The following is a 254,938-nucleotide window of genomic DNA, read 5'->3' on the forward strand; positions in this document are numbered from 1 at the left end:
TCCGAGAAATTTACAAGTTTGAGAAGGTTGTAAGACACTTTTGTCATTATTTATAATGAAACCTAAGGTTTGTAATAAGTCAATAGTAGCGTTTACGTTACTTAGACACTCGTCATAACTATCACCTATACAGCAAATGTCATCTAGGTAAACTACGGATTTAAATCCTTGTTTTCTTAGATGCGTTACAACCTCCTTCATAATTTTTGTGAACACTTTAGGTGCCACAGACAGCCCATAGGGCATAGCTGTAAATTCGAACATTTCAATTGTATTTGAGCCGTGAGGCACAAATTGAAAACGTAGGTACTTTCGATCTGCTTCACTAACAGGTATAAGTAAATATGCCTCTTTTAAGTCAACTGTGGCTAAAAAGCCATTGTGTGGAATAAGCTTAGAGGCAGTTCGATAGCCCATACAACCATTTCAGTCGCAAAATCTTCAAATCAGTAACTAACTGTCAAATGTGACATAACGCGTGGTAACGGCGTGCAAACAATGCGACCGTATTGATACAATAACAAAATGTAGTCGTCGTGTGCACTCGTTACGGTAACAAAATGTGTACGAATTTGTGGCTGTCAATGTCACTGTCAGAATGACTTTTAACGACACTTTATTAGTCGACGTTTGCACACATAACGGTAACAACATGTGGACGAATTTGTGGCTGTCATTGTCACTGTCAGAACGGTTTCTGACAGTGACATTGACAGAATTTGTACACACATGTGTAGGTCTGATTACCGAACTGCTCCTAAACCACTGTATCCGCAAATGACAATCTGAAATACGAAGGTTTCTCAAACTGTCTTGTGAAGTTGTGGACAGCAACCAGGCTTTGAATCATTTAAATATGAGCGAATTAAATAATAATAAACGACGACGACCATTTAAGCACTCTTCGACATTTTATAGAAATGTGGGAAAGTTATTAAGAAAAGTGCAGAATGATAATACAAATAGATAAGCACTTTATAGTTACTTAATGTATTAAATATATAATTTTTAATTCTTATTGATAAAAATGAAGTGTAGTGTTGCTTTACACAATAAAAGTAGGAATCAAATGAAATAGAGTATTTACTGTGATATTAATAGAATTTCTGTTGCGCAATGATAGTTTTTTTCAGTACAGATGCTGCTTTTTTTAACGCAGTAGTGCGAGCAAATCAAGCAATGATTCATTTCTTGTCTGGTCGAAACTCTTAGCTTAGATTTAGGTACTGAAAATCGTCGTACGATACACGTGGGAAAAGGACATTCACAACTCGTGTCGATTTAAAACACTCCCTTCGTTCGTGTATTAATTTATTGCTACTCGTATCGATTTTCCTCTTTTCCGCACTCGTATCTACAAGTATTTTGTTTGGGTTACAAAAAAAACACATTATTTACTCTACTACGTTTTATTTATGTCTCTTTAACATTACAAATTTGTAGACACTTATCTATACAAAAATCTTGACAAAAGAAGTACAGATCGCTGAAATGAATGTTGATAGTAATATTAATGAAGACTACTTCAACAAGTGTCAATTGTGAAATGCCGCACAATACTAGTTGCTCTATAGAAGACCATAATAATATGATCCCCGATCCTTTACAACCCAGCAGCTCGGTACGCACGTTACAATTTTTTTTTAATCTTCTTTAGTGAGGGCAACTGAGTACGACGGCATATTTAATTGTTTATAAAGTTTGAGGATACCTGAAAAAATGAATACAAGAAGCCATTCTGCTTTCGGTCACGCGTGTACGCTGCGACCATTTTGCGACCGTTTGTTGACCGTTTGGTGACAGTTTGGCGACTGTTTTTTACATGGAATATTACCGTCTTAATCCATATTTTAACAACTTTATTGGTTTTCTAGGCATTATTTTTATTATTTCAGTATAGTATATGCACCAGAGCACTAAAACTTCACCAATCAATATACATAACACACAAACACCGAGTAGTCAATAATATTATTACTGGTTAAACTGGGGTAAATTGATGGCGCGTTGATAAATTTAGACTTATTTTATGAAATCACTCGAGCAATTTAATTGGCCATGGTAATTAGCCCACATTATATTACAAATGCAAACAATATTTATCTTTAACAAATTCTTACGCCATTACATTTTAATGTCAAATGATTTTATTTCTTTTTTACTTTGACGTCTCTGACAGTCGCCATTTGAAAAGAATGAAATGAACGAATGATATTGGGAAAGTAGTCGCCAAACGGTAACAATGTGTGCACGCGTAGTGCACACTTCTGTCACTTCTGTGACCATTTGTGCCTGTTACCAATCGTCCCCATTTGGGTCGCCGCGACTAAACGTCGACCGTACTGCGACTAAGCATTGAGACCCGAAGACCTGTGTGTACACAAAATAGGAGGATTTGCGTAGGAACGGCGACCGATTATGGTTATATGGGAGTCCTCCATTTTAAAATGGGACTTGGTCACAAATTTATTGAATGACTTTAAGTTCAATATAAAACGGCTACTGCCATTAGGCTTTGGTACTAAAAAAGTGCTAGAAATATATTGATCATTTCTATGATCGCATTTTTTGATAGCTCCTAAGCTAATTAATTTATTAATTGCCATACGCATTTCTATGGTATCTTCGGGCGATAAAACATTTTTAGGTACCAAAGGCTGATGTACAGTCTTACATAACGGTATTTTCAATCCCTCTTTTATCCAGGATAAAACAGTAGGGTTATTTGTGATCTTAGACCAACAATCGTAAAATTGTGCTAATCTACCAGCATGTACCTGAGCTACTGGTGTGCTGCAGGTGCTCTCGACTTGGCCGGCGCTGGTTGACGGGTCGCGGCAGCCGTGTTGACGTACGGGCGACGCGTCGCCGGCGGTGGGTTCGTCCTGCGATACCCTCCTCGCCCCCCCCTGTTCGACGAATAACGGGGAGGACCGGACCAGTTTCCCTGTGTGAAGGTCCGAGTGTTCGTCGAATTAGAGGTGCCAGGCTTTGGTGCACTGGCGGTCTTTTTTATTTGTTGACCTTGACGTTCGATAGCCTTACTAGCCTTAATTTTATCCGATAAGGTAATGCCGAAAAGGGATTCGTCCCGCTCGGTGTCTTGAATCACGTGAAGGAAATTTTTCTCCAAGCTCGGCGTGATCAATTTTATTCGGTCCTTTGTAAAGAAATTATGCGACATCCATCACTCAAATATTTGAGGGCTTCAACTTTGTTCTCAGTCTTCAAAAGGACATCCATGGCTCGACTGACAGCTGCTATGCCTTGACCGAGTTGTTGTTGTACGGCGACATATTTTTTGTCCCGTCCACGTACTACCTCTGTTACAGCGGCCGCTATCTCGGCGTTAAGCTTGGGCGCTTGTAATAATTTACAGTTAATAGGAACTAGATGTTCCTTAAGGAGTGTATCCTTATTGTCTTTCGCCAAACCTTTCTTTAAAATAGGTAGCCATAAATTGGCGAGACTATCATGAACGCTTGTTCCGTAGTCAGGCGTTTCGGAGGTAGATTCACCGAGCGCTGCAAGCAGCGTAGGGTCAAGGGGCGGCTGATCGGAGCCCTCAGTGGCCGGCGGCGCGGGCTGCGCGGGCGCGTCGACTTGGTCAGGCACCGGCGCGGCCGGGTCCGCTGGCGCGGCCGTTTCGGCGGGCACGGCCGGGGCGGGCTCTTCCTCTGGAGGAGTCCCTTCTTCATAAACGCCAGGATCGTAATCCATATTTTCAACCTCTAGACCTTGGTCTAGGTTTTGTAGGTGATGTTCACCTAAAAAGAAAATTAAAATCAGAACCTGATGAGGTTATTAATACCACCAATCAATATTGTCTCGCAGACAATATTATGATGAACGTGTATATCTAATTTAGATTTCACGTATTTTTGTAATTTAATAATTGAAATCAACTCGCAGTTGATCTCGTCACAGTTAACTCGCAGTTAACCCTGACAAAAATATTGAATTATATAGTTTTGTACTATATTTTATAATCGGAATCAACTCGCAGTCGATTCCGATTGTCACAGTTAACTCGCAGTTAACCGCGACAATATTAAAATTCAAGAGGGTAGGTAGATAATAAATACACTTATTAATTTTGAGACCTACCTTGTTCACTGACATCCGACTCGTTTGAAGATAACACGGATTGATGTCTACGACGTTTCTTTCTAACGTCACTTCTAACTTCTAAATCTTGAAGTTTCCTCTTGTATCGTTCAATTTTTTCACGAACACTACGCTTAGGCTTCGGCATCTTTGCGAAGGTGTGCTCGTTGCCATGCACGAAAAAGGAATGAGGTCAGAATATGGCGACTAGAACTTGTTGGGTCGGTTAGGAGTGGGGAATGTGGGGATGGAATAAAAAGTCAATACACTTACTTTTAAAATAAAAATCTTTATTTTACTCTGAAAATCGTGTTACGTTGCCTAGCAAGTTAAAGAAACTACCTGGTTATTTATTATATCTGAAGAATGAAGCGATGAAATATAAGTAAAAGTTGCTCGCGTGACTAAAGAAACAACCTGTACCTACATATAAGTATTTTAGAACATATTCTATTTTACATATGTACTTAATATAGTCATAATAGATAAATATTATACAACATTTGGTAGACATGTAGGTAAGTAGGTACTATTGGGACCGTGCGCGACGACACGCCACAGTGACAGGTGACCATTATGGACAATATTGTAACCGCTGTCAAGCGAGAAGTAAGTAAACATTGTGAAAACATTAATGAAATCTTGTGTTATTTTACTACATTAGACAATTTTGGACGATGGTGGTTACAACATTATCGCCAATAACATTAAAATTGTTGTTTTCAGTGAGAAATTAACAAACTGGTGACTAAAAGTACTAAAACGGGGTTTCGTGCCATCGCTCACGAAATCATTTTCCAACCTGAGACGATGAATAAAGGCAAGAAATTGGTGCTAGCTGGGAATTTTCTACAGATTGAAGACATTATTCCACCATTTGTACCTATGTGCAATAAAGTATAAATAAATCATTGGCTTTTGAAATTGTTGATCAGTTCACTGCTATGCTACTTATGTCATTTTCATAGGTTAACTATTATAAGTAGGTATTGTATGGGCTGCTAGTGCTCCGTACACCAATTATATTCTGTTAGTTGCTTGATGTAATGATAACACTCACTATTGCCGAAACACTTTATTGTCACTAAAATACCTTAAGTATAAAAGCGCGAAATAATGAATGAAAATGCTAATGAGAACACGCGTGATGGGCGGTAATTATGCACGTGAACTGACTCGTATTCTAATGCTTTACGCAATTGTAAGTAATTTCGCTGAGATGGCAATGTGCGGTATGTGGACCGTACATGCTGCCCCGCGAGAGAAGCGAGAGATGAGGATGATACAAATTTGATGATAAAAGCAATTGATACAATATAAATTTAAAAACGTATGATCACTGTCTTGATACGTAATGTTAATTTAAGACGGGTGAAGTTCCTCTATGTTGCTTCGACGTCTTATGTATGCTGAGAGTGTTGGGTGTCGTCTTAACTTCCAAGTTAATAGGTGTCTCGTGCCTGGATGAGTGACTCAGGATTCGTGGTTGAATTTGTGGAGTGTTAGTTACGACGGTAGATATTGTCTGTTCCTGAAGTGCTGAATGAATATCGGCGCTTCCGCTACGGCGACGGCGCAAGCGGCGCCAGATGACTGCTTCTGTTGCTATGAGCGCAGCCAGCAGTAGTAGGTAAATTATGGAGAATTGATGCACGTCGTGGTACGAGATGTCGCCTTGTAGTGCTGTCTCTGTCTTCATTTGTTTGATTTGAGTTCGGATTTGCTCAAGCTCAACTCTGTTATAGTAAGGCGGCGGAATTGAAAAAAGTCGTCTAGTTTTGAAGTTGATGTGACTGGAGAGTATACTGCTGACAAGTAGTATTGTTGTAATCGGTAGACTTTACTGAGTACGAAATAATGACTTGTCGCATTCTCAGACTGTGGGGGGGTTAACTATGACGTCACAAAGATCGCGGTCCCGGGTTTCAATTTTTTGCCAATTTGTCTAGAACCCCTTATCCAATTTTGAAAAACCGGCCAAGAGCGTGTCGGGCCACGCTCAGTGTAGGGTTCCGTAGTTTACCGTATTTTTCTCAAAAACTACTGAACCTATCAAGTTCAAAACAATTTTCCTAGAAAGTCTTTATAAAGTTCTACTTTTGTGATTTTTTTCATATTTTTTAAACATATGGTTCAAAAGTTAGAGGGGGGGGACGCACTTTTTTTTCCTTTAGGAGCGATTATTTCCGAAAATATAAATATTATCAAAAAACGATGTTAGCAAACCCTTATTCATTTTTAAATACCTATCAAACAATATATCACACGTTAGGGTTGGAATGAAAAAAAAATTCAGCCCCGACTTTACATGTAGGGGGAGTACCCTAATAAAACATTTTTTTCCATTTTTTATTTTTGCACTTTGTCGGCGTGATTCATATACATATTGGTACCAAATTTCAGCTTTCTAGTACTAACGGTTACTGAGATTATCCGCGGACGGACGGACGGACGGACGGACGGACGGACAGACAGACATGGCGAAACTATAAGGGTTCCTAGTTGACTACGGAACCCTAAAAATGAGGTGTTGATTGAAAGCGTATAACATGCTAATTAAGATTTCTTATATGTGAAAAGTATAGTTTTGTTAGTTATTTTTTAATTAACAATAATGCAAAAAATACTTTTTTTTTACTCTCTTTTTTGATTTTTGTGACTCAAAAAGGCAATGAAAACGGCCACTTAGCTAAAAAATATGTTATATAAATCATTTAGCTACATTATTAAGCTATCTGCTGCTTTTAAAATTTCTACGATCGGATAATAAATAAGCAAACTACAAGAACATACCTGTAGGCGGGGAGTACCGCTTGACACGCGTTCCCATACATTCGGCGTCTACCAAATTACACCTCGCGCAAAATTCGTTTCAAGCAGATATACCTCTAATCTTATTCATCGTAACCTATCAATATTGCTATTATTTGAAAGTACAATTAAAGTCCTTTAAGAAACAATGTCAACCATTTTCTTAAAATCAATAATCGTCAGTCTACGGTGGTTACAAAAAAAAAAGCGGGGATGCAATTTGACTGGTTCCCTAGGTTTGATACCCTAGACGAGTTTAAAAGGGGAGGTAAAGGTGACATATGGGTTGTTCTCTGGTCTGAAAGCTACACAGAGGGCCAGGGGAGGAAAAACTAGGGGTTAAGTTTAGATTTAAGTTATTTTTTCTTTTATTTGTTGATTTTATTGTGTTTAATTTTTTTGTAATTTTATCAAGAATACACGCTGGTTTCTTTTTGTGAAAATGCCCTTTTTTATGAAAAATGCGATGAATTTCATGGCATTTTCCGATAGAGACTAAAATTAACTTTCAAATAAGGCCACATAGTCATACTTTTACTTATATAATATTAAGGGTAATAGCCCCGGCGGAGTAGTGCAAGCGGGACAGCAGTGTAGCAATCCATAGACCTGACTTCACTGGTTCCTCAGTGCCACACATAGTCTTACGAGGCGGCCTGCGTGCCCTGCTCTCTAATATGTGGGTCAATACTGCTTCAACGCAAACGATTGAGATGTGTGATTTTTTTGACACTGAGTGTATTTGCAGGAGCTGCATGTACTTAACAAGTGTACCCCAACAACTATTTCATATTTATTGATAATAAATATGCTCTTAATCTTATCTTGACTTCTGTTGAATAATTATGTTTTGAGAAAAGTGGCTAAAAGTGATGATTATAATTACTAAAACATTATAAGTAACTTCATTTTAGTGATTTAATGCGTATAACGACCGAAGTCCAATCGTTTTGATTTTACGATTACTTTTTAATACCTACTGGGTCAAAAAACCGCACCTCTAAGTCGTTTGAGTTCAAACGGTATTACTTGGTATTACCCTTAATATTATATAAGTAAAAGTATGACTATGTGGCCTTATTTGAAAGTTAATTTTAGTCTCTATCGGAAAATGCCATGAAAGTCATCACATTTCTCATAAAAAAGAATTTTCAGCAAAAGAAACCAACGTGTACCCTTGATAAAATTACAAAAAAAAATTAAACACAATAAAATCAACAAATAAAAGAAAAAATAACTTAAAACTAAACTTAAACCCTAGTTTTTTCTCCCCTGACCCTCTGTGTAGCTTTTAGGCCAGAGAACAACCCATATGTCACCTTTACCTCCCCTTTTAAACTCGTCTAGGTATCAAACCTAGGAAACCAGTCAAATTGCATACCCACTTTTTTCCTTTGTAACCACCGCAGACTGGCGATTATTGATTTTAAGAAAATGATTGAAATTGTTTCTTAAAGTACTTTAATGGTACTTTCAAATGGTACCAATATTGATAGGTTACGATGAATAAGATTAGAGGTATATCTGCTTGAAACGAATTTTGCGCGAGGTGTAATTTGGTAGACGCCGAATGTATGGGAACGCGTGTCAAGCGGTACTTCCCGCCTACAGGTATGTGCTTGTAGTTTGCTTATTTATTATCCGATCGTAGAAATTTCAAAAGCAACAGATAGCTTAATAATGTAGCTAAATGATTTATTTAACATACTTTTTAGCTAAGTGGCCGTTTTCATTGCCTTTTTGAGTCACAAAAATCAAAAAAGAAAGTAAAAAAAGTATTTTTTGCATTATTGTTAATTAAAAAATAACTAACAAAACTATACTTTTCACATATAAGAAATCTTAATCAGCATGTTATACGCTTTCAATCGACACCTCATTTTTCAAAATTGGATAAGGGGTTCTAAACAAATTGGCAAAAAATTGAAACCCGGGACCACGATCTTTGTGACGTCATAGTTAACCCCCCCACAGTCTGAGAATGCGACAAGTCATTATTTCGTACTCAGTAAAGTCTAGCGATCACAACGATACCACTTGTCAGCAGTATACTCTCCAGTCACATCAACTTTTTCCGAGACCCTCTCGCCGCTCTACTATTATCTGTGATATTTATATCGGATAATGGGAGTGAAATATTTAAAATATGATTTATTTGAGCTATTTCTGGGGTGTAAATGTCTGATGTAGCCTTAATTTCACTCCATTGTTCCTTATGTGATAATACAGTGAAGTCCACGCCCTTGATGACGCAGCTCTGGCCGAGTACGATTACCCCGACCTTTTCTGTCTGTGTTGCAGTAACTTGATCGTCGCATATGATTCGCATAGTGCATTTATCACAACAGTAGTACAAATAAGTGTTTAACTTATTTAATTCTGTCCAACTATTTCGGCATGCTGTGATTGTTGTTTCACATTTGTTTGTGATCTGATCTTTGATACAGAGACTTTCATCCGGCTCGAAGGACCAAATTGATGTATGGGCTGCTAGTGCTCCGTACACCAATTATATTCTGTTAGTTGCTTGATGTAATGATAACACTCACTATTGCCGAAACACTTTATTGTCACTAAAATACCTTAAGTATAAAAGCGCGAAATAATGAATGAAAATGCTATTGAGAACACGCGTGATGGGCGGTAATTATGCACGTGAACTGACTCGTATTCTAATGCTTTACGCAATTGTAAGTAATTTCGCTGAGATGGCAATGTGCGGTATGTGGACCGTACAGGTATTATAAATATCATTTACAGGGTACAGGGTTTATTGTAAAATAAAAACAAACTATCTATAATAACTTTAAATTATAATATTTATACATCACAAAAACTTGTTTCATTTACTTGAAAATATTGGAGGTTTACCAGATATCACATTAAATATTTATGTAATCATCAATGCGATGAAATAAGTTCTAAGGAATTTGATTTAAAATGTGATAAGCCTTCAGTGGATGGACTGCTTCGGTTTCTATTGTTCTCGTTCTCCTTCGTCCCATTGAAACCTCGATATTTACGCATTTTCGTCAATCGGTTTTACACAGGAGCACACATGAGTAAACAAATAATAATTATTTGTTATACAAGGGGGCAAAGTTGTATTTTAACGCCGAGTGTGGAATTGAGAAACGAGCAAGTGAAAGGATTCTATAGTTGAACCACGAGCGAAGCAAGTGGTTCGAGAATAGAATCCTGAACTTGCGAGTTTTTTAACACACAAGAAGTAAAATACATTTGCACCCGAGTGTAACACAAAACTTTTCCCCTCACTATAGCGAGGAAACTACAACGCAAAACATGCGTTTATCACTGCTTCCAGTAGTTCCACAGGTGGTAAATCATCTTTATTACTAGATTCACCTACTGTTATCAATTTTAAAGCAGTTAATTTGACTTTATTCAAGGTCAAATTACTTTACCCACTAGTGGATAAAATGCGTTTTTACTGGTATTAAAGGACAAAACACGTGTTTCCGAGCCAGTGAGGGGAAAAATTATTTTGGAACATGACTGGGATTGGCTTCCACGTCGGCTTTTCTACCTCCAATAAAATTTGCACTATAAATTAACCGTAAATTCAATTCAATACGTGTATCAAATGATTAGGCACTTTAAGTAAAACTTCAGAGATTGGACGACATTTTTTTTCTTACGGCAACTATTCACTTAAACGGTGGTTTCGTTTCCACCACGGTCTTGGAAATAGCTAGAATTTAGTCGCTATTTTTCTTGGAGTTATTACAATTCGCCATAACAAATTTTACTAGGCCCATATTAAATTTATCTCAAAAACGATATGAAGATGTTTACTGCAATATGGATTTGACAGCGTATGTCAGGGACTAAGATGTCAATTTTGGCCGTAGTGAGCGCTGTGATCGTTTTAGCTACCCCCTCCACCCGCTTTGCACCCTGCCAATACCTAAATGAATACCTACTATAAATTGAAATAGATATCATACACGAAAGAAAAAACGACATGGCCCACTGGTGGCCGAGCCGGGAATCGAACCCAGGTCTTCAGCTTACGCGGCTAACGTCTTTACCACTAGACCACCCGCCCGCCGTGGTACCCGACGAAATTTCTCTAAGTAGTGTAGGTATGTTATCTCTGATAAGGCTATTAGGCGCCTTTTGGCCAACTCTAAGGGCGAGCAATTAGTGCTTGCACCACGTGTTACCCATTAGTAATCAACACAATTAATAAAACACGGTTTGGTAATGGGCCATTACCAAACCGTGTTTTGTTATTTGTGTTGAGTTATGAACAACTGAACTATTTATGTTAAGTAGTTTTAAATTGTATGTTCTACTTATAACAATGGTAAATAGTCTAGTAATAAATATAACATTTTGTGATTTGCAACAAAAGTACAAGCGCCATTTTGTTACTATGGAACAAATAATTTAACTATTTCACAACCAAATTGCTTACGAATCTATAACATCTAGTTGGTTGCAAACACAAAAATGTTTTGTAATAATTAAATAATCCTACATTTACTTAGTAATTAAACTGTTCAATTATTTTCTGAATTGATTTATTTATTAGTAGTCAAACTGTTCATCAACTGGTAACTAATTTAATTTGTTGACGTGTTACAGTACTTAGGTTGTTAATCAGAAAGTTTAGTCTGGTAACTAATAACAAAACTGTTTAGCTACAAGTAGCTCGACCAATTTAGTAATCTATAATTAAAATGGTAATTCCACTATATTTTGTTAGTTAAACGTCGGATCAAATAGCTACCAGTCCATCCGGCAATTAACTTAGTACAAAAAGGGACGATATCAATGAATCCGTCCTTAAATTAATCAACGAGAGTATAGTAAAATCACATTGTATTGAAATGAATTGTAACAACACCTTTTAGTAGCCTTACCCGATCACTTATTACGATTCAGTTTAAGTTTTTAGCTCCGTCCTGTAGCAATTCCGTTTAGGTCCTAAACTGAATCTTAGATAATATTCGTATATTATCAGTATATTAAGCTTCCTACCGTTATTTGAAGCCTATTTTATTATATTTGAGAGAGCAATCCTGTTAACAGATGACGTAGCGGTTCACATATTAGCTGACAGTAGTCGCCATTATCCCCACCACCAGTTTTACCCTTCCAGTTTTATCCCCTCACCACCGGGCGGTGGCGCCTACGGGCGCCGTTTGCCTCATTGGCGTTCTGTTCTTCGGAGCGTACGGTTCACTACAAAAAATTCTTAGAATTTCTGAGATTCTTAGAATTTTTTGTAAGTAAAAAATATGTAATATTTTACAAAATATTTCATATTTTAACGGTTTTACCGTTCGATTATAAATAATAAAACGTGACGGACATTCCTTGTCCGTCGCAATATTTTTAGATAAGCTGCCATTTCGAGCGCAGCGAAGGCGTCGCGGTAAGTAAGCGACGAGCATTTGTTTTACTTTATTTACAGTGAATCGGTTCGCCATAAGCACGGATCAGGTCATTGAGAATTGAGACAGTTTAAATTAGACCACGATTTCATAAATCGTTCGTTAGTTATAAAAAGGCGTCATAATTTATAAGTTGTTAAATGGTCGCGGTCTCATTCCTGAATGAGCATATTTTGCAGAAATGTCTGTTTGATGTAAAGTTTACGTTCTTAACGGTTGCTAAGTAATTAAACTTTTTGCACAAGCCTGCGCAAGGATAAAGTGCATCCTATTAGGATACTTGATTACTATTTTGTGAGGGACGCTTAAATTTTTATGACCTGATATTTTCCGTGCATATCCCCAGTATTATTACTATGCAGGCTATGGCGTGTAACAGTGATTGCTTTCAAAATTTTGATAGTCTCGCAAGAAGCTAAGATGCAATTCATTAACGATTAAGTAGATAAAACCTAGGACACGTTTAAAACCTTGTTGTATCAACTTGTAAAGGTTCTAGTGTCATATTGGATTCCCTATTGGGGTCCGGTCTATTATGTTATTTTCTTCATTCTTAATTAAAGAGTGCCTACTATTGATGCATCGTTCTAAGTGTAAGCGTTGAATAAAATTCCGGTACTAATAATAATAATAGACTTACTGGAAATTTGCTACTCTAGCTAAAGTAAAAGATTTTGAGTGAAACCACCCGTATGTGATATAAAATTGTAATGTGATATACATGCTTTTCTATGTCTAAAAAATGGCTATTTCACCCTATGTCTATAGTGTGAGGTCTGAGATTTACCAGAATAACCATTATTATTTAAAGTAGGTACCTACTCTGTTGTAAATTACCACATACAGGGGAGTCACTATTGATCTTTTGCTTCTATCCAAATAGGATTTATAAATAAATAGTAAGTAGCTGTCTGCTGATTTAAGTACACAAGTTGTTGTGCAATAAATTTATTATTATTCTGCTGCGCAAGCAGATGTGTTGACTATGCAGTATTTGTATCAGCTCATATCCTAGATTTGGCGTTACAAAGAAAAGACCCGAAATTTGTTTTTTATTCGAATACCTACTCTAATAATTTCCGCTTGCGCAAGGCGTAAAGAGACATCATTATAATAACATTGTTGCTTGGGATATCCATTGAGACCATTTGCGAGGCTGGGCAAATGTTAGCGGGAAAATGCGTGTAAATAGGAAAGTTTCCGCCAAGCCTATGTATCTAATCGTAATTACTCGTACTTCCGTCTGCGCAAGACGTGTAAGTATTTCTACTTACCCAACAAATAACAAGCCTGCGCAAGGCCTTTGTTTGTTATTTTTTGTTATTTGACTGCTACACTAGCAGACGAAATAAAAGAAAGGAGCCTATGAGACTATCTATCTAGTGTAATGAATTACCAATAATATAGCAAGCCCGTCCTGGCCTGCGCAATGTAGCGTGATCATAGAACTTGCCTTTTTATAAAATTTTATCTGCCATTCCATAATATTCATAATTTGCCTGCGTAAGGCGTGTGAATATTATGAATATATTGTGAATATTCAGCCAACGAAACATAATCTCTGAAGAGATTTTGGCCGTCACGGCTATAGCCTCCGCAGGGCGTGTTAAACTTACAACTCAGCTCTCTGCTAGAACTATCAGGAACCGGATATTCTTAAATTAATGTAAACAGCATTCTTAAACTGTTTTTGCAGGGTTTAAGTAGGTAAGCAAGATATGATAAACAAGTGCTTTGATAATGCAAGTAGTATTTGCTTCGGCAGTACATATACTTAAATTGGAATGACAGAATATTAGCATAGCCCCTGCGTATAGGGAAGACCCGCAAAGTGGTTAATTAAGCGTCTGGCCATATTACAATAACATAAATATATGCTTCCGCAAAGCAACCATAAGTCATATACTGTGTATTATTGCGTATCGGGCTACTACCACGAAAACGCATGCTATTAAGTAAATATACATTTCAAATACAAATCATCATATTCATGAAATATCTAACCTAACCTAACCTATTCAGCCGCCAGCGACTAGCTAAGCGAACTTACCGGTCAATGGCTCCTTTCAACCACATATATATTGCCGGCTCCGCTAGCAGCGTGAAGCTCGCACTAGCGCTGAAACCAGCACCAGGGGCGGCTCACTCCGCATTTCTTCCATACATTCCGGCGGCCGCGAGTTCGCGGCTCATAAAGTTTGACGACCTTGTCGCTGCGCAATAGAACTCAATGTCGTATGCAGTCCATTGACAGGTTGTTGACAGTGAGCCTTCTGTACTTGTACTTTTATATATTCTGTGCCAGCACCAAATCAATGACTTTGAATACAAGTCACGTGGAACGGGATGAGCCTAGTTCCTTATTAAATAAAGGTTGGATTAGTGGGTGTAATCTTCGTAATCCAGCTTGCCTGGTAAAAGTGGTAAATAACCAAATTGTTCCAATATCTAAGATTGTGGTAATCTATACTGGAACTGAGTAATTGGCTTGCAAAAACCTGACAATTTGTGTTGACTATCAAATTCACGTCATCAAAGACTCAGATCTTTAACCCTTTATTAATTTCCTATGAGTTAGACACTTCACTTCCTTCTGTGGACATAATAATATATAAGGTTGTACCCCGCTGTATGTGAATATAACGTTGGAATTCTTTAACCTTCCACGTATAATATATATAAGAACAATTTGGATGTTTACCGTATGTAAATACCTATGACCCACATAGGGTATGATATGATCAGAGATGAATAAAATTTATCTGTACGGTACCTGTCCGAACGACAATAAGCCATGCTATACAAGGCTTTTAAATCAAATGATTGATATCGATTCCAAATCAAGAACCTTCTAGATTTCCTAGACAACTTGTCAACAAACCCGCTCTCTGGGTAAGAAGGAGGCCAAAGTTCTTTTCGAGAAAAGGGATGCACCGTAATCCTAAATGTGACGTTAGAAGAATGTACATACAACATGTACCTCTTCATTAGCTTGAATCTGCTCCTAACGCTAAAAGACGGCTCTTTAAGATTTTTAGTATCAAACACTAATTATTCTGGGAGCTTCATTCAGGCAAATAACCGCGAAGGTTATTGCTGCAAGAATATTACCAATGTTCAACAAGAACTGATCGCCGAGTCTGCCTACATTCTTCCCTTGTTTTTGACAAAAATAAGTTATGAATTATTTAGTGTCTTGCTTGGCTACTCGTCTAAAATACATAAAATGTACTAATATTAGAGCTATGCGCCTGTGACATAACTAATTTATGGGGCCAAATCAATGCTAAAATCTATTTTGGAACTATTTTTAGTCTTGTTTCAAATATAACTAAAACTTCAGTTAGGCCTACAGTCCAAGTTATTTATTTATCTTACCATAATGGGTATCCAGCAGATATAGTTGGTACTTATATGTTACAATGATAAGTGAAAACCAGTGTTTTTCTAGCTATACTACAACTTATTAGCAAAGGTAGTGCTGCTTACCATATCAACCCAACTAATTGCAAATACGTATATGTACAACAAAATGAAACCACTTATAGGGTGGTACATATTAAAAATGGACTGAAACGAAAATCTTATAAATTAAAAGATTATTTATTGCCTAAATAGCTGCGCTCTGTATACTACTATTATTCACCTTTAGGTAGGCACATGAAATTCGTCTTTTGTTCGTATATGCCAACTTAAATCGGCCTGGAAATACAATGCATGTACATACTGTGACATCACGCAATGATCACCTTTGTTCAAATTTGTACGTACACACTTGACATTGTTTAGCCATTATATGCTAACAACAAAGTAAGGAAATATTGTAGTCGATTTTATATATCTTCAAGGGAGATCCCGTTGTTTTTTGTAAAATGTTGTATAAGTGCACTTGATTCCTCATAAAGACTATAAGAACTTTCAAATAAATATTAATACAAAGGAATAAGCCATGAAGATAATTTTGTGTCTGTAACGTAACCTAAACAGTATTATGCCTTAGTTATACTGAGATCTATAGATCTAACATATATGCTTTGCTGTGATAAAGACAAATAGCATTGTGGCTTGTAATGCCTCAACAAGATTTCACTTTCTTTTTGCGAAGTAGATCGATACATAATGACAAAGGATCCTGAAATTAATTGAAACAGACAATACCGAAAATTATGATTTGATGGGTGAAATGAAATAAAAATATGAACTCGCTTTTAGAAATAAGATTTAATCTTATAACTTGATTCACATTGATTTATTAAAAATACAGTATTCACAAAAATAGTAACATGTATCACTGCAGATTCCACTTAGTTGGTTGAATTGAAATGATTCACCCACACACGCAGATTATTAAGTGCACTAGTTGTTTCCACCAGTTTCACTAATGATGAGGAATTAATCACATTGGCGTTATGCTGGCCACCAGGCGGTCACAGACAGGTCTCAAATATAATAAAATAGGCTTCAAATAACGGTAGGAAGCTTTTAATAGCAGCGTTTTACCTTACAATAAAACGCATATTAAGCGAAGTACCTTATTTGAAGCCTATAGTTTTTAGGCCGCCAGTGGCTAAAGTACTCCGTTGCAATACACCACTTTACTTTTATTACACCCATGGAGGGTAGGTTTAACTCACTAATGTATTTTATCACCTTCACCATTCAGGTTGCAAAATCCAACACCTATACACTCCAATGTATACTGATATGTCCCTGTTTTTATTTAAAATGTACATAATTAAAATAATTATTGCAACCTTTTTAGTAAATTGTACACTTATTGCAACTTTGTTTTGGTTATAATTTGAGAACCAATGAGGCAAACGGCGCCCGTAGGCGCCACCGCCCGGTGGTGAGGGGATAAAACTGGAAGGGTAAAACTGGTGGTGGGGATAATGGCGACTACTGTCAGCTAATATGTGAACCGCTACGTCATCTGTTAACAGGATTGCTCTCTCAAATATAATAAAATAGGCTTCAAATAAGGTACTTCGCTTAATATGCGTTTTATTGTAAGGTAAAACGCTGCTATTTATAATATTTATTATTTGACTGAATTCTGATAAATATTCATATTAAGACGGGGTTTTACTTGAATTGGTGTTACTTACATTAAAAACAACAATAATTAAATTCCATTATTTTCATAAATAATTAACGTAAAGCGTCTTGATACGAATATTCAAATTTTAGGTAGGTAGCATAGTAAAACTCTTCATTTAAATGCTAAGTACAGTTTTATTCAAATAATTCCTGTATTTCCGAAATATTATAATAAAATTATGACACTATAACATTATTTACTTTCTGATTTCGTAATCATCAAAACATAGAAACAATGGAAATACTAACTTATGCTTATGTTTCGCTTTTACTTTAGCCCAAGAGCTACCCAGTGCATTAAGAACAAATTTTATTTTAAATCACGCATCAACTGCATTTCGTAACGAACATTATTTACAGTTAGGTTTATTAGAGCTTTGATAGAATATCTTACAATTTAGACGGCGGCAACGTTAATTCCATTTCGCACCGTCTTTCCGCTCTGCGTGCGATGGTCTCTTCTATTTGCGCAGCACATTTCACATGCATAAAAAAAATCCTTCCGGCACAATCAGCTTAGACGGCCACCAGAGAAGTTTAGAGTAGACCTGGTTTAATTCTTACTCTTGCCTACGTTCGAAGTAATAAATGCTGCCAGGTCCAGGACTTCTTCACAATGTTCTGAAACATTCAATTTAATATGTACCTTCCTCAGTCCTCGTATATATAATACCTACTCTTCAAGATATGTATATGTAAATATGTTGCAATTTCAAACAAATCAAAGTCGACAGGTAATCCCTTTATTTTCATTATCTTTCTAATACCTTAGCGTTATTACATTCTAGAGATCTTGCTCAATTACGATAGAGATATAATATCCTTGTATCGCGATCTACCATTCAGTCCGTCGGCACGGTCGCGGTACACCTGACGCATTTCAAACCACAATGTTTAGGTGAGATCACAAAGTGTTTTCAATTATTTTGTGCGTGTGTCATGTCAAGGAAAGTTGTGAATAAGAGTTTTTTTTTAATAGCTTTGATTTAAAGTTATTACCAGTTAAATTAATCATTAATAGCGTTGATTGCCCACGAGCGTTAAAATTGAAACAGTATAATATTGCAATCACATAGCAATCGTAAATATAAAGTGTTTGGATTAAAATCGCACTTGTGATAAAATTCAGTAACAAGTTAAAAACTGAATGTTTTTGTTTTGTACTTTTATTTATAATATGTTTTAATGGAGCCTTTATTCACTGCAATAGCTAATTGAGTACCTACCTAGAGGAATGACAAACATTTTCACGTTTGATTTCGATTTGCGGAACGTAATAATTTGGTAAAAAAATATACTTTTAACGAATTTAAAGAGAATGAGAACCTTTCTTCACAACATACGTTGTTTTGTAAGTATTTTGATATTTTATCAGTTTGCCCGATGTGGATGATTTTCATAATTTCACACATTATGCGATATTTTCACGAATATAATTACCAAAATCGAGTGTTTTATTTTAGTATTATTACGCGGCTATACTTAGACTGAAGCGCAGGTGGCCTAGCGGTAAGAACGTGCGACTTTCAATCCTGAGGTCGCGGGTTCGATCCCCGGCTCGTACCAATGAGTTTTTCGGAACTTATGTGCGAAATGTCATTGAATATTTGCCATTCGCTTTTCGGTGAAGTAAAACATCGTGAGGAAACCGGACTAATCCCAATAAGGCCTAGTTACCCTTCGGGTTGGAAGGTCAGATGGCAGTCGCTTTCGTAAAAACTAGTGCCTACGCCAAATCTTGGGATTAGTTGTCAAAGCGGACCCCAGGCTCCCATGAGCCGTGGCAAAATGCCGGGATAACGCAAGGAGGATGATGAGTTAGACTGATACCTACACTTAAAATAGAGAACTAGCCAAAAGAATAGAGAGAGTTCGTAGTTGCGAAGACTTAGGCAAATAGGCAGGTGGGTCTGGGAAGCTAGTTAAAACCTTTTTCACCACACCAACTGGTAAAGACTCTCTTTGCTATTCGAGATAGCAAAATTGCATTTTATCCACAAGACTGCAAAATATTGATGTCTTAAGCTGGCTGGTAGATTTTATCTACATATAAATGATGCTTTTGAATCATAAATATTGAATAAATTGATAGATTTGATTTAGTTAGATGTTTATAATTAGTGAGTATTTTGTTGGTGTGGTGAAAAATTTTGTGTTTCACTCGGCGGCAAAATTTGTTTAACCTTCGTTCCTTGAAACTCTCGCAACGCTCAAGATTCCACTCGCTACACTCGCGGTTGATTATTGGAATCTTTCGCTTGCATGGATATCAATATTAGCACGTGCGGTTAAACAACAACTTTGCCCCCTTGTAAAACAATAGTTATTTTTATACCTACAATGGGGCAAAGTTGTATTATAACGCCGAGTATGGAATTAAAAAACGAGCAAGTGAAAGGATTCTATAGTTGAACCACGAGCGAAGCGAGTGGTTCGAGAATAGAATCCTGAACTCGCGAGTTTTTTAACACACGAGAAGTAAAATACATTTGCACCCGAGTGTAACACAAAACTTTTCCCCTCACTATAGCGAGGAAACTACAACGCAAAAAATGCGTTTTCCCCTCACTAGCTCGGAAACACGTGTTTTGTCCTTTAATACCAGCAGGTAAAAACGCATTTTATCCACTAGTGAGTAAAGTAATTTGACCTTGAATAAGGTCAAATTAATTGCTTTAAAAGTGACAAAAGTAGTTGAATCTAGTAATTAAGATGATTTACCACCCGTGGAACTACTGGAAGCAGTGATAAACGCATTTTCTTGCGTTGTAGTTTCCTCGCTATAGTGAGGGGAAAAGTTTTGTGTTACACTCGGGTGCAAATGTATTTTACTTCTCGTGTGTTAAAAAACTCGCAAGTTCAGGATTCTATTCTCGAACCCCTCGCTTCGCTCGTGGTTCAACTATAGAATCCTTTCACTTGCTCGTTTTTCAATTCCACACTCGGCGTTAAAATACAACTTTGCCCCCTTGTATAACAAATAACTATTATCACTGCTTCCAGTAGTCCCACAGGTGGTAAATCATCTTTATTACTAGATTCACCTACTTTTATCAATTTTAAAATAATTCTCAAACAATTCTTTTATTTATTTTAACGTCGGGATGAATTTTAAAATCATTATACGCGATTTATTCCGTTTCCATAGTTTTATTTCAATTTTAAAGCAGTTAATTTGACTTTATTCAAGGTCAAATTACTTTACCCACTAGTGGATAAAATGCGTTTTTACCCGCTGGTATTAAAGGACAAAACACGTGTTTCCGAGCTGGTGAGGGGAAAATAACATAATTAGAAAATAACAATTTAATTAAATTAGCACCAATATCACCTTAGTCTCCAAAAGAATTATTTATGTATTTAATGGCGTGTGGATTATTTATTTGTTGTTTATTTGCTGTGGATTATTTATTTATTTAGTGGCGGAAGGAAATGTGGGACCTTTATTATGGTACTGGCTTAACCATGACGCTGGCCTTAGTCACATCCTTGATGTTACCTTGACTTGCATCACAGAATATATAATAGTACCTTGCATTTCCGAAAACACGCACAGTCGGAACCTACCTGTGTGATTACTATAAGCTTTAACCCGTTACGTAAACGATAGCGAATTAATGTTATTAGCTTACAAAAGGGCGTGCCAGGATTTTGTTTGGGCTTGTAATTAAAAAAAAAATGCCATTTAAAATTAAAGGAAAAATGAAAAAATCACACCTCCGGCAGGACTCGAACCTGGCCTTGCCGGGGCCATTAATAATATGCTTTAATTTAAAAATATGTAATATCGCTCGCAGACATTTCTACACGATAAAAAACAAGCCATTTAAAATTTTCAGATTTTTTTTTACTTACGTCCGTATTTTAAATAATAAACGGTGTTTGCTGTTTTTAATGGTTCTCAATTCGACTGATTTTTTTATGTTTGTTCCACGATATCTCCGTCGTTACTAGACCGATTTAGAATTTTTTATTTTTATTAAATATATATGCATACAGATTGGTTCCATTTTTATCAGAACCCAGTTCTGATGATGGGATCCTGGAGAAATCGAGGGAACTCCTCAAATCTGAAAGGCATACATATGGTGATTTATGTGTTTTTAAATGAACAGCATGCATTTACGTACGGAACAGTGAAATTTGATGCATTGGAACTGCTAATGATGGTCAGAACGAAACTCCCTCAAATCTGAACGGCACACTTACAGTGACTTTGGTATTTTTATAAGAACAGCATGCACTTACGTCCAGAACAGTGACATTTGGTGCAGTGGAACTGCTGATGAAGATCAGGACGGAACTCCTCAAATCTGAACGGCACACTTATAGTGACTTTGGTATTTTTATAAGAACAGCATGCACTTAAGTCCAGAACAGTGACATTTGGTGCAGTGGAAATGCTGATGAAGGTCAGAACGGAACTCCTTAAATCTGAACGGCACTAGTGACCTTCGTATTTTTATAGGAACAGCATGCATTTAAGTTCAGAACAGTCACATTACATTGTTAGAAAATTTGTTCTCTTTATGCTTACATATTGAGTTTTCAAATTTTGTCAAGCTCGATTTCTTATAATCGGATATCGGATTCATGAGGAAACTCTTCAAACTTCAGGGAGGAAATAGTCGAGAGCGTTTGTATGGAGAATCGACCCCTCCTATATCGTCTTAACGTTCGAATGTGAAATGAACGCGAGACGAAAGGCACGCGGGGCGTCGCGCAACGCAACTCCGGACGGAAGTGCGTAAAAAACTCGGACGTTGGTGCGTTTTCCCCGCATGGGGGTCCGTCGCTCCGCGTGTCGCAACGAGACGCATTGCCAGTGTGTGAAACGCCTTAATTAGTGCTCACGTAATAACAATACTTAGGTACCTATATAAAGTACTAGCTTTTGCCCGCAGCTTCGCTCGCGTTAGAAAGAGACAAAAAGTAGCCTATGTCACTCTCCATCCCTTCAACTATCTCCACTTAAAAAATCACGACAATTCGTCGCTCCGTTTTGCCGTGAAACACCGACAAACAAACAGACACACACACTTTCCCATTTATAATATTAGTATGGATTACTCGTGTGTATAGTGGATCTGTGGATAAATCTTCAACAATCTCCACTCGAGTGTGTAAATGTTATAATATTATTACGAGTGTATTATGTAAGTATACGAGACGAGACCAATATATAATAAAGACCGTAGTTACAATCTACTTCGTCGTGCGTTCATTACTTCTTGCTAGTATCTGGTTTCAATATCTGGGCGACCGAGCTTCGCTCGGTTCTATTTTAATATATCACATCTTTAGATAAAAAAACTCTTATAAATACAAAAACAAAAAAAAAGACAAAAAACAAAAACTTAATTTCTGGCCGGGATTCGAAACCCTGACACCAACGATCTATCTGCGTACATTAGACCGACCTCGTACGACTGAGCTAAGCGGAATCGATGCGCGCGCGGCGAAATTAACGACCATATTTTACGTTTACTAACGCGAAAGAAAAACTCATGAAAACTCGAAAATTCGCGTTTTCCGGGATCTAAGGCTACGCTAGATCGATTTTTCACCCCCGAAAACCCCCACATAACAAATTTCAGTGAAATCGTTAGAGCGGTTTCCGAGATCGTCGGTATATATAAATAAATAAATAAATAAATAAATAAATATACAAGAATAGCTCGTTTAAAAGTATAAGATTTCAGCCAGAATTGGGTACCTAAGTAAAGTTTTTTGAAGATAGGCAAAATAGTAGGTACATTACGATACAAGTGCGTAAAAAAGGAAGTTCGAAACGAGTGGCGATAAATTAAAACACGACCGAAGGGAGTGTTTTAAATCGACACGAGTTACGAATTTCCTTTTTGCACGCGTATCGTACGACGTTTTTCAGTACAGATGACCCTCCGAAGTTTCGACTTGGCATATAATGAACCACTTCTCGCACTAGTGCGTAAAAAAAACACCATCTGTATCTACTGAAAAATATATTTTTCAGTACCGATGGTGTTTTTTTACGCACTAGTGCGAGAAATGGTTCATTATGTTGTGAACAGATTGTGTAACTAGTTAGACACATATATTCGTGTTGATCTTCTAGGACTTTTTTATCGCATCCTGTGGTTCTAAAATCCGTAGAGTCGCCATATGAAAGATTTTCGGAGTCAAAGTACAACAGTATGATGTCATATTAAATATGAATATTTATCCATATTAAATATAGTATTATGATAAAATTTACTAATAATAACATTACTACTTAAAATTAACTACGATTAAAATAAACTCAGTAGCGATGTGACAGTATATGTAAGTAATATGACATCGTACTGTTGGACTTAGACTTTGACTTCAAAAATGTTTCATATGGATCCACGGATTTTAGAACCACGGTACGCGATAAAAAGTCCTAAGCCTAATTATTAGGCATACGTATAGTGATATAGTCATTCTTGGCAAGGACGGTGGTTAAAACATCAAACTTGTATGACCATGCGCGGATCCAGGGGGGGGGGTCATGGGGGTCATGACCCCCCCTGGAGCCTAAGTTGGCCATACAAATAGACCACGTGACCTCCCCCTGGGGCCCCGGGCCTTTACCACGTGACCCCCCCCCTGGGCACGAAGCTGGATCCGCGCTTGTGTATGACATTATGACGGTTAGCAATTCTTCCAGAACCGTGGCTGTCAAAATCTTTGCCAACTTCCTTGGAATGACCAGGTACTTAATGCTGACTAGCAGTTTTACTATCAACGATAAAATATTAATATCTTTGATAATGCAATACTTTGGCAATTAATTAGGTAGGTATTACTTATAACTTATCTTACTGTGTTAAGGTAATTTCAACGATTAACATAGTATGGCGGGGGATTTGCTTTATAATGAGCCACTTATCTAAGGTATGAGAATTATGATAACGTATTCGAAAACATAGCACGTGTGACACATATATTCTCATCGTTCACTGTATTATTATTACTCGTTGTTTTAATCTTTCGAATTACAAGGTCGCACTGTCAAACTTTTCGATTAGATGAAATCGTCCCGCAGTCGAAATCGTCCCTAATAAAAAAGTCAGCTATTGATAAGAAATTGAAGCCTAGCAATTTTACTATCTGTCGGATCGTACGATCAGCAGTATCCAATGAGGATTACCTCCACCTCTGAAAAACAAAACCGCTGTCATTTATAACAATACTAGCTTTAGCCCACGGCTTCGCTCGCGTTAGAAAAAGACAAAAAGTAGCCTATGTCACTCTCCATCCCTTCAACTATCTCCACTTAAAAAATCACGCCAATTCGTCGCTCCGTTTTGCCGTGAAACGGACAAACAGACAGACACACACACTTTCCCTTTTATAATATTAGTATAGAAGTCTCATTCAAATGCATGAGGCATGAAGGGTCAGCAGGTAGGCAGAGGCGCCTTAACAGGGCGTATAAGGGGAGCGGAGGGGGAGTAAAAGAGATGGGGGAGGTACCGATGTGACGAGTTAAGAATTTCACCACCCGTTTCCTCCCGTGAGTGTCGTAGAAGTCGACTGTGAGATACGGGTTCAGTAACGCTGTGGCAGACAACCTGTCAATATCACAATTTCGTGTTTTTTCAGCCCCTTGTGCATGTAATATTTAAGACTGACGTTTCATATGATCTGCTTCCTACCCTCCTCTTTTAGGAAAACAGACGTGAGTGTATGTATGTGTATATATAAGAGACGCAGTTATTGAAGTATTAACATGTTCTGTCTCATTTACACTACAGATTAAACAGTTTTAATGGTACTTACATATTTATACGTAAGTCACGTCTCCGACATTCTCAAATTAATATTATTAAACACCGCTTTGAAACAAAGCAATAACTGCAATAAGGAAAATCACGACCACACGAGAAAACCACACGAGTCTGACGGACCTATTCGAATGTTTAAATACGACAAATATTAGCTCTAAATACGATGTGGATCGGATATTATTTAGTGTCAAAATTGGAGTTTTTTTCTAGAATAAAAGAAAGAACGATCTACTTAGCACATAGAGTTAATATGATATGGAAACGGATTATATCGCGTATAATGAATTTACAAATCATCCCGACGTTTCGAACATTTTACAGCGTTCGTGGTCAACGGGTGTAAGTATTAAGTAATTATTAAAGATAATATGAAATTAGATAATACATATATAATATGTAATCTACATAGATAAAACAAAGTCGCTTTCTCTATCCCTATGTCCCTATGCATGCTTAAATCTTTAAAACTACGCAACGGATTTTGATGCGGTTTTTTTTAATAGATAGAGTGATTCTAGAGGAAGGTTTACATGTAGGTGTAGTACCCGTGCGAAGCCGGGGCGGGTCGCTAGTATCTAATAAGTTCGAATAGAGCTGTGAATCTCACAGATCACTGAAACAACATACGAAACAACGACATAGAAAAAAATAAAGACTGAGGGTATTGTCTCGTATCTAAATAACTTAATGTCACCCTGTACAGTCTCATAAAACATACATCCATACACTGAAAGAGTGACTACTCGATTTTCATCAATCAGTACCGTGGCCGCTTTGCTCTCTAACTTTATGAAAAATTATACGATTTTTTGGTGAGCGGGCTAGTCATATATTTTCGTATTGGAAAGTGGTGCCATGATGACGTCACATACCCGTCAACTAGGAGTTTCTACTATCTGTGACCTCACCACACATCGACGTTCCCGCAACGTTCTACCGTCACCTTCCAAAAGTTCCGAAATAACCTAACCACAAAATTAAAAATTTGAAAAAACCCCCGACTGAGACATAGTGGACCGATTTTCATAAAACATGGCTAAGAACACTCCCGACTAACTCAGCTTTCAAACAAAAAAAAAACTAAATCGAAATCGGTTCATCCGTTCGGGAGCTACGATGCCACAGACAGACACACACACAGACAGACAGACACACAGACAGACACGTCAAACTTATAACACCCCGTCGTTTTTGCGTCGGGGGTTAAAAAACTAATACTCACATTTCTAATTGGGGTGCATTCTGCGCTTTCGTGAATAATATGGTGGTTTATAATCGGCCCTAACTCTCAAATTTGCAGCGGTAGTTTAATCATAATTATCCAATTTATGAATGAAGATTAGATTGGTACCTAGATTAGTCAAGGTATTATAAATAGTACGGACAAAGTGCTAACAATATGTATCTACGAACTTAACGCAAAAGCAATAAGTTTTTTTGCAAAATTTTCATTTTTGGCACAAGCTTTTATCGCCGACTGTACCTCTCTGGCGATATTGTACTCGATGAGGATATTGGGGATACGACGTTTCATAACCGACGAGTTTCGATGAGGTGGTGGACTACGTTCGCCGGAAGACTGGCTACACGCTGAGGATGCAACAGCTGCAGTCGCGTCACTCGGTGCACTTCAGTTCGTTCGTGGTACGCGTGCCGCGGCCGCTGCAGGACACCATCGCAAGAGCAGACTTCTGGCCGAAAGGTGTGGCTGTTCGGCGGTTCCGGGGCAACCTGCCAAATCCCACACCGGGGCAAACGACGCAACGGAGCCACGCTGTGACGTCATCGCCCAAATCAATTGTTTTATTTTATTTTTATTGTTCTCCCTATTATTATTGTTCTGTTTATTTTCTCTCTTTTTTGTTAAGTACTAACAAGGCGAGTTAAAAAATAAACGCTTGTAATAAAAGTCGTGAACATTACATCCATGATCCAATAAGCCTAAACAAAACACAAGTAATCGTTTGTTAGACGTTGGCATTCCAAAATCCGGTGTTTGGACGAAAGATAATAGAATGATTTAATTCTCTTTATTTACATGAACATATTTACATAATTATATAAGAAACTAAGACTAAACTTAAAAGCTAGCTAATGTCTAAAATAGGCCCTTGAGGCATTGTACCAAGGATACTGGCGACATTTCCTCGCTGTATCGCAATGCTGATACGTTGTGCGAGGAAGTCGCCAGCTCTTCGGTCACCAGTTACCTCAACCAGACGCTTCGCGATTTCTGTGAACAACTTGTTCGCGCTGGGGCCCCATGGACCTAGAGTTTCTACACCAAAGGGTACAAAAAGGTATTCTTTGCCAAGACTTTTGTATTTATTACGTTTCAAAATTTCGGCACTTTCTGCCGCTGCGCCCGCTTTTATCTTGGTCCGTTGGAGGTGAGACGGTGCCAATGTGTCTACGCAGGTAGCATCCCACACTAACATTCGTCCCATACTCCAAGGGACCAAGGACACTCCATCAGGCCTCTTGCCATCATCTCTGATTATGCCAGTCGGCTCAAGGAGAGCAGGCACATTGATGGTTGCAAGGGACCGACGGATAATGTCATTAAGCGACGCGTGTCTCGAAAAACGGCCTGCACTTTTTTGACAAGATAATCCATGGTGTCCCAGTCGGTCCACGTCCGTGCCACAAGAGCATATGTGTGGCGTACACACCGAAACCCCAAGTCGCAGACCGATCGCCAGTCTAAGGGAGGTCGGATCCAAGAAAGTACCAGTGTTTGGTGAGGGATGGGCATGTAGCCAGTAACCGGCTTCCCGGGCTCCGACCGCCAAAAGCCTCGCGTGTTCTGGACCTGTGAAGTTGTTTAGAAGAGTATTGTAAGCTAAATCACAATAAATACTATCCCAACTCCTTTGTGATTTTGGATTGTCTGGAAAGTTTTTGCCTGGGCAGGCAATTTTGAAAGCATTTCTGGCATCCTCAAAACCCGCAATCTCATAGTTTGTGGGCAAAGCCCTTAAGATATTTCCTTTAATATAATAGAATGATTATATGACTACATATTATATATTATATGTCTATTATTTATATCATTATATGACTACATCGTCATTTTTACAGATAAAAATACATACCTACAGAAGGTTTAAGCATCTTCAAATCAACAATCTTCAAAGTTGCTCAATGCTCATGCACTCGGCAAATTCGCTTAGCATGCATTTGTGCACGTATTATATAGCGCCTTATAGCGACGAAATTTCAAATGCTGGCTGGAAAATTTGATGACAATTATGTCAAAGCGTCAATACAACCTTTTCAACAGTGCTGTCATAAATAGCCATTTAGTTTGACATATATATTTTCGGTAATGTCAGTTGCATATAAATAAAATATCTAGTATATATTGTCGATAAACAAGCAACACGAAATTGAAGCCAAATTTGCTGTTGATAGTGCAAGATCTTCAAGGCGATGCTGCCACGTTACTGGAACAGCTGACGCCAGAACTAAAATAAAACAAATTTATAGTAAACGTAAGTACGATTAAAGTATGGTGACGGGCTTAAAATTTCGCCACATCTTTCCTCTCGTAGGTGTCGTAGAAGTCGACTGTGGAATCTCGGTTCTATTGTAGTTTGAGCGATGGGGCAGCAAGTAGGTAGCAACCTGTTACTCGATTGTCATATTTCGGAGTTTTGGGAAATTTTGGAAACGTGTTTTGGGAAATTTGTTCATGAATTTAGCTTTTACACAGATTTTTGTACTGAGTCAAGTAATCTATCTCCTCGTTACTGGTTACAAGTAAATATAAATATGCTCGACTTGTCGGGGCACTGCCGTCGTGCTCCCAGATGTATTTATTGTACCTTGCTTCAAATTAAAATTACAATTAATTTTAATAGTACATTCTCACTCAGTAATAACACATTCTCACTTGAAAAATTTCCTCCTATTGTGCAGGATTGTACTTTCCTAATTTAACAGGCGTACATACCTACCTAATACTTGTAATAGTTATTTAAATACTTTAATTCAGTTTTATAAAGTCACGTCATGGAACTAGTCACATTCATAGTCATGATATCGGCCAAACCATTACGTGTCTCCTGAAAAACACACGATATCGTCCCCTATGTGTATGACAATGGCACAACAAAGAAGAAAAACCCTATAACTGACGCATTTTAGTCAACTGCTGCGGTAAAGAAATACGCAAATAAATTCAACTTCTTACAGTGCATACAACCAGTTTGATATCACGTGTCCGTGCGAACTCGCGTTTTTTGTACCTCTCAGTATTTTCCCGTACAATTATGTGTATTTTTAAATTTTTAGTTTGCGTTTAGGAAATAAATCGCAAATTTGAATTTTCGTTTAGTGAACTTTGTGAGTTTGTGAAGTGATTAAGTAAAGACGATTAAGGAAACAAAAATGATTTTAAACAGGTAAACTTGCACTTTAACATTGAGGCCTTGTCCTCCATAACTTTTTGTCCGGTGTTAAGTCATTCATGATCATGATGTTATAAAAAGATGATACAAAACCTAACTGGTACCTGTGCGAATTTGCTGCAACAGGCTCCTGTTTTAATAAATAAAATAAATAAATAAATAAATATTGGGGACACCTTACACAGATCAACTTAGCCCCAAACTAAGCAAAGCTTGTACTATGGGTGCTAAGCGACGATATACATACTTAAATAGATAAATACATACTTATATACATAGAAAACATCCATGACTCAGGAACAAATATCTGTGCTCATCACACAAATAAATGCCCTTACCGGGATTCGAACCTGGGACCGCGGCTCAGCAGGCAGGTCACTACCGAATAATAATAATTTCTAAATATAATTACACATTTTGCTGAAAATTGAGTTTTCCACCTCGGCCAAGCCGATAAAAGGCCATCCATACAACTTGCAATTACTTATTATGTTTTTTATCATACTTATCAGAATGTGTTTGTTGAATTTTCGTTAGGAAGAACCTCTGCATTTGAAGCAAAGGGATCCTTCCCCAATGTATTTATTCACATTTTTCATGTCACCAAGAGCAGTGTCCTTTTTCGCCACTTTTGCCTACGTATGCAATGCACCTAGCTGTTTCCTGTTTAATGAGTTAGGAACGTTAAATGCGTTCCTTACATTACAGATCTCGAATGCGACTTTAGAATCTAAAATCACCAAAAAATCTCAAATTTGAATTCGTGTTTGCCTCCTGTATCGTCTTAAGTTGAGATACATTCAGTCAGCCGAACAAATGCTGCATTGTAATGAAACTGGCATGCGAGATCTTCTTTACTTACTGTAAAGCCTGAATCACGCTCATATTGGGCGTACAGGGGGCTGGGCATGCGGCGTGCATGTCAAACAATTGAAGCTCGTACAAGTGTCCTGTGTTGACGATGCATAGGGTGGACTCGGGCGAGCCCTGCCCGCTGCACCCGTTGCCGAAAGCTCCGCACCATGAGTCCTCCACTGATTCATTTTTGGATTGATTGTCCCACAGTTGTCGAAAGCCGCGCATTTGGATTGGCGTCGTGATCGCGGCGGTGGTCGTGGCCGCGCTGGTGGCCGTGCTGGTGGTGCAGCCGTGGGCAGAGGACGGCAGCCACGCACGGTTCGCGCGCGCCGCCGTCGCCGCCAATGGACACGAGTGTGCGGCTATCGGACGGTGAGTGTTACTACTTGAAGCCCTTTATGTTGGTGGTCCTACCCTACTGTTGTGGCACTCGGTGAATGAGGGTCTGTGTGCTCGTGATGATATAAGTGCGGGTAGTGTGGGATAGAGTCTGGTGGAATCGTGGACAGAGGACAACAAATGCACGGTTCGCGCGCCAATGGACACGAGAGTGGCTATCGAAATCGGACGGTGAGTCCTACTGTTTGGAGGTCTGCGTGCAAGTGGTAGGTACGTGAGTGTGGCTCATGGAACAGAGGAGTGCCACACAAAAGTTTGCACGTCACCGTCGTCGTGGGCACGAGTGTGCTGCTATCGGATGCCTGATGATGGTTGGGCAAAGGATTGCCATCGGCAAGCGGTAATAGGCTTGTATAAATAAATAAATATATAAATATTATAAGGACATTCTTACACAAATTGACTGAGTCCCACGGTAAGCTCAAGAAGGCTTGTGTTGCAGATACTCAGACAACGATATATATAATATACAAATACTTAATTATTATATACATAGAAAACATCCATGACTCAGGAACAATCTCATCACACAAATAAATGCCCTTACCGGGATCCGAACCCGGCATCACGACGTAGCAGGCAGGGTCACTACGCGCTAGGCCAGACCGGTCGTCGGTCGTGTCGTGTATACCTGTCTTTTGGATATGCATAAAGGTCATTACAGCGATGTCAATGCGACATTGGATATGATAAGATTGATAAAAGTGTAATGAATTACTGCTTGTCATCGCGAACGCAAGAATGCCAAATTCACCAAAGGAGCGGCGAATAAGTGCGTATTTTTTCCATGGTGGATATTAAAAGGTGAGGCGTTTGGCTCTTTGGCAGATGACGGCGAGATTTGGTTCATATCTACAAGGACAACAAGGTTTGCAAGCCAACCATCACAGTTGTTTCAAGTACAAATATAAATTCTAAATTAATATAGTTAGAAGTATTAAATATAAACCAAACAGTTACCGATACGCATTAATTTGCATTATAGTAAACCGGCAAACACAGCTAAACATACAATTAGGGCCCCATGCATTGTTTATCTCGAACATCTGTGTCTAATGTAGGTAAATGTATCTAGCCTTCGACTGTCTTCGTTAAAATTACAATACCATACGATCGTGTCTACATTATGTTGGATAAATAGTTAGGAATCTCGCTGTTATGTACTGGGAGTTAAATTAAATGTGCCAGCAAACGTCTGTTTTATGCGGACATAAACTAAACGCAAATGGGTTTACTATTTAAAACAATGCGTATATCTACAACCTACAATTCAAACGACCGTCTTTCCTAGTTCGTAGTGATACTGACCCTGACTACGGCCCAGAAGATAAGGCCATAAATTCAAATTCAAAATATCTTTATTCATGTAGGCCTAATTACAAGCTCTTATGAATAGTTTTATGTGTTTATCACGAATTAAAAGAACCTCCCTGCGATGTACCATCAGCTTCTTACACCACGTTGCTACTTGGCCACTGTGTACAACACTAGCATGCTACCAGAATACCGGGCTGGCAGTATCATAACCTCTGGGAAAGAATCCACTGAATGTACCAGTCGACATTCTTTTGTTTCTGCAGCTTAATACTTGAGAAGAACGGCAGCACCGTCAACGCAGCGGTAGCCACGCTCTTCTGCGAGGGCCTAGGCTGCGCGCAATGTTATGGGCTTGGGCGGTGGCTTATTGGCCACTGTGTACAACCCTAGCAAGCTGCCAGGCCACTGGGCTGACAGTATCTAATGAGGATTACCTCCTCTGAGAAAAAAAATCTACCAGTCGCTTATCATTCTTTTGTTTCTCCAGCTCAATACTTGAGAAGAACGGCAGCGCCGTCGACGCAGCGATAGCCTCTCTCTTCTGCGAGGGCCTAGGCTGCGCGCAATGTATGGGCTTGGGCGGTGGCTTATTGGCCACTGTGTACAACCCTAGCAAGCTGCCAGACCATTGGGCTGACAGAATCTAATGAGGATTACCTCCTCTGAGAAAAAAATTCTACCGATCGCTTATCATTATTTTGTTTCTCCAGCTCAATACTTGAGAAGAACGGCAGCGCCGTCGACGCAGCGATAGCCACACTCTTCTGCGAGGGCCTAGGCTGCGCGCAATGTATGGGCTTGGGCGGTGGCTTCTTGGCCACTGTGTACGACGCCAGCACGGGCCGCGTGAGGGTCATCAACGCGCGGGAGCGAGCGCCGATGGCCACCACGGTCAACATGTTCGACAACGCGTCCTCCACAGTCGGCGGGCTCGCGATCGCCGTTCCGGGAGAGCTGCGAGGGTAAGATGACTCTTATAATATGGTATCAGATCATTTTTTCAGGAATAATCTGACAATATCATTGGTATACATTTGAAATTAAGATTACAGAGTCAATTTAGACAAAGATAAAATATCTTTTTCCCCTCACTAGCTCGGAAACACGTGTTTTGTCCTTTAATACCAGCGGGTAAAAACGCATTTTATCAACTAGTGGGTAAAGTAATTTGACCTTGAATAAAGTCATATTAAACTGCTTTAAAATTGATAAAAGTAGGTGAATCTAGTAATTAAGATGATTTACCACCTGTGGAAATTAGAGATGGGCGCTGACGGGTAAATACCGGGAAAATACCCATATCTACCCAATCTACCCGGTATTTACCCGTATCTACCCAAATGAGCGGGTATAAAAAATAATCTATGAAATTAAAGATTATTCTTAATTTACATGACTGGAATATATTTTTCTACTAAAATAAATATATATATTTGACTAACTATAGAATAGAAAGAATAGAAAATATTTATTTGGCATACAGATACATAATAAAAACAAGTACATAATACTTAATAACTAGTACACCAAATAGGATGCCACTCAGCGAATACCGTGTCTTATAGACGCGGCACTGGTTTTCAGGGCACCCAGAAAATTAATAACTAGGTCTTATAACTAAGCAGAACGTATGATCACTTATACAGAAACTATGTTAGAGAAAATGTTTGTGTGTGTGTTAACCTACTAACAGAACATATTATTTATAAATGTCAATGTAAATAAATGCAAATGTGGCCGCTTAGTGTTAATCATTTAGTTGAGATTCAAGTAAATGCTGTTTAAGATTGTGCTTGAAAGAGGTAATGGATTTACAGTTTCTGATTGGTGGCGGTAAATTGTTCCAACATTTCGTGGCAGCATATCGGAAGCTCCCACGAAAAGCGGCCGTACTGTGTTGCGTAGCAATAAGTCTTAGAGCACCTCGTATATTAGCCTCTGAGAACTTAAGTTTTTCGAATAAGTAAGATGGTTGTTTATCGCGAATTATTCCAAAAAGCAGTGACGCAAAATGTAAGGTACGTCTGGCAGCCATGTTTAATAAGTTGTTACAGTTCAAAAATGGAGTGATATGGGAGCGAGAAGGAACAGAGAAACAAAAACGGGCGCAAGCATTTTGAACTCGCTGTAATAGCACCGAGGTACGCGCCAGCATACACCCCCCAAATACGGCATCAGCGTAACTCAGCTTGGACAGAATGAGCGTGTCACAAAGATTAATGCGCAAGTTGGTGTCAATGAAATCACGGATGCGATATAATACTTTAAGCCTGTAAAAACAGTTTTTAGCCAGTTCCAGAGCGTGTTCTTCAAATCGCAACTTACTGTCCATGAGCAGACCAAGATTTCGAGCTATGGAAACTCGCTCCAAAACATCTCCTGATACTATAACCTGCGGCTGTACGGGGTTATACGGAAGTTTTTCAGAACCAAAAACCATTAGCTTGGACTTGCTAGGATTAAGAACAAGATTATTCTTTTTACACCACTGAGCAATTTGATCTAAGTCCGAATTCAATTTGCTAACTGCTGATAACATTTCGTTGGGCTTAAATGGTATGTAAACTTGTAAATCATCAGCATATTGATGATAGTTACAATGCTGTATGTTGGTAACAATATCTGCGCTATATAATATAAAAAGCAGTGGACCTAAGATAGACCCTTGTGGAACTCCACGTAAAACGGGCAGTGGACTAGAGTTTGATATTGACCCATTAACATCTCTAAGTTCGACAGATTGAGTGCGTCCATTGAGGTAGCTTGCAAACCAGTTAAGGGAACGTGTATCAAATCCATAAAATGACATTTTGGAGAGTAAGAGCGTAGTATTAATGGTATCAAATGCTCTAGAAAAGTCCAAGAGTACCAGCATGACGTTGTTACGACTGTCTCTTTCCGTTAAGATATTATCTACTAACTAATATTAAAATGTTAACTGAGATTCCAAATATTCCATATATCATGTGTAATTTACCACATTCAATTAAAAAGTTGTATTCCCCAGATGTTTTTTTTTTTTATTTTTATTTATGGGATACTTATAATTTAGTTTGTACTTAGTTAAACAAGCGCCACGTCCATGTGTGATTTTAATTAACACTTGCTTTGAATTCGGACTGTAATAATGCCTTCTATGTGACTTCGGCTAGATACTGGACTTCGGCTAGATAGTAGGCTTTACCAAACAAACAGCAAGTAACATTTTAGTGCTATAATTTTGGTTTTCGACGCTAAAAGCTACTATAGATGTCGTATAAAGGTTTTCGGCGTGACCGCCTGTCGTATAAAAGCCTCCAGTCACACCTTTTAGCTCTATAAGCTTGTACCGCTAAAAGGTGTTATTAGGAAGTGATGTAAACGTTTATATCACCATTTTATAGAGCCGCTATAGGCCTGGTCTATAACAGGATCAAATATGACTACTATAGGTCTATATTATTGTATAATAGTGTTAGGAATCACTGCTATGCAATCAATTTGCGCTACTAAGGTTCCCGACAAGCCGCTATAGTTGTTGCGTTATACAGCTAAAAGGTGTTATTAGGAAGTGATGTAAACGTTTATATCACCATTTTATAGAGCCGCTATAGGCCTGGTCTATAACAGGATCAAATATGACTATTATAGAACAATATTACTGTATAATGGTGTTAGAAATCACTGTTATGCAATCAATTTGCGCTATTAAGGTTACCAACAAGCCGCTTATAGTATTTTTAGTAGTTGTGTTTTAACAGATTTAAAACCTAACTATATCACTATTTTGGGATATAGTGGCTTTGGAAAACACTGCTATAGTATTTAACACTGTATAGTAGTGATATGAATACCATTATAGAGCTATTTTTATAATGAAGTTTTCAGGATACGTTTATATAGCTTTGAAAAGGTTATAGTCGTTTTCTAATGCCTTTTACATCTCATCGCTGTATACGCCACAATGACTCTTTAAATATCACAGACCTGTTGAATAATGATTTCGGTATCTCTTTTAAAACACAATAGCGTTATAGCTGAGTTTACTATATGTTTTATAAACCAAATCAGATATATAAGAGTAGAAAACGATTACTTTTAAATGACAATTTTGACCTTAAAAGGCTGCTTTATGGTGTTTATACATCGTAATTATGAAATCAGGCCAAATATGCGATATCTGGTTCCGTACAGTGTTTTTCTAGAAATTAACTTTAAAAATACACATAGCGACCAATTGTAATTTAGATTTGTCATACTAAAAAGAAAACAACATTTATTATTACTGTTTAAAAGATATTTCTATAGTAAAACATTGAAAACAAGTATTGTTTTCTATATAAAGAACTTATAAGTTAAACTGGATCATAGTTAAATTATCATGCAACCCTAATTGAATCCACGATGGCGGGCTTATGGCAGTGAATGCGTATGATAAGTGATATAGTCGAACTATAAAAGCGTATGTTTTACTTCTTGGATCCATAGTAGAAACTATGGTGCCAATCATTTTATTGTATTAAATTATATTTATTTATTTTATTCAAAACATGGTATAAATTGAGGGCGCATATAAAATACTCCATTAAACTAATATTCTTTTAACGGTAAAATTTCCATCGCATACCTTTTTGCAGTAATGATGGAAGTATACGAAATCCAAATTATGTTAATTGACACTAAACTTCACAAGTTCACACGCCACTTTTCGTTAAGTTCCTCGTTTAGAACAGTTTTTGTTAAATATTACACACATTAAATTATTTTAGAAATTTCGCATTAAAAGGGACGGCAACTGCTATTATAGAACAAAATAACCTGTATAACGGAATCTCAAATGCTACTATAGCATACATTGATACTATAATAGCGTTACTGTGTCCTCTATGTCAACAAATTAGCACAATAGTCATCATTACATCACCATTATAGACCTTAAACGTCACGGATGATACTGCTATAGGCATATTATATCACTAAATGGCTGCATAATTGCGCCAAATCGGCTCTACAGTACCAATTTAGACTATTTATAGGACCATTTAGTGTGATTTAATTTGGTATCCTCGACCACTATAGGACCAGAAATTGTTACTTGAGAGGAACTATAATAAGCACACAAAATTTCATCCCCATCGGTTCAGCCGTTTAGGAGGAGGAGGTAACAAACACACAAGCATGTCAATGATATTTAACAAATTCCTTATTCAATACAAATACTTCGATATATGTTTATAGAACTATATTAATAAAATATAAATATATTATACAATACCAAGAAAACATTTTTTCACGATTAAATTCAATTTATGACCCATTTTATTACAATATTTATTTATACCCACCCATTAGGGTAGAAAAGGTAAATATCGGGTAGATTGGGTAAATACCCGGTAAATACCCGATATCTACCCCGGGTATTTTCCCGCCGCCCATCTCTAGTGGAAATACTGGAAGCAGTGATAAACGCATTTTTTGCGTTATAGTTTCCTCGCTATAGTGAGGGGAAAAGTTTTGTGTTACACTCGGGTGCAAATGTCACCATTGTCGGGTGCAATGTACTTCTCGTGTGTTAAAAAACTCGCAAGTTCAGGATTCTATTCTCGAACCACTCGCTTCGCTCGTGGTTCAACTATGTTCTATAGTTGAACCACGATTCACTTGCTCGTTTTTCAATTCCACACTCGGCGTTAAAATACAACTTGGCCCCCTTGTATAACAAATAACTATTTATAAATGAATAGGCGTAAAAATGTCATGTCAGTCCTCATTATTCCTATTAATGAAAGGATTCACTGTTAGATCTGTATCAGATTGTCTTACCGCACCAAGCTTTCGGATGGAAGGTTCGGGGTAATGACGCCTACTAGCTTGGTATGACTCTAGATTTGTAGCTATATCCTAAGGCCCACTTGCACCAACCACTTAACTCAGGGTTAGTTGGCTGTCAACTGTCAAATTTCATATAAAATGGTGGGTTTACCCTCGGGTTAACTCTCCATTTTCGATGGTGCAAGTGGACCTAAGACAAATAAGATATACTTAAGTATGATTAATTTTTATGATTGAAGTTGTGTTATTTTATTTAACTAGTATGATAAACAGAGCAGTAAAACTGACATATTACATGTAGTGGGACATCAAACAATGCTATGCAAGGTTACATCTTTTAATTGTGTCACACTCTGATTAAAGCGAAATATGCAAACTACCTATAACAATTACGTATGTCACACAAGGGAAAATACGTTGCATTTTTCCTGTTTGCATCCTAAAGAAGCCTTAGATTCCTAATATGTAGGTAGTTGAGTTGATAACTAAATTGAGATGAATTCGTTTACATATGTCACTAAGTACTTATATAAATTCAATACCTGCCTATGCCTATAGTGATCAACCTCCTTGTCATACTGCGATCTATCGCAAAAATGCGTATAATATGTGCATTGCTTTATATAATAACCTTCCTGATGATATGAGGCAAATGGATTATAATAAATTTTCGATAGTGCTGACCAAATGGCTAAATGACAATTGTTTTTATAGTATTAAGGAATTTATGGACTTTAAACTGTTACTGTAATTATAATGACTGGACATGTACTAATTTTATAATTATCTTGACTACATTTATTTTATTTTAATTTGCATTGTAATTTTATTGTGAATTTGTATTGATTGTAATTGTATTAATGTATGCTATGGAAATGCTATCGTATTGATAATGTTTTCATGTTTTTATAATTTTTGCATGTCGTTCACCGACTGAATACTGTCACCTAATGTACCTCAACGTCATGTACCATATGTTAATATTAAGTATTCTAGCAAATAAACTATTCTGATTCTGATTCTGATTCTGATTCTGACAATTTATGCGGAAGATTGAGTCTTTTTCAGGCTGGACGAAACTATAGTAGTCCCAAAAAATGCTAAGCTTCGCGATTTGTGTGCACGATATCGAAATATATAATTTCCGTTGGCATAATATTATGTTGAGATGAACTTTTAATAACAAGCTGTAATTTTTCAGCTACGGCGAATTATATCGAGAATACGGCCGCTTGCCCTGGGCGGAGCTGGTCCGTCCCACAGCCGAGCTCTGCCGAACGGGCCACCGAGTGACCGAGTACATGGGCCGAATGCTGGGGACCTACAGCGACAGGATCAAGGCCCAGCCGTCCATGAGGTGAGACAGTTTTCCCACTGATGAGTTCAACAGCCGAACTCACAACATAGACCCGCTGGTGTACCCTCAGGCTCAGAGTTGCTGAGACTTCTAGAGCCGCTGGTGCGCCCACAGCCGAACTGTAGAAAGAGACATCGAGTGACCGAGTACATGGACTGTCAAGTCTAGAAAAAGTCTTTTGAAAATGCATGATTTAAGTAGATTAGCATGGAAAAATAAGCGGAAGATGAGATTTTTTCCATGTAGGTAGGTAAACCGCACTTTTCGCATGTTTGCTTTGTACTTACATAAGAAAATCTCTAAACTACGTCACGAACGCACAGACAAATGATTGAGAAAAAAAATCGAATACAAAAAATTGGCAATTTTAAAATATGACCTTAAATATGTTTCTCTCGCAGCGAATTGTACATCAACCCATCGACGAACGAAGTGTACAAGGAGGGCGACATAATCGCGGAGCCGACGCTGGCGCGGACGCTGGACGTGATAGCCGAGGAGGGTCCGGAGGCGATGCACAACGGCTCGCTCACCGCCGCGCTCGTCCGCGATATCGAGCGGTTCGGCGGCATTATCACAGAGGAGGATATGAGGCAATACAGGTATCAATATCTTCCATTCTTTTGTGTTGGAAGGCGGAGACATATCTTCGATTCGATACGGTGACAAAAGACGAACGAACAGAATGGAACGCGACACGACAGGCCTTCATGCAGAATCTGTCGAGGATGACGTCATAGTTACCGACGCTAGCACCGATGCTGGACTCCACATGATAGCCGAAAAGGGTCCAGTGGCGATACACAACGGCTCAATCATGGACACACACCAAATACCAAATCGGGGAATTCGGAGCTCTTTATTGTGCCACATGTTATTGTATGCTATTTATCACGGTCACAGCCGTCACAAGCTAGCTCCAGCCATCTTGGCTCCAAGACCTTGGATAAAATCATCTACCCAGCGTTTTTGTAGCTTGCCTCTTTTGTCTTTGGCTGTATATTGAGACCTATTAATTTATAAAATGTTCTGTTATAGGGTGGAATGGCAAGAGCCAATATCAGTGCGGCTGTCCGATCAGCACACGTTATACTCGGTGCCGCTGCCCGGCTCGGGTTCCGTGCTGGCGTTCATCCTCAACATGCTGGCCGGGTGGGTCGGCGGCGAGGCCGCGCCGCAGGCCTCCGGCCTCTACTACCACCGCGTCATCGAGGCCTTCAAGTACGCGTACGCCAAGCGCACAGGGCTCGGGGACGCTTCACGATCCGACCTCACGTATTCCGTCACTGAGGTATGAAACGTTTTATTTCTGTAGTTTATCTACATGCTAGCCGTGTGGGTCGGCAGCGAGGCCGCCCTTTGGGCCTCTGGCCTCTACTACCACCAGCACTACTTCATCTGAGGCCATTATTTAGTGCGTGTGTAAATTTGTAAAGTGTTTGATTGCTGTAGTTCGTCTAAGAACTCTAAAACATGCTGACCAGCTGCAGTTTATGAGCTGAATGTGAATATCTAAAGATTCTTTTATAAATGACTCCGAACGTGCAACAAAGATTTGTAGAATGTAGATATCAATAAAACGAACTGGTTTCAGCTGGAACGCAATCTATCCAACGCCGCATGGGCCCGTGCTTTCCGCGACCAAGTGAACGACGACCATACCTTCAACGACTGGCGACACTATGGTGCGCTGTTCGAAGGCGCCGACGACCACGGCACTGCGCAGATCGTCGTTATAGCTCCTGATGGCAGCGCTGTTTCTGCTACCAGCACCATTAACTACATGTAAGTGATTTCAAACTGAAACTGACTGACGACACTCATCATTATCCTCATACTCGTAAGTCGCATCAGCCTTCATCGCTCACTGCATCTTCTCACGGTTCTAGTACGCAACTTCTCACGGTCCTGAGCTAGTCTGATCCAGTTGTGACCCGCAATTTTCCGAATGTCATGTCTGCGACCTGTGACCGGCCACCATTCCATTAACATTTTAGTCCACCTGCCTTCATTCTACCTAGCATTACGTTACATTACATTACAGTGCGCTATTCGAAGGCGCCAACGACTGCGATTGAATTAAAGAGTTACATATACCTACCTACCAAACAATGGAGGCATTACAAATTTCAAAATAAAACCTTAAAAAGAAGTTACACCTCAAATACTCTTCTGTTTTTGTAAATCCTAATGCCTTTCTCATGTACAGTTGGGGCAGCCAACGCCGTTCAACAAGCCTCGGCATAATGCTGAACAACGAGATGGACGACTTTGCGATCCCAAACCACGCGTCAGCTTACGGCATGCCGCCGTCCCCTGCCAACATGCTGGCGCCGGGATTACAGCCTCTTAGCTCCATGGTGCCTAGCATCGTGCTGAACCAGCGGGGCGAAGCTGACTTGGTGCTGGGTGCTGCCGGTGGTACTAAGATCACTACGCAAGTGGCTTTGGTAAGCGATGTTTCGGTTTAGAGGAATACTTCGCATTTAGCATGTTGCCATCTCCTGCCAACATGCCAGCGCCGGGACTAGTCCCTTTAGCTCTATGGTGCCTAGCATCGTGCTGAACCAGCGTAGCGAAGCTGACTTATTGGTGCTCGGTGCTGCCGGTTGGACTAAGATGACTACGCATGTGGCTTTGGTAAGCGATCTTTTGCTTTAGAGGAATACATCGAATTCAGCATGTTGCCATCTCCTGCCAACATGCTGGCGTCAGGACTACAGTCCCTTTAGCTCCATGGTGCCTATCATCGTGTTGAACCAAAGAGGACAAGTTGATTTGGTGCTGGGTGCTGCCGGTGGGACTAAGATCACTACGCAAGTGGCTTTGGTAAGCGATCTTTTGCTTTAGAGGAATACATCGCATTCAGCATGTTGCCATCTCCTGCCAACATGCTAGCGTCAGGACTACAGTCCCTTTAGCTCCATGGTGTACTTAGTATCGTACAGAACCAGCGGGGCGAAGCTGACTTGGTGCTGGGTGCTGCCGGTGGGACCAAGATCACTACGCAAGTAGCTTTGGTAATTGATTGTTAGTTTTAGCGAACTTCCCTAAAACCAACGTGGGTGAATCCACGTAAAAGTAAAGTGAGTCACGACTTCATTGCGCGTTTATTTGAACTGCAGCTGCAAATTAAAGGATCTATGCATATATCGGGAAAGTAACACTTATTTAGAGATAGATTATCACTTGAACTTGCATCGTGAATAAATGGAAGATGCCATAAAATCGTGACGCATGTTACTTTTGCCGCAAATAGACCCACGTGACCCTCGCTCATGTTCAATGTTGGTTAAGTAAGTATGTTGATCGAAATCTAAAGCTAGACGAAAACAAGCACAAAGAATCTATTTTATTATGTTAGACAAAACACTACTTAATTTGAATAGAATGGTTTATGAATAGTTGTAATTTGTGTTATTGTTAAATTGTTATGAATTTAATGCTGCTATTGTATTATGATATAAGTATGTATCTATTATGTATTCCACGGTGATATATTTACCTATTGTTCTTAATTTACGAAGCAATTAGGTTTCTCTAGTTTATAAAAGTATAAAACACATTTGTAATGTTGAATTCTCATTTTCGTTAACCCGGTCACGCGTTCACCTACACGAGATTAGAATGTGTGCTAGTAGACCAGGAAAAATAGCTTGACCTGGACATAATTCGATAACCGTAATTTTCTTTTTCTGTCGTATAAAGTATCATTAGTGATAGTTAAAATACAAATTATTAATCAAATTAGGGTTCTGATTCAATTTAAAAAAAAAAAAAAAACGAACTTTGAATATTTTTTGATTTTATAACTAAAGTATTAAATGTAATCCGGAAAAAGTGCTTGTATTATGTTGTGACACCTGCATTTCATATAAAAACATCTAATTTTTATAAATAATTCATACAGAACTATCATTTATAAAGAAGGTTTAGTAAGTTACACATTTTCAGGCGTATTTCACTAGAAAATATTGTTAACCGTAATCCTGCAATTTATTATGAATATAATATTACGTGTGTTGATAAATTATTAAAACTTATACCAATACTTTTGGCGCTTGTTCAAAATCTTAAATATTGATAATTTTAGGAAAGGAAAAATACCTAACTAAATTGAAAGATGGTAAATTTTGCCGTTAATATATTCTTAGTACTATACGAAATCAATTAAACAACAAATATGTAAGATTCATTACTTAATTGATATTTTTCTTACTTGCGCTTTAATATGAACGTTATTACCTGCAGAATAAGGTCGTGCACAGAGTAGGTATAGCTAGTATAGTAGTAGCGGGAACGGGCGGCGAGTCGTCAACACGTGTTTCGCTCGTCGATATCAAGGACGCCGCGTTTTCAAAACGCTTCGATAACAAATATTTCACCGTCCAGTATAAGAGAGCTCCCTTATTACAAGTTAGATTAAGTAGATATACATTTTATTTTTAGTTGTGACATTTAGAGTCATTTGCACCTCTAAAGTAATTTTAGACTTTTTTTTTTTGTATTTGTACTTTTTATATTAAAATTTAGTGTAGTTCTTGGTTGTAATTCGACATTTAGAGACCTTCTACATCTCTAATTAATTGTATAGAGTTAACTTTAGTTAGAACTTAGAATTAGTATATAATGGTATCAATTGTAATTTCAACTCAATTTTAAATATTTTTTTAAATACCTATGTACATGTGACGTGTAAAAGTGCCCCTGTTGGCCTATTTGCTGAATAAATTATTTTGATTTTGATTTTTGATTTTGAAGTGACAAAAGTCATACAAATCAATTAGTCCGATAGGTCACGTTAAACTGGTCAAGTCGTTAGCTCAATAATAGTACCTATCGAGCTTGACGAGATGCTTGGATCACAACAACGTAATATGTATGAAAGCTTGCGGCGCTTAAGACTGTATTCTTTCGAGTCGTGTGTAACGTATTTTGGCGAGGCAAATTTGAAGCACAGTGCGTGTCTGTCTCACTCACTCTTACGGTAAACCTAATGAACTGTTTCACTTTCAGAGGATTTTTGAAGTAATTTGGGTAATGTGACATTGTCGCGGTGAGGTCTTTCCGGTACAAATTTATCGGTGGATCTTTTCGGATTTGTGGACGATGAGCCGATGCGATGTCGCTTCATTTTGAAGTGTCGACTCTCGCGAGGGAGTTCTTAGAGGACCGCGAGGAGCGCGTGTGACTGTTGAGTTTTTGAATGATTTGAAGTTTGTGAATGATTTTATTTTGTGTGTATTTGTGTGGGCATGAGGTGTTTGTGTTGCGAGAGTCAAATCAATGAGTGGTACAAATTTTATTAGGGGGCCTCATGTGTGAGAAACTCAACACTCGAATGCTGCGTAACAATGCGAGCCGAAATCGCCTAATCGGAAGTGTCCGACTTGGTATCGACTAATCTATACACGTTGTAACATGAGAAACCAGAAATCAAAACCTGGTTTCTGGTATCTGGTACCCGGTAACCGGTATCCGGTATCCTGTATCCTGTATCCGGTATCCGGTAACCGTTATCCGGTATCCGGTAACCGGTATCCGGTAACCGGTATCCGATAATCGGTAACCGGTATCCGGTAACCGGTATCCGGTAACCGTTAACCGGTGACAGGTCTCCGGTATTCGGTAACCGGTAACCAGTAACCAATGACCGTTAACCGGTATCCGGTAAACGGTGACCGGTAACCGGTAGACCGTAACCGGTATCCGGTAAACGGTAGACAGTAACCGGTAACCAGTATCCGATATACGGTATCCGATATCCGGTTTCCCGTTTCTGGTTTGGTTTTGGTTTTGGTTTTAGTTTTAGTTCTGTTAGTTTAAACAAAAACAAAACTGAAAACGAAAACGGAAACCGAAACGGGAATGGAAACGAAAACCGAAATCGAAACCGAAACCGACACCGAAACCTACACCAAAACCGACACCGAAACCAAGACCAAAACCGAAACCGAAAAAAATATTTAAGTTCCTAGAAGTAAAGAGTGACAGAGATAGCACTATAATCATTTAAGTTCCTGGTAGTAAAGAGTGACAGAGATAGCACTCATGTTAGTCAAACTCGTGGTATGTGCACTTCCCGCACACAGTAAAGAGTGACAGAGATAGCACTATAATCATTTAAGTTCCTGGTAGTAAAGAGTGACAGAGATAGCACTGTAATAATAAAATTTATGTTCCTGGTAGTAAAGAGTGACAGAGATAGCACTATCATAATTAAAGTTCCTGGTAGTAAAGAGTGATAGAGATAGCACTCATGTTAGTCAAACTCGTGGTATGTGCACTTCCCGCACACAGTAAAGAGTGACAGAGATAGCACTATAATAATTTAAGGTCCTGGTAGTAAAGAGTGACAGAGATAGCACTATAACAATTTAAGTTCTTGATAGTAAAGAGTGACAGAGAATAGAGATAGCACTATAATAATTTAAGTTCCGGTAGTAAAGAGTGACAGAGATAGCATTTTTGTTATTTAAATTTCTGTTAGTAAAGAGTGACAGAGATAGCACTATTGTTATTTAAATTTCTGTTAGTAAAGACGTAAAGAGTGACAGAGATATCACTCACGTTGGTCAAAGACGTGGTTTATGGACTACTATTTGGACCCCCCAATGTCACGCTTTTTTAATCCTTTAACATGGATTGTCACATTTAGTATGACGTAATATATGAATGACGCCTAAAGATTGAGAGAGACAGCGATATTGTTCTTCAAATTCGTGGTAGTGAGAACAGGGTGCGTAGCCGAATGGCACAAACGCTCACGAAACGAAACGCTAGTAGATATCTATCTATCTCTATCGCTCTTGCGTATTGGCGCAACAGAGCCAGACTGCGTTTCGTTTTCGTTTCGCGTCGGAGAAATGGCATTCGGCTACGGGGCCTGAACAGAGACAGCACTATGTATCGCGCGGCCGCCGACTACGCAAGTCACCGCGTAATTATAATAACCGTTCGGCTCCTTATTAGATCGTGTACAGTCAACAACACAGCTGGCAAGACAAAGTGCCAAAAATATGTATAGAGTATTTTATTTCCTGTACAAATGTTGGTACTTGGTACATTAAGGTGTGTGTATACATATATTTGGCACTTTATCTGTATTCACAGCTGAGTTGCTGACTGTACCAATAACGATCAACTATGAACTTTTGTGGTTTGTTTTAAATAGTTCTATGCAGACATAGATTAGAATACCTATTCTATCGGTACTTTTTGTATAGGTTAGCCGTTTGCCGGCCGGCAATAAAGGTTGTTTTTTTAACCGACTTCAAAAAAAGTAGGAGGTTCTCAATTCGACTGAATGTTTTTTAGGGTTCCGTAGTCAACTAGGAATCCTTATAGTTTCCCCTGTCTGTCTGTCTGTCCGTCCGTCCGCGAATAATCTCAGTAACCGTAAGCACTAGAAAGCTGAAATTTGGTACCAATGTATCAATCACGCCAACAAAGTGCAAAAATAAAAAATGGAAAAAAATGTTTTATTAGGGTACCCCCCCTACATGTAAAGTGGGGGCTGATTTTTTTTTCATTCCAACCCCAACGTATGATATATTGTTGGATAGGTATTTAAAAATGAATAAGGGTTTACTTTTACTAAGATCGTTTTTAGGGTTCCGTAGTCAACTAGGAACCCTTATAGTTTCGCCATGTCTGTCTGTCCGTCCGTCCGTCTGTCCGTCCGTCCGTCCGTCCGCGGATAATCTCAGTAACCGTTAGCACTAGAAAGCTGAAATTTGGTACCAATATGTATATCAATCACGCCAACAAAGTACAAAAATAAAAAATGGAAATTTATTAGGGTACCCCCTACATGTAAAGTGGGGGCTGATATTTTTTTTCATTCTAACCCCAACATGTGATATATTGTTGGATAGGTATTTAAAAATGAATAAGGGTTTACTAAGATCGTTTTTTGATAATATGTATTAATATTTTCGGAAATAATCGCTCCTAAAGAAAAAAAAAGTGCGTCCCCCCCCCCTCTAACTTTTGAACCATATGTTTAAAAAATATGAAAAAAATCACAAAAGTAGAACTTTATAAAGACTTTCTAGGAAAATTGTTTTGAACTTGATAGGTTCAGTAGTTTTTGAGAAAAATACTGAAAACTACGGAACCCTACACTGAGCGTGGCCCGACACGCTCTTGGCCGGTTTTTGATCATATTAATATTTTCGGAAATAATCGCTCCTAAAGGAAAAAAGAGTGCGTCCCCCCCCCCCCCTCTATATGTTTAACCTTATGTTTAAAAAAATATGAAAAAAGATCAAAAAAGTAGAACTTTATAAAGACTTTCTAGGAAAATTGTTTTGAGAAAAATACGGAAAACTACGGAACCCTACACTGAGCGTGGACCGACACGCTCTTGGCCGGTTTTTTTTTGTATGTATGTTACTCGATATCTCCGAGAATCGTGGACCGATTTTCAAATTATTTTTTAATCGAACGGGTATAACCCCGAGATTGTCCTATTGGCACCAAGTCGGGGTCTGATGATGGGATCTTGGAGAAATCGAGGGAACTCTTCAAATGTTATAGGCACATGTAATGTTTTTAGTGTATTTTTAATAGGTACACCAATATTTACGATTGATGGTAAAAATTTTAATGTCGCTGAGCTGATGATGGAAGGTCAACTCCTCAATGGTTAGGAGTTAAAGGATAATTCTTTCACTACTGTACGTATATAATATCAATAGGAACCACTAAAATCAATAAATAAATACATTTTTCTTTAATATAAAACCGCCTTCAAAAATAAGCGCGTTACATAACACGGAGAAACTAAAACGCAAAAAATAATAAACCTTTGAATTCAGATTTCTTATCGTATTGCAATAATCTAAACATCCAAATTATAAACAAATCAATTATTTTTGGAGTCGGGGCCAGCCTGGGTATGGTTGGGTGGGGCAAACAGGCATGAGGGATAAGAAATCTGAATTCAAAGGTTTATTATTTGCATTTTTATTTGACATTTTATAAACTGTACGAAAAAGATCCGGATATTCATATCCGGAAATCAGCCTGTATAATGACGCATCGAGCCGTGTTTTCACCTCTTGTGTGTAATTTAGATTGCGTCCGCGCCCCGTCCGCGCCTCGTCCTCGCCACGTCCGCGCCACGCCACGTCCGTTGTGTTTATTTTAGACGTAAGACGCGCCCCCAGGCGGCGCGGCGCGCGCCACGCCGCCGCCACGCCGCCTGGGGCGCGTCTTACGTCCTTCCTATACAAAATGTACTGAGGAGACGATTTTTGAATTACACTCAGGTGGCGTGGCGCGGACGTCCGTTGCGCGCCCCGAGACACGCAACGCTCTGGTGTGGCCGGTACCTTACGTCCCTAACCTATTAACCGATCCGCCGCGGTGACGCGGCCGGTGCGCGGCGCGCTCTCCCAGGCCCGCGCCCCGCGCGCTCCCCCCGCCCCGCGACAGCCGCTCTACGACAACTTTGCACCCTTTTAAATTACTGACATTTACAGTTTCTTAAGCGCGACCTTCACAGTATTAATTTTGATAAAATCATGATTATAGTACACAAAAACCTGGTCTTAAGCAAAAAAATCTCAGTTACAATTTATACAGGAGACTGCGAAATTTTCTACCTATTCCGACCAAAATTGCGCTTGCCCAAACTCTCCTTCTCCCAATCTTAGACTATGCTGACGTTTCATATCTTGACCTAACGGAGGACCAACTAAATAAACTTGAGCGCATCCAAAATATTTGCATTCGGTTCATATTTGGGTTACGCAAGTATGACCATGTTTCTCACTTTCGCTCACAGCTCAAGTGGCTCCCTATTCGCTATCGTCGTAACCTTCATATCTTGTCCCTCTTGTATTGCATTTTATTTCTTCCTACAACTCCCCAGTATCTCAAGGCGCGTTTTAGTTACCTTAATTCTGTAAGGTTGTCCCGCAGTCTACTTTTGTACTTTTGTCTGTCCCATCTTCTTCTTCAAAATTTTACAACTCCTCTTTTACTTTCAAAGCTGTTCGACTCTGGAACTCTCTACCTCCGGGCATTAGACGGGCTCAATCTATTTCTGTTTTTAAAAAATGCTTAAAGAACATTATTTATCTCTCCCTTAGTGATCGTATTGCTATTTTTACTCTGTGGTTGGTATGATTGCTGTATATTGTTGGTTTGTTACTATATATCTGTCTTGCTGTATATTACTATTTAAGTATGTTTATGTATATTACTATTTAAGTATGTTTATGTAAGTCTATTTATATTCTCTTATATGTGTATGTTTATTCAATTTGTGTGTTGGAAATTAGAATAAGTATGATTTTTCATTTCGAAGCACCTACTCTTTCTGATTATGTTTTTTATTTCCGCTACCCAAAGGTTGTCTGGTAGAGATCGCTCTTTAGCGATAAGACCGCCTGTTGTCTGCCTCTATTTATAATCATTTGTTTTGTCTCCGCTGTATCTTTTTTCTGTATCTCTTGCTGAGGTGTGCCAATAAAGAGTATTCTATCTATCTATCTATCTATCTATACCTACTGAGAAATTCATGTTTATTTAAGCGTTAAAAATATATGTTTAAGATCGGTGTTAAATGTCTATATATACTTAATACAATGCAAATTGATATATATATCATGGTCACCATTTTTACCTACCTAGATATTCACATTAAATGAAAACGGTAAAAAAAAGTACACAATCAGATTTATTTTCTGTGTAATATCGCTAATAACTGATCGCATCTGAGTGCACCACAAAGTTAATCTAACAAAGTTTTCGGTTAACTATTTTGCTGTTAGCGAAAAGTGGGATAATGTACTTTATCTCATGATTTTTATAAGATATGAACACGATCGTATTTTTTTTATCTATGTACATAATTACTATTTGATGCTTAATAATAATACCCAATAAAATATCAAAAAGGACGAGTTATTGAATTATGTCCAGGGTACCTTACTTTTACTCCACTATAGGAACACGCCTCTTTCATATATTTGATCGCCAGTGTCCGAGATGTGCCCTACGCCTCAGCCTCGAGAAGATTTCGTAAATCAATAGTTCTGTGAAATCTAATCCTGTTCTATGTTACCCTGTTTCAGACGGTGATAAACACAATACTCGAGGGCAGCTCGCTCCCTGAAGTGATGAACAGACCGCGTTTGCATCATCAGCTCATGCCAATGGAAGTGGAGCATGAACACGACTTTAATGCGGTAACTACTTCTTTTACTTGTATCATCCTTCTCAGAATGCGAAATGACGGGTGGAGGGCCGGATCCATTCCCGTGCCGTAATTTGCCCACCACTGGTAGGTACTTTTTCTATTATAAATGGGCTTACTCCTGGCTACAGACTAGCCAAAGGCAATGGCGTGGCCTACGGTGGAGTGAGCTCGCCCAGAAGATGCCTGTTCACTCTTGATTTGAAGGTTGCCGGGTTATATGAGCTCGGAAATATAGCCGCCGGCAAGGAACTCCACTCCTTGGCAGTGCGCATAAGAAAAGAAAAAGCAAAGCGCTTCGTGCGAAGCAAAGAGGATCGAGTATTATAGAGAGTTACTGTCGAAGTAAAATGTGTAATCACAGTGCATAGACTGCCATTGACAATTTGGCCCATATTCTTGGCTTGATTTGATATGTGTTAAAATGTCAAATACTAATATTAGCGCCATCTAGCTGAGCGTACCCCAAAGGTGTAATGCCATCTAAGCCACCGTACCTTTTTCTGTATAGTACTGAGGTACGGTTTTTTCTTAGACTATCTGTCTATAGTTCTATACGGAGTTATATATGTCTTTGGTGCGAAGTAAGGATAGAAACCGACCGACCGTATAGATTATAATTCAGTTCGTTAATTTACCGATGACGTAATCTCTGCTGGCATGTAAAATGTAAATAGGTTTATTGTATTTCATTTAAAACAAACGCAGGGGAGTCTTGTCTGACACGCCGTGGGAGACGGACGCATCCCCCGAGAGCCCAAAGTTGTAAAACCTCGGCCAAAACAAAAGAACCCGCGATAACCCTGCGGGTGGCAAGTGCGACAACTAGCCGACCGCAACCTACACAGATAGAAAATATCTCTTCAACCAAAGAAACCTATTTGAACCAAGAGATATCCAGTTTCCCATATCAGGAAGATTTTAATTACTTGATATAAAACATAAAATGTCTCGATGTTTATTACTTACTTGCACTAACCATTTTATATCTTAACATGATTAGCAAAACAATCTTTTTTTAAAAACTTAATCATTTATTCCAAGAGCGTAAACGTTTTGTTCAGTGATAATTATTACTCAGAAGCAAATCAGCAAGTTCTTAAAAACAAGTATAATATTTCTTGGTTCTAAGCAAGGACCATTTAATACTAGACTGATATAGCCCATACAAAAAAGCGTACCCCTGAAAAAAGCTTAGTTTTTGCTTTAAAACTAGATGGCGTTGTTTCGTAACCCGGGAGTGGAAAAAAACATATTTTCACACATATTTTTACTTGTTTTTATATTATACTATGAATAACTATCAAAAAACTTTATTTTAATATCAAAATATTGGCTCAAAACACAATTTTTACAAATTATATTTTTTGGTCGGCCTCGACGTAGTTGTGATCGCTTCGCTGGCTAAGTTTGTTCGCATGTTGTCTAATTATTGCCAAATAAAATGACTAGATGACGTTGGTGGACTAGGAAAATGTCACATCCGTTTCGTTGTTCATTAATATAATATACTTAGTGATAATAAACCTATATGTTGAGCTCAAATACGTTCAACAAAACGCAATCATTGTGCCAACAGATGTGACATCTGACATCCATGTCACATCACAAATGTCATTGTATGATTTATTGAATATTCATAATATGGATAATAAATATTTTAGAATCGCAGCAGCAATGCGAGTAGAGATACAGAATTAATAACTATATTAATAATTGTATGACCAATGACCTCATACATAAAATTACCAGTTTAGGTGACGAAGGCGAATCCAATTTGTAAATATTAAATGTGCTAAGGAAAAGAATCTTTCCGATTTTCAACGGGACACGGCTGAAGGGGCGAGCTGGTTTCGACTGCGCCCATGCATCTCAATTGTCCAGAAAGTTCATTCGAAGATCATTTTGCTTATAATAATCTGAGTAATCACAGTGAATGGTTTGACAGTATTTCAGCTAACATGTAGAGAGACTTGCTAGCTTCGTCGGTCAGGCTTCGTCTTGGACACAACGCGGATAGTTAGGCCGCCAGGTGTGGCACTTTGGATTACGTATTTATAATAAATTAATGATAGTTTGTATTGTTTTGGTAATATATTTTCTACTCGTATACTACTCGTTTGGTACTCGTATAAACCTAAACTGAGATAATAAATGAATAAAAGGAAATAATTAGTGAAACTCTGACATAAGTAATAATTAATGAGACTAAATGCGTTTTCACATTATCCGATCCGATATCGGATGTAGGACTGATACCCCATACATTACAGGCGCTATCTTGGATTTTTTCCATTTAAATCCTTCCGACATCCGATATCGGATCGGATAATGTGAAAACGGACTAAGACAATAGATACCTTGTTAGTGTTATATACCTATGCCTATGTATATCCCACCAAAAACATTCTGTAAAAAATAGCCGTCTCGATGGAGCTGCTTGTTTATCTCTAAAAAGTAATGAAATCTACATAAAGTTCCATACTGCGATTTCTTTATTATTATAGTTAACTAGCCTTTGCCCGCGGCTTCGCTCGCATTAAATTCGAAAATCTTTCCACAAACTTCCATCCTCCATTCTAAGGAAGTGGGGGATATAAAAAGAGACAAAAAGTAGCCTATGTCACTTTCCATCCCTTCAACTATCTCCACTTAAAAAATCACGTCAATACGTCGCTCCGTTTTGCCGTGAAAGATGGACAAACAAACAGACACACACACTTTCCCATTTATAATATTAGTATGGATGTTGTGTGACTTGGCCGTTGAAGTGTAGCGGTGCTGGCGACAGATTGGTGCAATGGTGTCATGGAGCACCTGGTTATAAACTTCTTTATACCCTTGTGTATAAAGAAGTTTATAAGTTTCATATTCGATGGTCCGAGCTAAGGTTCGTAAAGCCATGAAGCCGAGCTGATAATCATTGTCACTAAACGCCGATCGAAACGCAGTCTGAAGTGGGTGATAGACGTACGATACGAGCAGGTATGCGTACTTATGGCTCGACGACCTTTTTCGATTGTGTGTCACCGTAAGTACGCGTAAAAACCGCTGCGCATAGTAGTCGACCATCCAATGCGTACTTGCTCGTACGCCTATCACCCACTTGACGTCGCGCCAACACTTTATGGAAAAAGCGGGTTTTCGACAACTACCAATAAGATTTTAGACATTCAAAAATCTTCAATAATACTCAACTGTTTCGGTCGCACTCGTTCAAATATAGGATAGGATTGGTATGAGCGAGACGGTCAGGAGATTGATTGTCAACATGATATCTATCATAAACACCGTTCGAAATGGCCTCATTAAAATCTAAATTTTAAATATATTGAAAGTAATATTACTAATCATTGACGTCACGCTCAAAATGAAAGAGATAGAAAATTTGACAGTATGGTACTCTTTTGCATGATTGTCATAATTCAAAATAAGAACGATGGCTTGCGTTGTAAACAGGGACTGAAACATGACACGGGCCCCTAGCGTCATCTATATACTTTTCACTGTATCACTTGTAATGCCGTTGAATTACCGCGTGCGTATTTTAAAAAAAAAACGACATTTTTATTCAAATGACACTCTTAGTGACATCTAGTGACATAGATTTACGGCTGCCAACGGGGTACGGTATTTAGTATGGACTCTGCTGGTCCTTTATAATCGTCCTTGGTTCTAAGTAATAAAATTGTTGTATTAAGAGTTATGACGGTTTTCGGTTAAGAGTTATGCATAATTAAAGTAAAAGTTAATGTTTCTTGGTGTGAAACAATTAGTTACTTACACCAAATATATACATTTTTCATTTTAAAAGTTCTGACGGTATTAGATGAAGATTTACATGTATGAAGTTAGATTTAATGTTTCTTGGGGTGAAACAGTAAGTATCTTAAACCAAATATACTTACTTCTTGGATGTAATTTATCTTATTTCATTTAAAATATATAATTTCTTGAAATGAAATTTTATATTTCTTAGATTGAGTAAATAATGTTTGTAGCGGGGGTGCGCGCGGGGAGAGAAGGGAAAGCCGAAATTACGTGAGAGGTGTGTATTATGTTCAATAACCCGTACGTTACAAGCTTATAACTCAGAACGAAGACGAGTTCCCCAGCCAGTTAGAGAGAGAGAGAGAACTGGAGCGGAAGCACGTTTAGGATAGTCCTCAATAATAGCGCGTAGTTCCCAGAGGGAAGCAGGGGGCTTATTATGTCGGAATTTGTATTCCTATGATTCGATACATATCAAGTTCCAACCGGCGAGCCTAACCAAATCGGGAAAAATCTTAACACCGCGATGTACGAATTCTATGGGCTGGGGTCAGCGCCATCTAGCGGGTTTTTTGGTAACTAAACCGGTGTCGCCGCTCGGCGCGCGAACTAAATCTTGAAGCAAAACTTTATTATTTTTCGATCTAAACGTGTTGATTCTCAAATGGAACTTGTAGGCATTAAATCAAGAATTTGTGATATGAAGCCAAGAATGTAATAAATCTTGACCTAAGTCCGTGTTGATTTTTTATTTAAAACCTGCTCGAATTATGAATGAAGTCTATAAGCATCAAACCAAGAATTATTATAATCAAGCCAAGATTGTTCTAAATCTTGAAGTAAAACCTTGATATTTTTTTATTTGAACTTGTTGATTCTCAAATGGAGCTTGTAGGCATTAAATCAAGAATTTGTGACACAAAGCCAAGAACTTAATAAATCTTGACATAAATCTGTGTTTATTTTTGTTTTAAGTTATTCTGGAACTTTGAATGGAGTTGCAAAGCATCAAATCAAGAACTATTAAAATCAAGCCAAGATTGAACTAAATCTTGACGTAAAACCGTGTATTTTTTTTATTTAAACTTTTATGTCTTGACTGTAGAACGTAAAAGTTAAATTAAGAAATTATGATTTCCTATTAAAAACGCAGAATTCTTGTAGTTAAATTGTGGTGAATCTTCTTTTAACAGGTTTTTATTTTTGCTTTGATAAAGGTTACTTGAACCAAAGACCTATATAGCTTCTAGACGTACAAGGTCTAAGAAAAAAACGTACCCCGGTTAAAAGCTACGCTCAACCAGAGGGCGCCACACCCTTTGGGGTGCGCTCACCTAGATGGCGACTCTGATTGAGACTTAAAACATGTCAGTTTAAGGCCATGGGTTTGACCTAAATTTTTAGGTTACATACCGTGCTAAAAGTTATAACCCCGTGTCAATAGATGGCAGTAAATTGTATAAATGCACAACTCTGTCGTGGTAATTATTAAAATGTCGATAGATGGCAATTAAATCAATCAGTATATTATAGGTATATAACCTGTTTCTTATCGTGGTCTTTAAAAAGTATGAAAACAGAAAAAGGTTAGCGATATAATTAGAATTGTTTGAGTGGTGAGAGTAAGTGCGTTTTTACATTATCCGATCCGATATCGGATGTAGGAAGGTTTTCGAAGAAAAAAAATATCAAAGATGGCGGCGTAAATATATGGGATATTGGTCCGACATCCAATATTGAAACGGATAATGTGAAAACGCACTAAGACAAGGGACAAACTATCAGAGCTCTACTTAAATGAGCTGTTTTTTTAACGTTTATAAATTTAACTACCGATAATTTTTTTGAAGATAGGCAAATAATATATTTTTCTGATAGCACGTTATAACGATCACGAAAAGGTGGCTCTTTTATTATTATTTCGTATCATTTATTTATTATCTTATTACATGACCGAAATGACCTTTGCGAAATTTAATAGCAGATGAGGTGACCAATGCCTTTGCGTGTGCTCAATATATGAAATTAGAAAAAAAAGCGATGTCAATTGTCAGTGTCACTTAGAGCTAAGTATCACCACATCACTGACAGCTTTGTCACTAGTGTTTTTTTTTTCTTACAATTCAACACGAGCAAAGGCATTCACGTATTTTCACCTCAACTGCTATTACATTTTATTTCAGTTACTTAAAAAAGATAATAAATAAATAATACGAAATATAAGAGCAACCTTTGCGTAATCGTTATAACGTATTATATCAGAAATAAATATTATTTGCCTATCTTCAAAAATCTTTAGGTTTAGCCAATGAGGAGGCACACTCAAAGGTTATGACAGATAGCGCCACCCTATTAGTCCGAAAATAATAGAATAATCCTTAGTCTATGTCTGTCTCTGTCTACCATACCACCATAGTACCATACGAGAGAGCGATAAGACGATATATTATGTTTTTTCTCTCTTACACATATGAATGACAGTGACATGCCTACACTTGCACAGGCGCCGCCTGGCGGGATAAAATATCAGTGTGCCTCCTCATTATGTTCCATAACACCTATTTCGTTTTGATACCTGCATTTTTTTGAATACTTACAAAAAATCTTGCACTATTCAATTAATTTACTTTACCTTATAATTTTATTACCGTCGTCCTCACTCTCCACGCTTAGAGAACGTGCAAGTTTCATTCATGAAAAAAAACCGACAAACAACAACAAACACATTCCACACGTTCGTGTTTGTTGCTTGTGTTCGCTGTTTGTTGAAAATGAGGGCCTTTATTTTATTGTATTTATTACCTACCCACTCGTAGACTTCTCTCTTCAAAAATTAACGTCACGTTTGAGGAAGGAAAGAATCACATCCAAACATGCATGGATATTAAACGTTGGCAAAAAAAGTTATATTAAAATGTGGCGACATCATAGTGTCGTCCATTTCAAATCAGTAGTAAGAAAACGGGACGACACCGATGTTGCCATTTTTCAATTTCTACTCTTGCTGGCTGTTGACTTAACTGCGTTGGTAGAGTCAGTCCAAGTTAGCAACGATTTTGATAGCCTCGCCGATGAAAATGATATTTAAACATCAAAATGCGATTCAATTCCTTAAATTGCAGAGGCAGAGCGAACAAAATAATTATATAGGTACTCATTTGGCCCACACTATCAAAGTCGCCAATTGCCACTACCGATATTTTATTTAGGAGTATTTGGGAGAGTAAACTTGTTTGCTGCCAACAAACTGTACCTAATGCAATTTGACAAATTAAGAACCTAAATGAAACTTATTGTAATCTTTACTTTTTTAATCAATAGATAATAAGATAATTGACCATTATAGCAACACGAATTAGTTTATTTCTGCCACACCGGACTGTAGCTCCGGTTAGGAAACTAGACTATAATAACTTTGAAGTCGACACTGCTCCTGCATTTTGACACAAAGTTTGACGGCTTGAAAAAACACGTCTATGGTTCACATGTTTGTTCCTGGGTTGTTAAGTAAATAAGTATGGAATTAAACACTTTATTGTACCACCAAAATGAAACAGACAACAACAGAACAATTATATAAAGCGTAGCTAACATAGTACATTCCTACTATCTAAATAAGTTGATCACAATTTACAATGTAATGTCCTTCATAGGTACGTTGAAATCCAAAAACACAATACGTATTTGGGAAATTAACTATAGACTTATCGTGGCATATTTAATGTAGGGTTTTGAAGAACTTTGCACGACCTTGTAAATGACAAATAACAGGTGCCGTAGCCGAATGGCATTTCTGTAACGCGAAATGAAAACGAAACGCCGCGAAAGGTTGTCTGGCTCTGTCGCGCCAATACGTAAGAACGATAGAGATAGCTACCATAGAAACTAAGACTAAAAATTAACCTGCACTTTTTTGACAAGATAATCCATGATGTCCCAGTTGGTCCACGTTCCACGTCTGTGCCACAAGAGCATACTTATACATATGTATGGCACACACTCAGAGCAAAAAATTATTTTTCTTGAATCTGTGGGCATACCCATCCAAACTCCGAGTCGCAAGCCAGTCGCCAGTATAAGGGAGGTCGAATCCAAGAAAATACCAGTATTGGGTGCGAGATGGGCATGTAGCCAGTAACCGTCTTCCCGGGCTCCAACCTCCAAAAACCTCGCGAGTCGCGTGTTCTGGAGCTGTAAAGTTGTTCAGAAGAGTATTGTAAGATAAATCACAGTAAACATTATCCCAACAACTTTTTGACTTTAGATTGTCTGGAATTGTCCAGGGTAAATCACAATAAACATTATCCCAACAACTTTTTGATTTTAGATTGTCTGGAATTGTCCAGGATAAATCACAATAAACATTATCCCAACAACTTTTTGACTTTAGATTGTCTGGAATTGTCCAGGGTAAATCACAATAAACATTATCCCAACCACTTTTTGATTTTAGATTGTCAGGAATTGTCCAGGGTAAATCACAATGAACATTATCCCAACCACTTTTTGACTTTAGATTGTCTGGAATTGTCCAGGGTAAATCACAATAAACATTATCCCAACCACTTTTTGATTTTAGATTGTCAGGAATTGTCCAGGGTAAATCACAATAAACATTATCCCAACAACTTTTTGATTTTAGATTGTCAGGAATTGTCCAGGGTAAATCACAATAAACATTATCCCAACCACTTTTTGACTTTAGATTGTCTGGAATTGTCCAGGGTAAATCACAATAAACATTATCCCAACCACTTTTTGACTTTAGATTGTCTGGAATTGTCCAGGGTAAATCACAATAAACATTATCCCAACCACTTTTTGATTTTAGATTGTCAGGAATTGTCCAGGGTAAATCACAATAAACATTATCCCAACAACTTTTTGATTTTAGATTGTCAGGAATTGTCCAGGGTAAATCACAATAAACATTATCCCAACAACTTTTTGATTTTAGATTGTCAGGAATTGTCCAGGGTAAATCACAATGAACATTATCCCAACAACTTTTTGATTTTAGATTGTCAGGAATTGTCCAGGGTAAATCACAATAAACATTATCCCAACAACTTTTTGATTTTAGATTGTCAGGAATTGTCCAGGGTAAATCACAATGAACATTATCCCAACAACTTTTTGATTTTAGATTGTCAGGAATTGTCCAGGGTAAATCACAATAAACATTATCCCAACAACTTTTTGACTTTAGATTGTGGACCAAGAAGGCGGCACATCTCGTTTCCTTTGGCTATTTGGAGAGGATGGAAATGAGCAGCACATATAAATCTATGGCTCAATTCCTTTTTTGTTAGGGAGTGCAGGGCGGAATTTCCTAAAAACAAAAATATGATCAATAAATAAGAATAAATAATGAATGGTTGGAACTTATGGAGAGACTTTCTTATCTCTAATTACCAACAATATTTTTTCAAGATTCGGCAGTTTTGCCGTCTCCGTTTGCAGCATTTTCACGCGATTAATAAAAAATAAAAATAAAATGATATAACATCAGGCCGCCCCGTCGCACTATTTGTAAGTGTGATAGGGACGGCCTAATGTTTTACCGTTAATCGCGCGACCATGCTATCGGTGCGAGTAACACTTTTAACATGGTCACATCAAGGCACTTCATCCACACACACACACATGCACACGCACACGCACACGCACACGCACACACACACACACACACACACACACACACACACACACACACACACACACACACACACACACACACACACACACACACACACACACACACACACACACACACACACACACACACACACACACACACACACACACACACACACACACACACACACACACACACACACACACACACACACACACACACACACACACACGCATTTATGTTTTTGATGGGATGTATACTCACATAAACACACACTTCACCTTGAAAGACTGACAAACAATCAGACACAACACTTTCACATTTATAATATTAGTATGGATTTAACAGACACTTTTTAAGGTTCCGTAGTCAACTAGGAACGCTTATAGTTTCGCCATGTCTGTCTATACGTCCGTCCGTCCGCGGATAATCTTAGTGACCGTTAACACTAGAAAGCTGAAATTTGGTACCAATATGTAAATCAATCACGCTGACAAAGGGCATAAGCTTGTATAAATATATAATCAAATAATTATATATAAGACAAGCTTATGCCCGCGGCTTCGTTCGCGTTATAGAGATAAAATAATTTTTAAGAAAAAAAAACCGTCGCCTTTCGGGTTCTGGTGAAAGCTACTTGCGAATGTTGGATTATGTAGAAATGTGTAGGTATTTTTTAAAACTGCTTTGAATGCTTATAATTATTAGATGGCAACACAAATGAATATACGTATAACGTTAAGGTTTGAGGAGTTTCCTCAATTCCTCATGAATCCGATTATAAGAAATTGAAGCTTGACAAACTTTGACTTGAAAACTCAATATGCTTAACAAACATAACTAAATAAATGTCACTGTTCTGAACTTAAAGACATGCTTTGCTTACAAAAATACCAAAGTCACTATGAGTGTGCCGTTCAGATTTTAGGAGTTCGGTTCTGACCATCATCAGCAGTTCTACTGCACCAAATATCGCTGTTCTGGACGTAAGTGCATGCTGTTCTTATAAAAATACCAAAGTCACTATGAGTGTGCCGTTCAGATTTGAGGAGTTCTGTTCTGACCATCATCAGCAGTTCCACTGCACCAAATGTCACTGTTCTGGACGTAAGTGCATGCTGTTCTTATAAAAATACCAAAGTCACTATGAGTGTGCCGTTCAGATTTGAGGAGTTCTGTTCTGACCATCATCAGCAGTTCCACTGCACCAAATGTCACTGTTCTGGACGTAAGTGCATGCTGTTCTTATAAAAATACCAAAGTCACTATGAGTGTGCCGTTCAGATTTGAGGAGTTCTGTTCTGACCATCATCAGCAGTTCCACTGCACCAAATGTCACTGTTCTGGACGTAAGTGCATGATGTTCTTACAAAAATACCAAAGTCACTATAAGCGTGCCGTTCAGATTTGAGGAGTTCGGTTCTGACCATCATCAGCAGTCCCATTGCACCAAATGTCACTGTTCTGGACGAAAGTGCATGCTGTTCTTATAAAAATACCAAAGTCACTTTAAGTGTGCAGTTCAGATTTGAGTTCGGTTCAAACCATCATCAGCAGTTCCACTGCACCAAATGTCACTGTTCTGGACGTAAGTGCATGCTGTTCTTATAAAAATACCAAAGTCACTTTAAGTGTGCAGTTCAGATTTGAGTTCGGTTCAAACCATCATCAGCAGTTCCACTGCACCAAATGTCACTGTTCTGGACGAAAGTGCATGCTGTTCTTATAAAAATACCAAAGTCACTATAAGTGCACTGCTTTACCTGTATTAGTGAGACAAATAAGACCTCTATAACTGAGATAAGCTTTTTCGACTGCACAGTCACATTTACCTCTACTAGTGAGACAGAGTGTATTTTTATATAGTCTCAGTAATAGAGGTATCTATTAATGAGACTATATTTGAAAAATTACATTCACTTCATTGTTTGTTTAGAATGGTATAGGAATTTACCTCTGTATTTGAGACACAGTCAATCCATGACCTTTGTAACTTTTTACTTTTTAAATTAATTGTTTGTCATTAATTGTACATATATGTAGGTATAAAGAGGTAAGGTAACTTATGATCGAAAGTTTATTTTATATGCCGGTGTATGAAGCATTTTGTCCAGCACTGTAGTCATTGTGAATTGATGTGTAAGGGTCTCCCCAAACCTATCGACGCGAAATATGCTCTAGCCGACCAAAAATCGCTCGTTAGTTCATCTTCATAGATGCTTTCGCGACATCGATTTTTAGTCGGTGAAAGCCATGAAATCGGCTTTGCCAATAGGTTTGAGGAAACCCTATCCAATAAATAAACCCTTTGTAATTTGACGATCCATTCCAGGAGATTTATTAGAAATGGTATGGAATTGTAATTATTTACCTACTTTTAAGAACTATGCACAGTGAGCTGCAGAAGTGGATGGCGAATTTATAATATTTCCATGCAATTTTGCAGGTCACTGTACGATTTAACACATACAACATAGCGTAGGTACTATACTTGACGATCATAATATGAATTCCTTAAACGATCGTAGATTGTCATGCAAAATTTATTTTAGTTTCCGTATACAACATAATGTAGTATTGCTTATGAATAAATAATTTACAGTCTAATTATCATAGGAGGTAGGGCTGGTAGGGCATAGCGAGTGATATTCCGCTTTGTGTGTTAGGGCACAGCACAGCGGATATCGTCTCGCTCGAATCTAGAGCAGAGCCCAACTGGGGTAGTACCTCCGCCTTACAGAAGTCCGCAGCCAAATAGCACTAGACCCTACTCATAGTGCCTGCCGGTGAGTAAGGCTGCCAGAGCTCAACGAGGGTGCGGTGTGCTGGATGACGGGAGGACTTACGGAACTAACTTGTTCCGTCTATTGTCCTTTGAGTCGTCGGCAACCCGAACCCTCCTTGGAACTTATACACTCCTTTTTGCTGTGTACCTACTTAACACAGCAAAAGGGAATGTACAAGTTTCTAATGGGGTGGCAACGCGCATGTGACAAGAATGTACTTGAGTTGCAGGCGTCCATAGGTTATGCCGCTTTCCATCAGGCGGACCGTACGCTTGTTTGCCACCGACGTAGTATAAAAAAAATTGTATTATGAAATAAATGAATCTTGTCTAAATGTGCCTAAGATGTTAAAAAAAACCGGCCAAGAGCGTGTCGGGCCACGCTCAGTGTAGGGTTCCGTAGTTTTCCGTATTTTTCTCAAAAACTAATGAACCTATCAAGTTCAAAACAATTTTCCTAGAAAGTCTTTATAATGTTTTACTTTAGTGATTTTTTTCATATTTTTTTAACTTATGGTTCAAAAGTTAGATGACGCACTTTTTTTTCCTTTAGGAGCGATTATTTCCGAAAATATTAATATTTTTAAAAAACGATCTTAGTAAACTCTTATTCATTTTTAAATACCTATCCAACGATATATCACACGTTGGGGTTGGAATGAAAAAAAAACAGCCCCCACTTTACGTGTAGGGGAGGGGGGTACCCTAATAAAACATTTTTTTCCATTTTTTATTTTTGCACTTTGTTGGCGTGATTGATATACATATTAGTACCAAATTTCTGCTTTCTAGTGCTAATGGTTATTGAGATTATCCGCGGACGGACGGACGGACGGACGGACGGACGGACAGACGGACAGACAAACATGGCGAAACTATAAGGGTTCCTAGTTGACTACGGAACCCTAAAAACGGCCAAGTGCGAGTTGTACTCACGTTGCAAGGGTTCCGTACACTACAAGAAGGGCTTCCCCCTTCGAGTCCCAAGCATCTATATGTACCTATTTACTTATATTTTACTGACATCATATGATGTCGCTGGGACTCGAATGGTTAAAAAATTATTTAAAAACATATTTTTGAAACTTAGTATCTCGCTCACGCTCTTTCATTTGATATGTAACACAATAGGTACGTATACTTCAAAAAACTTCAGTTTTTAATTTTCACTTTTAAATTACATGTCCATCTTTGGCTCACAGGTTAACATACCTGTGCCAAAATTTCAAGTTGATCGGTTGAGTAGTTTTGGAGAAAATTAGCTGTTACAGACGGACAGACAGACGCACGAGTGATCCTATAAGGGTTCCGTTTTTCCTTTATGAGGTACGGAACCCTAAAAACTGAGTTATTGAATTATGGAATAGTTTCTTATTAGATATTCACGTAATCATTTGTGTACCTACACAAACACTGAAACTAAACATTGTACCCGTTTGAAATTATGAAATTTCCAGAATTAAGTGTACTATAATTATTTGAATTAGAAGAAACGTAACTTATTGCTGGATATAACTTTCCTCAGATGTTAATTTAATATTATAGTTCAACTTAAAACATCGAAATGCTGGGCGTCCTAGCCGTGTCATTCAAATTTAAAAACATGGTTCTTCAGCACTCGCTCGCTTGATAAAATGTTAAAAATAACACCGGTACCTGCCCCTAATGTATCACGTCTAATGACTCGAGACAGGAAGTGCTTCGGGTTTCATGCTCAACCATTTAAGTATTTGCTTACCAACTTAATCTTTTTTTTTATGAAGCTGTAGGTACCTGAATTTTCCACCCATAACGCCAACCTATCTTCTTCGTTAACCGGGAATCGGAACACTAAAATTTCTCCGGATAGATTTTTGCAGTTCACGTATGCACATGTACACGGCATTTTTACAATTTATGTCAAGTTGAAAACCAGAATGACAATTATTGTCACTGTGTCAAATTGAACAAAACTTATTTAATCTATGAAATCTGTCGACAACCCAAGTCCAGCGCCATCTGATGTGACATTTTAACAATAATTAGTTGGCTATAAAGCTATCGCAACTTAATGAATGCTTGAGAATTCCGAAACTGTCAAAGCAGCAGAAACACAAAATGATTTGAGGCAAAAGGACGTAACTCCATGAAAAAGAACTGCTAGAGTCATCTAGCGACAGCCAAGCAATTCACGTAGTCCGTTACACAATTGACTTAGACCGTAGCGCTCTAGAAGACTATATTCTCTTTGCTTGAACCAAAGACGTTTTTTAAGAACTAGCATATTCATACTAAAACGGTGTAATATTTTGTTGCAAATAAATACAGTAGAACCCGCTTAAAACGATTCTGATGGGACCCAGCCAAAAAAGCGTATTATGCGGGAAATCGTATTAAACGAGAAAAAAATGTGATTTTTCATCGTAAACTTTTAATATGGTTACTTTTTCTTGGAGCATTAATTTATTTCTTCTTATTTTTGACATCACCGAACCAAAGACGGGACAAAGAATTCAGAGACTCAACACCGACACTCAACACCGCAGCAGTGATAATGAGCGAAGTGTATGTAGGTAGGTACGAACTATCGCACTAACCGCTGAGTTAGGACGACAAATTACAAATTAATCTTTACGGGTGGCGGTGTCGCCAGAATCGCGTAATTAGTACAGTACAATTAGTTCCGATTATTGTCACCCGCATAAATAAAGTTGTAATGTAATGCAAGGTGAGTGGTTTTAGATGGTGTATTAAGCGGGAACGCGAGTCGTATTAACCGTGAAAAAATGTCTGAAAACAAGTCTCAAATTGTAGGGACCGGCGTAAAATGGCGTATAATGCGGGAAATCGTATTAAACGTGATCGTTTTAACCGGGTTCTACTGTACTTCTTTGATTCAAATCTGTCCTATTTGTACCAAATGTATATAAAGTTACGACTGAACAATTTTGATTCTTCTTTGAAAAAGGAATATCCCTTTAGGTTAAGACCATGTTATTAGATGAAGAATTATATTATTCCTTTTAAATAACAGTGTTTGAGAGAGTTTTCCGTCTTAAATTAAAATATCTTTTCTATCTGTGTACGCCAAGTTCCTTACGCGTCCAAATTGCACAAATAGTTGCTTATAGGTTTCACGTTACGAGTGTATTGTGTGTTATTTACATAATCATTTAGATTTACCTCATTTATAGAGACAGTGTTAGATCTATTTAGAATCAATACAATACAATACAATACAATACTCTTTATTGCACACCTTGATAAAATACAACAATACAAAACACGAATCACGAACCTCTTCCCGCGTTACGAGTGTGCAGTGTGTTTACATTCCTACAGTGTCTGTGGCTCAATCCTAGGGACAGTGTTAAATCAATAACTTATAGGGACACCAGATCTAGCAGCGAACTAGCCTAGTGTGTGACTCTCGCTCTCCCAGACCGGGCCAACTTTCCCGCGCCCGGCGCCTACGATCCAACGCCGAGGAACAGCAGCTGCTGCCAACTACACCTCCATGACCAAACTGGTGAGCTCGTTCCATCTCTGCTAGACCTTAGCACTAACACCAGTACTGCAGTATACTCAGTCCACTAGGTCCACGAGTCACAACGTACATATCACACACGAACCGGTACAGAGACATAGCGGGGGTGATACACCACAACCAGCCGACTACAACTATTATACATGCCTAGTTCACCCGGAGTATACATACTGTTCCTAAGTACCTAACATATCTTATACTTTTAAACGAGCAATTCTTGTATATTTATTTATTTATTTATTTATATATATATTTATTTACACTGACGATCTCGGAAACCGCTCTAACGATTTCGCAGAAATTTGTTATGTGGGGGTTTTTGGGGGTGAAAAATCGGTCTAACTTATCCTTAGGTCCCGGAAAACGCGAATTTTCGAGTTTTCATGCGTTTTTCTTCGCGCGCCATCTCGTGTGCAGTAGTTGTACTGTTAAGACAGAATTCTTTCGGTCGATGTAAGTACTATTTATTGCAAACACTAGATGGCGACACAGGTCAAGGCTAAAACGAATAGAAAATACACTATTTGAGTTTTTGTGGCGAAATGCGCGCCATCTCGTGTGGAGTAGTTGTGTTGTTAATGCTGAGAATTCTTTCGCTCGATGTAGGTACTATTCATTTTTAGGGTTCCGTAGTCAACTAGGAACCCTTATAGTTTCGCCATGTCTGTCTGTCCGTCCGTCCGTCCGTCCGCGGATAATCTCAGTAACCGTAAGCACTGGAAAGCTGAGATTTGGTACCAATATGTATATCAATCACGCCAACAAAGTGCAAAAATAAAAAATGGAAAAAAAGGTTTTATTAGGGTACCCCCCCTACATGTAAAGTGGGGGCTGATATTTTTTTTCATTTCAACCCCAACGTGTGATATATTGTTGGATAGGTATTTAAAAATGAATAAGGGTTTACTAAGATCGTTTTTTGATAATACTAATATTTTCGGAAATAATTGCTCCTAAAGGAAAAAAAAGTGCGTCCCCCCCTCTAACTTTTGAACCATATGTTTAAAAAATATGAAAAAAATCACAAAAGTAGAACTCTATAAAGACTTTCTAGGAAAATTGATTTGAACTTGATAGGTTCAGTAGTTTTTGAGAAAAATACGGAAAACTACGGAACCCTACACTGAGCGTGGCCCGACACGCTCTTGGCCGGTTTTATTGAACTAGATGGCGAGTTGGCGACACATGTCAAGGATACGAAACAGAACCGAGCGAAGCTCGGTTGCCCAGATATTAAGTACCTAACTTATTTGTACACCCGTAACGCGACCATACTACTTAATGGACAAACCTCAAAGGCATCGTATACCTGTCCAGTGTCCATACCTATAATATACTTCAGCTAATAACACCCTTATGAAACATTTCATTTTCCAATATTATTCATCTATTCATAAAATAACAATGGCACGTATTTAACCGGGCGACTAAATAACCATAGAAATGGGTATCAAATATAATAGTTTGGCGACTAAAATGGGGCCTCAAATTATTTCAATATGAGGTAGCATTTTAATGTCATTACGGCTACGGTTTATTCAGACGCGAGTACCAACTATTTATTTGGCAACTGAATTATTATATTGGAAACAATTTAAGAGAGACAGTTTAATAGGAAAACGGCTATCTATTAATATAAAATATACAGTTCTTTTAAAATATTTATATAGCAAATTAACATAAAAAGTACATTTAAAATTTATACATCGGCACTCATCACCTGAGCTGTCATTTTAATTAAAAAACCGGCCAAGAGCGTGTCGGGCCACGCTCAGTGTAGGGTTCCGTAGTTTTCCGTATTTTTCTCAAAAACTACTGAACCTATCAAGTTCAAAACAATTTTCCTAGAAAGTCCTTATAAAGTTCTACTTTTGTGATTTTTTTCATATTTTTTAAACATATGGTTCAAAAGTTAGAGGGGGGGGACGCACTTTTTTTCCTTTAGAAGCGATTATTTCCGAAAATATTAATATTATCAAAAAACGATCTTAGTAAACCCTTATTCATTTTTAAATACCTATCCAAAAATATATCACACGTTGGGGTTGGAATGAAAAAAAATATCAGCCCCCACTTTACATGTAGGGGGGGTACCCTAATAAAACATTTTTTTCCATTTTTTATTTTTGCACTTTGTTGGCGTGATTGATTTACATATTAGTACCAAATTTCAGCTTTCTAGTGCTAACGGTTACTGAGATTATCCGCGGACGGACGGACGGACGGACGGACAGACAGACATGGCGAAACTATAAGGGTTCCTAGTTGACTACGGAACCCTAAAAAAGGATTCTTATAAAATATAATGGTCGACAAAATATTGTACTTATGGGTATGAAATTAGGTGTTTGGGAGTGCTGGCAACTTCGTCTCTATATATATAATGAATTTAACTTTTCATGACGTTTACTCTATCGAATCTAAGGCCGGTCTTACGTAGTCTTAACGTCACTCTGAAAGATTCATTTTTTTGGCAGGAAAACTTTACTCAGAATATGCCTTGGCATAAATCGTTCCGCAGATTTTATAATATCCAATCTTATGCTGGCATAATATTAATGAGCAAAATAATCTTCTAAATTAAGAGTACTTCCGTAGATTTTTGTTTGCATAATATTTAGGCAGTAAAAAGTTGTCCATCTTCTTCCTATTTCTGTTTTGATAGCGAGTCTTGTGTGTTAGGGATGCAAGATACCTAACACTCCTCCTCGCTTCGCTCGTCGTCGTACCTAACGGTGCCTCTGGGACTGTATTTCATTTCCTTTTTGCTATCGTTGTTTTGTTCATACAAAGTACCTAAGAATTATGCCATAGCAAATTTGGTAGGACTTATATTCTACTAAAAAAATAACCTAACACTAACCCACTTTTCTGCTAGCAGAAAATAATTCAGCTCCTATACCTCTAATATTATACTATACGATTAACACGGTACTTTTTTTTAAATGCCATGTCGGTGGTAAACAAGCATACGATCGGCCTGATGGAAAGTGGTCACCGTAACCTATGGACGCCTGCTACTCAAGGGGTATCATATGCGCGTTACCGACCCATTAGAAGCTTATACACTCCTTTTTGCTGTGTATTTATTATAAAATGATTTGGTACGCGTTCCCTTATAGAGATATTTAAATACTACTCGTGGTTTACGGGTCGCAAATACGATGTTTGAATAGAATAAGTAGAATAGAATAAACATTTATTCGTGAACACAGGCAAGACAAAATACACATAATAACAACAAGACGGAAAGGAATGAAGTGCCACGAAATGGCCTCATCTCAGCGCGTTACTGGTGACTTCCAGCGCTGATTTTCCGATGGAACCATCGTTTCCATAAAGAAACGATTTTATATGTTTTTTTAAAAAAACCTACTTCCCAGTAATTTTTTTAGTTGCCTCCGCAATTTAAATACTACTTTAAACGATGAGCTAAGTATAATTATTTAGGTGCTAACATCTATATGACTACAAATATTAAAAATCTTACGCTTTACAATACTAGATGCCAATTATTATTTTAGTCGCCAAAGTATTGTTTAATGTTCCTCGGCAATATTTTTGTCGCTTGAAATTTGCTGCCGTTTTTTCAATAATAATGATGCTTAATATTTGAGGCTCATATATTTTTTTTGTCGCCACAATATTAAAACACAGCCAAATTATATTATTGTATGCAAGACTTAACTTCCCGTTTAATATTTTAGTTGCCCGGTTAATTATATGCCAATAATAATTTGCACATTACGTTTCCAAATTTACAACATTAATTTCTATTAGGTATAGTTAGCATAATTTATTTCATAATTATTTTTAGGTAATCTATAGCATTAATACCACCGTAGTTCTGTAATTTGTTATTCAAGTGGTATAAATAAATCTCGTAGGTATAAAATTTGTATAGTTTAATCTTTATTTCATTTAATTCCGAGTAAGAATGTTTTCTTAGGTATACTTGTGTAGTAATTACTAATTACTACGTTAGCCTTAATATTGCCTAGGCCTACACACCACATTACCTTGCGCCAAATATCAATTAGGTACCATACCTCTTGTACCCTTCTAACGAAGGACTCTTCCGAGACGAGATATCGCAGCCTGTAGGCCTAGCACATGATTGCCGCGAGAGTATGTCGCCGCGAGATAGACTACCCGTCCTTATGTCATTAATACAGTTAGAAGAAGACGTGTGATCTATCTCGCGGCGACATACTCCCGCGGCCATCATGTGCTAGGCCTACTGGAAGGCACATTAAGCATACAAGTACAAGCTTCATATTAAGTCATAATAGCAGCACCCGCGGACACAGACATTCGGAAATACTAAACAGCAAGATTCAAAGCACAAAAAACCCGGACCTTTCTTGGGAACAATTTGGATAACTTATACAACATAATAACAAACACATTGCGCACCCAACTCATAAAACAAACTAATAACTTCCCATTAAAGAAAAGGATAAATTTCCCCCAAAAAAAAAAAACGATGACAACTCCTTAGTAGAAACGCACACATATGGCGTCCAGCCCCAGTCATCACTTTGCTGTCGAACACGGTCATAAACGATAAATTACGTAAAACTCTATTCATGCAGGGTTGTTTATCTGACTCGCATTGAGCCGTATTGTCTTTACCCCGGGGCACTCGCTAGACCGTAATTATTCCCACCAAAAAATCGGGATCCTTGGACAACTTTACACCACGAACAGGAAACTACGAGTCAAAGAAGAAGGATAACTATACAAATACATTTCGAACGTTAGCTATATCACAGTTATAAAAAATTGTATCTGTATGTACTACCCATTCATAAGTAAGTAGTATACATAAAAAACGCAACGGGCTACTCAATCGTGGTGCAGTCACACAGTTAGAAACTAATGTTAGTAAACAGAAATAAATATTAATTAGGCACCACAAGGCCCGAAAGCCATTGCACACTACTGAAAAATAACCTAAATCACACCATACCCTGTAAAACAGTATAATCCCAGAAAGCGCAAGTACTGCATACCTAATAAACATTACTTAATTCTATAAGCACACAGCAAATATTATACACTTACTTAATTATATTCTTTACTATATAAGTTAATTAGCATAACCCAAGTTCTATGTAATTAGATACGTAGTTTGGTACAAGCTCACTTTTATTTGCAAGTTGAACTCTAGTTTTAATGTTGTTTAGGTCAACATAATCAGTAATTAAATTGTTCATTAGTTAATGGTTAGTAATAATAATTCAACCAAACATTACTTAGCCCTAATATAACATATAAGGACATCACACTAAGTTGCACGAACTGCATGACACATTAGTAAGAAATTAACCCTAAACATAAATTAGACACATAAGTCCTCCCCACAGCATACTCTAGCAACGCCAACTGCAACATCAAATACAAGCCCCAACATGGATAACAAAATCATAAAGATACAAGGCGACGGGAATTGCCTATACCGCGCACTAGCCCACCAAATAAACGACCTATATGACCTAACATTTGACTACCAGGCAATCCGACGAGATCTCGCGCGATATGTGGAAGAAATTAGAAACGACCCTAAAATACATATGGCAATCATGAGCAACCTGGACACCTTTGCGCAAAACGCAGAAATCGACAATTACATAAAATCACAATACGTAGATGGTACATGGGGTGGCACCGATATACTAATTGCAGCGGCTGATTATTATAGCATAAATGTAAAAATATTCCAGGGATCCCCTCCACAAGAAACAGCATGCTTTTCTCCCACCATACCACATGACGCGGTCGGTAATATAGGCCTTATTTTTAGTGGCAATCACTACGACTGTTTTGAAAGCCATCTAGGAGTATTAACGAGAAACATACCACATAACGATCTCAGTCTTACGGCTGGAACTGGGACCCCAGAAGATATACCCGATAAGACCGGCTACAGAATTACCCGCACCAAACCGCGGCCTGCCACCCATAAACGTGATGTAGAAAACATAAACGTGGCCACTTGGAACGTAAGAGGCGCGGCGACACAAATTAAAAACCCTAAAAACGTGACATTGACTCACTACTGGAAGAAAAGTCAATCCACATCGCATGCTTACAAGAAACACATCTCAAATCTGGCACACTCGACTCAAAACACTACACGTGGAATCTTAGCGGAAACAACAACAGAAGAGGCGTAGCCATACTAATCAGAAAAAACACCGGGCTTAAGCTAAACTGGTCAAAAGAAAACACAAACAACATGGTGGCCTCAATAGACACATCTAACGGACACACACTATTTACTATCACAACCCACTGGTCTAATGCAGCGTCTGCCGCCGCCAATGACCTAACACGCCTTCTACAACTGTTAGATAAGAAACCAAAGAATGCAACACCTATCATCCTAGGAGACTTGAACGCTCACATTGGCCTCAAAGACACAACTGCACTTCGGGATCAAAAACTAATAGGCAGGAACCTCTTTCATGAAAAGACTAACGACAACGGGGAAATCTTATTAGACCTGATTCGCAGGGAGAAATTCCGATTAGAAACTTCTTTTGGACGGACAAGCTGTAAACTGACTTGGAGGTCAGGAGAGAAAAGGTCTCAAATCGACCATATAATGACAGACGCAAGAAGTCGACCCATATTTAACTTTATCAAAGGGGAGTACACACACTTATCTGATCACAAAATGATATGGGGTAATCTGAAACAAAGACACGGTTTAACCCGTAAGAAAGTTTCTTATCAGACAACCAACGAGACGATAACCGACGAATTCAACTACAGGACCCTTAATTACGAACTGCTCCAAAACAGCTCAACAGTTAAAGAATACCAAGGTTGCCTTATGGATCTAACTGAGAAAAGCAGAGCGGAGAGAACAATGCCACTACCGTGGGACAACATCATGAACATCATGAAAACTGCCGCTAATAAGACCCTAAAATATCAACCTAACTACTCCACAGAACGCAAAGAGGCACTAACAAATCTACAAAAGGCAAAATTTCAAAGTAAACAACACCCACAGGACCCATCAGTTAGAAACAATCTCAGAGAGTGCAGGCGTCGCTTAGAAACGATCGAAGCAGCAGACGACGAAAAAGAATGCAGAGCGTTCTTCAGGGGGCTAGCCAAAACACACCCATCGATGAGAATGAAGATCACTTACGACTTCTACAGAAGACATAAACAAAAAGAAAGACGGCAAATCAAAAACACTTTTATCCCAATGTCAAAATGGGAAAACGAACTAGACAACATGGAGGGGCCTTTCATTGACGGACTCATCGAGGAGGACCCATCAGAACTAGGAGAGGACCCCACAATGGAGGACATTGATAAGATCATCAGCCAAATGAGAAACGGTACCTCCCCGGCATCGATCAAGTGGTCACGGAATTATACAAAGCAAACACCTGGGAGCTAAAATCCGAGATTCTAGGACATATAAAAACGGCTTGGACAAAAAACGTTTTGCCGGCCACCTGGACACAGTCAGTCCAAGTACCCCTCCCAAAAAATCTAATCCGAGAACGATTGACGACTACCGACGCATCTCTATCTGTACTACCGGCTACAGAATATACGCCAACTTTCTTTTAGCAAAGTTAGAAGAATCAACCAAGGAACTTGGTAATTACCAGGCAGCATTCCTGAAAAACAGATCCACAGACGACCACATGTTCACCCTACGGAGAGTTTTGGACGAAGAGTGGAAAGCAGGCAACAAAACGTACGTTCTATCAATCGACCTGGAAAAAGCCTTCGTCACCGTGGACCTAAACGCCCTCAGGGACATACTATTGAGTAGAACAAACAGAGCTATGACCAACAGAATAGTCAAAGCGGCCATGAACGAATTAACCTGTATAAAATGGTTCGGGCAACAAACAAGGTGGATTAAAAAAGGCAAAGGCGTCAAACAGGGGTGCCCTCTTTCTCCCAGGTTATTTACGATACTAATGGATGACGTATTCATAACCCTTGAAGAAGAGCTTCCCTTTGTGAAGCTCAACCAGGACCAAGAAATACAATTACCTATCATTTTGGCATTTGCGGACGACGTAATCATTATTTCTAATTGCCAGCAACAGCTTCATACCATTTACGATAAAGCCAAATCCTTATTCGAAACGGTAGGCCTCAGAGTGAATGAGACTAAAACTAAATTACTAGTGAGAGACCCAGTAAATACAAACCAAAACCAGGGAACCTTCGTCACCCTCGGTAGCTCACTAATCTCCCCAGTGAACGAAATTAGATACCTAGGAACATACATCACGTCTACGCTATCTAGAAATAACACAGTTCACACACGTTGCAAACAGGCTCTACGAAACGCTAAAATTCTTACTAAATTCGTCAAAGAATCTAGAATGCAATGGCAGATCACACTTCTACTATATAAAATGGTCATCGAACCTACCATCACATACGGGCTTGAGCACACTTGAGTGTGCAGCCCTTACTAAAGCCAATAGATCCAAACTCAGACGCTATGAGCGAATAATATTAAGAGACATGATAAACAAGTCAGGAACAGCACCGAAACCAGCTAAGATTCGAGATATCCTCAACGGTAAAACAATCACAAAGAGGATAAAATGCCTCCGAATGTGCTACCTAGGACACATCCTAAGACGCCCTAAACCCCACCTCTTAGAGGCCGCCTATAGATACAGAGCCAATAAACTTAAAATGGGCAGACCTATCTACACGTGGGAAAATTCACTGATGCAAGACATGGAATATTACCCCAGACATCCTTCCGAATGGCTCAACATGGCAGAGGACAAAAGCCAATTCGTAAAAGCAGCAAGAGAAATTTATACACTAGAAGAGACCGACAGCGAATCAGAAGAAGAAGTATACCATCGAATCGACGAGCAGCCAGAATTCTAAGATTATATTGCATACAGCTAACACGAAACAAGTTAGTTAGCTAATCGAAACTAAAACGAGGAACAGACATATTAATTTACTAACGCTCTCCTTTAATGACTTAACCTACCCCTCCTACCTTCCAATATTGGCTCAAGGCTGCATAGCCGGCTGATTGACTATCCTCCCCCTATCCCTGAGCGTGTCACTCCCCACAAAACTACGCCCCCTGGTACGCCGGCTAGTCCGGAGCAGGCATGTCCTGGCTGGGTACGGCGTCTCTTGTCTTGTCTTGTCTTTCATTTAAAACAAACGCAGCTGTATTACCTAAGATTTGCAATCGACTCTATCTATGTCAACGATCAAGGTTGGACGTCATGACATTAATTCTTTTTTTAAGTAGGCCTAGGTCGGGACCTTTTAAACAGACGCGGTTCACCTGATGATTCACGCGTCCCTTGCTATTGCTCTAACAATGACGGCCATCTACATAATGTAGTTCGTGTCATCCACGAAGACGCGCTGATTTGTCAAATTCAACTTTTAATGACATAACATTACGAGTCAGGTCGAGCGTCTTCGTGAATGAAGTGATAAATGTCTAATATAGAAAACAGAATCAGAAAATAGACATTACCTGCCTCGGGAATACAGCAGAAAGTTCTTAAAAAAAGTCGTGTAGGTACATGTTTTAAAGGGTCGACAATGCACACCCCTGGCGGCGTCCATATATAGGCTTCGGTGACTGCTTTACCATCAGGCGATTTGCCACACACGTCATTTAAAAAAAGACCGATATCCCATACATTTCAGGCGCCATCTTGGATTGTTTCCATTGAAATCCTTCCGACATCCGATATCGGATCGGATAATGTAAAAACGCACTAAGGCACTAAGAATTTCGTATAGTTGTAAATAATACTGTGGCAATAATTATGCACATCATGTGACAGAGATTTCTGAGATAGAAAACCACATTTGACAATTAAAGCATTGCTTGTCAGTAGCGTCCTCTCAGGACTTTTCCAATATAGCACTGTCGGATTCTCTGAGACTCGCAGGAGGTAAGTAAGGGGATGGTGAAATTCTTAAACCGTCTTCAACTCTCCACACTGACAAATAAAATAGCGGTCTTTGCTTAACTCGTCTCTGGTTAACCGATGGCAAGTAGATAATAGTATATTCGCATGTGTGACGACTGTTGCGATGACCAACAATAAGGCATTGTTACATATGAATAGGAAAATATAGCATAGTAATTGTTCAGTAACAATACGTGATAAAATGTTCATGTTATGACACCTTTTCACCGAGGATAATTGCGCAAAAAATTGGAACAATAGGCGAGACGACTAAAAAAAACTAATTAGTCCGTCAGTTAGACACGTATTTTTTCTTTTTTTAACCCCCGACGCAAAAACGACGGGGTGTTATAAGTTTGACGTGTTTGTCTGTTTGTCTGTCTGTCTGTGTGTCTGTCTGTGGCATCGTAGCTCCCGAACGGATGAACCGATTTAGGTTTAGTTTTTTTTTGTCTGAAAGCTTAGTCGGGAGTGTTATTAGCCATGTTTCATGAAAATCGGTCTACTATGTCGCGGTCGGGGATTTTTTTTCAAAATTTTAATTTTGTGGTTAGGTTATTCTCGTAAACGAAAAATGACGACGGTATAGTGCGTTGAAGTTTCGTGTAGTGGTCCAATTTTTACTTAGAAGTTACGTCACAAGCCCCCACTCCCGAACTTTGATGCTCTATATCTTTGTATTTCTTCATTAATTAGAAAAAGCGAAAAACATATGTCCAGTATTTTTGGACGATCTAACTGACGGACAACAGAATGCCAATTTTATTATGTAGTCGTCATCCCTATTTAAGTAAAGCCTGGCAAGATTTTATTTGACCCTGAAGAAGTGTCGCTACAAAACGTTTTCATATGGCAATAAAGTGCGGACGTCATATATAATGGGGACAGTGTGTACTGGTCTCGCGTTAATATTTGTAGAAAACTAAAACGGTTTTAGAGAACAAAAATGTAATAAGCAAGGTTTGAATACTCGCTACTTGTATCCGCACACATGAATCTTGTGCCTGCATCGAAGTCGTCAATGTTTATTTTCTTTTTGCATGAGACCTTGTTTTTGTACTGGTAGCAATGATGGAACAGCCTCCTTATTTCTATAAATATTTTTCACGGCAGAGCTACAGACACCTTAAATAAGAACAAAAAATATATTAAGCTTAATCGAAACCAACTAATCAATACAGGAGAACCGCACTATAAACCGTCAGTACCGGACATGTCAACAACCGATTTCGGAACATTATCATCGAAATGCTGTGAAATCCTTCATCCTTTTTTGTTGTAATTCATTTTTCACATTAAGTATAATTATTTTCACTTTTTCAATATTATTTTGGGCATATTTGCGATGAAACCGTTAGGAAATTTAAAATCTTTTCTTCTTGTTTATATCACTGACATTCGATGGCTTTCGATGACGGGTGTCAAATAGTAATCCTTGCCAGTAAAAGAAATTAGTTCTGCTGAAAATCCGCAACGTGGCGAGGGTCAAATAAAAACTTGTCAGGCTATATCAAGTATTTACTTCCGTAAACAACAAAGAAAGTAAATTACAAGTATGACACAACATATTAGGTACATTACGATTAAAGTAGCACTGCGTGTAATCTAAAAAAATAATATTATTTCTGTACTGACTGTCGTATTTTTTTTACAGGACATAATCAAAGCGCTCCGAGCGAAGAACCACTCGACGACCGAGCTCGACCGGACGGCCGGTTTCGCCGCCATGGTGGGAGCCCAGCGGGACAGCGAAGGCTACTTCGTGCCCAACACGGACAGGCGGAGAGGTGGCAGCATCGACGGTTTCTAATACATTCTTCATTTGTTTATATTGCCGCTCTGTGAGCTGTAGACCTCGCACGTTAGTTCCAACATTTAGGAAAGAAACTATAAGATTTAAATCAACACAATAATCATTGTGCTAGTGTTCGTCCAGCTCTAGTTTTCGTCCACTTGACAATATTTTATATAAAATGTGCTGCAATGTGCTGCTTTAGAAAATAACAGATTAAGTAAATCTATTGATGTAAAGATATTGATTGCTACCTACTACATCGAGAGGACGAAAACTAATGAATAGATAAAAACACTATTGCCCTATCTAGTTATTAAATGGTAATCGGTTCAGAAATGTTGAACAAGCCGGATATGTAATCATTTTTGCTTGGCCTGAAAGAGATGTTCTTTCCTAAAGCTTTGGGCAGAAGAAAAATCGTTGAGAGTTGATTTTTTACACGCAGAAGGATTAAGCTTTCTGCATCTTCCCCATGTACATAGCATAATTCATGTTACCTTATTTAATAATACAATTATTAACTTAATTACCTATACTTACATGATATTACAAATCGTCATAAAAAAACCCAAAGTTGCTGTTGGTTTAGGTGGCCTGGCTATCTAAGCATTTAGGTGGATTACGTGTAAAAATACAGAAATTAGCACAATAAAAGGTATAATCTTTATAAATTTGTATATATTATATGAAACCACTGACGTAATTACCACATTGTTAAAAATTTAAATGATAGTATTTTGTAAATAAAACCTAATACCGTATTGTATTATAGTTGGTAAACATCATTTCATATGTAAGACATAGAAGGTAATAGCAATTCAATGTAAGTCGTGCAGCGATGCAAAATATATTCGTTTAAATTATAACGTTTTTGTATAGTAAGTTATGTAACTTATATGCTCATTGCCTCATTCTGTTGTATATTGTATTAACAATATTACGACCGGTCTGGTCTAGCGATGAACACAGATATTTGTTCCTGCGTCATGGATGTTTTTGATGTATATAAGTATATATTTATCTATATAAGTAAGTTTATCGTCACCTAGCACACATAGTAGGTACAGTACAAGCTTTGCTTAATTTGGGGCTAGGTTGATCTGTGTAAGGTGTCCCCCAATATTTATTTATTTTATTTACTTATTTGCTGTTGTTTTATGTATCTACTGTACACTTACATTTATAGTACAAATTATTATGCGGGATATTATTCATTTATTCTTATGTAACGGCCCAATATTTGAGGAGATTATTTAATACTCTCTTTATGTAATTGATGACCTTCTATGCATAATGTTGTAGATATTTTCTCTGGCGGCCTACATTTTTTGTTACATAATAATGACAGTAATTTAATGCTCGTTTTCACTGTACCGAATCACAGTCAGGCATCCTGCATTATTTTTTCAAATTACTTGGTATACCTACCTACTTACAGTATTGAATTATTGATCGGTGGCCACATTTAGGGTAGTTTACCTTACCTTAAAAACTACCGTCCGTGATAGGAATTGTATGGGTTCCACCTTTTTTTGTGTACGCGGAAACCATGTAATGTGATGTTAATTTTAGTTACCTACCCATGTAACTTGCTGTGATGTGATATTAATTGTTTGCTTAAATAATAATGTAATAATATATGTATTGTTAATAAAAATAACTGAATATATTATATGACTTTTCATTTCTCAACGTAGGCATTTCTCATTGCGGTAGTTTTCGTCCAGAGTTACGAACTTTTCGTCCACTTGACGAAAACTCATTAAAAACCTACCATGTTCGTTGCATAGGCATGTGTACTTATTGCAATATTTGCAATCCATGGATGGATGGATTGCAATAAGACCACATACGTGTGCAACAAGGAGGTACTACTTAATCAAGTTTGATCAAGTGGACGAAAACTAACGCATGAACGGAAACTAGATAAATCACTCTACTCCCTGTCCTGTACAACGAATAAAATAAATGCTAGTAAATGCCTCCAGGGCACTTCTTGGATACCTACTAATACTTTGTTTATAGCTTCCGCACTTTTTTGTTCACAACGTGCCAGATTTACGACACGCAACAAAGGAACGTGCCTCATTTATTTATGTGCAAGAAAAATAGTCTGTCAAACCATTTCCGTTACCAGTTTTCTAGTCAGTAGTGTTTTATTTTTTTATGTAGGCGCGTCAGTGTGTAAAGATTTATTTTACGCCCTTTTTCTAGTGACAAATTTGTTTGAACGGCTATTAGTATCCACCCACTATCCACCAGTAGTCCGCCCCGGACAGACTTTGCGCAACAGGACAAGGAAGTTACTTGCACCATACTTAGTATGAATTTTCTGAGATGAACTTTTCGCTTTAGCCGTAACCAAGGACCATTTAATACTAGACTGATATAGCCCATACAAAAAAGCGTACCCCTGAAAAAAGCTTAGTTTTTGCTTTAAAACTAGATGGCGTTGTTTCGTAACCCGGGAGTGGAAAAAAACATATTTTCACACATATTTTTACTTGTTTTTATATTATACTATGAATAACTATCAAAAAACTTTATTTTAATATCAAAATATTGGCTCAAAACACAATTTTTACAAATTATATTTTTTGGTTGGCCTCGACCAAAGAGAATATAGTCTATAGAAGCTATATAGGTCTTTGGCCTCGACGTAGTTGTGATCGCTTCGCTGGCTAAGTTTGTTCGCATGTTGTCTAATTATTGCCAAATAAAATGACTAGATGACGTTGGTGGACTAGGAAAATGTCAAATCCGTTTCGTTGTTCATTAATATAATATACTTAGTGATAATAAACCTATATGTTGAGCTCAAATACGTTCAACAAAACGCAATCATTGTGCCAACAGATGTGACATCTGACATCCATGTCACATCACAAATGTCATTGTATGATTTATTGAATATTCATAATATATGGATATTAAATATTTTAGAATCGCAGCAGCAATGCGAGTAGAGATACAGAATTAATAACTGTATAAATTAATAATTGTATGACCAATGACCTCATACATAAAATTACCAGTTTAGGTGACAGAAGGCGAATCCAATTTGTAAACATTAAATGTGCTAAGGAAAAGAATCTTTCCGATTTTCAACGGGACACGGCTGAAGGGGCGAGCTGGTTTCGACTGCGCCCATGCATCTCAATTGTCCAGAAAGTTCATTCGAAGATCATTTTGCTTATAATAATCTGAGTAATCACAGTGAATGGTTTGACAGTATTTCAGCTAACATGTAGAGAGACTTGCTAGCTTCGTCGGTCAGGCTTCGTCTTGGACACAACGCGGATAGTTAAGCCGCTAGGTGTGGCACTTTGGATTACGTTTTTATAATAAATTAATGATAGTTTGTATTGTTTTGGTAAAAATATATTTTCTACTCGTATACTACTCGTTTGGTACTCGTATAAACCTAAACTGAGATAATAAATGAATAAAAGGAAATAATTAGTGAAACTCTGACATAAGTAATAATTAATGAATTTACTAGAGATGGGTAACTACCCAGGTAAATACCCGACGGTGGGTATTTACCGGGTAAATACCCGATATTTACCTACCCGCGGGTAAATACGCGGGTATTTTCATTTTTCTTCCAAATTCGACGTTTTTAAATGATGTTTGGGCTAAAATAGATTAATTGAAGTCAGTATTTGTAATTGTACACATAATGTTTATTCAAATTGAGAACGAATAGGTTGCTATGAGATAAAATGTGATTTTAGTGTATCACTCCAACTATAAAAATCGTGTAAAATATCATTCTCTGACATACCGAAATAATTTCAAATGCTTTTAGTATAAATTATAAGTCTGATAAATTAAAACTACAAATAAAAATATGTGAATAAAAATATTTTTAAAATCTTTTTTTGAAGCTCATAACTCATACATAGTGTGTTTTATGACAAAAATGCATATAAACTTTTTTGTAGGGAATTGTGTCTACTTTAGTTCGTACATACAATACTTTTCGATATTAATGATAGTTTCCATGAAATATGAAAAAAATACATTCCCCTCCCCCAACCCCACCATAACCCCCTCCAACCAGTACTAGGAAGTTGTTCTTTATCGTATAAATACGACTATTTAATACAATCTAAAAAGCACACATAATACATTTTTTTTAAATTATTTTTAAAATTATACATTAAAACTTATGTAAACTTAATTGTATATTTGACTGAACAGTTTCGTTTTAAATTGTGTATAATAATTACAATCACTAACTTAGTATTTATCTCCATTTTAACACAAATCAGCATATCCAACATGAAATGAATCTACCCGTGGATTTGGGTAGATACGGGTAAATACCGGGTAGGTAGGTATTTACCGGGTAAATACCTGGGTGGGTAGATTGGGTATTTACCCACGACCCATCTCTAGACTAAATGCGTTTTCACATTATCTGATCCGATATCGGATGTAGGACTGATACCCCATACATTACAGGCGTTATATTGGATTTTTTCCATTTAAATCCTTCCGACATCCGATATCGGATCGGATAATGTGAAAACGGACTAAGACAATAGATACCTTGTTAGTGTTATATACCTATGCCTATGTATATTGTATATCCCACCAAAAACATTCTGTAAAAAATAGCCGTCTCGATGGAGCTGCTTGTTTATCTCTAAAAAGTAATGAAATCTACATAAAGTTCCTTACTGCGATTTCTTTATTATTATAGTTAACTAGCCTTCGCCCGCGGCTTCGCTCGCGTTAAATTCGAAAATCTCTCCACAAACTTCCATCCTCCATTCTAAGGAAGTGGGGGGATATAAAAAGAGAAAAAAAGTAGCCTATATCACTTTCCATCCCTTCAACTATCTCCACTTAAAAAATCACGTCAATACGTCGCTCCGTTTTGCCGTGAAAGATGGACAAACAAACAGACACACACACTTTCCTATTTATAATATTAGTATGGATGTTGTGTGACTTGGCCGTTGAAGTGTAGCGGTGCTGGCGACAGATTGGTGCAATGGTGTCATGGAGCACCTGGTTATAAACTTCTGTATACCCTTGTGTATAAAGAAGTTTATACTTAAGTTTCATATTCGATGGTCCGAGCTAAGGTTCGTAAAGCCATGAAGCCGAGCTGATAATCATTGTCGCTAAACGCCGATCGAAACGCAGTCTGAAGTGGGTGATAAACGTACGATACGAGCAGGTATGCGTAGGTACTTATGGCTCGACGACCTTTTTCAATTGTGTGTCACCGTAAGTACGCGTAAAAACCGCTGCGCATAGTAGTCGACCGACCATCCAACGCGTACTTGCTCGTACGCCTATCACCCACTTGACTTGACGTCGCGCCAACACTTTATGGAAAAAGCGGGTTTTCGACAACTACCAATAAGATTTTAGACATTCAAAAATCTTCAATAATACTCAACTGTTTCGGTCGCACTCGTTCAAATATAGGATAGGATTGGTATGAGCGAGACGGTCAGGAGATTGATTGTCAACATGATATCTATCATAAACACCGTTCGAAATGGCCTCATTAAAATCTAAATTTTAAATATATTGAAAGTAATATTACTAATCATTGACGTCACGCTCAAAATAAAAGAGATAGAAAATTTGACAGTATGGTACTCTTTTGCATGATTGTCATAATTCAAAATAAGAACGATGGCTTGCGTTGTAAACAGGGACTGAAACATGACACAAGCCCCTAGCGTCATCTATATACTTTTCACTGTATCACTTGTAATGCCGTTGAACTACCGCGTGCGTATTTTTTAAAAAAAACGTCATTTTTATTCAAATGACACTCTTAGTGACATCTTGTGACATAGATTTACGGCCACCAACGGGGTACGGTATTTAGTATGGACTCTGCTGGTCCTTTATAATCGTCCTTAGCCGTAACAAAGGCCTTTGTTTAACAGATTACGGCTAAAGCGAAACGTTCATCTCAGAAAATTCATACTATACACATGACTTGCACATCTCCGTAAACTTATGGAGATTAATTTAACATTCTATACCGTAACTGATGTCTACTTTTTCTGGTGTCCAATAGGATAGCCCAAGGTGGCCAGTAGCTCGGATAAGCCGCGTTTTTGTTGGCAACATACACCGAGTGCAAGCACCTTTACATATATAATTAAAAACCGAAATGTTTATAATTCCGAAACGAAACGCAACGAATAAAGACATGCGGTGACAGTGACAGCTGTCAAATATACCAAAATCGCGCGAAGAGATACCCATAGCGGCGGTGGATGTTTTTCGAATAAAATTATTATTGGGTCTTCTTTTGTTCGATTCTTTGTACTAGTTCGATTTTTTGTACTAACTTCTTTCAATATTGATCAATGATTTGGTGATATCCCTATCAGACTTCAACTACGTTGTGCAACTTTGTAGGAGTGATTAATTCAACTGTCCAAAAATGAGTAACCAACTCTCACAAGGATCCCTCGAGGTACGTATCATAGAATGAAGATTTCAGGACTATTTTCCTTTAGTTTAACAGTTTAAGGATAATATTTATTGTTTTTGTAGGTTATTATGAATGGCGGTCATTACGACAAGCCAATAATGCAAGTGTTGGGTAGCAAGAAGATCCAAGGCAGCGGTGCGAACGAGAGGTTCCGGCTTCTGGTGTCGGACGGGAAGCATTCGCACAGCTTCGCCATGCTGGCGACGCAGCTTAATGACAAGCTGATCACTGGGGAGCTGTCTGACTACTCAGTTGTGCAGATTGACCGGTTTGTCACTTCTTTGCTGAAGAATACGGGAAGGGAGAGAAGTAAGCACATTCTTTTGTTTGATAATACTGTTCAAGGGGCTCAAGTGTTTTACAGATTGTTGTTGATTTTTGTTATGTTCATAATAATTATGATGCAATGTGTTTGAAGCAGGTTGTGACAAGTTTGCAGTATAGGTACTTAATGTACTTATATATCACACTTACAATTTCAATTAAAACAGATTTGCAATGAGATTTATGATAAAGATACATACTTAGGATACAACAAAATCATACATCCAGTCACATTAATTTGATGGCCAAGCATATCTTGATAAAAAAAAAATCTAAAAAGTAAGTACAGGGTGAAGTAAAAAGGACCAGCCATACTTAGCATAGTGAATTAGTGACTTTTGAGGTCATAATGAACAACTTTTAGTCTGGGACCAACACCAAAATTGCAAAAAAAAAACAGCCATTCCACATGTTATGAAAAAAAATCAGCATTTCCATACACCTTACAGATTTATTTTAGTAGTACCTATGTATAATCCTTCCTTAATTGTATTTTTTTTTGTAATAAGCTAATAAGTAATAAGAAATTTTCTTGTAATCAAAATCTTTAAACAGTTCCTGTTTTGGCAACCACAAATTGTTTAACCACTTTTTACACTTTTAACACCACGGGTTACTTTAAACTGTAATTTACAGGTACAGAAAATATGAATTATAATATGTATAGTCAACAGCATTATCCACGGGTTACTTTAAACAATGTAACCGTTATTGTATAGTTGTTTTTTATCCCTAAAATAAACAAACTAAAAATAAAATATAAATGACAGATGTGATGCCGTCTAGCCGCTTATGGAATAGCCAATTTTTTACTAAATATTATAAAAATAATATTCAGTAATCTAAATAAAAATAATAGGCATAGTTACTTGTAGTGTCATGTTGTATGAAATTCTTTATATTAAAAGCTGTGCCTCACCTGTAATATATAGTTTTAATTGTTACTTTACAATTCACTTACCATTTTGACAACCCTGTTCAAATTCCAGGCGAGTCATGATCATCCTCGACTTGACAATACTGACCCCAGGCTCAGAAGTAGGCAAAAAGCTTGGCAACCCCCAGACCTGGACGGAAGAAAGCGCAGTATCTGCCCCACAGCCGACAATGCAGCCGGTCCCCCGGCCAGCACCTGCCCCGGGTCCGATGACTGTGTCTAAGCCAACGGTGGCACCATCCATGGACTCTAGCATGCTGTCTTCGCAGATGACACATCCTATTTCAAGCCTCAGTCCATATCAAAACAAGTTAGTATAACATTCCATAAATCATGTTTATAAATCAATCTGTTGCCAGAAAGAGGAGGAAGACCCTGGGTGAAGGAGTAGTTGCACACGACCAAGCATGGTTTGACCTTCTTCACTCTAGGCGAGAATTAAGACACCAGTGCGCTAACCAACCTTTGTCACTGGACACGGCCACATTCTCCTGCCAGCTTTGCGGTCGCGGCTGCCGCTCTCGCATTGGGCTCGTATTATTATGGGCGTATATATGGGCGCATATTATTGATGTTAGAGGCCATTGATGATGATGCCAGAAATGATATTTTTTGTTTTGTAAAACTACTTTGCATTTTTAAAGTGAGTATTTCATACTGTGTTCTAAATTGGGATTAGGAAGTAATAAATATGATATACTAATATTACTTTCAGATGGGTAATCAAAGCGCGCGTGATGAGCAAGTCCCCAATCCGGACATGGAGCAACGCCAAAGGCGAAGGCAAACTCTTCAGCATGGATCTGTGCGACGAGAGTGGAGAGATCCGCGCCACCGCCTTCAGAAACGAAGTCGACCGTTTCTATGATATGCTGCAGGTAATTTTATTTTTAACCGCCTTTCAAATCTCAAGGGAAGGGGTTCTCAATTCGTCTGTTTTTTTTTTTATGTTTGTTCCTCGATATCTCCGTTGTTACTGGACCGATTTTGAAAAAAATTTTTTTTATTGAATGTATATGCATACAGATTGGTCCCATTTTTCTCAGAACCCAGTTCTGCTGGTGGGATCCTGGAGAAATCGAGGGAACTCCTCAAATCTGAAAGGCATACATATGGTGATTTTTGTGTTTTTAAAGGAACAGCATGCATTTACGTACGGAACAGTGACATTTGGTGCAGTGGAACTCCTGATGATGGTCAGAATGGAACTCCTCAAATCTGAACGGCACACTTATAGTGACTTTGGTATTTTTATAAGAACAGCATGCACTTACGTCCAGAACAGTGACATTGGTGCAGTGGAACTGCTGATGAAGAGTGAGCCGCCCTGGTTAGAGTTCCGTTCTGATAATCATTCTCATCTGTAAATACTTCAGAATCATCCAAATTTCAAAATTGGTTCAGAAATGACGGAGATATTGAATAACAAACATTAAAAAATATACAGACGAATTGATAACATAATCCAACATTTGAAAGTATTTATCACCAGAACCCCAAAGGAAGGTGGTTTTTTTTTTCTTAAAAATTATTACACACTGTTTTCTAAAACGCAAACCAAATGATGTAGGTGCTAGCCAGGTGCCGCAGCCGAATGGCATTTCTGCGACGCGAAACGAAAACGAAACGCCGCGAATGGTAGTCTGGCTCTGTTGCGCTAATACGCAAGAGCGATAAAGATAGATAATATATCTACGAGCGTTTCGTTTCATGACCGTTTGTGCCATTGGGCTATGTACCCACTACCCAGTACTAACAAAAGGCTTGAATTGCAGATTCTATATAGAAAATTTAACATGCAATTTGGTTGGCATTCTTAACATCGTACCTGCTTGCGTTATTTCTCGTTGTAAGATTGCCTTTATGATAGGATTTGTCAGTTGAAAAAAACGGTCCGAAGGATTCCCATGAAAAATAATATCCTCCTTTTCTGCTGAAAATGTGGGTTTGCCACAGTTTACAATACAATTTTTCAGTACAGATGGTGTTTTTTTTACGCACGAGAAGTGGTTCTTTATATGCCAGGTCGAAACTTCGGATGGCCATCTGTACTGAAAAACGTCCTACGATACATGTGCGAAAAAGAAATTAGGACTCGTGTTTATTTAAAATACTGCCTTCGGTCGCCACTCGTTTCGAACTTCCTCTTTTACGCACTTGTATCGTAATGTACTATTTTTCAGGTTGACAAAGTGTACTACATCAGCCGCTGCCAACTGAAGACAGCCAACAAGCAATTCACGAGCTTGAAGAACGACTACGAAATGACGTTCTCCGCTGACACAGTCATCTCCGAGTGCATGGAGGACGCGTCTTCGGTGCCCACCATCAAATACGACTTCGTACCTATCAATGAGATTGGAAACAAGAATACGGACTCCTTACTCGGTTAGTACATCACAATTTCTGTCCTCCGGCTGTGAAGCGTCAAATTTCAGGACACCGCGCTTAACGAAGTTAGCACTTCCTGGCTCTGTAAGCGGAATCAATCAGGAAATGATGATTGTCAATTCCTAAAAGTATTTTCTGACACATTCATCAGCCTTTATAATTTAAGGAAAGTTAGTATTTATTAATGACTTGATAAAATGACTTGTAGAGAGGCTAAACAGGATTAAAAGAGGATTGTTATATTTATTTGTGTGTGTCTATTTTGCCCGCGGCTTCGCTCGCGTTAGAAAGAGAGAAAATGTAGCCTATGTCACTCTCCGTCCCTTCAACTAACTCCACTTAAAAAATCACGTCAATACGTCGCTTCGTTTTGGTGTGAACAACGGACAAACATACAGACACACACACTTTCCCATTTATAATATTAGTATGGATTTATTTTTGTGGTGGGAGGGTGAGTACATTAATTGCATGTATAAAAGACGCAAGTTAAATATAACGGGGTTAGACTCGAACGTTATCAATTCGCGAATTAGCAAATTTAGATTAACCTGGATTTCCGCATAGTAACGCCTACGTCCATCGATTATTTGTATATCATTGTTCTGTTTCAGATGTGATTGGCGTGTGCCGCGCTGCCTCGGATGTACAGGAACTCACGGCTAGAAGCACGGGCAAGCTTCTCAAGAAGAGAGAAGTCACTCTCGTCGATTCTACTGGTGGCGCAGTAAGTACAACACTACACTAAACTTAAATGCATCAAATATTGTTAACACATTTATTTAATAGACAAAAAAATTCGCACTAAGTAAGAAAGCGGTTATCTATAACCGTCCGCTTGTGGGCACTGGTCCTCTCGCTCTCGCGCCTATCATCGCGTCATTATTTACACGGGAGCGATAGACAAGGATAGTCCTTTGTACGTTTCTATTACCGATAGCTCATCGCTTCCTCGCTTTTGGCGGGTTCTTGGTTGCGAAGGTGTTAAAAAACGAAGGGTAGTTTTATACCTTTATGTTATTTTATTGGCCTTACTAACATATATTTTTTCTTCAATTTCAGGTGGCACTGACGTTGTGGGGCGGCGAAGCAGAAAGCTTTGACGGCAGCTCTAACCCTGTTGTCTCTGCTAAGGTAAAAGAATATGCTTTTCTTAAATAATGTTAATTATTTAAAAGCACACACAAAATCCTTGCTATCAGACGACGTTTGACTATTGACGTTTTCCATATAATAAACATTATATTGTTAGAAAAATAGAAATGATGTTGGCCAGCTTGGGCTGGTCAGTGCGGCAGGCAGTTAAACAAAGAGAACCAAAAACTAAATAATATCGTATGCATTACAGGGGGCTCGCTTGACGGAATTCAATGGAAGCAAATCTCTATCCTGTCTCTCGAGCACCATGATCCGACTCAACCCAGATTTGCCAGAGGCACATAAACTGCGTGGCTGGTACGACAACGGCGGCGCTAATATGGACATCGTTAACATCTCCGCCAGGTATGGAACATTGTAAATCATATATCCTGCGTAATCACATAGCAGCAGGGGCGGCACACTCCGCGATCCTATCGCCGCGCTACAAGTACACATCGGTGACCGCCAATTCGCGGCCCATTCACTGTGACGACCTTCACGCGACGCAATAGAATTCAATGTCGGCTGCTCGCGTGCGGTCCCTTTGTTAATGTAGGTAAGAATTTAAAATGGCGGCATTTTGTGAACATCAAAGGAGTGAGCCTTCTGTACTTGTACTATTATATGTATATTCTGTGATAGCAGTAAATCATTATCCTGCCAACTGCCATACACTGTCAACATCAATACATAAATCGTCAACATCTCTAGCCGCCCGGCTAATAAGGAGCTTTAGTACAAGCGTTGGGTCTGTCTTTCTTACATTAGAAGCCAATCTTATATTGAGTGAAGTGTTCAACTCGTTTCAGTTTGTATCCAATAAAGTGTAGAATAACTATACTTAGATTTGATATATCTTAATTTTGTCACAGATCTGGCGCTTATGGTGGCGGCAGCAGCGAATGGATTACATTCTCCGAAGCCGAGGCAAAGCAGCTAGGATCTGGCGACAAGGGTGACTACTACAGGTATAATTCAATCATGATAAATGAGTAAATAACTAATTCATAACTAAATAGCTTTTGCCCGAGGCTTCGCTCGCGTTACAAAGAGACAAAAAGTAGTCTATGTCACTCTCCATCCTTTCAACTATCTCCACTTAAAAAATCACGTCAATTCGTAGCTCCGTTTTGCCGTGAAAGACGGACCAACAAACAGACACACACACTTTCCTATTTATAATATTAGTATGGATAGTATGGATTAATTGCCAAGAGTGGCACTCTGCCTACCCCTTTATGGGATACAGGCGTGATTATATGTATATATACAATTATACATGTATGTATATATACATTATATGTATGTATGTAATGAGCCGTGGCAAATGCCGGGATAACGCAAGGAGAATGATGATATATGTATGTAATAAGACAATGGACAAATGTAATCAAGTGAACTACGCGACTACGAAATTGACACTTAACATTTACACTGTAGAGTACATTTCTGTTTCGATGCAAAAATAATGTTTATAACCATAATTTTGGGTAAGTAATATTTGGTGATTTGTTGGCGACCTTTGCTATCGTGGTGTATACAATTTGTGTAAGTCTTAAAATTGGAATAATTACTGGACTGTGTGGGATGATACTTACTTTAAATATTCTGGCCGGGTAGGTCCAAGCGTGGATCCAGCTTCGTGCCCAGGGGGGGGGTCACGTTGTAAAGGCCCGGGGCCCCAGGGGGGGGTAACGTGGTCTATTTGTATGGCCAACCTAGGCTCCACGGGGGGGGGGGGGGGGGTCATGACCCCCATAACCCCGCCCTGCATCCGCGCATGGGTAGGTCTAACATCTGAGCCACCAAGGCCTCGCCAGCAAATCGTATTTCTCCTTAGCCAGCGATACATATTTCCATCATTATCTTTCAAATGTAACTATTGAGCTTTTTAAGTATCTGGTTGTCAAACGCACCTTGTGACTAAATAAACGAATGATGTACAGCGCTATGAATGGTGTTTAACAATAGTTTTCGTTTTTCGCCAACTATAATTTTTTTTTTCAAATATTTTTTTATCTTTGTGCAGTCTTCTCGGCGTCCTAACGTTCACGTTCGCCGACAACGCCGTGTACAAGGCGTGTCCCCAGGAGCAGTGCAACAAGAAACTGGTGGACCAGGAGAACGGACTGTTCCGGTGCGAGAAGTGCAACCGGGAATATCCCAACTACAAGTACAGGCTGCTTCTAGGGGTAAGTTACAGATTACGGCAAATTTTTGGTACTTATTTCCTAGGAATTTAGTTAATATTGTCCACAAAGATAATAGAATTTACATACATCGTCAGACATAAAATAGAGAATTAAATGCAACACAATTTTACCTCACGTTTGACGATTAAATGTTGCACGTCAAATCACTTTCATTACAACTTTAGCTAATATAGAAAGTTTGGAGCAGGCGACCGACTTCGCAGCAATACTATGTAGCTTTAGTGCGTTTTCACATTATCCGATCCGATATCGGATGTCGGAAGGATTTCAAAGGCAAAAATCAAAGATGGCGGCAAGGTGGCTCGCTTTCCATACAAAAAACATCTACCATTTATTTAGTCACCGCACACTACAACTAAATAAAAATATGCGCATACATCTACTATACATTATCCGTCGTCGCGGTAGTGAATGAAATACATTGTTTGATACAGAAATCATGGACAAATTCATATGAATTTTTTATTAATTTTACGTAAATGTGCGTGCCAAATTTTGTGTACAGGCACAGAGCCGTCATATTTCGCGCATTTTTAGTTGACATTGTCATCAGTGACATTTGGCTCTTGACAAGTAATTATTTAAAGATATTGGTTTAGTTAACTCAAGCAGACTCAGAAATAATGACGCATTTTGTCAACAAAGATACATATCGTGTATTTCGACACTGCTAATGTAAATCGAAATGGCGTCTCGGTCAAACGACCGACTATGATGCAGAAGATCGTGGGTTCGATTCCGAAGTTTTTTTTAATCATTTGAACTTTTATGGATTTATTAAGTATTTTTTATTTTTTTAATGGAATATTTGACTATTACTATATTGCTTTCCTATTTTTTATTTTCATACAAAAATACAATACAATCCTTTATTATAAAATTGATATGATATTATATTGCCTTTGTTGATAAAATAAAATATTACACGTCTGGTATAATACATTATACATAGATCATAGTGTGGGCATAGTATTAGTAATGTGCTGTACTCCTTGCATTTACTGAGCTGGTTGACCTATGTTGTTGTTTTGTGAATGTTTTTCTTCAACAACTAAATGGTAAACAAGAATATAATAGCAAGAATATGGGTAGCTTTTGCACATTGTAATTTTTCCTCAGTCACCCGTTGACCACGAACGCTGTAAAGTGTTCGAAACGTCGGGATGAATTTTAAACTCATTATACGCGATTTAATCCGTTTTCATAGTTTTTATTTCATGAGCAACTATCGCGGTAACTGAAGACAATATTAACTAAATGGTTACAAATAATAATTATCATCAACATAATCTGGTCCAGGCAGGCAATTAATATAGTCGCGCGATAAATGCACTTACTAATAGTGCGACAGGGACGGCCTGATATTTTATCGTCTATCGCGCGACCATGCTACCCGATCTGTACTAGCTTTTGCGCTTGCGTTAGAAAGAGACAAAAGTAGCCTATGTCACGCTCCATCCCTTCAACTAAATCCCCTTAAATAATCACGTCAATTCGTCGCTCCAGTTTTTCCGTGAAAGGCGGACAAACAAACAGACACATACCCTTTCCCATTTGTAATATTAGTATGGATTTGACATTATTATTTATATTTAAATAATTATATATGTATAGCCTAATTTCGTCGGTAACAGCGTGTTATGTAATGGCGTCGTTGGTGAACAGTCGCCTGTCACGCCGTGAAACTGCGTTCGGATCCCAGGATTCTATAAACTTTTTGTATTTTTTTGGATATAAGTTTCGTATTTTTTATTGACCGAGCAAGAATAGAGAGCCGAAGGTATCAATATTATCTTAGAGAACGTATTGATTTTTTTATTGTCATTTTCATTTTCTATTTATTAAGTTGAGATATAAAACACAACTTTTAATACCCTCGCTAAATATAATATTTTCTCGAAATTACTCCTTAGATAAAAAAGTCCACTTGAGTTTTTAAAGCATTACATTACTCAGTTAACTATTGCATTTTCATTTACTAATTTAAGATTTCAAAAGCGATTTGAATACCCTTGCTCCATCGAAAATAAACAATTAGAAAAAAAATCATTCGAATCGTAGTTTAGAAACTAAAATTTATCTATACTTTTTGGAATTTTTCAAAATATCAGATTAGGATAATTATGTTAGAAATTCTGAGTTCGACGAACCCAAAAATTATTACCATGTAAGAGAATAGGTTTTTAATCTTTTTTGTGGAAAACGCTCAGTAACTACTGTACGAGTACATATACATTTATGTATAAATAATAAAACAAAAAATAGTGTCTCATAGTGTTGTGTTCCTGCCGGTGAGTAAGGCTGCCAGAGCTCAACGAGGGTGCGGGGTGCTGACGACGGGAGGATTTACGGAACTAATTTGTTCCGTCTATTGTCCTTTGAGTCGTCGGCAACCCAAACCCTCCTTTGAACTTGTACACTCCTTTTTGCTGTGCACACACAGCAAAGGGGAGTGTACAAGTTTCTAATGGGGCGGCAACGCGCATGCGACACTCTTTGAGTTGCAGGCGTCCATAGGTTACGGTGACCGCTTTCCATCAGACGGACCGTATGCTTGTTTGCCACCGACGTAGTATTAAAAAAAAGAAGAGAAAAAGTCCTGGATTCGAACCCAGTACTTCCATGCAAATCATGCGATGGCACGTATTTACCGCAAGGCTATTTAAACAAGCTGTCACCGCGTGAAATTATCGACTAGAAGGGATACAAAAACACTGTTTGTATGTGTGAGTGGTACTTAAAAATAGTGTAAAATAGTAAATTTATGTACATTGAGGGGATTAACGTTACAATGAGAAGTTGAATGTTTGTTGTAATACGTCAATTTTAATATTAAATGTTCGCGAAGCATAATTGAAAGTATATAAATGCCTGTACGACTCCACAAAAAAAATAAGACTGGTAATTTGCAGATTAACGCCATCTAACGCAGCCTGAGCTTCGGGTAACCTAGGCGAGCCACCTTAAAGGTATAGGATATCGGTCCTACATCCGATGTCGGATCGGATAATGTGAAAACGCACGTAGGCCTTTTTAAGGCAGGGGGAAATTAAGGTTGACTTTCCATTATGTTTCAAATGCAATAAGGACGTTGTTATCTGAAATACCAACTTTTCCAATAGGTCACGTTATACAATAGTTATTGCGAGAAATCTGGTATTCCGTGTGAACGATTTTGAAAGTGAAAGTTGCCATACTATGTTCGCTACCACTACGATATTCCCACAGAGAACCTCCTATAGAGTGGCAGTCTTGTATATTTGGTTCGCGATACGAGTCACCAGTGTTTGGGGTGCGAGGAGCGGGCGGGGAATGTGTTAAGCGCGCTGTGATTGGCCGTTTCAAGGACGGCGGGCAGTCGCGCCAGATGAAAAGGGACAGAAGTATGACTGTCCCTCTACTGACGCGTAAGTGGCCAATGTAAGTTGACCTATGCCGGCTCTGAATAAATTATAAATATGACTTATTTGTGGAATGTAATGCCGTCTGTTTTTAAATTTGAGCTTCTTGTTACCTTTCCACACCATTTCACACTACAGGTGGACATCTTTAAGGCATCAAAATACCCTTTTCCAATTTTTTTGTGCGAAAAACACGCGCTGCTTTCGGGTCTGTTACTTGGTCGATACTGATCGGGCACGGCGAGCGCCCGCGCTTATATCAGTGCAAATACTAGGAAGGCTGGCGACCGCGAGTCGTCTTGTAATAGATGTCTATAGGGGTTGGTCTGTGGATATTCCATATACGGTACACGGAAAGAAATACTCCGTATATTTCAAAGTAATAGGGTTTATATCACTTATATTCTACAAAATTTTAGACATTCCTACATTCCTATATAAATTAAACATTCTTTATCACTTTAAATTAGACTAACCACAACAATTTCCCAGGCCAACGTTTCCGACCCGACAGGCGACCAGCGCATCACGGCCTTCAACGAAGCGGCCGAAGCCATGATCGGCAAGACCGCCGCCGACGTCGGCCGAATGTTCGAGTACGACAAGGCTGGGTACTCCGCCGTGTTTGAGGACATCAAGTTTAGGACCTTCGTCTTCAAGTTCAGGACTAAGATGGAAACTTACAGTGTAAGTAGAAATATCAATGTCAGTGCAAAAGATCGATCAGAATCAGATTCCTGAAGAACACATCTAAATATTGTCCTCAAGTGAATTCTGTTGAGCGATACAATCGAACTTTAATGACAGCTAGTAGCTCGTTTGTGACAATAAGGCTTAAGAGAAGACACTTGAGAATCTTCGTCTTCAAAATCAGGACTAAAATGGAGATTTATAGCGTAATTAGAAATATCAAAGTTGGTCAAGAATATAGCCAAAAACGGTCACATGATCAAGTACAAGGCTGGATACTTGGCAGTTACACAAAGGCTTAATGTCATTTTAACTAAAGTCGTGAAAGTAGTTGTCTATTTTAGGGCAACTTATAGCACAAAAAGAAACCATACAGTACAAAAGGCAGACTTAATGCCATAAGGTATTCTCTACTGGTCAACCTTAGGCTAAGAAGAGATTATAAGCTATTGATGCTTCAATCACATCAATTAAAAGCAAGTATCAGTATGTAGTTGTGCACCAAACACAGTCAGCCTAGCAAGTGTAGAGACATTCTGATTCATCCCTGTCTTATAATTTACCATGCTTGACTAATTTCCATTCCCTCAGGACGAAGCCCGCCTCAAGACGACGGTGATGAACGCCGCGGCCGTCGACTACAAGGACGCAAACGCGAGACTCATCAAAAGCATCAAGGCCGTTACGGGCGTCGAAGTTTAGAAACTCTTACTTTAGCCTAGTTTTAAAACTAATTTTAATGATATTAGAATTTGTTTGGATCGACTTGTACTTGTCGAAAATAATTGTGTATTCATAGAGTGGGGTGTTAATTGTTTTTGTCTTCGATACATAATGATTTAAAATAATTGAACCAAATTAAGACTTATGTCTAAAACATGTACCTACCTATATGCTAGTTCTTGAATATTTTTTTTCGTATTATGTTTATATCATTTTGTGTCCTTGGGCAAGTTTTTGTTGATCAAACTGTTGCAGATACGCGTTTCTCAAGTAAATGATCCTACTTACAGAATTTAAAATGATAATGTCATAAAATAATCGTCATGTTACTGTTTCGTTTTGTTTTAAAGTGTGTAACACGAAAGACTGTGGTATAAAATAATGTTACAAGTATTTTTAAACCAATGCTGGCATTGTATTGTAATTAAATTATGCGATTCCAATCTTACGATTCCACTAAGTGTACCTAATTAAACTATTTTGATAATTATTGTTGTATCATTTCTTGCTGTGCCTTTATCAAACTATTTAATCGTAACATATTCATTGCTACACGCTACGAGCGTAGCCGATAACATGGTGAAATGCAAATAGAGAAAAAGGAAGTTAGTGACAACGTGATACAAATAGTTCTACGCCTATGACAGATTTATTTTTACGCGATCGAATCAGACGTACAGCCTGACAAAAAAAAAAGAGTAGAACTGGAACAATTTTTTTATCATTTCCATACATACAAAAGTGACTCAATAGTTGACACTTGCAAAATAGTTAACATAGACGGTGACGCCCCTATTCACTTCTACTCTATTTTGCCAGACTGTAGTGCGACACCGCTCTTCAGATTTAGTGCGAAAAGCTTTTCCTTCGTTATATTTCTATACTAGTTGAAATAGTATCAGTATGTGTGTCGTTCGTATGTTTCCATAAAAATACGAAGGAAATTGTTTCCGCACTACATCTGTACTGAAATGATGGCAACGTTAAAATACATTCGGGCGGTAACCAAAACTTACTACTCAAGAGCCATAAGGTTCAATTTTCTGGGCATGCCATTTTTGACTGGATTTAAGGTAAATAAATAAAAAAAACATAATTCTTCACTAGGTACTTTATTCAATCGCATTGATATGACTTGTAATTTGGCTAAGAAAATGGACATTGTTATATAGTCATACATGGGCAACTTAGTAGAGTAATTGTACCTTTAACAAGTAATCTATAAAAGAACAACAACATTCATAATTCATCTTATTGAATTTTCCACCTATAGGTATGGCTTCTTATCATTCAAATGTACTATTCATTAGTACATTTTTTGCATGTTCTTTTACAGGATTATTTGTATCCGAATAAGTTCACATTGAGCATAAGACAGGAATTCAGTAGGGACAGTTAAGAATAGGGAAAGCATCTTGATGTGCAGTCAACCAATTTGAAACCTAGGCCACTGTAGAACCTTTTCACAGTAAACGTCGGAGTGTCTTCTATGACTAATACAGCACGGTGTCTATTAAGACATGGCTGCCAAAGCTCTCACAAACATCGGAACTTGCATTCTAACGTCTTGACAATATAGGAGTGTTCCGATATTTTGTGAAATCTATGGCGGCTCCGATATATTTGATGGCGAGTGTACAGTTACATGGGTACAGTGGGCCATTTTTTTCAAAGTTATCCACCCCACTTTTTTTTGGATTTGAAATTTTTTATGTGGTTTCCACTCAGAATCGCGAGCTCTCATTTTTCTCATTCCGTTACCATATTTTCATACATTTTGTATGGCGGTAACGGAAAGGAAAGATTAGAAAAATGTATGGAAATCTTGGGACATTTTTTTCCTCCTATCAGGATCGAAAGACCTCGCGATTCTGAGTATGAATCGCGTAAAAAAATACAAAATAAGTGGGGTGGACAACTTTGAAAAAAAATGGCCCAACTTGTCGCACTTTAGTCAAAATGTACGATTTTGCACCTGACCCTTTAGCACAACTTGCCTTGTCGAGCGCGAGTCCATACATCAAGCGCGACTTCAAGTATGGACTCGCGCGCGACAAGGCAAGTTGTACTAGAGGGGCAGGTGTTGCAAGAAACACCGTTCGGAGTACCTTGTCACGGTTCATTTGTCCCCAACGAATCATTGTCTTTAACACTGAGCAAAACAAGTAAAATTACATGTAGAGATTACAAAGACTTAATACGAGCATTAATTTAACATACAGATATTTCCATTTATTATTTTTAAGTTGTAGTACAATCATTCAAAACCCTGGATTCCTTTCAGTTGCCTCGTAGATAACCAAGTTTCATAACTGGTTTTGTATGAGGATTGAGGAAAAATAATTCTTCTTAAGCTAACTGGGTTATGAAAGAGGATTGTTTATTTCTTCGTAAAAAAACATTTTTTTTTTCAGTTTTCTACGAAGAATTTTTTTTCTTCATTATCACCCGGTTATGAAATGAGATTTTTTTTTCCTCGTAGAAAACCATTATTTTTTGCAGGTTTCTATTTTAAGCTTAGAGGAAAAACAAATCTTCTTAGAAAACTGCATAAAATAATGGTTTTCTTTGAGGAAAAAAATCCCATATCAAAACCGGGTAAGCCAAGAAGAAAAAAAAATCTTTATAGAAAATTGCAAAAAATAATTGTTTTTTACGAGGAAAAACAAATCCTATTTCATAACCCAGTTAGCTAGGAAGAATTATTTTTCCTCATACAAAACCAGTTATCAAACTTGGTTACCTACGAGGAACAAGGGGCCAAGTTTTATGTGCACACTAGGTTTTAGGCCTACACGCCCAAATGGTGGAAAGATTCGTTGCCTGTGGACGAGATCTCGGTAGCTCAAACGCTAGAGCCCTGGGCTAGCGACTCAATTGCCACGAGATCAAATCTCAGCCAAGGCAGTAATTTGCAATTCAAAATGTATTGGTGTTCTTTTTTTATAAAACAGGCAAATTTAAGTTATGTATGTATACATATACAATATACATTGTGCGAATATGTACAGATATAGTATGCAAAATGGTTTTTCTTCGTATATTCACGGGAAGTCACGAACGTGTCATATCTATTTCAGCCAGGTTCAGTACAAGGACTAACGCTGACCGAGCTAGAACGACAAATACGAACGTTGCCGAGAAAAAACGATGGAAAACTATTATGCACTCTGTAGGCAAGCAAGGGCACTTGAAGAGAACAGCTCTAGCAAATTGCCCAAGTACAAGTTACGAAAATAACTGGTTAGTTACTTGACGTTAAAAGGGATTAGGGTTACCATATTATGTAAAATGTACACTTACAGTAAATACAATAATTTATCACACTAATATAATTAAAATGACTCGGGAAAGAAAAATAATTTAAGTTAACATGGCAGTGTGGATATAAAACATTTCGATAGTATCGAGTGAGTGTTAGAAGTGTTAGAACAGATCTTATTTAATCTAAGTTAAAAAATATGATTAAATTTAATTGGCCTTATACAAAATAGAAGATCATCCTACAACACTACTTAAAAAAAATGTAAATTGACAATTTTTCAACGGGCCATCTGTTACGTCATGTGTTCCGTTAAGGCCTCAAGAAAAGCTACCAAATTATCACAAAGTAAATGTTATTTTATGGAATTAAAGCCACAACCAAGGACTACAAATCAGCGTAGAGGGCGACACCGTCGCCCGTTAACTAGTAAATTCATCGCCAGACCGAGCGATAGCACTGAGTAATAAATGCTCTAACAATGCTCTTACATTACCTTAATCTTAACAACTAGATACACTTATAGTAACCGTTATGCTAATTACAAATAACACTTTAGTAAGATGTATTTGATAATTATTTCGTTAAACATTCCTTTTATATAAACGTTAATAAAAAAATATTATGATTTTTAAAATAATACTCAATTCCAAAAAAGCTTTAGTAAATATTGCAAATTCAGATCGAAAGTAATCGAATGAGATTCTAAATTTTTATAGGCGAAAACAAATTTCGGGACAATCATTAAATGTATAAACATTAATAAAATAGATTTTACACAACAGCGAGTATATCGTACTAAAAGGTAACTATAATCAAAACATACATTTAATTCCTTTATATATCTCAGTAGTATCATAGCCGGTCACCGGATTCCATTCAGAGAAGTGTACGTACAGCCTCGCACGCTGCATATCGTTCGTTAATAATACACTAACATATAATGTCAGAAGAACGGCGAGCCGCTTTACGACGCGGCCGCCGGTTATCGTCACTAGTGAACGTCACTACACTATCGTGCACTAGCACTGGGTCCGTCCTTGCGGGTTGCACACTGTCGCGTGTCGCGTGTCGCTCGCGCCGTGTCGGGCGCCTGTCGCCTGTCGGCGCCTGCCCTGTCGCCGCCCCGCGCACGCCAGCGATGAGACTCGAGCGCGCGCCACTAACTAAACCTAACTCAACGACTACCAACGTAGGACGAATAAATTAAAGCCAATAAATAAGGGAACGCTCTTTGGAACGGATCGCGTTCTAGGTACGGCGTCCGCCCGCGCAAAGGCGGGACTCTCTAACGAAACTTACAACTAAAAATCTTACAAATAAAGTATATGGCTAAAATAAAACGCGCCAATAACGCGCAGCGAATCACAAAATAAAAAAAGGTTTAACGACTTTGATTTCTTTGTCAAAAATGCTAGTCGTCGTTTGAGATTTATCAAAAAATATACTTTAAAACAAATAAATACAAATTTGTTAAACATAAGTATAATCATAGCACTCACACTGACTATGGTCCAAAATAGCCTAAGCTAACATTTGAGATTTTTTGCAATATCACCATTATTTAAATAATTGAGATTTGATACAGATCCTAATCTTATATAAGTTATACATAATTTAGTATCAGCGCAAGTACTACGAAATAAGCCTGAGAAAACATGACGCGAGTCATCGAGGGCTATCAATGCTAAGTAGACCTTGTCACCACACCGTAGGGTCTACGTTTGCATGACAGATATACTCAGGTATACACCACCGTACCGATTAAATACATAGAAGCACATTAAGGTCATAATTTCTTAAAACTTTACATAAATCAGTCCAATAAGAGATTCCAGCACGTATTTCGAAAAAAACGTTTCGATTTCATCAAATATTATGTGATTTTAATGCGCTTAATATGTTGAACACCTTTTCCGTGTATATTACATAGAAACAAAATAGATTGCGTAAGTTAACTCTGCAAATTTTACGCAATGATTATTTTGTATATACATAATCACGGAATGAACATTGCGATATAACATTGGAGAAAATTCACGACATATTCAATGAAAAACTGAGAATACAGAGAATATGTTTCGTTAAAAACATTAAAAAATACTGCAGGAATAGTTAGTGACATCAGATAATGGTAAAACAAGTCTCAAGTATGTTTAAAATGTTACAATTTGTAAATAAAATGTGCCTGAACTGGAAGAACTGAATTTAGAATAACTGCATAGATATTAACAATGGCGTTCCGACTATTTTTGTTGCACATCAATGGCATGTTGTTTATCGAAGACGCCGATACGATTTTATCGTTAGCTCAAAGTAGCAAAATAAAACAGTGTTTTATGGAATAAAGGCGAAACTATTTGTAAAAAATCATTTAGATAAAAAACTATTTGAATAATGTCCATTTCTGACCAATTCTCCATATCAAACATCAGGGGCCGATTTCTCAAAACTGAAAGTTACAAGCGTCATATTAGACATTGACTACCGCTTGTAAATTCTAACTTGTAGCTTCAAGAAATGGGCCCCAGGTATTTTAGATATGGAACATAGGGTATCTTTCTCTTCAAAATTTCAATTTATATATTAAATGAGCGTATTGTAAATATATAAAAACTGGCAAGTATTTTTTTTCGTGATCTGATGTCGCTTCCTATAGAATATGTCGTGTTACAATCGCATGGTCAGGTGTGTGTCGGTACGTGGTGCTACCTGGGGCGTGTCACACCCAGCGGGCGTGCGCGTCGGTGCTAGCGAGGCGGTGCTCACGGCACCAGGTCGGGCAGGCGCGGGCGGCCCTAGGGGCGCCCCGTGCGCTCCGTGTGGACCACCTGCAATAACAACGAGGGTTACACTGGATAATGGATATACTCGGATGAATGTATATTCCTATTTTGAATTAGCCGGAATTATTGTAAAGAAAGGTGTGGCCGGTCCTATAACAAATTTGTACCATAGGTAAAATTGCCAATATTTTACAAGGTTATTAAAAATCTTTACATATTCCATTACACAAATAATGACTCCGTTTAAACGAAAATAAGTTTCACGCAAAACGCTTTGGTATATTTATTGAAATTAAAAAGTCGTTTTTGTCGGATAATTTGTTTATTGCACTGGTATCACTGTGGAAATGTACCTGGGCGACCATGTAGCGGGCCGCTGAACATTATTTTTCAGCAACTTTCGAGACTAAACTGACTTTTAATCTCTAACCTCTAATCGACCTGAATTTTAATGGCTAATTAAAACAGTCTTCAAATACGATGGTGCATAATAAGGTGGTTATAAATTTAATTATTGGTTTTCTAAGTATCTGATATGACAGAACTTCGTCAATTTTGGACCGAATTTTATTTTGACTTGCATGAGATCATTAGATAATATAACAGTGATACTGTTTAATCGATTCACGATTTTAAGTGTGTAATAGAGTGATCGTTAATAACTGGTTAAAAGTTATTTGTTTTTCTGTCAGCCCCTACTTTGAGAACCCCTGATTTGAGCTGCACGTGTTATTTTGACAGTGACAGCAGTTTGTTTACGTTTATTCCGTTCAATTCGTAATGGGATTACAGATACATCAATGAAGATGTATGAGGATGTACAATCACCATTAGATATATCAGACCGGGCAAGGTGTTCTCAAATATCAGAACACGCCATTGTTAACGTGCGTATTGTTGTGAGCAATTTATCCGCTCCGATATATCAGATGGCGACTGTACAGTTACTGTTTACAGCGTTCGACTTACGTGCGTGGTAGTTGTAGGTGTAAATTTAAGCAGTATGCAAAATTGCAATAGTAGTAGCCGCCAGAAAAAACATTAGAAACCCAAGCACCGATCCTAAATATCTGATGGTTACTTTAGGGAGGATAGGCATGCTCAGGCATACATAACAGCAGAAGACATAGTTGGGTCATTTTTTTCAAAGTAGTCCACCCCACTTTTTTTTTTATTTGGAAATTTTTATGTGGTTTCCACTCAGAATCGCGAGCTCTTTCTATTCTAATAGGAGAAAAAAAAGTGTCCCAAGGTTTTTTTCCCATTCCGTTACCATTTGATCATACATTTTGTGTGGCGGTAACGGAATGGAAGGTTCGAAAAAATGTATGGAAATCTTGGGACATTTTTTTTCTCCTATCAGGATCGAAAGAGCTCGCGATTCTGAGTAATAATCGCGTAAAAAAATACCCATGTTACAAAAGTGGGGTGGACAACTTTGAAAAAAAAAAATGACCCAGTTCATAATCACAGTGACTGATTTGTACGAAAAGTTTGATTCGCAATGGCACGTACTTTTCGTTCCTTGTAATAGAGCTCCTCGCTCTCCTTATCGCAGAGCAGGAGCACGACGGCGCCGAAGAGGAAGATGGCGGCGCCCCAGCCCACGCCGTAGGCCCAGCCGAACTCCCACACCGATCGGTTTCCTGCAAAAGTTATCATAATGTAAACTTACTGATCTTACTGATCCAAAGTGATCGACATAGCCCACCGTATTAGCAAGCTGAAGTGGCAGTGGGCTGGCCATATTAGCCGTAGAACCGACAACCGTTGGGGTAAACGAGTTCTTGAGTGGAGACCGCGTCTCGGCAAGCGTAGTGTAGGACGCCCTCAGGCAAGGTGGAACGACGATTTGCGCAGGATGGCTGGCAGCAGCTGGATGCGAGCAGCCGAAGATCGGAAACGGTGGCGTGAAATTGGGGAGCCTGTTGTTATTTTTCTTGTAACGTTTTCACTTTTATTCTTTTTAACTGTTTGACCACGTTTCTTGTATGTGTTTTGCATTTCTTCTGTCTGTTACCCTCCGTGAATCTTTCTCACTTGATGGTCTCATCGGAAGATCAGCGCTGGAAATCACCAGCAACACGCTGAGATGAGGCCATTTCGTGGCACTTCATTACTTTTTGTCTTATTGTTATTATGTGTATTTTGTCTTGCCTGTGTTCACGAATAAATGTTTATTCTATTCTATTCTATTCCTATGTCCAGCAGTGGACTGCGATAGGCTGATGATGATGATGATGATGATGATGACTGATCTTAAATGTAAGTACTATGTTCTCGTATGTCCCAGGCCAATTTTTCTGATTTTGAATTTGGAACTTTCTTTTATTTCTATAAGAGTTCAAAACTCGAATTTAATTTGTACTTGTACAAGTACGCGGGGACTTAGAAGGCTAAACGGAACATTTGAAAACTATTGCAACACTTTGTTACAAGTATGTTCACAAAACTTTTAATTTATATAGGTTGATCCGACTCAAGTCGGATGTTCATACAGTAAGGTAAGGGCCCGCTCGCATAGGAAAAAAGTGACTAGGGACTTTTATTTAGTGAGCAGAGCCGAACTTGAATTTGAATAATAGCTCAGCTCAGCCTGCAAAGCACGGGTTATATAAATAGATGTCACTCGAGATACTACATTTTTACAGTATTTTTTTAATAAGTACTAAATTACTAATAGTACTACATGTCGCTAGGTTTGTGTTGTTGGGTCCAGGTGACAACTTAAACAGATATATAGAAAAAAACACTACTACTCACCTAAATTCAGTTCTGCGGCGAAGCACACCGGGTAGATGACTAGCGCTATTAAGATGCACATCACTGAAAAGAATTAAAACATAATAAGTAACATTGTTACATAACAAAAAATCACGCCTGTGGCCTCAAGTTGCAGTCACTCTTTGTAAATAACGGGCTGAAAGAAGCCAAAAATGTGATATGACAGCGCCCGCGCCACAGTGGAACTCAAATCGCATAGTCGATTTCTAAAAACTTCACGAGTAAAATAAAAACTTCAAGCTAAAACTAAAACCAGCCTATCATCTGTTTGTATTATTGCGAGATAAACTACTAAACTAAACGTATTTGCATAAGATTTTCACTTATCAATAATGATACTGTAATTTGTTAAGGTTTTATGTAATCCGTTCGAAGCCGGAGCAAGTCGCTAGGAAGACTAGTAAAAGATAAAAACTTCCAACTTTTATCGCCAACTAGTTCGGCTGAACTGTCGTTAAAATTGAAAGTAGTCTGGAGAATTCAGGTGGCGAAGTTAGGTCACGTTCTGAGTGTGAAGGGATTAATTTGAAAAGTTTTGCATAATGGGACGATCAATGAGCGTCTTTGTGTGCGAGAGCAAGTGTGGGCTGTTTTTTTCTTATGCGGAATTTAGAATCTTAAACGTAAATGTTAACTTTTGTAAAGTGTCTAGCAGGGCTAGCACATGATTGACGCGAAATTATGTTGCCGCGATATGGACTAATATAATATATCCTTTCTTATGCGGAATTTAGAATCTTAAACGTAAATGTTAACTTTTGTAAAGTGTCTAGCAGGGCTAGCACATGATTGACGCGAAATTATGTTGCCGCGATATGGACTAATATAATATATCCTTTCTTATGCGGAATTTAAAATCTTAAACGTAAATGTTAACTTTTGTAAAGTGTCTAGCAGGGCTAGCACATGATTGACGCGAAATTATGTTGCCGCGATATGGACTAATATAATATATCTGTCGCAGTAAGATAGATAAAGCCGTTATATAGTTATAACCCTAGGAATATAATTATATGCCGTAACATAGCTAAACAAAAGCGATTCATAACCATCTTTCTAGGAATATAATTATAATACGGTATTTAAAATTGCAAACGGGACTTAATCGCGTATTACTATGTATTAAGTCCCATTTGCAATTTTAAATATGTGTAAAAATCGTAAAAGATTAAATCAGTGTTTTAAAATACGTATAGCGGGACGATTTGGAATAACAACACCGTCACTGACGTTAGAACAAAGTTTATTTTGTATCGAACTTAGTACACAAGGTTTGGTTACTAAACAAACGAATCCAAGCTATATTAGTTAAAACGTAACAGTTAGGGCATACATACATACATACAATCACGCCTGTATCCCATAAAGGGGTAGGCAGAACACATGAAACCATTAAAGCTTCGGTGCCACTAAAGTTAGGGCATGCTCCCGGTATTTCCCGGTTCTTGATTTCGCAACTGTGACGTGAACGACAACTGATGCCGAACGACTGCCTTGTGGTAGCGGGTAAGCCCCCGCACTACACTGCTACAATTATACTACTGAACTTAATCCAGTAATATAACTATATTACTTAACTAGAGACGTATTATAATTATATCCCTAGACTAAGTTTAATCCAGTGATATAACTACGAGGGGCGTTCAATATATTGTCGGTATTGATATCTTACAACCTCTTTTACAATTTCTTTTGTTACTGGCCACTAAGGTTCATTCGTTGACATTAAAAAAAAGTATAATTCGAACCGAGATTTTCTTTTGTTTTTCTGCAATTGCCAAACAAACACGCACACCATGAGCGAATTATCAATGTTGACGAAATTAGAACATCGATCTGTTATAAAATTCTTGACTAAACAGGGTAAAAATCAAAAACCATAAAAGAGGAGATGGATTGTGTTTACCGTGAGTCTTCTCCTTCTTTATCTACTATTCAAAAGTGGTCAAGCGAATTCAAACGTGGAAGGGAGAGTATTGGAGATGACCCTAGGCCTGGTCGGCCTGTAGTCGCCACTTCACAAGAAAATATTGAGAAGGTGGAAAAACTTATATTGGAAGATGGGCGAATTAAGATAAAATCAATAGCTAAAGTAACCAATCTTTCTATTGGTACCATACATGATATTATCCATGACCATCTTAATATGTCAAAAGTAAGTGCAAGATGGGTTCCGCGAATGCTGACTCGGCTTCAAAAAGATATGCGTGCCGCTTGTTGTTCCGATTTTATTGACCTGTGCGGTGAAAATCCTGATGAGGTCCTGCAAAAGATTGTTACTGGAGATGAAACTTGGGTTCATCATTATGACCCAGAGAGTAAACAAGAGTCCATGCAGTGGCACATTAAGGGTTCAGCTCATCCCAAGAAGTTCAAGGTCATGCCTTCAGCTGGCAAGGTCATGGCCACAATATTTTGGGATTGTGAAGGTGTTTTACTAATCGATTATAAAGAAAAAGGTGTCAATATCACAGGACAGTACTACGCCAACCTTCTACGTCAATTAAGGGATGCAATCAAAGAAAAGAGGCGAGGAAAGTTAACCAAAGGTGTTTTGCTTCTGCATGACAACGCCCCTGTCCATACTGCTCATATTGCCAAGGCAGCTATAGCTGAATGTGGGTTTGAAACTATTACCCATCCACCGTACAGTCCGCACTTAGCCCCCAGCGACTTCTTTTTGTTCCCCAATCTCAAAAAGGATCTGCGTGGAAATCGGTTTTCTGATGATGAAGCATTGAAGGCAGCAGTGGAGGAGCATTTTTTCACTAAAGATAAAAAATATTTTTTTGAGGGATTAAAAAAAATAATTGATCGATCTTTTAAGTGTATTAACATAGGGGGGGAGTATATTCAAGAATAAAAAATATCAGACTTCGTACCTGTTTGTTTTCATTCTCATACCGAGAATTTATTGAACGCCCCTCGTATATAACTAAACCAATAACATATTATAATTATATTCCTAGTCAAATGGTAAGGAATCGCTTTCGTTTAGCTATGTTACGGCATATAATTATATCCCTAGGGTTATAACTATACCTCCGCCGCACCGCCGCACTCCTGCCTACAATCATTTCACTAAACTTAATCCAGTCATATAATTCTATGATTAAACTAGTAACGTATTATAGTTATATTCATAGTAAGATAGCAATTAATCGCTTTCGTTTAACTATGTTACGACATATAATTATATCCCTAGGGTTATAACTATATAACGGCTTTATCTATCTTACTGCGACATATCCATCCTTATTGATTAATACACTTAAAATAGTGATTACGCGGCCAGATAGTGTGTGGCAATCATGTGCTAGTCCTGCAGACGAAATTTAAAGTTCTCTGACATCACAACATTTTGTACGTTAATATACGTATAATCACTTATAATTTTATTGTGGCTATCTATAAATATATAAAAGAAGAAGCTGACTGACTGACTGACTGACTGACTGACTGACATATCAACGCACAGCCGAAACCGCTGGTCCTTAGAGATTTCAAATTTGGCACGTAGGTTCCTTATATAGTGTAGAGGAGCACTAAGAAAGGATTTTCCAAAATTCACCTCCTAAGGGGGTCGAATGGGGGTTCAAAGTTTGTATGGGGAAACAAGATTAGTTTGACTATTTTATTCGAAACTTCACAGGAAGATTCCTTAAGACATATGATTGAATACGTGTTTCAGGTTTTTTGAAAATTTAACCCCTAAAAGGGTGAAAAGGGGGTGATAAAGTAAAAAAATCAATATGGGTATCGTTTTTATGGTTTATCGGGTCGCTGATCACGATAAATACAACGTTTTAAAAATCTAATGAGGCGGAAGTGAAATATCATCTCCTCTGTTGTGGTGCAAAAGGGTTTAAAAATCAAAAAAATATATTGACTGACGGACATATCAAAGCACAGCCGAAACCACTGGTCCTAGAGATTTTAAATTTGGCACGTAGGTTCCTTATGTAGTGTAGAGGAGCGCTAAGAAAGGATTTTCCAAAATTCACCTCCTAAGGGGGTCACATGGGGGTTCAAAGTTTGTATGGGGAAACAAGATTAGTTTGACTATTTTATTCGAAACTTCACAGGAAGATTCCTTAAGACATATGACTTAATACGTGTTTCAGATTTTTTGAAAATTTTACCCTAAAAGGGTCAAAAGGGGTTAATAAAGTCAAAAAACCAATATGGGTATCGTTTTTATGGTTTATCGGGTCGCTGATCACGATAAATACAACGTTTTTTAAATCGAACGAGGCGGAAGTGAAATACCTTCTCCCCTGTTGTGGTGCAATGGGGTTTAAATATAAAAAAATATATAGACTGACGGACATATCAACGCACAGCTGAAACCGCTGGTCCTAGAGATGTCAAATTTGGCACGTTGGTTCCTTATATAGTGTAAAGGAGCACTAAGAAAGGATTTTTCAAAATTCGCCTCCTAAGGGGGTCAAATGGGGGTTCAAAGTTTGTATGGGGAAACAATGTTAGTTTCACTGTTTTATGCGAAACTTCACAGGAGGATTGCTAAAGACATATGACTAAATACGTGTTTCAAGTTTTTTAAAAATGTACCATTTAAAAGGGTGAAAAGGGGTGATAATGAGGTAGTCGAGTTCGATGCGCGCAGCGATGTAGACGCGTTGATGAGTAATAATTAAAATAAATTGCGAATTTAGCGCGGCTCGAGTCGCGTTGGCGATTTGACACGATGGATCTCTCCAAACCGAGTCAACCCATCGTGAACGAGTTCCTCGCCTTTCTGCAACTAAAAAACAAGCTGTTGCGGGAAGGAAAGATGGATGCGGCTGCTGCTATGCAGATAAGTTCTCGTGCGTCGAGTTTTACCATCGAGGACATCTGCCAAGCGAAGCAAGTGCTGTGCCAGTCCCTGGGGATCGTCGGCACATATGTACCTCACCGGAGAGGTGATGAAACCGGAGAAAAGACCCTTCAAGATATTAAGAAGATCCTGAAGGAGAATGAAGACCGGATTCCGGAGTTTTTAGCGACGGATACCATCCTGACGTCGCGTGAGCCGGATCAAGTCGACGTTCGCTGCTTGGAAAAGGAAATCGTGGCCCTTAAATCAAGTTTAGCGGAAGTTAAAATTAAATTTGAAGCTAGCCTAACAACAATAGCCGAATTACGCAACGAAATCGCTGCTTTGCGGAATGCCCCAATTCGGACGGCTGATTCAAATATTAACATTAATATTATTATATTATTAATATTATTATTATTATTATATTATTAATATTTTATGGACATAAATCGGCCTGACACTAGTGTTCGGTCGGTCAGTTTGCGCAATGCTGACACGGTAAAAAGTGCAACACGTGTCGCCGCTCCGCGCGCGCCCCCCCTGCGCGCGCGACCGCCCCCGGTAAACTCGACACTACGTCAGCGTGCTTATGCTGATGTTGTGGGTCAGCCTCGAACAGCTGACCGGGTCAAGGCACCTACTAAGGTGTGTGATGAGCGGGCCCCACTCAAGAAGTCCTCCTGCGCCAGTGTGGATAAGGAGGGATTCACACTAGTGGAAAGAAAAAACAAGACACGCAGGGCGCCTCGAAAGACTCTGTGTGGCACTGCAGAGCCGGTTAATTCTGGTCTACGGGTCGCAACACCGAGTAGGGCGCTCTATGTGTCTCGCCTGCACTACTCCGCCGTGGCAGACGAGGTGGTGGACTACGTTCACCGGAAGACTGGCTACACGCTGAGGGTGCAACAGCTGCAGTCGCGTCACTACGTGCACTTCAGCTCGTTCGTTGTGCGCGTGCCGCGGCCGCTGCAGGACACCATCGCGAGCGCAGACTTCTGGCCGAAAGGTGTGGTTTTTCGGCGGTTCCGGGGCAATTTGCCGAATCCTACACCGGGGCAAACGACGCAACGGAGCCACGCAGTTACGTCATCGCCCAAATCAATTGTTTAGTTTTAAACTTTATTGTTTTTTTTTTTCATGTTCTTACAAACTGTTTTTTTCTTTTATGTTATCTAAGTTTCGTGACGCATTGGTTTTACTGTAATGTCATGTAAACATGTTTTTACTAATAAATAATGTCAAAAAACCAATATGGGTATCGTTTTTATGGTTTATCGGGTCGCTGATCACGATAAATACAACGTTTTTAAAATCTGACGTGGCGGAAGTGAAATACCTTTTCCCCTGTTGTGGTGCAATGGGGTTTAAATATCGAAAATAGCCATATGGATTTCTTTTTTATGTTTACTTCTGGTTCAAGAGATTTCAAATTACACGTAAGTTCCTTAGAAGAGCACTAAGAAAGGATTTTTCAAAATTCACCGCCTAACATGATAATTTGACAGGGACAGGAACAGGGACGGGGCGGGGCGGGGCGGGACGGGACGAGACGGGAGGGGACGAGCCGGAACAGGGATAAGGGTAGGGATAGGGATAGGTATAGTAATAGGGATAGGGATAGGGATAGGGATAGGGATAGGGATAGGGATAGGGATAGGGATAGAGATAGGGATAGGGATAGGGATAGGGATAGGGATATAAATAGGGATAGGGGAGGGACGGGGACGGGGAATATATATGGTAAGCGTGTTCAGTGGATACATGTAGAAGTATAATGCCCCGCTGCACCTTAATCGAAATAATTGCGGACAAATGTACCTACATAGAAACCTACGGATCCAAATGAAAATCTTATTTTTTGTAAACGTTTGAATAAGAATACTTTTATTACGCGGGCGAAGCCGCGGGTAAAAGCTAGTTATTTATAAGCAGGGAGCGTACTTTTCGTGCCGATGTTATTGTTAACTAGCGACCCGCCCCGGCTTCGCACGGGTACTATACCTACATGTAAACCTTCCTCTACAATCACTCTATCTATTAAAAATAATTTTTAAGAAAAAAAAACCGTCGCCTTTCGGGTTCTGGTGAAAGTTACTTGCGAATGTTGGATTATGTAGAAATGTGTAGGTATTTTTTAAAACTGCTTTTAATGCTTTAATTATTAGATGGCAACATAAATGAATATACGTATAACGTTAAGGTTTGAGGAGTTTCCTCAATTCCTCATGAATCCGATATTATATTATAAGAAATCGAAGCTTGACAAACTTTGACTTGAAAACTCAATATGCTTAACAAACATAACTAAATAAATAAATGTCACTGTTCTGAACTTAAATGCATGCTTTTCTTGCAAAAATACCAAAGTCACTTATGAGTGTGCCGTTCAGATTTGAGGAGTACGGTTCTGACTATCATCAGCAGTTCCACTGCACCAAATGTCACTGTTCTGGACGCAAGTGCATGCTGTTCTTATAAAAATACCAAAGTCACTATAAGCGTGCCGTTCAGATTTGAGGAGTTCGGTTCTGACCATCAGCAGTTCCACTGTACCAAATGTCACTGTTCTAGACGTAAGCGCATGCTGTTCTTATAAAAATGGCAAAGTCACTATAAGCGTGCCGTTCAGATTTGAGGAGTTCGGTTCTGACCATCATCAGCAATTCCGCTGCACCAAATGTCACTGTTCTGGATGAAAGTGCATGCTGTTCTTATAAAAATACCAAAGTCACTATAAAGACTACACTACTACTAGACTACTAGACTAGACTATAGTCGATTGCAGGGTGGTACCAACGGTCTCCTGAACGCATTAGTCTCCAGGATGGACAGCCCTCTCATGAGACGCTGGAGCAAACTCCACGAGCCCTATAGAAGTTGCTCCAAAATATAATAAAAAAAAATATTATTAATATTATTAATATTATTAATAATATTATTGTTGTAGTGTTTTAATTTAATTTATATTTTAATTTAATTTAATTTATTTTTGTTATTATTGTGACTAATATAGAGTAGGGATAGTTGTTTAAGTTTACTAACAAATTTATGGGATCACGCCTGAAATAAAATTTTTTTCATTTTTTCATTTTCATTTTTCATAAGCGTGCCGTTCAGATTTGAAGAGTTCTATTCTGGCCATCATCAGCAGTTCCACTGCACCAAATGTCACTGTTCCGTACCTAAATGCATGCTGTTCCTTTAAAAACACAAAAATCACTATATGTATGCCTTTCAGATTCGAGGAGTTCCCTCGATTTCTCCAGGATCCCATCATCAGAACTGGGTTCTGAGAAAAATGGGACCAATCTGTATGCATATACATTCAATTAAAAAAAAAAATTTCAAAATCGGTCCAGTAACGACGGAGATATCGAGGAACAAACATTAAAAAAAAAAAAAAAAAAACATACAGACGACTTGATAACCGTCCTTCTTGAGATATGAGGCGACGGTTAAAAACCGCATCAAAATCCGTTGCGTAGTTTTAAAGATTTAAGCATACATAGGGACATAGGGACAGAAAAAGTGACTTTGTTTTATACTATGTAGTGATTATTAATCATTAGTCATCAATCATTATAAGTTATGAATTTCTTTGCATGGTAATGAATGCAAGAAGGATGGTGTGCTTTACGTTAGAGAGAAATTCTCTTTTCTACGTATTTCTTGTAATGTGTTGTTAACAATACTATTTAATTAAATTTATTTATAAAAACAAATCAAATAATTTTATTCACGTTTCACATTTCAAGTAGGTATTATTTATGCCACATGTAAATGGACTACTGTATTTGAAGTAATTTGTATACGATTAAAATGATTGACGACTAATGATTAATAATTTACAATAAAACTATTTGTGATCATCCTATACGGAGCGTGACGTCAGATTAATGTCATCGGCATGAAAAGTACGCTCCCTGTTTATAAGAAACGGACAACGACGTTTTCCAAGAATTCTGACATGAATAACGAAGTTGAATAAAAAAGCAGATTATACAGTAGTGGTTTACATAGTTACTTCGTAATAAAATTAATAAAATATAGATGTAAAACTACACACGACAAAAAGTATATTCTGAAAATGGTCTTAATAATACATAGTTAATTCTAGTTGTCCATGTTTTAATTGCTTGTGGCCCTTAAAACAACAAGAATATGTTTGATGTTTCCGTATTTAGAAAACCTTCACCAGCGTAGGCGGCACCATTTCAAATTGATACCTCATGAATTTTTAAAAAGATTGTTTCAGCTAATAGTTAACCTACTTTATTACGAGTGGCTACTGCTGTGAAACCAATAGGTCAAATATTTCTGTTTTTGTATTATCGACAAGTAATTTTGTGATATTGTCTAGCCAAGTTACTGGCATAAATAAGTGATGATTTCTGTACCTTGTCGCTTTTAATCATTTGAGAACTTCGTATGACATTTGAAACAAGATGTGAATGTGACAAGGTACAGAATTTGTTTTTTATCATGCAGAAACGTCTGCGAGCGATATTACATATTTTTAAATTAAAGGAAAAATGGAAAAATTCACACATCCGGCAGGACTCGAACCTGCGGCCCCGGCAAGGCCAAAGGTCGCAGGTTCGAGTCCTGCCGGAGGTGTGAATTTTTCCATTTTTCCTTTAATTTAAAAATAAGGTACAGAAATCATAACTTATTTTTGCCGACGTGACTGTGCATTCAAAATCAATTATAAATATGATGATCTGACGATATTATCGCATTTATCAATTGTTTTTCTGCAGAGAAAAATATTTATGTGATGCATTCACGTAACTAGTGCTTAGATCTCCGCTAATGACAAAGCACTTGTTTGATTCAAATGACGCTCATTGAAATATATACTGAGGGGCTTCTTCTTCTCTGGGTTATAACTCTAAAAGGCATCTTTAAAAAAAACCGGCCAAGAGCGTGTCGGGCCACGCTCAGTGTAGGGTTCCGTAGTTTTCCGTATTTTTCTCAAAAACTACTGAACCTATCAAGTTTAAAACAATTTTCCTAGAAAGTATTTATAAAGTTCTACTTTCATGATTTTTTTTCATATTTTTTAAACATATGGTTCAAAAGTTAGAGGGGGGGGGGGACACACTTTTATTTCCTTTAGGAGCGAATATTTCCGAAAATATTAATATTATCAAAAAACTATTTTAGTAAACCCTTATTAATTTTTAAATACCTATCCAACAATATATCACACGTTGGGGTTGAAATGAAAAACAATATCAGTCCCCACTTTACATGTAGGGGGGGTACCCTAATAAAACATTTTTTTCCATTTTTTATTTTTGCACTTTGTTGGCGTGACTGATATACATATTGGTACCAAATTTCAGCTTTCTAGTGCTAACGGTTACTGAGATTATCCGCGGACGGACGGACGGACAGACAGACATGGCGAAACTATAAGGGTTCCTAGTTGACTACGGAACCCTAAAAATGCATCCAGGTACAATGATAGCGCACTGAGCGATTGAAAACCAAACCTGCGCTACACATTTGCCCACCACGTATTTTGCCAGATATTTGAATGGGAGAACTGTCTATGAAGTGACTGACGTTGAGTGTCCTGCCAGACTCTACCAGCTGTCTTACCAAAGAGGCTTTTGCTTGAAAAAAATAAAGGCGCTTGAAAACCAAACCTGCGCTACACATTTGCCCACCACGTATTTTGCCAGATATTTGAATGGGAGAACTGTCTATTAAGTGACTGACGTTGAGTTGTCCTGCCAGACTCTACCAGCTGTCTTACCAAAGAGGCTTTTGCTTGAAAAAAATAAAGGACGGGTACATACGTGCGAGCGACATGGCGAGCACCGCGAACCGGTAGTAGCGGAACTTGGTGCGGTGGTCGGAGGCCCGCAGCCCTAGCCCGGTGAGCAGCGCGCCGCACACGTCCGCCGCTAGCGTCGCCACGCACAGCCCCGCCGACGCCCTGGGAATATCATTTTGTCGGTTAATACTTGGTCACTTATTATATTATACATCGATCTCGCTCGATCAATCATCAATACGAGAGCAATGTCGTTATTATGAATGCACGTGATCATATATTCGGCCAGTATCTGCTTCCTGGAGATTAGTTAGAATTAGAGCATCGCTTATGAACTTAGAGCAAATGGTCTATCTATATTAGTCTGACATATATGTATAGTATGACCTCTGATGGTAGTCTACCCTTAGCATAAAGTTTTGTAAGGTTACAAGGTCGTGCCACCAGCGTGTGAACTGTAAGCATGCATCGATTAAAATCGACCTTCGGAAGTCTAGGTTGACTGGCTCAATGAAACGAGAGCTTGATCCATACCCATATTAAAATAAATAAATAAATAAATGGGAAAGTGTGTGTGTCTGTTTGTTTGTCCGTATTTCACGGCAAAACGGAGCGACGAATTGACGTGATTTTTTAAGTGGCGATAGTTGAACGGATGGAGAGTGACATAGGCTACTTTTTGTCTCTTTCTATCGCGAGCGAAGCTGCGGGCAAAAGCTAGTACTATTTAGAACTAAAACTGACATTATCACAAGTGTCTGACTAAGATACTGACTCTGACTAAGATAGCTGAACGTCTGTCCTAAAATGACGAACCTCCGATGCTCAGTTATACTAGTTGCAATATCCACAAATGACGACAAATAAACGAAGGATAGTAGAGAACTCTTAAACTTTAGTGAGCGTAAAAGCGAAGTGCAATACACAGTGTTCGAACCATAACCACAATTTCATGGCTTTCTTCGGTGAGTGTAATAACGTTATCTTACGAAGACACGACATGAGTTGTCGTACAAAGTAAATCTGCCATTTACTTTAATAGCTAGCTTTGAGGAACATTTTGGGTAATGTCATATTTTGCAAAATGTTGCAGAGTCAAATAACCTCGAAAGCGAAATAATCTTTAAAATCACCAACATTGACTAAAAAAGAAGCACTTTCTTATTGAAGGCGATGATGCAACCGTGAGGAAGATGCCATGATATTAAGCAATTGTAATGTAAATATTGTTAAGGTATGCAATCCTTGTTTCATTATAATTATCTTAAGATATAAGCTATTATTATAAGCATATATGGGGTCACAGTCCCACTGCTGGGATTACGCCTCCCCTTCGATTTCCACTCGTCTCGGTTATGAGCAATTTCAGGCCAGCCGTTGAAATACACGTCTAAGTTATCCCGCCATTTCGCTTGAGCCTACCAGATAAGCTACTTTTCAAAAAATATCCCGCTAAGTATCTACTTAAATACTTTTCAAGTACTAAGGCATGGTAGAAATTCGTAACGACCTACTGGAAATCGTACTTGTACGCCTAACTGTAGGTATGCTTTGAGAACGTGAGTGGCCATTGGTGGGTAACAAATCAACCGCTGTAGAGCTCTTGAAACGGTCAACCACAACATACTGCTGTGTTAGCGAACACAAACGTGTGACCACTAGAATGAATTGTATGTGGTATTTGTTTGTCTGTTTATGCTTTAGATATAACAGTTGCAAGTTTCTAAAACCTAATAAAAACCTTAATGAAATCTTCTCAACAATTTCAAATCTATCATATTTTACTACGATTGTAACAGAGTTTGCAACGCAGCTGTCATCCTATAGAGAACTTAACTTTGTATACAATGAAACTTTAGCGAACCGATAGTTGGTGCAACTGGTCTCAGCCCCGATCATATAATAGTTATTGAATGGTTGGACAAACTTTTGACAAAACTAATCTCGATAGATTTAAGATTTCCCCTGAGGGCTTCCCATCTGGCACCCTCGCCAAGGTCGTTGAATTTAATTTTCGGTATACGGCGCCCCTCGTGCCGTTTGAGGGGTTATACGCTTTTACGCGTTGAGCCCACACAGGTCGTGCATGTGAACGTACCGTTAAAATGAAAACAATCTTGAGTATGAGAGGAGAGGCACCATGGGGGACCCGCACCCTACGTAGCTTAGATAAGATACGTAGCACAACTACCTACGTACGTAGGCTAGTTACTAGTACCTAAATAAATTACTAACTTAACTATTCTGTTACTACTTAGCTATATAGCTATGCACAGAATAGGTTAGAAGGTACTAATAACTATTCTGTTATTACGCTCGAATTTATTTCAGTAAAATGCGACAAACAGTTGCTAACAACGTAGTCAACGTACATATAAACCTGCCGTACGGCAAGGTATCCACCTAGTCTGAAACATGCCACTCAAGCGAAGTCGCATCTCAACCGGGCGTATAATCTCGCCAAGGACTTTGGATGGGTCAATCTGCCGTGCGAGGCTCACCTGTTTCCGAGATGATAGTTTCTTCGCGATGAAATCCAAAGTCCTTGACGATAATGACGATTCACGATAAAATACACTCACTTAATATAAGAGGTAGGTCTGGCAGCGTAGCAGCCGGGCTCTGCGGTGATGTCAAAGGGCAGCGGCGTGGGGACCCTGGGGTCTATGCAGTGCATGAAGAGCTCCTGCCGCCACCCCGCCGCCATTAGCCAGCCCCAACACCATTAGCAGACCGTATATTAGATTCCCAAGGCGTCATGGAAGTACTCACTTAATATAAGAGGTAGGCCTGGCAGCGTAGCAGCCGGGCTGTGCGGTGATGTCAAAGGGCAGCGGCGTGGGGACCCTGGGGTCTATGCAGTGCATGAAGAGCCCCTGCCGCCACCCCGCCGCCATTAGCCAGCCCCAACACCATTAGCAGACCGTATATTAGATTCCCTAGGCTTCATGGAAGTACTCACTTAATATAAGAGGTAGGCCTGGCAGCGTAGCAGCCGGGCTGTGCGGTGATGTCAAAGGGCAGCGGCGTGGGGACCCTGGGGTCTATGCAGTGCATGAAGAGCCCCTGCCGCCACCCCGCCGCCATTAGCCAGCCCCAACACCATTAGCAGACCGTATATTAGATTCCCTAGGCTTCATGGAAGTACTCACTTAATATAAGAGGTAGGCCTGGCAGCGTAGCAGCCGGGCTGTGCGGTGATGTCAAAGGGCAGCGGCGTGGGGGCCTCGGGGTCTATGCAGTGCATGAAGAGCCCCTGCCGCCACCCCGCCGCCATCAGCCAGTCCGCCGACGCCAGTCCCAGCACCATGAGGATCACCACTAGCAGACCACATATTAGGGCGATGACCTGGAAAGAGAAAGTGAGACTCAGTTTTGTGGGAATAATTAGAAATGAAATTTCTATGATTAATAAAATACATTGACAAAGACTGACCCGGTGCACTATGCCGGTGAGATATTCATCAAAGACGTGAGTAAGAGTTGTAGAACTGCACAGCCAATAAAACTTAACACTTATAATTCCTATACATGAAAAGGTGATAGATTCGAACATGTGTCTTCAAATTTCGAAGCTAAATTACCAGTAGGTAAGGTAGTGCTCGACGCTGAACTACCTAATATTCGACATGGGCACTTTATGTCAATCATAAAAGTTAAATTTAAACATTTTTTTTATACCTACTCGAATTTAAACCTTGTCACTTTGACAAAGTGCCTATGTCGAATACTAGTTCAGCGTCGAGCACTAATACTTTCAGCTTAATTAACGCAATACACTAAAATAAATAAAATAGTTTGATATGCCATAGCGGCATTACATCAGAGATTATCGTTTCACAAAACCATATGCCCATCGGTCTAATAATAAAAGAAAAGATTCCGATATCGATATTAATTGGATTGGTATACCGGCTGTAACTATCGGTATGTGATGTTCTGCGAACGCAATATCAAACAAGCTTTGAAGTCGAGATAACAGGATTTCGATTGTTAGTCCGTTGCTTCTGTTGTTATGTATGAAAATGTTGGCATAATTAATGGAAGATTTTTTTTGATTGGGATATGTAAATTACAGGCCGAAGTTATTTTTCATCAACCCTCCCCAACCCTCCCCCCTCTGCGTCACCCCTCTTCCCCCCCCCCCCTTAAATAGCCGAAAATGCGGTTTTTCGCGATTTCTGACAAAACCGTCATAGATACAGAAAAAGCGTGTAGGAAAAAAGTAATCCTTGATAAATTTACTACAAATTGTTCATTGACACTTTGGTTCTAGCACTTATAGGTTTCGCGTGATCCATCACGAAAGTTGGTCCTTTGCTGCAATTTTCTTTAGTGAATGTTAAGTTTTCTCCCAAATTGCTTACGAAATCTGTTTGATATTACTAAAATATTATAAACTGAAAATGAATTTCAGGGGGAAAAATCACTACCATGGGTGGGACTTGAACTCACGGCTTCTGGATTGATACTCCAGGGCTCTACCAACAGCTACCAAAAGCTCATCCCCAGTCATAGATATACTATATAGATCAATGGTACTCCTACTACTACCGTGAAAATATTACGTCTTAAATTGTTACTGGAATTCCAAGACATATTGGAAATTCCACCCATGGTAGTGATTTTTCCCCCTTAATTTTATTTAAGTCATGAGTTACAATATTTTAGTTATATCAAACAAATTTCGACGATTTCGTATGCATTTTGGGCGAAAACTTAACATTCACTAAAGAAAATTGCAGCAAAGGACCAACTTTCGTGACGGATCACGCGAAAACTATAAGTGCTAGAACCAAAGTGTTAATGAATGATTTGTAGTAGGTAAATTTATTAAGGATTACTTCGTTGCTACGCGCTTTTTCTGTATCTTCAACAGTTTTGTCAGAAATCGAGAAAAACCACATTTTCGGCACTTTAAGGGGTGACGCAGAGGAGGGAGGAGTGGGGAGGGTTGATGAAAAATAACTTCGGTCTATAACGTACATATTTCAATTAAAAAAAACCTTCCATTAATTATGCCGTAATTTTAGCTAATTTCCCCCTACTATGTTCCGGGAAGGCGGGTTGGTGTGACGTATTGTTTTCATCAACAGAGTGCAAGAGATTATGGTGTCAGGGGGATTTAAAATACTTCAATCAGATTTGTATGTATCATATCAAAAACTAGAATCGATACCATACACCAAAGAAAAAGCTATCAATCTCACTGATGGCGGAGCCAAGAATCGATCGGGATTATTTAATAAAACAATTTGATATGTTCCCAATATTCCCATGTTTAAATGTATCATATATATTATATGTTCGAAACTCAAATTGCTGTAAGGGAGTTGCATTTGTTTTGTTTCATTCAGAAGCAACTCAATTTCGTACCCAAAATTTTTATTCAATGTATTTTTTCTTGTATTGCATTTTTAATATCTATTTGTGTTTGTAACACTCGTATTGCAAATTCTTAAAAGTCAGATTAACGCAAATTTGTACTGTAATTCGATCCACGAAATAAATACGTTCATTTAATCGAATTCCTTTGTCTCGCTTGGTCGGATCGACACTTATTGAAAATTCTTGGAAACAATGAATGAACACAAGTACTTAATACGAGAACGTTTAAGCAATTGGTGAAACTGTATGTAAATTAAAAATTCCTTTAAGTGAATGTAATACTACGAATTTCTTAGAACGAATCGAATCCTTTAATTCTACCCTTGAATTGTGTGTGCCAGGACAACCGTCATCGTCATTATATGTAATTACGGTAATTACATACGAACGAGAAGATATCTAATGTTATCTGACCTGAAAATCAGAAGACCTTTCTTAAAGCAAGTTATATATTATTTCTGCTATAAGATATACACGGTCTAACATGAGGGAACCGAAAGATTTTAACTAAGCATTTCGGCAAAATTTTTGTGTAATTTTTTTTTAGTTTTTTTTTATGTATTTTCACATAAAAACTTAATGTTATTCGTAAAACTGGCACATACATTTTTTTTTAATATTTTTTGGAATGAGGTACCATTTTTTTTTTTGACATCTATCAACGAGGATAGTTAGATTATGCCCGATAACGGCATGATCGCCATCCAAATAGCGTTTTGTTCTGAGAAATAATAAGTAATTGTTATTTTTTTAAATGCTTATAACTCTGAAAGTAAGCGAAATAGAGAAAAGATTATATGACATTTTACTTTTATATGAGGAATACGCTGTTAAAATTATTCGGGTTACATGTTCCACCGTGTATATCAGGCTTTATTACGAGCTTTTAATTAACTTACCTACTAATATTGTCTTCGATAGTTACTCATGAAATAAAACTTTGAAAACGGATTATATCGCGTATAACATACTAAGTTTAACTTAATTTAAAATTTGTTCAGAACCAGATGAAGATCCAATATTTAAGTAATATCGATTAGTAGAAAAAAAACTGTTAATATGCACTAAAGTGGGAAAATCTATGCTACTGCTGCTTTTTTTTATTGTTTGTTCGTACTGTTTATGTTGATGTGTGTGTGCAGTGCAAATAAAATATTTTTCTCAAACATGCAATGAAATATTGTCTTTACGTTCCTGGGAAGTATCGCTTTTTGGGCGCAACAACTCGAGAGGACTGTAAAGGGATTTCATATTATTTTTTAGGCCTAGGCCTGCAAAGTAACTTTTTTTTATAAAATATTGTCCTTTAGAGCATTTTTTTTATTTCATTGTATGTTTGAGAAAAGCACTATACATGCCTCGGCGTGAAAACGGATTCCCGGCCTCGTATTCCTATCCATATATACCCTTGGCCGGAAATCCTCATTTTCCCGGCCTCTGATGTAATGTACTATTTCTTTCTTTCTTTACTCATATCATATCTAGCCTAATCACCTACGCTTCGACAAGTGTCATCCCTCGTGTGTGCTGACACGTGCCAATCTGCTCTAAATAACATCCAATGTCAACCCTAAACGCGTTACCAAAGCTCGTAAGTGAATTCATTATGCTACATGAAAAGGAACCTTTTTACGTCGCGCATACGATTGAAAACGATGATGCTGCCAATGATTATGGATGGCAAATTCCACGTATAATATAATAGGGTATTGTAATTAGTTTGCGTTATCCAGCGCCACCCCTGTTTGGTTAGGAACTAACAACTCCCTTTTGGGTGTAACTTAACTGAGGCGTACAAAACCTCATTACGACACTGATTTGGCTGAACAAAACGTTTTGCCGTATCCTAGCTCTCAATGCTCTCTCAGCAGTTGTTGGAAATTTTGTTCACTTCTGAGAACAGTGGCCCGAAATATAAATTTAGTTCCATGAAAATTAAAGGCATTTAGATATTCGACAGGAGCAGAACTAATGCTGCCCTAATTTCGTGGGTTTTTCTATGACACTCGTAAATCTTATGAACAGTATTTGTGACAATCGATAGCTATACCTCTATTACCTTACGTACATAAAATAAATACCGCAAAACGATTTCGTCACATTCATAATCATAATGGAAGTATTACCTAGTTTCAACAAAACTTCGTCGACACAAGAAATTATGATTTTAATCGAAATATAAACATTTGTCAGCGCATTGCCGTTCATTTTAGTTGTACTTATCTAAAAACTTATTTATTTAGAACCGTGTACTATCCATACTAATATTATCACTTCACTACATAGTATAAAACAAAGTCGCTTTCTCTGTCCCTATGTCCCTATGTATGCTTAAATCTTTAAAACTACGCAACGGATTTTGATGCGGTTTTTTTTTAATAGATAGAGTGATTCTAGAGGAAGGTTTACATGTAGGTATAATACCCGTGCGAAGCCGGAGGGGGTCGCTAGTAAATGATAAAGTGCATGTGTCTGTTTGTTTGTCCGTCTTTCACGACAAAACAGAGCGAAAAATTGACGTGATTTTTAAGTGGAGGCAGTTGAAGGGATCGAAAGTAACATAGGCTACATTTTGTCTCTTTCTAACGCGAGCGAAGCCGCGGGCAAAAGCTAGTTTATTATAAGTAGGTTCCTAATGTGGTTACATACATACATACATACATATAATCACGCCTGTATCCCATAAACTACTAAGTTTCAGTGCCACTCTTGGCAAAAAGGAGTTGAAAGAAATCCAAATTGTGACATTGCAGTGACAGGTTGTCAGCCTCTCGCCTACGCCACAATTTAACTCATATCCCACAGTGGTTCTAATGTGGTTGTGTGTGTTTAATGAATTAACTAAACCCCAAAAATCAACAAAGCGACAATATTTGCGTGCTATTTACAAGCCATGAAATAACATAAAAGCAATAAAGCCTGTAACACCTTTTCTTTAGTGTTATTTTTACGGCCACGCGTGCTCCGACGTAGGACGTTAAAGGGAAAATATGAAATAATTATTGCTGGGACACACGACACACACCACACTCACATTAATAGTACATTACATCAGAGGCCGGGAAAATGAGGATTCCCGGCCAAGTGGGTATATACGGCCGAGCGAGCGTGCGAGCGAGACCGGATAGGGATACGAGGCCGGGAATCCGTTTTCACGCCGAGGCATGTATAGTGCTTTTCTCAAACATACAATGAAATAGAATAAAAAATGCTCTAAAGGACAATATTTTATAAAAAAAAGTTACTTTGCAGGCCTAGGCCTAAAAAATAATATGAAATTCCTTTACAGTCCCCTCGAGTTGTTGCGCCCAAAAAGCGATACTTCCCAGCCCATTTTAAGGAACGTAAAGACAATATTTCATTGCATGTTTGAGAAAACGTTCATTTACATAGTACGAGTCCTCCTTGTTCGTCTGTATCTGTATGTATACATAAACTCACGACTGTATTCCCAAAAGGGATAGAGCTCATGAAACTGCACAAGTTTCATTACCATTCTTAATTAAGGTATGGAAAGAAAAAAAAAACAATATCCCACAGACCCCACAGTCTACTTCTACGACACGTACGGGAAGAAAGGAAATGGTGGAATTTATAACACATTGCCGAACGGGGAAAAGGTCGCCTTTATACTACGAGTGTACATTATAAGAAATGTCTGGTAGCTCGTCCTAAGTGGCGCAGTCTGGTGCAGGATAGAGTACGCGGTTTCGATTAGCAGCGAAAGGTCGACCTCTACGCGGACCGTGACCAACTGCGAACATGCCAGCCTGCTACCATTCATTACCAGTACGTGACTGGTTTCATTACGTTCCCCTTGTCGTGTGCCGGGGTTTACTTTACTTCGAAGATCGGCTACGTGACGTGAGGCATCTTCGGGCGCACGAAGGACCGGAGGGGTTAGCTAGGAGTCTAAGTAGTCGCCATGATCGAAATCGTCCGACAGGACCATCATCATCACACTACATCAAAACGTATATATGACAATTGAGTCTGTGTAAATAAATTGAAAGTGAGAATAGTATACTAAATACTATGTGAGTATGATAATATCGCTGGCGTATATATGTTATCGCACAAAAGGGCCGTAGCAATAACGGCGATATGACGGTATTAATACGCATATGCGGTTAACGGTCTCTGATACAATTACAAACAATAAACTCTCGTACAATTGGACATATTTCATACAGTGAGTATATAATGGCGCTTTGTAACGCCAGTATTAGACGCTAGTCCCACCAGAAGCGAGTAAGCGATGAGCTATCGACTATAGAAACGAACAAAAGATAATCCCTCCCGTGTAATTAATAGTTATTTGTTATACAAGGGGGCAAAGTTGTATTTTAACGCCGAGTGTGGAATTGAAAAACGAGCAAGTGAAAGGATTCTATAGTTGAACCACGAGCGAAGCGAGTGGTTCGAGAATAGAATCCTGAACTTGCGAGTTTTATAAAACACGAGAAGTAAAATACATTTGCACCCGAGTGTAACACAAAACTTTTCCCCTCACTATAGCGAGGAAACTACAACTGCTTCCAGTAGTTCCTCAGTTGGTAAATCATCTTTATTACTAGATTCACCTACTCTCATCAATTTTAAAGCAGTTAATTTGACTTTATTCAAGGTCAAATTACTTTACCCAATAGTGGATAAAATGCGTTTTTACCCGCTGGTATTAGAGGACAAAACACGTGTTTCCGAGCTAGTGAGGGGAAAAAGAATGAGCGGCTCGCGCTCGCGGTGATGAACATTGAACTATACAATACTAGCTTTTGCCCGCGGCTATGCTCGCATTAAATTCGAAAATTGCGCAATGCAGCGGGGTTAGAAAGAGACAAAAAGTAGCCTAGGTCACTCTTCCATCCCTTCAATTATCTCCACTTAAACATCAGTTCGTCGGTCCATTTTGCGGTGAAACTGACAAACAAACGACTCCCACACTTTCCCATTTATAACAAATATTGGATCATCGCGTCTCTTTTATTTACACGGGAGCGACTATCTTTTGTTCGTTTCTATCGGCGATGGCTCATCGGTTACTCGCTTTCGGTGGGACTAGTGTATTAGACTAGGAGTAGTGGCACGCTCGGATAACGCCGGCTCCATTTATAACAATGCTTTGACGTGAAATGTGAGCTGGAATCGAGTAATGATGATATTCTGCTCATGTGAGCCAAAACTTAGGGTTAGATAGGGTAGAATAATAGCTAACAGTGACATTTGGTATTAAGATTTACATTTAAAACTGCTCTCCATAACTTCCATAAGTCAAATGAAAAAAACTGTCATGTTGTGCCAAAAGCGTTCCGGAGAGCGGGCATTTTTTCGAATACTTTTACGGGTCATTAGTAATAAGCTCTTTATACTCTTTATATATCATAGTATAGCTTATAAGAAATATTAAGCGCTTAGGTTTGTACAATTTATGCAAATATAGAGACAATATCTGGGCAACCGAGCTTCGCTCGGTTCTGTTTCGTATCCTTGACATGTGTCGCCATCTAGTTCAAAAATGAATAGTACCTACATCGAGCGAAAGAATTCTCAGCCTTAACAACACAACTACTCCACACGAGATGGCGCGCATTTCGCCACAAAAACTCAAATAGTGTATTTTCTATTCGTTTTAGCCTTGACCTGTGTCGCCATCTAGTGTTTGCAATAAATAGTACTTACATCGACCGAAAGAATTCTGTCTTAACAGTACAACTACTGCACACGAGATGGCGCGCGAAGAAAAACGCATGAAAACTCGAAAATTCGCGTTTTCCGGGACCTAAGGATAAGTTAGACCGATTTTTCACCCCCAAAAACCCCCACATAACAAATTTCTGCGAAATCGTTAGAGCGGTTTCCGAGATCGTCAGTGTAAATAAATATATATATATAAATAAATAAATAAAGAAATAAATAAATAAATAAATATACAAGAATTGCTCGTTTAAAAGTATAAGATTAAAGAATTAATGTCTATATATTTTTTGGCACAATGGTATGATTGAAAGAAACATTAATTTAATTTCATTAGGGCCACTTGCACCCACTAAAATGGAGGGTTAATCCACCATTTTATATGGAATTTGGCAGATGACAGCTCACTACCCCTGAGTTCAGTGGTTGGTGCAAGTGGGCCTTACATGTTTAAAAAAGCTGAGTTCCGAGTTACCGACATAACCAGTATACCCATTATGTAACATGGGCTATATGCAGTAAATACATTCCCAATACACAACAATCCCAAATAAAAGCATACATGTATTAGCACACGACTGCGCAAAAAACGTTGACAGGCGTCCACCTGTATATTCGTCAACTTTTTTCAGCGACTACTTTTGGCTCCCTAGCCAAACCTAACCTAAATCGCTAAAATATCCGCAGTGACGCAGCGTACGTACGGACCGGCAAGCCGTCCGTAGTAATTGGAAAGGTGGACAGATATTTCAGAATCCAATTTTAAAGCCAGCTTGGGCGATAGGCGAGTTGAGGTAGGTCAGGTCACGCACAGCACCGACTAAACTAAGGGAAGTTTACAAATATTCTAGTCACAATTTTTAATGTATAACAGAGGAAAACAGCCACATAGAAATGTAGCAAGCCTACACTGTACATGGAGCTATTTAATTCATAAATACAAATATTCATTAATATTAATAATAATCGTTAGGAATAACAAACGATACGTCCTTAATCTTATTAGTATCATCACCACAAATATCAATACTGATGTCAATTTGTCAAACGTGATCAAACAAACCTATCATTAAGTTGTGTCTTACGTCATTTCAGCAATACTCTCATTTCAGCTCATAAAGTCTTCGTTTTTATAACCAGTTGTTTTTATTACTATATAACTTAATTTTTAAAGACTGATAAACAACTACTTTCAAAGCGCTTCCCGTACCGTTCCGTCATTTTCTCTCCATTCTTGTTTCTTTTTTTATGAAATAGGCAGCAAACGAGAAGACGAGCCGCCTTATGGGAAGCAGTTATCGCCGCTCATGGACATAAGCAACATCAGGGGAGCCACTTATGCGTTGCCGACCTTTGAGAACCCTAAATACCTGCTTCTTGAAGAACCCCATATCATAGCGCAAGGGAAACACCTCAGAAGGTAAGGTTTGTTAGATGAGTTCAACTGCAACGCTCGTATATTACAACTGCACGCCTTAGTCTGTTCTGTATTATTGAATACTAAGCTTTAGTTTAATGCAATTGGTGTAAATAAAATTAGACAGCGCAAGGTTCCCTCCATCCACGATCTATGCAATGTAACTCCGAAAACCCAAGGCAACACCGGTAAGATAGTATATCTACCAGTCTCACCGTTAATTACCCAGTATAGTTTTAAAGTAAACGACTCAGGACTTGTCTTTGTCTCTGCAGGGTCCTTTGATGGCTATTTCCATTTAAAATCTAGAAAACATCTGCAGCTCAGCCGGCCTAGCCGAAATGACAATCCTTGACGCTACGTGGCATTTCTGCGACGCGAAACGAAAACGAAACGCCGCGAAAGGTAGTCTGGCTCTGTCGCGCCAATACGCAAGAGCGATAGAGATATATATCTACGAGCGCTTCGTGAGCGTTTGTGCCATTCGGCTACGTACCCAGAAGAGCTATAGAGATAGCGTATCGTGGCTAGATGCGCTTACGAACAAAATATGACGTTGGCTAGGTACCCAGGGTAGTAAAGCGGGTGGGCATTCAAAGGCAAAGTAGAAGCTTTTTATCTGTGAACCAGGTAAAGCTAGTAATTTGTACGTAGTTGATACAATTGTGTTATGTACAAGCATTGCATTGGGTTGGTCTTATCATTCAATTTACCTACGTAATTCCTAATTCACGTAGCATATCTGTATCTGGGGCCTTATAAAAGGTTAAGTATGTAAATTTACCTTACATTTAAAACATCTCGACGGGTTAAGTCGTAAAAAGGAGCTTAATCCCAATTCAGGGGTTCTACTTGCAATTCATCTATAAGGTTATACTATAGGATGTTATATTTTCCAACCGACCGAAACCAGATTAAAACTGTTGAATACGAAATTAAAATTACACAGACAAAAATGTTCATTTGGCTTTGTTCTTGAAAGGTTGGAAAAACTCAATAACTTCAAAGGCGTTAATTTTAATTACTTATCTTTTCAGGCACTTCTCACCCACTGGTCAATTTTTTTATGGAGGTTTTTCTAATCTCTTTAGTAATTTGCCTAACTCCTCTGATAAAGAAATAATTGTTTTTAGATGTCAGTAGGTCTGACGAGGGCAACATTATTAAATAAAGCGCAGAAATAGTGCTTAGCTGCGATGAATGATTACTCAAATATGAAAAGGAGACGGAGACAAAAGGAAGCCTCCATCGCAAAGTAATGAACGTCATCAAAGAGAAAGGAGTAGTGTTTGTGTGACGTCGCATAAGACTCGTCATCCATCACGGCCGGGGTGCAAATAAGAAACAAGTACAAATCCGAACACGCGGCCGCGTATTTTCATTTCTTTAAGCGTCCGACGTTCAGGCAAACCAGTGAAACTGCTTGGTAAAACTAAGATGAATACTTTTATACTGGTCCGTGTCATGTCTCACTTGGTAAGCGTTTTGTGGTAATTCACAAGCACGTACTGAGGGAAAGAAAGCGGGAAAGTGAGGTGGGTGTCTCGGGTAATAATATAATAAATAATAATAAAATTCTTTATTCAAATATAACACAACTAACAGTTACATTATTGGTAGATAGGTATCAACAACTGTCCGATTTACATAAACAGTAAAACTAATTAGTTGCAAGTTATAGGTACATAATGCGAAGAATGAGTCCATTACTTCCCGTACTAGTTAAAAACTGTATCACGGTGAAGTAAGATTCGTCACCCGTAAACAAAATATCACCAGATGCATAAAATGTTTGTTCGCAGTTAGCAACAATTCTTCAATAACATTTGAACCTTACGTACATTATTTTAAGATACAACAAATAATATCAGGTGGTGGCATATTTGCGTAATTTCAAGCAAATGCACACCTGGTTACTAAGAGATAACTTAAACGTAAACACATAGAGTACGCAAACAATACAGATGCATTTAATATTATATTGCCCTAAAATGCTAACTATAATTAAATGGTTTATAAGAGATAGTTAAGTTGAAAATGGTGTAGTATGTATAGGGATGTGTGTATGTGTGTATTTGTGTGTGTATGTGTATAGATAGATAAGTATTTTTTCGTTTTGCCATTTATTTTAATAAATTCTCAGTATCTACGTAGTTAAGGGTATTCAAAAATATGTCTAACCGTCTTTTACACAGATATATATTTAGATTACGTAAGTTTATGTATTTACTTATTGTGTTATATAATTTGGGACCAAGATTATGTGGAAACTTTCGCGAAAACGCAGTCTTAGATGGAGGAATATTATAAACGATGTCAGATCTGCGTCGTGTAACATTATGGTCGGGAGGGTGTTTATGTTGAGCCAAGATCAAGCCTTTAATAAATGATTGTCTTACAGTTAATACAGACGTGTCTTTATAAATGGATTGTGTAGGATATCGGAATGGTTTAAACATCATAACTTTGAGAACAGCACGCTGAGCGCGCTCAAGCGTAATTAATGTAGTTTTTGCAGCACCTCCCCATGCCGTGATGCAGTAAGTTGCAATTGATTGACAGAGTGCAAAGTATATAGTGGTTAGCAACTTAGCACCACAAACATGTCGGAGGTTCTTAAATATATATATAAGCTTCCGAACTCTACTTGTTACATTCGAGATATGTTTTTTCCAATTCAAATTTTTATCCAACTCAACGCCTAAGTATTTTATAGAATCAACACTATGGATAACACCGCATGTGCATGCAATTTCCTGCGAACACGAATGAGCTTTGATTGTTATCGTATCAGGCATAGGCTGAGTGTTTTTACGGATGCTAAATGTGATGTATTTCGTTTTAGAAGAATTTAAGGTAAGAAGATTGAAGTCAAGCCACTTGATTACTTGATTAAAACCTATTTGCGCAGTTTCTGCCAACTTAGACCAAGTATTATCCTGAAAAACGAGGGCTGTATCGTCAGCAAATGTTATAATTTGTCCATTTAGTAGTGAAAGTTGACAGAGCTCATTAGTAGTGAGGAGTTGAAGAGGAACACCGCGTACGCCTATGCTCTCGAGCCTCTTGAGGAGGATGGGGACAGAGACTGTATCAAAGGCCTTTTTTATATCAAGAAATATTCCTAACACCTTTTTGCTTTGGTCCAGTTGGTCAACTATGAGTGAAGTTAAGCTTTTAACAGTATCACTAGTCGATTTACGTTCTCTGAAACCAAACTGATTAGCCGATAGTATATTATTTTTGTCCAAATATGATCTAAGTCTCTTATTAATAAGTTTCTCTAAGATTTTAGAAAGTGTAGGCAACAAAGAAATTGGTCTATAATTGACTATACAGTCTCTGTCCCCAGATTTGAACACTGGAATGACCACAGATTTCTTCAAAGCGTATGGAAACGTTCCTTCTTGAAAGCAGCGATTAAAGATGGCTGCCAATGGCTTGCTTAGTATGGAAGCACTCATTTTTAGGAAGGTTGTAGTAATTCCATCCCAACCGGTAGCTGAACTCGAATTTAAAGTGCAGATAATTCGTTCAATTTCTCGATCCTCTGTTGGTGTCAGAAACATGGAATTTGAATTTAAATTTAGCATGTTGATTGTATTGGCTCTTTGATGTTCGGATAATTGTGATTTGTCAAGAATCTCATTTGCTAGTGTTTTACCAATGTTAGTAAAATATTGATTGATATAATTTACCGACTCAATAGGGCTAGGTTTCAGATTTAAGAGGTTTGTAGTTGTATCTTTATTATCCATGTTGCAAATGTTCTTGATCAATTCCCATTGTTTTTTAACGTTACGTGAATTTGTTTTAATTTGATGCCTTTGATACGCCCTTTTTAGATTATTAAGAAGGTTATTACATGTATTACGATACCTACGATATGTTATTTTTAAAATTATATTATCAGGGTCTCTTTTTGATTTTAAATGTAAATTGTCTCTGTTTTTCATACACCTTAATAGCCCTGGAGTAATCCATGGCTTGATATTGTGTTTTCTTCGAGAAATTGTTATATATTGAGTATATTTATCTAAAATGTTAGTTAAATGAGAAATAAAAGTGTTAGTCGCATCATTACTATTCTTGTTATATAACAATTCCTCCCAGTTCGTTAACTCAAGTTCACTTATTGCAGTTTCATAATCAATTTTCTTTATTTTACGTGATTTATTGACATTTTGGTGCTGACGGTTTGACAGAGAGGTCATTACACATGAGTGATCAGTAGTGGCAGTATCACATACGATAGTTATTATAGGGAGTTTAGTTTTGACAAGACAGTGATCGAGGCATGTGTTAAGCCTAGTTGGCAGGGTGTGGGCCGGTAAAATACCATTACTTGCAAGCATGTCTAAATAATCCGATGCATAATTATCCTGTTTCCCTTCAGATATATCGATATTAATGTCCCCCGTTATGATTATGTTTTTAAATTGTTTTAGTTTACTCAATATTTCATCTAATCCGTTAATAAAAGTATCTAAGTTTCTAAAAGAAGGTGGTCTATAAATAGAAATAATTGCATACTCTAAGCCCAGCGTAGTTACTAAGCAATTAGCATCAATACTTTCAGTAGGTTCAGTAGTTTTGAACAACATATGATCTCTCAAGTATATGACAACACCGTCATTTTGATTGTAATTTCGACTAGTAGCAAAATACTGATAGTTATTTAATTTTGGTAAAACAGTGTTATTATTTAGCCAACATTCTGTGAGGACTATAACTTCGTAGTCAATATTTAGCCTAGTAAGGAGTACTTGAAGGTCACTAAAATTCCGGTTAATGCTTCTTATATTTAATGTGAAAATCTTCAAAGAATCGGCAGAATTACCCAAGACACTTTTGCATTGCTCTGGGACAGTCAGTGCCACTGACTGCCCAATATTGACACTACTGTCAATATCGCTAGAAATTTTTTCAACGTCACACATGATCAAAGTACATATACAAGTAATATGTAAGTAAGTATTGGTGGCGCAGGAGCAGACTTGGCCCAGAAAACAATGCAAGAGGAGTGTGTAAATGGCAAAACAAGGATAAGAGTGTGTGAGTGAAGTTGTGTATTGTGTGTAGTGTTAGTGATTTTAGAATTTGACATTGTGTTTTGTGTGAGTAATACTAGTAGAAAAAGATGAATAGTAGCTAAGGGGAATAACCTAGGATATATGTTATTCAGGAAAAATAGTCACATTTCACTAGCATTCGAAGCCTCTTCCTCCTCTTCGCCAGAAGAATCGTCGCGAGGTGCAGGAACTTGATCACCATCGAACGCCGATTCTTCGGTATCATCCGGTTTCTTCAGAGCTTCGACTTGCAGAGCAGACTTAATCTGAATCGGAGGTGTCCCGTCGGCATACTTAACAAATACGCGTCCCATTGAAGTCCAGCAGTGTTTGTAGCCGTGGTATTTACGCAGCTCTCGTGCAAGAAAATGTAATTTGCGGCCAGTCGGCGTCAGTGATTCGCTTATGTATATAGGAGTTTTCTTACCCGGGAGATTGAGGCACACAGTATTAAACTTATCTTCTTTGTGAGTTTTATTGTAAGACTTCATTGCTCTCAAGACTGAGGAATGAAATGAAGGTAGATTGCCAATCTATTTCAATCAAGATAATGTTTTCTCATAGACACGTATCCTCAATTGACGGGTTATACATCAAATCGAACGTATCGTGTGAACTTTTAGAAAGTGATCGTGGAAAATGGGTAACCTGAGGAAGCATTATTTATTGTTGTAGTTCCAAGAAAAACATGAACAATGGATATCGAGAGTAATGTATACGTACGTACCTATATCTAAACTAAACGTACAAGTAAACGTATGTATGTACCAAGACTATACGGAATATCTCCGAGCAATTCAATTCAATCGGTAAGTCCGTGCTTTGATTTACCTATATGCAAGGACCGATTCAAACTCAAAATGAACTAAGTGTTTTGTTATTTTAGTTTAGTACAAGTACCTACGCTCAAGTACATTGTAAAGAAGATTCATAAAGGTTTAAGGTTGATTTTTAACATTCTGTTCTCGTGCTAGTTGAACTCATACATAACGTATATTTACGTCCAGTACATACTCGTAAATCCTCGCCTAATGGAACGCTATGGATATTAAAACAAACTTAGAAAAATGCTTATAAAGTCATATACCATGTTCATGTTCTCATTACCATCACAGCTTGTTAGTTTCCGCCTAAAATTATGCTCACACGCTAGTTGAACTTTCATGTTACGAACTAGCAGTTCGTAAATCCAAGTCCAATGGAGCGCTTTTGAATTTTATGAGAATACATTAACCTAGAAAAATTTGGCTCAGCCCGCAAACCTGCAGAATTTGCATCAATAATGGAACAAAGCACAGAATATTCAACGGTTGATTTGAACTTCAAATGAAGTCGGACTTTTGTGCCCCTCATTCATATTTGCTGGGTTTAAACGGATAACGGAAACAAATTGGTCATTTAAAGAGTGTTGTTTACATTGTCTATTTAAGGCCTGTAAAATATTACACATATGTAGAATAGAATAGAATAGAATAAACAACAAGACAAAATACACATAATAACAACAAGACAGAAAGGAATGAAGTGCCACGAAATGGCCGCATCTCAGCGTGTTGCGATGAGACCATCAAGTGAGAAATACATCATATCCAGACATCGTTATTTTCCTAACAATTTAGCTGCAGCATGAGTTTATACGAACATTCTCTTGATAAATGATCATTGATCAATTAAGGTTCATATGACTGTTACTAATCCTAATTAACTATTCCAGCTAAATTCTGACATACATAATTATGCCTTTAAAACGACAGTGCTTCACCAAAATTACTAGATAATGTAAGATAATATCGTAAGGGGTATTAAATGTAAGGTGCATCTCAAAATATGAGTTTATAAAAGCACTTAGGATAATGATTGATGCAAGACTGTGTTGTGTGTTTATTTAAAGCCTCTAAGATCAATACTTGCACTCATTTTCAACATCAAAAGATTGCCTAATATCCGCTTTGTAATTGGGCCTGAGAAATAAATTGAATCATGTCATGTGTGCAAAACGTAGAGGGCTAAAACAAAGTCAAATTGTAGAGTATACAGGTATGCGTACTCTCTCTTTTTCAATCTTTTCCATTATTCGGTTACTTCATATTTAACATTAAAAAAAACAAGCTATTTGGACACTTTGACACAAATTATAAGAACTGATAAAAATATTTCAAAATCACAAGTTTATTATGAGGTTACGTTCTAAGCGACTGCTTGGTACTTCCCGTTTTTTTTGCATACTACTTATAGCTTAGCATATTGGTAGTATTGGTACTAAGGTAACACTAGAATAAAAATGCAAAAAAAAAATTGCCGGGATAAATAAAAAATAAATGACCAAAGTCGCTGCAATGGCAGTCATTCGAGATGACCTTAATTAAGTAGTTAAAAGAGACGAGCAATCGCCACATCCAAGGTTTAAACGTTGTACGTGAAATTGTGAATATTCTAATAATGAAACAAGTTACTGTCTGTGGTCCTTATACTGTGTGGCCTTTAGATCAATCGGCTTCACATGAAATGAGGAAATTCCATGTACTTTAATGTTTTTTTTTTTACAAACCAAATATTTACATGCGTGGATTGTTTGATGTTTCCATTTGAAAGAAGTGATGCCTACAATTTTCAAACCTTCCAAAACTCGACTTAAATGAAAAAAAAATGCTTATTGCCATTTACAATTTGTGGAGAGCCTCCAGGTTTTGTTATTACTTTATTGGTACCAGTATCAAAGTAATGGAATTCAATGAAAATAATTGAGAAATCTTCAAACTAAAATGGCCAGACACTCTGACTTCAGCTGTCAGTCCAGTCCAGTTCACCAAGTAGTAGGCGTTATCAAATCTATCTTTTAGCAAAGATTTTAGGCCAATTTTGTTTTTAGTTTCACAGTTCGAAAAAGAAAAGAAAGTGATTTGTAAATAATGTAAATATATACTTCATAAATCCCACTTAAGATTAACAACTTCAGAGCGCTCAAAGGAAAGAAGTATACATACTGCAAAATACACAATAGAAACACTGAAGAATAGAGATCACAATAGATAAAGCAACATAAAGCTAGAAATAAACAAAGCTTTTTCATGAAGCTTGGAAAAATCCAATTCCGCCTCAGCTATAGCCACAGTGGCTTGAAACAGTTGAAACAATGTCAGGAGTTATACTGCAATAGGTTTTGAAGTGAAATAATGGGAGTCGAACCTAGAGAATGCCACTTTTCACTGTATGCGAGACGTTGCTGGCTCCTCTCCGTTATTCGTTTGATGGCTATCAAACAGCACGAAAATGTTGGACGAAGTAGTTATATTTTTTCTGGCTAGACTAGAGCGCGATCATATCTTTTAGTTTCCCGCTATCCCAGTGTTACTAGACTAGAGTTATATCAATTGGTTCCATGCATCTAAAACTCAATTCCAACAAATCTCATTGTTCCAGGTTTCGAGATCATAAATGCATTACGCATACCAATCAATAAGCCTAGCACATGATTGCCGCGAGAGTATGTCGCCAAGAGATAGATCACACGTCTTCTTCTAACTGTATTAATGACATAAGGACGAGTAGTCTATTTCGCGGCGACATACCTACTCTCGCGGTAATCATGTGCTAGGCTTACAGGTGCAGGGATGAACATGGGACGGTTAGGTTATGTGAGACTGGGACTCCCAAGGCTAAGGAGTCAAAGCGTCTCCTTGCTATAGAACGAGGTCCCGTAATCGCCGAAGTACTTTTCCGCAACCCCGTTCGAGAACACACCTACACGAACTTGAATGACCATTCGACTCAAGCTGCAACGCCTTAGGAATACTCGGCCTGCACTTCTGTAAGGCGGCAACCGCAGCATTAAATTCAAGTTAGTGCGCTCTAAATCTCAGTAAATAATAGCGAGTACATTTGGGTCACACTACAGGTCACAGGAACACAAAGGTAAGTCGGAGTAGGCACAAACTCCGACGGTGAGCTACCCTCGGCAAACTTTCGTATGTTACAACTTCTTACAATGACATGCTCGCCGCTTAACACAGACATGTAAACGGTAAGATGTCGCAAATGTAAGTACTATCAGCTGCAAAAGTGGAGGGCGAATTTATCAATTAATTCATTCATAATTTCTCCATGCACTTTTGCAGCTGATAGTACCTACACGTGAAAACATTTAGTTGTTCAATAATGACATGTTTCTGAATGAAAAATGGCCCTGTTCTGAATGAAGTCCTAAATAATACAACAAACTCACAATGATTTTTTTTCGATACATGCAATGTATTTTATTTTTCATACTTGTCTGTGCCCGTTGAACATTCGATAACAATGTCGTTATTTCTCTGCTTCACCTACTTTACAGACTGTATTTTCCTTTGTGAAAATCACAAAAAGCGATTGAAGGCATGTGTATTTTAAGGAAGAGATGTAATGCTATTTCACGTCATTGTTAGCAAAGCCCAGATATTGTAAGAGGCAACGAAGGTTATAATTAACCTTTAATAAGTAATTAAGACAACAATGAATTTAATGACATCATCAATAGTATGTAGTAGATAAGTATCGGAATACCATCCTACCGACTGCGCCATGTAGAATATGTATTAAGCCGGAGGAATAAATGACAGACGAAAGCTGGTTCTAAGACTGGATCTTTATTCATCTACCCACACATATCAAAGTATACGAATATAAATATGACAAGTAAGTATAACAAGTCTAATTACCCAATTCAAAAACCGCATCAATAAAGTAGGCAGCAAAAGATGGGGATCAAAATAGTACCTAAATAGATAATTAGACTTGTTTCTTTTAACATTTAAATGAGTAAAAATGAGATGATGCCTAATGTCTACTAATTACTGAACCACAGATAAATACGAATCAATTGCATTTTAAATATTGCAAAAGAAAATAAATTGTACATTTTTCGATATTAAAACTTCAAATATTTTTCCGATGAGCTACCCTCACCCCTGCTCCAATCGATTCTACACTACACTAGTCGTCAAGCAAATATACATGCTCTTATGCCTCTTATTCTCTAGGACCTCTAGGATGTGTCATGTGCAGACTGCCGTAAATACTAGAAGACGCGTCGTCTTCGTTTCATATTGCTCCCCTCTTTCAAGCTTCACCTAAGGATACCTAAATAAGTTAAGTTATAGATATCTATAGATCCTGTCATTTAAGATGAAGCGCAAATGTACTATCAGCTGCGAAAGTGCACGGCGAATTTATCAATGAATTCATTCATAATTTCTCCATGCACTTTTGCAGCTGATAGTACCTAACTTTTAATGTCAATAATAGGTTATTTTAAAGGCAATTAATTTGATCATTCCTCCGAGTGTGGACATTTGGATAAATATTTGGTAAAATATTATCCGCGGATTCTTTGTAATAACGTTCTGTCGAAACAAATCAAATAGTAATGAGACTGCTAAAATCCCCGGTGGATTAGTTACAAGGCAACTTCCGTTCATCACGCGCCTTGTTAAATTAATTACATCACCATTTTAGGGTACACATTTTCGTAGTTCAGTTACTATGGAAAATACCAAACATTAGCAGATTTCGGCACGAGCAATAGTACAAAGGTACACCTAGCACACATACACCCTGTGGCCTATTTGCTGAATAAATGATTTGTAATTTGTACACCTTGCCAAAATATAAATGTTATACAGATAAAAATACATCATTATTATTTTCAAACTAATGTAAAAATACTAGTGCTTGGTGCACGGTGCACCCCAGACGCATTACCATTAGGTACGCAACGAAACACGACAAACACATCAACGCAGTAGGTATTAATTACCCCATAAGACAAGTCCAAAAATCTTGTATACACTTATGCTTGGCCCCCTTAAAGCTCGGCCACACATGTGCGTTTTGATAGCGTAGGCGGAGCGGTAGCGGAGCGTCAGCGGAGCGCAACGATAGCGGTGCGCCGGACGAACGCTGGCGTTGCGCCCAGCGGACGCCGGCGGGAACTAACGAGCGCGGATTGCGAGCGGAATGCGGAATGTTCCGCCGGCGCACCGCTAACTATCATTGCGCTCCCGCTGACGCTACGCTTTCAAAACGCTTTATGTGTGGCGGAGGCTTTAAGGGATTGATTTTCAATTTAGGCGTCGCGTTGCCACTAGCCCCTAATGTTCAATTTATTCAGGTAATTACAATAATAAGTTTACAAAGTACAAACATCAGTGGGGTCGTCACAGAGAACCTCCTATAGAGTGGCAAATTTGTATATTTTGTTCGCGATACGAGTCACCAGTGTTTGGGGTGCGAGGAGCGGGCGGGGAATGTGTTAAGCGCGCTGTGATTGGCCGTTTCAAGGACGGCGGGCAGTCGCGCCAGATGAAAAGGGACAGAAGTATGACTGTCCCTCTACTGACGCGTAAGTGGCCAATGTAAGTTGACCTATGCCGGCTCTGAATAAATTATAAATATGACTTATTTGTGGAATGTAATGCCGTCTGTTTTTAAATTTGAGCTTCTTGTTACCTTTCCACACCATTTCACACTACAGGTGGACATCTTTAAGGCATCAAAATACCCTTTTCCAATTTTTTAGTGCGAAAAACACGCGCTGCTTTCGGGTCTGTTACTTGGTCGATACTGATCGGGCACGGCGAGCGCCCGCGCTTATATCAGTGCAAATACTAGGAAGGCTGGCGACCGCGAGTCGTCTTGTAATGGATGTCTATAGGGGTTGGTCTGTGGGGGTCGTAAAAAGTAGGCATAACCGTCGCGCGTTCCAACTTGGAAAATCACTGCATTAGGAGCTAATTTCCGGGAGAAAATGGTATTTGATTTAGGATATAAAGTACGTTGTCGCATGGTAAACATAAAAAAATTGCCAATGCCGTCTCTGATTCACAATGGGGATCAACAATGGCGTCATGAAGACTAAATACAGTGTGATATATCCCGTATAGTCTTTTTAAATACATATCTAGAGCTTTTATAACGGCATGAGCCGCATGAGAGAAGAGATGACAAAGCGTTGGCAGTACCCGCGAGTTTTCTGGCTCGCGACTTTGTTATGTCTGGGCACCTACAGTAAAATACCGCTTATGCAAATTGATGCTCTTTAGAGAATACTATAGCACCCGAGTCTGTACTGAATACTCGCTGTCGCAATAGTTCGTAGTTTCCCTCTGATATATTGGATCGGCTAAGACGACGAGTAGGAAAACGGTTCCTTTGTCAAGGCGTGAGCATGTTCAGGCATAATACAGCATCTTGTTATTCTTGTTCATTCCGATATATATTTGTGACTGTTTAGAGTACTCGAGTGAGCTGTCAATTACCTTTGATAAGTTTTTTAAGCTTCTTGCAGAAGAACTGAAGACCCCTATAGCCGTGTAACAATATCTTTCGGCGGATGAAACGGTATTATATTTAAATGTAATTCAAAACCACTTGGTCTACTTACTGAAAGAAATCTCATTAAGTGATTGTTAACGAAACAGTGTCAAGTAGCCCGGCTATAAAAACTCGGAGTGCCCCAGGTAAAATTTTGGAGCCGTTGTTTTTCATTTGTATCCAAACGACTGTTAAACCAATTTGCAATTGATTTATATCTAATTTTCAGAAACAAAACGAAGCAGTTATAGCCCTTGGAAGGAAGTGCAGGAATGTTTCACAGCAAAAAATCTAAATGGTACCCACATTAGGTGCCCGGTATTTCGGCACTTGCCAACTCGAAACACGAAGCGGAGCGGATGACACAGTCCATTAAATCCAGCAGTAATACTGCTGAACGCCGGATTATATGCGTGGGATATGATATAAAACTTTCTCGGGTACCGGATCAGTGTGCGTAGCCGAATGCACAAACGCTCACGAAACGCTCACGATAATATCTCTTTCGTAGCTATCTATCTTTATCGCTCTTGCGTATTGGCGCGACAGAGCCAGACTAAGTTTCTGCGGCGTTTCGCATCGCAGAAATGCCATTCGGCTACGGGGCCAGAACACGATGTTTGCTAAGAATTAATTTAGTACGGCACCTGGGCTATCTGGTTGGCCGGCATCGCTTCCTGGTCTGTCGCGAACTGGGGCGGCGGCGGCAGCACCGGCGGCAGGGCGCGCGGGTTTGAGCGGAGCCCGCCCGACCCTGCGGCCGCGCGCCCCTGCATGGGGCGCTACCGACGCGCCACTCCGCTGCACCCACGCTCAGCTTAGCACATCACACTAACACTCACACACAACACTTTGGACTGTTTGGTGTTGACGAGTCGATCAAATAGCTTTTTAGGAAGGGACCTGTAAAGAAGTGGATTGTGACGGTGTGGTCGCGCGGCGCCCAGCTTAACGAGCAAATACTAAAAACGGGGTTTAAATTAATTTCAGGGATCGGGATGAGAATGTTCGTTGAAGCAATAATATGAAAAGGAACTGTAAAGATGGTGACGAGGAGAAAGACTTGCCTAAAAGGACTTTCATTTAGCTACCTATATTCTTAAGGTATAATGGCAATGCAACTCATACTTGACATTTATCAGTCGTTTTTCAAGAAAATATCGAAATAAGTCGTACTAATCCCAATAAGGTAATTTTTATTAAGGTCAGATCAGATGAAAAACTGGCTTTTTTATTAGGTTTTTTATTAAGGTCAGATCAGATGACAAACTGGCTTTTGTAAAAACTGCCAATTGTCCCAATTGTCCCTTCGGGTACGGAATACAGAACCCGGATAAGACCTGAGGGATAGCTTATGTTTCACGCTACGCCACCCATGTCTAGCGATTACAGTTAAGTACATATTGGTTCTAAGCTAGTCGCCTTACGCCATCTGTAATTGCAAGCTTGTGTACCGTTTGCACTAACAATATTGAGCGAACCGATCATCGTTAAGCTGTAACCAGCATCCACATGAATCCAATACAAATAAATACGTCCCATATTTACAATAAGATTGCTGCGGGTTGGAAACAACCCGTCCCAAAACAAGAACAACTCAACTCGTGTCCAATATATCAAAGCAAAGTTTAGTCCGATGGAATCCCCAATAAACTTATTTACTTCTAAATTCAGAGCCATAATTTAGGATTATGCAAAACGAAAGGGACAATAAAGTCCATTAGTATCTTTCCGTATCACAGCCGAAGTGGCCCACGAAAGCCGTTGAGCGATAGAACTTAATTTGTCACTGTCGATTGAGGCAAGCACAACAGAAAAATGCGGCCTGGGTTAAGTAAATCAGTGATTGAAAGGTGATTGATGATACCAATAAAAAGAAAGCCCCGGAAGCTTTGAAAACATTGCTAATAGATGTTAACACGGCGCCGGTGCAGTCGGTTTTATATTGACAACCCTTTGATCAAGTTTAATGGTTTGATGTTATTTACGAAATGCCTAGATTTCGTTGATTCTTTCGTAATGATAGTTCATTTAACAATATTTTGTATGCAAGTATCCAACCTCTTTATTCACATTCACATGAGCCATTAATCATCGCGTATTATAATTATATGTACTTCAATTATCGTAAGACATCCGTCTGTGTTGATACTGTTGATACACAATTAGTGTAAGTGGCGGTTGAAGTTACCAACATAAGCTCTCATATAAAATGTTGTAAATATGTTATGCAGAACTGTGATAAATATGTGTAGTAAGTAGCTACATTATACCTTATTCCAAAGCCACAAAGCAAAAAAAGCGTGTGAGTTGGACCGTAACAGTACCCAGGTTAAATTACTGGCAGCTTAGCCACCCTTTCCGCACGACTTTCCTAGAAATTTAGGTCACAGAAAGGAGCACACGTGTTGTGGGGGAAGGCTGGCCACCGAATGAGGTCGCCTGTGGCGTCACAGCGCCGCGGCACTGGACAAAAATTACCCTAGCGATACCAATATTGGAATAAAACACGAACGCGCGATGAAAAAATACGAATTTCGTGACAAAATGGCTTAACGTTGATAGAGTTGCGTTGCCAAAATGCTGGAGCAGTATAAGCGTTTTTGTAATTTCCGTGACTATTCATTCAGTTGTGATTGTGTCGTGCTAATGTTCTGCTTTGTTTTTTCTATGTTTGTTGAGCACGCTAACGTATCACTAGCTATGGTAGTTGTGAACTGGGTGTAATTAAACAATCTATTTCTATTATGTGCTTTTTCAACTACTTCGTTCCTATGTGCATATTTTAACAAAAGAACCACCCGTTCGGTAGCCAGCTCAGCTAAGTAAACAAACGATTTTACTATTCTAAACATCCATTTGTTGGACTGATACAATTAAACGATTTCTTTAAGCAAACAGTTTACATAGCAGCGTTTATGTATGCAGCGCGCTTCCGAACATCCGGACGACACTTGTAGCAATATACAGCTTAATGTCTACATTAGCGTGTTATGTTACTTTCTTATATGTTTGACTAGCAATTCTGCATCGATTTTGAGCAACGAGTATAATGTTCACAATCTATATCGTGTACAAGTCGCAAGTAACTTATATCAAAAATCAAGATAGATACCATCTATACCGGCTAGCCGGCTATGCGGGGTATGTAGCCGGTTTATAGGGTTCCGTAGTCAACTAGGAACCTTTATAGTTTCGACATGTCTGTCTGTCCGTCCGTCCGTCCGCGAATACTCTCAGTGACCGATAGCACTAGAAAGCCTGGAAATTTGGTACCAATATGTATATCAATCACACCGACAATAAAGTGCAAAAATAAAAAGTGGAAAAAATGTTTTATTAGGTACCCCCCCCCCCCTTACCCGTTTTCAGAAATAATCGCTCCTAAAGTTAAAAAAATTGTGCCAAATAGCCCCCCTCTAAATAAGTTTAAAAACATGAAATACAAACATAAAAGTAGAACTTTATAAAGATTTTCTAGGAAAATAAAATTATTTTGACTTGATAGGTTGAAGTATTTGAATAAAATACGGGAAACTACGGAACCCTACACTGAGTTTGACCCGACACGCTCTTGGCCGGTTTTTATTCAATTTCCCACTTTATATACGCATTAGATTAGAGGGAGGGTATCGATTATGTATCGCCAAATCAAATAAAACGTCAGAAAGGTAAAAGGAAATTCGTACTCTACGACTAATATCGTTGAGGTACGTGCTTATTTATGGTGATACAAAAAGCTTCGCATAGACAACTGCCGATCATATACAAATTCATTCACAAGAGCTACACTACATTTCTACAAGCATTGTATACGTATTGAATTCACCTCCAACGCTTAGATATGGTCATTTTCAGAATTTGGGTCCCCCCAATTAGCGTAAGTCGTTAAAAAAATTAACTTGCTGTCAGTTTTGCGACGACAATTAAGCATAAAATATGTCTAAAAAAACTTTTCATATTCTGAATGTAAGCTTAAGTAACCAACACAAAAACAATATATTTATTGAAATTTCATGCTTAATTATCGTCACAGAACTAACAGTGAGTTAATTTTTGTGAATAACTTACGCTAATTAGGGGGTCCCAAATTCTAAAAATGCTAATAAGTATGTACAGTCAGCCAAGAAAGTGGTTTACCACTTTTCGATCTATTTTAAACACATAAGGTCGAAAAGTGGTAAACCACCTTTTTGTCTGACTGTACGTTCATGCATAGACAAGTAATACCTAAAACAAATAAGGAGCATGAGAAGAAACCTTCAACCGGTGTGAATGACGCGTGGCATGACTGCCGGCCATTATATTTTTGTACGTAAAAGCACTGTCTCGGAACGTCCGTCGATGAAAGTGAAATGCCGTCTCACGTGTATCAACTGTTTCCCTTTCTTTGCTTATGGACGCTAGCCGGTAACTGTAACTTATTGAGGTAAGCTCGGGGCTTATTTGCAAACTTTTTATGTTACGCTTTAAAATCATTCAAACGCTACAAAAGTTGGAAAAAGTATTTTGAGCTTCCGTTATATGATAGAACTTACAAATGTGACATAATTTTCAGTAATTTCCTGTGGTTAGTAAATATAGGACCCCTGTAGCTCTCTACATATACAACAAAGTTATGATTTTCAAAAAGAGTATTACCAAAACAAAGAGCCTCTCCGTAATTTTTTGTCCGACGGATCCCTAAAAAGTCAGCATTTTCATCGCGTAAAAAAACTGATGCCAATGTGCCTCGGCCGAGCCAGCGCACGCGTTTTCTTGACGAGCAATCTGCTTCGTCCGAGACTTGTCTATATTGGCTGTTTGCCTCGCGACGACCTTTTACCAAGCAAACAGACAACAAAATACATATCCACGAGTACCTTAGAAATAAAGACAAAGAAATAGCAAAACCTGCTGAAGTACTAAAGTTAAAGCTATATATTATTCAAGTTAATAATTCCAATAATTGTTTACTAAAACCAGGTCACGCCTCGAATTAATTAGCGTTTGACTGACTCAAACGATTAGTAATTGGTAAGGCAGTCACTGTTATTATATCAAAAATAATTAGGTTCCTATATTATAATGTATCTTGCTTAGGTATTTTTTCGGGTTGAAACTGAACTACAGAAATGCTTACTTGCTGAAATTCAGCTTCAATCTTTATACCTACTATACTTTTCAGAGTGCAAGCCTATAAAACTATAACAAACGAATATTCTGTCATTAAAATGAAATATTTTGAAACGAAAACTCGCTTCTTCCAACAAACAACGAAATCCAATTTGATAAAAACATCGAACAAATTATTGAAGATGAAAAATCCACCAGAAAATTCCGAGTTCTGTCGTCAGATTTGCGCATTGGATCGCGTCGGTTCAGTGATTCTACACTTAAATCACCTTTGCCACAAAGAGATGTTAACAATAACGCTACCGTGCAGTGTAATATGCAGTATGTTTATGACGGGACCGATAAGGAAGGGGTGTCTGGGACTCGGCTTTGTGTGGGTACGCAGGGCGGGCCTCGGCGCTGGGCGGGCGGACCGGGCGACTCGACGCCTGACACGGGACTGCCGCCCGCCCTCGCCGCGCCGCGCCCGCCGCCCCGAGCCCCACCCGCGCCAACAAAACACAGATTACTGAGACACATTTATTAGCCGAAACGCTACTAAACTTCAATCATGCTACGACACAAACATTGTTTAGCCATAAGCCACAAGCCATGGTGACAAGTAGTAGCAGGAACTTTTACTGCACACTTTACTGGAAAGGTCCAACGATTTCTATCTTCCGCTCATCAGACCTGGGTAATCTGTAGCTGTGGTGGATGCGACTGTCTCCGTGGCGGACGCCGCGGTCGACGAGAGCACCAGTCTCCTATAGTGCGCAGGCGCCGCCGACACTCGGCTCCCGAAGGCAGCTTACACCAACTCCTCGACTCTCTAGCTCCAAAAGTCGTGGTCATTCTATCCCCAGGTTTCGGCATATCGTACGATATCTTAGGGCTGTCCACGGTTTCCGATCCGGGAGCTATTTTGTATTTTGCACCGGCGAGTGCCTTTTTGAGACCGTTGAACGCCTTTCTAGCTGGATTTTCTTCTTCTTTTCCGTCAATAGCTGTTTCTCGGACGGCGGTAAGGCGGCCAGTAGAGTGAGCGATAACGACGTCATCCTGTTTACCTTTGAGCATAAGCCTCATCCTGTCGAGTAAATTAGGCGCTGGTTCGGTATTAGTGCCCACAGTGCATACTCGAGGTCCGTGTTCGTAGTCAACAGGGATAGTGGTCGGCACGTATGGTTGCGGGGGGAGTGTGGTGGCCCGTCTCGCGTAGGGTTCATCTTGGAGATAGGCGACGTGTAGAGTGCTGATGCTGAGAGGCTGCGGGGGTGCAGGCCAGAGCTCTCTCGTTGGCGGCACGGGGGAAGGCCGCTCGCCGAGCATCCGCCTGGCGAACTCCCCCGGCTGCCACAGATAGCTCGCAGTCAAGTTGCCGTGCGTCTGCATCACGCCTCCCAGCTCCACTAACGTCGTGCTCGCGTTACTAATCCAATACTCGGCTTCGCACTTGACGGTTTTCTCGTAGATTGCACGCGTAAAAGGCTTTTTAAATTGGATCAAGGAGAGGCAATATTAAATAAATAAGCCCCCGCAACTAATCCATTTGTTATCTAAGTAGCTGCTCGCTGCAGTAGCTACTTTAGTGCGCCATGAATAATTCTGCGACGCGTGAGAGACGTGACATAACAAACTGATAAGGGGAGTAATAAAATACGAAGCGTAGGTAGTTAAATTAATTATGCACTCAAGTAATATTATTCAGAATAACGTCTCTGTTCTACGTTGGTTCTATACTGTAATGAAGTGTAATGTAATAAGCTCCTCATCTAAATGCAGGCTAGGAACCTGTACCTAACATAAATGACATCCATTGTAAATGATCAGTAATTGTAAACTGGTTTATGGTTAATTAAGGTTTTAACTATCAAATATCTATAAAAATGTTGGCAAAATAAATGTTTAATAAAAACAGTAATGTTGAAATAGTACAATATTAGCATTAATGTAGTATTTTATAAAGTAAAATGCCTCATTTATATTGTCTGTGACCATTTGATTACCCACACATTGATTGACCATATAACTGAAAGAGACTTACTTACATAAAAATGTAGTAACCTTTCCATATATAATAAAATTAATAAACACCTATAGGTATAAAATATTTGTCACTTACCTTGAGTGGCCTCGTGATAGTCACAGTCTCGATCATTGTAGTCGAAGCCATTTTCGTATCCTGTGCAAAAATAAAATAAAAATTACATTGTGACAAATAATAGAAGCTGGATTTTTGTCCAATTATAACAATTATCCTTTCAACACCCATATCTCAAAGACAACATGCAATTATAAATTACTCCTAAATGAATTCATGTGTCATTTAAATTTTCAAGCTGGTTCTTCAGGGAGCAGCAAGGATTAAAAGGTTAAGGGTCAGCTCACACCGTAATGGCAGCGGCGCGGCGAGCGCTTTTGGTGTGAAATAATTTAAAACTTTATCTATTGTATGTATAAATTTATCTATTACTGCTCGCCTCTGCCGGCCGCTGCCAACTGCTGCCGGCCACTGCCATCCCGGTGTGAGCCGACCCTAAACTTTGGAAGCTATATTAGCAAGGCCCGTAACTTTTATAATTTATTGAAATATGGTAACAAAACCATTTGATAAAATGTATTTATAAGAAATAAACAAAATAATTTAATTTACTTTTCACGTATCAAGTAGGTATTAATTATTTCACATACCTATGAATAGATTAGTTTTGAAATCAGGATTAAAATGATTGATGAATAATGATTCATTATTAAATAAAACTTATGTGATGTCAAATTGATGTCATCGGCATGAAAGTTATGGGCCCTGCATATAAGTTATTAAGCTTCTGTACCGTTATTTGAAGCCTATTTAATATATTGAGAGACAGCGATACTGTTTGTAGATGCGTAGCGGTTCACAGCAGGTACCTACAGCTGAACACCTGTAAACAACTTGCAACTCCAGTTTTACGATTCAGGTTTCCCCTTCCCCCAGGCGACCCGTGCCGTAGGGACGGCAACGATGTTTCATCATTGGCGTTCTGTTTGTCGGAACGTTCGGTTCACTACAAAAAATTCTTAGAATTCTTTAATTCTTGGAATTTTTTGTAAGTTTAATCAAAAATATCGTTTTAGAAAACGGTTTTACCGTTCGTTTACTATTATAAATTAAATGTTTTAGAAGCTGAGCACCTGATCGATTCACTTTGAGCGCAGCGTGTCGCGTAAGTAAGCGATTTTTTATTTCTTTTTTCAGTTATTTTTTTCAGTGAATCGATTCGTCTTAAGCACGGAACAGGTCAAGAAAGTAAAAATTGAGAAAATCCGCATACGAGAGAGTCACTCTTTAATTCTTAACTATAATAATAGCGTTTAATAACGCAAGGCGAGCGTATTTGATTAATTTGATTACTTGGCTGCTGCGTAAGCAGAGTAAAAGGGTGCATCATTGCACTAGCTTACTAAAAACTTCTTACCTGCGCAAGGTGTGAAGAAATTTACAACCAGTATGTTTTTATTTTGTGTATAGTCCACTTAAGGATATTAAAGGCTAGTATAATAATTATTATTCTGTGGAAGCAGGCATTAGTGGAAAAAAATATCAAGTGTTAAGACGGTGTAAAAGCACTAGTCTAACACAGTAGGCAGTGACCCTGTCTGCAGAGCCTATTGTTCTGGGTTCGAATCCCAGTATGGGAATATGTTTGTGTGATGCACACAAATAGCGGGACGTAGTTGAACGAAAGAGAGCCATCCTCGGAAAATAGCCTTTTATTTGAATGGCTTTTCCCTTTTTACGTTGAGATTATATTCAAATAATTATGTTTATATGAATTGGATCTTTTTCCTTTTACTACGTCCATTTTTTCCCGAGTTACGGTTGTGTTATTATGTATTTAAGTATACATATGTCTATAATAAGAGTAATATGTCGCCTTGCTACCATAGTACAAGCCTTCCTCAGTTTTTGGCAAAATAGATTCCCCAATGTCTATTTATTTTGGTACCGATAATAAATTTCCCGCTTATTAAGGCTTATGAGTATTACTATTTATCTAGATAAAAACCAGCCGTCTGCGCAAGACGTGCATCTTCCCATTTTCATATTTCCCGCCTGCGCAAGGCGTGTGAATAATATGATTGTTAAGACAGCTGAAAATTTTGCAGTCTGCGCAAGGCTTGCAATTTTCGTGACTCAATTTTCTGCCTGCGCAAGGCGATTAAATATTTTATTTAGCCTGCTGAAAACCTGCCGCCTTCGCAAAGCGCGTGTTTACATATCCTGCGTCACAAGCAGATCAAGCACATGTGGTATAATAGGTATAATACAATTAGCATGGTTCTAAAGCGGTTTTTGTCGGCCTACGCAAGGCGTTTTGAAACTTACGTGTGATGGAGGAAACAACACAATATGATAACGCCTCCTAAGCTTAGTACCAAGTGCTTACTTTGTTAATTACAAAGTCATTTTGACAGGGGTTATATATTTCTACTGCGGAATCACTTCCCAGTAATCATTAAATAGTCTCGAGAAGACTTGTCAAAGCGGACCCCAGGCCTTCACAGGCCGGGGCCAATGCCGGGATAACGCAAGGAGGATGATGATGAGTCTGGTGAAGACTAAAAAGATTATCACAGTTATTGCTGGCGACTTGATAAACGTGGTTTCTTTTTTTGTGGAAACTTTTTCCACTATATAGTTATCTACTACATATTTTATCTTTGTCGATAACGACGTTTGAAACACCTAGCTCACGCTGACGCGGAGTGAGTTGACACGATAATATTCAAAATTAACCACGGTTTTATCAGCCTACTTATTTAGGTTTTAAAGTGGGATTTGAGGTCATTTAATCATTTAAGTAGACCTGTTGATAGTGTTGATGCATTTCAAGGCCGCAGTATTCTTTGGTTCAGGATATTAACCGTTTCCCAAACATCTTAAATGGGTTATTTATCTATTATTTTTAATCAAATAGTTATCTAGCCCGCTGGCCGCTCCGGCGCCACATGAGGCCAATAATCTAAAGATCAGATTGCTTTGGACTGTTTTAGGTCATTAATTTGTTCAGTTAAGCCCACGTGGGCTGAACACATTTTAAGGAATTGGCTATGTGGATGAAATAGCAAACATTTTTGCATAGTTTTTCGCTATGTAAGAATGCAGTTGTGATATGTTATTACATATTTTGAGGCTCCAGGAACGACCTGAACCAATGTTACAAAGAACCATTACATTAAAATGTGTTCACATCCTCATAAAGTAGCACGGGGTGACTCGTCTACTCATTATTTAGTCCGAATGAAACAATACGTATTTAAATTATGAGTTTTAGGTTAAGATTACCGCCATAACACGTTTTTAAAAATAAAAGAGGGGAAAAGGACACCTACGTAAGAAGTGATGAAATGTACGGGTTAATAAACCCAACTACAAACTTAAAACGCTGTCATATTACAGCTTTTAATCTGTTTTTTAAATAAAGTAACCTCTACAGTTAATAAATATATCACATTCATGGGGTATTCGGAAAAATATTTCTCATACCTAATCATTGTTTTTGGTAACAATATTTTGCAAGATAAGTACTTGATGTGGTTTCAAAATGATTTTAATACTCATATAAAGATGGACCGTCAAAACAATTTTAAAGCTATGCCGAATAAGCCCATGACCCATGGGGTTTGATGAGTGTCTCAAAATTTTGTTTGGACCTTAGATCTCGGAACTACAGATCTAGGTACCTTAACCTCAATATCATATTCTTCATTACAAAACCAGAAGGCTACGTCATGCCATATAATGGAATGATTATATATCTTTATGCTTCCAACGAAAATCACGGGTCTTACCCGCATACATACGTATCCTTAAGGAGAAAAATATTTGATTGTAACATCTTGCGCTTTCATAAGCTGGTTACCCAAAACAAAAAGGCATTTATATACGAAGAAAATTCTATCATCAGTATTGGCTTAACATGTGTACAAATTACAAATAAAACGCTTCGCACATGTGCGTCTAGCCGCCTAGGCGTTGTTAGCCTATGCCAATCCTTGGCTTAACAGAAAGTACATACATATTGGGTAAATAACTAACAAAACCCCCCTACCCTTACCCTTTTTTAAACAAATAAAACGATTCTATTCTATTCTAAAAAATATTAGGGAACTGGGAGAGAACTCTCCAGACAAAAAGTCTAAGGTTAAGTTGTAGCCTGTTAACCAAGGCAATTAAAAGTTGAACTGTTGTAGTACCACTACTACTAAGTGCACAGGACACTAGTGCACAGGAGGTACTTTGTTTAGGACTGTATTCATACATGGATTCAATGACCTTAATACGTATACTCATAATGTATAACGAATGACTAAGTTATACTTATACAAAGCCTCAATAGTCTTGTTACTTGATATACTTACACTTCCTTCCTGGATGATAGATTCGTTTACCAAAAGAGTATCTTATGCTTAGGAGATTTCAATGATGAAAAATTCACAAGTGTGCTTATCCTCAATATATGATAATAAGACTTTTTAGAATGATTAGATTTTTTTTTTAGCACTTACCAAACGTGCCCGATTATTATTTCCATTAATAAAATTGGAACCACGTTACACATGGGTTCAGTATGGGTTATACCCAAGAGGCCAAGAATATTTCCGGCATACTAGAATGCTCGGGAAAAATACTAAAATTAGATTTCATAAAACGAATTAAGTACATCACGAAAGAACCATGATTGTCGGAACATTAGTCATACCATGGGTATTAAGGTTTTCAATAGCTGCGCACATTAGTGTTATACACTTTTAAAGTTGTAGCCGATTGAGCGAAATTTTTCTTTGCTACCAAATTTTGCCATGTCATAGCCATAAGGCAGTAATTATAATATTCACTATCTATTATGTAATGCTGTAATTGCCGGAAATAAATAGTGACTATTTGGATAAGGCATTAATGAATGGATCAGTTCCTTACCTGTTTTCTATAATATCATATGTAATACCTACCTATGTCACCCTACCTATGTACCTATGTCATGTCGATTATTCTATGATACTGAAAAGAGATAAACGAGTTGCGAGGAATTTGAGACACAATCCAAAACTTAAGTTTTTCGCTTATAACCTAAAAGAAATGATACTGCAATAACCCTACTTACTGGCAATTGCAGATTCGGGGTCAAAACTTTAAAAACATACTAAGTGTATTAAATTGAATATTATAATGAAATAAACGTAAACATAAGTCATGACCTGACCTTGTTAGGGGGATGAAATAAAAAAGTAACAGGTTTTTCATAATTTATTTTAATATCATTATGGGTATATACATAATAGGTATATACATAAAATTTAAAAATGTTTCAAACTTTCCTTACCGACGAATAATAAGTTACAATAGAAAAATAGGTCACTGTGCACTTATCAATTCAGTCACTGCAGCTGCTGTCAGCTGCAATTCACATTCCTCCATATAGGTACACAAGGTATCTGATGTGTGAAGTGCACTTGAAGTTGTTATTTCCATTGGCGATTCAATTAATCACATTGGCGTTTCTTGACCACCAGGCGAATACAGACACGTCTCAATATATTAAATAGGCTTCAAATAACGGTACAGAAGCTTAATAGCAGCGTTTTACCTTACAATAAAACGCATATTAAGCGAAATACCTTATTTGAAGCCTATATTTTTAACTACGCCTGTGGCTACAACACTCAGTTGCAATAAACCAAGGCACATTTATTTTTCCATTTGAGGGTATTTGTTGTTCGCTGCTAGTGAACAACATTTTTAGACTATTCAGTTTCGAAGATACGTCTTTATTTCATTTCACATTTGAATTCATAAATGATGCAACCGTTTGGTAAGTGGTATATTGCAACTTCGGTTAAATTAATATTTTGAGAACCAATGATGAAACATCGTTGCCGTCCCTACGGCACGGGTCGCCTGGGGGAAGGGGAAACCTGAATCGTAAAACTGGAGTTGCAAGTTGTTTACAGGTGTTCAGCTGTAGGTACCTGCTGTGAACCGCTACGCATCTACAAACAGTATCGCTGTCTCTCAATATATTAAATAGGCTTCAAATAAGGTATTTCGCTTAATATGCGTTTTATTGTAAGGTAAAACGCTGCTATTTATGCTTTGTGAATTTTTCACAGATGAATAGCTAATTTCATTCACTTAGTAAGAAAATTGTCTATGAAGGTCTTGATTAATATTAAGTGACACCCTCAAACGTTAACAAATGATTGAATTTTAATGAAAAAGCAAAACAATGCATGAACAAAATATAACCTTATATAGGACCTTTGGCAAATCTTGTACGTAATGTAAAAATATTTATTTATTTTGGGGATCTCGGAAAAAGCTGTAACAATTATGAGTTGTCCGAGCAAATGCTTGGTAAAGATATTAATGTTTAATAAATATAAATTTACCATAACCAATTTTATTTTAAAACTATTAAAAACAAATATTAATAATGCCTTAATTCCCTTTACTCTCAATACTTGTGTTTTAATGACTCATGATTATTATCATAAGTAAGAATAAGAATAAGAATAAGAATGTTTTATTGCCTTATACATACAATTATTAAAAAACTATTACAGTTACAACAAGATGAGTTATATCTATTAATATAAGTAGTGAGTAATGAGTAAAGTAATGATTTTAAAAGCATGAAAATAAATTTTTACTAGTATGTATATACCAGGAACATTAGCAATAAAAGCGTAACATATATAATATTTTATAGCCCCAATATAAAAACCTTGCAAGTAATATTTGTGTCACTTTGCATACCTTCAAAATACAACTAAATATTACTAAAATCGTAAACCAACATTATTTATTTATTACAAACAATCCATTTATTAGCACATAAGGTTAGCACTGTAACACAGAATTGAAGGTTTTAGTGACCATGACAATGTTTGTTATGGTAACTGAATACTGAATAATGGAAATGTTAAACATGGCATTGTTAGTCATTAAGTTAGAGTAGTACACTACAATGCCACTACGTTAGTTATACAATGTCGATCAATGATGCACATTCATAATTGATGTTTTGTATGCAACAAATGTATTGCAAAAGTACACACACTTATGAATCACTTGCTTGCCTTGGCAGATGATGAGGCACGAAAATGCAATGTATCCTGTGATGATATAATTCAACTGACTATAATTAATAACAACGGAATGCTACTTATAAATTAAGAGATAATAATATAGGTCGCTTACAGAAAATAATATTGTTAGTGCAATTACTATTAATTCTTCCAAACAATTTAGTTAGACCGTAGCAAAAAATAGACTCACATCGATTTACTATTTTAAAACTCACAGTGTAGATTTAAAGTAAATATACGCAATAATAATTGATTCTACAAAAAAGTATCAAACAACACAAAATATCGTCTCGCGAGATGCAGCATCCATCCGTAATCACTTCACTGTCACTCATTAGAGTATAGACAACATAAACAAAGCAGTTTAGCCAACTCATCGAAACAAATCGTATAGTCCAAATCAAAGGCTAGGTACTAATCAAAGTCAATAGTTGACTAGCAGAGAATGACTAAAGGCATTAATCCGACTGTTGTACTTTTTTTATAAGTAATAAAGTTTAAATAAATAAATAAATATTGTCAAGAATTTCGATTTACTTTCAAATGTATTTCACTTTTGGTCCGAATCGTGCAAAAGCCTTTACTAACAAATTAAAAAGAAAATACTACTCGTGTAGACATTTCATTTTCTAGATTGTCTATGACGAAAATTTGAAAAAAATATATTGTTCATTTGGATATGTTGTCTGTCGGTGTTATTTCACTATTTTCGGTCTTGGAGGCGCGAAAACTATATTAATTTGTATATATCACGTGCAGATTATACTATTGTTATTATTTCATTCATGGCAGGAATCAAATCGTTAGCTATTCGAGGTGTACGAAGTTTTGGGCCCGACGATGCCGATGAACAACGAATATCATTTGATAAACCGTTGACTCTTATCCTTGGACAAAATGGTTGTGGTAAAACTACAATCATTGAAAGTATTCGATATGCCATCACGGGACAGATGCCACCAGGCAGTCGAAACGAATGTTTTGTCCATGACACGAAAATTAACAGAACAACTGAAGTTCAGGGTCAAGTTAAACTTAAGGTAAGGTTAGAATTGTTTTCGCAGAAGTACCGGCACGAAACAAAAACATTATGTCATGGAGGCTGCATAAAATCCTCTATAAATGATCTGCATACTGATGCAAATATTATAGTTATAAAATATATGTACTACAATTTTATAGGTACTTAGCGAAATGAGTCCTATTAGAAATTTATTGAAATATTTGGATTTTGATATTAATTTCAGATAGTAAATGCCAATGATAAACAACTAGAAGTGTCAAGATCTATGAGAGTAACATGCATGGCTAAAAAGAAACCAGTGTTCAAAACATTGGACTCATTTCTCTCCATCATTGATGAACAGGGGCGAGTTAAAGATATATCTTCCAGATGTGCTGACTTGGATTCTGTTATGCATCAAGAACTTGGTAAGTTTTATGTATAGCCTCTTGCCGCCCAATGTGCAATGAGATGTACATTTGGGTTCATTGGAATTTTAACTTTCATATGAATAAATAAAGTAGAATTTATTTTGTCTCTAAAATTTTTCGAACAAATTAAACTCTACTTAATTTAAAATGCAACTAGGATCAAAATTCTCTAGTAACATTTTTGTATGGTGGGCATTATGAGGATAGTGACATTATGTGAAGCTTCTGCTAGTATAGCACAGGTAGCACACACATTACATTGTTTCAGAATGTAACAATGTAAGAAGATTAATTTAAAATATAAAAAAAAGACTATTGAACATAGACTCCCAATACTTCCACTCTGAGCTCCATATATGAAAATAGAGGTGCCAATGACTTGAGTGGGTGCTTAGCCGCTAAAGTTGTAAACCCGTATCTGATTCTTGGCTCGCTGTCTGGGGATTTCCATTAATAATTTCTATTGTAACTTGGTTAAATAAGCCTCAGTTCGGGTAGTCTATCATTATAGACAATTTATTTACATAGGCTCCATATATGCATTATTCTGTTTCTGTAAACTACCTTAAAACCACTGCCTAAAAGTTGTATGTCTATATAAATTTTAATACAATTTCCAGGTGTCTCTAAAGCAATTCTAAATTCCGTAATATTCTGCCACCAAGAAGAGGCCAGCTGGCCATTGGATGAGGGTAAGAAGGTCAAGGAGAGATTTGATGAAATCTTTGATGCGGACAAATATAGCGTCTGCTTTGATCGGCTGAGAAAGATCAGAAAGGAGTATGCCACATCTATTAAGTTACTAGGTGAGTTAAATTGGCATTAATTTAAGTTAAGAAGTATTTACTTTTAAAATCTTAGGACCAGCAAATATCAGAAAATGTCAATCTTTGAAGTTTTTATGTGAAATTATAGTTAAGAAGGTACATTGGTTTGCAATAACTAAGAATCCTTGTTCTTAAATCTAAATCTGTAAATCATATTTGTTATGTGTCTTGAACCTAAAGATTATTACTATACTCTTTACTACTGAATTTGATTACTTCTATACTCTTTTGCGAAGATTGCATACTATCTCTATTTACTCCTGCAAGTTATATCATTAATTTTCTTTTTAGAGCAAAGTGTAGCCCATCTAACTGAACAAAAGGAGGAACTGGATAAGAAAAAATTAAATGTTGTGAATGATGAGAGTCGAATCTCTGATGCTGAACTAAAAGTGTCTAAAATCACTCAAGAGCTTAACCCAATCACGGAAAAACTGAAGGCAATAGAGATGCTACAGAAGAATTTAGTAGCTTTTGAATCCAAGAGAGAAAAAATTAAAGCAAGGTATGCAAAACCTGGTAAACAAGCAACCCTAGGCTTAATACTATAGGACCATATACACTGACTTATCTTGGCAGTCCACCTGTACATTTGTCTGTACTCCACTTAATTAATTTTGGTATTTATTTTAATAAAGAATAAAACTGTTTGCTGCAGGCTAGAACATTGCCAAACACAAGAAAAAGAGCTGAAGAAAGATATCAAGAATATTTTCGAAGGATCAATCACAGAGCTACAGGAAAATATGGGTATGGTTTCATTATCTCTAAATATTTAATTTTTATTTTCATATTTGTCTGAGTATCCACAACACAAGCCTTCTTGGGCTTACCGTGGGACTCAGTCAATCTGTGTAATAATGTCCTATAATATTTGTTTATTATTATTATTTATACATAACAATAGCTGGGTCCACACTGGGGCAGGATGCTTAGCTGAGCAATTCGCACTCACTGTCTAGGCTAAGACACGTCCACAAAACACGTAAGTCGCGTGGGCACATTGCCTCGGGTCGTGCCTTGCTCTGTGTGGACGTGGCTATTGACTTATGATAAAATAAAAATAAAATAGCATTGATTTTACTATCTCTTCTGTGTTGAAAGCTAAACACTTATTAACTGTATAAAAACATAGTTAACAAATGTATACTTAATTAAATATAATTCATTTCACTTTTTATTTTATTTTGGGATCCCCTTCTGGGTAAAGGCCTCCTCCAGTTTTTGCCATGCCTCTCGATCTTGGGCTAAGTAATGCCATCCCATGCCGGCAGTTTTCTTTACGTCATCCGCCCAATGCTTGAGTGGGCGTCCTGAGTGTCTGTCACCACTTCCTGGTCCTCTCCATTCATTGACTTATTTATTTATTTATTTAATCTTTATTGCACAAAAGAAAATCTTGCAGTACAAAAGGCGGACTTAATGCTTTAAGGCATAGTTATCATCAAATACTGAAAACAATACAAATATTAGTGCTGACGTTGTTGTTCTGTTCCCATGCAAGTTGCAATTCAGTTACAAATTACAATCCAACTGTATGATCTGTATTGGCCCTTAGTGAATATCTTATAGAGATCAATAGGTCTACACAGGATAAGGCACTTGCTGAGGCAGTCCTAGCGCAGCAAATGGCTAATGGAGACGTGCCACAGTCGAGCAACCTGCCTCGCAAGTTGGCCGTTTGCCGCGAGAGTACATTGCGTCGTGCAGACCCGCGTAACAGGCTCATTGTGTGCTCCTAATTTAGCATGAAAGATCTTGACAATTTTTATTTCTTGTCCTATTGCAGACAATTATGGCACCACAATCAAAGCAAAGGAAACTGAACTTATTGAGTCCAACAAAAAGATCTTCTCATTCAATAAGGATGAGGAGAAAGTTACCAATGAGCAAATGGCGAATGAGGTAAAGTTTAACAAGCTGATGTTACTGGAAAGCCAGAATCAAGATCGGACCGATAAAAAGAACAATATGATTGTGGAAACAGCTAAACTGGCTGGTAAGTCTCCCTTATTTTAGCATTTAGAACTTACAGTACAATAATTCCACACATACAGTATCCACGAATCGAGTGTCAACACAAACCTGATAGGGTTTCATGGCATTCTGGTCTATGAACAAATGTAAGATTTTTAATATAGAATAAATAAATAAATAAAAAAATAAAAAATTGATTTATCATGAGTTTTATAAAGTAAAGATCTGTCCCAAAAATAATTTCGTACATTGACCTGTCTGTATCGCATACACAAAAAATATTGGTATTGTTCTAGCAGAAACATTGGCAGACGGCGTCATGGATGGCATAGCTATAACTCGCTTGCGATAGAGATAGCAAATAGCGGGTCAATGTACGAAAGTCGTACCATCGGCAACACTGTTAGCTGTATATTTGTAATCCTTATTACAAGGGCATAAAGTATGTCAATGATTAGTTAAGTGTTGCTGTTACTTCATCATCGGACTTGTAAGAGATGTTCTGACTGTGTGAAGAAGTCGACTAGCGGCAGCCTATACCATGCAGTCCATATGGCTTATGACCGCGTTCAATGGAGACACGCTACTTGTAGTCGCGATCCTCCGCATTGAGGGAACGAGGAAGTAGAAGATATGAAACAACACTTATTTAAATGTCTATTGCAGAAATTGATATGCAACCGATAGAGTCAAACGAGGAAGCAGATGCAGCAATCAACACAGTAACAGACAGGATCAAGTCTCTGCAGAAAGATCTCGAGGAGTTGAAATCCATGGCTGATGCGGAAGAGAATAAGCTTCAGTCACTAGTCAATGCCAGTATAGATGCCCTTGTAAGTTATTTTGATACCTGTATAAGTGTAGACGAGGGCTGTTCCAAAAGTTTTTAGCTGCTCTGGTTGTATTCATGCGATTTGTATTTTTCTTATACTGTTTTGAGGGATTTTTCATTATTGACTAATGTAGTAGGTGATGTAGGTTCGGGCTTAGAAAGAGATTAGTTTATTTTTTATATTTATTTAACTACAACGTGTCGACGTCTAACCAACGCGAACATTTATGATCAATGCTTCAGATTCTTTCGTACTGTGATTTAACATTATTTTTCATTGCAAGAGTTATTGTATTTATAGGTGGTACTAATTGAGAATCTTTACTGTTTATTTACGTATAACTGCACTTGATTACGTAAATATAATAGTGCCTTAGTGGAGGGTGACTAATGAGCTATGTCCTAAAACCATGAATATCAGATGTTTACAAATAAGTACATCAAATAAGCCTTACGTCCATCAGTAATTCATATTTGGAAAATAGAAAAAAGACACGAATACGATAAATTATAGAAAAAAAAATCTTTCTAAGAAAATCTTTAGAAAAAAAAGTCAGAAACTCCATAGAAAACAACTTTTGGTAAAAAAATTATAATAAGTTAATTATTCGCATTAGTCTCATAATTTCTTTTGGATATGATCTGTATTGAAATATCCCACAGAATAGTATAACATTTATTCAAATCCCATGAATAGAGCCTGAACAGCTAACAACTTTCGGAACAACCCTCGTATGTATGTATGAAGGCACATTTGACACATTTCCAGCAGTGTAGAAACTTTGCATAGACTACTATCTGAAACTGAGAGTAAAAGCGGTAAAAGTTGGATATTATGAAATCTCTATTCTCGCATGCGGGTCCTTTCGACCAATATAAACTGTTTCTTAAATATGCATGCTTTAATGAAATGTATGAAAATCTCCCGTGCACCGGGGTCGAGCCATTAATACAGGTTAGCCGTAATTAATACTAAAGGATATATTAAATAGGTACTACGACATATTAAAACTGTTTACTAAATATCTGATTGATTATGATCAAGTATTTTAATTTAGCATATTTTTTAGTCGCGGCATGAACAAAAAATATCAAACAAAGAATCAGAAATCAAGACTGTAAGGAACAATATTGTCAAGATCGAAAGAGAGATTATTGACGCCAATGAATCAAAATTACGATTGGAAACGCTGGATAAGAAAGTCAAAACTGCAGAAGAGTAAGTAACTTTTTCTTGTGTCTCTTCTTCCTATAGTCGCCCAGATATCCTAAAAAAGGCAATTTCCTATCATTGCAATTTGAACCTTCTGTTAAACAGTTCAAAGTTGCATTTGTCTTGGTAGTTTTCCGTTGAGTGGCATCTTGGTATTGTTTTCGTACAAAATCAATGTTGCTAATTTATAAAACAATAGTGTATTTTTTTTAAATTAAACTTGTAATGTAACCACAAAAAAAATACATCCCTTAATTTATGGTCTTCTTCTGATGTAATACACGTAATAGTATTGATTTGTTTATAGAGAATATGAAGCTACAGTAAAAGAGTTGAACACAGAAGAATGTCAAAGAGAAATTAATGATGACGAAAAAGTGATAGAGCAACATGAACATGAATTAGAACAACTCAATGAAAAGGTATGTGAACAGAACAATGTAATTTGAGCAATAATTTATTGCCTGGTATTGCCCTGCAACCTACTGGATTGCCGTTCCAACCTCTGACCGACTGAGCCACGGAGGCCTGCTTGATGTATGCGAATTTTTCCATGCCTTCCCTCAATGAGGCCTCCTCACTGAGAGAAGGCATGGAAAAATTGCACAGATAAAGAATTTCATACGTGAGAGCGAGATGATATTTTTTTCTCTCACACATGAATGACAGTGACATGCCTAGGCACTTGCACAGGCGCCGCCTGGCGGGATAAAATGTCAGTGTGCCTCCTCAATGGTGCAATTCAGATTCGAAATTAAATGTCATAAGGGTTTTGACGACCGGTCTGGCGCAGTCGGTAGTGACCCTGCCTGCTACGCCGCGGTCCCGGGTTCGAATCCCGGTAAGGGCATTTATTTCTGTGATGAGCACAGATATTTGTTCCTGAGTCATGGATGTTTTCTATGTATATAAGTATTTATATATTATATATATCGTTGTCTGAGTACCCACAACACAAGCCTTCTTGAGCTTACCGTGGGCCTCAGCCAATCTGTGTAAGAATGTCCTTATAATATTTATTTATTTTATTTATTTATTTTTAATAGTTCATGGTTAATTTCATTAAACTTATATTGAACGGGGTATAGACCGTGATTACCTTTTTGATTTTTGTCGAGCTCCCGATAATTCGACCCAATTACAGTTCATATTCAATAAAACAATTATTTCAGGTAACAAAGCTTCAAAAACAGAGTGCCAAATTAAAAGAACGGGATATAATCGAAGAGTCTTTGAAGCAAAAAGAAAAACAGCTAATGCTGTTAAAGAATAAGCACAGAACTGCTATTACTGAATTGTTGGGCCGAATGCCGGAGAACGGTTTCACTATGGCCATACAGAAGTTTGATTTGGAAATATCAGCGGAGGTGGAATCTATGAAAAAGAAGTTAAAGGAAAAACATATTGAGGTGAGAAAAGCGAAAACATTAGAGATCCCACATCTCGAGCGTCGATTCTAGAAGGTTCTATTGTTACGTTACCTGCGCAGCGACGCCATTTTAATTAGACCCGAAAGCTCAAAACACGATTATCGCGATCTCTTAAAATATGAATAGCAAGGATAATTTTTTGAATTATGCCATCAGATGCATTAGAGGTAATTTAGTTGAGAATTAGAAGTTTGTGATTCAGGTCAATTAAATAATTATTTACTCGCGCTGTTCGCGAACCATCCCTAGAATATGAAAATGAAACATACTATGGAGATAAACATTTGGTCGTCAAGAGCTTACCACGACAGCCAATAGGCGATACTTATTTGGAACTTTTTGCTTGCTCAGGTGACTAGTCAAGAAGCCGAACGTAAGCACGTTCGAGAGATGCTGAACGACCGCCGCAGCGAGTTGACGAAGGCTGAAGACCAGATGTACAAGGCTTGCGGTACACAGTCCTATGAGACAACACTTACTAAATTAAATAGTACTGTGGAGAAGTTGCAGGTATGTGACAATACTCGTGTCATAGCCATTAGAAAGTTTCCCTCAGGTCGCAGTATTATCGTCGCCAAAGAATTGTATTTGGCGCCCAACGTGTGACTCCAATGTTAAAGCATTGCAGTAAAGATGCTGAGCTGAATGCTCATTAGTGACTGAAGTAGGTAAATAAAGGCAAGAAATGAGAAGTATTGTGGTTACTTTTTAGCACTGCACTGTTACAAGGGGCAGTCCTCATCTTTAGTGCATAATGCATGCCAAACTGTTAGATTTGGCACCCAACGTGGGACAGTAAGTAAACGCGCAGATTATGCAAATTCGAGAGATTATTAAGAAAAGAAGATAAGGACAAATCTAAATCATTTTTAAACGTAATAGTCGCCTTTTTAGCTCACCACGTTTTTTGTTACAGGAAGAACAAAATTTAGCACAGTCAACAATATACATCAACACCAAATACAAAGCACAGCTGAAAGATAACAACTGTTGTCCTTTGTGTAGCCGTGGATTCGATACTGAAACTGAAGTAAGAGAAGTTTTTAACATTGTGTTTATTTTTTTATTTACATTATTATCCAAATAATTAATCTTTACGTAACTTTTTTAACAGGTGACAGACTTAATATCCCAACTGACAACTCAAGTAATGAATGTACCGGCCAAATTAGAAAAAATCACTGAAGAATTGCAAAGGGCCTCTGCCAAGAAAGATGAACTGCTTGCTATGAGATCCTTGAATGAAAAAATACAGTCGTTAAAGGAGAAGGAAATACCACAATTGGAGAAAAGACTGAGTGATGTAGACAAGGTACAATTGATTTATTTAAGATTTTAACATATTGTGGCTGTCAATGTGTAGCTAAATTTAATTATCTAATGCCCAATCGAAATATTAGTAAATATTCTGATAATTTTAAATATCATTCTAGCTATAAAGGGTGCGTCCAAAATTCCAAATTTTACTTTCCAAAAGTGCTAGTCACATACTTTTATTATGTTATATTATAAGAATCTAGACGTACAAATTAACAAACACAACACTCTATTATAGTATCACAAGCTCCCAAGTAATATAACTATAACTGTATAACTGTCTTTTGAATGATTAGTCTTATACTTTCTATATGTAAATTTATTCATGTAAATAAATGGATTCTCCCTGTCTCTTGAATTAGTTATATTAAATCAACCTGTTTTATTTTAGAATATTTCTACCATATCGGAGTCCGTGGAAGAAATCTCGATGTCCCTAATGGAACCGGAGCAGAAGCTGCAGACAGCCAAGCAGGTCGCAGGCCACATGCCACTGATGGATCAGATGATTACTGAAGTCAAAAGTATCACTAAAAATGTAATGTATTTATTTTTATTGATAAATGATTACCTGCATTTTATACTTTTAACCGTTGTGCAGCGACTAGACACAAAAATAGGCTAGAAAAAAACCGTTATGTTTGCCTAGAATATTGTTTACGAACTTTTAACACGACTATCAGGCTGGTCCCGTTAGAGATTTGGTAGATGGTTCGGAGCCAGTTAGTGAACTTTGGGAACCGCTCGTTTAGAAGTTAAATTTATATAAAAGGCACAATAAGAGCTAGGCTGCCAGAGCTCAATGAGGGTGCGGTGTGCCGACGACGGGAGGACTTACGGAACTAATTTGTTCCGTCTATTGTCCTTTGAGTCGTCGGCAACCCGAACCCTCCTTGGAACATGTACACTCCTTTTTGCTGTGTACTTATACTTAACATCAGGCGGACCGTATGCTTGTTTGCCACCGACGTAGTATAAAAAAAGGCTGGTTGCTCAGCCCAGTAGATAACGTTCAACTAGTCAAAGATTTTGAGCTAGAGAGAGCATTCGCACCGCGGGCTTATTATGTCTCCGTAAGAAAGGCTCAAATACTTGCGTATGGAGAAAATATATTTAATCAGATATCTATAAAGATTGCAAAACCTGTTTTACCATAATGTTTAGAGATGGGCCGAATATTCGGTAAGTATTCGGCATATTCGGCAAGTTTTTCAATGTTCGTATTCGGCCGAATAATTCGGTTTCATTGCCAAATATTTACCGAATAAACAAAGTAAATAACTCTAATGAAGATCTTACATATTCCATTGGATAATAAGCTCCTATTATAGTAGCTTTCTAAGGAATTACTAAAAAGAGATAATCTAATTATGCGTCAAAATATAAATGCAGTTGTTTTTTTTTAAGTTAAAAAACCCTAGTTTAAAAGTTGAGAAGAGTTCAGAGTTGTTTTAACAATTTTGTTATCCACTAAATCATAAGAACATTGTTGTAGTAACATAATATATTATGTAATCATCATCAATCATTCAATAGTTTTAATCTCAACATCCGCTTTAAAAATATGGCGTAACCGAATATTCGGCCGAATGTTCGGTTCGGTAAGAGCTGAACCGAATGTTCGGCCGAATATTCGTATTCGGCAAAGTCTATATTCGGCCCATCTCTAATAATGTTTTATTTCTATTTACAGTTAGAAGCAATAAAGGCCCAATGCATCGGCCTTGACTCCGATCTCACGCTAGACGAAGCGACAGCGAAACAAACTGACTTGAGACAAAAGATCAGCACGCTTCGGACCCGAGTGAAAAGTGCTCAGATGAAACTTAACGCGCACGCCAAGAAACTCCAGGCTAAGGCTGAAGCTAAAAATAAGTTGAAGGAGGAATATCTTAATATACAGAAAAAGGTAGGTCTTACTTGGCTGGGGTAACCCAAAATAAGTCTCGAGTCTCCAACACAAGACGCCGCTTTGCTCGGTCTTGAGCTTGTATGTTGAATGTTTTATGAATTTATTTAAATTATCTCGATAGTTACCACTGATCATCATCACCATATCAACCGAAAGATGTGCACTGGTAGACTTAAATCGCCAGAAATGCCCTCATCCATCATATGTATGCATCATATATATCGTTGTCTCAGTACCCACAACACAAGCCTTCTTGAGCTTACCGTGGGCCTCAGTCAATCTGTGTAAGAATGTCCTATAATATTTGTTTATTTATTTATTTTATTTATTTATGTTTATAACCAGATTGTTGCGCTCATTGCTACAATTGGTAATAGATGAGAAATAATTCCCAGTACTTCCCAATACCAACTTTTATGCAACTAGTACAAGAAGGTTATTTCAGTCATTTTGAAATACCTAGACTAGACTACCTAGTCTACTCAATGAAAGTGTGTCGTTTGCGGCGTGTCATTATGAACTTTGTCGCAATGTACCGAGATTGATATTCGTAACTTATTCGATGTATTTTTTTTTCTTTTAGGTGCAAGAGTTACATAATCTGCAAGAAACTCTTAAACAATATAAAGAAAACATCGAAAAATACGCTCTAGAACTGAGGCAGCTACAAGATGCTACTGGAGCGCTGAAAGCAGAAAAGAAAGAGAGAGAAGATGCCAAGACTGAAACAGTGAAGAAGAATAGGTATGTTCTAAGACGCATTTTTATACTAAATTGAATTGTTCCTTGTAAATCAGCTGTACAAGATTTAAAAATATTTTACTAACAACAATAACAATGATGAACAAAATGTGCCATGTTCAAGCGAAAGGTGACAAGATGATTGTCGCTTTCTTCCGTATGATAAGTTTACTTATGGCAAGCCATAATCTGACCTTTTACTTAAGAACGTCACTGTTACTTACACCCTTATAAAAAAAGTCACTGAACTGATTAGTTAAAAAGTGTCTTGTCCCGTTCTGTCATGTTGATTTATGTATTTTTCTCACAAATGGACAAAGCACATTTTTAACTATTTTATGATCGTTAGACTTCAAACAACATATACCAAAGTTGCGATTGAAACTAGCCTTTCTTATGTGGCGTCCAATAGAGTAGGTACTTATGCTTCAAGTAGGATTGTACTTACATATACAATTTTCTATGAACATACTACAGAAATTCTAATAAAAAGGTCCCAGTGTATATGAAAAACCAGTTAGAGATGAGGGGCCACATTTAAGAAATATTAATAACTAGCTTTTCCCGCGGCTTCGCTCGCATTAAATTCGAAAATTGCGGAAAGCTCCATACAAACGTCCACCCCCCCTTTTCGGTAAGTAGGGGGTCAGAAAGTGACAAAAGATAGCCTATGTCACTCTCCATCCCTTTAACTATCTCCACTTAAAAAATCATGTCAATACATCGCTCCGTTTTGCCGTGAAAGAAGGACAAACAGACAGACACACACACTTTCCCACTTATAATATTAGTATGGATTCTTCACAGAACCGCAATCGACACAAAGCGAACCTTCATCACCAAAATCTTAAACTCGTTCGACAAAGTGAAGACAGTCATAAACGAAATAAAACAACACGAAGAGAAGAACATCCAGCGAGAAATGGATAAGATAAAAGAAGCGAATGAGCGGTTGATGGAACAGCATAAGCAGATCGTGGTGGAAAGAGACAGGGTTACTAAGAGAATTGACTCATTGAGGGACGAATTGGCTAAACAGGAGGTAACTATTGCGACTTTTAAAATTTTGAATGATTCACGGTTATTTTCATTAGACTTATATTGACCGGGATATAGACCGGGGGACAGACCATCGAGTGTGAATGCGACCAGTGGTAACGCTGAAAGTCAACGCAGCCGACGCGCGCGAAGGAGGGTAGATCGCGCACTGTCTACGCAACTTTGACATCCACCCGCCATCTTCAGTTTTCCGTGATCATGATGCATGCAACTGCGTCGAATTATCGGGAGCTCGACAAAAATCAAAAAGGTAATCACGGTCTACATCCCGGTCAATATAAGTCTATTGCGACTTTATTTTAGACTGTTACGTAAAGTTAAAACACATTTGTAAAAGTTGGACACAGATCAATCACAGAATAAAAAATAGATTAATTGGAAATATTTGGTAATTGGTATGGCCTGAAAAATAGTCGAGAGAACGGCTTTACCTCACCATTTTGTGGATATACATAATATTTAAGTATTTATTCTTTCACATTATTTTGATAGTCTTGTAAATTACTATACCTAGATATTTTTCTGGCACGAACGAAGTGACACTAGTGACTTCCTTCCGATGTTTAAGTTCATCGATAACTTACATTATAATATGTCATTAATTATTGCCGTGGCACTGAATCTTCAGTAGTTTCATAGAATAGAATAGAATAAACATTTATTCGTAAACACAGGCAAGACAAAATACACATAGTAACAACAATGTAATGTGTTCTGCCTACCCCGTTTAGGGAATATAGGCTTGAATTTATGTGTATAATTTATAAACTGAAATAGATACCATACACTAAAGAAAAAGCGATCAAGCCCACTGGTGGCGAAGCCGGGAATTTAAAAAAACAAATCAAAAAATATTTAATAAAATAATTTGATTTGTTCCCTACATCGTTATGTGTATAATATTAATGTTTTATACAAATGTCACATGTTTGAAAATAAATGGACAGTAATAATAAAACGAACCATATTTTAATAGTTTACATAATTTCTTACATGATTATTCAAATTTTTAGAGAGATTATTATTAGGGGTAATTTATCGATAAAAGGATTGTCGATGTTTTTATTTTGTCAAGCACTAACAACGTGACGTTCGTCTCAGGAAAATATCTAGGTATATAAATTACTAATTTAATTTTGTCACATTTACAGAGTTACAAACGTAATTTAGAAGATAATCTCAAACTAAGGAAAGCCCAAACGGAAATAACTAGCTGTGATAAAGAATTAGCTGAAATCTCTGAGAAGATGAGCGGAGTTAATATGGATATGATCTCGGAAAAGGGACCTTTAATCAATAAACATACGCAGCTGTTGAGAGAAAAAGCTCAAACAGAGGGAGAGTTGAAAGAAATTAAGGTATGTATCACAATATAATAAAGATTACTATCGTACAGTATGGCCACTCCCGCTCCGCGCTGAAAGTGCTCCGCACCTTAAAAGGTGCTAAATTTGGAATCTCCAGGACTAGCGGTTTCGGCTGTGCGTTGATATGAGGAAACTGTGGAATGAATTGTCGCCAGCGGTATTTCCTGACCGATACGACCTTCAAGAAAAGAGCGTACACCCATCTTCAAGGCCGGCAACGCACCTCAAACACTTCTGGTGTTTCGGGTGTCCATGGGCGGCGGTGATCGCTTACCATCAGGCGACCTGTCTGCTCGTTTGCCTCCTATCCCATAAAAAAAATATGTCAGTCAATCAGTTTCTGCATAATATTTAGGTAACAGCAATGTCATATAAAAAAATATTATTTTAGATTTTGTAACAAATAACAATTATGAACAAGATTTTAGAGTACTCTTTCCCCTATTATACCTATTTGCAAAATGTCCTGAAGATACTGCTTAGCATTTTTGGTCATAGAGGTAATTTATTACATAATTGTATTATTGCATTTTATTTTACAGAAAAGACTGCAACAAAATAGACTAGAACTAAAGAAAGCTCTGAATAAGGACGTAGAAAAGAAATATAGGGAAAAGTTCTACGAGATGAAAGTGACACAGGCATTAGACAAAGACATTAAAGAGTATTCTGCGGCTTTAGAAAAGTGTCTCATGGAGTTCCATAGAGAAAAGATGGAGAACATCAATCTCATTATAAGGTACGTTAAAATGTCTTTGTAACGTTCAAAATTAAGTTTTATGCTTATTCAATTAATTTAGTAATGTAACTATACTGAAACTGACTTTCCAATAAGATTTCGAGTTCCAATAACCGTTTAAGAAATGTAACACTAGCTGTCGCTAGGGGTCCCGTTGATTCATAAAGTGCAAATGGTAACTAATCGTAATCACTGACTAGAGATGAAATCTTGGTGGCTCAGTTGGTAGAGCGCTGGGCTCTAGGCACCTCAAGTCTCACAAAGACAGTGTTTTTTTTTCACTGTTAGATTTATTTGAAGCTCAAAGTTTTTGGTATTAACTTACGATATTTTTTAGGGAAATGTGGAGGAAGATATACAGGGGAAACGATATTGACTACATAGAGATAAAGACTGAATCAAGCATGTCAGCAGACATGGAAAGGCGGAAATATGATTATAGGTAAGCAATAACGTACTTGGAAATTTAGTAGATATAGGAATTCACTTTTTTATTTCACTAAAGCTGGCATGATCGAAAGATCCACCATTTTATTCAGGATGACGACCGGTCTGGCGCAGTTGGTAGTGAGGGTCATGCTGCTAAGCCGCGGTCCCGGGTTCGAGTCCCTGTAAGGGCATTTATTTGTGTGAAGAACACAGATATTTGTTCCTGACTTCCTGAGTCATGGCAAGCGCGGATCCAGCTTCTAGCCCAGGGGGGGGTCACGTGGTAAAGGCCCGGGCCCCAGGGGGGGGGGTCACGTGGTCTATTTGTATGGCCAACTTAGGCCATGACCCCCATGACCCCCCCCTGGATCTGCGCATGAGTCATGGATGTTTTCTGTGTATATAAGTATGTATATCGCCGCCTAGCACCCACAATACAAGCTTTGGCTTAGTTTGCGGCTAGGTTGATTTGGGTAAGGTGTCCCCCAATATTTATTTATTATTGCCATGTTTATGCACAGATACATTTTCATCCGCTCCTTCGTTCCGTTCCAGCTCAGCGAATATTCTAAACGAGATAGTGACAAAAGTTTAGACTTTTTCATATCTTTTTTCCCACTTGTGGATGAACAGATGAATATCTGATAAATAATGATAATTTGTCGATGATTCTTTCAGAGTTGTACAAAGTAAGAATAACGTTGAAATCGATATGAGGGGGCGATGCAGTGCCGGACAAAAGGTGTTAGCCTGCCTCATCATAAGGTTGGCTCTCGCAGAAACGTTTAGTTCCAGGTAAGTCAACTTTGATATACTACTTTTAACCCCCGACGCAAAAACGACGGGGTGTTATAAGTTTGACGTGTCTGTCTGTGTGTGTGTGTGTCTGTCTGTCTGTGTCATCGTAGCTCCTGAAATTTTTTTAGCTCCCGAAGCTTTCAAAATTTTAATTTTGTGGTTAGTAACCTATTAAACTTAGCTGGAGAACCAGCACTAGCGACTCTTTGGTCATATCGAAATTCTACAGATTATTTAACTAATGAAAGATGCATTTTATTGGAATTGTTTTACATTGCGGTACATTATAAATGAAAATGCGAAGCAACATTTCATATGCTGCAGGTTCGTGAAGGGACTAAAATTAAAGCTGATTCTTTGAGAGTCCAAAAATTTGCTGTTTTAACCTGAAATCAAAGCTGTTCAGATTACAATGAATATCGATTACTGTGAAATTTTACAGAGTTGAATCAACTCTGATTCGGTTTTGCCACTCAAACTCGTATCACAATCGCTTTAGATTGGTCTGATATACGAGGTTGGTAGTCTCATAACCCTGGATATGTCGATGTCGTTTATTAAACGCACTGCTGCACTGTTACGTCAAAGCCCAGAGTTAGCCTAAACGAACACTGAGCTTATAAAACAGAGTAAATAAATAATAATTAAATATTATAGGACATTCTTACACAGATTGACTGAGCCCCACGGTAAGCTCAAGATGTCTTGTGTTGTGGGTACTCAGACAACGATATATGTAATATAATATACAAATAATTATATACATAGAAAAACATCCATGACTCAGGAACAAATATCTGTGCTCATCACACAAAAAAATGCCCTGACCGGGATTCGAACCCGGGACCGCGGCGTAGCAGGCAGGGTCACTACCGACTAGACTACACTAGACTAGAGTTTATAAAACAAAAACTATTTTCAGATTCGGTATCCTAGCTTTAGACGAGCCAACAACAAACCTAGACGCAGAGAACGTGCGGAGCCTCTGCGCCGCGCTCGGCGAGATAGTCCAAGAGCGCATGCGCCAAAAGAACTTCATGTTCATCATCATTACGCACGACAAGGAGTTCATCGAGTCCCTCGGCAACGTCGACAAGGTCACGCATTACTACGAGGTCTCTAGGAACGATGAGGGGAAATCTAGGCTCAAGAAAATTAGGTTCACTTGAGTAGGTCAAGCGTTCAAAAGGTAGAGGGAAATGCGAGGAACTAAACTAATGGGCTAGTTTTATTATTATAATTAGCATATCTAAAGTACCACCCCCCTACCCCTACCCCCTAAGGGGGAATATGGGGGTTTTGAAGGTCCCTTTTGGGTTTTTGCTTATATGATTTATATCTCGAAAACTGTGCATCTTAGTGACATGACATGATGATTATTGATTATTAAACAAAGGGAATTAAATTTTAACTATGCAAAGGAATAATCTAAAGAAAGTTATGAAGCCAAAAGTTTTCTTCCTAGCATTTCCTGCTATGTCTAGCGATCATTAATTTCCTGACCTATGTAGCTTTACCATTCCATTTGTTAAAAAACGTACCTTTATAACGCCATGTAGTGAGCGTTATTAATAGCGTAACTGCCACAAGGTACAGTGAGCTACGAATTTATGAAGCATGTATTTGATAAATTCACCATGCTCTTTTGCAGCTCATTGTACCTTCACCGCGGGAGGTTATATTTATTGTTGAAGGCAGTGCCTTGGCATTTATTTAATCTTGATAAGCAGGGAGCGTACTTTTCATGCCGATGACATTAATCTGACGTCACGCTCCGTATAGGGTGATCCCAAATAGTTTTATTGTAAATTATTAATCATTAGTCGTCAATCATTTTAATAGTGTACAAATTACTTCAAATACAGTAAGTCCATTTACATGTGCCATAAATAATACCTACTTGAAATGTGAAACGTGAATAAAATTATTTGATTTGTTTTTATAAATAAATTTAATTAAATAGTATTTATTAACAACACATTACAATAAATACGTAGAAAAGAGAATTTATCTCTAACTCAGAGGAAAAAATTCTATAGAGAGGACAAGCCGCGCGCGGCCTGGTCGCAGATGTAGGCCCATTGGGCCTACACCGCCGCCAGTTCGCCGTCCGCTGTCATCGAGTGTACACGCGCGCTGTTCACCGACGAAAAACGAGTTTTATCAAAAATGCCGAAGTGTGCAATAATAACTTGCAAACATCGCAGTGACCTGAATAATTTCCAAGCCGATAGGATAACATTTCATAGGTAAATACTATTTATTTCCTTTTATTTCACATAAAACACGAATTCAACGTAATACTCCGAGTTGTACCATGTAACCTTACGTTTGCTTGTGCTTTAAAACGTTCATTATACATTGCGGCTACACAAGGAACATATTGTAAACAGTGTAGTGTTTTGCGCCGCAATGAACGGTGTACAAAACGATTCACTCAGTGAGACATTTTTCTCGGAAACGAGGTGAGGCGTTCCCGCTATTTATCGTTGTGTGCGTGCGCGATCGCGCTCGCTTATCGTTCGCGTGTACACATACATTGAAATGATGCGCATGTATTGCGCAATAGGAGCGTCCAGCTACAAGTGTGTGTGGATTAGGTGTGTGCGTGCATTATCTTTACAATTACTGGTGCTTTGTGTGGGTTGCGCAGACCTTGCGACAGGCGTATTCTATACAAATCGCCCGGCATGACCTATCTCCCGAAATCTGTGATCTCTAACGTAAAGCACACCATCCTTCTTGCATTCATTACCATGCAAAGAAATTCATAACTTAAAATGATTGATGACTAATGATTAATAATTTACAATAAAATAATTTGTGATCATCCCTATATGGAGCGTGAAGTCAAATTGATGTCATCGGCACGAAAAGTACGCTCCCTGTATGATAAGTGTAACTTTATGTTATCTTTTTGAAATAAAAAGCTTTTGTATTCTTTTTTAAATCTTTTATTGTCTTATTTGAGAACCTAATGCGCCAAAATATGTCTTATGCGTTCGCCTTCTTATAGTATATTGATTAACTTGAAATGGTGCTTCTAACCGTTGTTTCTTATAAATAATTGTGAATACATTAGTATAATACACTGTTATATACACATACAACATTTTAATTGATAGTCAACCCAGTAATACTATTCAAAGGCTCACATAACCCAACTTGGTCAATATGCAAAAGCTTGCTTTCTTGCAAAACCGTCAGAGTAACTCCAAGCAACTCTGCTATCTGAGTAGAAGGAAAAGACAGCGATAGGCACTTCGATATATACGGCACAAAATCTTCGGTAAAACAAATGCATAACGAAACAAAATTCTGCCTCTCGATATCCGTGAACGCTTGCTGCTCTCTGTGGTAAAATGCTGTTAGAACTTGAACAGCCTGGTTCAAAGAGTTCCTATACGCGTTATAAACTTCTTTCACTATATTCAACGGTGCTGTGTTTCTTAACATATTCAGTACTATCAACATTCCATTGCAGTATTCAGCTAACGGGTAATAGTCTAATAGACTTTCCGGCGGACCTGCAGAAGCATTTTCATTCACTGGCCTTGGTACATTCTTTATGGTAGGAACTTTATATGACTTCATCTGATTCTCAAAGTGGTTTTCAGCTTTTTCTAATCCTTTGTAGAATTGGGCAAGAAGATTTTTTCTGAATAGAGGGGTTAGAGTGCATCTCATGTCGGCGCCTACTCGTCCAAATGATAGACAGAGATACATGCACTGGTTGAATAGGGATTCGAAGTTGGACTCATCTTCGTTTTGTAAGTCTCGGTTTAGGATTTGGGCCAAAACTTCTACCTGCAAGAAAACAAGAGATGATTTCATAAACATTTTTGTTATGAGGCGCTCCAGAAACATGCCTAAAGAATCGGTAAGTATAAATCGGTGTACAACCAAATCTGACTAGAGAGTAGGTTAGGTAAGTAAAATGCTGCAACATTGCCTGGGTCGAAAAAAAGTGATTTATTTCCGAAACGCTTACAACAAGCTATTAAACCTTATAATGGCCGTCGTGGTCCCAAGACTTTTTAAATATTATTATGGACTGATAGGCGATTGACCCTAGTGACACCTATTGGAAAGTGAAGACAGTCTAAGATGGAGCTTACCGATTCAGAAATAGCCTATTCACTATTGTTTGTTTTTAAGGACACCGTATTTTTCTGGGAACACCGATGATGGGAGCGCATTCCATTCCTTTGCAGTCCGCATCACAAAAGATGAATCGTTTAAGACACCTATTTTGATTAGAACTACCATTTTAGGCAGGGTAGGCAAAGTTACAGCATTTGAAGTATTTTCAATATAGTATAATGTACCTTTTGTTTCAACCAACAGGACAAGGCACTGGTTCCATTCAGTTCGTCTTCCCTCGCTCTAGACTCGTGGGCATCGGACAGAAATATAGATTTGTGCTGCGTCAGTACGTTGAACAGATGAATTCTGTGCAACTCCACTATTCTCCTTAGCAGTCTTTCACTGGCTGCAATTAAAAATGCAGGTTAATTCGGAGTATCTGCTTATTAGCACTAAGGCGATAAGAAGGCTACAGAGAATTTTACCGTTCTTCTAGGTTTTAAATCAAAATGTAAAAGTAGGTAGGTATAGGTATTTTCGTGAGGAAGACTAAGGGCCGGTTGCATCAAACCCTCTGTCACCACATTAAATCGTTCGTTAATTATTTATGTATAGGAAGTTACACAGACGTCTGCTGCGTGACGATGATGTGTCTGTCAAATGTGGTTGATGCAACTGGCCTTAGTCATGTTTCGGCTGTAAGTTTAGTTTCGGTCAAAAACCTTTTTTTTTTTTTATACCACGTCGGTGGCAAACAGGTATACGGCCCGCCTGATGGAAAGCGGTCACCGCAACCTATGGACGCCCGCAACTCAAGGGGTGTCACGTGCGCGTTGCCGACCCATACTGTAGTTCATCGGGAATACTCCGACAGGGAGCTCATTCCACAGCCGGACCTAACCGAAATAATATGGTACGTACGGTTTCCGAGGGTAAACAATACTTCAGTTAAAATTATAGTAAGGCGGCGGAATTGAAAAAAGTCGTCTAGTTTTGAAGTTGATGTGACTGGAGAGTATACTGCTGACAAGTGGTATCGTTGTGATCGGTAGACTTTACTGAGTACGAAATAATGACTTGTCGCATTCTCAGACTGTGGGGGGGTTAACTATGACGTCACAAAGATCGCGGTCCCGGGTTTCAGTTTTTTGCCAATTTGTCTAGAACCCCTTATCCAATTTTGAAAAATGAGGTGTCGATTGAAAGCGTATAACATGCTGATTAAGATTTATTATATGTGAAAAGTATAGTTTTGTTAGTTATTTTTTAATTAACAATAATACAAAAAATACATTTTTTTTACTCTCTTTTTTGATTTTTGTGACTCAAAAAGGCAATGAAAACGGCCACTTAGCTAAAAAATATGTTATATAAATCATTTAACTACATTATTAAGCTATCTGTTGCTTTTTAAATTTCTACGATCGGATAATAAATAAGCAAACTACAACCACATACCTGTAGGCGGGGAGTACCGCTTGACACGCGTTCTCATACATTCGGCGTCTACCAAATTATTCCTCGCGCAAAATTCGTTTCAAGCAGATATACCTCTAATCTTATTCATCGTAACCTATCAATATTGGTATCATTTGAAAGTACAATTAAAGTACTTTAAGAAACAATGTCAATCATTTTCTTAAAATCAATAATCGCCAGTCTGCGGTGGTTACAAAGGAAAAAAGTGGGTATGCAATTTGACTGGTTTCCTAGGTTTGATACCCTAGACGAGTTTAAAAGGGGAGGTAAAGGTGACTTATGGGTTGTTCTCTGGCCTAAAAGCTATACAGAGGGTCAGGGAGAAAAAAACTAGGGTTTAAGTTTAGTTTTAAGTTATTTTTTCTTTTATTTGTTGATTTTATTGTGTTTAATTTTTTTGTAATTTTATCAAGGATACACGTTGGTTTCTTTTGCTGAAAATTCCCTTTTTTATGAGAAATGTTATGAATTTCATGGCATTTTCCGATAGAGACTAAAATTAACTTTCAAATAAGGCCACATAGTCATACTGATACTTATATAATATTAAGGGTAATACCAAGTAATACCGTTTGAACTCAAACGACTTAGAGGTGCGGTTTTTTGACCCAGTAGGTATTAAAAAGTAATCGTAAAATCAAAACGATTGGGCTTCGGTCGTTATACACATTAAATCACTAAAATGAAGTTACCTATAATGTTTTAGTAATTATAATCCTCACTTTTAGCCACTTTTCTCAAAACATAATTATTCAACAGAAGTCAAGATAACATATTTATTATTAATAATGCGCATATTTATTATTAATAATGCGTTAGAAATTTGAAATACTTGTTGAGGTACACTTGTTAAGTACATGCAGCTCCTGCAAATACACTCAGTGTCAAAAAAATCACACATCTCAATCGTTTGCGTTGAAGCAGTATTGACCCACATATTAGAGAGCAGGGCACGCAGGCCGCCTCGTAAGACTATGTGTGGCACTGAGGAACCAGTGAAGTCAGGTCTATGGATTGCTACACTGCTGTCCCGCTTGCACTAGGTACTTCGCCGGGGCTATTACCCTTAATATTATATAAGTAAAAGTATGACTATGTGGCCTTATTTGAAAGTTAATTTTAGTCTCTATCGGAAAATGCCATAAAATTCATAACATTTCTCATAAAAAGGAAATTTTTAGCAAAAGAAACCAACGTGTATCCTTGATAAAATTACAAAAAAATTAAACATAATAAAATCAACAGTGTTGGGGACATTACCGGGTTGATGATGAAAACTATTACTTGTACCATCACTTTACTTTATTCGCTTATAACAAACATATTAACAACCAATTTACAATAATAATTCAAGACATCTTCATTACAACTCGTCTGTACTCGAACTGGGCCCCGTCACTGTATGTCCGCCATTTTTATAACAATCCAACATGGCGGAAACCAGTGACTAGTATGAGTCAATTGATATTCTTTAATACTTTAATCATAAATAACAGTAAGATAAATCAAAATATAAGGCATTAATAAATAATTACTCTTACAGCTCGGCCATCCTGTTCGAGGCGAGACCCTTCGCCAAAGCTTAATATGAAATAATTCAAAAGAAAGACAATACCAGTTTATACAACAAAAAAAAAGTGTAGTATAATATGCATTTGAAATAATTCTTAAACAATAGAAATACAAAACATATAACACTTCATACCGATACCTTTACCACATAATTACGATATGCTGTAAGACTGATATTAGCAAAATATTATTTATTTATGGAAGAGTAATATCAATTATAATAAAACTATAACTTACGTATACTAAAAATGGATTTTTAAATATTTCTATAAACCTTATCAAGTGTAAAGAAAGAGCATTAATCAGACATAGGCCTGTGAAAAATAAATATATGAATAAGATTTACTTCGATACAATTAAATTATTGAGATCCAATTAAATTCATTACATTTAATTAAATTCATTACATCCAATTGAATTCATTACATCCAATTAAATTATGATGATTAAATTAATTAGAAGGCATTCACAAGTTATAAACATATTTCAGTAAACAATGCAACACTTCACTGCACACTTCACTCGCGAAACATAAGCAAAAAGAACATATTTACACGATTTTATGATATCACCACCTCATCACATGATTGAACGGAATTCCCGTGCCGCTACGGGGCAATAGCATCATGGGCCACCCAAGCTCTGTCAGCCTGCTGCCGCAGCTGCTCATCACGGACGCCGGATATTGCGCCGCCAGACGCAAGCTCGCATACCATGCCAGCATTTAAGGACTCAGTCGACGATCGAAACAGAGGTATCTTTACCCTGACCCTCTCTCCTGGGCACTCCTGGGTCGGAAGTGAATCTACACCCCGACCCTATCACCTGGGCACTCCTGGGTGGTAAATGAATACCAACCCTGGCCCTTTCACCTGGACGCTCCTGGGTCCTTGATCTGAAACTTGCAACACTTTCTTTAGAAACGTAAAATTTCGACTGTCTTCGAAATCATGGTAAAATTATTATGGTTCGGTAATGAATTTAATAAGTCACAATGTATTGATAGTCGTTATGATTAAATAAATTATTGTCGTCACTTATTAATATATCGCTATACTGAGTAATTATATTTAAGATTTTTCTGATTTATGCAGTATACACATCTGCGGAATCTTTAAATACTCAAATAACCCGTCATTAATGAAATATCGTGCCTAATTATTTATTTACCATTTGTAACGTATTATACATATTATATTAAACAACTATTTAAGCACCATCGCAAATACACGACAATGGTGCACGGTGTACGTCTTTTTTTTTATTCTGTTATCATTATTATTTCTGTAGGTTCTAGCTAAGATTGATGCAATAGTATGTCGAAATAGAAAACTTCTTTGTATATTGGTCATATAAGTAATATTAGTTAATGCCAAGCTATTTTAATTATTTTATCTGTAAAGATGGGTAAGGTCTAATTTTATTTAAAGTTAATGCCAAGCTATTTTATTTAGGTTATAGGCCCATATAAGTTGAATTATACTGATCTGTATTTCTGATCATAGTAAAAATAAGGTTTTGTAAAATAACTTTTGTTTTAGGTCCATTTTTGTCAACAAGTTAACACGATTGCCAGATGTTTCTATTGTTCTTTGACTTGTTATTTATTATAACGACACCCGTCAGATATTATATACGTAATCATTTTTTTCATCATTTATTTCAAGCGTATCTTATGAATATGGCTGCAATGAAATAACAAACAAAATATATGACTAATCCTTATTCGTATTGCTTACAAGCTGTGAGGCATTCATATAATTATAAAGAGGTCTATCCACATATACATCAAGTATAACTTAATTTTCCATGGAAAGCTATTGCTAATTTAGACAATGAATATTATGTTGGCTTACTACGTTTTAATTTTATTCCTGTTATCTATGAAATGGGTTTATACATTGAACTTTTTATTATTCTTAACGAATGTAAGTATATCGCAGAATATTTGTCTTACAGAGAGTCTTAACAGTTACTTGCTAGTAACGATTTTTTTTAATCTGATAGGTTTCTTCATAAACGATACGAGGTATAAGTACTTGACTTTCAGTATGTACCAAATATTTCACCAACAAAATATGCTAGGTGTTAAGTTGCGTATGTTATTCAAATTTATTGTTCTGATTCGAGCATAATAATTTAAAACAAAGTCTATTTTTTTTGTTACTTTATTCTGAGAATGAGCACCCAAGATTATATTACACGTAAAGAACTAGATAGCCAAAAGAAAAATATGTAATTACTGTACTACTTAAATTTAACCAATCAAAAAGTCGCCATAATTGTAATGTTGGACATTGTCGATCATAATATAAATTATTAAAGCTCAAGGTGTGCTTTTATATTAAATAAAATAAATAAATCGAACCTTATCTAATGTATGGGTACATATATAAAATGTATTTGTCATAATTATTTTAGCAATATTCGCAGTATAATGTAAATAAACTAATTAATAACCGCTTTATGAAACATCATCGCAATGCAATTTGAGCAATTTAAGCTTTCTGATGAAAAACCAAGAACTGCATATGTATTAATAAAAGCCATGAGGCCAGAATTTACGCATGCATTATAGCGATGTATTTGTGATCAATTAATATTATATAAAATTACCCATTATTACTTTTTCATTAAATAACAAATTATATCGCCATGAATGATATCAAATTTACGAATGTATTTTTTTTCTTCGGTGTAACGTAATCAACAAAATGATCTTTCATAATGATAGTGTTAATCATTTTTATTTTAAACGATACGGGCAAGCGAGATTACCTGTCCATCTAATAATAGGTTGGTTTCAGAGTTACTAAAATCACATAACGCATGTACTGGCATAATGTCAATGATCAAAAAGTTTTTTTTTTTAAGTTGCTTTTGTAGGTATTTACGAACATAGTAAAATTTTTAACTCTCATAATAAAAGCACACAGGAACATCGCATTGCGCCTCAAATTATATGCAACTGACTAACATTTTATTTAAGGTTTCCAAACTACATATGCTGACCTTGTTAACTGTTAGGTGTGTAATGAAATATTTGAATATTACTATTGGTTGATTATTTTGAGGCGTTTGCTTATATGAATAAGAATTCTACTACTTACATTATTGTTCAATGTATAATTCATTAAGATTAAAATTAAACGTTTGCACGTTTATCAACGTGTATTAAAAGCTACGCACGTACATCTACGCGCTCAGAATTCTACTACTTATATTATTGTTCAATGTATTATTCATTAAGATTAAAATTAAATTTGCACGTTCATCAACGTGTATTAAAAGACTCGCACGTTCATCCACGCGCTTAAAAGACTCGCACGTTCATCCACGCGCTTAAGAGACTCGCACGTTCATCCACGTGCTTAAAAGACTCGCACGTTCATCCGCGCGCTTAAAAGACTCGCACGTCCATCCACGTGCGTCAAACATTGATTCCACAAGATACATGTTACACTGTGCCATAGGTATCCTTGTTGATATCTACCAATTTCCTTGTTGATATCTACCAATAAGTACCATAGTAGCGTTAATTGTATAACTTTTATACTGTGATCAAAACACTCAAACATGAGTAGAGTACACAAAAGCGTACTGTAATTACGGACGAATTTATTATTCACGTGTTGTTACTTATTACATGATTATGACCAACTCTACATGTTGACCGACTCTTTTACATGATTTGACCAACAACTCTACATATTGACCGACTCTTATATAGGTACTATAATGTATACCTAGTATAGTTTTATTAACTTTAAGTGATAATTGTATACCCGAATTGGGTCACCGTTGTAACTTACTAACGCAACGAATTATTACCTGTGTAACACGGTTGAACAATAAAGATCTATCTATCTATCTATATTGACCGATTACATGATTATGTCTGACTCTACATATTGACCGATTACAAGATTATCCGACTACATGATTATCCGACTACATGATTGTCCGACTATATATTGACCGACTACATGATTGTCCGACTATATATTGTCCGACCACATGATTATGACCGACTCTACATACGACCGACCACATGATTATGACCGACTCTACATACGACTCTACATACGACTCTACATACGACTCTACATACGACTCTACATACGACTCTACATACGACTCTACATACGACTCTACATACGACTCTACATACGACTCTACATACGACTCTACATACGACTCTACATACGACTCTACATACGACTCTACATACGACTCTACATACGACTCTACATACGACTCTACATACGACTCTACATACGACTCTACATACGACTCTACATACGACTCTACATACGACTCGTACATACGACTCTACATATGACTCTACATATGACTCGTGAAGTGGCAAGGGCGGCCGTCACCCATGTCATTTCATTTGCCTGACTTATCACGCGACTTTCGCGATCTTCTCATAAATACCTTCAATATAAATCATCATTCCAATTAATAATGAATTAGTGTTATTGCAGAAACAAACAATGATATCATTGATTAAATTCACAGCATTATACATTAGTTGTCGATTTCCCATCGAATACATATCCATGATCATCATGGTAATATACGAAGAATTATTTGATATACATTGATCAGATACTTGCGCCATCACTGGCCATTGTAGAATAGTAATAATAAATGTAACCTTTTGCCTGCCGTCAACAAGCAAGAGGAGACCAAGCACTTCAATTTTCATGGAATAAAACTTTTACATTTTTGTTTTATAACGAGTTTTGTCGTATATCCGAAAATGATTTCACGAACAACCGGTGAGCAAACTTTTTTTTTAAAGACATGATAACGATCATATTATTAGATTGTTGTTATAGATTGACCACTGCTATAACGATAAACATGTTTTTAAAACGACTTGACGTACAATACAACATATGCTTCACAGATGAAGATTTAGAACTTAGTTTGATTGGAAATAAACGTTATATGGTAACATTCAGTCATGTTCTTGCCAATCAGATTAATTTTTCTAGTTACGGTTAAGCTTAAGACTTCCTTTTTACAATAAGAAGTCACATTATTAAAACAGATGGATATTCAATCCGGCATTTTAATACAAGAATTGAATGACAGTGACACAACTTCGATTTAACGATTAATGGAATGGATTCGATTCACACAAAGTATTTAACTTAGTCCAGGATTTGGGGCACGGTCCGGCATTATGCCACGTGTCAGATGGAAATGACTTTTGTATACATTAAAAATACTATGATCAATATCGTACTTAACGCATCAAATATCAAGTAACCCTGTATTATAATTTTCAATTTGAACTAAAATCAACATGTCATATGTATACATTTTTTTTTTTACCAATCTCGTGTCGCGTGACTCAAGAAATTGCAATATTAGAATATTTTATGAGTACATATTTGGGGCACGGTCCGGCATTATGCCACGTGTCAGATGGAAATGACTTTTGTATACATTAAAAATACTATGATCAATATCGTACTTAACGCATCAAATATCAAGTAACCCTGTATTATAATTTTCAATTTGAACTAAAATCAACATGTCATATGTATACATTTTTTTTTTACCAATCTCGTGTCGCGTGACTCAAGAAATTGCAATATTAGAATATTTTATGAGTACATATTTTTACACAGCTTATGTAATTAAATATTTATTTTAAATTGTATTCCCGATCTGTATAATCTGATAAGTTCGAATATGTATCGCAATTAAGAAACAAGTATTTGAACCATGATTATTTTCTTACTGGTATAATAAATGTCACCATTTTTTCAAAAACCGAGATGTGAATTTGAAGCAAAGTTTTGTTAGCCGTTTTTAACAACTCGAGGCATTGCTAATACAAAGGAAAAATCGTTTAATCAAGAGTTAATTCCTATTGACAAAGTGCAAGTTTACTCATAGCTCCACGATTTCTTAAAGACATACTGTCACAAATTGACCGGCGCAGCATATTAAGCGCTTAATGTGTAAAACAATATGCAATTTTCTGAAAAAGTTGTATTCCATTTTTGATTCATAAAAATAAGAAATCGTTATAACTTTTAATCATACACAGTACTGAGGGTAAGTAAATGTAATGATGACATCTTTTTTTTTTTAAACAATAATGTTAAGAAATAATGAGAAGTAATTGACTACTGTAGGTTTTATCAATAAAATTATACTTTTGTTTTATGCGTATTATTGATCTATTGATATAATATACCACAATTATTTTATTCCATCAAATTTTGCAATATAGTCATGACGGTAGATTATCAAACCAGTTCTACAACGCCAAAGAAAGAAAAATAAATGTCTCACTTACCATAACAATTTCAGTGCACGTTTCGTAAAGTAAGATAATGGTACTTCCACAAAAAAAAATCAAAGGAAAGAAAACCTTACGTTCGTGTGGCGTGGCAAAAATCTTTACCGATTCTTGTTTCATCCCACTTCTGACCTGTTGGGGACATTACCGGGTTGATGATGAAAACTATTACTTGTACCATCACTTTACTTTATTCGCTTATAACAAACATATTAACAACCAATTTACAATAATAATTCAAGACCTCTTCATTACAACTCGTCTGTACTCGAACTGGGCCCCGTCACTGTATGTCCGCCATTTTTATAACAATCCAACATGGCGGAAACCAGTGACTAGTATGAGTCAATTGATATTCTTTAATACTTTAATCATAAATAACAGTAAGATAAATCAAAATATAAGGCATTAATAAATAATTACTCTTACAGCTGATAGCTTAATAATGTAGTTAAATGATTTGTATAACATATTTTTTAGCTAAGTGGCCGTTTTTATTGCCTTTTTGAGTCACAAAAATCAAAAAAGAGAGTAAAAAAAATGTATTTTTTGTATTATTGTTAATTAAAAAATAACTAACAAAACTATACTTTTCACATATAATAAATCTTAATCAGCATGTTATACGCTTTCAATCGACACCTCATTTTTCAAAATTGGATAAGGGGTTCTAGACAAATTGGCAAAAAACTGAAACCCGGGACCGCGATCGTTGTGACGTCATAGTTAACCCCCCCACAGTCTGAGAATGCGACAAGTCATTATTTCGTACTCAGTAAAGTCTACCGATCACAACGATACCACTTGTCAGCAGTATACTCTCCAGTCACATCAACTTTTTCCGAGACCCTCTCGCCGCTCTACTATTATGCTCGGAAGACCCAGACAAAAAACTAGAAGAAATAATTATGTATTTTCTATTTTTTTTTATAAGAAAATACGTACATTCAGTATTTTTGGCATCCTCCAAAGCTTTCTCGAACCAAGCGTTTCTTGCTTTCAGAAAATGCAAATGAAGCCCATCAGATGTGTTAGTTTTGCTTCCAGTGTATTGGATGCTTCCATCGTCATCTGTAGACCGGTATACGGTGTTGGCTCTTCGGAGGTAGCCGAGTATCTATAAAATAAATATTTTGAACATTAATATCACAGTAATAAAAACCACCTTATTTTAAGAACTTATTCTACTTTGCACAGAAATTTGATACTTAGATTAAGAAAATAATAATATAAGTCCTTATTCTTAAAAGAAATTAGCTGGGTCCACATATAGGGCGAGGTGCGTCGCGAGGCAATTTGCTCGCGCGGCACATGGTTAATGTAGACGTGCTGATTCAGCCGAGGTACAGTCAACGAATTGGAACCCTAGACCACTGTAGAACTATGTCATAGTACGTTATAAATGAGTTTGTAAAAAATCTCTTATTGCTTGTCATTTTGACATGGTTGCCTGTCCTAATTCCAATTGGTTGACTGTACGTCTACACAAAACGTTTACCGCGCGAGCACATTGCCTCGCTCTGTGGGGACCCGGCTAATGAAATTAAATTAAACTAGTAACAAGAAAAAGAAGGTGTAGGCAATACATGGTAATTGGTAGTACATGTAGGTAGGTACCACTACATCGCTAACTAATACCCACTGGAACTCACGCTGTACTCGTGGAACAAGTTGGATCTCGTATTTTTGTAGACGCGTACGTAATTCTTAGTAGTTTTTAGCTACTTTGGAAGTCTCACTTCTGTTCTGAACCTTAATTTCATAGAAATAAAAACTACCTGAAGACATTGCGGCAACGGCAAATCATATCGGAGCTGATTGAACAAATGATATAGCGTCTCAAACCAGAGTGTCATGATCTCGGATGTGGTGTTCTGAAAATGAAAACAAATTAAGTAGATTAAAATGGTTTTTTTTTAGGTCAGTGAGGGCTGCTAGTAGATTTCGTGCTGTTACGCGAAAACGGTCATTGAAGAAATGACCTTCCTTGTACGTGAATAAATCTACAAATATTCCATCCCATTCCTATTAAGTATCAAAAACTTGTATGGTATTGGACAAAAAATATCAAAATAGGCAATTTTCTCACATAAGATTTGTTGAAAAGCATAACTTTTTTTGTTACTTTAAATTTTTCTATTCCATTTGAGGAGTGTCTTTTCAAAAGGACTTATTTATATAAGTCAACAAGGTTTATTTCTCTAGGAAGACATAGATGAAAATAACCTCTGTTGACTTATAGAAATAAGTCCTTTTGAAAAGACACTCCTCATTTAAGATGCTTCATATTGTGTACCTGAACTAAAGGTATCTCAGAATACCGCTTGGATAAGTTCCGTATGAATGTGAAGATATCCAAAGCACTCTCATAGTCCTCGGCAGAGAGGGCTTCACGCATCAACGCAGGTAATTCTAATAGTTCTAGCAACTTCTCACTCTGGTTGCGGATGGAACTGTAGCGACTGGAATAAAAAAAAATAGTTCTTAACTAGCTTTTAAGAGGGCTGGTCACTTCAATGCAAGAACACTAACAGTTCAAGTAACTTCCCTCTAGTTGCAGAAGAAACTGTCAAGACTAGTTCTACCTAGAGGTAAAATTATTAATTATGGAATAAAAAAGAATGACTAATATCCATACTAATATTATAAATGGGAAAGTGTGTGTGTCTGTTTGTTTGTCCGTCTTTCACGGCAAAACGGAGTGACGAATTGATGTGATTTTTTAAGTGGAGATAGTTGAAGGGATGGAGAGTAGGCTAACTTTTATCTCTTTCTAACGCGAGCGAAGCCGCGGGCAAAAGATAGTAGTCTATAATTTGATATTTTGTAATATAAATGGAAATTCAGAATAAAATTTATTAAATTTATGGTGCTAAGCCATACAGGCTGGCTCAACGAGGCTTATAGAGAGCTGGGCTCAGGATCATAACTAGCAGAAAGTTTTTCTGCAAGACCCAATTTAGTGAAAATAATGATGCATCATCATCATGAAGAAGGTTTCAAAATAATTTTTACCTTTTCTCCTTAACAATATTTCCAGCCATTTGCGAAAAATTCTCGCATTCCTGTATAAATTCAGGAGTAGCATTAAGGAACTTTGTTAGTGATTCTTTAGAATTCCCAAGGTCCTTCATGATGGTTCGTGAGATCTCTGCCGTCTCCACAAAAGTTTTATAATTTGTAAATGCCAGGTCTTGAGTTTGCTCTGTTAGTTGGTTCATCTCCTCAGTCAATCTTTCTGGCTCTTTTTTTATGTGTTCCCAGTTTTGGGACCCCAATTTTTTGACGTATTCATTGATTTCACTGAAGTATTCTGCATTTCCTAAAATTAATGTAATTTTCATAAATATGTGATAGAAAATAGTGCATAATCATGCTGGTAACGTGTCATATTTTGGAAGGGTATTGTAGTATGATAACAGTGACTATAAATTCGCTGAAATAGTAGATTCTGTATAGATTCTTACCGCTGCCCGAATCTGGAAACAACAACTGGCACAGTTCAGTAAGTTCTTGAGCCATGATAGAGTGAAAAATTAATTAATATCTATCAAACAAGTCAAATACAATATCAAACTCAGTGGTACTAATTTCTTTTGGGCTTAATCATTATTTTTCTGAAAATTAATATCTCAGCACAGCAGAATACAACCAATTGTTATGACACTTTTGACAGTTCTTTCTGACACTATCCACGTCAATTTTTGAAAATTGATAATCATGCCATCTACCACCGGCTTCGAAAGAAACACCATTCGAGAGGCATTTCTTACTTCCTAAATTAAAGCATGTTCGCTACTATGTCAGACGAAGCATGCTTGTATTTATATCAAAAGTGTAAAACGTCTCAATAAACATAACGCTTCGTCCTACGCAGACAGTATTTATTATTGATCGAGTTCAACAATAAAAAATGCCCGACTTTGTTGAGTATTTCAATAAATAAAAATATTATAAATTTGTTACATTATTACATTATTTTATCTACTATTAGAGAGTAAAAAGTGCAGAGAATATGAATGAAAATGTATGTTTATTTAGTCGTATAAAGTATAACGAAACATAAATGAATGGATTGTGGAAATGGAAGAAAGAAGATTGCCATTCTGTTAATAACCAAATTCTTACCAATTTAACCAAATAAACAGCAAAATACGTTTTAAAATATTATTATTTAGTGAAATAACTGGTTAGTACTTTCAAAGTTTTTGTCGACATTTTATTATAACCAATTTTCAAGTATTGATACATTCTTTGATTGCGTCATGTAAACGTATAGTTATATGTTATAGCTTCGATTATCTCGAAATTCACTGTGATTCGTAATTTAGGAGCTTTGTTCACCCAAATATTGGTAAAAATCGGTAAGAAAATCAATGTTTATTAACCTATTCGTTTGACAAGGATAACCTAAGCGTATTATGTCTATAGCTGTTGACACCATTTTTGTTCCGCTTTTCTGTTTGATTATGCCATGTTTCGCTAACGTAGTGACTTTTCCTTTATCAGAATTTTCCATATTTATTTTGTCTTGTACTAATAGATCATAGTCAGGTAAAATAATATGTTGTTAAATAAGGTTATGTTGATGTTTTGGTTTAGGAATTATATAGGGTGTATAGAATACTGTTGTCAAGATTGTGGTATGGATTAAGGGCCTCCTAATTGATGATTACTATTTATGGTTGTGTCAGTTAAATTGTGGACCTAATTGTACTCATTATGTTATTTGTTTATTTTAGTTATGGATGGTACATAACAGAAATCCAAAATGGATGGTGAAGGTGAAGATTTCAACCTCCACTGGGAGGAGGAGGAGGTGGAGTCTAAGGTAACAGCGAAATATAATGTAGTCTTGTCTTGTTAATGTTTTTTTTTTCTTTAATTAATCATTTAAAAATGTATTATCCTTTTAGCACATCCCAGGTGTGGTGGGCTCAGAAGTCATCTGTGGCTTAGATAATGTGCAAGCTGGTTCTTACTCCAACATGGTAAATACAATTTTTATTTACACAAACCTACTTTTCATTGATGTTAACAAAATAATGAATAATATATGCTCTTTTCATATCTTTATGTAGATTATTTCAACATAGACATTAAATAAAAAATACTTTTGTAAGTTTTATAAAAAATATATATATATTTCAGTTGAAAATGTGAGACAGATTTTTTTAGATATCTCTGGGATAGAAATAATCACTAATTTTGCCCTAGGCTAGCCTTGTTTCATAAGTTTTTATGCACATCAAAATTAAATAAAAAATCTATACAGTCTGGTTGTCACAACCACAACCATACATATTTATTTGTAAAATTAGTAATTATAAAAAAAAGTCAAACATATTTTTTCAATGATGAACCATTAAACATCCATCTTATTATATTTCATATTTCCAGAGTTCAGAAGTAATTATACAAGACACAGATCAGATAGCAGCGGAGAACCTAATGTTCTTGTCTCAGGATGTAGTCAGTTACGTGGATGCTGGCGAGTTGGCAGTAGACCCCAGTGTGGAGTGTGTTACGGAGGAGGTCATCACGGATGACTGGACTGAGGGGCAGGACAGGTCAGTTGATTATGTTTTTGTTAGAGATTTTAAAATTATTATAAGAAATCTTATTATAATTATTAGATTTCATTTTAATCTAGGACTGTTGAATTATTAATGTGTATTTTTAACTATGGCTTAAAATAAAGGTGATAAAAAATGAAGTTTGAAATTAAATTAGAGGTTTTTTTTGTCACTGTGTCACCACTGTAATTATATTATTTTTCAATATAATTTGCACATCATCATGGCCTCATCTGATAATGGTGTCGACAGGATGGTGTTACAAATACCTAAATTTGATTCTTAAAATCGCTGAAACCTAGGCTCTTCCAATCAATGTCATAATCTTGTTCAAATAAAATTTCAAAATACATCACAATCTCGATAATCGGGCAATTTGATGGTCCGTAATCCGGCACTAAAATAGAGTTGCAACTTGCAAGTTTACTATTTATATTTAAATTATTTTCACTTCAGTCTTCACTTTAAAAGTGTCTGAAAACCACATAATTGTCGATTTTTTTAACTTATTATTTTAGTAGTCTTTTTTACGACACACATAAAAAATATGAAAATATAATTATGGAAAATGGCTCTAATTTCCAGTTATCCGAATTTTGCACCAATCTGGCACCTCCCTGTCAGCATTGTCAGCAACAGAGCCGGATCATTGAGATTGTACTGTAATTTGTTAATTGATGTACCTAATATAATATATAATTTGATATGTGAGCGTGCACGGGAAACGTCCCGCTTTGTTGATTGCTATAAAGCCACTTTGTCAGTTTATTCATATAAAGATACAAGTAATTCTCGCCTTAATGGTAACTGACAAAGTGGGATGTTTTACTAAACACGTTCGCGTATGAATGTATAAACAGACAAACATAAACCTAGATGGAGACAGACACAGGCTGCATGCATTTACACAATAAATGCAATGTTCCTGAAGGATCTACACAGACTTTATACTTACTGCACCAATTACAAATTGTAACTAATATTTGATTGTTAGTTTGTATAATTTCAGAGTGGAGGTACCGTTAGAGCACTTCGCGAACCCGGTGTTGGACATAAAAGAGGAAAATGACCTTGATGTGCCACTTCCCACGGATCAGGTAAGTGCTTTGAAGGAATTGTAATGTTTGTGTTAACATTAGTGTATTTTTGTGTGTTTTTATTTAATTAGTTATTTTTCATAACAGTTTCTTACATACATACTATTTTAATGTTGATTAATAAATCATCCTGAATCATATGTTATTAATTCATAACACCACAGTAAGTACGAGTATTTTTTCATGTTCTGTTGTTAGTGCTAATGTTCAATGTTATGTTTGAAGATCATAATAATACATCTTACATTTAAAACATTATTTTTGATGTATAGTATTGCTAAACTAACAAAAAGTTGATAAAGCTGTAAGATTCTGTAGAAACCACCAACTACAAAATGGATTTTATAAAACGTTTTATGGTAAGATACTTGCAATATTTTATTAATGCTGTTATATAGTATAACCAATAGTTAATTTTAATGTAATATGTATAAATAACGATCAAAGCCAATTTTAAATCTGATTGCCATGTTTAAGTGGGTCTTTCTTTGCTTGGAACAGAAACATGTATTTTTAATCATATTCAAATAGACACACACTAACATTTCCTGGATCCATGGAAGGTTTTAAACTTTTCAAACAGTGGAAAATAGTTCTAAAACATCAAACATCATTATAAACATGTCTTTATCTATAGGACCAATACACAGCCATGCGTCCCTGGCCATGCGACTTCTGTTCCCGACGGTTCCGCAAGAAAGCCGCCCTGATGAACCACATGGTAGCTCACCAGAACGACCGACCCCACGCCTGCAATCTGTGCGGAGTGCGATATGTACGCAAGCGCGATCTGATGAACCACCTGAAAGTTCACGCTATGGTGCCTGAGAATGCTGATCCTATTGATTTTGGTTAGTGTACTATTCATTATTTGACTGTTAGTGAGCCATTTGGAACTACAACGACCGTTGTCACGTCTGTAATCTTTGTGGAGTGCGATATGTACACAAGCGCGATCTGATGAACCATCTGAAAGTTCACGCTATGGCGCCTGAGAATGCTGATCCTGTTGACTTTGGTTAGTGTACTATTCATTATTTGACTGTTAGTGAGCCGTTGGAACTACAACGACCGTTGTCACGTCTGTAATCTTTGTGGAGTGCGATATGTACGCAAGGGCGATCTGATGAACCATCTGAAAGTTCACGCTATGGTGCCTGAGAATGCTGATCCTGTTGACTTCGGTTAGTATTAGAGAATCGTTCACTTTTGTCAGTGAACCAGATGGACCAATAAAACAACTGCTCTTTGTAAGGTTTTGCGGCGTGCGATACATAACTGATCTATTCCCCTAGTTAGTTTGTCATTTGCTTTGTAGTAAAGCATAGTTAACATAGTATTGGCACGCGTTTAGCGACGAATAAAAAAAATATATTTAAAAATTAAAAAAAACTGATAATCACATCTTAATTTTAACACTTTCGAAACCGGGCTCTACGCGGCGCTACGACATTTTCGCTACATACGGGGAAACCCATGTAATCGGCTACGCTTCTACGAGCGGTGTACCCGACAGTCGGGTTCTTGGTAGCGAAAGTGTTAATACGTTGATAACTCTATATTAGAAATTTGGTTGATCTAACTTTTTGCGTTTGTAAGTTATTGATGATGGACGTTGACCGGCGAAAATGCACTGTGAACAAATACGTGAAAAATCCCCTTGGTCTGGCTCAATGATTGCTAAATTGTTGAATTTCCAGAAAACTACTAGGCAATAATTATTACCCAAATCATTATTTCATTAAAGGACAATTAAATAATAGTGGCAAAATAATTCAAAATATCCACTCCTTGCGGTCCACACGGAATCAACAGACAAAAAAGATGGATGAAAATCTTGTTCAGAGGATGATGAATACTATTTTCAGAAAAGTCCGTAATTTTGTGCATAAACATACTGAATGATTGAAATATATGTGACACGCTATAAATTAATAAACGATCTTTTATATTCTGCAATAAAAAATATTGTTTACTTTTTTCTTTTCATTTAAAAATTAAATTCCTCCCATCGCGTACCAATTCTAAATTAACTATGCTTTATTCTCAATTTTGCATCTATGTTTTTAACTTGTGTTTGTTACATATTTTTTGTTACAGAGGAAGTTTTAGATAACAGTCAAGTAATAAAACCAAAGAAAAAGCGCGGGAGACGAAAAAAGATTCCCGAGCCAGAGCCTGAAGAAGAAGTAAGTGCACACAGTCATACATACATACACATTACTCATACATACATTTACGCCTGTATTCCCAAACTAGGAAGGCGGAGCACATTAAACTACCTCAAGTTCCAGACAACGCACTTGAGCAGTAACTAAGACGTACATGATAATGAAATAGCACCGTTTTAACGCATCATTTTGCTATCGTAAAGCCTTTTTATACAAGAGTTATTATAATATATTTACCAATACAATACCCTTAGCATTTCTTTTTTTTGCCATTTTTTTATTATGATTTTTTTTAGGGAATTTTAGGTCAATTGTCAGAATCACGAGTACTTTCAATCTCACTGGGAGACAAAAAGTGTCCCAGAATTTCCATACATTTTTGTTACTTTCCTCTTTTGTTACCCCACAACGTGTACGGAAAATGGTAACAAAATAAGAAAAAATCGTATGGGACATTTTTTTTTAACTACTAGGATTGAAAAAGCTAGTGATTCTGAGTAGAAATAGCATAATTTTTTTCAAAAATATCACATTTCATAAAAGTGGCAAAAAAAAAGAAATGCTCCCAAAACACTTATATTTACCATTATATTTGTATTCTTAACGAATCTCGGTTTTGCAGAACGGGGACGTATGGGAGAACATGACCTCAGCGCGTACCATGCAATGGTCCCGCCGAGCGCGCTCCCCGGCCAGGCCCCCGCGCTCCCCGCCGCCGCTGCCGCCGCCGTCGCCGCCGTCGGAGCCTGAACCCTGCCCGCCACCAGCCGACCCGAGCCGACCTTTTGTGTGCAGGCACTGTGGGGTCGGCTTCGCTAGGGAAAAGGCGCTGCAGTCACATTCGAGGGTGAGTCGTTATAGCCAGACCCGTGCTCCCCGCTGCTGCCTCCTTAGGAGCCTGAATCCTGCCCGCCGCCGGCTGATCCGAGCTAACCATTTGTATGCAGGCACTGTGGGGTTGGCTTTGCTAGGGAGAAGGCATTGCAGTCACACTCTAGGGTAAGTCGTTATAGCCAGACCCGCGCTCCCCGCCGGCGTCGGAGCCTGAACCCTGCCCGCCGCCGGCTGACCCTAGCCGACCTTTTGTGTGCAGGCACTGTGGAGTCGGCTTCGCTAGGGAAAAGCGCTGCAGTCACATTCTAGGGTGAGTTATTACAGAGATAACACCACTGCTGGCCCTACTGTCAGATACTGAACTATGCGCGCCGCCATCTTATCCAACCAAGTCTTTTTGCAAGCGCTCATATTCTAGGTATTGCTAATGATAGTATTTATGTTGTGTTTAACAGATACACGGAGGAGACTCACCGATAGAATGCGGCACGTGCGGCGAACTCTGCTGGTCGCGCGAAGCGCTGGCGACACACACGCGGCAGCGGCACCCGCACCAGCCACCACAGCAGCCGGCACGGGAGCCCTACGACTCCAACTCCGGTCAGTGACACTATTACTACCACGTACTGCCAAAGGAGTGAAATTCCTTGCCGGCGTCTATAGTATACCTCCAAATGAAGGATGAAAAGGCACCTTTTGGGCGAGCTCGCTCCATCGTAGGCACAGACCAACCCCTATAGACATCCATTACAAGACGACTCGCGGTCGCCAGCCTTCCTAGTATTTGCACTGATATAAGCGCGGGCGCTCGCCGTGCCCGATCAGTAGCGACCAAGTAACAGACCCGAAAGCAGCGCGTGTTTTTCGCAGTAAAAAAATTGAAAAAGGGTATTTTGATGTCTTAAAGATGTCCACCTGTAGTGTGAAATGGTGTGGAAAGGTAACAAGAAGCTCAAATTTAAAAACAGACGTCATTACATTCCACATAAAAGTCATATTTATAATTTATTCAGAGCCGGCATAGGTCAACTTACATTGGCCACTTACGCGTCAGTAGAGGGACAGTCCCTTTCATCTGGCGCGACTGCCCGCCGTCCTTGAAACGGCCAATCACAGCGCGCCTAACACATTCCCCGCCCGCTCCTCGCACCCCTGGCACTGGTGACTCGTATCGCGAACAAAATATACAAGATTGCTACTCTATAGGAGGTTCTCTCTGATCGTAGGTCACATCCTCGTCTCGGCTAGTCTGTGGCCATGAGTAATCCCTTCTTTAATAATAATAAAAGAAACAGTTATTTGTGTTTAGTCATATGTATACGCGATTAGGACAGCACCCACTACTGAAACTCGGGTTAGTGGCACTGATGTAGAAATCTAGTTTACCCACTGAGTGTCAGTTTAGCGTATATTGTGTGTGCGACTTTCGACTGGAAACAGACGAGCCGTGTTCCGTTCATGTCACACAACTCATTCGAATTGTGTTGGTGACAGGTTTCGATGACATTTACAAACAATTTTACTATTTTTTCTGCTGTGTATAGTTCAACCATGGGTTTTCCGCAGGTGACGACGACATGGAATACCAGCTGTCGCCTCTAGCAGACAGCGGGAGCGAGCGAGCAGTATACGACACTCAGCGAGGCCCCGAACTGTTCTGCCAAGACTGTGGCGTCGCCTTCCAGCGAGCCGACTTACTGCGTCGACATCAGGCGGCCGCTCACAGGTAGTAAACTAGAGGTTTATTACAAACATCAGGTGTCACCTCTAGCAGACAGAACGAGTGATCAGTATACGATAACTGTTCTGCCGAGACTGTGGCGTCGCCTTCCAGCGAGCCGACTTACTGCGTCGACATCAGGCGGCCGCTCACAGGTAGTAAACTAGAGGTTTATTACAAACATCAGGTGTCGTCTCTAGCAGACAGAACGAGTGATCAGTATACGATAACTGTTCTGCCGAGACTGTGGCGTCGCCTTCCAGCGAGCCGACTTACTGCGTCGACATCAGGCGGCTGCTCACAGGTAGTAAACTAGAGGTTTACAAACATCAGGTGTCGCCTCTAGCAGACAGAACGAGCGATCAGTATACGACACTCAGCGAGGTCCTAAACTGTTCTGCCAAGACTGTGGCGTCGCCTTCCAGCGAGCCGACTTACTGCGTCGACATCAGGCGGCTGCTCACTGATAGTAAACTAGAGGTTTACAAACATCAGGTGTCGCCTCTAGCAGACAGAACGAGTGATCAGTATACGACACTCAGCGAGGTCCTGAACTGTTTTGCCAAGACTGTGGCGTCGCCTTCCAGCGAGCCGACTTACTGCGTCAACGTCAGGCTGCAGCTCACATGTAATAAACTATTGGGTTGTTATAACATTAGGTGTCATGCGCCTAGCGAATAGGCGACATTGAGAGTTTTTCTCCCGTTTTCTGTATTCCTTAAGGGCCGTTTGCATCAAACCGTCTGTTATCGTTCAAGCGTTCGTTAAATGTTATTGTTTGGGAAGCTTCATAGACTGTGTAACGATGATGTGTCTGTCAAATGTGGTCGATGCAACTGGCCCTTATTCTTATAAATAAGAAGCTTCTAAATATGTTTTTGTTGGCAGTCACAAACGGCACGACAGTTCATCGTCGACGTGGGCGGAGCACTCGTGCGACGTCTGCGGTGAGACATGCGCCGACGCGCTTCAACTTCTCGCGCACGCGGAGCGCCACGCCGACCGGCCCGCGCCCTCCAGGTAATAAGAGGTGTTGCCATAGCAACCGTGGAAGCAACACTGTTATTGTCGACAGCCACAAACGGCACGACAGTTCATCGTCGACGTGGGCGGAGCACTCGTGCGACGTTTGCGGCGAGACATGCGCCGACGCGATTGAACTTCTCGCGCACGCTGACCGGCCCGCACCCTTCAGGTATTGTATAAACGAAAATCTTAATTTTGCACAACCTATGCCTTAAAACCAGCATAGAGAAATATATCAAAAATCCACAAACCGAAACGAAAAATGTTACCGCAGAGCGCGTCGAATTGATAGTAAATCTGTGAGCACACGGCCCCATTGCCCACTCGATAAATCTTGGCGGGGATTCGTAGCCTAACACGTGTTTATACGTATTCGGCACGACGTTTCGGACTTCCACTGGATAACTTTAAGCCTCCTATCAGTGCTTCCTTGCCACGGAAACTTGTTTCTATAATGTTCTCACTACATTGGCATTTATCGCATAATTGTGTCGCTTAACTTCAAACCTGGGTAAATCCATTCTGCTTTAAGGTTGAAATATCTGGGCGACCGAGCTTCGCTCGGTCTATTTTAATATATCACGTCTTTAGATAAAAAAAAAAACTCTTATAAATACAAAAACAAAAAAAAAAGACAAAAAACAAAAATACACTGGTCAAAAAGAGAAATAAAAAAACAAAGTGTGATGTAAAGCTGCATTTTTGGTATGTTATTTGGGGTCCTTGAGGGAATGTAGGACTATATTTTGCAAGCAAAAAAATGGTGTGCTAACTTCGTAATTAAAAAAAAAAAGTAAAAAAATCAGACTTTTTTTGGTTTTTGCCGTTTTATTAAAAAACTATACATTTTTGGTCAAAAGTTGCTGTGTAATGTTGAAAGCGCATTAAATTCCAAACAGTTTGACATCTTTTTTATCAATGTCCGTCAAATATTTTTTGAGATATGAAGCGTCAAAAAAAGAGCATTTTTCCCCTTTCTATGAAAATATTCGTTTTGTTAATATTTTGAGACAAATATCAGCAAAACAACCCAGGCTATTACATAAGTTGTAAAATAAAAATGTAGAAAATTTCACTAGCTTTCATTTAAGACCAAAAGAGTGCCAGTTATTTAAAAAAATAGGATTATATCATAAGTCTAGTATAACTGGATCATAAATAATCGGTGGATGGTAATGGCCAAATGGGATAGTTTACATATATTTACAGGAGGCGTAGCGGAGAACGAATTATTATTATTTGGCGGCTGTTCAAGTATTACTCAGACACATATTTGCGTATATCAAATCAACATTTATTTAGTAAGTTAAGTTTACGGTCAGAAAGACCTCAGGATCGCCGCTTGGCGGAAAAAAATATTTACGAGTAGAAAACCCTCATTAATTGAATCAGATTGTTCCGAAATTGTTCTTATACGGACTGGTTTTTAAAGCATATCACTGAGGGTCAATAACATCGATGCAATCTCACGAGCGTTGTCGTGGACGTGCCCGAATCATAGTATTCTCCGTTTAACGAAATATCAGTACATACATAGTATGTGTTGTATTGCACGCGCAGGTCTCTCACCGCCACGCAGGTGTAGTCGGACCATAACTCGATGGTATACACCACGTATACACGCTTGTACAAAAACTGAGGAACAGCTGTCTTTTTACGCTGTCATTACATTTGGCGAATCTTCTAGCCAACATGTTTGCCCTTACTGCGGTGGCTCGCCTCTGCCTTTCTATGTCCTCCTGGTCTTTTAAACTGGACAACAAGATGTGGCCAAGATATTTGACTTCGTGTACTCTCCGCAATTGATCTCCATCAAGCAAAAGAGGTGGTACATGTGTGGGCATACGTGCTGCCTCCATGAGCATAAATTCAGACTTGTCCGGATTGTATCTCATGTTATGCTGGCTGGCGTATCTCTCGCATTCTGCAAGTAACTTACGCATAGCTTCCACAGATGGTGCTAGTAGGACCATATCGTCTGCATATGCGATGTGATTTATCATTTGCCCATTGATGGAGCAGCCAACCTCGGTACTGGTCAAAGCCTGCGACAGCCCATCCATGTACACGCTGAAGAGAGCCGGAGACATACTGCCTCCTTGTCTCAGGCCACAGTTTAGCCCGCTGGCTGTGGACAGAGTTGACTTCCATTTTACTACGTTCTTCTGCTGGGAATACCACTTCTCCAGTATCTTAATAATTGGCGTGGGCGCTTTCCGTTCCCGTAGTTTATTCCACAGCAATTGATGGTCAAATACAACTCAAGTGGACTTTCTATCACTACAGGAGTTGTGCCATCAAGATGCAGAACCAGGACCCTCAAAAAGGAAAAAGTAAAATGTAACTAATTCTGTTTTATTTTTCTAATTTACTAAACTTCAAGCGTGGGCGGGGCAGGCCCAGGCAAAGATGGCGGGACGACCTTGACGACTTCCAAAATAACTGGCCGGAAGTAACGGAGAATCGGGAATTATGGAGAGCCAGGGGAGAGGCCTTTGCCCAGCAGTGGGACACTCCAATAGGCTAAGAGAGAGAGAGAGACTAAACTTCAAAATTTTACTGTATTTTATTTCTTCATTAGTATTAATAGTCAAATCGATGCAAAGTTAGCTTAGACAATTTTTTCAGATAAACGGATATCAAAGAAAGTAAGATCGAATAGATAGCACTTTCAACCTAAAACTTTTAGCGTAAACTATTTTACCTTAACCAATCTACCAGACTCTTGGCTTCTCTATTTATAATTTTTTTTGTTTACCAAAGTAACTATTCGTCTTACTGACCTTTATTTGCACTAAAACTAAAGCAAAATAAATTTTATACAATGTTATATTGCAATATATATCATATCATGAAGTACTTTGCAGATATTTGTCTAAAAATATTGGCAAAACGCTACATTTTATAAATGCGTCAAAAATTAACCTTTTTTGACGCTTCATATCTCAAAAAATATTTGACGGACATTGATAAAAAAGATGTCAAACTGTTTGAAATTTAATGCGCTTTCAACATTACAAAGCAACTTTTGACCAAAAACGCATAGTTTTTTAATAAAAAAATAAAAACCAAAAAAAGCCCGATTTTTTTACTTTTTTTTTTAAATTACTTAGTTAGCACACTTTTTTTTTGCTTGCAAAATATAGTCTTACATTCCCCCAAGGACTCCAAATAACATACCAAAAATCCAGCTTTACATCACACTTTGTTTTTTTAGCCGATTTTCATGTAAGATTTGACCGGTGTAAAACTTAATTTCTGGCCGGGATTCGAAACCCTGACACCTACGATCTATCTGCGTACATTAGACCGACCTCGTACGACTGAGCTAAGCGGAATCGATGCGCGCGCGGCGAAATTAACGACCATATTTTACGTTTACTAACGCGAAAGAAAAACTCATGAAAACTCGAAAATTCGCGTTTTCCGGGATCTAAGGCTACGCTAGATCGATTTTTCACCCCCGAAAACCCCCACATAACAAATTTCAGCGAAATCGTTAGAGCGGTTTCCGAGATCGTCGGTATATATAAATAAATAAATATACAAGAATTGCTCGTTTAAAAGTATAAGATATATAAAAAATATAATCCATATGATCTGAAAGATAATCAACCTTATAGCAGAATGGATTTACCCAGTTTTGAAGTTAAACGACACAATTGACCTCGACCCATCCATCATAAAAATACTGAATCCGTATTTAGATCACAGATCATCGATTTAAACTTCCCTAGATACACTATCGCCTACAAATTCGACACTCAAAAGTGTCCGATCGCTTAGTTGCAAATGTGTGCGTCTAGTTGACAAACGAAAACTTCGCAATGTAGTAAAAACTACTTTAATTTTTTTACAAAAACAACGTTATTTCTTAGTACTTAGAGTTCAATTTCAAATGCAAGCAATTGGCGGTTATGACATTAATGAATGTGATCATCGCGAAAGCCATAAAATTTTATGACCGCAGATCGCAGGTGTGCATATTTTTAAACAAATCTACGTCTTATTGCAACCAACATAAGTTTAATTTCGTTCGCGCTGCAACAATCTAAACGCCATTTTTAAATTGGGAACGAGGATGGACAGAGGCATCATGGGAGTCGCGCTATGAGATGAAAGGCGAGAATGAGGAAATTTGCGGTATTTTTGCGAAAAACTGTTATATATATATATATATATATGTGTGTGTGTGTGTGTGTGTGTATGTATGTTTATAAATAAATAAATAGATATTGGGGACACCTTACACAGATCAACTTAGCCCCAAACTAAGCAAAGCTTGTACTATGGGTACTAAACGACGATATACATACTTAAATAGATAAATACATACTTATATACATAGGATACATCCATGACTCAGGAACAAATATCTGTGCTCATCACACAAATAAATGCCCTTACCGGGATTCGAACCCAGGAGTTCCGTTCGACACGCCGTCGAGGACGGACGCATCCTTGTCCCTTAAAGGCTGTAAAATCCCGGCCGCCAGAACAAAAGAGAGCCCGCGATAACGCCGCAGGCAAACTGACCGACCGACGGTCCAAGTTCCTTAACGTTTTGTAATAATTCGTGTTTGTATTTTCTCGGGATAGTGATAAAGAATACCCGTAATAGTGCAATATGTTACTAGTAACGAATTAAATCAAGTGCGTGTGGTTTTCGTCTCCATCATCATCCTGCGCTAGCGCGGCGGCGCCGCGGCGCCTTCGATCCAACGCCGATGCGCAGTGACTGCGGTCAGCTCCGCCTCTACAATGGCCAAATTGGTGAGCTCGTTCCATCTGTGTTACAGGCATCAACATCCTAGGTGCACTAAAACCAGTGTCCCAGGGCCCATGCCTAATAACTCTATATAGGTATACCTAGTATTTAAGCGATTGATTAGGATGTATTACGCGTGACGCGTGATCCTGTAACGACGCTTTTCCTGTTCGCTTCATTTTTATATCTAGCCAGAGTTGGTTCTTAGTACGACAATTCAAATCATTAGTTCTAGTAGTGAGACTTTAATTTAGCCAGCTTTAATCTACAGCCTACATACAGCAACCTGAGAGACAGCGTAGGCTTTTAGCACGTATAAGTTGAAGTAGGTAACGAGGCTGATTAAATACATAATTTATTTCAATTATATACCTCATCATCATCATTTTAGGACTAGGGTTTGCAAAAACCGGTTAACTTTAAAAACCGGTTAATAACCGAACCTATATCTTCAAAACCGGTTAACCGGTTTTTAACCGGTTTTGCGGATTTTTTGTAAATTACCGTACTACGCAATAATATTACCATTACCTTCAAGAATTCTGTTGTTTATGATATCGTAGCAGGTATTACTTGCACGATGAAGATCATTTTTATCCAGTTTTTGGAAATTTTGTAAAATGCAGAAGTTGCCATAAAGGACTTGAGTCCCCATAGCGTATATGGCGCTTAAAACTGTCGTGACTTTACTGTGATAATCACGTTATGAACTAAATATTTGTCAGTTGTGCGTTTTCTAAGCATGTCGCGGAGATCTACAGCTCCCAGAGACATTAGTAGTACAAGGAATTAACGTAAGAAAACCAAGATTTCCCTTTATTTTAAAAATATAATTTGAAATATGCAGTAGAGTCCGGGTATAACGACGCCCAAGGGACCGCTGATATTACGTCGTACTAACTGGACGTCGTGCAAAACTAATTTCATTTCGGTTTAAAGATATGTCATTTTTTAGTATGCGTGCTTGCTCATCACCGGCAAATTACTGTCGTATGTCGTAATAATAAATAGTCCCATTCCTTGAACCTCGATTTACGTAATTAATATGACAATCGATTTTTTTATTAAGTAAAACTAGTTTATACGCAATCGAAAAATAAAAAGTTGGTTCTATCACAGAATATAGAATAGTACAAGTACAGAAGGCCCACTGCTTTGATGTTCACGACATGCCGCCTTTTTAAATGCCTACAAAATTCTAACAAAGAAACGAGCCGCACGTGCGCGGCGTCCGGCGATAGGGTTGCCTATCGTATCGAGGCTATGGATTAAAACTAATTAATACTCAAATAAAATGTTATACTATTATATTCAATTTTTGGGTACTTTCTAGGTATATATATAGTATTTATATATCTGTGGGTCTAGTGTGGTGTCCGAGGTGGGACTTGTGATCTTTTTCACCGAGTCAATTTGAGTTATACCCTTTTTCACTAGACCCACAGATATTTTTGTTTAAGTTCTAACATGACAAGCCTTATTGAATCTTTTCGGGGGACTTAATCAATAGTAGATCTGTTTAAAAATGTCCTATAACGGTATTTATTTTATTCATGTATCTATTTAACTAAGCATTATTAGCCATTCCACATGCGGACAACGCATATGAACCATAAAAAAACTCGCGACGTAAAGTACCATTAGAAAGTGCGAACGTGCGTTTCGTGAGAACGCGCGCCACCCCTGATTAGGCCGCGAACTCGCGGCCGCCTGCACGTACATGTAGCGCGGTGATAGAATCGCGGAGTGAGCCGCCCCTGGTTCTATTTAGCTCATAAGATTAGACCCGAGGCGAACCAATTGTTAAAATTATTAAAACCAATGCTCCAAAAAGTCACATTGTAGGCAAGACAGGGGACCGTGCTTGGGGCAGAAATAGCTTTGTTTTCTCAATTTACTAGTAAAACGTTGTCGCTCGTCGTTGTAACCGGACTTGACGAACGGATATTGCGTAAAATTACGTCGTAAAAAGCAGTTGGTCGTTAAAACCGGAGTCGTAATAAACGGATGTACATTCATAATATCACATATGAAAACCAAACAAATACCTGTGCTTCCGTTATTCGGTTATTGTAAGCGGTTGGACGTTAGGTATATGCGGAGTAGTAATACTAACTGGACTCTACTGTATAAAATGTATATTTGAGTGGACTCGGGACTATTGTTTAATCTTCACGTTTAATTAGATTATAAAATCATGATTATACTATGATTTCTTTAAGAAATTCAGTGCAGGTGCGTAATGTTGTCAATGAAAAGTAATAAATAAATCTTTATTGTTACAAAACATTGAAGAATTACGTACTTTTGACCCTTTTTTATGCCTAATTTGGTCATTTTGGGAAATAAATATATTCGGTTATTAACCGGTTAGAGACTTTGAAAACCGGTTTTTAACCGAGGCCAAAAAGTCTCGGTTAACCGGTTTTTCGGTTAACCGGTTAACCGGTTTGCATACCCTATTTAGGACATAATAGGTAGCTGAACTGTAGGTAGGTTCGTAAATGTAACCCAGTGAGCTGCCATCTCAATGGGTTGCTAAGTGCGTTATCATGTATACGTATATTATGTTCAACTCGAAGTCCTGCAACCACATTTAGGTGAACAGTGGGACCTTTAATTGGCCTAATTAGCAATACGTTACCTAATGGAACAATAAGTTATCTAATGAAATAAAGTCAATACAGAAAAATAATATCTTCGCCAACAAACTCAAATCCGTGTTATTAGAAAAAGAATTCAGGCAGGACGATCTACATCGAAATTAAATACAATTTCTAAACTTAGAATGTTACAATGTAATAATGTGTGTAGCCAGTGTAGTTATAGCAAATTTAGGAACAAACTAGATATCATTTGGTATATAATTAATGTATAATAAATAGCCAATATTGCCATGGCCTACCGGGGTGCCATGCGACCTCCTTCATATTGTGGCACCTGTAATGTAATACCATGGTTTGCAGTAAATGATATTGATTGATTGATTAACGACAGAGGAAGTAAAAGCTAAGGGCCGTTCTATGTTTCCTTGTTTGCTTATATTTTGCATGGTCGGCATTGATTCAATGGATAAATAAATTACTTATGGTCCAGGTAGACCAGGCCCTCGCTAGGTTGCCTTGTAATCGCCATAATCCTGTTTTTTTGTGAACAGAGAACAAATCTAGTTTTTCTTATTATCCCTAGCCATATCACTTAATTATGCCTATGGAATACACAGGGCTTGCCTGGGACCATTAGCCCTTAGGTTACTCTTCGCGCACAGATCAGACAAGGTGTTAATAGAAACTTCGTCCGAACGACCTTACAACAACGGACATACGACAAATATCTATAAGTTTGAACCTATGTATGTATGTTAACTTAGCGACGGCACAAGCCCTATACTATTACTTATGAATTGCATACTATGTTCATCAAATATGAGCTAGTAATTGTCTCGATTTGTTGTACAGTTATGATTAATTGGTTTGTGTTTAGCCCGGGTTATCTTTGGCAAAGAAATGTGGCAATCAATATAAAGGAAATAAAATTGAACACCAGTTAATGACATCTGCCGACCAAACGTTGACGCCACGCTGTTGCGGCAATATTTATGGATACATTTTTGTTTATAAAAACTTAGCGACATTCCAAAGATGAATACAATTAAAAGCGTATTGTGAACTTGTCCCGTCGACCAATAACAACACATTTCCTGGTACAATAACTGCCGACCATAAAACAAAAACCAAATGTTTTGTAAAAAAAAAATACTCGCCACAACATCTGGCAAACAAGGGGCCTGGCAATGTATCAAATACAACTCTACGAATTTGGACCCTTCGTTGGCTTGTCTGCGCTATTGTCCCTTGTCTACAAAATTCTTGCTTCGCTGAAATCGGGTTACCGATCACCACGCGTCCATCAAACAAGTACACGCCACGCCAGAAAGATGCAACTGTAGACCTGCGACGTTTGACTTTTACCTTTTACCATGGCGCAGAAGAAGAATGCAACACCTATAGTCGATTTCAAATACGAAGGCCCGATGGCACTTGAGACGGTCAATTAGCGTTAACAATAGGATTAGTGATAACAAAAGATACCTGATTGCACCGACAAAAAGATTGCACCGACGCGTGCCAATTTGAAGTGGGCCTAATTAGATAACAAAAGGCAAACATTATGAGCCCTATTGTTAAGTTTCGAGTGCCATCGGGCCTTCGTATTTGAAATGGACTATACACAATAATATGGTAGACACTTAGAATACCTCAACATAAAAACGCACTTTGAAATTATTTTTAGAGTATTATGACATGAATTGCAACTTGCAACCGTGTGAAGCGAGAGTCATCAAGATTTACACATAAATTGAAGTTACACGATTAGCTGCCGAAACAAGAAAAGAATATTTGTCTTTGGCTTGTTAACCACCAAAGCAGACTTATGACTGACAATGAAACTGTCTGATCCAATTTATAAGTATTTACTATTAAAGTGGTAGTGTTCTATATAAAAAAAGTGATAACCACGTTCTACGTTGTTCCTTTCTTCTTCTAAAAGTGTCAGTGTTGTGCTAAGTGCAGTACTGAAATTCAGTTGAAACGTAAGAAATAAGTGCAATGAACCTTAACCTTATATAATTACGGTGTTGAGTGCTATGGTGACTATTGATACCTACTGTTTAATGTGCAGTGCTGGATGTTTGAAGTACAAATATTTTGTTTTTTTTATTGTGTTTGTTTTGTCTATTATATATAAGTGTCTAAAGTAAATACATACACTTAGTACGAAGTGACAAGAGATTTTCCTCCATTGAACTTTTCTCTATTACCTACTTCCAAATTCTCAATTAATCAACATGCAGCGCACCCTCTTTGGAATAAAATAACTACTGTGGGAAGTACTTCAGGATATCATAGACAAGGATCACCGACGATATGGATAACCTATCTAACATGCGCCGAAGACACGCGCAAGCGAGTTCGACGATGTCGCGTAAGAGCGCGGAAAAGGCACAAGACAGCTTGATGTCGCACCCTCATAGTTAAGGACCTCACAAGGACTGCATAGTGACATTAAAGACACTAAGAAAATCCTCATCTTAAAATACTCCATGAAGACAAGTCAATCGAAAAGTTGATATGATGATATCTGATGACGATGGCTACAAACCTAGCGATGACAAAATTTCTAGTGAAACGAAAAGTACTTACATATTATGATATCTGATGATGATGGCTACGAACCTAGCGATAACAACATTTCTAGTGAATCGAAAGTACATACATATGATATCTGATGATGATGGCTACGAACCTAGCGATAGCAAAATTGGTAGCGATTGATCGTTTCACGTGAAAATTAAAACTGGCTATACTTATTATACTACTATTTAAAGCAATGAACGCAACTCAATCGCAGTCACTATCCTTTCGTACATATTTACACAAGTATTTATCTATCTTCCTTCACACTGGGCACGATGCTGGTATTCGGTCTGGTTCTTCTACTCCCGTCACTCCCATTCCCATTGACTGCACAAGCCCTACACTCCCCACCCGTAACATTGGCTCACCGGTGTCTCGGGCAGGAGGGTCCGCTGCCCATGCAGGGGCGGCAGAAGACGGTAGGAGAGCTCGAGCAAGCCCGGATGCTCGTCCTGGTTTGACACAGGCTCGTCTGGACGGAGGTTGTTAGCGTCCTGCATCATACGCCTCTGATCGACTACCTGGGTCATGCGTGCGCGTGCATCCGAGCAGGCTCGATGCACCCCCCTGTCCCTTCCTCCCTTTCGTGGCCGTCGCCTCCGAGTCCTTGCTGCAGAACTGCTGGCTGGTGTAGTCACTTAACGGTAACGGTAACGGTTACCGGGATTCGAACCCAGGACCGCGGCTTAGCAGGCAGGGTCACTACCGACTGAGCCAGACCGGTCGTCTAATATATATAACATATGTGTGTGTGTGCGTGTAGTGAGTGTATGTGTAGCGATTATGTGAAGGTAAACAGTTGAGGGATTGTATGTGGTGTGGTGTGTGTGAGGGATGGTGCACTTGGAGAATATGAATTAAGTAGATATTAAAACAAAGAAGAATTGAATGATGACATTAATTTATTATTCTACGTAATTTCTTTCAAAGCTTTGTGTGGGTAAATCTTCTCTCCGCTCCTCAGCTATATTCTTGCGCCATTTTTCCCTTTCAACGTCTTGTTTTGGGAATCTGGAATAAAAACCTTTTTTATTACTTAAAAACGAATTTGCTATTCCCGGGTTGTTTCTTTTTATAATTAAAGTAATTTATAAGATATGTATTAATATTATTGAATTGAAATCATTTATTTCAGACTTATTGGTCCATAATAATAAATAAATACATACACTAATAATATGAAATAGGCTTCTTTTACAAAAAATATAAATTAGCGACTCCATCATTCCATTTTTAACTATGTTCCACTTCATCCATCTTTTGTCGCCGTCCGCTCATTACTAGTATAGCGCGAGAGAAAGAGACAAACTGCGTAAGACCAAATCAAGGAATTTACTTTAATTATTCTAGAAAATAAATGTTTTTAGTAAGTTAGAAAGCCATTTTGGCCACAAATGCATAACATTATAAAATTATTAACAATTACTTACCGGAAATACGATACGTCATCCTTTTTTAACGTATATAAGGTGTTATTTTTGCACTTTTTTACGGAGCACTTAGGCATGTTGCCGACACGGCGGATGAAGTGCTACTGACCGCCCAATTGTGCTTAGAACATTTTCAAGCACAATTTGCTGCGGACACATTCTAAGCCATGATGGTGCATCTAGGTAGTTTAGATCGATGTCACAGATACAAATCCAAAGTGGTTAAATATCATTACAAGTTATTTTATTGATATGTCATATTTCAGATTCAAGAAGATGTCACGAGGAAGAAATAATACATCTTCAAGTGGATCGCGGCAATTCCCCTGCAGAGAGTGCGGTATGTATTTTGCTCCCTAGCCAAAAAAACTCATCCTTGTGTGCCTAACCTCAAAAACCCTTTGACTGCGAAAGGTGTCAAACGACAATGATTACAATTGACTTTTAACCTTCAATAATGTTCCGATAAAGTTTACTATTTCTCACTATTTAAAAATACATAGTTGTATGGGTCAGAATGTCAGATGTTATTTGCGAGATTAGTATCTATTGACATATACACCGTGTTTCACTTAACACTAAAAACCTGAAAACTGTTTGTTCAGAATCGAGAGTAGAATCGATTGAGCTATATCTTGATGGGGGTAATATTTTTATTTAAATTAGTATGATTAGTTATTTTTTACGTGCCTATTCTATTGTACTCGTAATACAACATTGTGTATATCGCATTGCTAGAGGTTGTTTACCTTTTTCAGTAGTTAGGGGTATTAATACTGGCTGGTTACTTGGGCGATTATTTTTTCCGCTACGAGTTTGACGTTGTTTGTCAGTTTAATCTTAATGTTTATCATAAGTCATAACAAATTGAACTCGTACCTAATTACAACATTGTCATTCTGAATAAATTAAATTTAAATTTGCTTACTGCAATTACCTGTCCAATTTAAAGTTTACTGTGACAAAGCTTTAAAGTGTTTTACAATGACATCTTAGCTGTCTATTGATAAACCTTATGTCGTTGCAGTAACGTACACAAATAAATAGTTTTATGGTTTATGATGGTAGTTAGCAATTATTTTATTGAGTGTAGAGCTAAAAGTCAAGTAGAGCTGTACAGAAAACTAAAAATTAAATTAAAAAAAAAGTAACCATCAGATTAAAAGATGAATACTCTAGATGAGTTTAAAAAAATAAAAATCAGTTGGGGTGTCTGAGGTTTTGAGTGATACCGGAAACACGTTGTATAAGAACCCTTAAGGCTTATTTGAAAAAATAAATGTTTGTATTTTGCATGGAATCAATAAATTTACATATTGTTTTGCATTTAACAGGCAAAGTATTCGGCTCGCGCAGTTCTCAACAAATACACATCCGGATACATACCGGCGAGCGACCATACGCGTGCCGGTTTTGCTGGAAGGCCTTCGCTGATGGCGGGACGCTGAGGAAACACGAGCGTATACACACGGGTAGGTATTCTGTACCTTACAGTAGTTTAGATAAAGGTTTACATTATACTAATGAGCCCTACGCCTGCCGGTTCTGCTGTAAAGCCTTTGCGGATAGCGGCACGTTGAGGAAACACGAGCGTATACACACGGGTAGGCATTCTGTACCTGATAGTAGTTTAGATAAAGGTTTACATTATACTAATGAGCCCTACGCCTGCCGGTTCTGCTGTAAAGCCTTTGCGGACAGCGGTACGTTGAGGAAACACGAGCGTATACACACGGGTAGGCATTCTGTACCTTATAGTAGTTTAGATAAAGGTTTACATTATACTAATGAGCCCTACGCCTGCCGGTTCTGCTGTAAAGCCTTTGCGGACAGCGGTACGTTGAGGAAACACGAGCGTATACACACGGTTAGGTATTCTGTACCTTATGTAGACACCGCGTCGATGTGATCATCATCAATCGTACATGAAAACAGACGACATGGTACGCCTTCCGATTGATATCATCTGCACTATGTAGCAAAGTTGTCGTATCTTATTTCGGTGAATCAACTTTTTCTTATCTGTTATTGCCATGGTTACGGTCACGCCCGAGTCTGAGTCACGCTGGTTTTTTGCAAAATTATGCTACTGAAATCAAAATCAAATCAAATCTTGTTAACACCAGAAAAATGCATGTTTGCATAGTTCAAGTAGCATATTTTTGCATAAAACCAGCGTGACTCGGGAGACCGTAAGCATGGCAATAGCAGACAATAAAAAGTTGATTCACCTATTTACTCAAATTTGATCGAATTTAATTAAGTGCGTTTTCACATTATCCGATCCGATATCGGATGTCGGACCGATATTCCATACATTACAGGTGCCATCTTGGATTTTTTCCATTGAAATCCTTCCGACATCCGATATCGGATCGGATAATGTGAAAACGCACTAACGCTGTACGTTGTTGCAGGCGAGAAGCCGTACGCATGCGCGGTGTGCCCGCGCGCGTTCAACCAGCGCGTGGTGCTGCGCGAACACGTGCGCAGCCACCACTCCGCGCCCGACCGCAGAAATAACGGTAATCATTCATCACTGCCCATGGACCTTCAATAGGGACTGAGCTCACACTTTTTTTGCCATACTAAATTGAACCTTATCACCGGTGCAGAAAGGCATTCTTGTCAGACTAGCAAAAGTGTGTCCACATGAGAGGGTCAAAGTTGGGGCTGGTGTCCCTCTCGCATGTGTGACCAATGTTAAGAGCGCTATGACAAAAAAAGGCGATATATTGTAAAATGCACAATATTTATCGACAAAATTGTACACTTTACTCATACTAAAAGACAGTGAAAGTACTTGTTTCAGTTAGAACATCTTATTAACTGTCGGTTAATTAAAAAACATATGGAAAAAAAAGCTTTTTCAATTAGTAATGATTGTTTTCCTGATGCTCGTTTAGGAAAAACCGCGTGAAGCACAGAATTCGGAGCTCTTATTATCTACAATTTGATAAGCTCACTCTCATAAATGAGGTAAATTAAAGTTCCAAATATCTTGTACTTAAGGCCCATTAAACAATATTTATCATTTAATCCTTTGAAATTGAGAAATTGAAAGTAAAACGAACTCAATTTTGTCTTGAAAATACATTGAAACAAGTGATCATTTCTCCGAAAATCTACATGTTATCGAAGTTATTTTAGTATATAAATAATCTGTACAATCTGCTTAAATTGCTGTTATCCATTTGTCGTTATAATATTATATAATGATTTTTTGCCAATTTTTTGAAAACTAGCCTTCCTGTCGCTATTTGACCGGCGACGGACGCCTGCGATTTCAGTGCCGCGCCGGAGCTCGTAGAGGTGAGACGTATGTCACTTCGCTCTCCGAGTTTTGATCGCAAACGTCGAGAATATTTATCGTTGTGTGGGTCGGACGCCTTGTTACGGACACGGGCTATCCTCGCATTGTGTGTGTGTAAACAGCGACCAACGAATTTGATCCTAGATCCGTAAATATTTGCTTTTGTAATATTTTGTTATGTTTGAATGTTAAAGTATTACAACGTTATGATGATAAATATATAAAAATTACAATACGGTCAAGATGATAAGACACATCAAGATGGTACTCGGGATCTGATGATGGAGCCAGAAGGTGGTCACCAGTACCAGTGAACCATGTAAGTAAACGACTTCGTGTTTAGGCTCGTTGGGTTCGTCTCAACAAGACCTTTGACAAGAGGTGGTACTCAGGGTCTGATGATGGAGCCAGATGGTGGTCACCAGTACCAATGAACCATATAACTAAACCCAGAGATGGGGAAATCGTAATCGATTCCGGATTACACGATTACTTGATTTTACTTTGTAATCCACTACTGGGCGTCAGATTACTTGTAATGTAATCAAGTGAAACGGTAAATTACCATTACATTTTACTGTAGGTTAAGATATAATTTTGCATGCCATTTGTGGCTAAACATGTATTGCTACTCAAAAATAATAATGTACCACCTAATGTATACCATGTTTATCGCAATAAAGTAATTCATTCATTCATTCATTCATGTAAAGGAATCACTAATCATCTATACAATAATTACTATTACCAATAATTCGGAATCATAGTCGATTCAAAATAACTGAAATTATTGACTTGATTACTTTCAGATTACAAATATGTAGTACCTCAGATTGCTGACTGTCACTTTGACACAAAAGTCATCATGGGTGTCGTAAAATAGGTTTTAGGGGGTGCTGATTCCAAAATTAATGACCAATGTGGAATCTGACATTGCTGACTGTCACTTTGACACAAAAGTCGTCATGGGTGTCGTAAAATAGGTTTTAGGGGGTGCTGATTCCAAAATTAATGACCAATGTTCAATCTGACGTTGCTGACTGTCACTCTGACACAAAAGTCGTCATGGGTGTCGTAAAATAGGTTTTAGGGGTGCTGATTCCAAAATTAATGACCAATTTGGAATCTGACATTGCTGACTGTCACTTTGACACAAAAGTCGTCATGGGTGTCGTAAAATAGGTTTTAGGGGGTGCTGATTCCAAAATTAATGACCAATGTAGAATCTGACATTGCTGACTGTCACTTTGACACAAAAGTCGTCATGGGTGTCGTAAAATAGGTTTTAGGGGGTGCTGATTCCAAAATTAATGACCAATGTGGAATCTGACATTGCTGACTGTCACTTTGACACAAAAGTCGTCATGGGTGTCGTAAAATAGGTTTTAGGGGTGCTGATTCCAAAATTAATGACCAATGTTCAATCTGACATTGCTGACTGTCACTCTGACACAAAAGTCGTCATGGGTGTCGTAAAATAGGTTTTAGGGGGTGCTGATTCCAAAATTAATGACCAATTTGGAATCTGACATTGCTGACTGTCACTTTGACACAAAAGTCGTCATGGGTGTCGTAAAATAGGTTTTAGGGGGTGCTGATTCCAAAATTAATGACCAATGTGGAATCTGACATTGCTGACTGTCACTTTGACACAAAAGTCGTCATGGGTGTCGTAAAATAGGTTTTAGGGGGTGCTGATTCCAAAATTAATGGCCAATGTTCAATCTGACGTTGCTGACTGTCACTCTGACACAAAAGTCGTCATGGGTGTCGTAAAATAGGTTTTAGGGGGTGCTGATTCCAAAATTAATGACCAATTTGGAATCTGACATTGCTGACTGTCACTTTGACACAAAAGTCGTCATGGGTGTCGTCAAATAGGTATCCGAGGGTGTTTGAAAACTAATGACCAATTTGGAATCTGACACTGTTGACTGTCACTTTGACACAAAAGTGATCATGGGTGTCTTCAAATAGGTTTTCATGGGTACTGATCTCAATATTAATGATCAATTTGGAATCTAATATTGCTGACTGTCACTTTGACAAAAAGTCGTTATGGGTGTCGTCAAATAGGTTTCCAGGGGTACTGTGCAATGTCAGGTTCCAAATCGGTCATGACTTTTTAAATCATTTCATTAATTTTGGAATCAGTACCCCCTAAAAACTATTTGACTACACCCATGATTCCTTTTGTGTCAAAATGACAATTAGCACTGTGAGATTCCAAAATAGTTATTAATTTTGGAATCAGCACCCCCGGAAACCTTTTTGACGACACCTATGACGACTTTTGTGTCAAAGTACAGATAGTACAGTTTTAGATAGTACAGTTTTTCTTGGCATAACTTTAGATTCTAAACTTCAGTGGGGCCCCCATATTGCTACCCTCTCGAATAGACTGAGCTCTGCAGCATTTGCAGTGAGCAAGATCCCTCAGTTAACAGACGTGGAAACAGCTCGATTAGTTTATTTTAGTTACTTTCACAGCATTATGTCATATGGTATTTTACTATGGGGCAGTGCTTCAGAGATAAATACCATATTTGTTCTGCAGAAGAGGGCTATTCGAGCAATATACAAAATGAACCATAGAGACTCACTTAGAGATAAGTTTAAGGACATTAATATAATGACAGTGCATTGTCAATATATTTATGAGAATATTGTGTATGTACATAAAAACATTTATAAATTTAAGACAAACTGTGATGTACATAATATAAACACTAGAAATAAGCATAAGCTTGCAGTGCCCTTCACTCGGCTCCATAAAATTAAAAAATCATTCATGGGTAATTGTGTATTATAACAAACTTCCTAATGCCATCACTGAACTGTCTTTTAATCGATTTAAACATTATGTAAAGCGTATACTGATCTCTAAAGCCTACTACAGCACACAAGACTACATGAATGATGAAACACCGTGGGATACAAGTATTGTTGAAAACCATTAATTATATAGCTTATTAATGATGATAATTATTGATAATTCAATGTATTTTTATACAATTTTTTTGACATTTAGAATTTATTCTAGAAGTTTTTATACTAGTATTTTTTTATACAATTTAGATTGATATCATTTTATTAAATCAATGTAGTTTTAAAACAATATTGTTTATTGCACCAATAAATTGCTCTGATATTTAGAATAAGATGAATATTGTACACTGTTGACAATTTAAAAGTGCTTATTGTAAGCCTATTTGAATAAAGAATATTTTGATTGATTGATTGATTGAAAGTGACAGTCAGCAATGTCAAGATTCCAAATCGGTCATTAATTTTCAAATCAGCACCTCCGGAAACCTATTTGACGACACCCATGACGACTTTTGTGTCAAAGTGACAGTCAGCAATGTTAGATTCCACATTGGTCATTATTTTTGGAATCAGCACTCCCTAAAACCTATTTTACGACACCCATGATGACTTTTGTGTCAAAGTGGCAGACGGCAATGTTAGATTCCATATTGGTCATTAATTTTGGAATCAGCACCCCCTAAAACCAATTTTACGACACCCATGACGACTTTTGTGTCAAAGTGACAGTCAGTAATGTCAGATTCCACATTGTTCATTAATTTTGGAATCAGCACCCCCGCAAACCTATTTGACGACACCCATGACGACTTTTGTGTCAAAGTGACAGTCAGCAATGTCAGATTTCACATTGGTCATTAATTTTGGAATCAGCACCCCTAAAACCTATTTTACGACACCCATGACGACTTTTGTGTCAAAGTGACAGTCAGCAATGTCAGATTCCAAATCGGTCATTAATTTTTAAATCAGCACACCCGAAAACCTATACTCGTCGTATATGCACTTGAAATGTGAAAGTGAAAATGCTAGAATGACATGTAAACCAAAAACTGTTCTCCCGTGTGTTTCAAAAATATACATTTTTTATTGATCGTTTAGAAAACGATGATTTTACATTGACTTTAAAAGTTATGTTAGAAAGCTTTGCATTAACGTAAGATTATGTTACTCGTAAAAGCTGGCAGTCTAGTTGCTTGAATAATATCTTTATGAAGATTTGAAAGATAAATACGATGCTCAAAAGCTTGGATTTCTTGAATATTAATTGCCTCAAGATTTTTCCATATTACAGGAATCTATATTATACCGATTCCAAAGGAATGGATTACAGAGGTAATCATAATACAGCATTACAGTAATTTTCATATAACAAAAGCAAATATTTGGGATGGGATCTACTTTTATAATTAATTTTTTAAATAAATTTTAACATAATTGATATTATTTTGCGCTACATTCTAGTATTTTCGTACAAAATAATGTTTATTAGAAATCAAAAGTTTATATCGAGATAGTAGATTGTGGTTGTTATCAAAATTCCATAGAAAGGATCAAGATTGTTTTGTCCATTATTGTAGTGCGAGCGAGTGATAAGACGTGCTAGAAAGGGTCGGCATATTGGGCTCGCGCGGCGGGTAAAATACCTAATTTCGCCCGACGCCGAAATGTTATAACGCTCCACAGACTGGTATTTGACCCAAAAAGTTGGCCAAAATTATTTTAAAGTTCCATTGGCCTCCGAACCATTTGTTATTAAGATTTAAGGGTCAAGAAGGTAGAATAAACCGGCCAAGTGCGTGTCGGGCCACGCTCAGTGTAGGGTTCCGTAGTTTTCCGTTTTTTTTTTTAAACTACTGAACCTATCAAGTTCAAAATAATTTTTCTAAAAAGTTTTTATTAAGTTCTACTTTTGTGATTTTTTTCATACTTTTTACACATATGGTTCAAAAGTTAGAGCGGGGGGGGGACACTTTTTTTTCCTTTATGAGTGATTATTTCCGAAAATATTAATATTACCAAACAACGATTTTAGTAAACCCTTATTCATTTTTAAATACCTATCCAACAATATATCACACGTTGTGGTTGGAATGAAAAAAAAAATTTGTCCCCACTTTACATGTAGGGGGGGGTACCCTAACAAAACATTTTTTTCCACTTTTTATTTTACCATTTTGCCGGCGTGGTTGATATATATATTGGTACCAAATTTCAGCTTTCTAGTGCTACCGGTTACTGACATTATCCGCGGACGGACGGACGGACAGACAGACATGGCGAAACTATAAGGGTTCCTAGTTGACAAATTGAAAGTTGAAAGACATTAAATATTATATTTCAACTTTTATTACTTATTTTCTTCAAAGCTTACATTAGCTTTCTTCCAGGACATTTCTGTTTTATGTCTCTTGCTCCTGTCGCTCAACTCTAAGAAAGTCTTTTCAGGACGACCAGAACTGACTCCTGCTTTTGGTAGAGATATGCATCCTTTGAGCTACTCGATGCTGCTATCTAGGAATCTGGCACTTGTATTAAGAGCAGCTGTCCATTTTTGTTTAAACTAATGCTTGATGCGAGACAGTTTCAGCTTTATGTCAGCAATATTGTGGTCATTTTCCGTATATAGATTCAGTAATACTTGCTCCAAAAATTGCAACTTTTTGTTAAAAGTTGAGCTGTCTGAGCGTTCAATAATAGCAAATAAATCATTCCTATATAATACCCGGATTCCAGAAGAACCTAAAACACAAAAACGTAAAAATAAGTAAAATCTCATGTACCGAGTAACGAATGTGCTTACGGAAAAAAATCACCAAAAATAGGCGGGTGCATTGGGGTGGCTATTCTGCACTTTATATTATAAAGGAAAGTCTATTCTTTCAACATGTCATTCAAATGTTTGCTGGATAATGCTTGGTAACTTATTAAAAATTCCAATGTTCTTGAAAAACTTATCTTTTTATTTAAAATTTCCCGGTACTCACTTCTCAAGGGTATTAATGAAGAAAATCAATTAATATTTAAGTAAAATTTAGTGTTAAATAAAGTACATACCTGGTTCTTCGCAATCCATATTAGAAACCAACACAAAACGGGCCAATCAAGGAATAACAAATTTTTGAAAACAATGAAATTCGAGTGCATCGAACAATCACGCAGACGCTTTCGGCGAACGGTAATTTTCGACTAAGCCTACACGGGTGATAGATGACTTTAGCACGTGGTATTTTTTTTTTACTAGGTGGAGGGGTTATCCTAGTTTTAAGAAACAATGGTTAAGAAGGGGTACGGCGTAAATAAAAAAAATGGATTTTGGCCAGCTTTTGAGGCTCAATACCTGTCTGTGCGCTCTTAAAGAGATTACTATAGTATTTTATGGTAGTATTTTTACCTGTATGATAACTAAGTTTATAAACTTCTTAAATTATTTTTGTATTATATCTAGACAAGGGTATTAATACCTTGTAACGAATTGGAAAGTCATTATTATGAAGCCATAAAACCAAAGATATGCGCAATTAAAAAAAACCTTTTATTGGGTATTAGTAGATTTGGTAGTAAAGTAACTTTGAATATTGACTGGTATTACCAAATTATGACAGTGATGACGTCATTCAAATGATTTTGACAGTGGCAATAAGTGCGAGAGGGACACCAGCCACAACTTTACCCTCTCATGTGGACACACTTTTTGGCCTAACTACTCAATCTCGCTTAATATCTCTAAATCTATGTCACTACCAACTATTCTCATGCATTTGGCAGCTGGTTTAGATGGGGCCTGTTTGGCTGTGGTCTACGTATAAAGGTCTTTACTAGACCGTACCATACCATGACCGTGCTAGGAGCGTATCCGGCACGGAATTTTACGCGATACGGTCTATCTTGACCGCTGAAACGTATCGACGGCGTCTCATACCCGTATGGACCCCGTATGCACGTACTAAAGTCTTTGCGGTCATGGTATGGTACTTAACAGTCAACCAATTGGAACCCTAGGGCACTCTACAACCATGTCAAAATGACAAGCAGCAAGAGATTTCTTACAATCTGATTTAAAACGTCACTGTGACATAGTTCTACAGTGGCCTAGGATTCCAATTAGTTGACTGTACGGTCTAGTGGGCAAAGACCTCAATATTATGAGGATATCTAGTGACTAGCGATAGCGATGTGTGATGTGTCCGCGTTCAACCAGCGCGGCATGTGCTTCTATCAGGGGCCTAACCCAACACACTTCGAGGCGTACCGTTGATAAATATACCCCCATATTAATAAACGTTCACTAAAGTTATCACAATCACACTAATACGTCGGAAAGGGACAAACTATTTTTATCGGTTTGATAACTTTAGTGAATGTTACTGAATATTCATATTCATATTCTTTATTTGTATTAATCATACATTGTCATGGTTTCATACATTCATAGAACTTAGGTATTAAACAATAATAATTAGTATAAGTAGGTATGTCAGAAATGTGTACAGTAAAATTTAAAAATAAAATTTAAGAATAAAATTTAAAAATAAAAAAATAAGGGGGATAAGGTCGATTCACAAGAGCTGGCAAGATTGGAACGAATGAGTGAATGAAAATATACATGTGTGTGACCAGTGCGACGGATTAACCAATAAAATTGTAGCTCTTGACAGTTTTACAGATGTCTATCTTATCTATACAACTCATACAAAGTTTTGTTCATTCCATTCATGCAAACTCTCATGAATGGACCTGTATCTATAGTGACCTTATTATACTAGAAAGAAACCACAACTAGATTGTACAAAACTACCAAGTCATTGTTGTTTAAACCAGATACAATACCAGAGTAATATTAGGGTCATTCTTCTTTCTTAGCGATAGTAACTTCTTCCTCGTTCAAAAAATCGTCCAGTTTCGTTTTTTTTTTTTAGATACATGAAACTATGTTGCAATCGGCAATTTTTTTTGTGTATATTTTTTTGTGCAAAGCCTTTCAAGAGTCTTGGGAGAGCCGTGGCGCAGGCCGCCGCTTATTGGATAGCTGAGGCTTCGTTATGTTACAACTGATGAATCTGTTGTTCATTTTAGGAGGTCCTACGTACTGCTGTGTGGTTTGCGGTCGCACGCTACACACTAGTTCCGAGTTGGTTCAGCATCTTATTCAACATTGCGACGCTAATACTGCACTCAAGCGACAGCCTCAGGTAAATATTGGTAGAAAGTGCCACTAGGCATGAAGTTCACCATTTGTACGTATTTTTTGCTATATTTTTATATTATAATACTACGTCGGTGGCAAACATGCATACAGTTGATACAGTCCGCATGATGAAAAGCGGTCATCGTAACCTATGAACGACTGCAACTCAGGGCCCCCCCCCACATCTAGCGTCTCGCGAGCGTAGCGTCGGGCCAACTGTATGAAAAAAGACGTCGCGTCAACGTCGCACCGACACAGCGTCAGGCTTTGCAATACAGTTGGCCCGACGCTACGCTCGCGAGACGCCAGATGTGGGGGGACCCTCAAGGAGTGTCACATGCGCGTTGCCAACCCATTAGAAGCTTGTACACTCCCTTTTGCGATGTTAAGTACACAGCAAAAAAGAGTGTACAAGTTCCAAGGAGGGTTCGGGTTGCCGACGACTCAAAGGACAATAGACGGAACAAATATTTATGCAATAAAGTTTATACTTGTGCAATAAGGTATAGATGTGCACGAATAGATGGCTTCCAGGCCATTATGCGCAAACGGACTGCTTCCCTTATGAGCCGCGTTCGTGAGAGCCCCAACAGCATTCTGAGTCTGGTGGCTAATAGGCTGGATTGTCCTATAGCAAGGCACTGGGATAGTCTCCATGTTCCCTAAATTCCTTAATTTATGTTCTGTACTTTAGTTCTTAAGCTTCGGACATTTGAATAGAATTTGCCTGCGCATGCTTGCAAATTTTAATGTTTTATAAATTATTGAATATTATTATTATTATTGGATGTTATACATTTTTATTTTTGATTATAAGAATTATTGAGTTATCGAATTATTTGATGAATCAGTGCACAGTGAAATTGATTTAAATGTATATCCTTTATTTAATAATTTAATAAGGTATAAAGTATGAGTAAAGTAAAACTAAGGTTGTTTAACTTACCAAAACGGAGTGACTGCTGAATGTACGCGAGAGTTCTGTACATAATATTGTTCGTGGCGTCTGTTTGGGAATCTACCGTTAAAGCCGTATATATGTAGTGCGAAAAGATTTTCCTTTGTATTTTACCGGAAACTTTCGTATTTGTCATGCTAGTTCAAACAGTGTCAGTACGTCTTGTGCGGAGACTTACTGAAATAGCATGACACGTTCATACGTTTCCGTAAGAATACGAAGGAATTTTTTTTCGCACCACATCTGTATCTTTCATTTTTCTCACATTAGAGCGATCTCGCAAATGACGACCATTCTGTTTGAAAAAGCAAACGTCATGGAGAAGCATATACCTTAGAATATTCGATTTGCGCAATAGCCGCTCGGATTTCCTGATCATTACTAATCCTACAAAGCTTGAGACTGTTCTACGAAAAACAAATGATAATAGGGCTTAGACTTTTAGGTATTTATATTTTTTAGATAGGTTTAGTTTTCTAAGTCTAGTATAATTTGTAGTATGTATTTCTTTCTAATAATAAAGAAAGTTTCTACAAAAATGATAATCAATATTTATCTCAACAGACCGGCCCCCGAAAGTACAAGCGGCGGCGGAAAATGAAGTCCTCGCTGTCCCCGCGTCACTCCTGGGAGCGAGAGCGAGAGCGCGGCTCCCCGTCCCCCTCCCCCGCGCGCTCCCCCTCCCCGCCCGCGCCCGCCTCCCCGCCGCGCCGCCGCCGCCGCGCGCCGCCGCCGCGCCCCAAGATGATACACACCGAGCCCGCGCGACCCAAGCCCAGACAGGTAACAGTATAGTAATAAGGGAAAAGTTAGAGTATGACCTGGTAAAATGGAACTTAATTGTGGTATGTTTGGGAGCGTTGCCCCGTGTCCACCGTACGCTTCCACAGCCCACTCTCGTCCGCCGCTCTATTAGCCCAAGATGATTCACATTCACACTGAGTCTAACCGAGCCGAGCCTAAACAGGTATACTATTAATAAGGGAAAAGTTAGGGTATGACCTAGTAGCGAGGAATTTACTCGTGATACTTCTGAGAGCGCCGCTCCTTGTCCCACGCGCGCTCCCCCGCCTCTCCTCCGCCGCCCCGGCTCGAGGCCGAGCGAAACCCAGACATGTAAAGTAAGAAACGGGAAGATTAGAATGTGATTCGGTAACAAGGAAACTTTCCCGTGGCACACCCGGGACTAAAAGTGCAAATACCCAGCCCGTTCGAGGGATGTTTTTTTTAGATCGTCTTTGTAGCCGCACAAAATCTGGTACGTGCCCTCACTTACCTAATAACAAAATCCTGTATGCTTATTAAACCAAATTAACCAAAACTTTATTACACAGACGCGAGGGCGGCGGCCGCCGCGGCACCCGGCCGACGACCTGCGCGCCATCGCGCCGCGCTCCCCCTCCCCCGCCGCCTCCCCCTCCGCGCCCTCCTCCCCGCTGGCCGAGCCGCAGGAGGGCGGGCCCTTCAAGTGCGAGATGTGCGCCGAGGAGTTCCCGCGCCGAGATGCTTTGTTACTCCACGTGCCGGTGCACATATGACGGAGTCGGCCGAAGCGGCGGCGCCCGCGCGGGAAGAGAGCCTGAGCTGTGAGTCTCGGAAATGTGTATAGTGTAGCGTACTACTATGATTGATATAGCGTCCTCTTTCAGATATCGATAGAAGAAAAAACTGTACTAACAGCAACACTCTTAGCTAACCATCGTCAAACGACGTCTAGCGTTTATGCCCTTGTAATAAGAATTACAAATGTACAGCTAACAGTGTTGCTAATGCATCGTACCACCATTAGTTATGGCGATCGAGAAGTTTCCGTAGCGACCTTACGGGTGGTAGGAACCTGTATAATATTCGCCCAAAAATCGGATGTGACTAGTTAGCCAAGTGTCATAGAACTTACTAAAAGTCTATTTTTTCCTTGTAAATGCTCACCGAGGTAGATTTGCCGATACTTAGTAAACCTCCCTCCATCCTATAATGAACTCAAGTCGAAGACTGATATCGCTTCGCAATAATTTAGCGATTATACCTTAAAGTAGCTATACATGTTTGTAGTTAGATTGCCTTTTTGCGTGTCAAATAAAATGGCCTTAGAATCAAATCTTGTCAACCCAATTATAACCGTATTCTAGTTACATTCGTCTTTCCTACGAAAAAGGGCTCGTTTTGCAGGAAGCAAAGCATTACATAACAGAAGTGCCTATCACACAATTGATCCTTTTTTCGTAAGATCGACCAAAATAGCCATTTAATGAATGTAAACCCGAAATAAGTAAATATATTTCAGCCGCGATCGATCGGTTACAGTAATTAAGGGTTATAACAATAGTTGAAAATTAGATGTAAATGATGCACGAATATTCTGAATAAGTAGTTAAAAAGGTAATGTGAACATATATTTTCTATCTCTCTTGCATTTTGAAATCTGCCTAAATTACTGTCAGTCTTATGGAAAAATAGTAATTATAAGTCAGTGTCAATTCAATTAATGTAAAATAAATAGCAGAAATGAAGTGAATTTCCTTTATTTCCAGAATTAATGTAATAGTCACAGAAACGTGACCGTCTTTTACAAATTGTAAGATATTTTGATGAAAGCTGGGCTTACTGTGTGACATATCTATAAGCAAATTAAATATTAATATGTACTAGAAAATATTCATATTGGGCCACAAAATTACAATATTAATATGGTTGCTGTCTAGTAATATGTTGTTTATCTTAATACCTATATAATTTTGTTTACGGATATCCATTTGGTCAGCCAAAAATATAGTACTCTCTGGTACCACAAATTTTTGTATGTTCATTGTTACGACATGATTATTTAGTCTTTAATAGACCATGATAGACAAATGTGGGTGCAACAGGCACCCTAGAGGGAAATCTACCATATATAATGCAATAAAAGGCACTTATTCATTATCAAAATGTGTTCACCAAGAGTAAATGGTATTGGTTTACTCAGACACGACTAAACATGAAGACTGTCGAATTTCATGTAAAGCTGAGTTTAGACGTGCAAGTTATTGCTGCAAGTTTTGAGACAGAAGAATATGCAAGAAAGAGATGCAGATATTTGCCACTCACTCTTACCTATAGTTGCGTCTCAAAACTTGCTGGTATAAACTCAGCTTAAGATAGTGTTTCACAAGACAATATCTCAGTTCTCAGGTTCGTAACTATCTGTTTTCAGAAGACACTGGCAGTCTTAACAATGTACTAGTACATTATAGAAGTAACTGAATGTAAGTGCCTATCGCCTAATGGTATTGGGGTTGGGTAATCCCTATGACTCTTGGGAGCTATTTTATAAATGCCTGAAAATGATTTAATAAAAACCAAAAGACTTCTGCGTATGTTACAGGCATTTATAAAATAATCCCAATCTTTATGATATTAAATTGTATGAGTGTTTGTGAATCTGTTAATCGTTGTGTAGTGCGTGATTCTAGCCTTTTCTATCTAATTGTAAGGTATGAAATATGAATCAATACATATACCTACAGTTACAGTTGTTTCCGAATGTTAGTTGGTAGAATGTGACATAACTCAGCCAAAATATGATAAAATAAGTCTTGTTAGAACTCTCCCTTACATCCTTTCAATGTGTTGTGTCCAACCAAAAGGACCATTAGTAGGAGGTCGTAAAAACACAGTATAAGACCAGGGGCCTATTTCTCAAAAGTGAACTTACTTGTAACTTTAGTTTTGAGAAATGGCCCCCAGTACTTAGTAACGTACCAGTACTTCTAAGAAACGCAGTTAAACGTACGCCGCGCGGTATGTATGTATGCGCGCCGTGTACGTACGCAACACACGCAAGCGGATGACAATGATTCATTTCATTCATTCTTGTTCATTCTCATCCGCTTATTACTTACTGGACTGTGGTAGAAGTCTATATCGATACCTGTCAATGCTCCTTTTACTTCCCAAGTAACAATTTCTGGTCCTATAGTGGTCGAGAGCACCAAATTAAATCACATTAAATAGTCCTATAAATAGTCTATATTGGTACTGTAGAGCCGATTTGGCGCAATTATGCAGCCATTTAGTGATATAATAGGGCTATAGCAGTATCATCCGTGACGTTTAAGGTCTATAATGGTGATGTGATGATGACTATTGTGCTAATTTGTTGACATAGAGGACACAGTAACGCTATTATAGTATCAATTTATGCTATAGTAGCATTTGAGATTCCGTTATACAGGTTTTTTGTTCTGTAATAGCAGTTGCCGTCCCTTTTAATGCGAATGAATGAAATTTCTAAAATTTTATGTGTGTAATATTTAACAAAAACTGTTCTAAACGAGGAACTTTATGAAAAGTGGCGTGTGAACTTGTGAAGTTTAGTGTCAATCAAAATAATTTGGATTTCGTATAATTCCATCATTACTGCAAAAAGGTATGCGATGGAAATTTTACCGTTAAAAGAATATTAGTTTAATGGAGTATTTTAAGTGCGCCCTCGATTTATACCTGTTTTGAATAAAATAAATAAATATAATTTAATACAATAAAATTATTGGCACCATAGTTTCTACTATGAATCCAAGAAGTAAAACATACGCTTTTATAGTTCGACTATGTCACTTATCATACGCCATTGTGGATTCAATTAGGGTTGCATGAGACTTTAACTATGATCCAGTTTAACTTATAAGTTCTTTATATAGAAAACAATACTTGTTTTCAATGTTTTACTATAGAAAGATCTTCTAAACAGTTTTTTTTTTATAAAACATATAGTAAACTCAGCTATAACGCTATTGTGTTTTAAAAGAGATACCGAAACCATTATTCCACAGTTCTGTGATATAAAAGAGTAATTGTGACGTATACGGCGATGAGATATAAAAGGCATTAGAAAACGACTATTAACGCTTTTCAAAGCTATATAAACGTATCCTGAAAACTTCATTATACAGCAAAATAGCTCTATAATGGTATTCATATCACTACTACAGTGTTAAATACTGTAGCAGTGTTTTCCAAAGCCACTATATCCCAAAATAGTGGTATAGTTAGGTTTTAATTTCTGTTAAAATACGACTACTAAAAATACTATAAGCGGCTTGTTGGGAACCTTAATAGCGCAAATTGATAGCATAACAGTGATTCCTAACACTATTATACAATAATATTGTTCTTTAGTAGGTTATTTGATCCTGTTATAGACCAGGCCTATAGCGGCTGTATAAAATGGTGATATAAACGTTTACATCACTTCCTAATAACACCTTTTAGCTGTATAACGCAACAACTATAGCGGCTTGTCGGGAACCTTAATAGCGCAAATTGATTGCATAACAGTGATTTCTAACACCATTATATAATAATATTGTTATATAGTAGTCATATTTGATCCTGTTATAGACCAGGCCTATAGCGGCTCTATAAAATGGTGATATAAACGTTTACATCACTTCCTAATAACACCTTTTAGCTGTATAACACAACAACTAAAGCGGCTTGTCGGGAACCTTAATAGCGCAAATTGATTGCATAACAGTGATTTCTAACACCATTATATAATAATATTGTTCTATAGTAGTCATATTTAATCCTGTTATAGACCAGGCCTATAGCGGCTCTATAAAATGGTGATATAAACGTTTACATCACTTCCTAATAACACCTTTTAGCTGTATAACGCAACAACTATAGCGGCTTGTCGGGAACCTTAATAGCGCAAATTGATTGCATAGCAGTGATTCCTAACACTATTATACAATAATATAGATCTATAGTAGTCATATTTGATCCTGTTATAGACCAGGCCTATAGCGGCTCTATAAAATGGTGATATAAACGTTTACATCACTTCCTAATAACACCTTTTAGCGGTATAAGCTTATAGAGCTAAAAGGTGTTACTGGAGGCTTTTATACGACAAGCGGTCACGCCGAAAACCTTTATACGACATCTATAGTAGCTTTTGGCGTCGAAAACCAAAATTATAGCACTAAAATGTTACTTGGGTTGGGAATGACACATCTTTATGAACTGTCAATTGTTGTAAATATTAGAGTTTAGAAGCAGTTAGGAGAGCTCGAGGCTAAAATATTGGAACAAATAGTTCTGTTCTGGACATTTACTTGACATTGAATGATTATGTTTGTCTGTTTGTAACACTGTTGCCTATATTACTAAGACTCCATATTATGTTGTCGTATTGATTGTATTGTTGTATTTTATTAATGGACTGATTTATAGATTAGTTGAAACTGTACATAAGTGTGTAGTTAGTTTGCAATACTATACTTTTAGTACAAATGGTGTATGTTTTGGGGTTCTTTAACCGTTTATATTTGCTTTTTTGTGATATAGACATAAATAACTGGTGGTTTATGTATGTGCCATAGGAGGTTGGCGTTAGACACCCAAAATGTAATATTTTATCAAGAATCAATATGTAATGGTGCAATACATTCCCCACAAATGTTTAGCGACCTACATACGTGTTAGCAATGTTTTAATTTCTTTTAATACCTACACAAAAAAAGTTAATCGTATTTTCTTCAAAATTTTAAGAACTTTTGAATCATGTTTTTAATGCAAAATAATTTATATCATTAATGATATTACTTAAATAAAGCTGTTGCAATTTTTCTTAGCTTTTTTAATGTTTTTATATTTAAGTATCACCCATTTATTTCAACATTCATAGTAATTTTAATGTTATGCAAACATCACTGATTGTCATGAACATAACCAAATGTAACTATTGACTTAATGTTGTATATCTAAGCAATAAAATAAAACAGTCCACTCTTTGTTTTTCTGTAATTTACATCCTTTATGATTCCCAGTCAAAAAGGACCCATTAAACCACGCTCACAGTATTAATACTATTTATAATAAACACTACAATAGAACACAAGCAGAATAAGAAAGGAGTCGCATTATTACCATTAAATATCCTACAGTGTGCAAAGAAATTTTCATAAAGACTAATGTGTACATGCCATTGCCATAAAATGTGCAAAGGATTAATAATAATATTGTTGCGATTGAGTTAGCTTGATCCTGCTCTACTCTCTAGAGAGTAGGATATTTAATGGTAAAATTTTGCAGATATTATAGTTTATAATAGTACGAGTTCTTAACCAGATCTATAGTCCCGTCTGGCAGAAAGCATGAAACTCGGCATGTATACACCGTGTTTCACTTAACACTAAAAACCTGAAAACTGTTTGTTCAGAATCGAGAGTAGAATCGATTGAGCTATATCTTGATGGGGGTAATATTTTTTGTTTTAATTTGTATTATTAGTTATTGTTTACGTGCCCATTCTACAAATTCGTAATACAACATTGTGCATATCATATTGTTAGAGGTTGTATACCTTTTTCAGTATTTAAGGGTATTAATACTGGCTGGTTACTTGGACGATTATTTTTTCCGCTACGAGATAGACGTTGTGCGTCAGTTTAATTTTAAAGTTTATCATAAGTCATAACAAATTGAACTCGTACCTAATTACAACCTTGTCATTTTGAATGTTAGGTTTAAATTTGCTTACTGCGTCACCTGTCCAATTTGAAGGTTACTGTGACACAGGTTAAAGTGCTTTACAGTGACATAGCTGTCTATTGGTAAACCTTATGTCGTTGCAGTAACATACACAATTAAACAGTTTGAAGGTTTATGATGGTAGCTAGCAATTATTTTATTGAGTGTAGAGTTAAAAGCCGAGTAGAGCTGCACAGAAAATTAAAAATTCAATTTAAAAAAATAATAATCATCAGATTAAAAAATGAACATTGTAGATACGTTTAAAAAAATAAAAATCAGTTGGGGTGTCTGAGGTTTTGAGTGATACCGGAAACACGGTGTATAGCTTATAGGATTATAAAAAAAAAATTGAAGAAAATTGAAGTAGAAACACGCCGAGGTGTCAATGTTTCCCCTCTTTCCCCCCACTTTTGTATCCCTGATTTCAGTTTTTTTATATTTCCATGAAAACCGTAAAAGCTACAATAATAACGTCTAAGAGAAGTATATTCTCTATAAAATTCTCTACAATATTGTCTTTGGAAGCTATATAGCTAGAACTTATAATTTTCAAACTATGCTCATTTTCCCTTTGCCATATTTGTGTTTGGTGACCAGTAGGATAAGTAAAGCCAGCGACTTTGCACTTTTGCCTGTGGCGATGCTGCTTGGCAAAATTGTTCCTTGGGTCAAACTGATCCGATTTATCTCAATAGTCATGAAATCTCACGTGACTACTCCCCACAAAGAGAAGGGGAAGGGGCCGGTTCCCTCGATGAAATCTATGCAATACTTCTTCTTGCTCTTAGCGACTAGGGCAAATCGTATATCATTTCCGTGTAATGTAGGGACGTGTTAATCGTTTCTGAAAAAATCGTTGTCCCTTTTCATACAAAAATAACGATTTTATAACAAAATAATGTTTTTTTATGTATTTAATTGTAACAGCTATGGGCATTTACAATTAAATAGTGGCAATTATCTCATCAATAAATAAAAAAATAGGACAGGTTAGCCCAAAACCCAGTTCTGATGATGGGATCCTGGAGAAGTCAAGGGATCTCCTCAAATCTTAAAGGCATAGATATAGTGATTTTTGTGTTTTTATTAGAACAGCATGCATTTACGTTCAAAACAGTGACATTTGGTGCATTTCAACTGCTGATGGTGATCAGAACGGAACTCTTCAAATCTGAACGGCACACTTATGACTTTGGTATTTTTATAAGAACGTCATGCATTTACGTTCAAAACAGTGAAATTTCATGCAGTGGAATTGCTGGTGTTCATTAGAGCGGAACTCCTCCAATCAGAACGGCAGACTTATAATGACTTTGGTATTTTTATAATAACATCATGCATTTACGTTCAGAACAGCGACATTTGGCGTAGAGGAACTGCTGATGGTGAACTGAGAGAGGAGTTCCTCAAATCAGAAGGGCATACTTTTAGTGACATTGGTCTTTTTAAAAGAACAGCATGCAGTGGAACTGCTGACGTATTGAAATTGAAATCTAATAAGAGCTATGCGTCGTTGAGGAGTTCCATTCTGATCATCGTCAGCAGTTCCACTGCATCAAATGTTACTGTTCTGAACTTAAATGCATGATGTTCTTATAAAAATACCAAAATAATTACAAGTCTGCCGTTCAGATTTGAGGAGTTACGTTCTGGTGATCATCATTAGTTCCACTGCACCAAATATCATTGTTCTGAACGTAAATGCATGATGTTCTTATAAAAATACCAAAGTCATAAGTGTGCCGCTCAGATTTGAAGAGTTCCGTTCTGATCACCATCAGCAGTTGAAATGCACCAAATGTCACTGTTTTGAACGTAAATGCATGCTGTTCTTATAAAAACACAAAAATCACTATATCTATGCCTTTAAGATTTGAGAAGATCCCTTGACTTCTCCAGGATCCCATCATTAGAACTGGGTTTTGGCCTAACCTGTCCTATTTTTTTTTTTATTGATGAGATAATTGCCACTATTTAATTGTAAATGCCCATAGCTGTTACAATTAAATACATAAAAAAAACATTATTTTGTTATAAAATCGTTATTTTTGTATGAAAAGGTACAACGATTTTTTCAGAAACGATTATAACACGTCCCTACATTACACGGAAATGATATACGATTTGCCCTAGTCGCTAAGAGCAAGAAGAAGTATTGCATAGATTTCATCGAGGGAACCGGCCCCTTCCCCTTCTCTTTGTAGGGAGTAGTCACGTGCGATTTCATGACTATTGGGATAAATCGGATCAGTTCGACCCAAGGAACAATTTTGCTAAGCAGCATCGCCACAGGCAAAAGTGCAAAGTCGCTGGCCTTACTTATCCTACTGGTCACCAAACACAAATATGGCAAAGGGAAAATGAGCATAGTTTGAAAATTATAAGTTCTAGCTATATACTTCCAAAGACAATATTGTAGAGAATTTTATAGAGAATATACTTCTCTTAGACGTTATTGTTGTAGCTGTTACGGTTTTCATGGAAATATAAAAAAACTGAAAACAGGGATACAAAAGTGGGGAGAAGGAGGGGAAACATTGACACCTCGGCGTGTTTCTACTTCAATTTTTTCTTATAATCCTATAAGCTATATACATGCCAAGTTTCATGCTTTCTGCCAGACGGGACTATAACATTCATACTAATGCTCTGTTAACGCCCCGCACTATAAAACATTTAAGCGCACAGCAACATGCCCCTACAGTTTTTGCATTTTATTTATTAATTAGCGTATCGGTATGGTCGACAAAGTCCTAACTTTTCTGGTTGGCCTATCAAGTTTGTCACTAGAAAAAGTGAGTAATTAAAATTGTTGGGGCGATAAACATTCTCCTATATTTTTTCAATTTACCGCTTTTTTCAACTGATGGAAAGAGCTTGACAGACTATATAAATTCCAGATTAAGATTTCTGAACGAACGCTATTTCTCATTTAGCGTTTAGTTACTAGGTATTTCGCCTGAATTCGCCTTTTGTATTAAAATTGGCATACATTTAAAAGTTGAAATTGTAATTTAATATATTTTTTTATATTATATATGTTTATCAGAAAATAATTAAAATTGAAAATATGAAAACTATTCTATAAAGCTAGCTCTAGTTGGTAGGTACTACTTTTTATTGTAAAGGTAACAAAACGCAATGATGATTTGTCAAGAAATTGTCATAGATGCCTAGTCTAGTAATTGTTGCCTAAAAAATATTGTTGTTGAATCACATAGTATCAAACCTTTAATTGTCTACACAGATAATGCTACATTGTTAATTCTTCATTAGGAAATTGACTAAATACCTACCTGTATCAGTGAGCAAAGTGACGTTCTTATAAACTCAAGGAACAAGAGTACGTTGCCGTAATCTTTTTGTTTTGGAGAGAATAATCCAGCAAGACGGCGGGCCGAAGCAGTATGAGGCGCGCTAGAGACGGGTACGCGTATCAGCCCATTCCCAGGGTGGCTACAGAAGATGCAGTCGCTCACGAGAACGATCATATGGCAGAGGAGCTCAGTGGCAAGATCAGCACTCTCAAACATATGTCGATAGAAATAGGCAACGAGGTTCGATACCAAGACAAAATCTTACGTGGACTTGATGATGATGTGGACAGAAGCTCTGGTTTTCTTGGGAAAACTATGGGCCGAGTATTAAGACTAGGCAAAGGCAATCACAATTACTACATACTTTATTTGTTCCTTTTCTCCATCTTTGTCTTTTTCCTACTTTATATTGTTTTAAAATTTAGGTGATCTGTTCAAACCATTATATGACTGAATTCCAAATTGTACCTTGTTCTTGTTCATATGTATTTATTTATTAAGTAACCTTAAATGTTATATAAAAGTATGTAAATAAATAATTTGCAAAAACAAGTCTTCACTATTTTCAAGAATGAAAACCTACTTTGCATGAGCCAATGTCTGGGTCTGGGTATAAAATGGTGCTTATTTATAATTAACTCTGCTCAGAAAATAACTAGTTCAATAAAGCTAAAACACCTTAGTAGCTCTAACCCGCAGCAGGTGATGTGCAACTGTGCATCTGCACATCACCTACAGAGTTTGTATGTTAATTTTTTTTTAATGGCTTTCCCCTCTTACGGATTATAGACATACAACGCATGATAAGAATATTCGGAGAAATGTTAATTTTCATTAATTAGTTCAACATTGCTTTTTTGTATCTGTAACTGTGGGAACATCAATGGTCAATTTAGTTTTCCTTTAATAGGATAATGCAATAATGTAATTTTATTGCATAAATGTTCATGACTCAAAACCATTTTACCATACATGCTGATTGATAGTACCCATGACAGTTATTTTTGTTGTCAGACTGAAAACGTAATAATTGAAGAAGAAAGCGACGTGTGATGATGATCATTCAAAGAAATGGAGTTTTCAGGAAAAATACAGCTCTGACTACACTACAAGTGAATTATAATTAGAATGTTGATTTAACCCAGGGATTCCCAAACTTTTATATTTACTAATCTAGTTTAGCAATATTAGTATGTCGTAAAAAAAAACATATTGTATGATCAAGTGAAGGGGTAGGTACAGCTATATATTTTCATATTTTGTATGAAAAGTAAAAAGCAACTTTCAACTTAATAATGTTGTTTTGTTCTAAAAATATAAATCACTCAATGTATTACAATATTCATCCCCAGCAGTGTCCTTTGTCACTGATATCAGCAATCTGCATTTCTGCTTTAGAATCATTTCACAACTGCGGACAGTGTCCACGAGAAATGCAACTATACCACAAGCATTTTGAATCTTATCACTCCCACAATAAAGGCTCAAATCATCGAGGATTATGGTAGAAGGTATGTTTTGCCAATGAGGCAAAGATGAAATACTCTCAATTAAAGATTCTAAGCTTTTTGCATATAAAAAACTGATCATTTTCATATAGTGCCGGTCTACAGAAGTTAAATCTTGGGATAGTTCTGGTAGCTCCTCTAATTCTTCCTTCATAATGTAGAGCACTCTTCCTGATCTCGAAGACATTATTGCTTCTTCAAAAAGCCTTTTTCTGATGGTCATACAGTCTTCAACAAGAAATATGTAGTCAATAGCGTCCATTTCATGAGTTATTATTTCTAGTACGTAATAAATATTCTTATAATTCTGCTGTCCTGTTTCTTGGATTGAAACTCAAATGATATGGCTAGTTTGTTAAAAGAAAATGCAACAAAAGTTAAGATCAATCAAAAGTTCTAAAATAACTTTTTTAACTTTAAGCTTAATCAAAACATGAATGACAGAGTCCATGAAGAATAGAGATAAAGGAGCAACCTCTTTATGTATCAGATCAGAAGCACAGTATAAGGATATATCAGTAGTTAATCTCCGGCAGCGGCGGCGCGGTCGTTACTACTGCGCAAGGTCACGCAGGGTTGTACAACGTTACTATAATCGACTTCGTACAATGTAAGTTGTTGTAAATCTAATAGGTACTATTAACTGTAAGTAGGTTTTAGTATAACAATACCACGTCATGACACCACATTAGTCAGTATTGAAGACACAAAAAATCATTATAAATATATTACTCTCATACGCGCAATAGTAGATTGTGTAACAGTAATTGCAAAAGCGTTAATTTAAGTGTTCATTTTATATGTTTTCTCTAGAATACACCCAATCCATCACAATAAAAAAAAGATTCGTTTGAACTAGAAACGTAGGTACCTACTGTCCTACTCGTATTAGTAACTGTGTATGGCGCTATGCTAGTACCAACGCTCTTTCTACCTTTTTATCTAATAAAGATTCAAGTACGTATTTGTTTCTTAAATACTGACGAAATCATATGTACATAAAATGTTTGAATAGATGTTTGCACAATATTTAAGTAGGTACCAAACTTTCGAGCTAGATAGATCGCAGCATCTACCTAAATGTCGTTACAGATAAATCCTTATTGATTTTAATGTGTCATTCTAGCTTTAAATCTCACTTTTACGCCATTTACGTAAGCAATAATGTACCTAACACTGCAAATATATAACAACCACTTACTTTTCTGGGTGTCTAGGAATTCTAAAGAATGACATTTCCGCATTTTGAGAACTTTCCATACACCCATAAACACTACAGTAACGAAAATATGTCTTCGGTGCTGACGTCATTTTCTCCCGAACTCAACACGTCAACACAGCGCGCAAACGCGGCCCCGACTGTCCAGCCCAATAATCACCAGTTTCGCATGTTTTCGCCGCATGCGAGGGGCGGGAGGGGGACACACCGCGCGGCGTGAAGTTTGTAAGAAGAGTTATTACTGGTTTTATACTGTGTCAGAAGTGCACAACTGCACATATTAAAGAAAAGATAGGTGGCGCTGCAATCGCAGGTGCATAACAGTTTGACAATCTCTTAGCCTTCTCGGTAGTGACCCCGCATACGGAGCAAGAGGTCCCGGGTTCAAATCCTGATGAGAGCTTTTTATTTTTTTTCTACAGATATTTTTTTCTGAATTATTTTATTTTTTTAATATCCAAAAATATTTTGTTCAGTATTGAGAAAATTAAAATACTAAAAAAATTGGTTGTCTGTAAAGCCGATTTACGGACGGTAGTTTAACGTGATAACGTCAAACATTACAGTAGTATAGACAGGGGCGGTCAGAGTATAGCAAAAGGGGCCCGATTCTGGGACCGTTTTCACGTTTTTTTATTTATTTATTAAAAATACACAAAAGTTAACAGTATTTCACCAAAGCACTTATGTGGTAATATAATTATGTACATGTTAAATTAACATAAATAAAAGCAAACACACTTAAAAGTTAAATTATGGTTATTACATTAATCACCTAAGGAGTGTAGAGTCTATGAACCTTAAGAGTTTTCTGTAAAACACACCAACACTGTCAGCAAATATGTCAATATCGTCTGTCTCCAACATGATGCGTGTCGCGGACTCCCGCGATGTGTACATATTACAACAGGCAACACATATGACAGCTTCAAATTAGTCTATGGTAAGCTAGACGTTTCCTTTTCCTTTTTGATTGCGCCATCTTTATGTCAAAGTTAGTTTGTGAGTGTGCGATATAAAAGTTATAAAGTGCCTCGTGAAAGCCTCATGCATCTTCCCTTCGGCTCTCCAAAAGCTAAGTATAATATGAATATAAGAGATATAAAAGAGGACGTGTTGATCCCACTCATATATTTATTTATTTGGAGCTCGAGATGCATACCATGTTTAATACTTGAGTCATGTTTGAATCATGTATCTTATTTGAGACTGAATACGCTTACCGATCACTGTGATTAATGTGTTGAGACTGTTGACTTAATACAGAAAGATGTTCATGAGATTAGTGAGAGAGAATGATATCGTTTGTGCGTGAATTGAGTGTTGCGCACGTTTTGTTTATGTTACTAGTGAAATATTAAGAATGACTGATATACCTTGTTGCGACAGGTATGCTTAACCTTTAAGAGGAATTTGAGACCTTACACAGCTAGAGGCATCATGGCCTGGGCGAGATTGCGCCACATAGAGAAATGTATACTTACTTCGTTAATGAGACTTGTCACCTTACTGTAGCTAGCAGACTTATTAACTGATTATGGTTAAGTAGATTAGATGCCTGTGACTAGATCTACTAACAACTTTTATTGTGAATTCCACATGACATGACTTACTTAAGCCTTGAGAAGTTTTACCTGACAAATGTGCTTCCAGACTAAGCTTCAATGACACATGATACAATGTATTGTTTATTTATGAGTATATAAAGGATGGTTGCGACCAGGTCCTCATGACTATTTACTATTTGATGAAATAGCTTATATAGTGAGAAATTGAATTACACAGTTGTAATCATCACATTGATATTTTCATATATACCAATTTATAGATAGATAGAAGACAGGAGAAACTGACTTCATTATTAAATAATACTTGCGGATTAAATAGTTCCTACAATATTGACATATTCAGACAATACCAATTCCCAAATGAATAGAGACCATGGAGACTGAACTTGAGATTATTAATTTATTACATGTTTGATAAAGTGGTTCTATATGAGATATAATATTACATAGGTAGTTGTGGTCTTAATAAAGTTATGCCACAAAGAGAAAGATATTGTTTACACATAGTGCGTCTGTCTTGTTTGCGTACCTAGCGTTATAATAAGAAGTCTGAAGTATCTTATTGTGATTGAGATACTTACCCCCTTAAGAGTTTGGGGATGAGGCTGCGGCCTGACTGCGGTCAACTTGTATAAGAGGCTGCGGCCTGACTGCGGTCAACTTGTATAAGAGGCTGCGGCCTGACTGCGGTCAACCTGTATTAGAGGCTGAGGCCTATAAGGTGAAAAAGGATGGTTGCGACCAGGTCCTCATGACTATTTACCATTAGAGGCTGAGGCCTATAAAGTGAATGAGGATGCTATCCTTCATATAGATGTTGCATTGCCTTCACCATGGTCGGTGATGAAATAGAGGAATTACATTTGAATTTGTGGCTGTGTAGCCTTCTTACGGTTATCGAACGAATGTGTAACGTTGTGTTACAACCGGTGCAATTACTTATGTGTTGACATACAAATATGATCATATTATACGTTATAACCAATCTTAATAAATCCAATATATGGATATATCATACCATATTTTACAAGCCATATTATTATTATTATTTTAAACCCAGATCGGTTCATGCGATGAACTAGCAGCTATACTAATATAATTCTACAACATAAATACATTCATATATATTATAATTCTCATATGGATAAGGAATAATAAGGACCAAGTCCTCAGGATTGTTTCCCAATTGATTGAGACAGTAAAAACAATAGCAATCATAATACTTCAATATATTCTTGATATTACTATAATAATAATTGTTCATGTTATAAATACATAGGTTGTGTACCTTAGTGACCCATGGTCATAAAACTATTTTCTATACAGGTGGTGGCATATAATCCGGTGGAAGCTATCAGCTGTGCTGAGAGCTTATGGGCGAGAGAGCCACCGAGGTCATATCTTCAGCTCAAGGTATGAATCATTTCCTTCTCAGTGTAACCAACCTCTTATCTCAACAATGTTAGCGAAGCAGATGATGATGATTTGTTATATTACTAAAATGATGCACATGTCAGGTCAAAGGTAGAATTGTACCTCATTATTTAGGACTGAAATTGTCCTCACAAACTCACAAGCAAACGAGAGCTCAGGCAAGGAACTCATATAGAAACGTTTTGTATCAGAGTCGATACAAAAATTGGTGGTAGAGTGTCTTGGATATGATTTACCAGATTTGTACTGAAATACAAACTTTAAGAGGTTGAAGGTTGCCCTGTGAATGTTGTGATTCATACAAAATGCTGCCACCACCCTATTGATTGTGTGTTGGAAAACTATAAGATTTATAAGTGTCACCTTACATTTTGAATTTCCCGCGTAAGGAAATACCATTGAAATCTGCGTGTGATTTACATCTTTGAAACCCTAATTACCTTATAAAACACGTACGTGTTCAAAAAACATGAATTTGCAACACAAAAACTAAATAATTATTGCTCAACTTATTTTGTGAAAGTGATGTAGACATGTCGATGTCGGCAAATTTCATATCGATAATTATTGTACACTATAGCATAAAACAGAATAACGATTATTTCAGATATCGATACTTTAACCAAAAAAGAATATTGAAGAAATATTAAAGATCAAATAAAACCTAGAAAACAATTAAATCACTTAAAAAATTTACTGTCATTTACATCTTGTGAGTGATAAATTTGTTTACAATTTGCACTTGATTGAAAGTTTATGTTTGTGATTTTGATGGAAAATTAGAAATTTGACAATATAGTTGTTTAGTCATGTCCGACTAAAAGATCGATACCGTGGCAGGTATAATGACATTTCAGCAATGCTTAAATTTGAGGTTATGATTATCGAGCATACTGCTGTTCGATACAAGTCACTTATTTGTTCGCATCAGAAGGATACTACACTTTATTCATTACATGTCACTACTGTCATAATTTAGTTGACTAATTATGCTTTTATTTATGGTGTAATAAATAAATCGAATATTATAAGATATACTTGATGTTTTAATAAAGATCTTATCGATGATTTCGATAGAAAATCGTTTGGAAATTCATTTACGTGAGACTAACCTTAAATGTAAGCACATGGTACCGGTGTGCAAAAACCGATAATTTATCGATATAATTTTATCGACAACCTTGGCCACAGCAAGATGGTGAAGCCAATTACTCCTATTGAAAAACATTGTGCAACAAGTGATTTGCGAGTAAATAATTAAATAAATATAAAGTTGTGTGGTGAGTAGGAAGTGTTGTGTTGTGTTTGAAATAAACTATACAAGGTTTAAAGGTGAGTGTTTGTAAACAGAAACTTTCAAGTTACAGCCTACCAAGTCTGTTATTTCAACAACTTACTAGTAAACTTTCTTAAAGGATTATTTGCGATTATTTATGTAATGTTACGATCATTTCTTTGTCTTTATGATTCAAAACCTGTGAGATGAAACGTGAGAGTTTATTGACTGAAGTTTACATGGCCAAGTTACATATTTGCGAAAAATACATTTTCCCCGGCGACATGACATGTGCATTATGATTGCGTATTGCGTACGGCGTATGAGGTAACTTTATGAAGGGAATAATTAGAGACGGAACACTAAATACATTGTTGGGATAAAGGTCATTAAGTGAATTTAAAATGACTATTTATTGAAATCAAAATGAATCCCAACTTATTTCGTGTTCAATTGAAACAGCGTACGAGTGCTGACGAACGTCGAGTCAGGCGTGAAGACAAAGTATAGGCATAAAGCCGAACGAAGTTCTCGGCTGCCTCCGGCTGCGTAAGGAAATAGAACTCCTTTGGCCACATATCAGCAGGTATGTAAACATGACTGTTGAATAATATAGTCAACTGTGTTTGTGAAAATAAAGAAAATTCTTTTCATTAGAATAAAATCATTGTGATAATGATGTTGTTGACGTTTACATCCTAGTGAAACTAGATGGCGCTAAGCTATGATATAGCACTTTATTGATTTTATAAAAATAATCAGTGATTGATTAATTATAAATGAATGAAATGATTCGATATTTACTGAATAATGTTTGTTGCCATGATTTTCATCGAATATTTGAGAATATTCTGTATTTCTGTGCCATTGCCACAGTTTGAGTGTCGTTAAATCATACATTTGGTAAGATGAATACTGAATGTGAACTTAAATGATGAATGAGTATATGATAAATGTTTATGTATGGATCCTAGCAATGACGATAATTTTATTATTGAGAGATACAATAACTATTTGGATTTTACACACAATTCAGTTCATCATCATTATAGAGGTCATGTCGTACCATCTATACTTAAAATAAAATAATTTAAAATAAATTCTTATACCTACAATACTTATCTGTCAATTACTCCAAATTATTTATGATTTACACATTAAATAAAAAACTTATAAAATACCTTACTACTTTAATTAATTTTGACATGTTAAGTTGATTTGCCTCAAAATGCGTTTTCAGAATAAAGAAAAGAACACCATGGACATCATATTATTGAAGCGTCTTAGAACATTTGCCAATAGTATAAAAGAGCATCAAGCGAAAGCATCAGAGCTATGTGCGTGTCGTCCATGGGAAGATAATGAAGTGGAACAAGCCGCTATCATTGCCTCCAAGTTGCAGTCAATGCTGGGGAAATTTCAGAGTGATCTCTATCAGTATTTTAATACAAGCACTGACCCGAATCCTGATGAGGTCTCGACCTTAACTGAGATACAATTACAAGGCGAGGAAATTTTAGCTGAACTTAATGCTAGAATACAGTCCATTAAAGAACAAGGCCAAGTTAAGTCCGATCCTGTTAAGAATAGAAGTAAGCTACCGGAATTAGAGCTTGTGTCTTTTCATGGTAATGTCCTAGAGTGGACCCAATTTTGGGACCAGTTCAGTTCCAACATTGATCAAAGAAACTTGAGAGATGTGGATAAGTTTCTTTATCTTAAAGCTTCCTTAAAGGGTGAAGCAAAAATCATAATTGACGGTTTGGAAACCACAAATGAAAATTATAAAATAGCCGTAGATACACTTAAAGAAAGATATGGTAATAGAATACAGATTATTGACGCTCATTACTCCTCCCTATACAAAGTTAAGAAAGCAATGAAGCCTCAAGATTGCAGGAAAACACTAGACGAATTAGAAAGACACCTTAGAGTATTGCAATCCCTAGGAGAAGACACTAATAAGAATAACTTAAGGTTCCTTTTCATGGAAAAATTCCCTGAAGATGTGATTTATGAGTTGAAACTGAAGTTGAAAACTGAATCTACAGAAGAGATAAGGAAACAGTTAAACGCTATTATAACGGCAAAGGAGGATGTTGATAGAATTAATGTAGAGAACAAAAATATAGAATCTACCTTCACCACTGAAACGTTACACGTGAAAATTAATAAAGTTAAGGATAATAATAAACATTTGAGGAAATTCACTGGTGAAAGGAAATTTAAAAATAAATATAATACGAAACCTAGAGGGAAGCCCATCCAAACCGAAACGGGTACATCAACATTTTCTAGCGTAGACAGAAGGAAGAGACCGTATGAAGCAAATAACGAATCAAGAAATCAATATCCACCTAAAAAGCGAGACAGGAAAGATTGTATATTTTGTCACGGTGATCATTTCAATGATAGTTGTCCGCGCTTTACAACTTTAGCTGAGAGAAAAGGCAAGTTATCTGACCGCTGCTTCATATGTTTTAAATATGGTCACAGACAAAACACCTGCAGAACAACACATGTCTGCCATTATTGTGGGGCAAGAAACCGACATAACAGAGCATTATGCCCTGACAAAGAACTGCAAAATACCACGACTACGTCTACTTAAACAACAAAAAATCAAGATAAACAACCATTTTCAAATAACTGAAGTAAACAATTAAACAACATAAGACATGATAACTTCATGAAAATATACAGAGTATTGTTAGAATGTATTATACAAATAATCATTAATCGCCTGATTCATTATTCAAGTTGTCAGAATGTCTGCCTGAAAAAAGATAGTATAATGATAGAAAATTCATGTAATTTGTTAATGAAATTTAGATGCCACAAAATTGGAATAACTGCTGACGTGGAAAAGGCTTTTCTAAGTATAAACTTATATGACAAAGACAGACAAATAGTCATAGATTGGTATCAATCCATAAAGCCACTGACCATCATTTATCTAAAGAAGAATTGAACTAATCAAGTGAAATAAGAATTTGTCTGCACGGCATGTTCCATAGGGACATAATTCAGCCGATGTATCAACTGGATTGATCAATTCGACAGAAGAAGTCCGACGTTAACTCAGCGGCTCAGATTGTCTCAAGAAAGATTTTCGTATCAGACCAACTGATTGTGCTAACCCACACGAAACCTCTTTCCCGAGGGGGAGGGTCTGTCGAATGAAACCGTACATGAAAATAAAATGAACCTAGATAAAGAAAATCAGTTTAAAAAGAATAGTCACTTGAACAAACATCAGAAGCATCAATTAAAAAATCAAATAGATTCGTACAACAACACAGATAAACAACATAGAAGGTTGGAAACGTGGTGAGACCATCATGAGAGAATACAAGGACATGTTCATGAATCAGTATCTGCTCAGCTTAAGAGAACGTTACAAAAATTCAACAAAACAACCCAGAATTATAACTCATAATGAACCATGTGTTGGGGACATTGTACAAATGAAAGGTGATACTAAGAACAGAGAGAACTGGAAGGTAGGAAAGATCGTTGAATTAATTAAAGGAGCTGATGGATTATGTAGAGTTGCTAGAGTGAAGATCGACAATGGTATATTTACAAGATCCTTATTACACTTATACCCTTTGGAAGTAGAAGACGTTCCAACACCTAACAATTTGTCTAATCATCAATTAGAGGAAGAACCTACAACAAGGACAAAAGAAATGAGAATAGAAGAAAGTACAGATTCTTCAGTGATACAAAGAGAGTCGTATCCGGATGTACAACTAGAAATAGAGCTTGACACAACTGATAACATGGACGTGGACACGGCACATAGCAAAGAGACGACAGAGGAGAACCTCAACGTTCCTAATGCAGACAAAGATATGATAGAATTAAACATAGAGCAGAAATGTGATAATATAAACCCAAAGGCTGATATGGCTGATGAGAGCTATGAGTCAGAAGTAAACCAGTCTGACAATGAAAGGCAAATGAGGACTGCGGCGGTCCAAGCTAGGGAGAAAATCCGAGAGTGGACCCGCCATTTGATGACCACACTAACTGCATCGTTATAGCTCGCTCGGCGGGTGTGTCGCGGACTCCCGCGATGTGTACATATTACAACACGCAACACATATGACAGCTTCAAATTAGTCTATGGTAAGCTAGACGTTTCCTTTTCCTTTTTGATTGCGCCATCTTTATGTCAAAGTTAGTTTGTGAGTGTGCGATATAAAAGTTATAAAGTGCCTCGTGAAAGCCTCATGCATCTTCCCTTCGGCTCTCCAAAAGCTAAGTATAATATGAATATAAGAGATATAAAAGAGGACGTGTTGATCCCACTCATATATTTATTTATTTGGAGCTCGAGATGCATACCATGTTTAATACTTGAGTCATGTTTGAATCATGTATCTTATTTGAGACTGAATACGCTTACCGATCACTGTGATTAATGTGTTGAGACTGTTGACTTAATACAGAAAGATGTTCATGAGATTAGTGAGAGAGAATGATATCGTTTGTGCGTGAATTGAGTGTTGCGCACGTTTTGTTTATGTTACTAGTGAAATATTAAGAATGACTGATATACCTTGTTGCGACAGGTATGCTTAACCTTTAAGAGGAATTTGAGACCTTACACAGCTAGAGGCATCATGGCCTGGGCGAGATTGCGCCACATAGAGAAATGTATACTTACTTCGTTAATGAGACTTGTCACCTTACTGTAGCTAGCAGACTTATTAACTGATTATGGTTAAGTAGATTAGATGCCTGTGACTAGATCTACTAACAACTTTTATTGTGAATTCCACATGACATGACTTACTTAAGCCTTGAGAAGTTTTACCTGACAAATGTGCTTCCAGACTAAGCTTCAATGACACATGATACAATGTATTGTTTATTTATGAGTATATAAAGGATGGTTGCGACCAGGTCCTCATGACTATTTACTATTTGATGAAATAGCTTATATAGTGAGAAATTGAATTACACAGTTGTAATCATCACATTGATATTTTCATATATACCAATTTATAGATAGATAGAAGACAGGAGAAACTGACTTCATTATTAAATAATACTTGCGGATTAAATAGTTCCTACAATATTGACATATTCAGACAATACCAATTCCCAAATGAATAGAGACCATGGAGACTGAACTTGAAATTATTAATTTATTACATGTTTGATAAAGTGGTTCTATATGAGATATAATATTACATAGGTAGTTGTGGTCTTAATAAAGTTATGCCACAAAGAGAAAGATATTGTTTACACATAGTGCGTCTGTCTTGTTTGCGTACCTAGCGTTATAATAAGAAGTCTGAAGTATCTTATTGTGATTGAGATACTTACCCCCTTAAGAGTTTGGGGATGAGGCTGCGGCCTGACTGCGGTCAACTTGTATAAGAGGCTGCGGCCTGACTGCGGTCAACTTGTATAAGAGGCTGCGGCCTGACTGCGGTCAACCTGTATTAGAGGCTGAGGCCTATAAGGTGAAAAAGGATGGTTGCGACCAGGTCCTCATGACTATTTACCATTAGAGGCTGAGGCCTATAAAGTGAATGAGGATGCTATCCTTCATATAGATGTTGCATTGCCTTCACCATGGTCGGTGATGAAATAGAGGAATTACATTTGAATTTGTGGCTGTGTAGCCTTCTTACGGTTATCGAACGAATGTGTAACGTTGTGTTACAACCGGTGCAATTACTTATGTGTTGACATACAAATATGATCATATTATACGTTATAACCAATCTTAATAAATCCAATATATGGATATATCATACCATATTTTACAAGCCATATTATTATTATTATTTTAAACCCAGATCGGTTCATGCGATGAACTAGCAGCTATACTAATATAATTCTACAACATAAATACATTCATATATATTATAATTCTCATATGGATAAGGAATAATAAGGACCAAGTCCTCAGGATTGTTTCCCAATTGATTGAGACAGTAAAAACAATAGCAATCATAATACTTCAATATATTCTTGATATTACTATAATAATAATTGTTCATGTTATAAATACATAGGTTGTGTACCTTAGTGACCCATGGTCATAAAACTATTTTCTATACAGGTGGTGGCATATAATCCGGTGGAAGCTATCAGCTGTGCTGAGAGCTTATGGGCGAGAGAGCCACCGAGGTCATATCTTCAGCTCAAGGTATGAATCATTTCCTTCTCAGTGTAACCAACCTCTTATCTCAACAATGTTAGCGAAGCAGATGATGATGATTTGTTATATTACTAAAATGATGCACATGTCAGGTCAAAGGTAGAATTGTACCTCATTATTTAGGACTGAAATTGTCCTCACAAACTCACAAGCAAACGAGAGCTCAGGCAAGGAACTCATATAGAAACGTTTTGTATCAGAGTCGATACAATGCGGTTAAGAGCAGCTCGGGCTCGAGCGGTGCGCCGGCCGCCGCGAACAGGCGCCGCCGCCGCCGCGCCGGCACCGCGCCCGGCATGCCAACCACCACATTCGCTCTTGGCACTTGCAGCCCCATTCTCTCAAGCACGGATGCGTCATCTACTCTATGGTGAAACAGTTGACGGTAATGCATAATATGCAGCAGTTTACGTCTGGTTTCTAGAGTTTGAAGACCAACCATTCCTGTTACGAATAGAGATGGATACATATATGGGTAATATCCGTACAGTCGTTTGTAAATGTGCCTACAGAACTTCCTCTGCACTCTTTCTAGCATAGTGTTTTGTTCTTATTAGAAAGAATGCATTAAAATAAGCATCTTTTATAAATTAAAGTTTTTTTAAAACCTACTAATTTAGGAGTTAGAGTGGTGCAAAGTTGCAAAATTTTCCCGTAGCATTACTAAGGCGCCAGAGACAGAAAGCGATATCCACGGAGCCCCGCTTATTACAGAAACTGCACAGAATAGGAGCCTTCGGCCGTTTGAAGATACCTAACGAACCTAACCTATACCTATATAAAAGTCGTCATTTTGTATCCTACACCGTTTGCGAGACACGCGTTAATTTTATTAAAGTGCTAGTGCCATTTACTAATCTTAGAACCCTAGTATCTCAGTAAATATTAATGGAGAAGAAAAAGTTTATATAACAAAACATCCTTATTTAAACGTGTTCTATATGATTTATCAATATTAACATAGGTTATATTGGTAAAAAAAATCATCGTAAATTTATTGTCTCTGGCGCCTTAGTAAATACTATGGGAAAATTCGCAACTTCGTACTGCTCTAACTCCTAAATAAGTAGGTTTTCAAACAACTTCATTCTATAAAAGATGCTTATTATAACGCAATCTTTCATGTTTTTAAATTACAAACACTTAAAAATAATAAACACGGGCGCGCCATCTGTCGCAGCTGTGGTGCTTTACTCAGGCCACACGCTACAACCATACCGAGCGCATTGATCAGCCGCTTAGTTCCAACGCGCGCCAATAGATGGCGCTTAAGCTATATTGGGAAACGGGACAATGACGTCATCTTTTTCGTGCATGCTGCCCGTAGTAACGAGTTATTAGACGTTATCACGTCAAAAATCATAAAACAAAAAGATCGCTGTCAGGATCGAACCCGAGAACATCCGCATACGAAGCCAGCGCACTACCACGGGACTACATCTTGACTTTCTCAATCTGACGAAATTAGTCTAGAGTAAAGCACATCTAATGTCATGTCACGTCACTGAGTATTGAGCGAGACATGCGCTCCTAGCGGAGAGATTTGTAACTGCAATTAATAGGCCTCAGCTGGTCATTTTTGTGACTGTTCTACTTCGACAGATTTTCCTCCTTACCTCTATTCTGCATGACAGAGTCACTGACAGCATTTCATTTCATGACAGTGACATCAACGGGGTACGTTCAAATATAAAATTAGGTTTAGTTCCCAAAAAAAAATTCTCTGGCTAACTGGTCGGTAAGTTGGTATACTCTGTCTGTTTGACAGAGTAATAATAAAATTTAAATATCTTGATGTCGTCCCCTTTTCTCACATTCATTGATTTGAAAGGTACGACATTATTGTTGCCATTTTAATGAGGAGGCACACTCAAAGATTATGACAGATGGCGCCACCTTATTGGTCCATTACACAGATAAAGAATTTTATACGTGAGAGCGAGAAGATATTATTTTCTCTCTCACACATATGAATGACAGTGCTTTAGTTATACTCATAGAAATAGGATGATTTATTATTTATTTGAATTATTTATTATTTTGAATATTTTCAAAATATGTAAACAAAGCCGCGGCCGCTAGCGGCCGCTGTCGGGCTCAGAAATGGTCACGTTTTGTCATTGGTAGTCCGACTCTTTCTCACTCATGGGATGTTCATATACGTGACGGCTTCTCTTTCGCACACTTCAGCTGTCTTTAAGCGTAAGCGAAATGATAGGTCTGTGGTTATACTTCCGTGAATGACAGTGACTGGTAACTAGACGTGGACTTGGACTAGACCTAGACCAAAGACCTTTACAGGGGACAGCTTAATCACATATTTTCCATACGAAATTGAACCTTATTACTGAAACAGAAAGTCGATCGTATCAGACTAGCGAAAACGGTCCACATGAGAGGGCATTGTTTGGGCTGGTGTCCCTCTCGCACGTGTTGCCAGTGTTAATGAGGTTCCCATAGTAGTAGTATTTTTATCTGTATATTACCTGACTTTATAACTTCTTATTTTATTTTAATGTTATATTCAAACTAGGGTTTCGATATATTTCAAAAAATTTGAAAATAATTATAATGTAATTATTTTGATGCCAGTAAATCAAAGATTTGTATAATTAAAAAATACTTTCAATTGGGTGTTAGTAGATTTAGTAGTAACTTTGAAAATTGACTGGTATCCCCAATTTATGACAGTGTTGACGTCACTGAATAATGTTGACATTGTCGGCAAGTGCGAGAGGGACACCAGCCCAAAGAATTACCTCTCATGTGGACACACTTTTTGACCTAACTAAACAATCTAGTTTAATAATTCTAAATCTATGACCTAGACACTTGCACAGGCGCCGCCTGGCGGGATAAAATGACAGTGTGCCACCCAAAAATTAAAAAATTAAAAAATTAAAATTATTTATTTGGTAGCAATACAATATTTACATAATAAATTAATAAATAAATATTGGGGACACCTTACAGAGATCAACTTAGCCCCAAACTAAGCAAATACAAATACAAAATACAAATAATTTATTAATAAAAACATAATTGTACAGTGATTGTTCTTAAAGGCTAAGAATTGTTATACATATAAGAGATGTTTTATACAAATGCCTGAGCTAGGATAGTTCCTGTGTTTCAGGCAGAGGAAGGACTAAATTTGTGATTTATTTTTAATTATTCACTAAAATAAAACTTATAAGAAAATAAACACAAGACTTATTTTCGTAGGTTCCGAACTATTACATTACATATATATTCATTGTATAATCAATAGGTAATTATTTTACGACCATAAGTAACTTTTCTGTATCATCGTACGTCATATTTTGCAGGCCTCGTCGTAGAGCACTTTTACAACAAACATAGCTAAGTGGATATAAGTCTAATTTTGCATTTAACCTGTTGTATAGAAACGGCCCCAGAAAGACGAAAAATCTAGACGAGAAAACGTGTTTTCTATGTACGGTTTGAATACAAACCATATCTTTCCGCCTTTTGTTATTATAATCTGTGTTGAAGGATATTCGGCCATGCTGCTTTAATGTTGCGCTTAAAATAAACAATTGACGAACAGTTAGTACTTGACATGATTGATAAAGAAGATCTGTAGGGTATAAAAAAGGTCGGGAAGTAGCTACTTTTAGCACCGCTCGCTGGGCTCTTTCTAAGTTTAGTAGAGTAGTTTTAGCTGTGCCACCCCAAGATGAAATGCAATATGTTAGTATCGATTGACACAGGGCAAAGTAAACTTGTTTGATTAAGTTGTGATCACTGATAGAACGAAGTTTCTTGAATACATAAATTAATTTCCTAACTCTATTACACAGTACTTCAATATGATTTTTAAAAGATAGGGTTTCATCAATCATCACTCCTAGATACTTAATTTTATCTGTACAGGCTATCGACGGGCATAAACAATGGTTGTTTGTCGTATCCTCACAAGTATGTGCGTACAGTTTTAGATTATTGGGAATCGGGTAGGATTTCCGCATGGCAAAACTTATAAAATTCGTTTTGTCAGAGTTCAATGTTAGTAGGTGAAGTTTTAGCCAGTTAGTTACAATATTAAATCCGTGCTGGGCATGTTCGTGTACCTCATTTGTTGACTTTGCGGAAAAAAGTAGGGCAGTATCATCTGCGTATGAAATAATTTTGCCACAGTCTAAGTTTAGATTGCATAAGTCATTAATATAAACCAAAAATAGGGTAGAGGCCAAAACGCTTCCTTGTGGTAAACCAAAAGCTGTGTTTTTTAAGTCGGAGCTGATCATGTTATCTATTTTTACACATTGGGTTCTTTCGTCTAAGTAGCTCGCGATTAATTTGTTTTGTGTGCCCCTTATACCAAGTAATTCAAGCTTGTGCAGTAAGATTGCAGTAGAAACGGTGTCAAATGCTTTTGCAAGGTCCAAGAAGATACCGATTGTCTTATTACCCTTATCTAGTTCCTGAACTAAGTAGTCCGTTAGTGTCGCGACGTTTCGCGAGTTACCTGGCAACACTACCAACTGAACGAAACAACCTCCATTCAAACTAGTAAAAACCTGTTTGTCACTTTATGGCGTGTTGAATTTAATTATGTAAATTAATATTCGAATCAGTGCTCATCAAGGGGAGCCGAGTCACCAAAGAAAGCTAAGTGGTGTTTTATATCTCTATGATAAAAGAGGAGTTATTTTCCCAAAACGTTCTCGTACATTTAACCTAAAACTAACTTTTCATAATTGAATATTATTGCTATGCATTATTACAAAGTTTACGATGATGATGTTTCCGTTATGGATGATATATTGAAATGAGTGTGGCAGGGAGTTGTTACACGTTTATGCATATAAAGATCATGTAGTTAACATGATTGCATCACAAAATGGCGCATGTTGAATGCGGGAAAGAGCCAACGTGGCTGTAAGTCAGCGCGGCCCCAACGAGTTTGGGACCAGGCATCGGGTAGCCCTGATGCTGGTATGACCGCCACCGGGGGCTGGGGGTGCGGTCCAGCCTTAGTAATTGTGCTATCTATTTAATATGAGGAAAGTTATGAGTTTGGCTGGGGTTGGAGTCGCGCCCCAGGCCTTGGTAAACGCCAGTGAGTTTGTGAGACCTGGCCGCTGACACCTGAAGGCCATGGGTTCACGCATCCTCTGGGAGGACCCCCAAGATGGTGATCACTGTAAGGGCCCTCGGGCATGTGTACAGACTAGCGCTACTCTGAGAGGGTTGACGAACCTTCATACACATTTTGGGTCTAATAATGATATTTGTCAGGCGTTGGCCACTAGTGTGGAGCGTTGTGACATACCATGTAAATGTATAGCTTTAAGTTTGTATATTGTGTCTAAGAAAATGTATGATTTGATAAAGATGGATTTGGTAATGTGCCAGATGAAAGAACTACCTGATTTCCCTATGGGTTTTTCATGTGTTGGTTAAATTCATGTTTATGAAACACCTATGATTTACCTAAAAGTGGCTTTGATAATGTGGTTACCACAGAGAGGTTCTGTGGCTTATGAAACATCTATGATGTAACTATAAGTGGCTTTGATAATATGTGTACGACAGAGGTGTTCTGTTGTTTATGAAATATCTCTAATAATCTGTAATGTGTTGATCTATGTGTGGTGTTAATGTACTTGCCTTAGTTGTGTTTATGAGAGACATGTTTGAGAAGTGTACTTTGTAAGAGAATGGTTACAAAGCTTTCATATTGAGTTTGACTATCATATGTGGAATTTTGTATCCTGAATATGCTGAATTGAGTTGATATATCTCAATACATTAGTTGAGATAATAGCAACTATAATGAAAGACAAATGTTGTTAGAAATTGACTTTGTTTACTGATTTACTGCATTATTTGTGTAGTACTTTGGTATGAATATTGATGCACCATAATGGTGGCTGGAAAGTATCTTTGAGATACTTTACATATGTATTTAAGTGCTACATTTATGTAGTTCAAAGGGAACTAACATGATGATGGTCATGATAATGATAATGGTCATGATAATGATAATGGTCATGATAATGATAATGGTCATGATAATGATAATGGTCATGATAATGATAATGGTCATGATAATGATAATGGTCATGATAATGATAATGATGATGATGATGAAATAGTTGGAACTGTGATAACTTTAATAAGCAACTTGGAATTAATGATTTCAGTGAGATTTGAGAACCTATAATGGAAAGAATATAACATGAAATTAACCTTGTAATAATACTTGCATAGAACTAAATGTGTGATATTATATAGAGATAATTTAGTGACTTTGTAAGTCATAGTTACCCCTTTTTTAATACAGATCTTGAGATGCCAGTCATGCTGACCAGTGTGGAAGCAACGAGGACAGCGGTTAGAGAAAGGCTCTAACAGTCATTCCATACATGCAGTGTAGCCACTGCTAACCAAAGGTATGAATCATTCCTTTGCTTGACTGACGTTTATACAGATTGAGTTATAATGATAGCAGTTATAGTGATAAACCTTTGGAGATGAATTCAGGCAATTGTTTTAATTCTTTTTGTTCCAAACTTATTCCCCAGAGTTTGGAACAGTTAGTTCGTGTACAGCATCTGCGGTTGATAAATTGGCTCTAAAGCCAAATTGCGTCTTTGCTAATAGAGTCTGCTTCTCTAGGTATTGAACAAGTCTATTATTAATAATTTTTTCCAGAATTTTAGATGTGGCCGGTAAAATGGAGATGGGTCTGTAATTGGTCACTTGAGATTTGCTACCAGATTTATGAACCGGAATTATAATGGACTTTTTTAGACATTTAGGAAAAATTCCTTCAGAGATGCACATTTGAAAAATGAACGCTAATGGGGGGACTAGGATGTGTCTGAAACATTTTAGTATTTTATTCGATATGCCATCCCAACCAACTGCGCTATCGTTTTTCAGGCTCATGATAATCCTTTCAACTTCAGCCTCATCCGTGTTTAACAACACGAAAGAGTTAGAGGATTTATTTGTACTCGAGTGGGAGTGTGTGGTGGACGGAAACGGGCCTTGGACTTTTTCTGCTAGATTTTTTCCTATATTTACGAAGAACTCGTTTGCGTAATTAGCAGCCGAAAACTCTGACGAGCCTGTTTGCAACAAGCATGCCGATGACTCACGTTGTTTTGCTGTATATGTTACGTTTTTAATATATTTCCATACTAGTTTACTGTTTTTTCCTGCAGTTTCCAGCTGTGTTTTGTCGTAATTGGCTTTTACCTTTTTTAGTAGGTTGTTACAAAAATTACGATATCTTTTATACGATATTTGTAATATAAGGTTTTCCGGGTGCGCTTTGGCTTTCAAATGTAATTTATCCCTGTGTCTCATAGATCGAAGAAGTCCTGGGGTAATAATCCACGGTTTTATGTTGAAATTCTTACTATTTATACGTGTTTTTTTAGTGTTAAGTAATATAGCTTGTTGCACATTTTTAATAAAGTACAACATGCTATTTTCTGCATCAGCAGAATTGTAAACAGGGTCAAAGTCAATATGTCGCAAATCATCCTCCAGTTTGTTTATATTTAATTTAGTGACAAATTGCGGCCGCTTGCATGCATTACGTGACTTATAATAGAGGGTTAGTAGAGCAGCACTGTGATCAGTTACTGTAGAGTTAGTTACAATTGCTAAAGCTGAGAAATTCGATTTTACTATAGTATGGTCTAAGCAGGATCCGCTGTGATGCGTAGGAAACGTGTGCGCTGGGAGTAAACCATGAAAAGAGCACAGGTTAAGGTAGCTCTGGGCTGTTGAAGTCGTTTCTCCATTTTCATTTAGAATGTTGATGTTTATATCGCCTATCAATATTATATTTTTAAAGGACGTTAATGTACTTAAATTTTCATCTAGAGACTCGATAAAATTGTTGATATTTCTGAAGGATGGTGGTCTATATAAGGCTAGTATTGCAGTTTCTGATCCAATTTTAATTAAAAGTCGGTTGCAATCTAGTAGAACGGGTTCCTCAACTGTGATCTTTAAATTATTTTTTGTATAGACAACTACACCGTCATTTTGATTATAATTTACCTTGCTGCTGTATGTTGTGTAACCTGGCATATCCGGTAGGTTACTGTGCGGACTGAGCCAACATTCCGTTAATACAATGATGTCACATGTAATATCGAGTCTTTGTAGAAATACAGTAAAATTATCAAAATTCTTTGAAATACTGCGAATATTTTGAGTTAAAATCGTTAGTGGGTTCCGGCAGAGACGAATATGTTGTTTGCAAGTGTCGACATCGCATATTTTAGACTCTGATACAGAAAAATTATCTAGGTCAGACAATATCCTATTATTCATGTTTAGAATAAGCTAATTTAACAAAAAGTGCTAAAAATAAGTTAAAAGTGACGCTCTCAGGCGCCCTCATAGTCTATAGAGTTTATAAACCTTTTCTCGGCCATTTGTCTCGCTGGGCAATCGGGGTCGCCTGTTTGGTGGTCGCTCGGTTTCCTGAAGTGCGAGCAGGTTGCACACTTCGGAGGTGTGTCCTTTTTTGGGCATTCTTTGATTGTGTGCCCCGCTTCGCCGCAATGTCCGCAGATGTTGCACTCCATTTTACAGGTCTTTGCCGCATGGTTGTAGAGCTGGCATTTAAAGCAGCGGGTTACCAATGTAAAATCTCTCACAGGACACGATGACCAATTCACAAAAACTCTGTTATTTTTAATTAGGGCCTTGCGGATCACTCCAGGAACCTCAATTATGTAATTACAGGACTCGGAATCTTTTTTCCCGGATTTGTGACTAAGTCTCGTGGCGGTCATAAATTTCTCGAGCGTCCAGTCCTGTACCTTATCGACTAAGTTTTGTTTGAAAATGCACTTCAGGACATCGTTTTCGTGCATTTCCGATGGAACTCCAATTATAACAATTCTGGGCTTGCGTTTTAATGGCTCGTCAACGGTCAGTCCAGAGGTCGTAAGCTGTGATGACTGTTTCAATTTTAGGATGTCTTCTTTTGAATCAGTGCTTATCACTACCCCACAATTTTTTTTTTGCGTAGCCCTCTCACGTGCAGTTTCATTTCGTCAGGCCGGACCCAAAGATAATAGAATTTCGCTTAGTCTATGGTGCCTCCTCATTTCTACTTTTAGGCTCCCCACAGACAGTCTTAAAAATTCATAATCTTAAAAAAAACTTGTATGCAATCTGACAGTTCAAACTGACACTGACAAGACACTGACAGATCTGAACTGTCAGATTGCATACAAGTTTTTTTTAAGATTATGAATTTTTAAGACTGTCTGTGGGGAGCCTCAGGGTTCTGTACCAAAAAGGTGCTAAAGGAACCCTTATAGTGCGATTCTATCCGTTTTGCCAAGCTTATGCTTCATCTCTATTCGTAATTTTAAGTTCCTTACAAGTCACCAAAAAGATGTTGTTTTATTCCCGAGCATAATTACATTAACTACTGTTTCTATATTGTAGCTTTTTCATCGTTCTATCGTATTTTTGATCCAGAATATGAACCTGGGTAAATCAAAACACGTTTGTGGCAAATAATGTTTATTTAAAATAGTTACAGATATAAAATAAAACCAAAAAAATACTTTACATACTATATTATACATCTAATATGATCAATTCATATTGACCACCTAAAAACTGTAATATTATTTATGGTGAGCCTATTTTTTTAACGAGTTCTTAAATTAACTAATATAATCTTGGCTCAAATCGGAAATAAATGTCATTTTATACAATGCATGGAGATTAAGAGAGGTGAAATACTACAATAGGCGCTAAAATTTGACAAACTAGCAGTCAATATTATAATCTATATTCTATAATTAATGCTTCTCGCCCAATATTTGGTATTAAAAGAAACAAAAAAATGTGAAATCGTAAAATACTTCACCAGGTGCTCAATTCACAAATATTTTATCAGTGTGTAGTCATAGAATCCAGTTTCTAATACTTTCTATTATAATATTTTACACAATCCATTTAGACAAACATTGTCGTGTTGATGTTAATGAATGAATCAACAGAGGCAACTTTAATTCTACTAAACCAAGTATATCATATAAAATTGTCACCCTTGATGATGGGTCTCCATATGACTCAAAACATGTCGCCAATCGTGATATATTCACGTGAGTACATCCGTATATTCAATATGTCTCACGAAAGTTAAGTCTATATACTTTGTCATGTAGATGTTAAGGGAGCAACAGAGGCAACTTTAATCTTACTAAATCAAACACGGGTAGGTGTACCGACCGGCGGCTTGCAGTGATATTTTTCGCCGTGGTAGTCTTTTCAGCCAGTGGGCTAT

The 254,938-nt window shown here is 37.6% G+C and overlaps 9 protein-coding genes and 1 long non-coding RNA gene across 21 annotated transcripts; 5 read left to right on the forward strand and 5 right to left on the reverse strand.

Moving 5' to 3' along the window:
* Positions 1 to 3,150: 3,150 nt before the first annotated feature.
* LOC125230390 lies at positions 3,151 to 4,320 on the reverse strand. The gene is made up of 2 exons (XM_048135528.1): positions 4,108 to 4,320; positions 3,151 to 3,767 (listed from the first exon to the last, which is right to left on the reverse strand). Exons 1-2 carry the CDS (start codon positions 4,253 to 4,255, stop codon positions 3,151 to 3,153), a joined length of 765 nt encoding a protein of 254 aa, XP_047991485.1. The 5' UTR covers positions 4,256 to 4,320.
* A 13,953-nt stretch (positions 4,321 to 18,273) lies between these two features.
* Positions 18,274 to 79,744, forward strand: LOC125230142 (glutathione hydrolase 1 proenzyme-like). Of its 2 annotated transcripts, none has more exons than XM_048135174.1 (10): positions 18,274 to 18,339; positions 30,715 to 30,879; positions 32,934 to 33,185; positions 39,236 to 39,391; positions 39,793 to 39,993; positions 40,430 to 40,682; positions 40,986 to 41,176; positions 41,601 to 41,841; positions 50,479 to 50,592; positions 77,934 to 79,744. In XM_048135174.1, the coding sequence occupies exons 1-10, from the start codon at positions 18,332 to 18,334 to the stop codon at positions 78,087 to 78,089; spliced, it is 1,737 nt and encodes a 578-aa protein (XP_047991131.1). In that variant the 5' UTR covers positions 18,274 to 18,331; the 3' UTR covers positions 78,090 to 79,744. The 2 variants fall into 2 exon arrangements, with proteins under 2 accessions (XP_047991131.1, XP_047991130.1); XM_048135173.1 differs by lacking the exon at positions 18,274 to 18,339 and adding an exon at positions 29,443 to 29,643.
* Positions 79,745 to 84,308: 4,564 nt separating this feature from the next.
* On the forward strand, positions 84,309 to 96,861 carry LOC125230210 (replication protein A 70 kDa DNA-binding subunit). The gene is given in 13 exon segments (XM_048135294.1): positions 84,309 to 84,534; positions 84,615 to 84,843; positions 84,846 to 84,861; positions 85,866 to 86,123; positions 86,529 to 86,691; positions 87,997 to 88,201; positions 88,819 to 88,931; positions 89,267 to 89,338; positions 89,553 to 89,707; positions 90,217 to 90,312; positions 91,374 to 91,536; positions 95,451 to 95,645; positions 96,240 to 96,861. Coding segments are annotated over 13 exon segments (1,809 nt in total). The 5' UTR covers positions 84,309 to 84,501; the 3' UTR covers positions 96,351 to 96,861.
* A 606-nt stretch (positions 96,862 to 97,467) lies between these two features.
* LOC125230538 lies at positions 97,468 to 98,137 on the reverse strand. Its single transcript, XR_007177531.1, has 2 exons — positions 97,839 to 98,137; positions 97,468 to 97,785 (listed from the first exon to the last, which is right to left on the reverse strand). It is a non-coding gene; the product is annotated as an uncharacterized LOC125230538 (long non-coding RNA).
* A 680-nt stretch (positions 98,138 to 98,817) lies between these two features.
* LOC125230066 (transmembrane protein 47) lies at positions 98,818 to 155,337 on the reverse strand. Of its 7 annotated transcripts, none has more exons than XM_048135070.1 (7): positions 155,173 to 155,337; positions 147,948 to 148,007; positions 118,963 to 119,159; positions 115,833 to 115,972; positions 105,183 to 105,245; positions 103,935 to 104,065; positions 98,818 to 102,464 (listed from the first exon to the last, which is right to left on the reverse strand). In XM_048135070.1, the coding sequence occupies exons 2-7, from the start codon at positions 147,996 to 147,998 to the stop codon at positions 102,432 to 102,434; spliced, it is 615 nt and encodes a 204-aa protein (XP_047991027.1). In that variant the 5' UTR covers positions 147,999 to 148,007; positions 155,173 to 155,337; the 3' UTR covers positions 98,818 to 102,431. The 7 variants fall into 7 exon arrangements, with proteins under 7 accessions (XP_047991027.1, XP_047991025.1, XP_047991026.1 ...); XM_048135068.1 differs by having other exon boundaries at positions 155,148 to 155,336; XM_048135069.1 differs by lacking the exon at positions 155,173 to 155,337 and adding an exon at positions 155,070 to 155,139.
* Positions 146,355 to 147,340, reverse strand: LOC125230055 (the record flags this gene model as incomplete). Its single annotated transcript, XM_048135040.1, has 1 exon — positions 146,355 to 147,340. A coding segment is annotated over one exon (831 nt), but the record flags the coding sequence as incomplete, so codon positions are not given.
* Positions 155,338 to 155,656: 319 nt separating the features above from the next.
* On the forward strand, positions 155,657 to 172,878 carry LOC125230279 (DNA repair protein RAD50-like). The gene is made up of 22 exons (XM_048135395.1): positions 155,657 to 155,997; positions 156,205 to 156,388; positions 157,012 to 157,197; positions 157,510 to 157,723; positions 157,877 to 157,968; positions 159,008 to 159,217; positions 159,862 to 160,028; positions 161,098 to 161,246; positions 161,548 to 161,662; positions 162,413 to 162,649; positions 163,022 to 163,180; positions 163,587 to 163,700; positions 163,785 to 163,982; positions 164,379 to 164,525; positions 165,681 to 165,896; positions 166,483 to 166,643; positions 167,448 to 167,682; positions 168,851 to 169,057; positions 169,609 to 169,805; positions 170,143 to 170,247; positions 170,913 to 171,029; positions 171,955 to 172,878. Exons 1-22 carry the CDS (start codon positions 155,743 to 155,745, stop codon positions 172,199 to 172,201), a joined length of 3,912 nt encoding a protein of 1,303 aa, XP_047991352.1. The 5' UTR covers positions 155,657 to 155,742; the 3' UTR covers positions 172,202 to 172,878.
* Positions 172,879 to 173,968: 1,090 nt separating this feature from the next.
* On the reverse strand, positions 173,969 to 188,180 carry LOC125230281 (conserved oligomeric Golgi complex subunit 8). Its single transcript, XM_048135396.1, has 7 exons — positions 187,965 to 188,180; positions 187,513 to 187,819; positions 186,794 to 186,959; positions 186,276 to 186,371; positions 185,443 to 185,614; positions 175,361 to 175,524; positions 173,969 to 174,839 (listed from the first exon to the last, which is right to left on the reverse strand). Exons 1-7 carry the CDS (start codon positions 188,017 to 188,019, stop codon positions 174,147 to 174,149), a joined length of 1,653 nt encoding a protein of 550 aa, XP_047991353.1. The 5' UTR covers positions 188,020 to 188,180; the 3' UTR covers positions 173,969 to 174,146.
* Positions 188,181 to 188,575: 395 nt separating this feature from the next.
* On the forward strand, positions 188,576 to 224,530 carry LOC125230194 (zinc finger protein 358). Of its 5 annotated transcripts, none has more exons than XM_048135264.1 (17): positions 188,576 to 188,686; positions 189,240 to 189,328; positions 189,414 to 189,488; positions 189,898 to 190,067; positions 191,068 to 191,170; positions 191,808 to 192,021; positions 193,271 to 193,359; positions 193,964 to 194,188; positions 194,631 to 194,775; positions 195,742 to 195,901; positions 196,784 to 196,915; positions 208,584 to 208,657; positions 209,652 to 209,789; positions 210,735 to 210,842; positions 219,536 to 219,651; positions 221,170 to 221,388; positions 221,940 to 224,530. In XM_048135264.1, the coding sequence occupies exons 2-17, from the start codon at positions 189,269 to 189,271 to the stop codon at positions 222,141 to 222,143; spliced, it is 2,232 nt and encodes a 743-aa protein (XP_047991221.1). In that variant the 5' UTR covers positions 188,576 to 188,686; positions 189,240 to 189,268; the 3' UTR covers positions 222,144 to 224,530. The 5 variants fall into 5 exon arrangements, with proteins under 5 accessions (XP_047991221.1, XP_047991220.1, XP_047991225.1 ...); XM_048135263.1 differs by having other exon boundaries at positions 188,596 to 188,861; XM_048135268.1 differs by having other exon boundaries at positions 188,597 to 188,861; positions 191,083 to 191,170.
* Positions 224,531 to 231,277: 6,747 nt separating this feature from the next.
* LOC125230298 (BET1 homolog) lies at positions 231,278 to 231,995 on the forward strand. The gene has a single exon (XM_048135423.1). It carries the CDS (start codon positions 231,534 to 231,536, stop codon positions 231,870 to 231,872), a length of 339 nt encoding a protein of 112 aa, XP_047991380.1. The 5' UTR covers positions 231,278 to 231,533; the 3' UTR covers positions 231,873 to 231,995.
* Positions 231,996 to 254,938: the final 22,943 nt, after the last annotated feature.

This window comes from Leguminivora glycinivorella, chromosome 10, assembly GCF_023078275.1.
Source record: "Leguminivora glycinivorella isolate SPB_JAAS2020 chromosome 10, LegGlyc_1.1, whole genome shotgun sequence".
NCBI lineage: Eukaryota > Metazoa > Arthropoda > Insecta > Lepidoptera > Tortricidae > Leguminivora > Leguminivora glycinivorella.

Coding starts and splice junctions, on each gene's coding strand:
- LOC125230066 (XM_048135065.1), bottom strand. CDS start 141,504: ATGCAGGGGCGCGCGGCCGCAGGGTCGGGCGGGCTCCGCTCAAACCCG. Junction 115,973..118,962: donor AGGCCTACCTCTTATATTAA/GTGAGTACTTCC, acceptor TGATATTCCCAG/GGCGTCGGCGGGGCTGTGCG. Junction 104,066..105,182: donor CGCCGCAGAACTGAATTTAG/GTGAGTAGTAGT, acceptor TAACTTTTGCAG/GAAACCGATCGGTGTGGGAG.
- LOC125230194 (XM_048135264.1), top strand. CDS start 189,269: ATGGATGGTGAAGGTGAAGATTTCAACCTCCACTGGGAGGAGGAGGAG. Junction 190,068..191,067: donor TGGACTGAGGGGCAGGACAG/GTCAGTTGATTA, acceptor TTTGATTGTTAG/TTTGTATAATTTCAGAGTGG. Junction 195,902..196,783: donor CATCAGGCGGCCGCTCACAG/GTAGTAAACTAG, acceptor TTTTGTTGGCAG/TCACAAACGGCACGACAGTT.
- LOC125230142 (XM_048135173.1), top strand. Junction 30,880..32,933: donor GAGTGTGCGGCTATCGGACG/GTGAGTGTTACT, acceptor TTGTTTCTCCAG/CTCAATACTTGAGAAGAACG. Junction 41,177..41,600: donor ACCAGCACCATTAACTACAT/GTAAGTGATTTC, acceptor TCTCATGTACAG/TTGGGGCAGCCAACGCCGTT.
- LOC125230279 (XM_048135395.1), top strand. CDS start 155,743: ATGGCAGGAATCAAATCGTTAGCTATTCGAGGTGTACGAAGTTTTGGG. Junction 162,650..163,021: donor TAAAGGAAAAACATATTGAG/GTGAGAAAAGCG, acceptor TTGCTTGCTCAG/GTGACTAGTCAAGAAGCCGA. Junction 164,526..165,680: donor TCAAAAGTATCACTAAAAAT/GTAATGTATTTA, acceptor TTCTATTTACAG/TTAGAAGCAATAAAGGCCCA.
- LOC125230298 (XM_048135423.1), top strand. CDS start 231,534: ATGAGGCGCGCTAGAGACGGGTACGCGTATCAGCCCATTCCCAGGGTG.
- LOC125230390 (XM_048135528.1), bottom strand. CDS start 4,255: ATGCCGAAGCCTAAGCGTAGTGTTCGTGAAAAAATTGAACGATACAAG. Junction 3,768..4,107: donor GTCGGATGTCAGTGAACAAG/GTAGGTCTCAAA, acceptor TTTTCTTTTTAG/GTGAACATCACCTACAAAAC.
- LOC125230281 (XM_048135396.1), bottom strand. CDS start 188,019: ATGGCTCAAGAACTTACTGAACTGTGCCAGTTGTTGTTTCCAGATTCG. Junction 186,960..187,512: donor AATATTGTTAAGGAGAAAAG/GTAAAAATTATT, acceptor TTTTTATTCCAG/TCGCTACAGTTCCATCCGCA. Junction 185,615..186,275: donor CGTTGCCGCAATGTCTTCAG/GTAGTTTTTATT, acceptor TTTATTTTATAG/ATACTCGGCTACCTCCGAAG.